At 43.4% G+C, this 288,358-nt stretch overlaps 2 protein-coding genes and 1 long non-coding RNA gene across 4 annotated transcripts in view; 2 read left to right on the forward strand and 1 right to left on the reverse strand.

Annotated features, from left to right (window-relative positions):
- The window catches only part of LOC306935931, a 16,430-nt gene extending 2,692 nt beyond the window's left edge, over positions 1–13,738 (forward strand). The window contains exon 3 of the long non-coding RNA XR_013791443.1: positions 11,298–13,738. This is a non-coding gene — a long non-coding RNA (uncharacterized lncRNA). The remainder of the gene's footprint in view (positions 1–11,297) is intronic.
- Positions 13,739–35,652: 21,914 nt separating this feature from the next.
- LOC306917202 (glucose-induced degradation protein 8-B homolog) lies at positions 35,653–47,701 on the reverse strand. The gene is made up of 5 exons (XM_079495335.1): positions 47,594–47,701; positions 44,397–44,526; positions 42,445–42,641; positions 40,382–40,579; positions 35,653–39,470 (listed from the first exon to the last, which is right to left on the reverse strand). The coding sequence occupies exons 2-5, from the start codon at positions 44,512–44,514 to the stop codon at positions 39,297–39,299; spliced, it is 687 nt and encodes a 228-aa protein (XP_079351461.1). The 5' UTR covers positions 44,515–44,526; positions 47,594–47,701; the 3' UTR covers positions 35,653–39,296.
- Positions 47,702–50,649: 2,948 nt separating this feature from the next.
- On the forward strand, positions 50,650–187,895 carry asb14b (ankyrin repeat and SOCS box containing 14b). Of its 2 annotated transcripts, none has more exons than XM_079523239.1 (12): positions 50,650–50,678; positions 52,014–52,149; positions 53,409–53,461; positions 145,492–145,623; positions 148,465–148,623; positions 166,066–166,311; positions 171,758–171,938; positions 173,331–173,513; positions 173,830–173,932; positions 180,345–180,599; positions 184,020–184,173; positions 187,673–187,895. In XM_079523239.1, the coding sequence occupies exons 2-12, from the start codon at positions 52,022–52,024 to the stop codon at positions 187,843–187,845; spliced, it is 1,767 nt and encodes a 588-aa protein (XP_079379365.1). In that variant the 5' UTR covers positions 50,650–50,678; positions 52,014–52,021; the 3' UTR covers positions 187,846–187,895. The 2 variants fall into 2 exon arrangements, with proteins under 2 accessions (XP_079379365.1, XP_079379366.1); XM_079523240.1 differs by having other exon boundaries at positions 187,686–187,805.
- The last annotated feature ends 100,463 nt before the right edge of the window (positions 187,896–288,358 follow it).

Genomic DNA, 288,358 nt, shown 5'->3' on the forward strand with positions numbered 1-288,358 from the left:
TCCCAGGATGCAGGGTTGGTCTTTTAGAAATGAGTCCCAGGATGCAGGGATGGTCTTTTAGAAATGAGTCCCAGGGACATTTGATGAGTCCCACTTCAGCGACGTTAAGAGTCACATTTTTGTCACAAATTGCAGCATTAAACTCATTTTATTTTTGATGGTTATAATGTGGTTATATTCATGTAGAAATGTGTCTGAAAGAAGTGAACACAATTCCAAATCTGAAAACTTTAATATTTGCAAAGATTCAAGGTTGTCTTTATTTGTCTCCCTTGGGAGACAAATAAAGTGTAGCACTTGTTCTAGGTCAGGGGTGGGCAACTTTGACGATGGAGAGGGCCACTATAATTCCACACTCACTCCAGAGGGCCACTATAGTTCCACACTCACTCCAGAGTGCCACTATATTTCCACACTCACTCCAGAGGGCCACTATAGTTCCACACTCACTCCAGAGGGCCACTATAATTCCACACTCACTCCAGAGTGCCACTATAGTTCCACACTCACTCCAGAGGGCCACTATAGTTCCACACTCACTCCAGAGGGCCACTATAGTTCCACACTCACTCCAGAGGGCCACTATAATTCCAAACTCACTCCAGAGGTCCACTATAATTCCACACTCACTCCAGAGGGCCACGTTGCATATTACTGTCTTAGCAAAAATAGCCGATCTACAAGCTCAAAACGCGTTTTGAGCTTGTAGATCAGCTATTTTTGCTATATTTCAATTGAAATCCTGACATTTTTTGTTGTTTGAATTGGAATCCTGAAAAGTAACATTTTTATTTTATCTCAAATGCATTTATGCTTATTTTAACTTTATGAACTTAAATACAAATGCATTGGACATAAAAAAGACAATACAATTCAAATACTAGTCATTGAGCTACTAATATAGTCATATAGAGCGTCGCAGTCCCGCCCCCTTTCATGACGACGCCAGGCCCAGGAAATGATTCCCAATTCAAAAGTATTTATTTAAAGACTATTTAATGAGTTGTCACAATTCGAGTTGTGACAACTCATGACAACAAACGCAATATTTTGGACTAAACAAATAATAAATTCCTCCAGAGGGCCACTATAGTTCCACACTCACTCCAGAGGGCCACTATAGTTCCACACTCACTCCAGAGGGCCACTATAGTTCCACACTCACTCCAGAGGGCCACTCTATTTCCACACTCACTCCAAAGGGGCACTATAGTTCCACACTCACTCCAGAGGGCCACTATAGTTCCACACTCACTCCAGAGGGCCACTATAGTTCCACACTCACTCCAGAGGGCCACTATAATTCCACACTCACTCCAGAGGGCCACTATAGTTCCACACTCACTCCAGAGTGCCACTATAGTTCCACACTCACTCCAGAGGGCCACTATAGTTCCACACTCACTCCAGAGGGCCACTATAATTCCAAACTCACTCCAGAGGTCCACTAGTATAATTCCACACTCACTCCAGAGGGCCACGTTGCATATTACTGTCTTAGCAAAAATAGCCGATCTACAAGCTCAAAACGCGTTTTGAGCTTGTAGATCGGCTATTTTTGCTATATTTCAATTGAAATCCTGACATTTTTTTTGTTGTTTGAATTGGAATCCTGAAAAGTAACATTTTTATTTTATCTCAAATGCATTTATGCTTATTTTAACTTTATGAACTTAAATACAAATGCATTGGACATAAAAAAGACAATAAAATTCAAATACTAGTCATTGAGCTACTAATATAGTCATATAGAGCGTCGCAGTCCCGCCCCCTTTCATGACGACGCCAGGCCCAGGAAATGATTCCCAATTCAAAAGTATTTATTTAAAGACTATTTAATGAGTTGTCACAATTCGAGTTGTGACAACTCATGACAACAAACGCAATATTTTGGACTAAACAAATAATAAATTCCTCCAGAGGGCCACTATAGTTCCACACTCACTCCAGAGGGCCACTATAGTTCCACACTCACTCCAGAGGGCCACTATAGTTCCACACTCCAGAGGGCCACTCTATTTCCACACTCACTCCAAAGGGGCACTATAGTTCCACACTCACTCCAGAGGGCCACTCTATTTCCACACTCACTCCAAAGGGGCACTATAGTTCCATACTCACTCCAGAGTGCCACTATAGTTCCACACTCACTCCAGAGTGCCACTATAGTTCCACACTCACTCCAGAGTGCCACTATAGTTCCACACTCACTCCAGAGGGCCACTATAGTTCCACACTCACTCCAGAGGGCCACTATAGTTCCACACTCACTCCAGAGGGCCACTATAATTCCAAACTCACTCCAGAGGTCCACTATAATTCCACACTCACTCCAGAGGGCCACGTTGCATATTACTGTCTTAGCAAAAATAGCCGATCTACAAGCGTAGATCAGCTATTTTTGCTATATTTCAATTGAAATCCTGACATTTTTTTTGCTGTGTTTGAATTGGAATCCTGAAAAGTAACATTTCTATTTTATCTCAAATGCATTTATGCTTATTTTAACTTTATGAACTTAAATACAAATGCATTGGACATAAAAAAGACAATAAAATTCAAATACTAGTCATTGAGCTACTAATATAGTCATATAGAGCGTCGCAGTCCCGCCCCCTTTCATGACGACGCCAGGCCCAGGAAATGATTCCCAATTCAAAAGTATTTATTTAAAGACTATTTAATGAGTTGTCACAACTCGAGTTGTGACAACTCATGACAACAAACTATGTGTTGTACTTCATTGTGTACACTGTACAGCCTCCTATCCTTGGCCCTTTTCCAGTGGCCAAGTTCAAAAGGAAACTCTGGCCACGTGGGACCCAGGTTGACCTTGAGGAGCTGCTCTTGGTGCTCCAATGTCAGCCTGTTCCTGTGAGGGGTGAGGAGGAGGTTTTGTTTGGAAAACCCTCGTTCACAGCCAGCTGTGTGCACAGCCAGGGTAGTGGCCAGTTGTGAGCTAGGGTGGTGAGGTTGGGGAAATCGTTCTTGTGGTACTTGGTCACCAATGACCAAAGCCTCCAGATGCTCTCTTGGGGTAGTGCTGTGCTTTCACCACTTTCTTCAGCTCAGCCCACTCTTCTCGTGTTTTTGCAGCATTAATGAGGGGCTTAGGTATTGTCTGGTGGTCCTCCCTGTCCTCCTTCCACCTATGGGTCTGCTCACACCCATAGTGATCAACTCTCTGTCCTCCTTCCACCTATGGGTCTGCTCACCCATAGTGAGGTCCTCCCTGTCCTCTTCCACCTATGGGTCTGCTCACACCCATAGTGAGGTCCTCCCTGTCCTTCCACCTATGGGTCTGCTCACACCCATAGTGAGCAATGAGCTTTTCCAGCTCCTCCTCCCCATAGACATTGAATGCCTCCTCATTCATGAAATCAATTGGACGGAGACTCATCACCCAAAATGAAGACACCAGTGATGTATTTGGAAATCGGGAGTGCAAGTTACAAATCATGTTGTCAATACATTTGACACACAGCTTCTCCAAATCGAATTGGTGATTTCGTGCTCACCCTTGTACTTGTTGTCCTGAATGTTGCTGGCTAATTCCACAAGGTTGGTGGTTTTCATCCCCTTGATATTTTTGAGATCTTGGATTGCCTTGTCTAGTTTAACCGTAACCAAGGCAACATCAACATTCTCTGTCTGTAGGAACTGGGACAAGATGGTGACATCATCAGAGCAGTGATGCTGATGAATTTGACTGTCCCAATTCTTTTCTTCATGCCATTTGCCTTGGGGTCTCTGCTGACATCCTGGGTCACCTCTGTAAAGTAGGACAGCAAACTATCAATCGTCCTGTGCACACTTTGCAGAGCATTGTAGTATGATAGCCATCGGAACGGAATGCAACTCTTTGTAGGTCAACACAGGGTCTTTCAGCAGTGTCGGGATTTCTTGGATTCTGGCTGCTCTTTTGGGATAGAACAGACCAGTCAGAACCTGCTGATGCTCTTTGAGATCTGGTATTGCCTCTGCTGCTTGAGATGGCCAGGGTATGCGCAGCACAGTGCACATTAACCATGTGTGGGTTAGCCCGAAGCAGTATCCCTGTGCAGCCTCTATAGCAGGGGTTCTCAACGTTTTTGGCCGGGGACCCCCGGAAATGCTTTGGCAATGTCTCGGGACCCCCGCCCCGCCCCCTCCCGACCCCCAATATAAATTGACTGCTACAATAACCTTAAACCATTTTGGGCGGGAACCCCTTTTGGTGTTTTAAGCATTGTTATAATTTAGCTATTGAAAAATAGCAGATCTACAAGCTCACGAGCTTGTAGGTCTGCTATTTTTGAAAAATCGTGAAATTTAAAAAATATATATATTTTTTTTCTTTTTTGAAAATAATTTGGGGACCCCCTAAAATAATTTGGCGACCCCCCCGAGGGGTCGCGACCCACGGGTTGAGAACCCCTGCTCTATAGCACAGTGCACATTAACCATGTGTGGGTTAGCCCGGAGCAGTATCCCTGTGCAGCCTCTATTTCTTCCTGTCATGACGGCCGCTCCATCTGATCCCATGCTCATCACCTTGGCTAATGGGATGTCCAGCTCTGACATCACTTCCTCGATAGCCTTTGCAATGCCCACACCTGTTGCATCCTTACTTTCTTTATTGGCAACAAAATGAGTGCTTGGTTCAAATGTGCCAGCATCAAGGATCTGGACACAAACAACAAGCCTTTTGTGGTTTGTGATGTCTGTAGACTCACCTGTGAGCACTGTCACACTGTCTGTAGACTCACCTGTGAGCACTGTGTCACAAATGGAGATTCCTTCCATTTCTCTTTCAGGGCAGTCTCTAAGAGGGGCAGTCTCTTTGCAGAGGAGGAAGTTTGAGGCAGGAGGATGTTCATTAGTAGTAGCATGGCGAGTGAGGGTGGTGCATTGATTTGATTTGTTGTGATGTATTTTAAAGTATTGTTCCGTTCAGTGTGAGAGGACCTCAGTGGAAATAAGTCTTTGGACTTTACTGTGAAATCCTTGAATCGCTGATTATAATGGTGTATTATGATTGCTTTTCTAAATAAATCAAAACAAATCAAAAAAATTGTGCATAGATGAGCTGGTTGTCTTGTATTTTGTACAAATGTCACAGTACATGTAATTTTCATGTGAAAAGCGCGGCCATGGGAATGTGGTGAGCCATCCAGCAAGGCCCAGGACGTCTAGAATGTGGTGAGCCATCCAGCAAGGCCCAGGACATCTACTGCTAAACCGGGGTGAACACAACATGCAGCTGCAGCAAGTGGATTGATCCTGTCATCTGTGACATTAAGGAAAAGGCCAAAGCATAGCTCAATATTCTCCTTCATCTTCTGTGCCAGTGCAGCTGCATCCTTGTAGCTCCGGGCATGATCCCTGGAGAACTCAGACAGGTGACCAATCAAGTCCAGCAGTGCAGGCACAACAAGGCATAGGGAATTGGTGTCACTTTGAAGTAGTGTTCAGCAAATGAATGCATGCATTTACATTTTAAACACATCTTATCCATCCATCTACTGCTGCAGCAGTAATTTACAAGAACCAGCTCTTACATAATATGGGCTTGGATTTTATATCAAGCTCTAAATAATGAACTGAAAGAAGTTATAGTGACTGAGAACTAATGGCAGCAAACATGCACACAGACTGACCTTTCATCAAGGACTTCTGCCTCTTCTCCCTCTTCTTCGTCCTCGTCAGAGCTGGTGTCACTGTCCCCCCTGTCCTCTTCATCATCGTTGTGAGTCCTCGTCAGAGCTGGTGTCACTGTCCTCCATGTCCTCTTCATCATCGTTGTGAGTCCTCGTCAGAGCTGGAGTCACTGTCCTCCATGTCCTCTTCATCATCGTTGTGAGTCCTCGTCAGAGCTGGAGTCACTGTCCTCCATGTCCTCTTCATCATCGTTGTGAGTCCTCGTCAGAGCTGGAGTCACTGTCCTCCATGTCCTCTTCATCATTGTTGTGAGTCCTCGTCAGAGCTGGAGTCACTGTCCTCCATGTCCTCTTCATCATCGTTGTGAGTCCTCGTCAGAGCTGGTGTCACTGTCCTCCATGTCCTCTTCATCATCGTTGTGAGTCCTCGTCAGAGCTGGAGTCACTGTCCTCCATGTCCTCTTCATCATCGTTGTGAGTCCTCGTCAGAGCTGGTGTCACTGTCCTCCATGTCCTCTTCATCATCGTGAGTCCTCGTCAGAGCTGGAGTCACTGTCCTCCATGTCCTCTTCATCATCGTTGTGAGTCCTCGTCAGAGCTGGTGTCACTGTCCTCCATGTCCTCTTCATCATCGTTGTGAGTCCTCGTCAGAGCTGGTGTCACTGTCCTCCATGTCCTCTTCATCATCGTTGTGAGTCCTCGTCAGAGCTGGAGTCACTGTCCTCCATGTCCTCTTCATCATCGTTGTGAGTCCTCGTCAGAGCTGGTGTCACTGTCCTCCATGTCCTCTTCATCATCGTTGTGAGTCCTCGTCAGAGCTGGAGTCACTGTCCTCCATGTCCTCTTCATCATCGTTGTGAGTCCTCGTCAGAGCTGGTGTCACTGTCCTCCATGTCCTCTTCATCATCGTTGTGAGTCCTCTTCAGAGCTGGAGTCACTGTCCTCCATGTCCTCTTCATCATCGTTGTGAGTCCTCTTCAGAGCTGGAGTCACTGTCCTCCATGTCCTCTTCATCATCGTTGTGAGTCCTCGTCAGAGCTGGTGTCACTGTCCTCCATGTCCTCTTCATCATCGTTGTGAGTCCTCGTCAGAGCTGGTGTCACTGTCCTCCATGTCCTCTTCATCATCGTTGTGAGTCCTCTTCAGAGCTGGTGTCACTGTCCTCCATGTCCTCTTCATCATCGTTGTGAGTCCTCGTCAGAGCTGGTGTCACTGTCCTCCATGTCCTCTTCATCATCGTTGTGAGTCCTCGTCAGAGCTGGTGTCACTGTCCTCCATGTCCTCTTCATCATCGTTGTGAGTCCTCGTCAGAGCTGGTGTCACTGTCCTCCATGTCCTCTTCATCATCGTTGTGAGTCCTCGTCAGAGCTGGTGTCACTGTCCTCCATGTCCTCTTCATCATCGTTGTGAGTCCTCTTCAGAGCTGGTGTCACTGTCCTCCATGTCCTCTTCATCATCGTTGTGAGTCCTCGTCAGAGCTGGTGTCACTGTCCTCCATGTCCTCTTCATCGTTGTGAGTCCTCGTCAGAGCTGGAGTCACTGTCCTCCATGTCCTCTTCATCATCGTTGTGAGTCCTCTTCAGAGCTGGTGTCACTGTCCCCCCCCATGTCCTCTTCATCATCGTTGTGAGTCCTCTTCAGAGCTGGAGTCACTGTCCTCCATGTCCTCTTCATCATCGTTGTGAGTCCTCATCGGAGCTGGTGTCACTGTCCTCCATGTCCTCTTCATCATCGTTGTGAGTCCTCGTCAGAGCTGGTGTCACTGTCCTCCATGTCCTCTTCATCATCGTTGTGAGTCCTCTTCAGAGCTGGTGTCACTGTCCTCCATGTCCTCTTCATCATCGTTGTGAGTCCTCGTCAGAGCTGGTGTCACTGTCCTCCATGTCCTCTTCATCATCGTTGTGAGTCCTCTTCAGAGCTGGTGTCACTGTCCTCCATGTCCTCTTCATCATCGTTGTGAGTCCTCGTCAGAGCTGGTGTCACTGTCCTCCATGTCCTCTTCATCATCGTTGTGAGTCCTCTTCAGAGCTGGAGTCACTGTCCTCCATGTCCTCTTCATCATCGTTGTGAGTCCTCTTCAGAGCTGGAGTCACTGTCCTCCCTGTCCTCTTCATCATCGTTGTGAGTCCTCTTCAGAGCTGGAGTCACTGTCCTCCATGTCCTCTTCATCATCGTTGTGAGTCCTCGTCAGAGCTGGAGTCACTGTCCTCCATGTCCTCTTCATCATCGTTGTGACGGAAAGCTGCAACCATGTTGCTTCCATTATCTGTGATGATGGTGATGATTTTTTCTTTTGGGATCTCCCATTCTTCTGTTTGTGTGGGTGAACCATTTGGTTTAGGTTCAGGAGTAGCCTATATGTGTTCTGCCTTATTGTCTTCTGAATTAAAACAACAAGCACTGATAGCAAGAAAGGATGCTGTGGGACCCTTTTTAGTCCAAATATCTAAGCCAATGCTTATTTTGCATCGTTGTTTGAATTTGTCCTTTTCGTCCAGGTAGATTTTGTCCACTGTGTTTGTATTTTTTTTTTCTTTTTGGCACAGTGACTCTTCTATCCATCCTCTCAATCATTTTGGCAAAATCCTCATCTTCCCAAGGGGCCAGTGAGGCTATTCAACGTTGAAGCTCTGGGCCCTAGTGGTAGGAGGAGAGACTACAGGCGGACCCGTGGATTCATGACCGGGAAACCCCGTGCAGCTGGGCTTTAACATTGAGCGCTCGGTTGCACTTCCGCATTTGACCACCAAAATTTGGTGGTCAAATGCGGAAGTAGACGTTCTGAGACGGTACTTCCGGCAGTCTTCCGGGTGCTTCAAAACGCCACTGAGCAACTTCCACTGACATGAATAGCTGGGGGGGCGGAGCTTCGCGCCAGTTCAGTCTCTATCCTTTTATATACTCTATGCATCTTCCACTATGCGTGAAGGGAGGCCTGTACGGGCTATCCACAGTGCTACACCTTCCTCTTGGAACTGTTGCTCTAGTCTAGAGAGTCAGCTTTGTATTTGGTGTGGGCCAGTAAAGACCCTTATATAGCTGGCCTGCTGTCGTCCTTTCTTTCTGGGTGGTTGTTTGGTGGTTGTAGCCGGTGGATCTGGAATGTCATTTGAATCTGTTTTTGCAGGCAAGATGCATTGCAAACATGTTGTTTGCATCCATGTATAGCTTCCCATGTGTTTTGTGCACAAGGACTGGGTTGTTTACAAGTTACTATAACAGTGTGCTTGCTGTAGTGCTAGAGGGTATGCGCATGCATAAAGTGAATGGCAGATTGAGTGGTAAAGTGAGTTTAACGTTGTTGAATGTAATTTAATGCAATCAGATAGGACTTTTCTGTTTGGATGTATGGGCTGTCAAGGTAGTTTTTTGACACTCCGGGTATGATGATGATGTCACGTGCATACCCTCTATTAGGTCTGCTTTAAATAGGCTAACCTTGCAATCCAACTGAAACCATAGTTGCCCCACCAGTATAATGTATCTTCAGTTGGATACATTGGGCTGAAGCCCCATGAAGTGAACAGAGTTTGCGTAACTCTGTCTTACTCTCTGGCTCTGAGTTAGGGTAGGTTTTATTGTAGTAACATTAAGGCGCGATTCATACTCCTATTTTAGAGCCTACAATGTGACGTCATTTGAGGTTCGGGGGGGGGCAGGTACCGTCCTAAAGTCGGCTCTTCGGTGCTACTGAAAATTTCTGACGAGCCAAAATCATTTCGGCACTACAGCGGTAAAATAGGAGTATGAATCGGCCCTCAGCCGACAGTACATTCAACACAACGTTGATTTAACGTTACGTTCTGCTTGTAAACAACCAGCAGCATACTTTTTGTTAACTTACCTTGAGTTCTTTGTGGTAAATGGCGATGTGTCTCTTCAGGTTTGTTGTGTTTTTTCCTTTTATCTTGTGGCCACATTGCTCTCCTTCGGTTGTTATATTCTCCACGTCGATGTAGCGAACATGCTTCCATCTTCTCTTCTCTTTCTCCCGATCCCCGTGCAAAGCATTTTACTGTTTTATTTGAAAGGTTTCGCCCATAAAGCATGAGGAATCCTCCTCGGTGTGTCTAATACTAACCCTAAAGCATGAGGAATCCTCCTCGGTGTGTCTAATACTAACCCTAAAGCATGAGGAATCCTCCTCGGTGTGTCTAATACTAACCCTAAAGCATGAGGAATCCTCCTCGGTGTGTCTAATACTAACCCTAAAGCATGAGGAATCCTCCTCGGTGTGTCTAATACTAACCCTAAAGCATGAGGAATCCTCCTCGGTGTGTCTAATACTAACCCTAAAGCATGAGGAATCCTCCTCTGTGTGTCTAATACTAGTGTGCGGCGCCCGCTGCAAAATCAAAAGGAGGTGTGTGGTTGTGAGTGTGTGGGGGAAGGGTGTGTTCGGATATAGGCACACTGACCACAATGCTAAGACAAAGTGATAGGCGACTGTGCTCCCGGACAGTCCTGGCGAGCATTTCCGTGCTGCGCTTCATAGAAAAAGAGCCAGGAGGAAGTGATACGATCATTATAATAATATATTTCGTATCGTCTTTGTTCGTGAAGTAAAATGAACATAGATTTTAGCCGAGTCTTTATTTTGTGAACTACATTTTTACAAAAATGGGCGTTGACGAACACATTTCGTTTTCGATTACCATCGTCGTCCCTCGATATCTTTAGGTCTGAAAACATAATTTCTTTTTTACTATATTAAAAAAATATATTAGATTTGTATTATCGTGAGAACAGAAGATCCATCCATTTTTGCATTGCATCCTGCAACTTTTCAGGAATAGAAAGCCTGCAGTTTCTATTAGCTTGGATTCCCCATCGATGATGTCACTGGTGGACGGGTTTCTGAACTGCCCACAGCCCTCCTATGAGACACAGACTGGTTTCTGAACTGCCCACAGCCCTCCTATGAGACACAGGCTGGTTTCTGAACTGCCCACAGCCCTCCTATGAGACACAGACTGGTTTCTGAACTGCCCACAGCCCTCCTATGAGACACAGACTGGTTTCTGAACTGCCCATAGCCCTCCTATGAGACACAAACTGAGTAGGAAAATAAATTGTGTTATTTTATCATGAACATTAGTGAGGACCAATTTTATGAAGATAGGTTGAAAAGTGGTGAAGTGGTCCTTTAATAAAAACAATATAACTGTGCGGTTTAAGTAACATTAATGTGTACGTAGGCGAGCCTTGAAAACACAAAGTACTTTATGCAATATTCCTCGGCCAGGATTTAAGATATGTCTCTCATCCATCTATCTGACTGATGTATCTCCAGAGGACGACCCTCTATACCTCATCTGTGGCATAATGGTGGTAGTAGTAGTAAGAATCACACCCGTGTGAAGTGAGGGGCGCTCATATCATCGTACATCATCCCATTCCGGCAAATCACAATTTGCGTCCTCACCTTTGTCATCAATGTTTGTGTTTTACACAAACACTCAATCACTTGTCCATTCATTGTCAATGGCATTTAATGTTTGTGTTAGGACAAGATTTGGCTTACACACACCAAAAGCTGGAATTAGTTCAACAGGGCAGAACTGGACTACTGGTCAATCACAGCGCGTCCTTACCAGGTCTTGTAATAACTAGCATTACTAACAAGCTGATGTTGCCTCCTCTCTCTCCTCATCCTAGGTCTCTCACTCCTTCCAGTGTCTGCAGAGGAGGAGATGAGTCCCAGTCTGGTCCAGGTGAAACTAGAACCTCCACAGATTAAAGAAGAACAGCAGGAGGAGTTACTTCAAAGACCAGAGGATGGTACTGAAAACAGAGAGACAGAGCCTCTAGCCGGCACCTCAACTGAACACATGAAAACACAAGCTTACATAGAGTCCTGGGTACAATCACAACCAACTGGTGACGACCAGCTGCTCTCTTCACACTGTTCTGACTCTGATGACTGGCCTGGTGAAAGGCCCTTTGCTTGCACAGTATGTAGCAAAAGCTTTAAAACTAGTGGACAGATGAAGAATCACATGATGATTCATACAGGTGAAAGGCCCTTTGCTTGCACAGTATGCAGTCAAAGATTTATTCAAGCTTGCAATCTACAAAAACACATGAGGATTCATACAGGTGAAAAGCCCTTTTCTTGCACATTTTGTAGTCAAAGCTTTAACCGAGACGACACTCTGAAAGAACACATCAGGATCCATACAGGTGAAAAGCCCTTTGCTTGTACAGTATGTAGCGAACGCTTCACCACTAGTGGAAGAAGGACGACACACATGAGGATGATTCACGATGGCCAAAAGCCACAGAAACACAAGCCACAGGAAAAAGATAAGCCAGAGAAACAAAAGCCGTCCATGAGGAGCCAAACGAAAGAGATAAGCTTCTGTTGTACAGAGTGTGGAAAGGTCTATTGTTCCAATGCTGTTCTGAAAAAACACATGAGGATTCATACAGGTGAAAAGCCCTTTTCTTGCACAGTGTGTAGCAAATGCTTTAACCGTTCTGGAACTCTGAAAAGACACATGAGGATTCATACAGGTGAAAAGCCCCTTTCTTGCACAGTATGTAGCAAATGCTTTATCTCTCGTAGTCAAATGAAAACACACATGTTGAATCATACAGGTGAAAAGCCCTTTTCTTGCACAGTGTGTAGCAAATGCTTTAACCATTCTAGAACTCTGAAAAGACACATGATGATTCATACTGGTGAAAGGCCCTTTGCTTGCACAGTGTGTAGCAAAAACTTTATCACTAGTGGACAGATGAGGAATCACATGATGAATCATACAGGTGAAAGGCCCTTTGCTTGCACAGTATGTAGCAAATGCTTTATCTCTCGTAGTCAAATGAAAACACACATGGTGATTCATACAGGTGAAAAGCCCTTGGCTTGCACAGTATGTAGCAAATGCTTTAACCAATCTCACAATCTAAAAAAACACATGAGGATTCATACAGGTGAAAAGCCCTTTTCTTGCACATTTTGTAGTCGATGCTTTAACCGAGACGACACTCTGAAAGAACACATCAGGATCCATACAGGTGAAAAGCCCTTTGCTTGTACAGTATGTAGCGAACGCTTCACCACTAGTGGAAAAAGGACGACACACATGAGGATGATTCACGATGGCCAAAAGCCACAGAAACACAAGCCACAGGAAAAAGAAAAGCCAGAGAAACAAAAGCCGTCCATGAGGAGCCAAACGAAAAAGAAAAGCTTCTGTTGTGCAGAGTGTGGAAAGGTCTATTGTTCCAATGCTGTTCTGAAAAAACACATGAGGATTCATACAGGTGAAAAGCCTCTGCCTAATCAAACCCTCTGAGCACCAGCTGCGCGGCTGCGCCCCGCTTGATTTACTGCCGTTTCCAACATGACGGCCATGTAAAACGTACGCACACACACACACTAGTGACACACAATGTCATTTACAGCTAAACATTGCTCTCAAAAATGTTTTTGAAAACATTTGAGCGAGAAATAGACGAAGCAGGACCCGTAAATGGATTATATTTGATCAACTCACTTCCTTAGTTTTTTTGTTGTGTTTTGGGTCAATGTATTAATTTATGTTAGGTAGCCATGTAATAAGCGGGATAATATCTGGCTAGGTGGTCATTGTCGGGAGATCATTCACCGACAGGGAGTTTAACCACCTCGGCTTCGCCTCTGTGGTTAAACTCCCTGACACTCCCTTACATAATCAACAGAATGTAGGCGATCAGCAGCTTAGAATTCAGCCAGAATGTGGTAATAATCACACATACTGGGAAACGCGGAAGTTAAACTATGGGAGCGTTTTGGCCTTGAGCCACGTGAGGCACTGCCAATCGAGTCGCTGTGCCGAGCGTTGCGACGGCCACCAGAGCCGACTCAGCGCCGTTCGAGTTGCGTCCCGATAGGCAGAGAATAGTAAATATTAGTACTACTATTTTCCATGCCCCGACCATAGAGTTGGACCTGACACGTCCAGCAGGGGGAGTGGTTTACCAGGCTATGGCTGAGCTCACACCTTTCATGCAATTCTCGTGCTCGTTGGATGCTCGTTGGATGCATGTTGTGTTGTGTCATGGCCGCCCAATGTATTTCCAATGGAGGTCACATGGTTTGACCCAACATTGTGTTGTGTGAGGGGGAGGGGCGCAGTCGTGCGCCCCTCCCCCTCACACAACACAATGTTGGGTCAAACCATGTGACCTCCATTGGAAATGCATTGGGCCGCTGGGCGGCCATGACACAACACCCAACGAGCACAGAGAATTGCATGAAAGGTGTGAGCTCAGCCTATGTCTGCACCACCCTGCATGCGTGCAGTCCAGGTGAACACAGCCAAACACCACAATGTCCTGATAACGGTTGATTTGTGTATTTAATGCAGTGAAAAAGAGAAAATGAAAATGTAAATCTAATGTAAATGAAAAAGAAGCACAATAAATTCACAATCAAAATCTGGGTGTAACCATATGTGCTATAAGTTTAATTCCTGTCTCATCTGTGTCACATTATCTTTCATTTTTAATGTTTTAATCAAAGCTTTGATTGATTGAAGTATTTATTAAATTCCCATTGACAATGAATAGAGAATTTTACGTCATAGTGTTTGTTTTACGTCATGATGATGTACGACGACCACTGACCAGAGCGCCCTCACTTCACACGGGTGTGACTTTTAGGTAGGTACCAGGTAAAGTTTGAATTACTGTTAAATGTAATGCACGCACGCACGCACACTCTCAAACACACAAAACACACACACACACACACAGTCACATTAGCTTTGCGGCTAAAATAATGTTCGTCACAGAAGGAAAAACTTACTGTAATGGCAATCCTTCACCTTCCAATGTGTATTTGGTATAATGTATACTCCACAGGTGCTGGGAGTGATAGAGTACTAACGGAAACAATTGTACTGTGAATATGACAGTTGCATGGATGCAAAGTAGTGGTTGATGTCTGGACAGGCATGCTGTTGGTGTTGTGCATGGTGAGATGTGTGCAAACGGTGTGGTTTGGTAGGAGAAGGCGGACAAAGGATGGGGTGTTGCGCTGGCTATTAGTGTGGCAGGATATAGCACCATCATAATGGATCCTACACGTACTGTACCTTAGGATAAAGACTGGTGCACCGTGCCGTCATTCACTTACCTTAGGATAAAGACTGGTGCACCGTGCCGTCATTCACTTACCTTAGGATAAAGACTGGTGCACCGTGCCGTCATTCACTTACCTTAGGATAAAGACTGGTGCACCGTGCCGTCATTCACTTACCTTAGGATAAAGACTGGTGCACCGTGCCGTCATTCACTTACCTTAGGATAAAGACTGGTGCACCGTGCCGTCATTCACTTACCTTAGGATAAAGACTGGTGCACCGTGCCGTCATTCACTTACCTTAGGATAAAGACTGGTGCACCGTGCCGTCATTCACTTACCTTAGGATAAAGACTGGTGCACCGTGCCGTCATTCACTTACCTTAGGATAAAGACTGGTGCACCGTGCCGTCATTCACTTACCTTAGGATAAAGACTGGTGCACCGTGCCGTCATTCACTTACCTTAGGATAAAGACTGGTGCACCGTGCCGTCATTCACTTACCTTAGGATAAAGACTGGTGCACCGTGCCGTCATTCACTTACCTTAGGATAAAGACTGGTGCACCGTGCCGTCATTCACTTACCTTAAGATAAAGACTGGTGCACCGTGCCGTCATTCACTTACCTTAGGATAAAGACTGGTGCACCGTGCCGTCATTCACTTACCTTAGGATAAAGACTGGTGCACCGTGCTGTCATTCACTTACCTTAGGATAAAGACTGGTGCACCGTGCCGTCATTCACTTACCTTAGGATAAAGACTGGTGCACCGTGCCGTCATTCACTTACCTTAGGATAAAGACTGGTGCACCGTGCCGTCATTCACTTACCTTAGGATAAAGACTGGTGCACCGTGCCGTCATTCCGTCAACAGGGTTCTAGTTTTAAAGTAAATTATCTAAATATGAATAGGATGCCAATGCTCGTATAATATATAATGCTTATTTTCCAATGCCGGAGCGGTTGTGCAAAGACCCGCCCGGCAGCACTGCAAATGCAATTTATTTGTGCGTGTAAATAATACACTATAGTTTAAGCTCGTCACATGAAACTATATACCGTCATATGCATAAATCTGTCGCGCAAATTATCAAAACATTAGAAAGTAGCCAGCGTATCTGTGTATCAGATTGTGGAAATATAATAATAATAAACAATAATAAAATGTTTGAAAGACAGAACTATAGTGTATTGTCTGCTAGCGTGCTGCTATACTGTTGACTTTTACAACTTTGTCATGAGTAATTCAACAAAAGAAAAGCCTACATTAAACAGTGCTGCCGGGCGGGTCTTTGCGCAACTGCTCCGGGATTTAGATATATTCTAATATAACGTACCGAAGCTACACAGACACGTGTGTGTGTGTGTGTGTGTGTGAGTGACATAGTTAATTATGTTTTATAATTGTATGTAATAATGAATAAACACGATGGCCTGAATCACATTATCATATTATTAATTAAACAAAATGGTCATTTCGGTCGCCAAACGAATGAAAAAGACGTTTGTTCTAATGTTGTGTTAATAAAAATGACATAACGACCAATCTATCATCATACACTTACAGAAAAAGTCTGAAGGCATAAAATACTTTCTCAATAGGAAAATAATCAAAATAAGGTTTATAATGCAGGAATATTTGTACATTTATTTTATTTGGCGCTGGAAAATAGTCAATGGTCACATGATAGTATTATTACTAGTAGGTGGCGAAATGTTTTAGAAGGCATAGAATCAGCCTTCTGAATTGATTGATTGAAATATTTATTAACAGTTTGCAGAATTACAGTACATTTCAAGCACAAACTCAATACAAAGACTTAACTGTGAGTGGACGACCCAATAAAGCATTAAACAAAGAACTTTGCTTTGCTTTACATACAATCGCCTCAACGGGAAGAGCGGTCGCCCCAACGCGCGGAGAATTCGCCCCCAAAAGTCCGGAGAAGTCGCCCCAACAAAGAGAGAGAGATTTTTTACATGTAGCTGTTATGTCTCACTGACAGCTGTTTGATTGTGCTGCGCTCTTGCATATTCCTGTGTTTGTGATGATTGGGGGGATTATCTGGGATCGACTACTTCAGTCTTGACATACAACATGATGTGTGATGATGTTGCTTTGACTTATTATTGACTGAGTTTTGAAAGTAAAGAAGAGTTGTGTTTAAGCTGTCATGGTCCACTGATTCACAATAGTAGCCTACTTTTAAACAGAGAGAGAGAGAAAGATTTTTACCTGTACTATATTTGTACATGTACTAAGATTTCTCCTGTACTTTGGAGGATGAAGTCTCCTCCGGCAAATGAGTCGGGCGTGCTAACGCTCCTTCACCCTCCACTCAAAACAAAGGCAGGCACTAAGATTTGAAATACATTTCAACTTGTAAACAACTTGTTGTTTCACCTTAATACTGTGAGTAGGCTATTACAAATACATTGAAATACATTGAAATGTATTGTAGGCTATTATCTTTACATTATGCTATAAGTCTAAAAGGGGCCAGCTATGGGATATAGTAAATCTAAAAAATACATTGAAATAGAAAATAAAAAGTGTCAACTTAAGTGTTTTAACCCATTTAGGACTGAGACCAGATTATTCCAGATTCCTCCAGATTCTTACGCTCTCAATAGTTACATTAATTGATTGAACTTGTAATAACGTGTTGTTTGTAAACGCTATGGGCTATAGTAAATCCTTGGAATACATTGAAATAACCTGATATTTATGCTGCATTGATTTATATTTGTATTGTATATTGATATTTATAAATAAACATCTGGGTTACTTAATTTACAATTAGTCATACACATGACTACATTAACCATAACTATGTAGCTATGTAGTCATGTAGTCTATGGTTTTCAATTCCTGTAATCTATAGGACTATATGGACCTGTATTGAGGTTGGAGCATTTGCATTCTGTAGGCTACATTCCAGGCCATCATTGATTCATTGATTTAATTCATGGGATTCTGTTCTACAGAATGGCCCATCATCAAAGGTGTCTGGCAGGCCATCATGTAGTCTAAGGTTTTAAATGCCTGTAATCTATAGGACTATATGGATCTGTATTGAGGTTGGATCATTTGCATTATGTAGGCTACCTGTTCTACAGAATGGCCCATCATCAAAGGTGTCTGGCAGGCAATTTTATGTAAGTGGGAAGCAACAAGAACTTGACACACACACACAGCATACAATAACAGGCAGGCAATTTTATGTAAGTGGGAAGCAACAAGAACTTTAGTGCCACCTGCTGAAATAAATGTAATACAATTTTATGTAAGTGGGAAGCAACAAGAACTTTAGTGCCACCTGCTGAAATAAATGCAAAATTGCAGGTAGGCCTATATTATTATGTTGTTATTATTATTATTATGTATATTCCAGAATGGAATTTCAAGTACTGTACTTTTAGGCAGACATAGCAGAATAGTACAACAACAAAATTGCAGGTAGGCCTACCATGACATGCAACATAAACATGAAAATTGCACGCTGCCTTCATGATTTGAGTCATTTTCAAAAATCCACCTGTTGGTGGCACTGTAAGTCTGTGAAAGATTTCACAGGCTCCAGGTCCCCAGCTAAATCTTTAACGCATCTCTAACGTTTTTTAAACAATGAAATAAGCAACTCCATACCATGACATGCAAAAACGAATGTTACTGGATAACATTATGTAAACATGAATGGAACACCTTGGAATTTCAAGTACTGTACTTGGAATGGAATTTCCAGAACAATGGAGGGGAGTAAGCCATTCATTATCCATGCATAATTTTCATTTGACCAACAACAAACGGGTTCTAACTGGTTCTAAATGTTCTCCTTTGACAAACAATGTTCTAATATGAGAAATAAGGTAAAATAAACACGGGCGAGATATCCGTGCGTTGGGGCGAGATATCCACGCTGTGGGGCGAGCTGTCCACACTATGGGGGCAGGCTCTCCACTGCTCGGGGCGAGCCGTCATCACTTTTCGAAATTCTGTGGCGAGCCGTCTTCACTTTTCGCGAGGGCGAGTTGGAAAAGGGGCGAGTCGACCTGGTACCGCTGCTGTCCCTGTTTATAAGAAGAGTGATGGGACGTCCTCTCTCTCTCTCTGTCTCTCTCTCTCTCTCCTCCTGCTCTTGGCTTAATTGGCATATCAGGCACGTGCACACATAGACATCAAAGGGGGCTTCACTCAGCCCCTGCCCTTATACCCGTCTGTAAAAAAAAAATCACACCCGTGTGAACTGAGTGGTGCAATACCCCCAACCCCCCCCCCCCCCCCCCCCCCCCCCCCTCTCTCTCTCTCTCTCTCTCTGTCTCTCATTAGCAGGCAACAGTGCAGCACTATCTCTCTCTCTCTGTTTCTGGCACAACAGCGCCAATTTTGCCCCTATTGGTACTCATAGTCACACACATAGTCACACGTGTTAACACGGACATTGCTGTTCCTTGGAGTTGTTGCACCTCTCAAAAAGCATCAAAGCATCAAAGCTCTCAATGCGTTGTGCGCAGCGACGCGTTGAGAGCTTGTAGATCAGCTATGTTCAATATTTTTGTCCAAAAGTGCCCCTTCTTACGGGATTTTGCCCTTGGCTTGGCATGGTGCTATAAGCAGGCAGAACCTTGTAGTGGGAGGTTCAAGATGAGAATACTACACTCCCTTAAAAGAGCATAGGAAGCAAGGCTTCCACCTGTTGATTGCCTGTCAAGATGACCTATTCTTACCCAAGACCCATGTTTGACCATGTTGACTGACCACTGACCTATCCCCAAATGTATTCTTGTTCCTTCATTGTGTATAAGAGAGACGCATGTGAACAGCTCTGGAGGCTTGCATCCGTGCACCTCCCTGGGCTGGTACAGACCATGTTCCTTGTAATAAACGTGACATTGAAATAGCATAGGAAATCATACAGACAGCGTCCACCGTTATTCTCTTTCTTTTCTCTCCTGGTGGGACCAAACAGCCCACAGGGAAGATTAAAAGAGAATGGTGAAACAGCGAATTGTATATGAGATTAATTCATAGGTTCTGGTAACGCGTAAGACTCGAGCAGCAGGTATGAATGTGGAATGTGGAATGTGGAATATGGAATATGGAATATGGAATATGGAAGTGTGTGGACACGTACGTGTGGATGAACGGAAAATACTATTTTTGTAAAAAGTCAAATGGTGATTTCCTAGTATAAATGTGGCATTGTGAACAAGTAAGTATGAAGAATGTAGTCCTGGTATTTCAGTTAAGTGTCACCACCCATGGTTAGTGGAGGGACAGCAGTTAGCAGTTGTCAGAGGCAGACTCAGGCAGACAGACAGTCTCAGAAAATAGCAGGTCTACCGGTACGCACACCCCAGTAAGTGCTGTCTTGTTGGCAGGCTAGATAGTAGTAATGGTTAATAGTAGGGTTATTTTAAGATTCAAGTATTCAAAGTAATTAACAAACAGCAAACGTGATTAACTGATCATCATGGTCATATATATTATCTTATTACGTCTTATTATAAATGTAATGACAATATAACAATTTATCAGAGTCACGGCTAGTTGAGTGTAATTGTGCTTTGTCACTTTCTATATTTGGACTAAATAGATAGGCAAAATTATACTCAAAGCATAAAATGTATAGGTAATAAGTAACTCCTTACAATAGGTAATGTTTGTAACTGTCATCCTATTTTTACCCAGTCAAGACAGGAACCCCTGTTTGTGTTTTAACTAGGAACCTTTCGTTTTTGTCGCTATACAGAATATATCACTATGGCATTTTTTGTAGAAAGATTAGAGAGGTCCTCAGGGAACTTAAGATCAGATTCAATTAAGGGACATTTTTCAGGATAGGCAGTTTAGAAAGTAGCCCCGTTCTTCTCCCCCACCATTGACAGCAGCTGTCCTGAGTGGCCAGTGGCCACACATGGAAATCTGGTGAGTGTAAATAAGTCTATTATTACAGTATTATGAGTGGTGGAGAAATGTGTGACTTTATCACGAGATAGGAATACTCTGTAACAAGTAAATGTCCAGAATTCAAATGTAGGCTTACTTGAGTAAATTAGTGTTAGCTGTGGCTGTATTTAAGAAACTCTGTCAATTTAGCAGAATGTCTCATTTTGAATTATAAAATAACTGTAAAATAAGCAGATCTACGAGCTCACAATGTGTTGTTCTTGTAAATTAGTTATTTGCAACATGGAAAAAATGTATATAGGGCTGGAGTGGTTAATGTATGATTTGTAATAACCATAATCTACACAGTAACCAGTAATTACAGTATTCAACTACATGCAGATTATTACGGTCCCATCTAAATATACTGACGAGTCATCCATTAGGGAAGACATGGATTGGAGTTGTGTTGAGTTGATCATATGGACAAGCGCAATTCCCTCATGAGAAAACTTGAATTACCGCATAGGAGCATTTGAGTAATAGTATTGTGTGAACCTAAAAAGTGAGACACAGAACTCATACGTTAGTGTGAGTGACGTGCAATTAGATATGTCAAGGGTATTATTGGCCAAGTTGATTCACCAGACATAGAAATGAGTAGTACTGTGTTTTGCGTAACCTGGGTACTGCTGGACCATTGAGTGCACCACTTATCACATCGCACGATTGCTAAAGCAGAGGTCAATAAGTCACATGTACAGTCAGTAGACTGCTTCCGCACTCTGATGTTTGAACAATATATGCATGTGTTGGTTTGGGGCCCAACACAGGCAGGGAAGGACTATTTTCCGAATGACATTTTGAGAACATGGACATGTGAGTGACAGCAGGCACTCGGACAGATGAACAATGGAGGACTATGTGGAAAAGAAACATTCCAGGGGCTTGATGAACTAATGATGTTTTTCCTTTCATGTGATTGAACACTGGGCATCTCTTGAGCGATGTGCAATGTGGTGGTGGTTGCGTTGGTGGTCTCGCAGTGACTGGGTGAGTAAAGTGGCATATGAGCCTAAGTACTATTTCTTGTCAGCATTATGGATAGCTGATCACTTCAATTCAACTTTATTGTGTTGAGCAGCGACCCACTTTTAAGGGCTCCTGTAACTACAGTGCCTAAAAGAAGCAGTTTTGCGACGTGGGTAACAGGACACTGTCCTTTGGCTTTTGAGTGAGATGACATGCAGTATAGTATTTACTTGCACCAGCACTATGCTAGCTGACATTTCACATTTTTTAGAGAAGATACTTTTGATTCAATTGAATTGAGGGAGTTTTAGGACTCACTAATTTCGTAGTAAATTGGTCTTGATTCAAATGTAATGATAATGAACAAATGGTTTTAAAATACATCAGGATGTCTCGAGAGGAACCAAGAATGTATAGTCCAAATCAGACAACCCCCACAACCCAGTAGGGGAAGATTCTTTATGTAATATTGTTAGCTAAGAGTGGGTCAATTGCCACTCAGACACATCATGCAAATAGGGATAAAAATTGGCATGAGCACACAAGGTTCGACTTTATACATTGACTAATTATGTAGATTTAAAATGCGTAAATACTACTGTAGCACCCTTAAATAAAATAGGTAATTTACGACATAGATATGGAACAGTCAAGTAAGGAATAAGTTGTTGTTACGGAAACGGTGGATGGTATGACGTCAGGCCATGATGTCATGTGTCCCTCCCATGCGTGCCCAGAAGCACTGAAGAATATATATAACACAGGCAGATAGATACCTTATACTACTAAGTATCTTATATTTTGTAAGTAAGAGTCATATATCAAGGATGTACCTCTCCTAAATCATAAGGCCACACACATCCTACTGACAACTTACAAGCATAGGCATTCTCAGTTACATAAGTAACGTGTGGGACACGCAAAATGTAAACGTGTCCGCAGACTAGAGTATTCGTATTTTACTTTGTGCTGTGTCCTGTGGAGAAATAGCCTGATCACAGCTGTTAAAATAACAGTGGGGGCTCATATTGTTCAGTTTCAGTTCAGTTTTAGTTTTTCTAACTTAAGAGTGTGGTTTTAGGATATATGAGAGTTTCACAGCATGACATGTCACTTACGCCAACCAGGTGTCCATTTGCACCCCTCATTTCAGAGTAGCAGTGGGAGTAGAGGATCAATTTAGGCACTGTTCCACAGTGTGATTGACAGGCAGCAGTGTTTGGGGGGGGCAAGAGAAGGTCCCCTAATAGCTGTCTCTGTCATAAAACATTGTCTCGGGTCAGCAAGATGTGTTGTGAGGTAGCCACGATTTCAGTGAAAATTTGAATTTAGAACAATGTGAACCTTTATTGTCCTCCACGAGGACTGGTGATGATTATTATTCTGGATAATTCACACTCATGGCAAATGCCCTGTTGACTCATTTTTTGTTGTCAACATTTAACTAATACTCCTATCTGCTTTATTCAGCTAGAGAACGGGGTCAGGCATTTCACTTAACTATACCTTGATTCCAAGCAGTGATGTAAATGGATTCTCAATGTAATGAGTCCTGGGATGCAGGAATGATTTTGTAAATAAGTCAGGGGGATCTATGAGTCCCACTAACAACGTTAGGAGTTGTATTTTGCCATTTTTACAAAGTGCAGCATTTAACTCCACATTTCAGTAACATAGCAGAGTTACACACATGCACTGTCACCGACAATGCATGGTTCTAGAAGTAGAGGTCTTAAGGAGTAAGTCTTTTTCCTATTTGTATAAACAATGGTCAGACACCTCATTACTGTTAGCAACACTACCAGTAACATCAGTTTTGGAAGTGCGAGCTTCATCTTTGTACATAGAATATGGCTTGTAAAATATCCCAAAAATGGGCGTAAACAGTTGTCGCTTCCAGCCTGCATCCTTGTTTTAGACAGGGACTTGTCCATGCGATTATGTGCCGGAGGAGGACTTAAGAAGGAAGGATTTTTATTGTCTGGACTTTCCATCAAACAAGCATACTGGTCAATTAATTAAGACGCATACACATTTGTATGATGAGCTATGAGGTTCAATTTGAATGTCTAGTTGATCATGGTGTTTATCAATAATATATCAATAATAGTGTAAACCATCTACAGCAGAGTCATGTACATACTATTTTAACAATGAGAACATTATGTAAATACTAGCATTTTAGCTGGAAACAATAACAGGCCAAGGGGGGGTGAAGGCAAGACGGTTTTAGTCCACCCATATGGTGATGAAAGTATGTCTTATATTTTGATTAACTATAATGGTCACAAATCTTAAATCGCCTTTCCTACTTACCGGAGAAGGTTTTTTGTTAGTGTGTGTTAGTCTTACTCTTATCTTTTCAAAATGTATTTCTAGATGTGTTTATTTCCAAATTTAAGTATGTCTAGGGTTATCCTTAGTTTATTTCTTTATAGATGTAAGATAATTTTATTTAAAGTTAGGGAAAAATAATGTATTACTTTGTGTTGAGACCGAAAGATAGAAAATGATTTTAAAAAAATAGCAGATCTGCGTGCACAACACATACCTAGTTATTATATAGGCACGTTGTTTCAATTGTAGATAGACTGGCAGGAGGAAGTGACAAATAGTGTAAATAGATGTTAAATAGCTTAGGTAATATTAAAAATGTTTAAAGTAAAGCGATGGTTCTAGCAATTATGAGCAATTCTATGGATAAATTCTATCTATATCCGAAAGAAGTGCTCAGAGGGGGGACATGTATAGTTTAAGAAGTATAGTTTAAGCATTGGAACATAATTTAATTCATTTTAGTGGAGTGATTAGCGAGAAAAGGGTAGCATCTATTGAAGTAACTAAAGTTATTGATCAAAATAATTCATCATGTATGATCTATTTGTAGTGAGGCCATAGGATGGTGTAGCTTTGCACATGAGTAATGAGTGTAACAGTCAGTTTTTTCTTAGTATATAGTTTGAGTGTGTTCTCTGCGGGGGAAAATAGCCAAGTTGATCTTTGTACCCTGTACGTGTCGAACTGTCAATGGCACCTGGCCACTTCTGCAGGCAAATTCAGCTAAAAGTAGGCTGGGTCTCCTGTCAAGTTATTAGGGTACATTAAGCAGACAGGTGGGACCCTCCTGGGTCAGTGACAAGTTGATCTTTGCTGAGTCAGTTTATAGCGTTGTAATGATTCCTATTTATGAAGTTTGTGACTGCCGACCTATTGGTTAGGCCACTACGCAGTGTGTGGAGAATGAATGGCCCGGGTATGTGTGGAATGTGATGTTTTTCTTTAGGTGAAGTCATTCTAATGAAAATTGTTCTTCCTACTTTCCAGGATGAAAGTTACTGTATGTTAACTCAAGTGTTTCTATAGGTGACGAGGACTGGATGGTGTACCAATCAATGAGATGGTCCAAATGTGTTGTCAATTTAATGAATATTTTCTTTTGCCATTGTGCATGGGCATGGTTAATATGGCGATATTGACTAACTCACTAAAAACTTAGAATAACTCGTCTAGGAAGAGTGTTGTGTTATTATGAGATACAATGCAATTACAGGAGGAAATTACAAAGGAAAAAATGAGTATCTATAGACGTTACATCGACAAGGTAAGAACCCACTCACTCCCACACGATCTCATACATTATTGAAATATTTGTATTGACAGGAGGATAGTGCACTAGTTTGATGAAATACAGTGTCAAGATGCAATAATGTGTAACCTGTCAATGTAGTTAATAACCATAAGAGAGGGAGTTAACCATAAATCAGACTGTGAAAGATTGTGATCAACTGTGATCAAGATAGATCATTATAAATTCATAATTATGGATTATCATCTGGGGAAAAGTATAGAACAAATGTTTTAGAATAGGGTGCAGTGTGGTGTTTTGTTTTTTCCAGCTCTGAAATCCAATAAATTAAGAGAAACATATCAGGAGATGTGTTTAAAAACGCAACTGAAAGGACATTTGGGTTTGTATGCAGGGTAAATATACACACATACATTGACGTCAGTCTAGTGTTATATGAAGACAATTAATGTAAAATAATAATAATAATAATAATGTTGAAATTAATTCTGTATAAACCACCTTTTTAATCAGGGTGGAAATAATTCAAGTGAACAAAAATTACCTGCACAAGTTGTTTTCTCTATAGTTCTAAGAAACCTGACAGACATATAAATATGTCACATGGGCCAGTGACACCAATGAGAGCCAAGTCACATCATCATGTCCGTCCAGAGACTCCAGACGTCCCTACAAGGCAACCCCGGTCACCCCCCAGTGACAGATGTGATGGGAGCCGGATAAAGACGAAATACCGTGCCCACCATGGGGAAAAAAGACTAAAATGCCAAGCTACAACTTGTGACAGAAACATAAGGAGAGGAGAAGAGAACATTTGCGTGGAGGAAAGAACCACGAAAAAAGACTACACCTGATGCTGGCTTATGAGTGATCGCTCAAGACAAATCGAGGGTCGTAGGTTGGAATTTCCCAATAAGAAGGAAAAGGGTTTTCGCCCCTACCAGCCATCAGAAGTTGTGTGTAATAAAAAGAAAATGATCATGTGGGTGGACATTGAATACACTGGAATGTAAACCTTTCTTACTTTAGGATATAGTCCATATATAAGTCATCTTTTTGTAGTAAATTTGCATACAGTATAGTATCTCATGTTCCTTGGTATAAATTAATATTAGAATTTTAATTTACATATTTGAAATGGCGGAATGTAGTGGGGGTTCAAGATGAGAATACTACACTCCCTTAAAAGAGCATAGGAAGCAAGGCTTCCACCTGTTGATTGCCTGTCAAGATGACCTATTCTTACCCAAGACCCATGTTTGACCATGTTGACTGACCACTGACCTATCCCCAAATATATTCTTGTTCCTTCATTGTGTATAAGAGAGACGCATGTGAACAGCTCTGGAGGCTTGCATCCGTGCACCTCCCTGGGCTGGTACAGACCATGTTCCTTGTAAATGTAAAATTAATAATCCACCACAACCTGAGCCCGGCCCCCGGGGAAGGCTGCCTGACACATTGGTGGTCCCCTGGACCCCTGCTGTGCTGCTGAGGTGTTGCAGCTGCTGCTGTTTGTTTGTTTGTCCTTTTGTCAAAACTCCTGGCTGTGCAAATAGCCCATTGACTGGTTCCCAAACACTTTTTAAAAAAGTGTTGTAAATGTTCTTCTTATATATATATATTTTAGGTTTTCTGAGGTCAATTGCACCCAAGAAATCACACCCGTGTGAACTGAGTGGTGCAACTACACATTTATTGTTATAGTTACTGTACATTGATTGATTGATTGAAAATTTTATTAAAAGTTTGCAGAATTACAGTACATTTCAAGCACAAACTCAATACAAAGGCTGTTAACTGTGAGTGGACGACCCAATTAAGCATTACACTCGTTTACATGCGACAGGGTCCACCATGTTCAATTCATCAAAACATTTAGAGACGTACAAATATACACTTCTATATAGACAAAGAACAGTACAGGAATTCATCATAATGGAGGTAAAAAGGGAAAAGAAACATATACAGTGAGGGGAAAAAGGGGGGGGCGGTGGGGGGGGATTCAGATTTTACGGGGGCCAGTTTCGAATTGCAGCCATCCGTAGGTGCCCTTTGAGAGCGGTTTTGAAGGAGTCAAGGGATTCGCATGTCTTAATGACTGTTGTTAGGGCGTTCCACATTTTGGTGGCATAGGAGCGAAAATAATTTAGTCCCTTGTTTGTGCCGAATCTGGGTTGAACATGATTCGTTGCACTCCCTCTGGTGTTGTGGGTGTGGACTTCGTTAACATTAAGGAAGTATCTACACAGGTACATGGGTATCTTGGTGGAGTATCGAATCTTGTGGACCAGACCCATTGCAAGATGCTGTACTCTGTCGCCGACCCTAAGCCATGCCAGTCTGTCAAAGTGGGCAGGGGTGAGGTGGGTTCGGGGGGTGAGGCCAAGTAGGAGCCTGACCAGTTTGTTTTGGGAGGTCTGGAGCCTAGTTTTAAGGGCCTTTGAGGTGCTGTGGTACCAGGAGGTGCATGCATAGTCAAAGAAGCCTTGTACAAGGGCTCCTGTTAAGGTCTTCAAGGTGTTTTTGTCGACCAGTGAGGAGATCCTGTAAAGGAATCTTGTTCTTTGGTTGACTCTTTTGATTACGTTGGTGGCCATTTTATCACCGGAAAGATTAGCCTCCAGGATGGAACCTAGGTAGGTAATTTCATCTTTACGTGTGATAACATTGTCACCCACTCTAACCAAGAAGCCATTTGCCTTGCTGAGATTACTATTAGATCCAAAGAGAATGGATTCAGTTTTTCCCAGGTGTAAAGATAGTTTGTTATCAGCGAGCCAGGTGCAGATTCTACCGAGTTCAGAGCTGAGGGCATTTTCAACCTGCAGTTTGTCCCTGTCCGAGACCAGCAGTGCCGAGTCATCTGCGAACAGGAACAAGTTGCAGTCACAAGCTGAAGTCATGTCGTTAACATATATTAGGAACAGTAGAGGCCCTAGTATGCTTCCTTGTGGAACGCCACAGCTCACTGGGAGGGGGGGGGGGGACAGTGTTCCGTTCACTTCCACCATCTGTGCTCTCCCCTCCAGGTAGGATTGCATCCAGCTCACTGATGTGCTATCGAAACCAATTGCTTTTAGCTTGTTAACCAGTATGGAGTGGTTCACTGTGTCAAAAGCCTTTTGGAGGTCCAGCATGACCATGCCGCAGTATTTGCCAGCGTCCACCTCTTGTTTGATGTGGTCGCTCAAATAGAGAAGGCATGTGTCAGTGGAGTGGGATGTTCTGAAGCCAGATTGGAACTCGTACAATAATTTATTAGTGGCAAGATACTTTTCAACCTGTTCATAGACTATTTTTTCCATCACTTTCGAGATGGAGCTTAGAATAGAAATAGGGCGGTAGTTGCCGGGGTCTAATTTACTCCCTTTCTTGTGCAGGGGGGTTACTTTGGCCAGTTTGAAATCTAGGGGGACCTGTCCCTGTTTGATGGAGAGGTTTACTATGTGGGTGATGATTGGAGCTATAGAGATGGCTGAGTCTCTGAGAAATTTGGAGGGAATATTGTCATGGCCAGTGGCCTTGTGGGGTTGGAGGGCCCTCAGTTTCTTAAGTACCTCATCAGTTGTTACCATAACTAATTTAAAATCGTCTTTACAAACACCTAGGTTTCTGTAGAAGGTTTTAATGTGCTCTACACCAAAGAGCCCAGAGTGGGAGGGCAGATTGTTAACCAGCGTTGTTGATATGTTTGTAAAGAAGATGTTCAAGTAGTTGGCCACATCAAGCTTGTCAGTGATGAGAGTGTTGTTCACTTTAATGTTTATGTTTGAAAACCTGGTTTTCAGTTTCTGACTATAGCCTAATTGGTTGTTGAGTAGCTTCCAGAGCTCTCGAGGATTGTTTTTGTTTTCCTCAGCTTTATTATTAATGAAGTTACTTTTGGCGGATTTGATCATGGCAGTAACATTATTTCTTAGCCTGTTTCGTTGGGTTTTTAGGTTGTCCAGCTGAGCTTGGAGACCCCTGTTGAAGCGCTTGGCAAGCTTTGACTTGCATTTTAGAAATTCAGAGCAGAGCAGAGTCTCTGGCATTCGTTGCAGTCATTATGTCCGAATTCATCCATGGCTCCGAGCGGGTTTTGACCCTGATGGTTCTCAGAGGAGCCATGTAGTTCAGTACTGATGTAAATTTGGTTTTGAAGCCAAGCCAAGCTTCTTCGACAAGTGTGCTGTTAAGCTTATCGGACCAATCCAGACTCTCCAATTCTTGGTTAAAGGCCTCACTAGAGTAGGTTTTGAGGTCCCTTGATATGACTGCTTTGTGGCAGCCAGACTTTGGTTTTTCTTTTTTGCGGGTACAGAATATCATGAAATGATCACTAAGCCCGCATACAATAACACCTTTCTTGGAGATTCTGGATTTGTCCGAGGTCAGAATGAGATCAATGACAGTTTGAGTAGAAACACACACTCTAGTGGGTTGGGTAATAAGCTGGCTAATACTATGCAGATCACAAAACCTACTAAATGATTTGAAAACAGGCGCCTCTTTACGCTGTATGTCTGTATTCAGATCGCCCATCAGGATTTTCTCTGCACCCTCCTCCTCAGCTAAGCAACCCTCAAGAATATCATAAAAGCCTTGCTGATCAGGAGGTCTGTAGACTGTGCCAACTAGTACTGATTTCGCATTTTTTAAAATTAATTCAACCCACATTAGAACCAGGAAAGCATCTGTGTCATAAGTACTCTCCGCATGAATTCTAACCATAGCAACCATGCTCGTTGTTTTGGTACGAACAAACACGGGTACACGGGTACAAAGCCAGTTGTTGGAGTGGTTTGCACCACTCAAAAACCCTTAACTTTTAACATTCAGCAGATTTTCTATGGTCTGCGGTTTTCTGGCTCAAACAAGTGCTCTGCTTGTCCTGTGGACTGTGTTCCTCCGGTGTGGATTAAAGTCCAGACCATTGTGCTGGTGTCCAACTTGTTGGTGTCATTAGTGGGTCCAGTCTGGGTGTCTCCTCCATGGATAAACATGAACTTCTCCAAGACACAGGCTGAGTGGCCAAACCTCCCCTCTGGAACGCTCCCTGACACCTTGGGTTTGAACCATCTGTGGGCGTCCACATAAAATGCATAAAGCACATTGCAGTGAGGAAACCCTCCCCAAATGTAGATGAGAGAGAGGTCTGCTAATAGGCCTATCTCACAGCCCGCTTTCCACGGCCACTTCCGGTAAATAGTGGTGTCATTTAACATTAGCATTTACACGTTTTCTCTGGAGAATCTAAGTACATTTTCTAATGTGAAAATGTGACAGACCAATATTATTATGAAGCAAACAAGATGGTAAATCAGCTCGAACAGATAGAACAAACCTTACCTTGAGAAAACAAAAGTTGTAGACTTCTTAAATTACCTCTGTTAACATGTAGCGTCTATGGAGTGACGTCACGCTATCACCACTAACCCCGAAAGGGGGTGTATTAAGGGGGCGGGGAAATTCTGTGAGATAGGCTTATTCCCCCACACATAAATTCTGTAATTTCTCGACTGTTTCGGACACGGGGCGGCTCACCGGAACCGGGACGGTATACCCTGTGCACGTAACTGTGGGTCTGGAAGTTCTGGGGACACCCGAAGGGAGTTGCACCACTCAGATCACACAGGTGTGATTTTCAAAGCGCACAAATGCCTTGGGAAGAGTTCTGAATCGCTGGCCAATCGGAGGAGAGAACAGTTATTGCATGATGTATTGTAAGCCATAGACATAGAAAGGTAGACGCCTCATTCGCCGCTGCAATTCATTGGAGCGACCTGTCTCGCCGGGGGCGGAAGTGGCGCCCATATAAGGAGCCGTCTACCTTTCTATGTCTATGGAGATACAGACGAGCTATCAGCTGTGCTTTGAAATATTTTATAGTTTTTTGAGTGGTGTAAACCACTCCTACAACTGGCTTTGTTAGTTTACGTGTCTGTTCGTACCAAAAAATGAGAATGGTTGCTATGGTCACCCAGTTCACACAGGTGTGATTTCATTACGTCAGAAATTATGTCAGACCACAGTTGATCAGTCTATATAAGACCTTACACCACTCAGTTCACACGGGTGTGATATTTTTTTATATTTATTTAACTTTTAAAACTTCAGTTATGAAACTTTGGAACCTCCCTATTCCTTCATACTTTCACATAGAAACTCTATTTCTCTACACGCTTGAGATTTTGACTTTGAAATAATCAGTATCTTTTGAGATATTTAACTTTAAGCACCCAATGCATTTCCAATGGGGCTTTGCTACAGGGGAGAGAGGACACAGGAGGAATGACCCATGTCTTCGTAAAGTCACGGCGGCTGCAATGTTTACACAACGGATTATGTTTTTTACATCAGCAAGTTTGCACGTGTCTGCTCTACGATTGTTTTTTAAAAAGCCGGACAATATTTGGAATATCAGAGTACTTTTACTTTGGCACTCTAAGTATATGTTGATGCCAATACTCTTGTACATTTCAAGCTCCAATTTTCCAAAACAATGTGATGCGTTGTGAGATTCTATACTGTAGATCTGCTATTTTGGTTAAAGCTCGAGTATAACCATTTTCATTACTGTTAGACAACACAAAACATAGTTATTACGTAAGGGATAATATCTGGCTAGGTGGTCATTGTCGGGAGATAATTCACAGACATGGAGTTTAACCACAGAGGCGAAGCCGAGGTGGTTAATAGTTAACTCTAACTGTCTCTCCTTATTGATCACAAACATCAATCAAAAGGTGATCATTTGTTGCAGGAACCAAAGGAGAAGCATTCTTATCAATGGTTCCACTGTAAAATACACAACAGCATTATGGACTGTGATCAAGATATCTGCGCTTCATTAATCTGTTTCTTTAGTGGACTCTTTTTTTTAAAATTATTCCTGCATGTTGCTGTTGCTAGTCATGGCATGGCTGCCAGTTCCCACCTGATGTTGTGTGGGAGTTCAGACTGCTCCAGACTGTACTGAATGACTGCTAGCTTACATATGGTCTTCAGGCTAGGACTGAAGTCTAAATACAGGTCATCAGGGGTGTTGTATCCTCCAAAGAGGATGACACGATCTCCCACCATGCAACAGCACTTACTATCCATTACCATCGGAGACGGTCCTTTCCCCTTGGGCTCAACCTTCTTCCAGGAGAAGGTTCCTGGACTGAATTTCCACACAAAACTGCCAATACATATGTACAGCTCTCCATTGTAGGTAAGGGCTTTATGACTCCAGTGTCCTTCTGGAACAAGGTGTGTACAAGGTGTGTTGAAAGGTGTGTTCAGCCAAATGTTGGTCTCTGTGTCAAACACTCTGATGGTGTTGTAGTGCTGACCCCTCCCCCAGCCCCCAAATACAAACATCTTTGTCCCAATGATGGTGGCAGAGTGACATACTGTAGCAGGATGTGAATATCCTCTGGTGTTGATTAAAGTCCAGACCAGTGTGCTGGTGTCCAATTTGTAGGTGTCATTATTCCATCCGCTCAGATTGCTGTATCCTCCTCCATGGATAAACATGACCTTCCTCAACACACAGGCTGAGTGCTGGTACCTCTCCTCTGGAACAGTCCCAGAAACCCTGGGTTTAAACCACCTGTGGGTGTCCACATCAAATGCATAAAGCACATTGTAGTACTCACTTCTCCAGCATCCTCCCCAGATGTAGATGATATCTTCTATCAGTACAGCTGTGTGGTAAGCCCGCTCGGTGGGAACATCAAGGTGACACTCTTCTCCTCCAGGTGTCACCGGAGGTAACTTCCTCCAGCGTAGAGACACAGAGTTGAAAACGTTGACGCCAAGCTGATCCCTGTGGCCGTCACAGGATCCTCCAAAGCAGTACACCTTGTTCTCCACTGCTACCGCAGCAGGACCGCAACCCTGCAGTGTTCCTCCACTCCGATGCAGCGTCCAGCAGAACATTTCTCACACCGTGTAGTCTTAACTGGGTCAGCTAGCGCTTATTGTTGGTTCAGTGGCACGAATGTCCCACGAAGTCTGACGAATCCACAAAGCCTACGATGAGTTGGGTTCGGTTGATGAAGAAAGTCGCTGACTTTTGATCTATAGAAATATTGAAATATTCCACGCCACACAGCAGCAGGCAGTAATGATCAGCGGTGTCAATGAATAACCTTCAGCCGAAGTTACTTTTAGGCAGTTGGATGCGTCTGTAAAAGTGGCTGAACGAAATTGTGTTCAGTTAACATTTCATTTCATTTTAATGGTTGTGTGATGATGTCATTGCGAAGTCATATACTAGAGTGATGATGTCATTACGTGGAATAGCCAATGGCGTTACTCCAACTGACTGTTGTCTGTATGATGTCATCAGAATGTCAACATGTTTTTAGTCTCTCTCTCTCTCTCTCTCTCTCTCTCTCTCTCGAGACAGACAGAGCAAAGACTAGACTAGAGCAAATCTCCACGTACAGTAATAATCATTTTATCTTAATATTGTGATTATTTCTCTCACTATAATCGTACCAGGGTCATTCCTCCTAGTATCCGGACTGGTGTCATTTGTGTCCCCAAAAACACTAATTCCAAAAAGCTTATCTTCAACTATTAAACGTTTTTCCACCATAGAAAAAAAAATATTTGTACCTCAGAGTGAAATCAATATAAAATAATGCCTTTGCTTTGAGTAGTTATGCTAACGTGCCATATGTCCCCCATCAAGTTTATTTCTTTCCCCATCAAGGTTATTCTTCAGTTACATAGATCTAATCAAATAAAACAATAAAAATCGAAATTGTGAATTATTATTATTATTATTATATAGGCCTAGTAGGCCTATAGTTCTAATGCTTCCCCCAAAATGTTATTAATTGTGATAAATGTCATATTAATGCTTAAAATCTTGAAATCAATTTTGTCCCTGACTTTACTGTCCCCCGCTACGCTGATGCAAATCCACCTGTAAATATCCCCTGACTATATTTCTCTGTCTAGCCTAATTACTTCAGAAAGTACCATATATTTTTGATAGGAAACCTGGCCTATACACAAGAAGAAGTCACCGTTTTACTTGCGTACTTGGAACGATGCAAGTTGGAAATGCATGTCCCACCCAGTTATGTCTGTGTCCCTTTATGCCCATATATGGAGTTCTTTGTCAGCCATTCCCAAATATGGAGTCTATGCAGATGTCAGAACATCATTGTGATGTCAGAACATTCCCATATATGGATTCTTTGTCAGGCATGCCCAAATATGGAGCCTATGCAGATGTCAGAACAGGCCTCCTAGCTGTTGGGCTTGGGCTAAATTCGGCCATAGCCACTCGCCCAAATGCAGTGACCTCATCCCATTTGTGGACTGCTATGGCCGTTTTTAGCCGAAGGAGTGTTTTTCGTGCAAAAAAAATGTTTGCAATTGATTCCGAATCATGAATAACCCCTAGTTTGACATGCCACATGCTACTTAATCCATTCTGGGGTTTCAAGCATTCTGTTCTACTTTAGCTATTGAAAAATAACAGATCTACAAGCTCATAGCGCACCACCGAGTGGCGCGCTACGAGCTTGTAGGTCTGCTATTTCTGAAAAAGTCTTGAAAATGTGGCGCAAATCTTTGAATATATATTATATATAGCGAACATTTTTAACTAAAATATTGGCTTCTGGGAGGGGGTCCCTGAAACTACATATTTTTAGATGGGGGGTCCGTGGCCCAATAGAGATAATTCTGGGGGTCCTTGACATGAAAAAGGTTGAGGACCACTGACATAGAAACATGGGTTTTTCTGAAAAATGTTAGGATGTCCAGCAGTGGCGTGCACAGACATTTAGAGGGGCAGGTGCTCAAGTTAAAAAAGGGCACCTTGTGCAGCGCGTGGAACCGGCCGGTTGCCTTAATCCATTTTGGGCGGGAACCCCTTTTGGTGTTAGCATTATGTTATGCTTTAGCTATTGAAAAATAGCAGATCTACAAGCTCATAGCGCGCCACCGAGTGGCGCGCTACGAGCTTGTAGGTCTGCTATTTTTGAAAAATCCAAAAAAAAAGAAAAAAAGTTTTTCTTTTTTTTTTCCAAAAGGGCACATTGCCAAAAGGGCAGGGGGTGCTCTAGCACCCCCTAGTGTCTATCTGTGCACGCCACTGATGTCCAGAATGGGTTAAAAAGCATAATTTTAATTTGAAATGGTTGCCTTTATATACCGTAGGTTTTCAATGGTACCCCGGCCCAACTTCCAACCCCTGAATTTACCATGATCCATAATTTAATTAACTTTTAATGTTATTTGGATCATAAAAAACCTTGAACGATTACTATTTCTATTTATTTTGTGTCAAATCTTAGATTTAATGGCCTATAGTCTGCTTGCAACCACACCAATAAATACCACAGACAAAAATATGATTTGCCCGTTTTTGAAAATCATTTTTATTGCAAAATAATATCAGTAAAGCACATCAAATCTTTCCCAAAAAAGAGCTACTTATTCCATTACACGTAAATAAAACCATCTGTATTGTAACTGTCCTCGTCCCATAGCCTGTAAATAAACCATCTGTATATATAGTGCCCCCGATCGTCCCATAGCCGGCGTGGTGTCTGTATTCACATCTTGTTTCACCGTATTGTTATTAACAGTATGAATGGTTCACAACGTAAACTCAAATGCTGAACGTTTCTTCATAAAAATGTAGATTTTTATGGCAGTGCACATTGAGACGGACAAAACGAAAACAAAGCCGGACAGCAAAGCTCTATTGATGATATGCACACGGCTGCCATCTTGCCAGCAAGGTGCTACCTAGGTGCAACTTCCCGTAGACAGCCCGTTCATCCAATCAGAACAGTCCTATCTAATTGTATTAAATGACGTCAAACTCACCAACATTGCAGCTGTACGGAAAAGCTTGAATTATCGTCTTACTATCTGCAATGTGTTTGTTTCATAAGGATCCACCGTAGGCATGTTATGAGCTACTCTCCGTCAAGAAATTCCTTGCCGATGATGTGTCAAGAGTTTGGAAGCACTTTGCCAACGCAAATTCTAAACGGGTGGTACACATGGGCTGTTGAGTGATTAGTCAACGAGCACTTCCAAACTCCAGCACTTAAGGAAAAACATCATCTGCAAGGAATTTCTTGACAGGGAGTAGCTCATAACATGTCTACAGTGGATTTGTATTAAACAAATACATTGCAGATAAGAGGATAATTCAAGCTTTCCGTACAGCTGCAATGTTGGAGAGTTTGACGTTATTTAATACAATTAGATAGGACTGTTCTGTTTGGATGAATGGGCTGTCTATGGGAAGTTGCACCTTGATAGCACCTTGCTGGCAAGATGGCCGCGGTGTGAATATCATCAATAGGTGTACACCAGTGGTTCTCAACCAGTGGTCCTTGGGGGGGGGGGTTCCAGGTGGTCCCCATGCAGTGAAACGATGGAGAGTTGGGTAACCAAATGGACCCGTATAGAACTTTAACTCTTGAGAGAGCGTAACATTCATTTTACGCTCTCAAGAAGTTGCATTATTGTTAAACATCTGCATTACTCAATGTAGTCTACACACATTAAGAGAATGTAGAAGAATTGTTATCTTTGATCAACCTTGTGCCCGTTCTCTCTCCTATCGGTACCAACATCAATGCAGCATGAAATTGAGGACAGAATCTTATCCGGCGACAACTAAATATTCTAAGATCTTGGGCTAAATGTCATCAAACGGTGGTCCGTGGCTCAAATGTCGAATAAATAAGACCTCGATATGAAAAGGGTTGAACGCCACTGGTGTACAAGGTAAAACTCCTCGGCGTTCGGTCGACAGTGTACAGATATACTCTCGAGTGTGTACAAAATACCAGTAATTTGTACAGTTATACTCTCGAGCATGTACAAAATACCAGTAATTTGTACAGTTATACTCTCAAGCATGTACAAATGCCAGTAATTTGTGCAGATATACTCTCGAGCGTGTACAAATACCAGTAATTTGTGCAGATACACTCTCGAGCATGTACAAATACCAGTAATTTGTACAGATATACCCTGGAGCGTGTACAAATACCAGTAATTTGTGCAGATATACTCTCGAGCATGTACAAATACCAGTAATTTGTACAGATATACCCTGGAGCGTGTACAAATACCAGTCATTTGTGCAGATACACTCTAGAGCGTGTACAAATACCAGTAATTTGTGCAGATACACTCTCGAGCATGTACAAATACCAGTAATTTGTGCAGATATACTCTCGAGCGTGTACAAATACCAGTAATTTGTGCAGATACACTCTAGAGCGTGTACAAATACCAGTAATTTGTGCAGATACACTCTCGAGCATGTACAAATACCAGTAATTTGTGCAGATATACTCTCGAGCGTGTACAAATACCAGTAATTTGTGCAGATACACTCTAGAGCATGTACAAATACCAGTAATTTGTGCAGATACACTCTAGAGCATGTACAAATACCAGTAATTTGTGCCGATATACTCTCGAGCGTGTACAAATACCAGTAATTTGTGCACGCTCTCGAGCAAAGCGGTTTTAACACTCCGGGGGGGTTTTACGGCGCACACACGCTACATAAAAGTGAGAGCCTAATTTAGGCCTTATTCACAGCTTCCCATGTCTACTTTCCCTGCCAAGTGGACAAGAAAAAATGTATAGTGTGACTGAAATATGCAAAAGAGTAACATTTGTTTTTTATCCTAATATAAGCCCAGCACCAAACCACACCAAAGGGTCGGTTTGGGACAAAACGTGTTTATAAGGTCAACTACACCAATGCAACTCATTGAGTTGCAATAAGTTGCATTGGTGTAGTTGACCTTAAAAACCGTTTTGTCCCGACCCGACCCTTTGATGTGGTTTGGGCTTTAAATGATGGTGCAAAGTATTGTTTGTTTTGTTTTTTAAAACGTCTTGTTTGTTAAAAGGTTAAGGGCTCCATTTTCGTCACCACTAAACCCCTTATCCCTAAACTTTTTTTTTACTATTTTGAATACTAGCCAATCTACATTGACATGTTTTGTAAAATAGTAAAAGAAAAAGGCAAAGAAGTTTAGGGATAAGGGGTTTAACGGTGACGAAAATGGAGCCCTATGTCTCTATATTCTGATAGTAATCACCGCTGTTTGTTAAGTAACAGTGGTCTCCATCTCTGCAACTCTTTACAACCACAAATATGATTCATCAACTCGTGTTCCACTTCTGACCGATTCATCATGTTTCATTATGTCCAATTTCAAATCTGTATTATGAGTTCTCCCGACCTGAAAATGCATTTTTCCGTTTACTGAAGAGCTGGGGAGAGTCCTACTGCGTTTAGTACCGAACAAACAAACTCAAAACTCAATAGTGATGATTACTATGGGAATATAGAACTAGTATTTAACACTTATTTAACAAAATTATACTAACAATACATCACCTTTAAACGTTAAACTGTATCGTAATAAACATAAAAGAAATGAAAATGTGTCACTCAAAAAAAAATAATAATAATAATAATCCCAATGGTTTGTATATGGTTGTCATTGTTTCAGGGCCGGGGTTTGAACATATTTGAAAGGGTGGGTGAACAATCCGTTTTGCACATTCTCTACGTTATCAAAGTAACGCGCAAAAAAAAAAAAAAAGAAGAAAAAGAAAAAAGCAACCCTTACCAAAAAAGGTTGTAAATAATGTTATGAGTCTGTGTAGATAAATGAAGAAGTGTGTCCCATGCCTGCACTGTGCAGTGGTTCTCAAAGTGGGGTTCGGGGACCCCCACAGGGGGGGTGGGGCGTTCCATGGGGGTCCCCCAGCTAAATGAGTTAATAGAGCATCACAATCACCACTTAGTTGATGCATTTACACCGTTGGCTGTCCAAAAAAACCACAAAAAAAAACAGCAGATCTACAAGCTCACAGAGCGTCACGTTGTGCCACGCTGCAAGCTTGTACATCTGCTATTTTTTGGGGGGGAAAATGTTGATAATATTTTTTACATAAATCTTCTCTTCTGGTGGGGGGGGGTCCCACGGCCAATATCAATTAGGGTGGTCCTTGACGTCGTGGGAGAAAAGTTTTGAGAACCAATGCCGTGGCAGATATCGTATAGCCCCCAAACTCCTTGTCTGTTCACTTGGGGTCCTCGATGGTCCCTTTGCTGAGGTCGGTCATTTTGGGGTACTTGACCTTCTTCTGGTCCAGCTCGTTCTGCGCCCACAGCAGCAGCTTCAGCAGCTTAGCCAGCTTGGGGGTGGACTCCCTGTTCTCGTAGTCCAGCACCGACTGGTTCACCTCACTCCACACCTGAGGAGGACCAAAGGCAAAAAGAAATTTTTAGATCCAAGGACGATTCTAAAAATGTGGGCAAATTTGACTGAGGGATTTTTGTTTTTTTTCATGTCATATGAAAGCAGGGAATCATAGCTTCAAATTGACATATTGGTTGTACAGTTTGGCCCACCAGTTTTGGAGATATGGCTTATAGAGTAATGTCTTGCAGAGAAACAGCGAGTTGAGAAAACAGGCTTGAAAGGTTCACTTCTATGGACTCTAACATTACACCTATAGCTACATGTTTAAGCATTTAATTTAATCATATTTACATGTCGATTTCAGCTCTGACATTTATTTCAGACATGCTCTAGTTAGTATGTGAAGAGTCTGCCTGTGCTATTAACTCATTTTGGATAAAAAACAAATCAGTTTTTCTCATCTCTTGAACAATTTGAGTCTTGCCGCCATGACTGTCTCTGTATCAAAAAGAGTCACATATCACAATCCGTCGTTCTATGGTGTCCGGCTCCTTCCAGAGGACATTAACCCATTTAGACCCGAGGATTCTTAAAAAATGTCTTCTAAATCCTAAAAGTTTTCTGAAAAACCTATGTTTCTATGTCAGTGGTATTCAACCTTTTTCATGTCAAGGGCCCCCAGAATGATCTGTATTTATAGACCCCGATCTGAAAATATGTTGTTCCAGGGACGCCCCAGAAGCAAAGATTTGAGTTTAAAACGTTCGCTCTGAAAGAATATATAATCAAAGATTTGCGCCACATTTTCACATTTTTTCAAAAGTAGCAGACCTACAAGTTCATAGTGCGGCACTCGGTGCCGTGCTATGAACTTGTAGATCTGCTATTTCTCAACAACTAAAGCATAACATAATGCTTAAAACGCCAAAAGGGGGTTCCCGCCCCAAAATGCGTTAAACAAACCTTCTGTCTCTGCATCATGTTGAGCAGGTCTCCGAACGGTGAGTCCTCGGGGTTGTCGAAGGCCAGCAGCGCCAGCGTTCTCTCCATCTCCGTCAGACACTCGCGGCTCTCCTCGCCCTGCTCCGCCAGCTGCGACTGGGCGAACTCCAGCGCCGCCTCCGTCTCCCGAAGGCGAATCAGCTCGATCAGGTGCTGTTGCTGTTTGCAGTGGTGGAGAGAGAGAGCCAATCAATGTGGTAATTTAGGGCTGCAAGAGTTCATCCAACTAATCAGTTCCCTTTCGTATCAGAGACCAACCACATTTCTACCAATTTTAACACATTGAGAGCCCACGCAAAACTGCCCAAAATCACTTTCACCTAGAAAATCCATTCACATTTTGTATAATTCAGCTGACTATGGAGACACATGCTGGAACTTTTTACTTTGAAATGTTTTATAGTTTCTGAGTTATTTAATTTAAACGCCAAATGCATTCTCAATGGCGAAAACACAAACTTTGGCACCACCTGTTAAAAAAAAGGAAAAAAAAGTGTTTTGATTTTTCTGATTTTTTTTCTTCCAAAGACGTCCACAGACGTCTTGGGCTATGCACGTGCGGTAATACCCAGGACGTCCACAGACGTTTTGGGCACAAAATGTGTTAACAAACAAAACACATCACTTACTGCACCTCTAAAATAAGATTCCTATGCATGCCTTCTAAAATCAGTAGTTTAAAAAAAAATAAGCAGACGAACAAGCTCAGTAGATCTGCTATTTTTTTGAATAGCCAACACTATAATCTAACGCAGATGCAAAGCTACACCATATTTGTAGCTGAAGTTGAAACTAGCTCAACCTTTTTTTTGTAGCTGTTGTGGCATTTTCAGCAGCTACAAACGTCGGATGTATCTTTGTATCTTCATGTCGCTGGCTTCCATTGACAATGAACTGTATCTTTGTATCTTCCTGTGTGAACGCAACATAAAGATGCTTTCGGTTTTCGCGGGTTAAGATCACATGAATAAGTACACAATAAGTCAGTCACCATGTTTTCTGGGAGAGAGAAGCCTGCAGTACCGCATGACGTACGTTACCCTGCAGGTTAGTCTCGTGTAGCCAGACAACTATTCCACAATCTCCGAATGCTATATAGAGTCTAGAACGAAAATATATTTTAAAATATCTTTACATTTAATTTTTTTCCTCATTTCTGCTAATAAGCAAGCTATATATGCTTAGATGATTTCTATTTATATTAGGATACATTTGGGCGACTGTAAAGACGAAACGGAAGTGGGAGGAGGCTCCACTTCCGCTGTATATTTGACTCGTGATCAGAGCTTCCGTTGCTCCAGACTGTATGACGGAAGCATTTATATTTTGCTGATGATCAGAGCTTCCGTTGCTCCAGACTGTATGACGGAAGCATTTATATTTGACTCATGATCAGAGCTTCCGTTGCTCCAGACTGTATGACGGAAGCATTTATATTTGACTCATGATCAGAGCTTCCGTTGCTCCAGACTGTATGACAGAAGCATTTATATTTGACTCGTGATCAGAGCTTCTGTTGCTCCAGACTGTATGACGGAAGCATTTATATTTGACTCATGATCAGAGCTTCTGTTGCTCCAGACTGTATGACGGAAGCATTTATATTTGACTCATGATCAGAGCTTCCGCTGCTCCAGACTGTATGACGGAAGCATTTATATTTGACTCATGATCAGAGCTTCCGTTGCTCCAGACTGTCTGACGGAAGCGTTTATATTTGACTCATGATCAGAGCTTCCGTTGCTCCAGACTGTATGACGGAAGCATTTATATTTGACTCATGATCAGATCTTCCGTTGCTCCAGACTGTATGACGGAAGCGTTTATATTTGACTCATGATCAGAGCTTCCGTTGCTCCAGACTGTATGACGGAAGCATTTATATTTGACTCATGATCAGAGCTTCCGTTGCTCCAGACTGTATGACGGAAGCATTTATATTTGACTCATGATCAGAGCTTCCGACTGTATGACAGAAGCATTTGTAAATTGCGAGAGGAAACAGTCTGGCAACGCGAGACTACCTGCAGGTGGAAGTAGAGGTAGCGGTTGGTGTCCAGCAGCTCGGGGTGCAGGCTGTTGATGAGGGCGATGGCCTCCTGGATCTGACCCTTCAGGATCATCTCTCGGATCTTTATCCGCTCGTCCAGGGAGTCCAGGTCCACGCTGGGCTCGATGCCCGACTCCATGCAGAACTTCTCCGCTGCTTCCTTGAAGCCCTCTGGGGGTTTTAAAGATAAAATGAAAGCCGTCGTTAAGCCGTTTCGACCTGAGGACGATTCTACAAAACGACGATTCTACAAAATGTCGTTTCAAACATTTTCATGTCAAAGGACCCCGAAGATTATATGTAATTGGCCGCCGACCCCCATCTGAAAATATGTTGTTCCAGGGACCCCCCCCCCCCCCCCCCCCCCACAGAAAGAATATATATTCAAAGAAAGACCACATTTTCAAGATTTAAAAAAAAAATAGCAGATCTACAAGCTCGTAGTGCGCCACTCGGTGCCACGCTATGAGCTTGTAGATCTGCTATTTTTCAATAGCTAAAGTATAACATAATGCTTAAAACACCAAACGCCCCAAAATGGGTTTTAAAGGAAATGCCAAAACGCTTGAAAATCTTGAAAATGGACCCATCCGTCTGTGGGCCGCGGCGACACGTTCAAGTAGGGATGCGCGATATAATCGGTAGCATAATCAGAATCGGTCATAAAAATGCCATATCGGTATCGGAATGGTCTCAAAATAATACAGATTATTTATTCGGTTTTCACCAGCAAAATAATCAATCAACGAGTTCAATATAAATCAAGTGTCTAGTACCTCTCCTAGTCTAGAACAAAAGCCAAATCAAATATCATGTGAAATCTTAAATAAACTTCACATTTAATTTAATTTTAATTTGTGTACTCATCTCATTCAGGCTATTTATTGACTGATTGAATACTTTATCAACAGGCTTTGGGCCAATAAGCCCCTATAGGCCTATAGGCATTGTGGTCCTCTGTATAATATCAAAGTCGGTCAGAATCGGTATCGGCAGATATGACCCTGCAAATAATCGGAGATCGGATATCACCCCTATAGTTTCAAGGATTTCAAGTGCACCCTGATCCAGAAGAGGCCCAGGAACATGTTGATTTATACACTATTGTCTGACGTGAAAAGACAAGAAGATAGAAAGCATGAAATAAAATCAGACAGAATATATATATATATATATATATATAACCATATAAATAAAGTCAGTATGCACTCAGTGATGTAAATAGGGGGGGGGGTCTTTTAGAATTTAGATGGGTCCCGGGGACATTTTATGAGTCCTACTGTACTTCAACGACGTTAAGAGTACAGTACCGAGTACAGTATTGCATCCCAGGAGGACGCCCGGAGCGTGACACGATTGCATCCTTTCCTCAATTCAGTGATAAGGACGCAGGATGCAGGCTCTCTGCGTCACTGCAGCATGAGACCACAATGGAAACAAATCCCCAGGGCTTTTGTGCGTTATCCTTTTCGCATAAATGTCGTACTGTGCCGTTTAAATTTAACCCATTTTGGGGCGGGAACGCCCTTTTGGTGTTTTAAAGCATTACGTTATACTTTAGCTATTGAAAAATAGCAGATCTACAAGCTCGTAGCGCGGCACTAGCTTGTAGGTCTGCTATTTTTGAAGAATCGTGAAAATGTGGCGCAAATCTTTGAATATATATTCTTTCAGAGCGAATGTTTTTAACTCAAACCTTTGCTTCTGGAGGGGGGGGGGGGGTCCCTGGAACTACATATTTTCAGATGGGGGTCGGCGGCCAAATACAGATAATTCTAGGGGTCCTTGACATGAAAATGTTTGAGAACCATTGACATAGAAACATAAAGGTTCTCAGAAAAAAATTTGAATTCATTCATAGAATCGTCCTCAGGTCTAAATGGGTTAAGAAAAGCAATCAGTCAATCAATCAATCAATCACTGCACCTGTCACCAGGTAGTTCATGATGAGCCGGTTCATGTCCGCTCTCTGGATGTGGACATTGTTCAGCTTGTCCATCCACTCCTCCCTGGTTATGTCCTCCGGCTTGTCCGCATAACTCATTCTGGAGGTGTCCTGTGGACAGACAGACAGACATAACTCATTCTGGAGGTGTCCTGTGGACAGACAGACATAACTCATTCTGGAGGTGTCCTGTGGACAGACAGACAGACATAACTCATTCTGGAGGTGTCCTGTGGACAGACAGACAGACATAACTCATTCTGGAGGTGTCCTGTGGACAGACAGACAGACATAACTCATTCTGGAGGTGTCCTGTGGACAGACAGACAGACAGACAGACCTCATTCTGGAGGTGTCCTGTGGACAGACAGACAGACAGACAGACAGACAGACAGACAGACAGACCTCATTCTGGAGGTGTCCTAGTGCAGTGGTTCCCAAACTTTTTCCATGTCAAGGACCCCCAAATTGACACTAATTAGCCCTGCGGAGTGCGGACCCCCATTTAATGGCATTTCTATCTCTGGGACCCCCAATTTATATTAATCGTGTTTTGTTTAATAAACTATAATGCCAAGTAATGTTTGAGTGTGATTGGAAGAGGATAATTCAAGGTTTCCATTGTTGGCACGTTTAATGTCATTTAATGCAATCAGATCTGACTTTTTTATTTGGATCATTGGGCGTTGCAACTCTAGATTCAACCCATTATAAAAACATCTAGTGTTGCAAATTGCGGCTAGTGTACAACATGCGTGTGTAATCGGAGTCGGACAGATAATGCTACACGTTACTGATGACAAACATGTCATATTTCAGTTGACAGTGTGTGAGGGCAGATGTGTTATTAATCATATATTAATATATCAGCGGCTCGTGGTGAATTCTGAGCAGCTGATTGATGTAAAGAATATTTGGCTGGGGAATCTGGATGCTACTAGCAACTATATGCTGTGTTTTGATGACTTAATGTCATCAAAGCGCAATCTAGTGTTGCAAATTGAGTCGGACAGATAATGCTACACGTTACTGATGAGAAATGTAAACATGTAATATTTCAGACAGTGTGTGAGGGCAGATGTGTTATTAATCATATATTACATAGTGTGATGAATTATGAGACCTTTCATCTGCTTGACACAGTAGTACAGTACACCAGTGTTGTTTTTCACTGACGAAAACTAAATGGAAACTACATGAAAACTAAGCTATGGTGACTAAAACTAAGACTAAATATACTGACAATTTCGTCAACAAATAAAAACTAGACTAAAACGTTAGGAAGGGACTAGTGGACAAGAGATCCAGTATAAGTCATTTTAAACTTGGTTGCATGCTGAAAATAGCCGATCTACAAGCTCACAACGCGTCGCAGCGCGCCGCGTTGTGAGCTTGTAGATCGGCTATTTTCAGCAAGTGTAAAATCAGTCATTACGACGGCATCAAGGCCCGCCAAAATAAAATGTAGTCGACCAAATCAACTGTAGATTTAGTCGACTAAAATCTTATGATATGTAGTCGACTAAAACTAGACCAAACACTAAAACATTCCAGGTGACTAAAATGTGACTAAAACTAAATTAAAGCTATTCAAGAGACTAATGACTAAAAACTAAAATCAAAATGTGCTGCCAAAAACAACACTGCAGTACACACACACACATTGATGCACTCGATACGGTCAGTGACCAGCATCGACTACTTAATATCAGACAGACTGACTGACGTCTGTCTTGTCTGTCTGTCTCTGTGCACGACACGATTATACGAGATGCACGGTCTGTTCCTAATCCTATCCATGCTGTTCTTGTCCTCGTCTCATATCTTCTGAACACGACACTGTCCAATACTGTGTGTGCGTGCGTGCGTGCGTGCGTGCGGCCGTGCGCGTGTGTGTTAAACTTCTGAACTTGTCGTGTGACAGTGACACAGACGCCTGGGTGTCATCTAGTTGAAACATCACTCACTCGTTATCATCGCCCTTAGTTTTGTCAACCGAAATCACGACATATTATACCCTTATTATATTCACTTAAAATTGGGTTTAGATATTGCAAAAAATAGATCATCTACAAGCTTATGTGTTGCAATTATGTGACACATTGTGAGCTTGTAGATCTGCTACTTTAGACAATTTCAATGTGCACAGAACAGGACACGCACAAACAAACACCTACACTACAGAACGCAAGCTCAAAACAAGACTGCAAACCTAACTGATTTTTAAAAAAAAAGCATTTACTTACTTCTATAATGATAACAAATGTATAACAATTCAGTGACATAACAAAACGCACCCAGAACAGAAACTCAACTATTTAGAAGACAATGACAAGACTGATCATGGTTTTCGTCCTCAAAGTAGCAGTTTTTGTATTGACTTAATTGTGCTTTCGTATTGAAATGTACCCATTCTACATTCTGGGAAATACTATTTTCATTTATCAAATCAAACATTTCAGTATGTCTTGTGTCTATAGCAGACACATATTCAATGCTATGCTTGATTGATTGATTGAAATATTTATTAACAGAATTGCAGTACATTTCAAGCACAACTCAATACAAAGTTAACTGTGACTGGACGACCCAATAAAGCATTACACTTGTTTACAAGAGGGTCCACCTTGTTCAATTCATCAAAACATTTAGAGACGTACAAAAGCAAAAAAAAACAGAACAGGAATTCATCATAAAGGAGGTAAAAAAAGGGAAACGAAACATATACAGTGAGAGGGGGAAAGGGGTGGGTTTCCTCATCAGAAACGCAACGTTTTGGTTGAGAGACACACACACACACACACACACACACACACACACACACACACAGTGTGTGTTTAATTATTATAACATGATGATGATGATGATCAGCCGGTCATTTCAACAACACACACACACACACACACACACACACACACACACACACACCGGAACTTCAGTGCTGCTGTTGTGTGCGTGTGTGTGTGTGTGCGTGTGTGTGTGTGTGCGTGTGGCCTTCAGATAAAAACACAACAGTGCAGCCTGCTCTTTCCTGACCAAAACAAAGCCTGCTAACATTAACTCCCACCTCTCCTCTTAGACGCTATTTACATTAAACACACACACTCTTGGACGTTTACTGAACACATATTAATGTCTGTTAACGTGTGTGCTTGTTAATTAGTTTAATTGCGGTTACCTGATATCTAAATGTCTTCTTTTCTGTTGCTCCTCAACAGTTAGCTGGTTAGCTAAAGCTAGCACTGAGAGAACACACACACATACAAGGAGATCTCGCGTTATCTCGGACAACATGACCGAGCGAGATTTCGGTTTTTTTGTGGCTCCTACGAGTCGATTGGTCGAAAACCCCGGCGTGACGTCACGACCCGGTGTCTTGCGTCACCATGGGTTTCTATTGGCTGTGGCCCCAGTGTTCATATCCGGTCTAGGGCCCGCCTACTGACTAGTATCTATCGTAGCTTTCATTTAAGTTAATTTAATTTCATTACATTTATGGTTTTACATGATTATATTCATTTTACCCTTTACTTTTTTACATATTCCATGAAAAGGAAAGGAGCAGTTGGAAGACAAATCTTAATTACATGCCCCTGCAAAAAAAAACTAAAAACAAAGATGAGAGAAGGAAAGAAAAATGAAATGTATCCCTCTAATAATTCATATTTCATAAATATGAGATATGTGGTTTTGACTATAAATTACATTTCCCACACTTTATAGTTTATATCCTACAGGTTTATATTTCATCACACATTAATTAAGCCTTGTGTGTGTGTGTGTGTGTGTGTGTGTGTGTGTGTGTGTGTGTGTGTGTGTGCGTGCGTGCGTGCGTGTGTGTTCGTTCAGTTCTCTCGCACACACGCGCGCGCGCACACACACACATACAGCATTATATGTTGAGCATTATATTAGCTCAACTTACTTCAACTTCTCTTAGCATTATATTAGCTCAACTTACTTCAACATCTCTTACTTCTGTTTCTAGTTCTTCATCAGATTCAGAGAGGCAGGCCAGCCAGGCCAACATGGCATTCCTCCTCTGCCTTCTCCTCCACCTCATCCTGGCTCTTTCCTCTCCCTCATTGTGGCAGCCTCCTGTTCGGCCTCTAAATACAGCATGCCCACGGACACGGCAGCCACAACAACACGACGTTTCTGCGGCTCCATGTTTGTTTTCCAAATGAATTAATAATCATCAGTGAATCATCATGACTGTTCATGTATGTTTGTTTACACATGCAGCACTTGGGAAGAACTGACTTCTTGGTTGATCTGTTTTTGTTGTTCAACGGTCTTTTGTCGCCCTCGTGTGGGCAAAACGAGTAAATACAAGATGCCCACAATAATAATATGTAAATTGTAAACGGCTTTTTAGATTGTTTATACATTTGTCTTGGTTTTTATTTGTAAATGTAAACCTTATATATTTCACGTGTATGCCTTTTTATAGTGTTGTTTTTAACTATATTAATGGCAACTTGGAAAGTATTTCCTACAGCTTTAAGTCCAAAAATCTGAACCAACCCTTTTAATCATGTATTTTTTACAATATTAATCGAAATCTACAAAGTAACTAAAAAGTGTTCAAATAAATGTAGTGGAATAAAAGTACAATATTTAGATCTGAGTGAGATATAGTGGAGTTGAATTAAAAGCAGTATAGAAATTGTAAATACTCAAGTAAAGTATACAAATACCTCAAAATTGTATACTTTCCACCCCTGGTGGGTTAAAGCCAGGTGCTGTCCTGCAGTGTTGTTTTTGGCAGGACATTTCTATTTTAGTTTTAGTCTTTGGAATGAAACTTCATTTAGTTTTACTCGTATTTTAGTCACCTGAAATGTTTTTTAAGTCTAGTTTTAGTCGACTAAATATGCGATTTTAGTCGACTAAATCTGCAGTTCATTTAGTCGACTAAAATGAATTTTGGTGTGCCTTGATGCCGGCATAATGACTGATTTTGCACTTGCTGAAAATAGCAGATCTACAAGCTCACAACGCGTCACAGCGTGAAAGTCCTTTCCTAACATTTTAGCTTAGTTTGTATTTGTTGATGAAATTGTCCATATATTTAGTCTTATAGTTTTAGTCATGGCTTAGTTTTCATTTAGTTTTCATCAGTGAAAAATGGTAGTTAAAGAAAATTTTTTGTCATAGTATTAGTCGACAAAATCAACACAGCTGCTGTCCTGAATGCTGGTGGCTAAAGAAAAAAAATAAGTTATTGTCAATTGTAACTTCATACTCATTTATACGCATTAATATTTTCAACAGTTTTGCAACATTACATGATTGACATTGACATGACTTCACATGCTGATAGGCCTATCTCACAGCCCCCTTTCCACGCCCACTTCCGGTAGATAGTGGTGTCACTTAACATTAGGCATTACCACTTTTTTTCTCTGGAGAATCTAAGTACATTTCCTAATGTTAAAATGTCAAAGACCGATAATAATATGAAGAAAACACAATGGTATAACAACTCAAATAAGTAGAATAAACCTTACCTTTACAAAGCGGTAGTTTGTGGCTTGTGAAAATACCTCTTTTAACATGGAAGCCTATGGACCGCAAAAAAAATAACACCACTATCAACAAAAGGGGGCGGGGAAATGCTGTGAGATAGGCCTATTGGCTATAGTATGCTCCAAAATGAGTAAATAAATCATAGTGTCTAGACAAATACGTACTTGTCTTCCATATTTAGTTGTTTTATATTCTATTAACTTAGCCATTGAGTTCTCACAGATGTGTACCCAGATATTGTAGGCTATTATCAGCCCCCCCCCCCCCCCCCCCTCAAATGTGTTTGGTACCCCTAAAAAAATAATTAAAACAAAAATCTGTGCCCCCCCCCCCCCCCCCCCTGTGCTGAGAGAGCCTAAAATCGCCTATGCCTGAATGCCATGGCCCCGTGACATGACGTGACACACACACACACACACACACACACACACACACACACACACACACACACACACACACACACACACACACACAGCACAAACACACACACACACACACACACACACACACACACACACACACACACACACAGCACAAACACACACACACACACACACACACACACACACAGCACAAACACACACACAGAGAGAGAGACATTTATAGCAGGCCAGGTATATAAATAGACATGTTTGGGAGCTGAAGAGCTACACGTTGGATACTCTAGTTAGTCTAGTATACCGTTTGGAGGAACCCTGAAGACACACGGCTAGCCCACTGACCCCAAGAAGGTAAACACCCAAAATGAAGTGCAAATTAAAAAAAAAGCCTGTACAGAGAAAATAGAGGCGAACCGTGTTGTGTTGTGCACGAATAACTCATTCTTCTATTCAGAGCGGCAGAAGTATGTGAGAACTTTGTTTTGTATACTTTTGATAAATGGTTAGTGGGCTGTTGTTGTGAATTTCACTATATTCATGTACACTTTGTACAACACGCACCAACACATGAGGTTTATATCCCATGTAGGACTGAGACCAGATTCTACATGAATGTCTTCTAAAATCATGACAGTTTTCAGAAAAACCTCATGTTTCTATATCAGTGGTTCTCAAAGTGTTTTTCACGTCAAAGACCCCAAAAGCTATTATGTGTTTGGCCGCCGACCCCCTTCTGAAAATATGTTGTTCCAGCCAGGGACCCACAGAAGCAACGATTTGAGTTAAAAACAATGTTTCAAAAATAGCAGATCTACAAGCTCGTAGCGCGGCAATCGGTGCCGTGCTATGAGCTTGTAGATCTGCTATTTTTTAACAGCTAAAGTATAACTTAATGCACACCAAAAGGTGTTCCCTTCCTGAATGGGTTTAAAAGGTGCAGCGAGTAATATTTGTTTGCTAATAAGTGTAATAAGCTCTTCTGTTTGCGTAGTAGAGCAGTGGACCCTTATAAACCAAATGGACCCTTACGAGTCCATTTGGTTTCAATGGTTTCAATGGTTTCAAGAGTTACATTTTTGTTAAACATCTGCATTGTTTAAAAAAAATATATATTTTATCCAAACCTCTTATCCAACGATAACAAAATATTCTTTAGTTTTGGCTCTGAGAGCCTATAAGGCTACATCAACACGTTGTGAGCTTGTAGATCGGCTATTTGAACTAGGCCTATTCAAAAATGTTTTTTCAAAATAGTATAAGGGGGGGTTTAGCACTGACTAAAATAACAAATAGGGCCCTAAATCTTGTCAAATGGTGGACCGACCGTGGATCAAATGGCAAATAAATAATGTGATGGAACAAAGATGTGAGCAGGCGAAAGTGGAACTGTGACACTAGAAGCTGATGTATCAGTGGTTTTCAACCTTGTGTGTGTGTGTGTGTGTGTGTGTGTGTGTGTGTGTGTGTGTGTGTGTGTGTGTGTGTGTGTGTGTGTGTGTGTGTGTGTGTGTGTGTGTGTGTGTGTGCGTGCGTGCGTGCGTGCGTGCGTGCGTGCGTGCGTGCGTGCGTGCGTGCGTGCGTGCGTGCGTGCGTGCGTGCGTGCGTGCGTGCGTGCGTGCGTGCGTGCGTGCGTGCGTGCGTGCGTGCGTGCGTGCGTGCGTGCGTGCGTGCGCGCGTGCGTCCCAGACCTCCAGATGAACACAGAAACGGGGGAGAATGTATTTTCTCAGTCGGAGGACTCAGAGGACGAGGATGAAGCCACGCAGTACATCATCGAGCAGAGTCTCATTCAGTATCGCAAACTCAAGGGTTTGAACCCCAGGTGAACTTCTGCTGTTCCTCTTTAAATGATAACACAAACTCAGAGGTTTGCAGTGTTGTTTTTGGCAGCAAACTTCTATTTTAGTTTAGTCATAGTCTTTGGAATGTCATATTTTAGTCACCCGGAATGTTTTAGTGTTAGTCTAGTTTAGTCTAGTCGACTAAATGTCATAAGATTATAGTCGACTAAATCTGCAGTTGATTTAGTCGACTGAAATGTGTTTTGGTGGGCCTTGATGCCGTCGTAATGACTCATTTTACACTTTACACTTGATCGAACGTGTTGTGAGCTTGTAGATCGGCTATTTTCAGCATGCAACCAAGTGTAAAATGACTTGTACTGGATCTCTTGTCCACTAGGCCCTTCCTAAAAAATTTTGTCTAGTTTTTATCTGTTGACGAAATTGTCAATACATTTAGTCTTAGTTTTAGTCATCATAGATTAGGTAGCTTAGTTTTCATTTAGTTTCAGTTTTAGTTTTCGTCAGTGAAAAAAGGTAGTCGACGAACATTTTTCGTCTTGGTTTTAGTAGACAAAAATAACACTGGAGGTTTGAACCCCAGGTGAACTTCTGCTTCTGACTAAGCTTGAGCTTGTAGATCTGCTATTAAAAAGAAATACACATTTCAAACACCCCCCCCCCATATGTTTTATTTACAGTAAATCCATTATCGATTATCTTTTATAATGGATTAAATCGATGAGTTCAGTGGTTCTCAACTAGTGGTGCTTAAATGAGAGAGAGTTTGTATCCAAATTCGTATAGATCTTTAACTCTTGCGAGCGTAAAATTATTACTTTTACACTCTCAAGAGTTAAATTATTATATCTGCATTGCGTTTGCCTGTTATCTCTCCTAATGGTACCAACATCAATACAGTATGGAATTGTGGACACAATCTTATCCAATGACAACAAAATATTCTTTAGTTTCGGGTCTGAGGGGCTAAAACTCATCGAATGGTGGTCCGTGGCTCAAATGCTCAATAAATAATACTGAATTAAATTGATTCGTCCGATGAACTCTTTCACGCCTAATTCTCAATACTAAATCTTTTGAGGGGTGCTAGTCCCTCCTATATTCAGCTATTAGTGTAAATAGCTGTTCGTCCTACACAAACATTAAATTCCCATTGACAATGAATGGAGAATTGACATCATATGTGGACGAGCAAATCGACATGTTGCGTCATGATCGATGTACGATGACAAGAGCGCCCCTCACTTCACATGGGTGTGATTTTTTTCCTTCTCCACAGCGATCTCCTGGTCAGTGAAGATCCCGATGAGATTTTCACCTCCATTAAGGAAGGTGAGTGGAAGGCATTATTTTCACCTCCATTAAAACACAATGAGCGCCGGGATTTCTTTCAAAATAGGAGCTCGGGGTGCCGCGCAGATATGGCAGCTTTTACTCTGGAATTCCGTTCCGTACAAAAACCGGGAGGCATAATGTTGCTTGCTTACCTCGCGATGATTACGATAAAGTCTCTCTAGAAGCGTTGAAGTCAGAAATGAAGACGGAAGTATATACCCATCTGGTCAAAACCATGGAGAGCTCCCTAGATTAGGAGCTACGAGCCTTTCTTTCTGAGCCGTAAACAAGGAAGTGAACGGCAGTGCGCATGCGCGAACAGCAAGGAGAGGCCAACCCACCCAAAAAAATAAAAATAAAATCGGAATTTTAATTTCTTGTTTGATATCAATGAAAAAGCACTAGAACGTGGTAAATGGTGCATTTATATAGCACCTTTATCCAAGGCGCTTTACATAGATTGTGCATTACATTCACACACCGATGGCAGTTACCATGCAAGGCACCAACCAGCACATCAGGAGCAATTAGGGCTTCGGTGTCTTGCTCAAGGACACTTCGACACTAACTCTGGGGGAGCCCACAGGGATCGAACTGGCGACCTTGCGGTTACCATCCGGAAACTCTACCCCTGACCACCGCCGCCCCTTGTGTACGTGTGTACCATCGGTTGGATTAGACATGACGTTTCCACACGTCCTGGGGTCTGAATGTGTTAAGGAAGGTGAGTGGAAGACATTCTCCGTCCGTTTTCCCAGTTCAATAAAAAACAGTTTATTCTGTCTTTCTGGGAGCTCCATTATCACACGACTCTCCTCTTCTATCCTCGCATCATCACCCCCCATCAGTGTTCGACAGGAACAGGAATGTTCTCGAGTATGTTAACTTCTAACCCATTTAGAACGCTAAACCCCTACTACGTAACTACACCTTTCAATTCGGGAACCCCTATGCAATTTTTTGGATGAATACCGTATTTTAGAGAAAACTTCAGGTCAGAATTTGGAAGGTGTTTTTAGAATCGGCCTCAGGTCTAGATGGGTGAAGTATGCACTTCACTTGAGTATTTTCTTTTTCTTTCACTCCAGTTAATTTCAGAGACAAATATAATTGTTTTGACTCCAATATGCATTTCTAGGAACTTATACTGAAATGATTTTTTAATTAACCACTCAACCCATTTAGGCCTGACATCAAAATTAAAATGACTTGTAAGTCATGACAGTTTTCTGAAAAACCTATGTTTCTACAGTATATCAGTAAGGACCCCCAAAAACCGTGTGTAATTGGCCACCGACCCCCATCTGAAAATATGTTGTTCCAGGGAGCCCCCCCCCCCCCCCCCCCGGAAGCAAAGATTGATTTGAGTTAAAAACGTTCGCTCTGAAAGAATATACATATTCGAAGATTTGCGCCACATTTTCACGATAAAAAAATAGATCTACAAGCTCATAGCGCGATATGAGCTTGTAGATCTGCTATTTTTTAACAGCTAAAGTATAACATAATGCTTAACACCAAAAGGGTTCCCGCACAGAATGGGTTTAGACATATTCAAGAATTGTGAACTTAGCCGATCTACGGCTCATCATTACACGTCAGCTCCTGTACTTTTGAATACTTATAATGGGGACTTAACAGAAACATCTCTAAAATAGAAAACCAGCACTCACAGAACTCTCGTTTAAGACGTCATGGTAACCATTCAATGAATTAAAAGTGCCTTCAAACGAGAGTTCCGTGAGCGCTGGTGTTTTCTCTTTTTTTTTTTTTTTTATGTTTTTTTGTGGCTTTCGCCTTTATTTTATATGGAGGGACAGACAGTAGGCTGACAGGAAAATGGGGAGAGAGATGGGGGGAAAACATGCAGTAAAGGCTGAAGGGATCGGGAGTCGAACCCATGGCACACTGCCAGACTGGATTACCAGCCAAGGTGCCTGGACCGCTGAGCCACGGCCCAGGCCTGGTGTTGTCTCTTCGAGAGATTTTTCTGTTATGTTACTTACCCGATCGCACACCCGGTAAATCTTCTCAGAGAGTTTGAGACGAATTGATTTGGAGGTGTGCGAGCTACTACCTTGATGTTAATACTTCATACTATGGGTCAAAAGCAAGTGTTCAAATGCTTCCGTCAAACAGTCTGGAGCAACGGAAGCTCTGATCATGAGTCAAATATAAATGCTTCCGTCAAACAGTCTGGAGCGACGGAAGCTCTGATCATGAGTAAAATATAAATGCTTCCATCATACAGTCTGGAGCAACGGAAGCTCTGATCATGAGTAAAATATAAATGCTTCCGTCATACAGTCTGGAGCAACGGAAGCTCTGATCATGAGTAAAATATAAATCCTTCCGTCAAACAGTCTGGAGCAACGGAAGCTCTGATCATGAGTCAAATATAAATGCTTCCATCATACAGTCTGGAGCAACGGAAGCTCTGATCATGAGTCAAAACGCTTTTGTCATACAGCCTGGAGCAACGGAAGCTCTGATCATGAGTACAATATAAATGCTTCCATCATACAGTCTGGAGCAACGGAAGCTCTGATCATGAGTAAATTATAAATCCTTCCATCATACAGTCTGGCGCAACGGAAGCTCTGTAACCAGCACAGAACACAATTTTGACACAACCCCTTTGAATTTCAAAGGGATCAATTTGGAGCTCCTGGGAAGCTCCAGGAATGAACTAAAAACCTGCAATAATAATAATAATGTAGTGACCAACAAGGAAATTACCCGCCAGTACAATTTAGAAATGTAGCAGAGTGGCTCGCAACTTCAACCTGATGGCCTAAAAGTCTAACATCTCCCCCAAATAAGAGGGAATTCCCTGTGGCTTAGTGGTTAAGATGTTGGCTCTCCACACGGGAGGCCCGGGTTCAAATCCTGGGTTACTCGTACTGGCCGGCCATTCCCTGTGTGAGGTCGAAAGGGAGGTGAGTGTGACAGAGTGGTTCACAACCTCAACCTGATGGCCTGAAAGTCTAATATCTCCCCCGAGTCACAGGGAATTCCCTTTGGCCTAGTGGTTAAAGGGTTAGTTTAGATTTTTGGATCTTAAAGGGATAGTTCAGATTTTTTTAACTTAAGCTGTATGAAATACTTGCCATTAATATAGTGGTTGCAACTGTAATAATTGATTGCCCCGGACTTGTCGCTCCGGTTCAGTCTCTATCCTTTTAATACTCTATGGATACACATGCCGGAGTGGCCCCCACTCCAGTGCCCCCCCCCCACACACACACCAAATGACTTCATATTCACCAAAACTACACCACAACTCACACCATTGGAATCAGACAATAATTAATGTATTTGCAACCACTTGTGATTGATTTATTTTCTGGCAGTGGTAGGAAAAGATCTCATATTTGTTTAAAGTACCACAATTTAGAAATGTAGCAGTGGCTGACAACTTCAACCTGATGGCCTAAAAGTCTAACATCTCCCCCAAACCAGAGGGAGTTCCCTGTGTCTTAGTGGTTAAGATGTTGGCTTTCCACACGGGAGGCCCGGGTTCAAATCCTGGGTTCACTTAATGGCAGAAAGTGTTTCCCTGTGTGAGGTCAGCCTGCTGGCCTGGAAGTCTAATATCTCCCCAGAGCAACAGCGAATTCCCTTTGGGTTAGTTCAGTTTTTGGATCTTAAAACTGTAGGACAGGGTTATCAACTATAGATTAGGCCGGGGGCCACAACTGTAGAATGATTGTGTGTGGGTACACGCACAGTGTGTGTGGGTTCTCAAAATGCATTTTGTGCTCAAACACGAAGATTTATGTATATTGTGATACTGGACACAAAAAATAGTTCCATGATGTGACAGAGGGGTCAAAGTTGAAAGAATGTTAAGTGCTATATTTAAAGCACAACATATACTTTGCAACCACTATATGAATGGCAAGTATTTCCTACAGCTTTAAGTTAAAACAAATCTGAACTAACCCTTTAAGATGTTGGCTTTCCACGCGGGAGACCTGGGTACGATTCCCGGGTGTTACAATAGTAGCCTGGCTAATAAGCCAGACCGCATCAGCCGTTGGCAAAAAATTGCCTGCCGGCGGATTACGGTCTGGAGAGGCTCAATTGTATGCCCATTTCCTACACCAGAGAACTGGTGTGGCCAATCGGGACACACTATGCAATATGGGCGGGCTTTGGTACAGTGACATTCAACGCTTGAGACCTTTGACTGACAGTAGCTCTAACCAATTGCGTCAAAGAGAAAATGTTTGAACCCGCCCCCCGGGAAACAAGATCCATACACAGCATCTCCAGACTCAAATACCACACGACAGTGTGATTTGAGTCTGGCTTATTAGCCAGGATATTACAATAGTGCCATGACCCGGATCAGGTTTCCCCGTGCCCTGTGGGTGGAGGTCAAAAGGGGGGAGGGTAAGTGTTTTGGCACAAAACATTTTTCCGCCTTCATCCAAGGTGCTTTACATAGATTGTGCACCGACGGCAGTGGAAACCATGCAAGGCACCAACCTGCACATCGGGAGCAATTAGGGGTTCAGAGTCTTGCTCAAGGACACTTCGACACTGACTCTGGGGGAGCCCAGGTTTGAACTGGCAACCTTGCGGTTGTCATCCGTCCACTCTACCCCTGAGCCGCCACCGCCGGGGGAATGAGTGGACAAATACATGGGGGTCCTTGACTAGCCTCGTGAAGCCATACTAATATCACTGTGGATATTAGTATGGCTCCCCTCTGTGTTTACATTTTTCCCAAGGGGCGGTTAGAAAAAAGATTCAAATGGACTCTATTGGTTAGACCTACACACATACTGGGCCCTGGTTTGGGCCTTACATGTTTTATTGTGCAAAATTGATCAGCGTTATTATCAGGATCAGTGAATCAATCAATCATGATGATGTGTGATTGATCAGTGATTTATTTTCTCTGGCAGTGGTGGGAGAAGATCTCAGATTTGTTGTAAGTACCACAATTTAGAAATGTAGCAGTGGCTGTGCTGCTGACGACCTCAGCCTGATGGCCTAAAAGCCTAACATCTCTCCCAAATCAGAGGGAATTCCCTGTGGCTTAGTGGTTAAGATGTTGGCTTTCCACACCGGAGGCCCGGGTTCAAATCCTGGGTTTGCATATAGTGGGGGACAGAATCCCCGTGTGAGGTCAAAAAGGAGGTGAGTGTGTCAGAGTGGCTCACAACCTCATCCTGATGGCCTGAAAGTCTAATATCTCCCCCGAGTCACAGGGAATTCCCTTTGGCTTATTAGGCTAGTTGTTAAAGGGTTAGTTCCGATTTTTGGACTTCAAGGACCACTTCACCACTTTTCAAACTACATTCATATAATTGGTTTCTACTCCGTCTGTGTTGCATAGTAGGGCTGTGGGCAGTTCAGAAACCCATCTATCAGGGACAAAAATATAAATATAAAAACTGGTTAAAAAAAAATCTGCCCATCGATGAGGTCACTGGTGGATGGGTTTTTTAACTGCCCACAGCCCTCCTATGAAACACAGACACAAAATGTGTGGTATTTTTCCATGAACATTCGTGATATGAATTTGAAGTGCTATGTGAAATATGTCTGATCTAACCCTTTAAACAGTAATATAAGCCAAAGGGAATTTCCTGTGACTCAGGGGAGATATTAGACTTTCAGGCCATCATGCTGAGGTTGTGATAGTAGGGCGGATAACTTGCAAATTACAGGAGAATCGTTCACTTGCGGATACAAGCACCAAAATTGGCACACATACTCCTTAGGGGTTGCTCTTTTGAGAAAACCACTGTGCCAAAAAAAAATTCAAGATGGCGGCCATTTTTCAATTGAATATACAGTAATATTGCATTTCGCAATAAAATCCCATAGATTTGTCCTATTTGAATGATCTTGGTGTCAAATCATACATTTTTCACTATGTAGATTCCAAGTTTGGACCCATGGACTTACTCACTGGCTTCCTTGTACCATATATCAGTCCCGGAATCCTAATATTCTGCTGAATTAGAGGTTTGTGTTATGTCTGACTCCGGTGAAATGGATGGCAGTGTATTTCTTAGTATTGTTAGTTGTTTAGTATGTGTGTGTGTGTGTGTGTGTGTGTGGGGGGGGGGGGGGGGGGGGGTGTTGTAATGTAGTAGCTCAACAGAGCGGATGTCAACGCACAGCCAGGGCACACTGGTGGCACCGCTGCTGTGAAACTCAGCATGGGGTTCAGTATCAGCTGAGTAATTAGTTTGGTGTAGCTAAATGATTACTTCAGTGTCCCAAATGCTGTCTAATAAGCCCCGCATCAGTTAGCTAGTGTAGATTACATGGAGTTTATGATGTTTAGTTAGACATTGGAACTCTACTCCAGGACAGTGGTTGGACAGGAGCCCTTTTGGAGGCAGGGATAGCATCTCCTGGGACAGCAGATTCATTTCTGACAGCTTCAAACATCACTAGGACACGACAGATGCACCAGATAACAGCATGCAGTCTGTACAAGCTTCTGAAGGCATCCTACACAGACTACTTGATAGAGACAGATAAACAACCCGAAGAGGTGCCTAGCTTCGAAGCTTGGTGTGAGCAGCGCAAACAGGAAAGTCCCCAGTTTCTTTTCTGGTATATGGTGCTGTCAATGGAACTGGTGATCCTCTTGTTGATCCGATCTTTCAGAGAAGCCAACTTCTTCCTGTACTGTCAGTCACTGGCTGAGCTGCTACCATACTTCTTTGCAAACAACAATGTTCACTATGCAAGGTGGCTTACGATCCACTACAGAGACATGGTGACCCTGGGACAGAAGCATCCTCAGCTGGCTCAGGAGTTCCAGAGCGGAAACTTTGTTGTACATAAATCGAGCCGACAGTTCTCAGCAATGGCTATTGACCAAGCTCACGAGCAGGCCAACGCTGTCATTAAGGCAGACGGGGGTGCGATTGGCGTGACTGAAGATCCATCAGCACTGAGAAGATGGATGATAGCTGGTCCTGAAGTCAGCCACTTGGTTTCACAGTATGAGGCAGCATGTGGGGCCAAAGAGGGTACTAAACACACCAGCCATCATGAGGAGACAGAACGAGTACAAAGAGGGTTCCTTGAGAAAGTAGAAAAGCTCTCACAAGCCATGAAAGATATGGGCAATCCTTTCCAGGAGGAGAGTCAGGATCTGCTTTCGCTTGATACAAAGGATATTGCTCACCCCACTGCTGCTGAGCTGATTGGCACACACCTTGAGAAAGGCAAGGTCCGTTTCCAGACGTTTATGAAGGGACTGGAGGGGAAAGAAGAATCCACCTTCTATGAAACAATCAAGAGGAATAGGGTTGACTTCTTTCGACAGGTACCAGCCACTGTTGGCTCTTCAAAGCAAAAAGTGCTGAAGGCAGACTGTCAACTGTTCTCCAAGCTGTTCATATCATGCCAGAGCAGAGAGTGTGACTTGAAGGAGTTCTTCCGTCATGAGAACCAGTCACATCCTGCTGCCCTCAGTGATGGTGGAAAGCTCCACACATGTCAGAAATCCCACCTCACTACCATTCTTGAGAGCCAAGTTACAATCCCTGAGGCAGAGCCATACGCTGACACCATCATCATTGATGGTGCAGCGTTGGTGAACAGTCTGCCTCCAAGGAGTTCAAAGACGTTCGAAGAGTACGCAATGCTCGATGTCCTTCCTACAATAAAAGCATACTCTACCAAGTACAAGAGAACAGACATGATGTTTACCGGCCATGTAGTCTGAAAGCTGAAACTAGATCAAAGCAAGGACATGGGGTGAGACGCAGGGTGACAGGTTTGGGCAAAATTCCCACAAAATGGCAAAACTTTCTGAGAGAAAATGACAACAAAGCCGAGCTATTCAACTTTCTGGCTGATAAGATAGCATGTGTGGCCTCACCAAATGTGGTAATTGTGACCAAGGAAGAAGATGCTATCAGTAACAGCACTATCAATCTGGCTGGGGTGGCACCATGCAGCCACGAAGAAGCTGACACACGGATCTTTGTGCATGCCAGGCATGCCACAGAAGCAGGCAGCAAGGTCATCATGGTCAAAGCAAACGACACAGATGTTGTCGTCATTGCAGTCAGTGTTCTGCAGGCACTTCAGGAGCTCGGTCTGCAGCAGCTGTGGGTTGCTTTTGGCCAAAGACAGAACTTGAAGTGGATTCCTGTTCATGACCTGTGTTGCACTCTTGCAGAAAAGAGCAAAGGGATGCTCTTCTTCCATGCCTTCACTGGCTGCGATGTTGTTTCAGCATTCCGTGGCAAAGGGAAGAAGTCTGCTTTGGCAAACCTGGAATGTTTGTGATGAGGCTTCCGGTGTCTTCAGCAAACTCAGCCATTACCCACCTGTAGTGGATGATGAAGACCTGAAAACCTTGGAGAAGTTCGTTGTCGTGATGTACGACAGATCCAGCACTGCTGAAGGTGTCGATGATGCGAGGTTGGACATGTTTGCTCGGAAGCAGAGGCCATACGAATCCATTCCTCCAACCCGATCAGCATCTGGAGTCAGTCAACAGTATGTCAACCAGAAATGCAGACTCCTGAAAACTGGGGCTGGACCAAGAAAGGAGATCTGTGGCAGATTGTTTGGACAGAGCTCCCACCCATTGCAGAGAGTTGCCAGCAGCTGACCAAGTGTGGATGCAAATCGGAATGCTGCAATCGATGCAAATGCTACTCCTTTGGTCTGACCTGCACGGCACTGTGCAGCTGCAGGTGCGAGGTTTAGAAGCGTTGTAGTATAGTCCTACTCATCCAAGCAGCAAGACAGTAAGTGAAAAACAAGTATAGGCCTACTGCGCCTACTTGTGAAAAAAATAAAAAAATAAAAAAATAATAATAAAAAATAATAAAAAATAATACCTCCTGCCTCGACGGGATCATCACCTTATTGTGGTGAGGCAGTTTGCGTGTCTCCATGACCCCTAGAGCTATGTCGGCAGGAGTCTTGTACTCCTGGCAGGGTTACCCAAGTCGAACAGGTCAAAGGTAGACTAGACAAAGAGTGATCCCACGGCGCCATGTACCATGCATTTTAGCCGAGTCAGCTGATACTGAATCCCATGCTGAGTTTCACAGCAACGGTGCCACCAGTGGCTGTGTGTTGACATCCACTCTGTTGAGCTACTACATTACACCCCCCCCCCCCCCCCCCCCCCCCACACACACACACACACACACACACACACACACACATAACATCTAATTATACTAAGATATAAACTGCCATCCATTTTACCGGAGTCAGACATAACACAAACCTCTAATTTAGCAGAATATTAGGATTCCGGGACTGATATATGGTACAAGGAAGCCAGTGAGTAAGTCCATGGGTCCAAATTTGGAATCTACATAGTGAAAAATGTATGATTTGACACCAAGATCATTCAAATAGGACAAGTCTATGGGATTTTATTGCGAAATACAATATTACTGCATATTCAGTGGCAGCCATCTTGAAAAATGGCCGCCATCTTGAATTTTTTTTGGCACAGTGGTTTTCTCAAAAGAGCAACCCCTAAGGAGTATGTGTGCCAATTTTGGTGCTTGTATCTGCAAGTGAACGATTATTACCGCTATCTGCCCCGCTATGAGCCACTCTGACACACTCAGTGTTTTGAATTTACACGGGGAATACTCATCCCCATATAACCCGGTCCCAAGATTTGAACCCAGGTCTCCCGTGTGGAAAGCCAACATCTTAACCACTAAGCCAAAGGGAATTCCCTCTGCTTCTGGGGAGATGTTAGACTTTTAGAAATAGGTCAACAATAAAAATGACACTAGTTTTGTGGATTAATTTATTTTTAATGACCCCCAGGCCCCCAACAAATGACCAGAACTACTTAATATCCACCAAATGTATTTCATTCATTTAATTTTATTTTTATTTTGCACCTACTAGTGTATCACAGTACAGTACAAATTATATCAGAATAATAATTAATGAATTTATAATACATTTGTCTGATACACCCATGGGCGAAAAGGTACAGGATTTCCCACAGCTTTAACTCCAAAAATCTGAACTAACCCTTTAAGATGTTGACTTTCCCACACGGGAGACCTGGGTTCGAATCCCCGGTGGTGCCGTGACCGGATCAGGTTTCCCCGTTGGAGAAATGTAGCAGTGGATCACAACCATAGCCTGATGGCCTAAAATTCTAATATATCCCCTTATTCAGAGGGAATTCCCTTTGGCTTAGTGGTTAAGATGTTGGCTTTCCACATGGGAGACTGGTGTTCAAATCCTGGTTTAATATGTGCTGTTCCTAACTTATTCCCTGTGTGAGGTCAAAAGGGAGGTGAGTGTGTCAGAGTGGCTCACAACCTCAGCCTGATGACCTGAAAGTCTAATATCTCCCCCGAGTCACAGGGAATTCCCTTTTTGTTTTTGTTCAGATTTTAGGACTTAAAGCTGTACGGAAATACTTGCAAAGCTATTAATTGATTGCAATGAGTCCCGTGGTGGGAGTTCTGGTCTGGTTATGTTCCGGTCATTGGCTTAATAAAAAGAACATCTCCCCCAAATCATTATTACTACTGTCATTATGGTAATCTCACACTTAATATCGCACACACTATACATGTAACTGTCATTAGCCCTCTTATTATTCACACCATACCTGTAACTGTCATTAGCCCACTTATTATTCCCAGAATTGTATTTTATTTATTGATTGATTGATTGATTTAATTTCTTCCAGGGGCCACAAGGGGGCGCCAGCAGTTGATCACCACTGCTGTAGGAAATAGCCTACTTGCCATTAATATAGTGGTTGCAAAGGTATTCTGTCAGAGCTCCCTGTGTCCGCTAACACAGGAGGCTGACAGAACCTTCACTAAAACATCCTGGATAACGTTTGTTCAACGTTGACCCCTCTGTCACATGGAACTATGGTTTTGTGCTGCTGCTGGCGTAGTGATTCTGGACACAAAAAATAGTTCCATGCTTAACACCAAAAGGGGTTCACGCACAGAATGGGTTTAGACATATTCAAGAATTGTGAACTTAGCCGATCTACATGCTCATCATTACACGTCAGCTCCTGTACTTTTGAATACTTATAATGGGGACTTAACAGAAACATCTCTAAAATAGAAAACCAGCACTCACAGAACTCTCGTTTAAGACGTCATGGTAACCATTCAATGAATTAAAAGTGCCTTCAAACGAGAGTTCCGTGAGTGCTGGTGTTTTCGCTTTTATTTTTATTTGTAATGTTTTTTTTGTGGCTTTCGCTTTCATTTTATATGGAGGGACAGACAGTAGGCTGACAGGAAAATGGGGAGAAAGATGGGGAGAACATGCAGTAAAGGCTGTCGGGATCGGGAGTCGAACCCGTGGCACACTGCCAGACTGGATTGCCAACCAAGGTGCCTGGACCACTGAGCCATGGCCCAGGCCTGGTGTTTTCTCTTTGAGAGATTTTTCTGTTATGTTACTTACCCGACCACACACCCGGTAAAACTTCTCAGAGAGTTTGAGACAATTTGATTTGGAGGTGTGCGAGCTACTACCTTGATGTTAATACTTCATACTACGGTTCAAAAGCAAGTACTCCTGTTACCTCAAGTACTGTATATGGTCTCGCATTGCCAGGCTGTTTCCTCTCGCAGTGTTCAAATGCTTCCGTCAAACAGTCTGGAGCAACGGAAGCTCTGATCATGAGTAAAATATAAATCCTTCCATCATACAGTCTGGAGCAATGGAAGCTCTGTAACCATGCAGCACAGAACACAATTTTGACACAACCCCTTTGAAGTGCAAAGGGGTCAATTTAGAGCTACTGGGAAGCTCCAGGAATGAACTAAAAACCTGCAATGATAATAATAATGTATGTATAAAAGTGGCTCGCAACTTCAACCTGGTGGCCTAAAAGTCTAACATCTCCCCCCAATAAGAGGGAATTCCCTGTGGCTTAGTGGTTAAGATGTTGGCTCTCCACACGGGAGGCCCGGGTTCAAATCCTGGGTTACATGTACTGGCATTTCCCTGTGTGAGGTCAAAAGGGAGGTGAGTGTGTCAGAGTGGCTCACAACCTCAGCCTGATGACCTGAAAGTATAATATCTCCCCCAAGTCACAGGGAATTCCCTTTTTGTTTTTGTTCAGATTTTAGGACTTAAAGCTGTATGGAAATACTTGCCATTAATATAGTTGTTGCAAAGCTATGAATTGATTGCCATGAGTCCCGTGGTGGGAGTTCTGGTCTGGTTATGTTCCGGTCATTGGCTTAATAAAAAGAACATCTCCCCCAAATCATTATTACTACTGTCATTATGGTAATCTCACACTTAATATCGCACACACCATACATGTAAATGTCATTAGCCCTCTTATTATTCACACCATACATGTAACTGTCATTAGCCCTCTTATTATTCACACCATACATGTAACTGTCATTAGCCCTCTTATTATTCACACCATACATGTAACTGTCATTAGCCCTCTTATTATTCACACCATACCTGTAACTGTCATTAGCCCACTTATTATTCCCAGAATTGTATTTTATTTATTGATTGATTGATTGATTTAATTTCTTCCAGGGGCCACAAGGGGGCGCCAGCAGTTGATCACCACTGCTGTAGGAAATAGCCTACTTGCCATTAATATAGTGGTTGCAAAGGTATTCTGTCAGAGCTCCCTGTGTCCGCTAACACAGGAGGCTGACAGAACCTTCACTAAAACATCCTGGATAACGTTTGTTCAACGTTGACCCCTCTGTCACATGGAACTATGGTTTTGTGCTGCTGCTGGCGTAGTGATTCTGGACACAAAAAATAGTTCCATGCTTAACACCAAAAGGGGTTCACGCACAGAATGGGTTTAGACATATTCAAGAATTGTGAACTTAGCCGATCTACATGCTCATCATTACACGTCAGCTCTTTGTACTTTTGAATACTTATAATGGGGACTTAACAGAAACATCTCTAAAATAGAAAACCAGCACTCACAGAACTCTCGTTTAAGACGTCATGGTAACCATTCAATGAATTAAAAGTGCCTTCAAACGAGAGTTCCGTGAGTGCTGGTATTTTCTCTTTTTTTTTTAATGTTTTTTTGTGGCTTTCGCCTTTATTTTATATGGAGGAGAGAAATGGAAAATGGGGAGAGAGATGGGGGGAAGACATGCAGTAAAGGCTGTCGGGATCAGGAGTTGACCCCTTTGAATTTCAAAGGGATCAATTTATAGCCCCTGGGAAGCTCCAGGAATTAACTAAAAACCTGCAATAATAATAATAATGTAGTGACCAACAGGGAAATTACCCGCCAGTACAATTTAGAAATGTAGCAGAGTGGCTCGCAACTTCAACCTGATGGCCTAAAAGTCTAACATCTCTTCGGCCTAGTGGTTAAAGGATTAGTTTAGATTTTTGGATCTTAAAGGGATAGTTCAGATTTTTTTAACTTAAGCTGTATGAAATACTTGCCATTAATATAGTGGTTGCAACTGTATTAATTGATTGCCCCGGACTTGTCGCTCCGGTTCAGTCTCTATCCTTTTAATACTCTATGGATACACATGCCAGAGTGGCCCCCACTCCAGTGCCCCCCCCCCCACCCCCCCCCCACCAAATGACTTCATATTCACCAAAACTACACCACAACTCCCACCATTGGAATCAGACAATAATTAATGTATTTGCAACCACTTGTGATTGATTTATTTTCTGGCAGTGGTAGGAAAATATCTCATATTTGTTTAAAGTACCACAATTTAGAAATGTAGCAGTGGATCACAACTTCAACCTGATGGCCTAAAAGTCTAACATCTCTCCCAAACCAGAGGGAGTTCCCTGTGGCTCAGTGGTTAAGATGTTGGCTTTCCACACAGGAGGCCCGGGTTCAAATCCTGGGTTCACCTAATGGCAGAAAGTGTTTCCCCGTGTGAGGTCAGCCTGCTGGCCTGAAAGTCTAATATCTCCCCAGAGCTACAGGGAATTCCCTTTGTGTTAGTTCAGTTTTTTGGATCTTAAAGCTGTAGGACAGGGTTATTCAACTATAGATTAGGCCGGGGACCACAACTGTAGAATGATTGTGTGTGGGTACACGCACAGCGTGTGTGGGTTCTCAAAATGCATTTTGTGCTCAAACACGAAGATTTATGTATAGTTCTGCAGTGTGATACTGGACACAAAAAATAGTTCCATGATTTGACAGAGGGGTCAAAGTTGAAAGAATGTTAAGTGCTATATTTAAAGCACAACATATACTTTGCAACCACTATATGAATGGCAAGTATTTCCTACAGCTTTAAGTTAAAACAAATCGGAACTAACCCTTTAAGATGTTGGCTTTCCATGTGGGAGACCTGGGTACGATTCCCAGGTGTTACAATAGTAGCCTGGCTAATAAGCCAGACCGAATCAGCCGTTGGCAAAAAATAAAATTGCCTGCCGGCGGATTACGGTCTGGAGAGGCTCAACTGTACGCCCATTTCCTACACCAGAGAACTGGTGTGGCCAATCGGGACACGCTATGCAATATGGGCGGGCTTTGGTACAGTGACATTCAATGCTTGAGACCTTTGACTGACAGTAGCTCTAACCAATTGCGTCAAAGAGAAAATGTTTGAACCCGCCCCCCCCGGGAAACAAGATCCATACACAGCATCTCCAGACTCAAATACCACACGACAGTGTGATTTGAGTCTGGCTTATTAGCCAGGCTATTACAATAGTGCCGTGACCCGGATCAGGTTTCCCCGTGCCCTGTGGATGGAGGTCAAAATGGGGGAGGCAGTGTTTTGGCACAAAACATTTTTCCGCCTTCATCCAAGGTGCTTTACATAGATTGTGCACCGATGGCAGAGGAAACCATGCAAGGCACCAACCTGCACATCGAGAGCAATTAGGGGTTCAGAGTCTTGCTCAAGAACACTTCGACACTAACTCTGGGGGAGCCCGGGTTTGAACTGGCAACCTTGCAGTTGTCATCCAGCCACTCTACCCCTGAGCCGCCGCCACCGGGGGAATGAGTGGACAAATACATGGGGGTCCTTGACTAGCCTCGTGAAGCCATACTAATATCACTGTGGATATTAGTATGGCTCCCCTCTGTGTTTACATTTTTCCCAAGGGGCGGTTAGAAAAAAGATTCAAATGGACTCTATTGGTTAGACCTACACACATACTGGGCCCTGGTTTGGGCCTTACATGTTTTATTGTGCAAAATTGATCAGCGTTATTATCAGGATCAGTGAATCAATCAATCGTGATGATGTGTGATTGATCAGTGATTTATTTTCTGGCAGTGGTGGGAGAAGATTTCAGATTTGTTGTAAGTACCACAATTTAGAAATGTAGCAGTGGCTGTGCTGCTGACGACCTCAGCCTGATGGCCTAAAAGCCTAACATCTCCCCCAAATCAGAGGGAATTCCCTGTGGCTTAGGCCTAGTTCACACCTACACAACAAATGTTTGGTCCGTGTGTGATGCCTGATTGCTTTTTGATTGCTGCTCCAATTCATTTTCAATGGGAGTCACATGGTTTGACCAAACATTTTTGTTTGATGAGGGGGGAGCAATCATTAATCAGCGATCAAACACAAATGTTTGATCAAACCATGTGACTCCCATTGGAAAAGCATTGTGGTGGCCCAAAAAAACAAAAAAACGACCAAACATTGCTTGATTGGTGTTTGGTACGTGTGAATGAGGCCTTAGGCCTAGTTCACACCTACACAACAAATGTTTGGTCCGTGTGTGATGCCTGATTGCTTTTTGATTGCTGCTCCAATTCATTTTCAATGGGAGTCACATGGTTTGACCAAACATTTTTGTTTGATGAGGGGGGAGAAATCAGCAATCAGCGATCAAACACAAATGTTTGATCAAACCATGTGACTCCCATTGGAAAAGCATTGTGGTGGCCCAAAAAAACAAAAAAACGACCAAACATTGCTTGATTGGTGTTTGGTACGTGTGAATGAGGCCTTAGTGGTTAAGATGTTGGCTTTCCACACGGGAGGCCCGGGTTCAAATCCTGGGTTTGTATATAGTGGGGGAGAGAGCGATGAAAATCCCTGTGTGAGGTCAAAAGGGAGGTGAGTGTGTCAGAGTGACTCACAACCTCAGCCTGATGACCTGAAAGTCTAATATCTCCCCCGAGCTACAGGGAATTCCCTTTGGCTTATTAGTTGTTAAAGGGTTAGTTCCGATTTTTGGACTTCAAGGACCACTTCACTTTTCAACCTACCTTCATATAATTGGACCACAAATTGTTTCTACTCGGTCTGTGTCGCATAGGAGGGCTGTGGGCAGTTCAGAAACCCGTCCATCTGCAGTGACATATAAAAATATAAATATAAAAACTGGTTAAAAACAAAATCTGACCATCGATGAGGTCACTGGTGGATGGGTTTTTTAACTGCCCACAGCCCTCCTATGAAACACAGACACAAAATGTGTGGTATTTTTCCATGAACATTCGTGATATGAATTTGAATTTGAAGTGCTATATGCGAAATATGTCTGATCTAACCCTTTAAACAGTAACATAATTTAAGCCAAAGGGAATTCCCTCTGATTCTGGAGAGATGTTAGACTTTTAGAAATAGGTCAACAATAAAAATGACACTAGTTTTTTGGATTCATTTATTTTGAATGACCCCCAGGCCCCCACCAAATGACCAGAACTACTTAATATTCACCAAAAGTATTTCATTCATTTAATTTAATTTTTATTTTGCACTAGCATTAGTGTATCACAGTACAGTACAAATTATATCAGAATATTAATTAATTTATAATTCATAATACATTTGTCTGATACACCCATGTTAGTCTAGTCTACGGACCCCCATTGAATGGCATTTTTGTCGCTGGGACCCCCAAATGATATTGTAAAATCAATGTTAATTTAACTCTGAGTGTACAAATGGCACAACATTTGGTTCCATTTGTACACTCCCATAACATAATTTGTTAGACCCATAAGGGTCCATTTGGTTCCAAACTATTATTTAGCTGGGGACCCCCTGGAACTCTCTCAAGGACCCCTGGGAACCACTGCCATACACACAGACTTGTACACTGAATAAATTCATATAGAGTTAAATTAACACTGAGGGTTTTTTATCTTAATTGACAAAGCACTTGTTAACTGTTCGATCAATTGCCTAATGACTAACTAAAAAATAAAAAATAAATAAAAAAACAGGAGCGGGATGGGAGCGGGAGTAATTTCGAGTGGGAGCGGGATGGGATCAGGAGTCATTCTACAGGAGTGGGACAGGATGGGATCTTTTTTTTTAACTCTGGCCCAGGATTGGGACAGGACAGGATTTTTTCTGTGGGAGTGGGACAGGACAGGAGTGAAAATCCACTCCCATGTCAGTCTCTAGTGTGCACGTGTGTTATGGGTAGAAATAGGTCAACAATAAAAATGACACTAGTTTTGTGGATTAATTTATTTTGAATGACCCCAGTTTCCCCGTGGGAGGAATGTAGCAGTGGATCACAACCTCAGCCTGATGGCCTAAAAGTCTAATATCTCCCCTGATTCAGAGGGAATTCCCTGTGGTTTAGTTGTTAAGATGTTGGCTTTCCACACGGGAGACTGGGGTTCAAATCCTGGTTTAATAAGTTGGTCCAAAATTCCCCGTGTGAGGTCAAAAGGGAGGTGAGTGTGTCAGAGTGTCTCACAACCTCAGCATGATGACCTGAAAGTCTAATATCTCCCCTGAGTCACAGGGAATTCCCTTTTTGTTTTTGTTCAGATTTTTGTACTTAAAGCTGTACAGAAAATATAGTGGTTGCAAAGCTATTAATTGATTGCCTGAGTCCCGTGGCAGGAGTTCTGGTCTGGTTTTGTTCCTGTCATTGGCTTAAAAGTCTAACATCTACCCCAAATCAGAGGGAATTCCCTTTGGCTTAGTGGTTAAGATGTTGACTTTCCACATGAGAGGCCCAAGTTCAAATCCAGTAATGGCTGTGTGACAGTGTGAGGTCAAAAGGGAGGTGAGTTTATCAGTGGATCACAACCTCAGCCTGATGACCTGAAAGTCTAATATCTCCCCTGAGTCACAGGGAAGTCCCTTTGGCCTAGTGGTTAAAGGGTTAGTTCAGGTTGTTGTACTTGCCATTCATATAGTGGTTGCAAAGTTATTAATTGATTGCCTGAGTCCTGTGGCCAGACACAAATCTGGCGGTGCAAAAAAAGAAAAACAAATGCCAGTATGTCCAAGCCAGGCTAGGTGGGGGTCACTGAGGATACATTTGTAAAAGGGAATTCCCTGTGACTCGCGGGAGCTACAGCTTGGTAGACTACAGATAACCAACACACCAACGTAGCGGACACAAAATGTATGCTTATTAACAGATAAACATCGGCTACTGCCATTGGTTAATGTCATTTTATTTGCCGATACAGAGTTTGTTCAACTTTGACCCCTCTGTCACATGGAACTATGGTTTTGTGCTGCAGTGCTGGAGTAGTGATACTGGACACAAAAAATAGTTCCATGTGACAGAAGGGTCAAAGTTGAAGGGGTTAACTTATATATGGTGCGCTATATGGTAGAAATAGGTCAACAATACAAATGACACACTAGTTTTGTGGATTCATTTATTGGCCCCACCAAAATGGAACTACTTAATATTCACCAGAACTATTTCATTTCATTTTTATTTCTCACATTTAAGTGTATTACAGTACAAATTATATCAGAGAATAATAATTTATTTATAATTTATAATACATTTGTCTGATACACCCTTGGGCAAAAAGGAGCAGGATTTCCCACAGCTTTAAGTAAAAAAAATCTGAACTAACCCTTTAAGATGTTGGCTTTCCCACACAGGTTTGAATCCCATGTGGTGCCGTGACCCGGATCAGGTTTCCCCGTGGGAGGAACGTAGCAGTCGATCACAACCTCAGCCTGATGGCCTAAAAGTATAATATCTCCCCTGATTCAGAGGGAGTTCCCTGTGGCTTAGTGGTTAAGATGTTGGCTTTCCACATGGGAGGCCCACATGACGTTGGTGGCCATTTTATCACCGGAAAGATTAGCCTCCAGGATGGAACCTAGGTAGGTAATTTCATCTTTACGTGTGATAACATTGTCACCCACTTTAACCAAGAAGCCATTTGCCCTGCTGAGATTACTATTAGAGCCAAAGAGAATGGATTCAGTTTTTCCCAGGTGTAAAGATAGTTTGTTATCAGCGAGCCAGGTGCAGATTCTACCGAGTTCAGAGCTGAGGGCATTTTCAACCTGCAGTTTGTCCCTGTCCGAGACCAGCAGTGCTGAGTCATCTGCGAACAGGAACAAGTTGCAGTCACAAGCTGAAGTCATGTCGTTAACATATATTAGGAACAGTAGAGGCCCTAGTATGCTTCCTTGTGGAACGCCACAGCTCACTGGGAGGGGGGGGGGACAGTGTTCCGTTCACTTCCACCATCTGTTCTCTCCCCTCCAGGTAGGATTGCATCCAGCTCACTGATGTGCTATCGAAACCAATTGCTTTTAGCTTGTTAACCAGTATGGAGTGGTTCACGGTGTCAAAAGCCTTTTGGAGGTCCAGCATGACCATGCCGCAGTATTTGCCAGCGTCCACCTCTTGTTTGATGTGGTCGCTCAAATAGAGATAGTGGTTGTAATTATAAAGGTATTAATTGCCTGATTGCCTGAGCCCTGTGGTGGGAGTTCTGGTCTGGTTTTGGTGAATATTAAGTAGTTCATCTGTAGCCTCACAGTGAGTGGTCAGCCGCCAGACACGAATCTGCCGGTGCAAAAAACAAAACAAAAATGCCAGTATGGCCAAACCAGGCTAGGTCATTTGGTGGGGGGCACTGGGGGCCACTAATTAAAAATAAATTGTGAGTAAAATATAAATGCTTCCGTCATACAGTCTGGAGCAACATAAGCTCTGATCATGAGTAAAATATAAATGCTTCCGTCATTGTCATACAGTCTGGAGCAACATAAGGTCTGATCATGAGTAAAATATAAATGCTTCCGTCATACAGTCTGGAGCAACATAAGCTCTGATCATGAGTAAAATATAAATGCTTCCGTCATACAGTCTGGAGCAGGGGTGCCCACACTTTTTTGACTTGAGAGCTACTTTCAAAATGACTGGCTCAACAAAATCTACCCACCAAAATAATTATATTATACCATTGCTGAATAACCTGAGTGGGCTTTGGAATAGCGGAGCTGGCGTTACATAGCCTGACACTCAGCCTGAATTTTCATTTCGTTTCACTCCATTATTCAGTCTGAAAGCCCTCCCTACTACAGCCGTTTCTGAGATGGGCGTTGACAAAGAGGCAGTCTTCGGCGATTGGTTCATACCAACCAATCAGAATAGTAGGAAAGCAGATGACGTTGTCAATCATGAGAGGCTATGGCTAACCCGTTTGCTAACCAAACAAACACAGCCAACGAGCGCTACTAGCATGTAAACAAAAGCGGTAAAATATGTCGGATGATGATGTTTATAAAACCTGTCGTTTCTGTAAAGAAACAATTTATCATACGACGATTTAACAGCCAGATTGATATGGTCGTGAGTCATCGCAGTGGGGGCAGCCATGTTTGTTTGTGTCTGGACGGCGCTGTTGTTTTGACGTCATCGAGTTGAAACGACGCTGATTCGTCGTACAGATTTCCAAACGAGTCTCAGACCTCCTTCGAGAGCGTCACCAGACCCTGAATCGCCTGAATATATTTTTTTAATGGGCGTGGCTAGCGATTCAGGGGCTGGAGCCAGGCTAGGCGTTACATATAAGACTAACGCACTTGGAATGGGAAATGGAGCTGGAGAAATGGACTATAGTAGGGTTTTTTGTATTTAATTTGTAATGCTACCGACATTTTTGTGCACAGCAACACTTGAAAACCAAATATTGTGTAGTCAGTTTGAACTGACAGGTCCCTTTTGATGTCAATAAAAGTCAGATGCCACTTGGGGTAGGCTATATTCTTTAGGGCCATGTGGTCTACCTGCACATCCTTTGTGAGACTACTGGTAGATCGCGATCTACCTTTTGGGAAGCCCTGGTCTGGAGCAACGGAAGCTCTGATCATGAGTAAAATATAAATGCTTCCGTCATACAGTCTGGAGCAACGGAAGCTCTGTAACCAGCACAGAACACCATTTTGACACAACCCCTTTGCAGTTCAAAGGGATCAATTTAGAGCTCCTGGGAAGCTCCAGGAATGAACTAAAAACCTGCAATGATGGTAATGTAGTAACCAACAGGGAAATGACCCAGTACAATTTAGAACTGTAGCAGTGGCTCGCAACTTCAACCTGATGGCCTAAAAGTCTTTGCAACCACCTCTATTAAGCCCAATTAACACACACCGTCTGTGAAGCGGGTGCGCAGCGACGCGACACAGTATTGCCGCGCGTCATAGCCGCACAGCAACACCCACAGGACGCGGCGCACTACCGTGCGGCTGGCCAGCCACACCCACGGATTCCCGGATGGAGGCCGCGCGGCAATGCCTGGAAAATAGAACAGCGGCGTATCGGAGCGTCAGGCGAGGCGTGAACACGCGCCAGCGCGCATCTGACGCCACCGGTGTGGGATAGGTTCATTGAAAATAACGGAGGCGGCTGTTTTGACGCGCGGCGTTCACAGACGGTGTGTGTTGGGCTTTATATAGCTTTAAGCTGTGATTTATTGATTTTCTGGCAGTGGTGGGAGAACATCTCAGATTTGTTTTAAGTACAATTTAGAAATGTAGCAGTGGGTCACAACCTCAACCTGATGGCCTAAAAGTCTAAAATCTCCCCCAAACCAGAGGGAATTCCCTGTGGCTTACTGGTTAAGATGTTGGCTTTCCACACGGGAGGCCCGGGTTCAAATCCTGTGTTTACTTAATGGCAGTGTCTCCCTGTGTGAGGTCAGCCTGCTGGCCTGAAAGTCTAAGTGATTACATTTTTTCCAAGAGGTGGTTACAAAAAGATCCAAATGGACTCTATTGGTTAGACCTACACACATACTGGGCCCTGGTTTGGGCCTTACATGTTTTATTGTGCAAAATTGATCAGCGTTATTATCAGGATCAGTGAATCAATCAATCATGATGATGTGTGATTGATCAGTGATTTATTTTCTGGCAGTGGTGGGAGAAGATCTCAGATTTGTTGTAAGTACCACAATTTAGAAATGTAGCAGTGGCTGCAGGCTGCTGACGACCTCAGCCTGATGGCCTAAAAGCCTAACATCTCTCCCAAATCAGAGGGAATTCCCTGTGGCTTAGTGGCTAAGATGTTGGCTTTCCACACCGGAGGCCCGGGTTCAAATCCTGGGTTTGCATATAGTGGGGGACAGCATCCCCGTGTGAGGTCAAAGGGGAGGTGAGTGTGTCAGAGTGCCTCACAACCTCATCCTGATGGCCTGAAAGTCTAATATCTCCCCCGAGTCACAGGGAATTCCCTTTGGCTTATTAGGCTAGTTGTTAAAGGGTTAGTTCCGATTTTTGGACTTCAAGGACCACTTCACCACTTTTCAAACTACCTTCATATAATTGGTTTCTACTCCGTCTGTGTTGCATAGTAGGGCTGTGGGCAGTTCAGAAACCCATCTATCAGAGACAAAAATATAAATATTAAAACTGGTTAAAAAAAAATCTGCCCATCGATGAGGTCACTGGTGGATGGGTTTTTTAACTGCCCACAGCCCTCCTATGAAACACAGACACAAAATGTGTGGTATTTTTCCATGAACATTCGTGATATGAATTTGAAGTGCTATGTGAAATATGTCTGATCTAACCCTTTAAACAGTAATATAAGCCAAAGGGAATTGCCTGTGACTCAGGGGAGATATTAGACTTTCAGGCCATCATGCTGAGGTTGTGAGCCACTCTGACACACTCAGCTCCCTTTTGAATTTACACAGGGAATACTCATCCCCATATAACCCGGTCCCAAGATTTGAACCCAGGTCTCCCGTGTGGAAAGCCAACATCTTAACCACTAAGCCAAAGGGAATTCCCTCTGCTTCTGGGGAGATGTTAGACTTTTAGAAATAGGTCAACAATAAAAATGACACTAGGTTTGTGGATTAATTTATTTTGAATGACCCCCAGGCCCCCACCAAATGACCAGAACTACTTAATATCCACCAAAAGTATTTAATTCATTTAATTTTATTTTTATTTTGCACCTACTAGTGTATCACAGTACAGTACAAATTATATCAGAATAATAATTAATGAATTTATAATACATTTGTCTGATACACCCATGGGCGAAAAGGTACAGGATTTCCCACAGCTTTAACTCCAAAAATCTATACTAACCCTTTAAGATGTTGACTTTCCCACACGGGAGACCTGGGTTCGAATCCCCGGTGGTGCCGTGACCGGATCAGGTTTCCCCGTGGGAGAAATGTAGCAGTGGATCACAACCATAGCCTGATGGCCTAAAATTCTAATATATCCCCTTATTCAGAGGGAATTCCCTTTGGCTTAGTGGTTAAGATGTTGGCTTTCCACATGGGAGACTGGCGTTCAAATCCTGGTTTAATATGTGCTGTTCCTAACTTATTCCCTGTGTGAGGTCAAAAGGGTGGTGAGTGTGTCAGAGTGGCTCACAACCTCAGCCTGATGACCTGAAAGTCTAATATCTCCCCGAGTCACAGGGAATTCCCTTTTTGTTTTTGTTCAGATTTTAGGACTTAAAGCTGTACGGAAATACTTACCATTAATATAGTTGTTGCAAAGCTATTAATTGATTGCAATGAGTCCCGTGGTGGGAGTTCTGGTCTGGTTATGTTCCGGTCATTGGCTTAATAAAAAGAACATCTCCCCCAAATCATTATTACTACTGTCATTATGGTAATCTCACACTTAATATCGCACACACCATACATGTAACTGTCATTAGCCCTCTTATTATTCACACCATACATGTAACTGTCATTAGCCCTCTTATTATTCACACCATACCTGTAACTGTCATTAGCCCTCTTATTATTCACACCATACATGTAACTGTCATTAGCCCACTTATTATTCACACCATACCTGTAACTGTCATTAGCCCACTTATTATTCACACCATACATGTAACTGTCATTAGCCCTCTTATTATTCACACGATACCTGTAACTGTCATTAGCCCTCTTATTATTCACACGATACCTGTAACTGTCATTAGCCCACTTATTATTCACACCATACCTGTAACTGTCATTAGCCCACTTATTATTCCCAGAATTCTATTTTATTTATTGATTGATTGATTGATTTAATTTCTTCCAGGGGCCACAAGGGGGCGCCAGCAGTTGATCACCACTGCTGTAGGAAATAGCCTACTTGCCATTAATATAGTGGTTGCAAAGGTATTCTGTCAGAGCTCCCTGTGTCCGCTAACACAGGAGGCTGACAGAACCTTCACTAAAACATCCTGGATAACGTTTGTTCAACGTTGACCCCTCTGTCACATGGAACTATGGTTTTGTGCTGCTGCTGGCGTAGTGATTCTGGACACAAAAAATAGTTCCATGCTTAACACCAAAAGGGGTTCCCGCACAGAATGGGTTTAGACATATTCAAGAATTGTGAACTTAGCCGATCTACATGCTCATCATTACACGTCAGCTCCTGTACTTTTGAATACTTATAATGGGGACTTAACAGAAACATCTCTAAAATAGAAAACCAGCACTCACAGAACTCTCGTTTAAGACGTCATGGTAACCATTCAATTAATTAAAAGTGCCTTCAAACGAGAGTTCCGTGAGTGCTGGTGTTTTCGCTTTTATTTTTATTTGTAATGTTTTTTTTGTGGCTTTCGCTTTCATTTTATATGGAGGGACAGACAGTAGGCTGACAGGAAAATGGGGAGAAAGATGGGGAGAGCATGCAGTAAAGGCTGTCGGGATCGGGAGTCGAACCCGTGGCACACTACCAGACTGGATTGCCAACCAAGGTGCCTGGACCACTGAGCCATGGCCCAGGCCAGGTGTTTTATCTTTGAGAGATTTTTCTGTTATGTTACTTACCCGACCACACACCCGGTAAAACTTCTCAGAGAGTTTGAGACGATTTGATTTGGAGGTGTGCGAGCTACTACCTTGATGTTAATACTTCATACTACGGTTCAAAAGCAAGTACTCCTGTTACCTCAAGTACTGTATATGGTCTCGCATTGCCAGGCTGTTTCCTCTCGCAGTGTTCAAATGCTTCCGTCAAACAGTCTGGAGCAACGGAAGCTCTTATCATGAGTAAAATATAAATCCTTCCATCATACAGTCTGGAGCAATGGAAGCTCTGTAACCAGCACAGAACACAATTTTGACACAACCCCTTTGAAGTGCAAAGGGGTCAATTTAGAGCTACTGGGAAGCTCCAGGAATTAACTAAAAACCTGCAATGATAATAATAATGTAGTGACCAACATGGAAATTTAGAAATGTATAGCAGTGGCTCGCAACTTCAACCTGGTGGCCTAAAAGTCTAGCATCTCCCCCAAATAAGAGGGAATTCCCTGTGGCTTAGTGGTTAAGATGTTGGCTCTCCACACGGGAGGCCCGGGTTCAAATCCTGGGTTACATGTACTGGCACTTCCCTGTGTGAGGTCAAAAGGGAGGTGAGTGTGTCAGAGTGGCTCACAACCTCAGCCTGATGACCTGAAAGTATAATATCTCCCCCGAGTCACAGGGAATTCCCTTTGGCCTAGTGGTTAAAAGGTTAGTTTAGCTTTTTGGATCTTAAAGGGATAGTTCAGATTTTTTTTAACTTAAGCTGTATGAAATACTTGCCATTAATATAGTGGTTGCAACTGTATTAATTGATTGCCTGAGTCCCGTGGTGGGAGTTCTGCTCTGGTTTTGGTCAATATTAAGTTATTCCGGTCATTGGGGCCACGCAGTAAAAGTAAATTAATCCACAAAACTAATGTCATTTGTATTGTTGACCTATTTCTAAAATATTAGCGCAACTTTCGTTCAACTTTGACCCCTCTATTACATGGGAAAAAATTGTGATATGAACACAAAAAACATAGTTCCCTGTGATATAGGGGTAAAAAATGAACGAAAGTTGCACTAATATTTTAGAAATAGGCCAACAATACAAATTACGTTAGTTTTGTGGATTAATTTACTTTTAATGCGTGGCCCCCTGTGCCCCCCACAAAATGACCGGAACTACTTAATATTTCACCAAAACCAGAGCAGAACTCCCACCACGGGACTCGGGCAATCAATTAATAGTTGCAACCACTATATTAATGGCAAGTATTTCATACAGCTTAAGTTAAAAAAATCTGAACTATCCCTTTAAAGCTGTAGGAAATACTTGCCATTCATATAGTAGTGGTTGCAAAGGTATAAATTGATAGGAGGAAGTCATGATTCTGACAAGTCCCGGAAAAGATGTGCTGTGATTGGCCAGTAGTTACTTTGAGTGGCAGCGTGCTGTATGTGCCTCCGCCATATTGGAAACAAAAAATGGCAGCCGCCATACGATACACACAAGCCCCCAGTGAGGCTCTCCAACGTTGAGGCACTCGGCCCTAGTGGTAAGATTTATTTTCTGAGAACATCTCAGATTTGTTTATAGTACATCTCCCCAAACCAGAGGGAGTTCCCTGTGGCTCAGTGGTTAAGATGTTGGCTTTCCACATGGGAGGCCCGGGTTCAAATCCTGGGTTCACTTAATTTAATGGCACTGTTTCCCCGTGTGAGGTCAGCCTGCTGGCCTGAAAGTCTAATATCTCCCCAGAGCTACAGGGAATTCCCTTTGGGTTAGTACAGTTTTTGGACAACTGTAGGACAGGGTTATTCAACTATAGATTAGGCCGGGGGCCACAACTGTAGAATGATTGTGTGTGGGTACACGCACAGTGTGTGTGGGTTCTCAAAATGCATTTTGTGCTCAAACACGAAGATTTATGTATATATTTCTGCACAGTAATGAGCAGGATAATATGTCTATACAGGTATATGCTACCTTAGAATAGATGTAGACCTATTTGACAATGCATAAATATAATTGCCTTGACATTAACACACACACACACACACACACACACACACACACACACGGACACACACGGACACACACACACACACACACACAGACAGCCCTCTGCAGTGCTCTAGTCTAGTCTAAAGTAGCCTCGGAAACCTAGACGTTTCTAAAGTGACTGCAGGAGTCTGTCTCATTTCTCTCCAAAAGCCCTTGAATATGATGGAATGTGATTACGGATTACTACTGTCATTATGGTAATCTCACACTTCATATCACACACACCATACCTGTAACTGTCATTAGCCCTCTTATTATTCACACCATACCTGTAACTGTCATTAGCCCTCTTATTATTCACACCATACCTGTAACTGTCATTAGCCCTCTTATTATTCACACCATACCTGTAACTGTCATTAGCCCTCTTATTATTCACACCATACCTGTAACTGTCATTAGCCCACTTATTATTCACACCATACCTGTAACTGTCATTAGCCCTCTTATTATTCACACCATACCTGTAACTGTCATTAGCCCACTTATTATTCACACCATACAACTGTCATTAGCCCACTTATTGATTTAATTTCTTCCAGGGGCCACAAGGGGGCACCAGCAGTTGAATATGCTGTACTAAATAGCTTACTTACCATTAATATAGTGGTTGTAACGGTATTCTGTCAGCGCTCCCTGTGTCCGCTAACACAGGAGGCTGTTTGTTCAACTTTGACCCCTCTGTCACATGGAACTATGGTTTTGTACTGCTGCTGGCGTAGTGATACTGGACACAAAAAATAGTTCCATGTGACAGAGGGGTCAAAGTTGAAAGAATGTTGTGCTATATTTATAGCACAACATATACTTTGCAACCACTATATGAATGGCAAGTATTTCCTACAGCTTTAAGTAAAAAAACGATTCCCGGTTGTTACAACAGGGCCGGATTTAGCCAGCCCCACTCAGGTGGGCAGACAGAATTGTAAGGGGGGCGATTCCGCCGGTGCGGGTGGGGTGTCAAACCCACATTGGGAACCGGCCCTGTGTTACAATAGTGCCGTGATGACCCGGATCGGGTTTCCCAGTGCCCTGTGGGTGGAGGTCAAAAGGGGGGTAAGTGTTTTAGCACAAAACTTTCAAAGGGAAATCCCTGTGGCTTAGTGTTTAAGATGTTGGCTTTCCACACGGGAGACTGGGGTTCAAATCCTGGTTTAATACGTGTTGTTCCTTACTTCTTCGCTGTGTGAGGTCAGAAGGGAGGTGAGTGTGTTAGAGTGGCTCACAACCTCAGCCTGATGACCTGAAAGTCTAATATCTCCCCCAAGTCACAGGGAATTCCCTTTGGCTTAGTGGTTAAAGGGTTAGTTCAGATTATTGGATTTAAAGCTCTACTTGCCATTAATATAGGTTGCAAAGCTATTAGAGTCCCGTGGTGGGAGTTCTGGTCTGGTTATGTTGAATATTAAGTAGTTCCGGTCATTTGTAACCTCGCAGTGGCCAGACACGAATCTGCAGGTGAAAGAAACAAAAAGAAATGCCAGTATGGCCAAGCCAGGCTTGGTGGGGGGCACTGGGTCCCACTCATTAAAAACAAATTTGTCAAAAGGGGTTTATGATTCTTTCTAGTGGTCCTACACTACTGCTCGTCCGTGCCCGTGCACGAAATACCCGCGACATACGCCCACAATTGAGCGACACCAATCTGCCTGGGGCCATACGCATTGCAAAGACAGATTGAAGGCTGGCTTCGAGAGGCTAATCCTTGAAATGAAAATGTTTGAAAACCTCTGGTTTAAACAACATTTAGAAAAATAAGCAACTACACTTTAGAAACAATTAAGCCAAAAAAGTGCAGCCAATATATATATACGAGCAACTCACAATGATGTGTGATTGATCAGTGATTTATTTTGATGCAGTGGTGGGAGAGATCTCAGATTTGTTTGAAGTACCACAATTTAGAAATGTATCAGTGGATCACAACCACGGATGGCCTAAAAGTCTAACATCTCCCCCAAATCAGAGGGAATTCCCTGTGGATTAGTGGTTAAGATGTTGGCTCTCCACACAGGAGGCCCGGGTTCAAAACCTGGGTTACATATACTGCGGCCCACATCCCCGTGTGAGATCAAAATGGAGGTGAGTGTGTCAGAGTGGCTCACAACCTCAGCCTGATGACCTGAAAGTCTAACATCTCCCCTGAGTCACAGGGAATTCCCTTTTGGGTTAGTGGTTGGTTAAAGGGTTAGTTCAGATTTTTGGATCTTAAACCAGTCGACAGGTTCATGTATTTTTTTATTTGCATTGAAAACCCCATAGAGGGATTTTAGGTCGCTTCATATAAGAACTGTGTTTGAAAAATAAACCGATCATCCCGGCCTTTCTGTCAGGGGCGTCGTTAATGATGTCCATTCATATTTGATACAGCCAGTTTCTGGAGAAAATGGAATTAATGTGGCCGCAAAAGCCTTGAAACTACAAAGGTATGAAAGCAATGTCGCTGCTAATATATGTCACGCCCAGCTGTCAACACATTGCGTTCCTGAGATTCCTCGTTTGACGAGCTCAGCTGGCAGTGACTCGACTAGTAACCACGAAACATTAAATATCAATAACTAAAATAACTTAATTAACATGTCAGTTTCTGTTGTGCAACGGGCAGCTGCAGCCACCCCGCCTACCCGGAAATGTAGTCTATGGGTTGTTTGACTCGTTTCTAGCGCTTATTGTGTTACTCTTTGGGTATATTTGTACATTTCCACCTTCAGTCGATGCTTCATATCCATATGAGTGAAAAGGCCGGGATGATCGGTTTATTAACACAGTTCTTATATGAAGAGATCTAAAATCCCCCTATGGGGATTTCAATGCAAATAAAAAGTACACAAACCTGTGGTCTGGCGCCCTCTACTGACAGTGACGTCAGGACTTTGGTGCTCTATTAATGTCTTTGCAACCACTTGTGATTGATTTTATTTTCTGGCAGTGGCGGGAGAAGATCTCAGATTTGTTTAAAGTACAACAATTTAGAAATTTAGCAGAATGGATCACAACCTCAGCTTGATGGCCTAAAAGTCTAACATCTCCCCCAAACCAGAGGGAGTTCCCTGTGGCTTAGTGGTTAAGATGTTGGCTTTCCACACCGGAGGCCCGGGTTCAAATCCTGGGTTCATTTAATGGCAGTGTCTCCCTGTGTGAGGTCAGCCTGCTGGCCTGAAAGTCTAATATCTCCCCAGAGCTACAGGGAATTCCCTTTGGGTTAGTTCAGTTTTTGGACTTAAAACTGTAGGACAGGGTTATTCAACTATAGATTAGGCCAGGGGCCACAACTGTAGAATGATTGTGTGTTGGTACATGCACAGCGTGTGTGGGTTCAAAATGCATTTTGTGCTCAAACACAAAGATTTATGTATATATTTCTGCACAGTAATGAGCAGGATAATGTCTATACAGGTATATGCTACCCTAGAATAGTTGTAGACCTATTTGACAGTGCATAAATATAATCGCCTTGACATTAACGACTGTCAACGAGCACCAGCTGGACACACACACACACACACACACACACACACACACACACACACACACACACACACCCTCATGTAGTGCTCTATAATAAATACAAATGTATAGCTTTAGACTATAGTCTAAAGCTATACATTTTTTTTCCAAGTCTAAAGTGACTGCAGGAGTCTGTCTCATTTCTCTCCAAAAGCCCTTGAATATGATGGAATGTGATTACGGATTACTACTGTCATTATGGTAATCTCACACTTCATGTATTGATTGATTGATTGATTTAATTTCTTCCAGGGGCCACAAGGGGGCGCCAGCAGTTGAATACCACTGCTGTACTAAATAGCCTATACTGGCCATTAATATAGTGGTTGCAAAGGTATTCTGTCAGAGCTCCCTGTGTCCGCTGAGAGAACCTTCACTAAAACATCCCGGATAACGTTTGTTCAACTTTGACCCCTCTGTCACATTGAACTATGGTTTTGTGCTGCTAGTGGCGTAGTGATACTGGACACAAAAAATAGTTCCATGTGACAGAGGGGTCAAAGTTCAAAGAATGTTGTTCCTTATATTTATAGCACAACATATACTTTGCAACCACTATATGAATGGCAAGTATTTCCTACAGCTTTAAGTCAAAACATCTGAACTAACCCTTTAAGATGTTGGCTTTCCACGCGGGAGACCTGGGTACGATTCCCGGGTGTTACAATGGTGCCCTGTGGGTGGAGGTCAAAAGGGGGGGTAAGTGTTTTGGCACAAAGCATTTTTCAGATGGGGATAATGGTGCATTTATATAGCTCCTTTATCCAAGGTGCTTTACATAGATTGTGCACCGACGGCAGAGGAAACCATGCAAGGCACCAACCTGCACATGGGGAGCAATTAGGGGTTCAGAGTCTTGCTCAAGAACACTTCGACACTAACTCTGGGGGAGCCCGGGTTTGAACTGGCAACCTTGCAGTTGTCATCCAGCCACTCTACCCCTGAGCCGCCGCCACCGGGGGAATGAGTGGACAAATACATAGGGGTCCTTGACTAGCCTCGTGAAGCCATACTAATATCACTGTGTGTATATTAGTATGGCTCCCCTCTGTGTTTACATTTTTCCCAAGGGGCGGTTAGAAAAAAGATTCAAATGGACTCTATTGGTTAGACCTACACACATACTGGGCCCTGGTTTGGGCCTTACATGTTTTATTGTGCAAAATTGATCAGCGTTATTATCAGGATCAGTGAATCAATCAATCATGATGATGATGATTGATCAGTGATTTATTTTCTGGCAGTGGTGGGAGAAGATCTCAGATTTGTTGTAAGTACCACCATTTAGAAATGTAGCAGTGGCTGTGCTGCTGACGACCTCAGCCTGATGGCCTAAAAGCCTAACATCTCTCCCAAATCAGAGGGAATTCCCTGTGGCTTAGTGGTTAAGATGTTGGCTTTCCACACGGGAGGCCCGGGTTCAAATCCTGGGTTTGTATATAGTGGGGGAGAGAGTGATGAAAATCCCTGTGTGAGGTCAAAAGGGAGGTGAGTGTGTCAGAGTGGCTCACAACCTCAGCCTGATGACCTGAAAGTCTAATATCTCCCCTGAGCTACAGGGAATTCCCTTTGGCTTATTAGTTGTTAAAGGGTTAGTTCCGATTTTTGGACTTCAAGGACCACTTCACTTTTCAACCTACCTTCATATAATTGGACCACAAATTGTTTCTACTCGGTCTGTGTCGCATAGGAGGGCTGTGGGCAGTTCAGAAACCCGTCCATCTGCAGTGACATATAAAAATATAAATATAAAAACTGGTTAAAAAAAAAATCTGACCATCGATGAGGTCACTGGTGGATGGGTTTTTTAACTGCCCACAGCCCTCCTATGAAACACAGACACAAAATGTGTGGTATTTTTCCATGAACATTCGTGATATGAATTTGAATTTGAAGTGCTATAAATATGTCTGATCTAACCCTTTAAACAGTAACATAATATAAGCCAAAGGGAATTCCCTCTGATTCTGGAGAGATGTTAGACTTTTAGAAATAGGTCAACAATAAAAAAGACACTAGTTTTTTGGATTCATTTATTTTGAATGACCCCCAGGCCCCCACCAAATGACCAGAACTACTTAATATCCACCAAAAGTATTTCATTCATTTAATTAATTTTTTATTTTGCACTAGCATTAGTGTATCACAGTACAGTACAAATTATATCAGAATAATAATTAATTTATAATTCATAATACATTTGTCTGATACACCCATGTTAGTCTAGTCTACGGACCACCATTTAATGGCATTTTTGTCGCTGGGACCCCCAAATGATATTGTAAAATCAATGTTAATTTAACTCTGAGTGTACAAATGGCACAACATTTGGTTCCATTTGTACACTCCCATAACATAATTTGTTAGACCCATAAGGGTCCATTTGGTTCCAAACTATTATTTAGCTGGGGACCCCCTGGAACTCTCTCAAGGACCCCTGGGAACCACTGCCATACACATAGACTTGTACACTGAATAAATATTCATATAGAGTTAAATTAACACTGAGGGTTTTTTATCTTAATTGACAAAGCACTTGTTAACTGTTCGATCAATTGCCTAATGACTAACTAAAAAATAAAAAATAAATAAAAAAACAGGAGCGGGATGGGAGCGGGAGTAATTTCGAGTGGGAGCGGGATGGGATCAGGAGTCATTCTACAGGAGTGGGACAGGATGGGATCTTTTTTTTTTTAACTCTGGCCCAGGATTGGGACAGGACAGGATTTTTTCTGTGGGAGTGGGACAGGACAGGAGTGAAAATCCACTCCCATGTCAGTCTCTAGTGTGCACGTGTGTTATGGGTAGTCGTAGAAATAGGTCAACAATAAAAATGACACACTAGTTTTGTGGATTAATTTATTTTGAATGACCCCAGTTTCCCCGTGGGAGGAATGTAGCAGTGGATCACAACCTCAGCCTGATGGCCTAAAAGTCTAATATCTCCCCTGATTCAGAGGGAATTCCCTGTGGCTTAGTTGTTAAGATGTTGGCTTTCCACATGGGAGACTGGGGTTCAAATCCTGGTTTAATAAGTTGGTCCAAAATTCCCCGTGTGAGGTCAAAAGGGAGGTGAGTGTGTCAGAGTGTCTCACAACCTCAGCATGATGACCTGAAAGTCTAATATCTCCCCTGAGTCACAGGGAATTCCCTTTTTGTTTTTGTTCAGATTTTTGGACTTAAAGCTGTACAGAAAATATAGTGGTTGCAAAGCTATTAATTGATTGCCTGAGTCCCGTGGCAGGAGTTCTGGTCTGGTTTTGTTCCTGTCATTGGCTTAAAAGTCTAACATCTACCCCAAATCAGAGGGAATTCCCTTTGGCTTAGTGGTTAAGATGTTGACTTTCCACATGAGAGGCCCAAGTTCAAATCCAGTAATGGCTGTGTGACAGTGTGAGGTCAAAAGGGAGGTGAGTTTATCAGTGGATCACAACCTCAGCCTGATGACCTGAAAGTCTAATATCTCCCCTGAGTCACAGGGAAGTCCCTTTGGAATAGTGGTTAAAGGGTTAGTTCAGGTTGTTGTACTTGCCATTCATATAGTGGTTGCAAAGTTATTAATTGATTGCCTGAGTCCTGTGGCCAGACACAAATCTGGCGGTGCAAAAAAAGAAAAACAAATGCCAGTATGTCCAAGCCAGGCTAGGTGGGGGTCACTGAGGATACATTTGTAAAAGGGAATTCCCTGTGACTCGCGGGAGCTACAGCTTGGTAGACTACAGATAACCAACACACCAACATAGCGGACACAAAAGGTATGCTTATTAACAGATAAACATCGGCTACTGCCATTGGTTAATGTCATTTTATTTGCCGATACAGAGTTTGTTCAACTTTGACCCCTCTGTCACATGGAACTATGGTTTTGTGCTGCAGTGCTGGAGTAGTGATACTGGAGACAAAAAATAGTTCCATGTGACAGAAGGGTCAAAGTTGAAGGGGTTAACTTATATATGGTGCGCTATATGGTAGAAATAGGTCAACAATACAAATGACACACTAGTTTTGTGGATTCATTTATTGGCCCCACCAAATGGAACTACTTAATATTCACCAGAACTATTTCATTTCATTTTTATTTCTCACATTTAAGTGTATTACAGTACAAATTATATCAGAGAATAATAATTCATTTATAATTTATAATACATTTGTCTGATACACCCTTGGGCAAAAAGGAGCAGGATTTCCCACAGCTTTAAGTAAAAAAAATCTGAACTAACCCTTTAAGATGTTGGCTTTCCCACACAGGTTTGAATCCCATGTGGTGCCGTGACCCGGATCAGGTTTCCCCGTGGGAGGAACGTAGCAGTCGATCACAACCTCAGCCTGATGGACTAAAAGTATAATATCTCCCCTGATTCAGAGGGAGTTCCCTGTGGCTTAGTGGTTAAGATGTTGGCTTTCCACATGGGAGGCCCGGGTTCAAATCCGGGTTTGCATAATGTCCACCCAGGTAATTTCATAACTTGTCTTACCCTGTGTGAGGTCAAAAGGGAGCTGAGTGTGTCAGAGTGGCTCACAAACTCAGCCTGATGACCTGAAAGTCTAATATCTCCCCCGAGTCACAGGGAATTCTCTTTGGCTTAGTGGTTAAAGGTTTAGTTCAGATTTTTGGACTTAAAGCTCTACTTTCCATTAATATAGGTTGAGAAGGTATTAATTTATTGCCTGAGTCCCGTGGTGGAAGTTCTTGTCTGGTTATGTTGAATATTAAGTAGTTCCGCAGTGGCCAGACACGAATCTGCCGGTGAAAAAAAAGAGAAAAAATAATAAATGCCAGTATGGCCAAGCCAGGCTTGGTCATTTGGTGGGGGGCACTGGGTCCCACTCATTAAAAATAAATTAGTCAAAAGGGGTTTATGATTGTTTCTAGTGGTCCTACACTGTCCATGCCCGTGCCAATACGGTGTTGGGTGAAATCAACCCTCAAGGCTTTCTGACAGACATATGGGAGGGGATGGGGGAGGGAAGTCTCACCCTTAGGGGCGAGGCTTCCCCTCCCGTACTGGGCGGGGCCCTTTCTTTCCTTTTACATGACTTGGGCGTGTTATAATGAAGTAGACCCTAGAAAAGCATTCCAGCATCCAGCTCATAGCATACCTTGTTAGGCAATAGACTTACAATCCATACCTCTTGGGTTAAGTGGGTTCAAATCCTACTCATATCTTTTTTGCGGATAAAGTGAAGTTTGCTTTGGTCCGACATGTGTTGCGACGTGCTTGCGGTTATGTTTAGGTTTGCGGTTTGTGGTAGGGTTAGTAATAGTGGGAAAACAACCGGATTAAGTTTGGTGAGGGGTCCGTTAAAATGACCGGATTAAGGTTGGTGAGGGGTCCGTTAAAATGACCGGATTAAAGTTGGTGAGGGGTCCGTTTGTGGCTTTGTGTGGTGCCAATCAAAGTGACTACTGGGTTGGGCTTGCTGGATGCATGTTCCACCCCCTAGTATGTCTGTCAGAAGCCGTTGAGGGGTGATTTCATCCGTGTGCGCGAAATACGCCCACAATTGAGCGACACCAATCTGCCTGGGGCCATACGCATTGCAAAGACAGATTGAAGGCTGGCTTCATGAAAATGTTTGAAAACCGCTGGTTTAAACAACATTTAGGAAAATAAGCAACTACACTTTAGAAACTAGCCCAAAAAAGTGCAGCCAATATATATACGAGCAACTCACAATGATGTGTGATTGATCAGTGATTTATTTTGATGCAGTGGTGGGAGAAGATCTCAGATTTGTTTTAAGTACCACAATTTAGAAATGTAGCAGTGGATCACAACCACGGATGGCCTAAAAGTCTAACATCTCCCCCAAATCAGAGGGAATTCCCTGTGGCTTAGTGGTTAAGATGTTGGCTTTCCACATGGGAGACCTGGGTTAAAATCCCGGGTTACATGCACCCACCCTCCCCGTGTGAGGTCAAAGGGGAGGTGAGTGTGGCAGAGTTGCTGAAAAAATTTACAAAAGTCTCCCCTGAGTCACAGGGAATTCCCTTTGGCTCAGTGGTTAAAGGGTTAGGTCACAATTTTTGGACTTAAAGCTGTAGCTAGGAAATACTTGCCATTAATATTGATTGATTGATTGAAGAATTTATTAACAGTTTGCAGAATTACAGTACATTTCAAGCACAAACTCAATACAAAGGCTGTTAACTGTGAGTGGACGACCCAATTAAGCATTACACTTGTTTCCAATAGGGTCCACCATGTTCAAATCATCAAAACATTTAGAGACGTACAAATAGACACTTCTATAGAAAGAACAGGAATTCATCATAAAGGAGGTAAAAAGGGAAAAGAAACATATACAGTGAGGGGGAAAAAAAGGGGTGGGCGGTGGGGGGGATTCACGTTCAGCTCCGTTAATTTGTTTTTTTTTCCTTGGAGGAGCTGCGTTGGGTCCCCAAGTTGGCTCAGTGGCCATACCTTGAGTTGGCTGTGTGGCCGCGACCGTCTCTTGTGTTGTCCTTGCGTTCGTGTTTTGGGGATTTTGATTTTACAGGGGCCAGTTTCGAATTGCAGCCGTCCGTAGGTGCCCTTTGAGAGCGGTTTTGAAAGAGTCAAGGGATTCGCATGTCTTAATGACAGTTGGTAGGGCGTTCCACATTTTGGTGGCATAGGAGCGAAAATAATTTAGTCCCTTGTTTGTGCCGAATCTGGGTTGTACATGGTTCGTTGCACTCCCTCTGGTGTTGTGGGTGTGGACTTCGTTAACATTAAGGAAGTATCTAGACAGGTACATGGGTATCTTGGTGGTGTATCGAATCTTGTGGACCAGACCCATTGCAAGATGCTGTACTCTGTCGTCGACCCTAAGCCATTCCAGCCTGTCGAAGTGGGCAGGGGTGAGGTGGGTTCAGGGGGCTAGGTCAAGTAGGAGCCTGACCAGTTTGTTTTGGGAAGTCTGGAGCCTGGTTTTAAGGGCCTTTGAGGTGCTGTGGTACCAGGAGGTGCATGCATAGTCAAAGAAACCCTGTACAAGGGCTCCTGTTAAGGTCTTCAAGGTGTTTTTGTTGACCAGTGAGGAGATCCTGTAAAGGAATCTTGTTCTATGGTTGACCTTTTTGATTACGTTGGTGGCCATTTTATCACCGGAAAGATTAGCCTCCAGGATGGAACCTAGGTAGGTAATTTCATCTTTACGTGTGATAACATTGTCACCCACTTTAACCAAGAAGCCATTTGCCCTGCTGAGATTACTATTAGAGCCAAAGAGAATGGATTCAGTTTTTCCCAGGTGTAAAGATAGTTTGTTATCAGCGAGCCAGGTGCAGATTCTACCGAGTTCAGAGCTGAGGGCATTTTCAACCTGCAGTTTGTCCCTGTCCGAGACCAGCAGTGCTGAGTCATCTGCGAACAGGAACAAGTTGCAGTCACAAGCTGAAGTCATGTCGTTAACATATATTAGGAACAGTAGAGGCCCTAGTATGCTTCCTTGTGGAACGCCACAGCTCACTGGGAGGGGGGGGGGACAGTGTTCCGTTCACTTCCACCATCTGTTCTCTCCCCTCCAGGTAGGATTGCATCCAGCTCACTAATGTGCTATCGAAACCAATTGCTTTTAGCTTGTTAACCAGTATGGAGTGGTTCACGGTGTCAAAAGCCTTTTGGAGGTCCAGCATGACCATGCCGCAGTATTTGCCAGCGTCCACCTCTTGTTTGATGTGGTCGCTCAAATAGAGATAGTGGTTGTAATTATAAAGGTATTAATTGCCTGATTGCCTGAGCCCTGTGGTGGGAGTTCTGGTCTGGTTTTGGTGAATATTAAGTAGTTCATCTGTAGCCTCGCAGTGAGTGGTCAGCCGCCAGACACGAATCTGCCGGTGCAAAAAACAAAACAAAAATGCCAGTATGGCCAAACCAGGCTAGGTCATTTGGTGGGGGGCACTGGGGGCCACTAATTAAAAATAAATTGTGAGTAAAATATAAATGCTTCCATCATACAGTCTGGAGCAACATAAGCTCTGATCATGAGTAAAATATAAATGCTTCCGTCATTGTCATACAGTCTGGTGGGCTTTGGAATAGCGGAGCTGGCGTTACATATAAGACTAACGCACTTGGAATGGGAAATGGAGCTGGATAAATGGACTATAGTAGGGTTTTTTCTATTTAATTTGTAATGCTACCGACATTTTTGTGCACAGCAACACTTGAAAACCAAATATTGTGTAGTCAGTTTGAACTGACAGGTCCCTTTTGATGTCAATAAAAGTCACCAAGTGGCAGGGGTAGGCTATATTCTTTAGGGCCATGTGGTCTACCTGCACATCCTTTGTAAGACTACTGGTAGATCGCGATCTACCTTTTGGGAAGCCCTGGTCTGGAGCAACGGAAGCTCTGATCATGAGTAAAATATAAATGCTTCCGTCATACAGTCTGGAGCAACGGAAGCTCTGTAACCAGCACAGAACACCATTTTGACACAACCCCTTTGCAGTTCAAAGGGATCAATTTAGAGCTCCTGGGAAGCTCCAGGAATGAACTAAAAACCTGCAATGATGGTAATGTAGTAACCAACAGGGAAATGACCCAGTACAATTTAGAACTGTAGCAGTGGCTCGCAACTTCAACCTGATGGCCTAAAAGTCTTTGCAACCACCTCTATTAAGCCCAACACACACCGTCTGTGAAGCGGGTGCGCAGCGACGCGACACAGTATTGCCGCGCGTCATAGCCGCACAGCAACACCCACAGGACGCGGCGCACTACCGTGCGGCTGGCCAGCCACACCCACGGATTCCCGGATGGAGGCCGCGCGGCAATGCCTGGAAAATAGAACAGCGGCGTATCGGAGCGTCAGGCGAGGCGTGAACACGCGCCAGCGCGCATCTGACGCCACCGGTGTGGGATAGGTTCATTGAAAATAACGGAGGCGGCTGTTTTGACGCACAGCGTTCACAGACGGTGTGTGTTGGGCTTTATATAGCTTTAAGCTGTGATTTATTGATTTTCTGGCAGTGGTGGGAGAACATCTCAGATTTGTTTTAAGTACAATTTAGAAATGTAGCAGTGGGTCACAACCTCAACCTGATGGCCTAAAAGTCTAAAATCTCCCCCAAACCAGAGGGAATTCCCTGTGGCTTACTGGTTAAGATGTTGGCTTTCCACACGGGAGGCCCGGGTTCAAATCCTGTGTTTACTTAATGGCAGTGCCTCCCTGTGTGAGGTCAGCCTGCTGGCCTGAAAGTCTAAGTGATTAAATTTTTTCCAAGAGGTGGTTACAAAAAGATCCAAATGGACTCTATTGGTTAGACCTACACACATACTGGGCCCTGGTTTGGGCCTTACATGTTTTATTGTGCAAAATTGATCAGCGTTATTATCAGGATCAGTGAATCAATCAATCATGATGATGTGTGATTGATCAGTGATTTATTTTCTGGCAGTGGTGGGAGAAGATCTCAGATTTGTTGTAAGTACCACAATTTAGAAATGTAGCAGTGGCTGCAGGCTGCTGACGACCTCAGCCTGATGGCCTAAAAGCCTAACATCTCTCCCAAATCAGAGGGAATTCCCTGTGGCTTAGTGGTTAAGATGTTGGCTTTCCACACCGGAGGCCCGGGTTCAAATCCTGGGTTTGCATATAGTGGGGGACAGCATCCCCGTGTGAGGTCAAAAGGGAGGTGAGTGTGTCAGAGTGGCTCACAACCTCATCCTGATGGCCTGAAAGTCTAATATCTCCCCCGAGTCACAGGGAATTCCCTTTGGCTTATTAGGCTAGTTGTTAAAGGGTTAGTTCCGATTTTTGGACTTCAAGGACCACTTCACCACTTTTCAAACTACCTTCATATAATTGGTTTCTACTCCGTCTGTGTTGCATAGTAGGGCTGTGGGCAGTTCAGAAACCCATCTATCAGAGACAAAAATATAAATATTAAAACTGGTTAAAAAAAAATCTGCCCATCGATGAGGTCACTGGTGGATGGGTTTTTTAACTGCCCACAGCCCTCCTATGAAACACAGACACAAAATGTGTGGTATTTTTCCATGAACATTCGTGATATGAATTTGAAGTGCTATGTGAAATATGTCTGATCTAACCCTTTAAACAGTAATATAAGCCAAAGGGAATTGCCTGTGACTCGGGGGAGATATTAGACTTTCAGGCCATCATGCTGAGGTTGTGAGCCACTCTGACACACAGCTCCCTTTTGAATTTACACAGGGAATACTCATCCCCATATAACCCGGTCCCAAGATTTGAACCCAGGTCTCCCGTGTGGAAAGCCAACATCTTAACCACTAAGCCAAAGGGAATTCCCTCTGCTTCTGGGGAGATGTTAGACTTTTAGAAATAGGTCAACAATAAAAATGACACTAGGTTTGTGGATTAATTTATTTTGAATGACCCCCAGGCCCCCACCAAATGACCAGAACTACTTAATATCCACCAAAAGTATTTAATTCATTTAATTTTATTTTTATTTTGCACCTACTAGTGTATCACAGTACAGTACAAATTATATCAGAATAATAATTAATGAATTTATAATACATTTGTCTGATACACCCATGGGCGAAAAGGTACAGGATTTCCCACAGCTTTAACTCCAAAAATCTATACTAACCCTTTAAGATGTTGACTTTCCCACACGGGAGACCTGGGTTCGAATCCCCGGTGGTGCCGTGACCGGATCAGGTTTCCCCGTGGGAGAAATGTAGCAGTGGATCACAACCATAGCCTGATGGCCTAAAATTCTAATATATCCCCTTATTCAGAGGGAATTCCCTTTGGCTTAGTGGTTAAGATGTTGGCTTTCCACATGGGAGACTGGCGTTCAAATCCTGGTTTAATATGTGCTGTTCCTAACTTATTCCCTGTGTGAGGTCAAAAGGGAGGTGAGTGTGTCAGAGTGGCTCACAACCTCAGCCTGATGACCTGAAAGTCTAATATCTCCCCCGAGTCACAGGGAATTCCCTTTTTGTTTTTGTTCAGATTTTAGGACTTAAAGCTGTACGGAAATACTTACCATTAATATAGTTGTTGCAAAGCTATTAATTGATTGCAATGAGTCCCGTGGTGGGAGTTCTGGTCTGGTTATGTTCCGGTCATTGGCTAAATAAAAAGAACATCTCCCCCAAATCATTATTACTACTGTCATTATGGTAATCTCACACTTCATATCGCACACACTATACATGTAACTGTCATTAGCCCTCTTATTATTCACACCATACCTGTAACTGTCATTAGCCCACTTATTATTCCCAGAATTGTATTTTATTTATTGATTGATTGATTGATTTAATTTCTTCCAGGGGCCACAAGGGGGCGCCAGCAGTTGATCACCACTGCTGTAGGAAATAGCCTACTTGCCATTAATATAGTGGTTGCAAAGGTATTCTGTCAGAGCTCCCTGTGTCCGGTAACACAGGAGGCTGTTTGTTCAACTTTGACCCCTCTGTCACATGGAACTATGGTTTTGTGCTGCTGCTGGCGTAGTGATTCTGGACACAAAAAATAGTTCCATGCTTAACACCAAAAGGGGTTCACGCACAGAATGGGTTTAGACATATTCAAGAATTGTGAACTTAGCCGATCTACATGCTCATCATTACACGTCAGCTCCTGTACTTTTAAATACTTATAATGGGGACTTAACAGAAACATCTCTAAAATAGAAAACCAGCACTCACAGAACTCTCGTTTAGGACGTCATGGTAACCATTCAATGAATTAAAAGTGCCTTCAAACGAGAGTTCCGTGAGTGCTGGTGTTTTCTCTTTTTTATTTATTTGTAATGTTTTTTTTGTGGCTTTCGCCTTTATTTTATATGGAGGGACAGACAGTAGGCTGACAGGAAAATGGGGAGAGAGATGGGGGGAAAAAATGCAGTAAAGGCTGTCGGGATCGGGAGTCGAACCCGTGGCACACTGCCAGACTGGATTATCAGCCAAGGTGCCTGGACCGCTGAGCCACAGCCCAGGCCTGGTGTTTTCTCTTTGAGAGATGTTTCTGTTATGTTACTTACCCGATCGCACACCCGGTAAATCTTCTCAGAGAGTTTGAGACGAATTGATTTGGAGGTGTGCGAGCTACTACCTTGATGTTAATACTTCATACTATGGGTCAAAAGCAAGTGTTCAAATGCTTCCGTCAAACAGTCTGGAGCAACGGAAGCTCTGATCATGAGTAAAATATAAATGCTTCCGTCATATAGTCTGGAGCAACGGAAGCTCTGATCATGAGTAAAATATAAATGCTTCCGTCATAGAGTCTGGAGCAACGGAAGCTCTGATCATGAGTACAATATACATGCTTCCGTCATACAGTCTGGAGCAACGGAAGCTCTGATCATGAGTCAAAACGCTTTTGTCATACAGCCTGGAGCAACGGAAGCTCTGATCATGAGTACAATATACAGTCTGGAGCAACGGAAGCTCTGATCATGAGTAAATTATAAATCCTTCCATCATACAGTCTGGCGCAATGGAAGCTCTGTGACCAGCACAGAACACAATTTTGACACAACCCCTTTGAATTTCAAAGGGATCAATTTAGAGCTCCTGGGAAGCTCCAGGAATTAACTAAAAACCTGCAATAATAATAATAATGTAGTAACCAACAGGGAAATTACCCGCCAGTACAATTTAGAAATGTAGCAGTGGCTCGCAACTTCAACCTGATGGCCTAAAAGTCTAACATCTCCCCCAAATAAGAGGGAATTCCCTGTGGCTTAGTGGTGAAGATGTTGGCTCTCCACAGAGGCCCGGGTTCAAATCCTGGGTTACATGTACTGGCCGGCCATTCCCTGTGTGAGGTCGAAAGGGAGGTGAGTGTGACAGAGTGGTTCACAACCTCAACCTGATGGCCTGAAAGTCTAATATCTCCCCCGAGTCACAGGGAATTCCCTTTGGCCTAGTGGTTAAAGTGTTAGTTTAGATTTTTGGATCTTAAAGGGATAGTTCAGATTTTTTTTAACTTAAGCTGTATGAAATACTTGCCATTAATATAGTGGTTGCAACTGTATTAATTGATTGTCCCGGACTTGTCTCTCCGGTTCAGTCTCTATCCTTTTAATACTCTATGGATACACATGCCGGAGTGGCCCCCACTCCAGTGCCCCCCCCCCCCCCCCCCCCCCCCCACACACCAAATTACTTCATATTCACCAAAACTACACCACAACTCCCACCATTGGAATCAGACAATAATGAATGTATTTGCAACCACTTGTGATTGATTTATTTTCTGGCAGTGGTAGGAAAAGATCTCATATTTGTTTAAAGTACCACAATTTAGAAATGTAGCAGTGGCTGACAACTTCAACCTGATGGCCTAAAAGTCTAACATCTCCCCCAAACCAGAGGGAGTTCCCTGTGTCTTAGTGGTTAAGATGTTGGCTTTCCACACGGGAGGCCCGGGTTCAAATCCTGTGTTCACTTAATGGCAGAAAGTGTTTCCCTGTGTGAGGTCAGCCTGTTGGCCTGGAAGTCTAATATCTCCCCAGAGCTACAGGGAATTCCCTTTGGGTTAGTTCAGTTTTTTGGATCTTAAAGCTGTAGGACAGGGTTATTCAACTATAGATTAGGACGGGGGCCACAACTGTAGAATGATTGTGTGTGGGTACACGCACAGCGTGTGTGGGTTCTCAAAATGCATTTTGTGCTCAAACACGAAGATTTATGTATATTTCTGCACAGTGTGATACTGGACACAAAAAATAGTTCCATGATGTGACAGAGGGGTCAAAGTTGAAAGAATGTTAAGTGCTATATTTAAAGCACAACATATACTTTGCAACCACTATATGAATGGCAAATATTTCCTGCAGCTTTAAGTTAAAACAAATCTGAACTAACCCTTTAAGATGTTGTCTTTCCACGCGGGAAACCCAAGGAAGCTCTGAGAAGGAAGGGAAGTGGTCACGTGACTGGGCTGCGCCATGACACTTTCATGGACACTTTCACTCACACCGGAAGTGCAATGAATACATGGCAGTGAATGGAGCCGGCTGGACCAGCTCATAACAAACATTATTTATGAACAATTGAGACCTTTTGTAATGTAATCACTTCTGGAAAATAACAGAAGACATATCACAGGTTGTTTTCTAATCACTTACTTGTGAGTGCACAGTATATAATTTTATCTGAGGATCTAAACAGCAGGTATGGAAATGGTGGGAAGTCTTGCGATACTTGGTGCGTTCAGAAAGGTACTTTGTGCTCTTTAGATACCATACCTCTATAAAAATTACACAGTGTACACATCGAATAACAACACAGCAGACAATAATGTGTTACATGTCTTCTGTTATTTTCCAGAAGTGATTACTTTACAAAAGGTCTCAATTGTTCATAAATAATGTTTGTTCATGAGCTGGTCACTGAGCTCTCATTGACTCCAGTGCATTCTGCCAAACTTCCGGGTAGTTTGGCTCCCATGAAAGTGTCCATGAAAGTGTCATGGCGCAGCCCAGTCACGTGACCACTTCACTTCCTTCTCAGAGCTTCCTTGGGGAAACCTGGGTACGATTCCCGGGTGTTACAACAATAGTGCCGTGACCCGGATCAGGTCTGTGCCCTGTGGGTGGAGGTCAAAACACTTACCCCCCGTAAGTGTTTTGGCACAACACATTTTTCAGATGGGGGGTAAATGCTGCATTTATATAGCGCCTTTATCCAAGGCGCTTTACATAGATTGTGCACAGATGGCGGAGGAAACCATGCAAGGCACCAACCTGCACATCGGGAGCAATTAGGGGTTCAGAGTCTTGCTCATGGACACTTCAACACTGACTCTGGTACATTTGAAATGTAGCAGTGGCTGCAGGCTGACGACCTCAGCCTGATGGCCTAAAAGCCTAACATCTCTCCCAAATCAGAGGGAATTCCCTGTGGCTTAGTGGTTAAGATGTTGGCTTTCCACACGGGAGGCCCGGGTTCAAATCCTGGGTTTGCATATAGAGGGGGAACGTATCCCCGTGTGAGGTCAAAAGGGAGGTGAGTGTGTCAGAGTGGCTCACAACCTCATCCTGATGGCCTGAAAGTCTAATATCTCCCCCGAGCTACAGGGAATTCCCTTTGGCTTATTAGGCTAGTTGTTAAAGCGTTAGTTCCTTCACCACTTCACCACTTTTCAACCTACCTTCATATAATTGGACCACAAATTGTTTCTACTCGGTCTGTGTCGCATAGCAGGGCTGTGGGCAGTTCAGAAACCCGTCCATCAGTGACATATAAAAATATAAATATAAAAACTGGTTAAAAAAAAATCTGCCCATCGATGAGGTCACTGGTGGATGGGTTTTTTAACTGCCCACAGCCCTCCTATGAAACACAGACACAAAATGTGTGGTATTTTTCCATTAACATTCGTGATATGAATTTGAAGTGCTATGTGAAATATGTCTGATCTAACCATTTAAACAGTAATATAAGCCAAAGGGAATTGCCTGTGACTCGGGGGAGATATTAGACTTTCAGGCCATCATGCTGAGGTTGTGAGCCACTCTGACACACTCAGCTCCCTTTTGAATTTACACATGGAATACTCGTCCCCATATAACCCGGTCCCAAGATTTGAACCCAGGTCTCCCGTGTGGGAGTACAGTCACAGTACAGTACAAATTATATCAGAATAATAATTCATTCATTTATAATACATTTGTCTGATACACCCATGGGCGAAAAGGAACAGGATTTCCCACAGCTTTAACTCCAAAAATCTGAACTAACCCTTTAAGATGTTGACTTTCCCACATGGGAGACCTGGGTTTGAATCCCCGGTGGTGCCGTGACCGGATCAGGTTTCCCCGTGGGAGAAATTTAGCAGTGGATCACAACCATAGCCTGATGGCCTAAAAGTCTAATATCTTCCCTTATTCAGAGGGAATTCCCTTTGGCTTAGTGGTTAAGATTTTGGCTTTCCACATGGGAGACTGGGGTTCAAATCCTGGTTTAATACGTGCTGTTCCTAACTTATTCCCTGTGTGAGGTCAAAAGGGAGGTGAGTGTGTCAGAGTGGCTCACAACCTCAGCCTGATGACCTGAAAGTCTAATATCTCCCCCGAGTCACAGGGAATTCCCTTTTTGTTTTTGTTCAGATTTTAGGACTTAAAGCTGTATGGAAATACTTGCCATTAATATAGTTGTTGCAAAGCTATGAATTGATTGCCATGAGTCCCGTGGTGGGAGTTCTGGTCTGGTTATGTTCCGGTCATTGGCTAAATAAAAAGAACATCTCCCCCAAATCATTATTACTACTGTCATTATGGTAATCTCACACTTAATATCGCACACACTATACATGTAACTGTCATTAGCCCTCTTATTATTCACACCATACCTGTAACTGTCATTAGCCCTCTTATTATTCACACCATACCTGTAACTGTCATTAGCCCTCTTATTATTCACACCATACATGTAACTGTCATTAGCCCTCTTATTATTCACACCATACCTGTAACTGTCATTAGCCCTCTTATTATTCACACCATACCTGTAACTGTCATTAGCCCACTTATTATTCCCAGAATTGTATTTTATTTATTGATTGATTGATTGATTTAATTTCTTCCAGGGGCCACAAGGGGGCGCCAGCAGTTGATCACCACTGCTGTAGGAAATAGCCTACTTGCCATTAATATAGTGGTTGCAAAGGTATCCTGTCAGAGCTCCCTGTGTCCGCTAACACAGGAGGCTGACAGAACCTTCACTAAAACATCCTGGATAATGTTTGTTCAACGGTGACCCACATGGAACTATGGTTTTGTGCTACTGCTGGCGTAGTGATACTGGACACAAAAAATAGTTCCATGCTTAACACCAAAAGGGGTTCACGCACAGAATGGGTTTAGACATATTCAAGAATTGTGAACTTAGCCGATCTACATGCTCATCATAACACGTCAGCTCCTGTACTTTTGAATACTTATAATGGGGACTTAACAGAAACATCTCTAAAATAGAAAACCAGCACTCACAGAACTCTCGTTTAAGACGTCATGGTAACCATTCAATGAATTAAAAGTGCCTTCAAACGAGAGTTCCGTGAGTGCTGGTGTTTTTGCTTTTATGTTTATTTGTAATGTTTTTTTTGTGGCTTTCGCTTTCATTTTATATGGAGGGACAGACAGTAGGCTGACAGGAAAATGGGGAGAAAGATGGGGAGAAAATGCAGTAAAGGCTGTCGGGATCGGGAGTCGAACCCGTGGCACACTGCCAGACTGGATTGCCAACCAAGGTGCCTGGACCGCTGAGCCATGGCCCAGGCCTGGTATTTTCTCTTTGAGAGATTTTTCTGTTATGTTACTTACCCGACCACACACCCGGTAAAACTTCTCAGAGAGTTTGAGACGATTTGATTTGGAGGTGTGCGAGCTACTACCTTGATGTTAATACTTCATACTACGGTTCAAGAGCAAGTACTCCTGTTACCTCAAGTACTGTATATGGTCTCGCATTGCCAGGCTGTTTCCTCTCGCAGTGTTCAAATGCTTCCGTCAAACAGTCTGGAGCAACGGAAGCTCTGATCATGAGTAAAATATAAATCCTTCCATCATACAGTCTGGAGCAATGGAAGCTCTGTAACCAGCACAGAACACAATTTTGACACAACCCCTTTGAAGTGCAAAGGGGTCAATTTAGAGCTACTGGGAAGCTCCAGGAATGAACTAAAAACCTGCAATGATAATAATAATGTAGTGACCAACATGGAAATTTAGAAATGTATAGCAGTGGCTCGCAACTTCAACCTGGTGGCCTAAAAGTCTAACATCTCCCCCAAATAAGAGGGAATTCCCTGTGGCTTAGTGGTTAAGATGTTGGCTCTCCACACGGGAGGCCCGGGTTCAAATCCTGGGTTACATGTATTGGCACTTCCCTGTGTGAGGTCAAAAGGGAGGTGAGTGTGTCAGATTGGTTCACAGCCTCAGCCTGATGACCTGAAAGTATAATATCTCCCCCGAGTCACAGGGAATTCCCTTTGGCCTAGTGGTTAAAAGGTTAGTTTAGCTTTTTGGATCTTAAAGGGATAGTTCAGATATTTTTTTTAACTTAAGCTGTATGAAATACTTGCCATTAATATAGTGGTTGCAACTGTATTAATTGATTGCCTGAGTCCCGTGGTGGGAGTTCTGCTCTGGTTTTGCTCAATATTAAGTTATTCCAGTCATTGGGGCCACGCAGTAAAAGTAAATTAATCCACAAAACTAACGTCACTTGTATTGTTGACCTATTTCTAAAATATTAGCGCAACTTTCGTTCAACTTTGACCCCTCTATTACATGGGAAGAAAATTTTGATATGAACACAAAAAACATAGTTCCCTGTGATAGAGGGGTAAAAAATGAACGAAAGTTGCACTAATATTTTAGAAATAGGCCAACAATACAAATTACGTTAGTTTTGTGGATTAATTTACTTTTAATGCGTGGCCCCCTGTGCCCCCCACAAAATGACCGGAACTACTTAATATTTCACCAAAACCAGAGCAGAACTCCCACCACGGGACTCGGGCAATCAATTAATACAGTTGCAACCACTATATTAATGGCAATTATTTCATACAGCTTAAGTTAAAAAATCTGAACTATCCCTTTAAAGCTGTAGGAAATACTTGCCATTCATATAGTAGTGGTTGCAAAGGTATAAATTGATAGGAGGAAGTCATGATTCTGACAAGTCCCGGAAAAGATGCGTTGTGATTGGCCAGTAGTTACTTTGAGTGGCAGCGTGCAGTATGTGCCTCCGCCATATTGGAAACAAAAAATGTCAGCCGCCATACGATACACACAAGCCCCCAGTGAGGCTCTCCAACGTTGAGGCACTCGGCCCTAGTGGTAAGATTTATTTTCTGAGAACATCTCAGATTTGTTTAAAGTACATCTCCCCAAACCAGAGGGAGTTCCCTGTGGCTCAGTGGTTAAGATGTTGGCTTTCCACATGGGAGGCCGGGGTTCAAATCCTGGGTTCACTTAATTTAATGGTAGTGTTTCCCCGTGTGAGGTCAGCCTGCTGGCCTGGAAGTCTAATATCTCCCCAGAGCTACAGGGAATTCCCTTTGGGTTAGTTCAGTTTTTGGACAGTTTTTGGACAACTGTAGGACAGGGTTATTCAACTATAGATTAGGCCGGGGGCCACAACTGTAGAATGATTGTGTGTGGGTACACGCACAGTGTGTGTGTGTTCTCAAAATGCATTTTGTGCTCAAACACGAAGATTTATGTATATATTTCTGCACAGTAATGAGCAGGATAATATGTCTATACAGGTATATGCTACTTAGAATAGATGTAGACCTATTTGACAATGCATAAATATAATTGCCTTCGCAGTGGCTTGGTGGGGGGGCACTGGGTCCCACTCATTAAAAATAAATTTGTCAAAAGGGGTTTATGATTGTTTCTAGTGGTCCTACACTACTGCTCGTCCGTGCCCGTGCGCGAAATACCCACGACATACGCCCACAATTGAGCGACACCAATCTGCCTGGGGCCATACGCATTGCAAAGACAGATTGAAGGCTGGCTTCGTGAGGCTAATCCTTGAAATGAAAATGTTTGAAAACCTCTGGTTTAAACAACATTTAGAAAAATAAGCAACTACACTTTAGAAACAATTAAGCCAAAAAAGTGCAGCCAATATATATACGAGCAACTCACAATGATGTGTGATTGATCAGTGATTTATTTTGATGCAGTGGTGGGAGAGATCTCAGATTTGTTTGAAGTACCACAATTTAGAAATGTAGCAGTGGATCACAACCACGGATGGCCTAAAAGTCTAACATCTCCCCCAAATCAGAGGGAATTCCCTGTGGATTAGTGGTTAAGATGTTGGCTCTCCACACGGGAGGCCCGGGTTCAAATCCTGGGTTACATGTACTGCCGCCCACATCCCTGTGTGAGGTCAAAAGGGAGGTGAGTGTGTCAGAGTGGCTCACAACCTCAGCCTGATGACCTGAAAGTATAATATCTCCCCCGAGTCACAGGGAATTCCCTTTGGCCTAGTGGTTAAAAGGTTAGTTTAGCTTTTTGGATCTTAAAGGGATAGTTCAGATTTTTTTTAACTTAAGCTGTATGAAATACTTGCCATAAATATTGTGGTTGCAACTGTATTAATTGATTGCCTGAGTCCCGTGGTGGGAGTTCTGCTCTGGTTTTGGTCAATATTAAGTTATTCCGGTCATTGGGGCCACGCAGTAAAAGTAAATGAATCCACAAAACTAACGTCATTTGTATTGTTGACCTATTTCAAAAATATTAGCGCAACTTTCGTTCAACTTTGACCCCTCTATTACATGGGAAAAAATTGTGATATGAACACAAAAAACATAGTTCCCTGTGATAGAGGGGTAAAAAATTAACGAAAGTTAATATTAAAAAGTAATATTAGTTAAAGTTAGTATTTTAGAAATAGGCCAACAATACAAATTACGTTAGTTTTGTGGATTCATTTACTTTTAATGCGTGGCCCCCTGTGCCCCCCACAAAATGACCGGAACTACTTAATATTTCACCAAAACCAGAGCAGAACTCCCACCACGGGACTCGGGCAATCAATTAATACAGTTGCAACCACTATATTAATGGCAATTATTTCATACAGCTTAAGTTAAAAAAATCTGAACTATCCCTTTAAAGCTGTAGGAAATACTTGCCATTCATATAGTAGTGGTTGCAAAGGTATACATTGATAGGAGGAAGTCATGATTCTGACAAGTCCCGGAAAAGATGCGCTGTGATTGGCCAGTAGTTACTTTGAGTGGCAGCGTGCAGTATGTGCCTCCGCCATATTGGAAACAAAAAATGGCAGCCGCCATACGATACACACAAGCCCCCAGTGAGGCTCTCCAACGTTGAGGCACTCGGCCCTAGTGGTAAGATTTATTTTCTGAGAACATCTCAGATTTGTTTATAGTACATCTCCCCAAACCAGAGGGAGTTCCCTGTGGCTCACTGGTTAAGATGTTGGCTTTCCACATGGGAGGCCCGGGTTCAAATCCTGGGTTCACTTAATTTAATGGTAGTGTTTCCCCGTGTGAGGTCAGCCTGCTGGCCTGAAAGTCTAATATCTCCCCAGAGCTACAGGGAATTCCCTTTGGGTTAGTACAGTTTTTGGACAACTGTAGGACAGGGTTATTCAACTATAGATTAGGCCAGGGGCCACAACTGTAGAATGATTGTGTGTGGGTACACGCGCAGTGTGTGTGTTCTCAAAATGCATTTTGTGCTCAAACACGAAGATTTATGTATATATTTCTGCACAGTAATGAGCAGGATAATATGTCTATACAGGTATATGCTACCTTAGAATAGATGTAGACCTATTTGACAATGCATACATATAATTGCCTTGACATTAACACACACACACACACACACACACACACACACAGCACAAACACACACACACACACACACACACACACACACACACACACACACACACACACACACACACACACACACACACACACACACACACACACACACACACACACACACAGCCCTCTGCAGTGCTCTAGTCTAGTCTAAAGGAGCCTCGGAAACCTAGACGTTTCTAAAGTGACTACAGGAGTCTGTCTCATTTCTCTCCAAAAGCCCTTGAATATGATGGAATGTGATTACGGATTACTACTGCCATTATGGTAATCTCACACTTCATATCACACACACACCATACCTGTAACGGTCATTAGCCCACTTATTATTCACACCATACCTGTAACTGTCATTAGACCGAATTTAATTGTATTTATTGATTGATTGATTTATTGATTGATTGATTTAATTTCTTCCAGGGGCCACAAGGGGGCACCAGCAGTTGAATATGCTGTACTAAATAGCTTACTTACCATTAATATAGTGGTTGTAACGGTATTCTGTCAGCGCTCCCTGTGTCCGCTAACACAGGAGGCTGTTTGTTCAACTTTGACCCCTCTGTCACATGGAACTATGGTTTTGTACTGCTGCTGGCGTAGTGATACTGGACACAAAAAATAGTTCCATGTGACAGAGGGGTCAAAGTTGAAAGAATGTTGTGCTATATTTATAGCACAACATATACTTTGCAACCACTATATGAATGGCAAGTATTTCCTACAGCTTTAAGTAAAAAAACGATTCCCGGTTGTTACAACAGGGCCGGATTTAGCCAGCCCCACTCAGGTGGGCAGACAGAATTGTAAGGGGGGCGATTCCGCCGGTGCGGGTGGGGTGTCAAACCCACATTGGGAACCGGCCCTGTGTTACAATAGTGCCGTGATGACCCGGATCGGGTTTCCCAGTGCCCTGTGGGTGGAGGTCAAAAGGGGGGTAAGTGTTTTAGCACAAAACTTTCAAAGGGAAATCCCTGTGGCTTAGTGTTTAAGATGTTGGCTTTCCACACGGGAGACTGGGGTTCAAATCCTGGTTTAATACGTGTTGTTCCTTACTTCTTCGCTGTGTGAGGTCAGAAGGGAGGTGAGTGTGTCAGAGTGGCTCACAACCTCAGCCTGATGACCTGAAAGTCTAATATCTCCCCCAAGTCACAGGGAATTCCCTTTGGCTTAGTGGTTAAAGGGTTAGTTCAGATTATTGGATTTAAAGCTCTACTTGCCATTAATATAGGTTGCAAAGCTATTAGAGTCCCGTGGTGGGAGTTCTGGTCTGGTTATGTTGAATATTAAGTAGTTCCGGTCATTTGTAACCTCGCAGTGGCCAGACACGAATCTGCAGGTGAAAGAAACAAAAAGAAATGCCAGTATGGCCAAGCCAGGCTTGGTGGGGGGCACTGGGTCCCACTCATTAAAAACAAATTTGTCAAAAGGGGTTTATGATTCTTTCTAGTGGTCCTACACTACTGCTCGTCCGTGCCCGTGCACGAAATACCCGCGACATACGCCCACAATTGAGCGACACCAATCTGCCTGGGGCCATACGCATTGCAAAGACAGATTGAAGGCTGGCTTCGAGAGGCTAATCCTTGAAATGAAAATGTTTGAAAACCTCTGGTTTAAACAACATTTAGAAAAATAAGCAACTACACTTTAGAAACAATTAAGCCAAAAAAGTGCAGCCAATATATATATACGAGCAACTCACAATGATGTGTGATTGATCAGTGATTTATTTTGATGCAGTGGTGGGAGAGATCTCAGATTTGTTTGAAGTACCACAATTTAGAAATGTATCAGTGGATCACAACCACGGATGGCCTAAAAGTCTAACATCTCCCCCAAATCAGAGGGAATTCCCTGTGGATTAGTGGTTAAGATGTTGGCTCTCCACACAGGAGGCCCGGGTTCAAAACCTGGGTTACATGTACTGCCGCCCACATCCCTGTGTGAGGTCAAAAGGGAGGTGAGTGTGTCAGAGTGGCTCACAACCTCAGCCTGATGACCTGAAAGTCTAACATCTCCCCTGAGTCACAGGGAATTCCCTTTTGGGTTAGTGGTGAAAGGGTTAGTTCAGATTTTTGATCTTAAACCAGTCCACAGGTTCATGTATTTTTTTATTTGCATTGAAATCCCCATAGAGGGATTTTAGGTCACTTCATATAAGAACTGTGTTTGAAAAATAAACCGATCATCCCGGCCTTTCTGTCAGGGGCGTCGTTAATGATGTCCATTCATATTTGATACAGCTGATATGTAATTAATGTGGCCGCAAAAGCCTTGAAACTACAAAGGTATGAAAGCAATGTCGCTGCTAATATATGTCACGCCCAGCTGTCAACACATTGCGTTCCTGAGATTCCTCGTTTGACGTAAGCTCAGCTGGCAGTGACTCGACTAGTAACCACGAAACATTAAATATCAATAACTAAAATAAAAATAACTTAATTAACATGTCAGTTTCTGTTGTGCGACGGGCAGCTGCAGCCACCCCGCCTACCCGGAAATGTAGTCTATGGGTTGTTTGACTTATTTCTAGCGCTTATTGTGTTACTCTTTGGGTATATTTGAACATTTCCACCTTCAGTCGATGCTTCATATCCATATGAGTGAAAAGGCCGGGATGATCGGTTTATTTTTCAAACACAGTTCTTATATGAAGAGATCTAAAATCCCCCTATGGGGATTTCAATGCAAATAAAAAGTACACAAACCTGTGGACTGGCGCCCTCTACTGACAGTGACGTCAGGACTTTGGTGCTCTATTAACACAGCCGACGCGAATCGCGTATCAATACGTTATCAATTAATCAAACGTCGGGTGCGGATCACGTATCAATACGTTTCAATCACTTTTTTATAGCATACTTTCATTCATCTTTTTACCCACCCGGACAATGAAGAACCATCGCCCTATCATTGCTGCTTAGTCCCGCTCACGTGATCAGAAAAAAAAAAAAAAAAAAAAAAAAACCCTCCCCTCCTGAAAACAGGAGGGCGGGCCGCTTTACGTGTAGAAGCCAGTGTAATGGATGCGCCCATGCCGATGTGTGAAAAGAATCAAATTTCACCTAACCTCGCCTCACCAGGCTTTCCACCTCGGCTCGGACATTTGATTCCCCCCTCCCCTCCTGTTTCTCCAGGAGGAGGATCTTGCGAGGGGGTACATGCTCTCCTCTGTCTCTCGGAAAAAAACATGATGAACGCTGAACGGAACGCTGCCTATTGCCTAAACACATATGCACCAGATCGGCATTGCAATGCATAACATCTGCAACACACATGGACAGATGCATGTTTCCTTAAGACCGCATATGAACGCGTCGGGGACGTAATCGACCCGGGTGTAATGTATAACGAACTTTTCCGCGACCTAAACCGTGGTGTTGTCATCTGTGGAAGTCATTTTTTCCTTCTCGTCGACATCACATCCGGGTGACGCTTTTTTTTCCCTCCATCGCCCCCAAGCTGCATGCCCATAGCCTGGCTTGGCCAGCCTCATAGCGGGGATTCACTGAAGATTCTTCCCCGGAGGAAACATCAGTGAACCCTCGCTATGAGTCTGGCCGTGCCAGGCTAGCATGCCCAGGCATGTTCCCCTACACTAGCTTGAAAAACAAAATCAGCTGATGACAACGCGTCTCACCGTTATACTATAGTTCTGAACCGAACGGTGGAATGGGACTTTTTATAGCCGTACGGATCAAGACTTTTGCTGCCCAATGTGCCCATGACCCCCCCCCAATGTTACTGCGATCAAAACAATGAAAGCAGTGAGATAGATTAGGCGAGGCGGCAATCATCATCAAAAAGAAAGCATAGTTATGAAGGTTTATAGTCAGACATTGACAGGCAGATATAACAATAAACACAATAAATATGCTATACATCCTATACATCGAATGAAAGCCCTGAATGTGTACTTTTACGAGGAAAAGAGTAAACATTGATCCCATGTACAGTTTGTCATAAATTGGATACTGGGTGGATGCACATTGCGCCCACCAGATATAACTGCAGAGAAGACATGGACCCGAACTCAATATTCACAAAATAAGGCCTATAGCGACATATAAATACTATATACCGTATGAAACAGAAGACTCTCTGCTTTCATAAGAAAAAAACTTCTACTGTAGTAATAATAAAAATCACACCCATGTGAAGTGAGTGGTGCAACTCTGTCCCATATTCTGTTCTCTGCTTATTCAATACAGCTCGCTATATACGGACTGAGGCAGAAAGTCATGTAAACCTTTTATTTACAGTTTGGTCTGTAAACTTCTACTGTAATAATAAAAATCACACCCCTGTGAAGTGAGCGTTGCAACTGTTCTGTACTTATTCACTACAGCTCGCTATATACGGACTGAGACAGAAAGTCATGTAAACCTTTTATTTACAGTTTGGTCTGTAAACTTCTACTGTAATAATAAAAATCACACCCCTGTGAAGTGAGCGGTGCAACTGTTCTCTACAGTTGCACCGCGCAACTATAAAGAACAGTTGCACTGCTCACTTCACAGGGGTGTGATTTTTATTATTACAGTAGAAGTTTACAGACCAAACTGTAAATAAAAGGTTTACATGACTTTCTGTCTCAGTCCGTATATAGCGAGCTGTAGTGAATAAGTACAGAACAGTTGCAACGCTCACTTCACAGGGGTGTGATTTTTATTATTACAGTAGAAGTTTACAGACCAAACTGTAAATAAAAGGTTTACATGACTTTCTGCCTCAGTCCGTATATAGCGAGCTGTATTGAATAAGCAGAGAACAGAATATGGGACAGAGTTGCACCACTCACTTCACATGGGTGTGATTTTTATTATTACTACAGTAGAAGTTTTTTTCTTATGAAAGCAGAGAGTCTTCTGTTTCATACGGTATATAGTATTTATATGTCGCTATAGGCCTTATTTTGTGAATATTGAGGAGTTCACGTCCATGTCTTCTCTGAAGTTATCTGGTGGGCACAAGCTGCATTCAATAACCAATTACTGTCTAACTGTAGATGGGATCAATGTTTACTGTTTTCCTCGTAAAAGTACACATTCAGGGCTTTCATTCGGTGTATAGGATGTATAGGATATTTATTGGGTTCAATTTTATATCTGCCTGTCAATGTCTCTGACTTTAAACCATCCATAACTCTGCTCGCTGTTCAAGATAACCACTTCCAGGCAAATGCAGGTGTTGCAAAAAGGTCAATATCTCCAGAATGGAACATGGTAAAATCAAAATGTATTTTTTTAATTGAAGTGGACAAGTTCAGCTTTCTTTTGATGTAGGCGTGTGATTCTCGCTATAAGAGAACATTTTACTGTGGGCCCCCGAACAAGGCCTTTGTGCAATGTTAAACGGTAGCAACATCCAAATAGGCCTGTTGAGATCTTGTAGCAATCAAAGTGTTAATGTCTTTGCAACCACTTGTGATTGATTTTATTTTCTGGCAGTGGCGGGAGAAGATCTCAGATTTGTACAACAATTTAGAAATTTAGCAGAATGGATCACAACCTCAGCTTGATGGCCTAAAAGTCTAACATCTCCCCCAAGCCAGAGGGAGTTCCCTGTGGCTTAGTGGTTAAGATGTTGGCTTTCCACACGGGAGGCCCGGGTTCAAATCCTGGGTTCACTTAATGGCATTGATTCCCCGTGTGAGGTCAGCCTGCTGGCCTGAAAGTCTAATATCTCCCCAGAGCTACAGGGAATTCCCTTTGGGTTAGTTCAGATTTTGGACTTAAAGCTGTAGGACAGGGTAATTCAACTAGATTAGGCCAGGGGCCACAACTGTAGAATGATTGTGTGTTGGTACATGCACAGCGTGTGTGGGTTCAAAATGCATTTTGTGCTCAAACACAAAGATTTATGTATATATTTCTGCACAGTAATGAGCAGGATAATGTATATACAGGTATGCTACCCTAGAATAGTTGTAGACCTATTTGACAGTGCATAAATATAATCGCCTTGACATTAACGACTGTCAACGAGCACCAGCTGGACACACACACACACACACACACACACACACACACACACACACACACACACACACACACACACACACACACACACACACACACCCTCATGCAGTGCTCTCTAATAAATAAAAATGTATAGCTTTAGACTATAGTCTAAAGCTATACATTTCTATTTCCAAGTCTAAAGTGACTGCAGGAGTCTGTCTCATTTCTCTCCAAAAGCCCTTGAATATGATGGAATGTGATTACGGATTACTACTGTCAGTATGGTAATCTCACACTTCATTTATTGATTGATTGATTGATTGATTTAATTTCTTCCAGGGGCCACAAGGGGGCGCCAGCAGTTGAATACCACTGCTGTACTAAATAGCCTATACTGGCCATTAATATAGTGGTTGCAAAGGTATTCTGTCAGAGCTCCCTGTGTCCGCTAACACAGGAGGCTGACAGAACCTTTACTAAAACATCCCGGATAACGTTTGTTCAACTTTGACCCCTCTGTCACATTGAACTATGGTTTTGTGCTGCTAGTGGCGTAGTGATACTGGACACAAAAAATAGTTCCATGTGTCAGAGGGGTCAAAGTTCAAAGAATGTTGTTCCTTATATTTATAGCACAACATATACTTTGCAACCACTATATGAATGGGAAGTATTTCCTACAGCTTTAAGTCAAAATATCTGAACTAACCCTTTAAGATGTTGGCTTTCCACGCGGGATACCGGGGTACGATTCCCGGGTGTTACAATAGTGCCGTGATGACCCGGATAGGGTTTCCCTGTGCCCTGTGGGTGGAGGTCAAAAGCGGGTTAAGTGTTTTGGCACAAAACATTTTTCAGATGGGGGATAATGGTGCATTTATATAGCACCTTTATCCAAGGTGCTTTACATAGATTGTGCACCGACGGCAGAGGAAACCATGCAAGGCACCAACCTGCACATGGGGAGCAATTAGGGGTTCAGAGTCTTGCTCAAGAACACTTCGACACTAACTCTGGGGGAGCCCGGGTTTGAACTGGCAACCTTGCGGTTGTCATCCAGCCACTCTACCCCTGAGCCGCCGCCACCGGGGGAATGAGTGGACAAATACATAGGGGTCCTTGACTAGCCTCGTGAAGCCATACTAATATCACTGTGTGGATATTAGTATGGCTCCCCTCTGTGTTTACATTTTTCCCAAGGGGCGGTTAGAAAAAAGATTCAAATGGACTCTATTGGTTAGACCTACACACATACTGGGCCCTGGTTTGGGCCTTACATGTTTTATTGTGCAAAATTGATCAGCGTTATTATCAGGATCAGTGAATCAATCAATCATGATGATGATGATTGATCAGTGATTTATTTTCTGGCAGTGGTGGGAGAAGATCTCAGATTTGTTGTAAGTACCACCATTTAGAAATGTAGCAGTGGCTGTGCTGCTGACGACCTCAGCCTGATGGCCTAAAAGCCTAACATCTCTCCCAAATCAGAGGGAATTCCCTGTGGCTTAGTGGTTAAGATGTTGGCTTTCCACACGGGAGGCCCGGGTTCAAATCCTGGGTTTGTATATAGTGGGGGAGAGAGTGATGAAAATCCCTGTGTGAGGTCAAAAGGGATTTGAGTGTGTCAGAGTGGCTCACAACCTCAGCCTGATGACCTGAAAGTCTAATATCTCCCCTGAGCTACAGGGAATTCCCTTTGGCTTATTAGTTGTTAAAGGGTTAGTTCCGATTTTTGGACTTCAAGGACCACTTCACTTTTCAACCTACCTTCATATAATTGGACCACAAATTGTTTCTACTCGGTCTGTGTCGCATAAGAGGGCTGTGGGCAGTTCAGAAACCCGTCCATCTGCAGTGACATATAAAAATATAAATATTAAAACTGGTTAAAAAAAAAATCTGACCATCGATGAGGTCACTGGTGGATGGGTTTTTTAACTGCCCACAGCCCTCCTATGAAACACAGACACAAAATGTGTGGTATTTTTCCATGAACATTCGTGATATGAATTTGAATTTGAAGTGCTATAAATATGTCTGATCTAACCCTTTAAACAGTAACATAATATAAGCCAAAGGGAATTCCCTCTGATTCTGGAGAGATGTTAGACTTTTAGAAATAGGTCAACAATAAAAAAGACACTAGTTTTTTGGATTCATTTATTTTGAATGACCCCCAGGCCCCCACCAAATGACCAGAACTACTTAATATCCACCAAAAGTATTTCATTCATTTAATTAAATTTTTATTTTGCACTAGCATTAGTGTATCACAGTACAGTACAAATTATATCAGAATAATAATTAATTTATAATTCATAATACATTTGTCTGATACACCCATGTTAGTCTAGTCTACGGACCACCATTTAATGGCATTTTTGTCGCTGGGACCCCCAAATGATATTGTAAAATCAATGTTAATTTAACTCTGAGTGTACAAATGGCACAACATTTGGTTCCATTTGTACACTCCCATAACATAATTTGTTAGACCCATAAGGGTCCATTTGGTTCCAAACTATTATTTAGCTGGGGACCCCCTGGAACTCTCTCAAGGACCCCTGGGAACCACTGCCATACACATAGACTTGTACACTGAATAAATATTCATATAGAGTTAAATTAACACTGAGGGTTTTTTATCTTAATTGACAAAGCACTTGTTAACTGTTCGATCAATTGCCTAATGACTAACTAAAAAATAAAAAATAAATAAAAAAACAGGAGCGGGATGGGAGCGGGAGTAATTTCGAGTGGGAGCGGGATGGGATCAGGAGTCATTCTACAGGAGTGGGACAGGATGGGATCTTTTTTTTTTTAACTCTGGCCCAGGATTGGGACAGGACAGGATTTTTTCTGTGGGAGTGGGACAGGACAGGAGTGAAAATCCACTCCCATGTCAGTCTCTAGTGTGCACGTGTGTTATGGGTAGTCGTAGAAATAGGTCAACAATAAAAATGACACACTAGTTTTGTGGATTAATTTATTTTGAATGACCCCAGTTTCCCCGTGGGAGGAATGTAGCAGTGGATCACAACCTCAGCCTGATGGCCTAAAAGTCTAATATCTCCCCTGATTCAGAGGGAATTCCCTGTGGCTTAGTTGTTAAGATGTTGGCTTTCCACATGGGAGACTGGGGTTCAAATCCTGGTTTAATAAGTTGGTCCAAAATTCCCCGTGTGAGGTCAAAAGGGAGGTGAGTGTGTCAGAGTGTCTCACAACCTCAGCATGATGACCTGAAAGTCTAATATCTCCCCTGAGTCACAGGGAATTCCCTTTTTGTTTTTGTTCAGATTTTTGGACTTAAAGCTGTACAGAAAATATAGTGGTTGCAAAGCTATTAATTGATTGCCTGAGTCCCGTGGCAGGAGTTCTGGTCTGGTTTTGTTCCTGTCATTGGCTTAAAAGTCTAACATCTACCCCAAATCAGAGGGAATTCCCTTTGGCTTAGTGGTTAAGATGTTGACTTTCCACATGAGAGGCCCAAGTTCAAATCCAGTAATGGCTGTGTGACAGTGTGAGGTCAAAAGGGAGGTGAGTTTATCAGTGGATCACAACCTCAGCCTGATGACCTGAAAGTCTAATATCTCCCCTGAGTCACAGGGAAGTCCCTTTGGAATAGTGGTTAAAGGGTTAGTTCAGGTTGTTGTACTTGCCATTCATATAGTGGTTGCAAAGTTATTAATTGATTGCCTGAGTCCTGTGGCCAGACACAAATCTGGCGGTGCAAAAAAAGAAAAACAAATGCCAGTATGTCCAAGCCAGGCTAGGTGGGGGTCACTGAGGATACATTTGTAAAAGGGAATTCCCTGTGACTCGCGGGAGCTACAGCTTGGTAGACTACAGATAACCAACACACCAACATAGCGGACACAAAAGGTATGCTTATTAACAGATAAACATCGGCTACTGCCATTGGTTAATGTCATTTTATTTGCCGATACAGAGTTTGTTCAACTTTGACCCCTCTGTCACATGGAACTATGGTTTTGTGCTGCAGTGCTGGAGTAGTGATACTGGAGACAAAAAATAGTTCCATGTGACAGAAGGGTCAAAGTTGAAGGGGTTAACTTATATATGGTGCGCTATATGGTAGAAATAGGTCAACAATACAAATGACACACTAGTTTTGTGGATTCATTTATTGGCCCCACCAAATGGAACTACTTAATATTCACCAGAACTATTTCATTTCATTTTTATTTCTCACATTTAAGTGTATTACAGTACAAATTATATCAGAGAATAATAATTCATTTATAATTTATAATACATTTGTCTGATACACCCTTGGGCAAAAAGGAGCAGGATTTCCCACAGCTTTAAGTAAAAAAAATCTGAACTAACCCTTTAAGATGTTGGCTTTCCCACACAGGTTTGAATCCCATGTGGTGCCGTGACCCGGATCAGGTTTCCCCGTGGGAGGAACGTAGCAGTCGATCACAACCTCAGCCTGATGGCCTAAAAGTATAATATCTCCCCTGATTCAGAGGGAGTTCCCTGTGGCTTAGTGGTTAAGATGTTGGCTTTCCACATGGGAGGCCCGGGTTCAAATCCGGGTTTGCATAATGTCCACCCAGGTAATTTCATAACTTGTCTTACCCTGTGTGAGGTCAAAAGGGAGCTGAGTGTGTCAGAGTGGCTCACAAACTCAGCCTGATGACCTGAAAGTCTAATATCTCCCCCGAGTCACAGGGAATTCTCTTTGGCTTAGTGGTTAAAGGTTTAGTTCAGATTTTTGGACTTAAAGCTCTACTTTCCATTAATATAGGTTGAGAAGGTATTAATTTATTGCCTGAGTCCCGTGGTGGAAGTTCTTGTCTGGTTATGTTGAATATTAAGTAGTTCCGCAGTGGCCAGACACGAATCTGCCGGTGAAAAAAAAGAGAAAAAATAATAAATGCCAGTATGGCCAAGCCAGGCTTGGTCATTTGGTGGGGGGCACTGGGTCCCACTCATTAAAAATAAATTAGTCAAAAGGGGTTTATGATTGTTTCTAGTGGTCCTACACTGTCCATGCCCGTGCCAATACGGTGTTGGGTGAAATCAACCCTCAAGGCTTTCTGACAGACATATGGGAGGGGATGGGGGAGGGAAGTCTCACCCTTAGGGGCGAGGCTTCCCCTCCCGTACTGGGCGGGGCCCTTTCTTTCCTTTTACATGACTTGGGCGTGTTATAATGAAGTAGACCCTAGAAAAGCATTCCAGCATCCAGCTCATAGCATACCTTGTTAGGCAATAGACTTACAATCCATACCTCTTGGGTTAAGTGGGTTCAAATCCTACTCATATCTTTTTTGCGGATAAAGTGAAGTTTGCTTTGGTCCGACATGTGTTGCGACGTGCTTGCGGTTATGTTTAGGTTTGCGGTTTGTGGTAGGGTTAGTAATAGTGGGAAAACAACCGGATTAAGTTTGGTGAGGGGTCCGTTAAAATGACCGGATTAAGGTTGGTGAGGGGTCCTTTAAAATGACCGGATTAAAGTTGGTGAGGGGTCCGTTTGTGGCTTTGTGTGGTGCCAATCAAAGTGACTACTGGGTTGGGCTTGCTGGATGCATGTTCCACCCCCTAGTATGTCTGTCAGAAGCCGTTGAGGGGTGATTTCATCCGTGTGCGCGAAATACGCCCACAATTGAGCGACACCAATCTGCCTGGGGCCATACGCATTGCAAAGACAGATTGAAGGCTGGCTTCATGAAAATGTTTGAAAACCGCTGGTTTAAACAACATTTAGGAAAATAAGCAACTACACTTTAGAAACTAGCCCAAAAAAGTGCAGCCAATATATATACGAGCAACTCACAATGATGTGTGATTGATCAGTGATTTATTTTGATGCAGTGGTGGGAGAAGATCTCAGATTTGTTTTAAGTACCACAATTTAGAAATGTAGCAGTGGATCACAACCACGGATGGCCTAAAAGTCTAACATCTCCCCCAAATCAGAGGGAATTCCCTGTGGCTTAGTGGTTAAGATGTTGGCTTTCCACATGGGAGACCTGGGTTAAAATCCCGGGTTACATGCACCCACCCTCCCCGTGTGAGGTCAAAGGGGAGGTGAGTGTGGCAGAGTTGCTGAAAAAATTTACAAAAGTCTCCCCCGAGTCACAGGGAATTCCCTTTGGCTCAGTGGTTAAAGGGTTAGGTCACAATTTTTGGACTTAAAGCTGTAGCTAGGAAATACTTGCCATTAATATTGATTGATTGATTGAAGAATTTATTAACAGTTTGCAGAATTACAGTACATTTCAAGCACAAACTCAATACAAAGGCTGTTAACTGTGAGTGGACGACCCAATTAAGCATTACACTTGTTTCCAATAGGGTCCACCATGTTCAAATCATCAAAACATTTAGAGACGTACAAATAGACACTTCTATAGAAAGAACAGGAATTCATCATAAAGGAGGTAAAAAGGGAAAAGAAACATATACAGTGAGGGGGAAAAAAAGGGGTGGGCGGTGGGGGGGATTCACGTTCAGCTCCGTTAATTTGTTTTTTTTTCCTTGGAGGAGCTGCGTTGGGTCCCCAAGTTGGCTCAGTGGCCATACCTTGAGTTGGCTGTGTGGCCGCGACCGTCTCTTGTGTTGTCCTTGCGTTCGTGTTTTGGGGATTTTGATTTTACAGGGGCCAGTTTCGAATTGCAGCCGTCCGTAGGTGCCCTTTGAGAGCGGTTTTGAAAGAGTCAAGGGATTCGCATGTCTTAATGACAGTTGGTAGGGCGTTCCACATTTTGGTGGCATAGGAGCGAAAATAATTTAGTCCCTTGTTTGTGCCGAATCTGGGTTGCACATGGTTCGTTGCACTCCCTCTGGTGTTGTGGGTGTGGACTTCGTTAACATTAAGGAAGTATCTAGACAGGTACATGGGTATCTTGGTGGTGTATCGAATCTTGTGGACCAGACCCATTGCAAGATGCTGTACTCTGTCGTCGACCCTAAGCCATTCCAGCCTGTCGAAGTGGGCAGGGGTGAGGTGGGTTCAGGGGGCTAGGTCAAGTAGGAGCCTGACCAGTTTGTTTTGGGAAGTCTGGAGCCTGGTTTTAAGGGCCTTTGAGGTGCTGTGGTACCAGGAGGTGCATGCATAGTCAAAGAAACCCTGTACAAGGGCTCCTGTTAAGGTCTTCAAGGTGTTTTTGTTGACCAGTGAGGAGATCCTGTAAAGGAATCTTGTTCTATGGTTGACCTTTTTGATTACGTTGGTGGCCATTTTATCACCGGAAAGATTAGCCTCCAGGATGGAACCTAGGTAGGTAATTTCATCTTTACGTGTGATAACATTGTCACCCACTTTAACCAAGAAGCCATTTGCCCTGCTGAGATTACTATTAGAGCCAAAGAGAATGGATTCAGTTTTTCCCAGGTGTAAAGATAGTTTGTTATCAGCGAGCCAGGTGCAGATTCTACCGAGTTCAGAGCTGAGGGCATTTTCAACCTGCAGTTTGTCCCTGTCCGAGACCAGCAGTGCTGAGTCATCTGCGAACAGGAACAAGTTGCAGTCACAAGCTGAAGTCATGTCGTTAACATATATTAGGAACAGTAGAGGCCCTAGTATGCTTCCTTGTGGAACGCCACAGCTCACTGGGAGGGGGGGGGGACAGTGTTCCGTTCACTTCCACCATCTGTTCTCTCCCCTCCAGGTAGGATTGCATCCAGCTCACTAATGTGCTATCGAAACCAATTGCTTTTAGCTTGTTAACCAGTATGGAGTGGTTCACGGTGTCAAAAGCCTTTTGGAGGTCCAGCATGACCATGCCGCAGTATTTGCCAGCGTCCACCTCTTGTTTGATGTGGTCGCTCAAATAGAGATAGTGGTTGTAATTATAAAGGTATTAATTGCCTGATTGCCTGAGCCCTGTGGTGGGAGTTCTGGTCTGGTTTTGGTGAATATTAAGTAGTTCATCTGTAGCCTCGCAGTGAGTGGTCAGCCGCCAGACACGAATCTGCCGGTGCAAAAAACAAAACAAAAATGCCAGTATGGCCAAACCAGGCTAGGTCATTTGGTGGGGGGCACTGGGGGCCACTAATTAAAAATAAATTGTGAGTAAAATATAAATGCTTCCATCATACAGTCTGGAGCAACATAAGCTCTGATCATGAGTAAAATATAAATGCTTCCGTCATTGTCATACAGTCTGGTGGGCTTTGGAATAGCGGAGCTGGCGTTACATATAAGACTAACGCACTTGGAATGGGAAATGGAGCTGGATAAATGGACTATAGTAGGGTTTTTTCTATTTAATTTGTAATGCTACCGACATTTTTGTGCACAGCAACACTTGAAAACCAAATATTGTGTAGTCAGTTTGAACTGACAGGTCCCTTTTGATGTCAATAAAAGTCACCAAGTGGCAGGGGTAGGCTATATTCTTTAGGGCCATGTGGTCTACCTGCACATCCTTTGTAAGACTACTGGTAGATCGCGATCTACCTTTTGGGAAGCCCTGGTCTGGAGCAACGGAAGCTCTGATCATGAGTAAAATATAAATGCTTCCGTCATACAGTCTGGAGCAACGGAAGCTCTGTAACCAGCACAGAACACCATTTTGACACAACCCCTTTGCAGTTCAAAGGGATCAATTTAGAGCTCCTGGGAAGCTCCAGGAATGAACTAAAAACCTGCAATGATGGTAATGTAGTAACCAACAGGGAAATGACCCAGTACAATTTAGAACTGTAGCAGTGGCTCGCAACTTCAACCTGATGGCCTAAAAGTCTTTGCAACCACCTCTATTAAGCCCAACACACACCGTCTGTGAAGCGGGTGCGCAGCGACGCGACACAGTATTGCCGCGCGTCATAGCCGCACAGCAACACCCACAGGACGCGGCGCACTACCGTGCGGCTGGCCAGCCACACCCACGGATTCCCGGATGGAGGCCGCGCGGCAATGCCTGGAAAATAGAACAGCGGCGTATCGGAGCGTCAGGCGAGGCGTGAACACGCGCCAGCGCGCATCTGACGCCACCGGTGTGGGATAGGTTCATTGAAAATAACGGAGGCGGCTGTTTTGACGCACAGCGTTCACAGACGGTGTGTGTTGGGCTTTATATAGCTTTAAGCTGTGATTTATTGATTTTCTGGCAGTGGTGGGAGAACATCTCAGATTTGTTTTAAGTACAATTTAGAAATGTAGCAGTGGGTCACAACCTCAACCTGATGGCCTAAAAGTCTAAAATCTCCCCCAAACCAGAGGGAATTCCCTGTGGCTTACTGGTTAAGATGTTGGCTTTCCACACGGGAGGCCCGGGTTCAAATCCTGTGTTTACTTAATGGCAGTGCCTCCCTGTGTGAGGTCAGCCTGCTGGCCTGAAAGTCTAAGTGATTAAATTTTTTCCAAGAGGTGGTTACAAAAAGATCCAAATGGACTCTATTGGTTAGACCTACACACATACTGGGCCCTGGTTTGGGCCTTACATGTTTTATTGTGCAAAATTGATCAGCGTTATTATCAGGATCAGTGAATCAATCAATCATGATGATGTGTGATTGATCAGTGATTTATTTTCTGGCAGTGGTGGGAGAAGATCTCAGATTTGTTGTAAGTACCACAATTTAGAAATGTAGCAGTGGCTGCAGGCTGCTGACGACCTCAGCCTGATGGCCTAAAAGCCTAACATCTCTCCCAAATCAGAGGGAATTCCCTGTGGCTTAGTGGTTAAGATGTTGGCTTTCCACACCGGAGGCCCGGGTTCAAATCCTGGGTTTGCATATAGTGGGGGACAGCATCCCCGTGTGAGGTCAAAAGGGAGGTGAGTGTGTCAGAGTGGCTCACAACCTCATCCTGATGGCCTGAAAGTCTAATATCTCCCCCGAGTCACAGGGAATTCCCTTTGGCTTATTAGGCTAGTTGTTAAAGGGTTAGTTCCGATTTTTGGACTTCAAGGACCACTTCACCACTTTTCAAACTACCTTCATATAATTGGTTTCTACTCCGTCTGTGTTGCATAGTAGGGCTGTGGGCAGTTCAGAAACCCATCTATCAGAGACAAAAATATAAATATTAAAACTGGTTAAAAAAAAATCTGCCCATCGATGAGGTCACTGGTGGATGGGTTTTTTAACTGCCCACAGCCCTCCTATGAAACACAGACACAAAATGTGTGGTATTTTTCCATGAACATTCGTGATATGAATTTGAAGTGCTATGTGAAATATGTCTGATCTAACCCTTTAAACAGTAATATAAGCCAAAGGGAATTGCCTGTGACTCGGGGGAGATATTAGACTTTCAGGCCATCATGCTGAGGTTGTGAGCCACTCTGACACACAGCTCCCTTTTGAATTTACACAGGGAATACTCATCCCCATATAACCCGGTCCCAAGATTTGAACCCAGGTCTCCCGTGTGGAAAGCCAACATCTTAACCACTAAGCCAAAGGGAATTCCCTCTGCTTCTGGGGAGATGTTAGACTTTTAGAAATAGGTCAACAATAAAAATGACACTAGGTTTGTGGATTAATTTATTTTGAATGACCCCCAGGCCCCCACCAAATGACCAGAACTACTTAATATCCACCAAAAGTATTTAATTAATTTTATTTTATTTTTATTTTGCACCTACTAGTGTATCACAGTACAGTACAAATTATATCAGAATAATAATTAATGAATTTATAATACATTTGTCTGATACACCCATGGGCGAAAAGGTACAGGATTTCCCACAGCTTTAACTCCAAAAATCTATACTAACCCTTTAAGATGTTGACTTTCCCACACGGGAGACCTGGGTTCGAATCCCCGGTGGTGCCGTGACCGGATCAGGTTTCCCCGTGGGAGAAATGTAGCAGTGGATCACAACCATAGCCTGATGGCCTAAAATTCTAATATATCCCCTTATTCAGAGGGAATTCCCTTTGGCTTAGTGGTTAAGATGTTGGCTTTCCACATGGGAGACTGGCGTTCAAATCCTGGTTTAATATGTGCTGTTCCTAACTTATTCCCTGTGTGAGGTCAAAAGGGAGGTGAGTGTGTCAGAGTGGCTCACAACCTCAGCCTGATGACCTGAAAGTCTAATATCTCCCCCGAGTCACAGGGAATTCCCTTTTTGTTTTTGTTCAGATTTTAGGACTTAAAGCTGTACGGAAATACTTACCATTAATATAGTTGTTGCAAAGCTATTAATTGATTGCAATGAGTCCCGTGGTGGGAGTTCTGGTCTGGTTATGTTCCGGTCATTGGCTAAATAAAAAGAACATCTCCCCCAAATCATTATTACTACTGTCATTATGGTAATCTCACACTTCATATCGCACACACTATACATGTAACTGTCATTAGCCCTCTTATTATTCACACCATACCTGTAACTGTCATTAGCCCACTTATTATTCCCAGAATTGTATTTTATTTATTGATTGATTGATTGATTTAATTTCTTCCAGGGGCCACAAGGGGGCGCCAGCAGTTGATCACCACTGCTGTAGGAAATAGCCTACTTGCCATTAATATAGTGGTTGCAAAGGTATTCTGTCAGAGCTCCCTGTGTCCGGTAAGCTAGTTTTTTATTCCTAGGGTGGCTCAGGTTTAGGAGCGCTCGTTTTACCGCTCCGCCACATCTTTTACTACCGCGGATTTTTTAATAGTTTTTGGATTAAGGTTGGTGAGGGGTACGTTAATAGTTTTTGGATTAAGGTTGGTGAGGGATGCGTTGCTCCCCTGCTTGCGGTTATGTTTAGGTTAGAGTTAGAGATAGGGTTAGTACTAGTCATAGAGTACTAGTAGGCATAAACACTTGTGTGCGGTCCAAAACACAGACCCAGCGCTTCCTACTCCACTGACAACCAATCACAGCGCTCCAAATTCCCTCCCATCATAGGAATAAAAAACTCGCGTCCGGTAACACAGGAGGCTGTTTGTTCAACTTTGACCCCTCTGTCACATGGAACTATGGTTTTGTGCTGCTGCTGGCGTAGTGATTCTGGACACAAAAAATAGTTCCATGCTTAACACCAAAAGGGGTTCACGCACAGAATGGGTTTAGACATATTCAAGAATTGTGAACTTAGCCGATCTACATGCTCATCATTACACGTCAGCTCCTGTACTTTTAAATACTTATAATGGGGACTTAACAGAAACATCTCTAAAATAGAAAACCAGCACTCACAGAACTCTCGTTTAGGACGTCATGGTAACCATTCAATGAATTAAAAGTGCCTTCAAACGAGAGTTCCGTGAGTGCTGGTGTTTTCTCTTTTTTATTTATTTTTAATGTTTTTTTTGTGGCTTTCGCCTTTATTTTATATGGAGGGACAGACAGTAGGCTGACAGGAAAATGGGGAGAGAGATGGGGGGAAAACATGCAGTAAAGGCTGTCGGGATCGGGAGTCGAACCCGTGGCACACTGCCAGACTGGATTATCAGCCAAGGTGCCTGGACCGCTGAGCCACAGCCCAGGCCTGGTGTTTTCTCTTTGAGAGATGTTTCTGTTATGTTACTTACCCGATCGCACACCCGGTAAATCTTCTCAGAGAGTTTGAGACGAATTGATTTGGAGGTGTGCGAGCTACTACCTTGATGTTAATACTTCATACTATGGGTCAAAAGCAAGTGTTCAAATGCTTCCGTCAAACAGTCTGGAGCAACGGAAGCTCTGATCATGAGTAAAATATAAATGCTTCCGTCATATAGTCTGGAGCAACGGAAGCTCTGATCATGAGTAAAATATAAATGCTTCCGTCATAGAGTCTGGAGCAACGGAAGCTCTGATCATGAGTACAATATACATGCTTCCGTCATACAGTCTGGAGCAACGGAAGCTCTGATCATGAGTCAAAACGCTTTTGTCATACAGCCTGGAGCAACGGAAGCTCTGATCATGAGTACAATATACAGTCTGGAGCAACGGAAGCTCTGATCATGAGTAAATTATAAATCCTTCCATCATACAGTCTGGCGCAATGGAAGCTCTGTGACCAGCACAGAACACAATTTTGACACAACCCCTTTGAATTTCAAAGGGATCAATTTAGAGCTCCTGGGAAGCTCCAGGAATTAACTAAAAACCTGCAATAATAATAATAATGTAGTAACCAACAGGGAAATTACCCGCCAGTACAATTTAGAAATGTAGCAGTGGCTCGCAACTTCAACCTGATGGCCTAAAAGTCTAACATCTCCCCCAAATAGGAGGGAATTCCCTGTGGCTTAGTGGTGAAGATGTTGGCTCTCCACAGAGGCCCGGGTTCAAATCCTGGGTTACATGTACTGGCCGGCCATTCCCTGTGTGAGGTCGAAAGGGAGGTGAGTGTGACAGAGTGGTTCACAACCTCAACCTGATGGTGACAGAGTGGTTCACAACCTCAACCTGATGGCCTGAAAGTCTAATATCTCCCCCGAGTCACAGGGAATTCCCTTTGGCCTAGTGGTTAAAGTGTTAGTTTAGATTTTTGGATCTTAAAGGGATAGTTCAGATTTTTTTTAACTTAAGCTGTATGAAATACTTGCCATTAATATAGTGGTTGCAACTGTATTAATTGATTGCCCCGGACTTGTCTCTCCGGTTCAGTCTCTATCCTTTTAATACTCTATGGATACACATGCCGGAGTGGCCCCCACTCCAGTGCCCCCCCCCCCCCCCCCCCCACACACCAAATTACTTCATATTCACCAAAACTACACCACAACTCCCACCATTGGAATCAGACAATAATGAATGTATTTGCAACCACTTGTGATTGATTTATTTTCTGGCAGTGGTAGGAAAAGATCTCATATTTGTTTAAAGTACCACAATTTAGAAATGTAGCAGTGGCTGACAACTTCAACCTGATGGCCTAAAAGTCTAACATCTCCCCCAAACCAGAGGGAGTTCCCTGTGTCTTAGTGGTTAAGATGTTGGCTTTCCACACGGGAGGCCCGGGTTCAAATCCTGGGTTCACTTAATGGCAGAAAGTGTTTCCCTGTGTGAGGTCAGCCTGTTGGCCTGGAAGTCTAATATCTCCCCAGAGCTACAGGGAATTCCCTTTGGGTTAGTTCAGTTTTTTGGATCTTAAAGCTGTAGGACAGGGTTATTCAACTATAGATTAGGACGGGGGCCACAACTGTAGAATGATTGTGTGTGGGTACACGCACAGCGTGTGTGGGTTCTCAAAATGCATTTTGTGCTCAAACACGAAGATTTATGTATATTTCTGCACAGTGTGATACTGGACACAAAAAATAGTTCCATGATGTGACAGAGGGGTCAAAGTTGAAAGAATGTTAAGTGCTATATTTAAAGCACAACATATACTTTGCAACCACTATATGAATGGCAAATATTTCCTGCAGCTTTAAGTTAAAACAAATCTGAACTAACCCTTTAAGATGTTGTCTTTCCACGCGGGAAACCCAAGGAAGCTCTGAGAAGGAAGGGAAGTGGTCACGTGACTGGGCTGCGCCATGACACTTTCATGGACACTTTCACTCACACCGGAAGTGCAATGAATACATGGCAGTGAATGGAGCCGGCTGGACCAGCTCATAACAAACATTATTTATGAACAATTGAGACCTTTTGTAATGTAATCACTTCTGGAAAATAACAGAAGACATATCACAGGTTGTTTTCTAATCACTTACTTGTGAGTGCACAGTATATAATTTTATCTGAGGATCTAAACAGCAGGTATGGAAATGGTGGGAAGTCTTGCGATACTTGGTGCGTTCAGAAAGGTACTTTGTGCTCTTTAGATACCATACCTCTATAAAAATTACACAGTGTACACATCGAATAACAACACAGCAGACAATAATGTGTTACATGTCTTCTGTTATTTTCCAGAAGTGATTACTTTACAAAAGGTCTCAATTGTTCATAAATAATGTTTGTTCATGAGCTGGTCACTGAGCTCTCATTGACTCCAGTGCATTCTGCCAAACTTCCGGGTAGTTTGGCTCCCATGAAAGTGTCCATGAAAGTGTCATGGCGCAGCCCAGTCACGTGACCACTTCACTTCCTTCTCAGAGCTTCCTTGGGGAAACCTGGGTACGATTCCCGGGTGTTACAACAATAGTGCCGTGACCCGGATCAGGTCTGTGCCCTGTGGGTGGAGGTCAAAACACTTATCCCCCGTAAGTGTTTTGGCACAACACATTTTTCAGATGGGGGGTAAATGCTGCATTTATATAGCGCCTTTATCCAAGGCGCTTTACATAGATTGTGCACAGATGGCGGAGGAAACCATGCAAGGCACCAACCTGCACATCGGGAGCAATTAGGGGTTCAGAGTCTTGCTCATGGACACTTCAACACTGACTCTGGTACATTTGAAATGTAGCAGAGGCTGCAGGCTGACGACCTCAGCCTGATGGCCTAAAAGCCTAACATCTCTCCCAAATCAGAGGGAATTCCCTGTGGCTTAGTGGTTAAGATGTTGGCTTTCCACACGGGAGGCCCGGGTTCAAATCCTGGGTTTGCATATAGAGGGGGAACGTATCCCCGTGTGAGGTCAAAAGGGAGGTGAGTGTGTCAGAGTGGCTCACAACCTCATCCTGATGGCCTGAAAGTCTAATATCTCCCCCGAGCTACAGGGAATTCCCTTTGGCTTATTAGGCTAGTTGTTAAAGCGTTAGTTCCTTCACCACTTCACCACTTTTCAACCTACCTTCATATAATTGGACCACAAATTGTTTCTACTCGGTCTGTGTCGCATAGCAGGGCTGTGGGCAGTTCAGAAACCCGTCCATCAGTGACATATAAAAATATAAATATAAAAACTGGTTAAAAAAAAATCTGCCCATCGATGAGGTCACTGGTGGATGGGTTTTTTAACTGCCCACAGCCCTCCTATGAAACACAGACACAAAATGTGTGGTATTTTTCCATGAACATTCGTGATATGAATTTGAAGTGCTATGTGAAATATGTCTGATCTAACCATTTAAACAGTAATATAAGCCAAAGGGAATTGCCTGTGACTCGGGGGAGATATTAGACTTTCAGGCCATCATGCTGAGGTTGTGAGCCACTCTGACACACTCAGCTCCCTTTTGAATTTACACATGGAATACTCGTCCCCATATAACCCGGTCCCAAGATTTGAACCCAGGTCTCCCGTGTGGGAGTACAGTCACAGTACAGTACAAATTATATCAGAATAATAATTCATTCATTTATAATACATTTGTCTGATACACCCATGGGCGAAAAGGAACAGGATTTCCCACAGCTTTAACTCCAAAAATCTGAACTAACCCTTTAAGATGTTGACTTTCCCACATGGGAGACCTGGGTTTCAATCCCCGGTGGTGCCGTGACCGGATCAGGTTTCCCCGTGGGAGAAATTTAGCAGTGGATCACAACCATAGCCTGATGGCCTAAAAGTCTAATATCTTCCCTTATTCAGAGGGAATTCCCTTTGGCTTAGTGGTTAAGATTTTGGCTTTCCACATGGGAGACTGGGGTTCAAATCCTGGTTTAATACGTGCTGTTCCTAACTTATTCCCTGTGTGAGGTCAAAAGGGAGGTGAGTGTGTCAGAGTGGCTCACAACCTCAGCCTGATGACCTGAAAGTCTAATATCTCCCCCGAGTCACAGGGAATTCCCTTTTTGTTTTTGTTCAGATTTTAGGACTTAAAGCTGTATGGAAATACTTGCCATTAATATAGTTGTTGCAAAGCTATTAATTGATTGCAATGAGTCCCGTGGTGGGAGTTCTGGTCTGGTTATGTTCCGGTCATTGGCCCAAATCATTATTACTACTGTCATTATGGTAATCTCACACTTAATATCGCACACACCATACATGTAACTGTCATTAGCCCTCTTATTATTCCCAGAATTTTATTTATTGATTGATTTAATTTCTTCCAGGTGACACAAGGGGGCGCCAGCAGTTGAATACCACTGCTGTAGGAAATAGCCTACTTGCCATTAATATAGTGGTTGCAAAGATATTCTGTCAGAGCTCCCTGTGTCCGCTAACACAGGAGGCTGACAGAACCTTCACTAAAACATCCTGGATAATGTTTGTTCAATGTTGACCCCTCTGTCACATGGAACTATGGTTTTGTGCTACTGCTGGCGTAGTGATACTGGACACAAAAAATAGTTCCATGCTTAACACCAAAAGGGGTTCACGCACAGAATGGGTTTAGACATATTCAAGAATTGTGAACTTAGCCGATCTACATGCTCATCATTACACGTCAGCTCCTGTACTTTTGAATACTTATAAGGGGGACTTAACAGAAACATCTCTAAAATAGAAAACCAGCACTCACAGAACTCTCGTTTAAGACGTCATGGTAACCATTCAATGAATTAAAAGTGCCTTCAAACGAGAGTTCCGTGAGTGCTGGTGTTTTCTCTTTTTTATTTATTTTTAATGTTTTTTTTGTGGCTTTCGCCTTTATTTTATATGGAGGGACAGACAGTAGGCTGACAGGAAAATGGGGAGAGAGATGGGGGGGAAAACATGCAGTAAAGGCTGTCGGGATCGGGAGTCGAACCCGTGGCACACTGCCAGACTGGATTATCAGCCAAGGTGCCTGGACCGCTGAGCCACAGCCCAGGCCTGTTGTTTTCTCTTTGAGAGATGTTTCTGTTATGTTACTTACCCGATCGCACACCCGGTAAATCTTCTCAGAGAGTTTGAGACGAATTGATTTGGAGGTGTGCGAGCTACTACCTTGATGTTAATACTTCATACTATGGGTCAAAAGCAAGTGTTCAAATGCTTCCGTCAAACAGTCTGGAGCAACGGAAGCTCTGATCATGAGTAAAATATAAATGCTTCCGTCATATAGTCTGGAGCAACGGAAGCTCTGATCATGAGTAAAATATAAATGCTTCCGTCATAGAGTCTGGAGCAACGGAAGCTCTGATCATGAGTACAATATACATGCTTCCGTCATACAGTCTGGAGCATCGGAAGCTCTGATCATGAGTCAAAACGCTTTTGTCATACAGCCTGGAGCAACGGAAGCTCTGATCATGAGTACAATATAAATGCTTCCATCATACAGTCTGGAGCAACGGAAGCTCTGATCATGAGTAAATTATAAATCCTTCCATCATACAGTCTGGCGCAATGGAAGCTCTGTGACCAGCACAGAACACAATTTTGACACAACCCCTTTGAATTTCAAAGGGATCAATTTAGAGCTCCTGGGAAGCTCCAGGAATGAACTAAAAACCTGCAATAATAATAATAATGTAGTAACCAACAGGGAAATTACCCGCCAGTACAATTTAGAAATGTAGCAGTGGCTCGCAACTTCAACCTGATGGCCTAAAAGTCTAACATCTCCCCCAAATAAGAGGGAATTCCCTGTGGCTTAGTGGTGAAGATGTTGGCTCTCCACACGGGAGGCCCGGGTTCAAATCCTGGGTTACATGTACTGGCCGGCCATTCCCTGTGTGAGGTCGAAAGGGAGGTGAGTGTGACAGAGTGGTTCACAACCTCAACCTGATGGCCTGAAAGTCTAATATCTCCCCCGAGTCACAGGGAATTCCCTTTGGCCTAGTGGTTAAAGGGTTAGTTTAGATTGTTGGATCTTAAAGGGATAGGTAAGATTTTTTTTAACTTAAGCTGTATGAAATACTTGCCATTAATACAGTGGTTGCAACTGTATTAATTGATTGCCCCGGACTTGTCGCTCCGGTTCAGTCTCTATCCTTTTAATACTCTATGGATACACATGCCGGAGTGGCCCCCACTCCAATGACCCCCCCCCCCCCCCCCCCCCCCCACCTCCCCCACCAAATTACTTCATATTCACCAAAACTACACCACAACTCCCACCATTGGAATCAGACAATAATTAATGTATTTGCAACCACTTGTGATTGATTTATGTTCTGGCAGTGGTAGGAAAAGATCTCATATTTTTAAGTACCACAATTTAGAAATGTAGCAGTGGCTGACAACTTCAACCTGATTGCCTAAAAGTCTAACATCTCCCCCAAACTAGAGTGGTTAAGATGTTGGCTTTCCACACAGGAGGCCCGGGTTCAAATCCTGGGTTCACTTAATGGCAGAAAGTGTTTCCCTGTGTGAGGTCAGCCTGCTGGCCTGGAAGTCTAATATCTCCCCAGAGCTACAGGGAATTCCCTTTGGGTTAGTTCAGTTTTTTGGATCTTAAAGCTGTAGGACAGGGTTATTCAACTATAGATTAGGCCGGGGGCCACAACTGTAGAATGATTGTGTGTGGGTACACGCACAGTGTGTGTGGGTTCTCAAAATGCATTTTGTGCTCAAACACGAAGATTTATGTATATTTCTGCACAGTGTGATACTGGACACAAAAAATAGTTCCATGATGTGACAGAGGGGTCAAAGTTGAAAGAATGTTAAGTGCTATATTTAAAGCACAACATATACTTTGCAACCACTATATGAATGGCAAGTATTTCCTACAGCTTTAAGTTAAAACAAATCTGAACTAACCCTTTAAGATGTTGGCTTTCCACGCGGGAGACCTGGGTACGATTCCCGGGTGTTATAATAGTAGCCTGGCTAATAAGCCAGACCGCATCAGCCGTTGGCAAAAAATTGCCTGCCGGCGGATTACGGTCTGGAGAGGCTCAATTGTATGCCCATTCCCTACACCAGAGAACTGGTGTGGCCAATCGGGACACGCTATGCAATATGGGCGGGCTTTGGTACAGTGACATTCAACGCTTGAGAACTTTGACTGACAGTAGCTCTAACCAATTGCGTCAAAGAGAAAATGTTTGAACCCGCCCCCCGGGAAACAAGATCCATACACAGCATCTCCAGACTCAAATACCACACGACAGTGTGATTTGAGTCTGGCTTATTAGCCAGGATATTACAATAGTGCCGTGACCCGGATCAGGTTTCCCCGTGCCCTGTGGGTGGAGGTCAAAATGGGGGAGGCAGTGTTTTGGCACAAAACATTTTTCCGCCTTCATCCAAGGTGCTTTACATAGATTGTGCACCGATGGCAGAGGAAACCATGCAAGGCACCAACCTGCACATCGGGAGCAATTAGGGGTTCAGAGTCTTGCTCAAGAACACTTCGACACTAACTCTGGGGGAGCCCGGGTTTGAACTGGCAACCTTGCAGTTGTCATCCAGCCACTCTACCCCTGAGCCGCCGCCACCGGGGGAATGAGTGGATAAATACATGGGGGTCCTTGACTAGCCTCGTGAAGCCATACTAATATCACTGTGGATATTAGTATGGCTCCCCTCTGTGTTTACATTTTTCCCAAGGGGCGGTTAGAAAAAAGATTCAAATGGACTCTATTGGTTAGACCTACACACATACTGGGCCCTGGTTTGGGCCTTACATGTTTTATTGTGCAAAATTGATCAGCGTTATTATCAGGATCAGTGAATCAATCAATCGTGATGATGTGTGATTGATCAGTGATTTATTTTCTGGCAGTGGTGGGAGAAGATTTCAGATTTGTTGTAAGTACCACAATTTAGAAATGTAGCAGTGGCTGTGCTGCTGACGACCTCAGCCTGATGGCCTAAAAGCCTAACATCTCCCCCAAATCAGAGGGAATTCCCTGTGGCTTAGTGGTTAAGATGTTGGCTTTCCACACGGGAGGCCCGGGTTCAAATCCTGGGTTTGTATATAGTGGGGGAGAGAGCGATGAAAATCCCTGTGTGAGGTCAAAAGGGAGGTGAGTGTGTCAGAGTGGCTCACAACCTCAGCCTGATGACCTGAAAGTCTAATATCTCCCCCGAGCTACAGGGAATTCCCTTTGGCTTATTAGTTGTTAAAGGGTTAGTTCCGATTTTTGGACTTCAAGGACCACTTCACTTTTCAACCTACCTTCATATAATTGGACCACAAATTGTTTCTACTCGGTCTGTGTCGCATAGGAGGGCTGTGGGCAGTTCAGAAACCCGTCCATCTGCAGTGACATATAAAAATATAAATATAAAAACTGGTTAAAAACAAAATCTGACCATCGATGAGGTCACTGGTGGATGGGTTTTTTAACTGCCCACAGCCCTCCTATGAAACACAGACACAAAATGTGTGGTATTTTTCCATGAACATTCGTGATATGAATTTGAATTTGAAGTGCTATATGCGAAATATGTCTGATCTAACCCTTTAAACAGTAACATAATATAAGCCAAAGGGAATTCCCTCTGATTCTGGAGAGATGTTAGACTTTTAGAAATAGGTCAACAATAAAAATGACACTAGTTTTTTGGATTCATTTATTTTGAATGACCCCCAGGCCCCCACCAAATGACCAGAACTACTTAATATTCACCAAAAGTATTTCATTCATTTAATTTAATTTTTATTTTGCACTAGCATTAGTGTATCACAGTACAGTACAAATTATATCAGAATAATAATTAATTTATAATTCATAATACATTTGTCTGATACACCCATGTTAGTCTAGTCTACGGACCCCCATTTAATGGCATTTTTGTCGCTGGGACCCCCAAATGATATTGTAAAATCAATGTTAATTTAACTCTGAGTGTACAAATGGCACAACATTTGGTTCCATTTGTACACTCCCATAACATAATTTGTTAGACCCATAAGGGTCCATTTGGTTCCAAACTATTATTTAGCTGGGGACCCCCTGGAACTCTCTCAAGGACCCCTGGGAACCACTGCCATACACATAGACTTGTACACTGAATAAATATTCATATAGAGTTAAATTAACACTGAGGGTTTTTTATCTTAATTGACAAAGCACTTGTTAACTGTTCGATCAATTGCCTAATGACTAACTAAAAAATAAAAAATAAATAAAAAAACAGGAGCGGGATGGGAGCGGGAGTAATTTCGAGTGGGAGCGGGATGGGATCAGGAGTCATTCTACAGGAGTGGGACAGGATGGGATCTTTTTTTTTAACTCTGGCCCAGGATTGGGACAGGACAGGATTTTTTCTGTGAGAGTGGGACAGGACAGGAGTGAAAATCCACTCCCATGTCAGTCTCTAGTGTGCACGTGTGTTATGGGTAGAAATAGGTCAACAATAAAAATGACACACTAGTTTTGTGGATTAATTTATTTTGAATGACCCCAGTTTCCCCGTGGGAGGAATGTAGCAGTGGATCACAACCTCAGCCTGATGGCCTAAAAGTCTAATATCTCCCCTGATTCAGAGGGAATTCCCTGTGGCTTAGTTGTTAAGATGTTGGCTTTCCACATGGGAGACTGGGGTTCAAATCCTGGTTTAATAAGTTGGTCCAAAATTCCCCGTGTGAGGTCAAAAGGGAGGTGAGTGTGTCAGAGTGTCTCACAACCTCAGCATGATGACCTGAAAGTCTAATATCTCCCCTGAGTCACAGGGAATTCCCTTTTTGTTTTTGTTCAGATTTTTGGACTTAAAGCTGTACAGAAAATATAGTGGTTGCAAAGCTATTAATTGATTGCCTGAGTCCCGTGGCAGGAGTTCTGGTCTGGTTTTGTTCCTGTCATTGGCTTAAAAGTCTAACATCTACCCCAAATCAGAGGGAATTCCCTTTGGCTTAGTGGTTAAGATGTTGACTTTCCACATGAGAGGCCCAAGTTCAAATCCAGTAATGGCTGTGTGACAGTGTGAGGTCAAAAGGGAGGTGAGTTTATCAGTGGATCACAACCTCAGCCTGATGACCTGAAAGTCTAATATCTCCCCTGAGTCACAGGGAAGTCCCTTTGGCCTAGTGGTTAAAGGGTTAGTTCAGGTTGTTGTACTTGCCATTCATATAGTGGTTGCAAAGTTATTAATTGATTGCCTGAGTCCTGTGGCCAGACACAAATCTGGCGGTGCAAAAAAAGAAAAACAAATGCCAGTATGTCCAAGCCAGGCTAGGTGGGGGTCACTGAGGATACATTTGTAAAAGGGAATTCCCTGTGACTCGCGGGAGCTACAGCTTGGTAGACTACAGATAACCAACACACCAACATAGCGGACACAAAAGGTATGCTTATTAACAGATAAACATCGGCTACTGCCATTGGTTAATGTCAGTTTTATTTGCCGATACCGAGTTTGTTCAACTTTGACCCCTCTGTCACATGGAACTATGGTTTTGTGCTGCAGTGCTGGAGTAGTGATACTGGACACAAAAAATAGTTCCATGTGACAGAGGGGTCAAAGTTGAAGGGGTTATATATGGTGCGCTATATGGTAGAAATAGGTCAACAATAAAAATGACACACTAGTTTTGTGGATTAATTTATTTTTAATGACCCCAGGCCCCCACCAAATGGAACTACTTAATATTCACCAGAACTATTTAATTCATTTCATTTTTATTTCGCAGATTTAAGTGTATTACAGTACAAATTATATCAGAGAATAATCATTAATTTCTAATTTATAATACATTTCTCTGATACACCCATGGGCAAAAAGGAGCAGGAGTTCCCACAGCTTTAAGTCAAAAAATCTGAACTAACCCTTTAAGATGTTGGCTTTCCCACACAGGTTTGAATCCCAGGTGGTGCCGTGACCGGATCAGGTTTCCCCGTAGGAGGAATGTAGCAGTGGATCACAACCTCAGCCTGATGGCCTAAAAGTCTAATATCTCCCCTGATTCAGAGGGAATTCCCTGTGGCTTAGTGGTTAAGATGTTGGCTTTCCACATGGGAGGCCCGGGTTCAAATCCGGGTTTGCATAATGTCTGCCCAGGTAACTTCATAACTTGTCTTACCCTGTGTGAGGTCATAACGGAGGTGAGTGTGTCAGTGTGGCTCACAACCTCAGCCGGATGACCTGAAAGTCTAATATCTCCCCCGAGTCACAGGGAATTCCCTTTGGCTTAGTGGTTAAAGGGTTAGTTCAGATTTTAGGACTTAAAGCTCTACTTGCCATTATTATATGTTGCAAAGGTATTAATTTATTGCCTGAGTCCTGTGGTGGGAGTTCTGGTCTGGTTATGTTGAATATTAAGTAGTTCCGCAGTGGCCAGACACGAATCTGCCGGTGAAAAAAAAGAGAAAAAATAATAAATGCCATTATGGCCAAGCCAGGCTTGGTCATTTGGTGGGGGGCACTGGGTCACACTCATTAAAAATAAATTAGTCAAAAGGGGTTTATGATTGTTTCTAGTGGTCCTACACTGTCCGTGCCCGTGCCAATACGGTGTTGGGTGAAATCAACCCTCAAGGCTTTCTGACAGACATATGGGAGGGGATGGGGGAGGGAAGCCTCGCCCTTAGGGGCGAGGCTTCCCCTCCCGTACTGGGCGGGGCCCTTTCTTTCCTTTTACATGACTTGGGCGTGTTATAATGAAGTAGACTCTAGAAAAGTGTTCCAGCATCCAGCTCATAGCATGCCTTGTTAGGCAATAGACTTACAATCCATACCTTTTGGGTTAAGTGGGTTCGAATCTTACTCATATCTTTTTTGCGGATAAAGTGAAGTTTGCTTTGGTCCGACATGTGTTGCGACGTGCTTGCGGTTATGTTTAGGTTTGGGGTTTGTGGTAGGGTTAGTAATAGTGGGAAAACAACCGGATTAAGTTTGGTGAGGGGTCCGTTAAAATTACCAGATTAAGGTTGGTGAGGGGTCCGTTAAAATGACCGGATTAAAGTTGGTTTGTGGCTTTGTGTGGTGCCAATCAAAGTGACTACTGGGTTGGGCTTGCTGGATGGATCTTCCACCCCCTAGTATGTCTGTCAGAAGCCGCTGAGGGGTGATTTCATCCGTGTGCGCGAAATACGCCCACAATTGAGCGACACCAATCTGCCTGGGGCCATACGCATTGCAAAGACAGATTGAAGGCTGGCTTCGCGAGGCTAATCCTTGAAATGAAAATGTTTGAAAACCGCTGGTTTAAACAACATTTAGGAAAATAAGCAACTACACTTTAGAAACAAGCCCAAAAAAGCGCAGCCAATATATATACGAGCAACTCACAATGATGTGTGATTGATCAGTGATTTATTTTGATGCAGTGGTGGGAGAAGATCTCAGATTTGTTTTAAGTACCACAATTTAGAAATGTAGCAGTGGATCACAACCATGGATGGCCTAAAAGTCTAACATCTCCCCCAAATCAGAGGGAATTCCCTGTGGCTTAGTGGTTAAGATGTTGGCTTTCCGCATGGGAGACCTGGGTTAAAATCCCAGGTTACATGCACCCACCCTCCCCGTGTGAGGTCAAAGGGGAGGTGAGTGTGGCGGAGTGGCTCAAAAAAGTGACAAAAGTCTAATATCTCCCCCGAGTCACTGGGAATTCCCTTTAGCCTAGAGGTTATAGGTCCAAACTTTTGGGCATAAAGCTGTAGCTAGGAAATACTTGCCATTAATATAGTGGTTGTAATTATAACGGTATTAATTTGCCTGATTGCCTGAGCCCTGTGGTGGGAGTTCTGGTCTGGTTTTGGTGAATATTAAGTAGTTCATCTGTAGCCTCGCAGTGAGTGGTCAGCCGCCAGACACGAATCTGCCGGTGCAAAAAACAAAACAAAAATGCCAGTATGGCCAAACCAGGCTAGGTCATTTGGTGGGGGGCACTGGGGGCCACTAATTAAAAATAAATTGTGAGTAAAATATAAATGCTTCCGTCATACAGTCTGGAGCAACATAAGCTCTGATCATGAGTAAAATATAAATGCTTCCGTCATTGTCATACAGTCTGGTGGGCTTTGGAATAGCGGAGCTGGCGTTACATATAAGACTAACGCACTTGGAATGGGAAATGGAGCTGGAGAAATGGACTATAGTAGGGTTTTTTCTATTTAATTTGTAATGCTACCGACATTTTTGTGCACAGCAACACTTGAAAACCAAATATTGTGTAGTCAGTTTGAACTGACAGGTCCCTTTTGATGTCAATAAAAGTCACCAAGTGGCAGGGGTAGGCTATATTCTTTAGGGCCATGTGGTCTACCTGCACATCCTTTGTAAGACTACTGGTAGATCGCGATCTACCTTTTGGGAAGCCCTGGTCTGGAGCAACGGAAGCTCTGATCATGAGTAAAATATAAATGCTTCCGTCATACAGTCTGGAGCAACGGAAGCTCTGTAACCAGCACAGAACACCATTTTGACACAACCCCTTTGCAGTTCAAAGGGATCAATTTAGAGCTCCTGGGAAGCTCCAGGAATGAACTAAAAACCTGCAATGATGGTAATGTAGTAACCAACAGGGAAATGACCCAGTACAATTTAGAACTGTAGCAGTGGCTCGCAACTTCAACCTGATGGCCTAAAAGTCTTTGCAACCACCTCTATTAAGCCCAACACACCGTCTGTGAAGCGGGTGCGCAGCGACGCGACACAGTATTGCCGCGCGTCATAGCCGCACAGCAACACCTACAGGACGCGGCGCACTACCGTGCGGCTGGCCAGCCACGCCCACGGATTCCCGGATGGAGGCCGCACGGCAATGCCTGGAAAATAGAACAGCGGCGTTAACAGACGGTGTGTTGGGCTTTATATAGCTTTAAGATGTGATTGATTTATTTTCCAGTGGTGGGAGAACATCTCAGATTTGTTTTAAGTACAATTTAGAAATGTAGCAGTGGGTCACAACCTCAACCTGATGGCCTAAAAGTCTAAAATCTCCCCCAAACCAGAGGGAATTCCCTGTGGCTTACTGGTTAAGATGTTGGCTTTCCACACGGGAGGCCCGGGTTCAAATCCTGTTTTTACTTAATGGCAGTGTCTCCCTGTGTGAGGTCAGCCTGCTGGCCTGAAAGTCTAAGGCCCTCATTTATCAACCGTGCGTACGCCAAAATATGGGTGTACGCCGAAATTACCGACATTTTCGGCATTTACGATTTGCGCCAACGTTCTATTTTGAACTTGAGCCAAGACAAAAACCACGTCTGGTCGGGAGCTGTCGTACGCTTTGTCCTCACCTGTTTTTCTGTCGTAGAACAGCGGAGCAGCATTGTTTGACCAGCTGAGAGGCTGTCACAGGCATCGAAACATATGTATTCACTCCTAAAATGTTTATATAAAACTGTATGTATATGGGCTAAATGTAAAAAAGAGAAAAAAAAGTAAAGGAATACATCAACGATGTGTCTTTGTGTCATATGAAATTAGTAGGAGATTTCCAACTTTACAAGCAAGCAATTAAAATCGCCCATTTAAAAACAATGTTGCAAGTTAGATGCGTAAGCCATTTAAACAGTGTTTTGCATGATGAGCGCATACTATGCGAGGATTTGGGCTGTCTGTGCTGAAATATTTCCATGACGGGACGTTGGATAGTATAGTGCAGCGCTGCAGCTGCGGAGAGTCCCAACTTGGGTAGCCTACTGTAGCCGAATCTACAGCAGGCCGATGTCTTTCTCGAGTTACAGTATGTGCAATCTCCTCCTCGTTTAATAAACCCGACGCGTCGCTCGAATGCCAAATGTGCCGTGCCAGCGCAAGTGGGAACGCATCGGAGATAGTATAGCCTAAGCCAGCCTGCAGCCCACCATACCACCACCAATGTCCAGTGCCACATGAGGCTACGGGTTTGGCTGCAATATTCATATAATTGACAGTTGACAGCGAGGCAATTTAAATAGACTGTCGGACGTGCATGGTCAATTGGTCACGGTGTCACGGACGGACCACAGTGATAGAGAGAGACAGACAGGACAGGAAATGCACCTTGCAAAACAGCAGCGCGTGCGCGCCTATTTGTTATATAATTCATGGTTCACAGGTTCAGGTTTTCGTTCACTAATATATCTTGTTGTATATTAAATGAATAAAGACTTTAATAATTTAATATACAACTAACAACACAGTGACAGTTGCTTGCAAATTGCGATATGTGCGTGCGTGCGTGCGTGCGGGGGGTGATGCGGGCAGCAAGGGAAGCGAAGCGAGAGGAGAAACAGACAGGGTAGTCCTACAGCTTTATTTAATTCATGCAGGTTTATTTATTTAAGATACAACAAGTTGCGTGTGCGTGCGTGCGTCTGTGTGTGTGTGTGTGTGTGTATGGGAGGGGGCAGCAGAAACTTTTTTTCCCCTGTAACCATGGTTTCCAGGTCGTATTGCAGTTGTTCATGTCGCAAAACCGAGGGCGCGACTAGATTTTATAGGGCGTGCCAGATTGATTTCAGCCGTCACATTTATCACTGCTAGGAATGAAATTAGGAAGGAACAGCTGTCTGCGATCACTTTGTAAATGCCGACCCGACGTGGGTGTACTACGAATCCTACACTCGAATTTGGGGCAGAATTTCCACTCGATTGATAAATGAGGGCCATATGTGATTACATTTTTTCCCAAGAGGCGGTTACAAAAAGTTCCAAATGGACTCTATTGGTTAGACCTACACACATACTGGGCCCTGGTTTGGGCCTTACATGTTTTATTGTGCAAAATTGATTGGTGTTATTATCAGGATCAGTGAATCAATCAATCATGATGATGTGTGATTGATCAGTGATTTATTTTCTGGCAGTGGTGGGAGAAGATCTCAGATTTGTTGTAAGTACCACAATTTAGAAATGTGGCAGTGGCTGTGCTGCTGACGACCTCAGCCTGATGGCCTAAAGGCCTAACATCTCCCCCAAATCAGAGGGAATTCCCTGTGGCTTAGTGGTTAAGATTGTGGCTTTCCACACGGGAGGCCTGGGTTCAAATCCTGGGTTGCGAATTTCCCTGTGTGAGGTCAAAAGGGAGGTGAGTGTGTCAGAGTGGCTCACAACCTCATCCTGATGACCTGAAAGTCTAATATCTCCCCCGAGCTACAGGGAATTCCCTTTGGCTTATATTAGATGTTAAAGGGTTAGTTTTGATTTTTGGACTTCAAGGACCACTTCACCACTTCTCAACCGAATCAGAATATCTTTATTGTCATTGTACAAGACAACAAAATTGATTTGTAATCCAGCTCAAGTGCATTTAAAACAAGACATAATACATATAATAATACATTAAGACATATGTCCCTTTAGTCCATAAAGTGTCGAGTGTCAGAGTTCAAGTGCCAGTGTCTAGAGCTATGACTGCTCTGGGGTAAAAACTATTTTTCAGTCTGTTCGTCCTTGCATTTATGACCTAATAGCGCCTCCCTGAGGGCATAAGTTGCAGCAGGTGTGATGGATCCTTGAGGATGCTGTTGGCTCTCCTGCTACAGTGTCTCTTGTAGAGGTCCTCCAGAGATGGAAGAGGACATGCCATGATCCTCTGGGCCGTGTTTATGTAGCCTGGCTAATAAGCCAGACTCAAATCACACTGTCGTGTGGTATTTGAGTCTGGAGATGCTGTGTATGGATCTTGTTTCCCGGGGGGCGGGTTCAAAATTTTCTCTTTGACGCAATTGGTCAGAGCTACTGTCAGTCAAAGGTCTCAAGCATTGAACGTCACTGTACCAAGGCCCGCCCATATTGCATACCGTGTCCCGATTGGCCACACCAGTTCTCTGGTGTAGGAAATGGGCGTACAATTGAGCCTCTCCAGATCGTAATCCGCCGGCAGGCAATTTTTTTTTGCCAACGGCTGATTCGGTCTGGCTTATTAGCCAGGCTAGTGTTTATGACCCCCTGAAGGGACTTTCTTTCTGCCGCCATGCAGTGGTTAAAGCTGTATGAAATAGCCTACTTGCCATTAAAGGGATAGTTCAGATTTTTGAACTTAAGTTGTATGAAATACTTGCCAATAATATAGTGGTTGCAACTGTGTTAATTGATTGCCCGAGTCCCATGGTGGGAGTTCTGCTCTGGTTTTGGTCAATATTAAGTAATTCCGGTCATTTTGTGGGGGGCACTGGGGCCACGCAGTAAAAGTAAATGAATCCACAAAACGAACGTAATTTGTATTGTTGACCTATTTCTAAAATATTAGCGCGACTTTCGTTCAACTTTGACCCCTCTATCACATGGAACTATTTTTTGGGCGTAGTGATATGGACACAAAAAACATAGTTCTGTGTGATAGAGGGGTAAAAAAAGAACGGAAGTTGCACTAATATTTTAGAAATAGGTCAACAATACAAATGACGTTAGTTTTGTGGATTCATTTACTTTTACTGCGTGGCCCCCAGTGCCCCCCACAAAATGACCGGAACTACTTGATATTTCACCAAAACCAGAGCAGAACTCCCACCACAGGACTCGGACAATCAATTAACACAGTTGCAACCACTATATTAATGGCAAGTATTTCATACAACTTAAGTTAAAAAAATCTGAACTATCCCTTTAATATAGTGGTTGCAAAGGTCAGAGCTCCCTGTGTTCGCTAACACAGGAGGCTGACAGAACCTTCACTAAAACATCCTGAATAACGTTTGTTCAACTTTGACCCCTCTGTCACATGGAACTATGGTTTTGTGCTGCTGCTGGTGTAGTGATACTGGACACAAAAAATAGTTCCATGATGTGAAAGAGGGGTCAAAGTTGAACGAAAGTTGTGCTATATGGTAGAAATATGCCTGAACTAACCCTTTAAACAGTAATATAATATAAGCCAAAGGGAATTCCCTGTGATTCAGGGGAGATATTAGACTTTCAGGCCATCAGGCTGAGGTTGTGAGCCACTCCAACACACTCACCTCCCTTTTGACCTCACACAGGGAATACTTGTCCCCATATAACCCAGTCCCAAGATTTGAACCCAGGTCTCCTGTGTGGAAAGCCAACATCTTAACCACTAAGCCAGAGGGAATTCCCTCTGATTCTAGACTTTTAAGGCAATGATCAGAACTACTCAATATTCACCAAAACCAGACCAGAACTCCCATCAAGGCACTCAGGCAACCAATTAATACCTTTGCAACCACTACTGAATTGCAAGTATTTCCTACAGCTTTAAGTCCAAAAATCTGTACTAATACCCTTTAAGATGTTGGCTTTCTCACACAGGATACCTGGGTTCGAATCCCAGGTGGTGCCGTGACCGGATCAGGTTTCCCCGTGGGAGGAATGTAGCAGTGGATCACAACATCAGCCTGATGGCCTAAAAGTCTAACATCTCCCCTGTTTCAGAGGGAATTCCCTGTGGCTTATTGGTTAAGATGTTGGCTTTCCACACGGGAGACTGCGGTTCAAATCCTGGTTTAATAAGTGGTGGGTAAATAATTCCCCGTGTGAGGCCAAATGGAGGTGAGTGTGTCAGAGTGGCTCACAACCTCAGCCTGATGACCTGAAAGTCTAATATCTCCCCAGAGTCACAGGGAATTTCCTTTTTGTTTTTGTTCAGATTTTTGGACTTAAAGCTGTACAGAAATACTTGCCATTAATACAGTGGTTGCAAAGCTATTAATTGATTGCCTGAGTCCCGTGGCGGGAGTTCTGGTCTGGTTATGTTCCTGTCATTGCCTTAAAAGTCTAACATCTCCCCCAAATCAGAGGGAATTCCCTTTGGCTTATAGTGGTTAAGATGTTGACTTTCCACATGGGAGGCCTGAGTTCAAATCCGGTAATGGCTGTGTAAGGTCAAAAGGGAGGTGAGTGTGTCAGAGTGGATCACAATCTCAGCCTGATGACCTGAAAGTCTAATATCTCTCCTGAGTCACAGGGAAGTCCCTTTTGCCTAGTGGTTAAGGGGTTAGTTCAGATTTTTGTACTTGCCTTTAATATAGTTCAGGGGTGGGCAACTGGCGGCCCGGGGGCCACATGCGGCCCCCACCTTCACTCAATGTGGCCCTCAGGTTAATGTCACAATACTGATATAATATTTGTTTCAGCTGTTTACAATTCCACAACATGCAAACATGACCCGCTTTAATTAATTCAGTCTATAATTAAAGGCATTTGAAATGACATAAAAATGTGAATTTTCAGGATTCCAATTCAAAAATAGCAAAAAATAATTCAAGATTTCAATTCGAATATAGCAAAAATAGCCGATCTACAAGCATAAAACACGTCGCAGCGCGTAGGGGCGAGGCTTCCCCTCCCCAAACCCCTCCCCTACTGGGCGGGGCCCTTTCTTTCCTTTTACATGACTTTGGCGTGTTATAATGAAGTAGACTCTAGAAAAGCATGCTAGCATCCAGATCATAGCATGCCTTGTTAGGCAATAGACTTACAATCCATACCTCTTGGGTTGAGTGGGTTCAAATCCTGCTCATATTATTTTTGTGTCCACCGCAAACAAAAGTTTTCACAATTGAGCGACACCAATCTGCCTGGGGCCATACGCATTGCAAAGACAGATTGAAGGCTGGCTTCGCGAGGCTAATCCTTGACATGGAAATGTTTGAAAACCGCTGGTTTAAACAACATTTAGGAAAATAAGCAACTACACTTTAGAAACAAACCACTGGTTTAAACTACATTTAGGAAAATAAGCAACTACACTTTAGAAACAAGCTCAAAAAAGCGCAGCCAATATATATAAGAGCAACTCACAAGGATGTGTGATTGATCAGTTTGCTCAGATTTGTTGTAAGTACCACAATTTAGAAATGTAGCAGTGGATCACAACCACGGATGGCCTAAAAGTCTATCATCTCCCCCAAATCAGAGGGAATTCCCTGTGGCTTAGTGGTTAAGATGTTTGCTTTCCGCATGGGAGACCTGGGTTCAAATCCCGGGTTACATGCACCCACCCTCCCCGTGTGAGGTCAAAGGGCAGGTGAGTGTGGCAGAGCTAGTGGCTCAAAAAAGTGACAAAAGTCTAATATCTCCCCCGAGTCACAGGGAATTCCCTTTGGCTCAGTGGTTAAAGGGTTAGGTCACAATTTTTGGACTTAAAGCTGTAGCTAGGAAATACTTGCCATTAATATAGTGGTTGTAATTATAAAGGTATTAATTGCCTGATTGCCTGAGCCCCGTGGTGGGATTTCTGGTCTGGTTTTGGTCACTATTAAGTAGTTCTGGTCATCTGTAGCCTCGCAGTGAGTGGCCAGCCGCCAGACACGAATGTGCCGGTGCAAAAAACTAAACAAAAATGCCAAAATGGCCAAACCAGGTTAGGTCATTTGGTGGGGGGCACTAAATCATGAGTGAATCAAAATATAAATGCTTCCGTCATACAGTCTGGAGCAACGGAAGCTCTGATCATGAGTAAAATATAAATGCTTCCGTCATACAGTCTGGAGCAACGGAAGCTCTGATCGTGAGTCAAATATAAATGCTTCCGTCATACATTCTGGAGCAACGGAAGCTCTGATCATGAGTAAAATATAAATGCTTCCGTCATACAGTCTGGAGCAACGGAAGCTCTGATCATGAGTCAAATATAAATGCTTCCGTCATACAGTCTGGAGCAACGGAAGCTCTGATCATGAGTAAAATATAAATGCTTCCGTCATACAGTCTGGAGCAACGGAAGCTCTGATCGTGAGTCAAATATAAATGCTTCCGTCATACATTCTGGAGCAACGGAAGCTCTGATCATGAGTAAAATATAAATGCTTCCGTCATACAGGCTGGAGCAACGGAAGCTCTGATCGTGAGTCAAATATAAATGCTTCCGTCATACAGTCTGGAGCAACGGAAGCTCTGATCATGAGTCAACTATAAAGCGGAAGTGGAGCCTCCTCCCCACTTCCGTTTCGTCTTTACAATCTCGGAAATCTAACCTAATATAAATATAAATCATCTAAGCATATATAGCTTCTTGCTTAGCAGAAATGTGGGGGAAAAGCTCTAAAGATATTTTAAAATATATTTTTAGATTACGCCGATTTCAGCCTTTCAGGAGGTGTAGTTCCAGACTCTATATAGCATTCAGGAGGTGTAGTTCCAGACTCTATATAACATTCAGGAGGTGTAGTTCCAGACTCTATATACCATTCAGGAGGTGTAGTTCCAGACTCTATATAGCATTCAGGAGGTGTAGTTCCAGACTCTACAGGTATATAGCATTCAGGAGGTGTAGTTCCAGACTCTATATAACATTCAGGAGGTGTAGTTCCAGACTCTATACATTCAGGAGGTGTAGTTCCAGACTCTATAGCCTACATTCAGGAGGTGTAGTTCCAGACTCTATATAGCATTCAGGAGGTGTAGTTCCAGACTCTATATAACATTCAGGAGCTGTAGTTCCAGACTCTATATAGCATTCAGGAGGTGTAGTTCCAGACTCTATATAGCATTCAGGAGGTGTAGTTCCAGACTCTATATAGCATTCAGGAGGTGTAGTTCCAGACTCTATACATTCAGGAGGTGTAGTTCCAGACTCTATATAACATTCAGGAGCTGTAGTTCCAGACTCTATACATTCAGGAGGTGTAGTTCCAGACTCTATATGGCATTCAGGAGGTGTAGTTCCAGACTCTATATAACATTCGGAGATTGTGGAATAGTCGCCTGTCTATACGCGAGACTACCTCAAGTACAACTTTGTACTTGAGAAACTTTTACCAACATACTAGTCGTGTAATATTTGACCGGGAGTGTGACTCTAGTACTGTATTGTGTCCGCTGCTGCCCCCTATAGGTGACGAGGATGCTCTGAACAGACTGCTGGTGCATCCCGAGACTCTGTCCAGGGTGGACGAGAGAGGCTGGATCCCACTGCACGAGGCTGCAGTCCAGAAGCACAGGAGCATCCTGGAGGTTATCTTCTCAGGTATTAAGATCTCTGTTACAGCATGGGTTGTTTTTGTCGACAAAAAACTAAGACGAAAATTGTTCGTCGACTACCGTTTTCCACTGTCGAAAACTAAATGGAAACTAAATGAAAACTATAAGCTATGATGACTAAAACTAAGACTAAATATATTGACAATTCCGTTGACGAATATAAACTAGACTACAATGTTAGGAAGGGACTAGTGGACAAGAGATCCAGTGTAAGTCATTTTACACTTGGTTGCATGCTGAAAATAGCTGACATACAAGCTTGTAGATCGGCTATTTTCAGCAAGTGTAATAACAGTCATTACGACGGCATCAAGGCCTGCCAAAATACATTTTAGTTGACTAAATGAACTGTAGATTTATAGTCGACTAAAATCTTATGACATTTAGTCGACTAAAACTAGACTAACACTAAAACATTCCAGGTGACTAAAATGTGAAAAAAAACTAAATGAAAACTATTCAAAAGACTATGACTAAAACTAAAATAGAAAAATTACTGCCAAAAATAACACTGCTGTACAGAAGCACCGCAGTAACATTGTGGAGATTATCTTCTCAGCTATTAAGATCTCTGTACAGAAGCATACACATATACCCACGCTGGAAATAATCCTCTCACGTAAGGCAAGGCAGGACAGCACAGATCTATTTGTTTGTAACATTTCCGCAAGGCAATTCAATGTGCTTATTTACATTAGAACGGTGGTTATTCAACGTTTTGATTCATTTCAAAGACCCCCATAACTCTGAGAGTGTACAAATGGAACCAAATGGACCTGTACGTGTACATAAAACGGCTCTCTTCTGTATTGACAACGTGTGTCTCTATAGCGTTGGCCTCTGGGTGCAGGCCAGTGTCTGTAATTCTTTATGGAACACCCATTCATGTGTTTTTGCCAGGTGCTCGTGCAGCGCGGTGTTGGGTGAAATCAACCCTCAAGGCTTTCTGACAGACATATGGGAGGGGATCTTCCCCTCCCCTACTGGGTGGGATTTATCCTTTTCTTTTTTTGACTTGGGCGTGTTATAATGAAGTAGACACTAGAAAAGCATTGCAGCAGCCAGTTTGTAGCATGCCTTGTTAGGCAATAGACTTTCAATCCATACCTTCTGGGTAGAGTCGGTTCAAATCCTGCTCATATAATTTTTGTGTCCACCGCAAACAACGTTTTTTTGCAGATAAAGTGAAGTTTGCTTTGCGGTTATGTTTAGGTTTGGGGTTTGTGGTAGGGTTAGTAATAGTGGGAAAACGACCGGATTAAGGTTCGTGAGGGGTCTGTTAAAACGACCAGATTAAGGTCGGTGAGGGGTCCGTTAAAACGACCGGATTAAGGTCGGTGAGGGGGCCGTTAAAACGACTGGATTAAGGTTGGTGAGGGGTCCGTTAAAACGACTGGATTAAGGTTGGTGAGGGGTCCGTTAAAACGACCGGATTAAGGTTGGTGAGGGGTCCGTTAAAACGACCGGATTAAGGTTGGTGAGGGGTCCGTTAAAACGACTGGATTAAGGTTGGTGAGGGGTCCGTTAAAACAACTGGATAAAGGTTGGTGAGGGGTCCGTTAAAACGACCGGATTAAGGTTGGTGAGGGGTCCGTTAAAACGACCGGATTAAGGTTGGTGAGGGGTCCGTTAAAACAACTGGATTAAGGTTGGTGAGGGGTCCGTTAAAACGACCGGATTAAGGTTGGGGAGGGGTCCGTTAAAACGACTGGATAAAGGTTGGTGAGGGGTCCGTTAAAACGACCGGATTGAGGTTGGTGAGGGGTCCGTTAAAACGACCGGATTAAGGTTGGGGAGGGGTCCGTTAAAACGACTGTGTGGTGCCACTCAAAGTGACTACTGGGTTGGGCTTGCTAGTATGTCTGTCAGAAGCCGTTGAGGGGTGATTTCACCCGCGTGCGAAAAGCGCCTGGACTACATTTGCTCTAGTGACAACCTTAGTAGACACCTTTTTCATGATTGGCTTCCTAGAGGCTGGCTCTAAGCCAATGGGAGACTTAACCACAAAACCCATAGTCTGAACGGAATAAAAACCCATACTCTGAACACCGCAACATGAAGTCATATTGGCTGCTGTTGTCAACACCAGTGAGGTTGGACGGATGGAGCGAGAACAGAAGCTAATGAAGCTTTAGTTTTGTTGTGAATGATATTACTGTGACTATTATTAGATATTGTTTAAAAAGAAAGAAAAAAAAGCATGTAAGCACTTTTATTTTATTCTTTCACATGAATATTACATTGTTCAGTAGAAATGAGACACATGAACTGTTTTTGTTTGAACACCTGTAAAAGGGGTATACATATATATTTTTATTTTTTAAGTTTAATGACAAAAGGGTAGACGTAATAAGTTTAGGCTTCAGTCTATACCTTTCTTTTTCCCAGACCAAGAACAAAAAAACTTTGATGAACTAAGAAGGTTTTTGTATGGAAAAAACAAACAAACTAATAAACTAAACTAAAGCTAACTGGAGCTATAGAGGACAACATAGCTCCAGCTATTAAGCATTGTGTTATTATATGCTTTAGCTGTTGAAAAATAGCAGATCTACAAGCTCATAGCTCATATGAACTTGTAGGTCTGCTATTTTTGAAAATGTTTTTAACTCAAATCTTTGCTACTGGGGGGGTCCCTGGAACAACATATTTTCAGATGGGGGTCGGTGGCCAATTACATATATATTTGGGGGTCCTTGACATGAAAATGTTTGAGAACCACTGACATAGAAACATGAGGTTTTTCAGAAAACTGTCAGGATTTAGAAGGCATTTGTAGAATCGTCCTCATGTCTGAATGGGTCAATGTGTCTCTACTCTCTACTAGCGTCCCCGCTGGGTGCAGTGCAGTGTCGCAGCCTGAAGGGGGAGACACCTCTCTTCCTGGCGGTGCTCCACGGCCTCAGACACAACGCTACGTTCCTGCTGCAGAACGGAGCCGACCCAGACCTCCACAACGACGAGCACGACTCCCCCCTAGTGGCAGGTTGGTGAACAGGACGACTCCCCCCTAGTGGCAGGTTGGTGAACAGCAGGACTCCTCCCCTAGTGACAGGTTGGTGAACAGCAGGACTCCTCCCCTAGTGGCAGGTTGGTGAACAGCAGGACTCCTCCCCTAGTGGCAGGTTGGTGAACGGCAGGACTCCCTCCCTAGTGGCAGGTTGGTGAACAGCATGACTCCCCCCTAGTGGCAGGTTGGTGAACAGCAGGACTCCCCCCTAGTGGCAGGTTGGTGAACAGCAGGACTCCCCCCTAATGGCAGGTTGGTGAACAGCAGGACTCCCTCCCTAGTGGCAGGTTGGTGAACAGCAGGATTCACTCCCTAGTGGCAGGTTGGTGAACAGCAGGACTCCCTCCCTAGTGGCAGGTTGGTGAACAGCAGGACTCCCTCCCTAGTGGCAGGTTGGTGAACAGCAGGACTCCCTCCCTAGTGGCAGGTTGGTGAACAGCAGGACTCCCTCCCTAGTGGCAGGTTGGTGAACAGCAGGATTCACTCCCTAGTGGCAGGTTGGTGAACAGCAGGATTCACTCCCTAGTGGCAGGTTGGTGAACAGCAGGACTCCTCCCCTAGTGGCAGGTTGGTGAACAGCAAGACTCCTCCCCTAGTGGCAGGTTGTTCGTACAAGACTCACTTTGATTTGACTGCAAAGTTAATTAAGCAATATTACACGAGAGGGGGGTGGTTTAACGTCATTAATGCACGCCTGCGGCATCCCAGGCGTGCATTAATGACGTTAAACCACCCCCCTCTCGTGTAATATTGCAATTATATAACTGTTACCCTTAAAACTAAGATAATCGCGGAAAGAAATTCTAATTATTTAACACAATCATTCCCAGGATTCCTTCAAAATAGGAGCTCTGGGGTGCTTTTACTCTGAACCCCCCCCCCCCCCCCCCCCCTCCTGGAAACAATCCGGGAAAAAAAAAAAACAATATTTTGCTAGCTCACCTTGCTCTCGATTCTATTATATCGCTAAAAGCTTACAGGGTACAGAAGGTTCTACATGGGGCCCAGGCCACAGCTGATGGGGTACAGTCGGTTCTGCCAACATGGAGCACAGACCACAGCTGATGGGGTACAGGAGGTTCTACATGGAGCCCAGGCCACAGCTGATGGGGTACAGGAGGTTCTGCCAGGTCGTCTGTACTGCACCGGAGGGGGGGGGGGGGGGGGGGGACGTCGGCACATTCCAGCAGGTGGAACATTGTCTGTACTGATCCACAGCTGCCCGTGTCGTCTGTTGTGTAGTTCCATACTTTCATCAGTGCTTTGGCACCTCCCCCTGTTCCACACGCAGTCTATTCAGTGACTTCGGGTTAAAGATGGAGTGCCACAATTTTTGTATTTTTCCAGTTTTTCATGTGTACTATATGAGGTGACAGTACTTCATTAGACACCTTGAAGTCGTTTGTATGTGCAATGGTGTATTAACTTACATTGTATTTAGGGTTTCTTCCTGGAGGCTGAACCCTTGACAGTCAAACGGGCCAATGAAATAAACAGTAATATAGTGACATCACATTATCAACCCCTCCCCCTTTATCATACAACTACAGCTGTGGGTGCTGCTTCAGTTCAGGTGGATCACCACCCATCACCACCCACCAGGCAAACCAGGCATACTTAATGAACTGGTGGGCGTGCCCACATAAAAACAACATTTTAACAAATACTGTACACTTCTTTGAAAAAAGTATACCTCCTTATATAACAATAAGACCTGATGATCATGTTTTAGGGTGTAAAAAAATCACGGCACTCCATCTTAGGTTAGGTTTAGAGTTAGAGTTAGGTTTAAGCATAACCACTTGTGTGCGGTACAAATGAACACAGCACAGCGCTCCCTACCCCACTGACAACCAATCAAAGCGCTCTCTACCCCACTGACAACCAATCACGGCGCTCCCTACCCCCCTACGCCATCTTATCCAACGATAACACAATATTCTACGTTTTGGGTCTGAGAGGCGTCTTCAGCAAAAGCCAAGGTATGGCAAGTTTGCGTGCGTGTGCATGCGCCGTGCCTATGTTTTGGCATAATGTTCTTCAATTGTGTGGGGGTTATGTGTGGTTATCTGCCCTTTTTCGTATTTTTGTAAATTTATTTTTTTTCCCCTGGAGCCAAGTTCTCACAGTTGCCATAGCTTGCCAAACCCAATTGACGCCACTGTTGACTGGAGAGGAGATGTGTACATGCAGATCAGCCCTCATATCAGAGTGATTGACAGGAGAGATTATCAGAGGAGCAGAGTTCGTACCATTACGGTTCAAACATGGACCGAAGAATGGATAGAGTCTCTCAGTGAAGGTGCAGCCAGTGAAAGAGTATAGATTTACTCTGGTCTCCACATCATAAAAGGAGACCAGACCCTCCTCATAATCCACAAACACTCCCACTTTCTGGAGCTCCTCTCTTACAGGGAGGAGGACAGCAGGGCCAGCAGCAGCCTTGTACTTATTTCCATTCCTCAAACATATAGTCCAGAAACCATTGTTGGGACTCAGATAGATTGATCCCTTCCTGTTGATGGACTCTCTGACCACTCCTACATCCCAGTCAGTCTTCTCTCCAACCTGGACCTCATAGTAAAACCTTCCTGAGGAAAAACTTTGTTTTCCTAAGACATCGCCACATGTAGAGAATCTCTCTTTGTTTTTGGGCAGATTCCTCCCTACGTTTCCACAACTCACTTGTTTTCCATCCTCAGACAGGATGAGGCAATGGTATGCTGTATCAGGGTCCAGAGTTACATTCACAGAGTATTGCTGAATTCTCCTCATCTCAGAATCACACAGCTTTTCCATCTCTTCACTGGGTTTGGTTCGTCTCTCTCAAGCTACTGCTCCTCACACTGTGTGGAATCAGCCTTTAAGCCGTCAAGATACATGGAATCTGACCTCATCAGATATGATGTCAGGTTCATCCACATATGGAGTTCCACACAGCTCCAACCAGCTCAGTGGCTTTGTGGTTAGAGTGTCCGCCCTGAGACTCGGAGGTCAGGGTTCGATCCCTGACCGAGTCGTACCAAAGACTCTGAAAAATGGGACCCAGTGCCTCCCTGCTTGGCACTCAGCATCAAGGGTTGGACTGTGGGGTCAGTCCCTCTGACATACTAGCGTCATGTCCAGGAGGTGTACTTGTACATCAAGCTGCCTCACACTACAGAAACAGGAGATTGGTTCCTGCCCTATGGGCCTCATGGCTCAGCAAGGCTACTTACACAGCTCCAGACAAATATGATGTCAGGTACATCCAAATATGGAGTTCCACACAGCTCCAGACTATTTTTTGGTGGACCGCATACAGTTGATTATTTTGGGGCGGTCCCAAGTGAAAATATGATTTATTTGGGGAGGCCGTGAAGAGATTGAGAAGCACTGGTTCAATTCAAAGTATGGTCGTACATCTCACCATGAGGATGTCTCACATGATCCATGACAGGCTGTGAGCTCTACCGGCTCGGAGGACCATCTGGAGGAAGGTGCAGTTCTTCTGGAGTTCACAGACTGAGGTTAGAGGAGATAGAGGAGGACCTGGAGATGAGAGACACATTGTACGTCCACCTTGGTAGCCACAGAAACGTCTCTTCTTTTGCATGTGATGACAGACAAGACAGTGTACTTTCCATTATATTGTATTCCACATACAAAGATGCCATTGACTGGCCCTGTATCTCAAATGGACAAATACATATTTGATTAAGGAATATAATATACCTTTTGTATTGTTTCTGTATATCAGCAAAATTTAGATGTTTATGTTAGACATTGAGGGAAATTAAGATTAGCAGAAAAAAAAAGAAAGAAAAAAAACACAGCTCATCAACTAACCGGTTAATCGATCGAAAAGTCCGACCGAACCGTCTCAAACGTGGCGAGTGGACTGGCCAATCAGAGTGTCTCATATGAGCCTGAGGTGTGCATTGACGACTGGCCAATCAGAGTGTCTCATATGAGCCTGAGGTGTGCATTGACGACTGGCCAATCAGAGAGTGTCTCATATGATCCTGAGATGTGCAGTGACAACTGGCCAATCAGAGAGTGTCTCATATGAGCCTGAGGTGTGCAGTGACGACTGGCCAATCAGAGAGTGTCTCATATGAGCCTGAGGTGTGCAGTGACGACTGGCCAATCAGACGGTTTCTCATATGAGCCTGAGGTGTGCAGTGACGACTGGCCAATCAGACGGATTCTCAGGAACCACAGATATCTGTGTCTGTCTGTCTGCAGCTCTGAGGAAGAGACACACATTCTCAGGGTGTTCGGGAGGTTTTGTGCATCGGCTTATGTGATTGGCCAACCCCAACCACCTACTTCAAGGATTGGCTGAGAGACATTGTCACATTTGTGCCTCACAGTCGATATTAATGGAACAACTTGCATCATTCCCAACATGCACGGCCCCAACTAGGCCAGCGTGCTCCGTCCTTGTACTGTGTCATTCACACATTCTCTTTTTTAATGCAGATCAGCCCTCATATCAGAGTGATTGACAGGACAGACTATCAGAGGAGCAGAGTTTCTACCATATTGTTTCTTACATGGACAGAAGTATGGATACAGTCTCTCAGTGAAGGTGCAGCCAGTGAAAGAGTAGAGATTTACTCTGGTCTCCACGTCATAAAAGGAGACCAGACCCTCCTCATAATCCACAAACACTCCCACTTTCTGGAGCTCCTCTCTTACAGGGAGGAGGACAGCAGGGCCAGCAGCAGCCTTGTACTTATTTCCATTCCTCAAACATATAGTCCAGAAACCATTGTTGGGACTCAGATAGATTGATCCCTTCCTGTTGATGGACTCTCTGACCACTCCTACATCCCAGTCAGTCTTCCCTCCAACCTGGTTTGCGTGCGTGTGGATGCGCCGTGCCTATGTTTTGGCACATGTTCTTCAATTTTGTGGGGGTTATGTGTGGTTATCTGCCCTTTTTCGTATTTTTGTAAATTTATTTTTTTTCCCCTGGAGCCAAGTTCTCACAGTTGCCATAGCTTGCCAAACCCAATTGACGCCACTGTTGACTGGAGAGGAGATGTGTACATGCAGATCAGCCCTCATATCAGAGTGATTGACAGGAGAGATTATCAGAGGAGCAGAGTTCGTACCATTACGGTTCAAACATGGACCGAAGTATGGATAGAGTCTCTCAGTGAAGGAGCAGCCAGTGAAAGAGTATAGATTTACTCTGGTCTCCACATCATAAAAGGAGACCAGACCCTCCTCATAATCCACAAACACTCCCACTTTCTGGAGCTCCTCTCTTACAGGGAGGAGGACAGCAGGGCCAGCAGCAGCCTTGTACTTATTTCCATTCCTCAAACATATAGTCCAGAAACCATTGTTGGGACTCAGATAGATTGATCCCTTCCTGTTGATGGACTCTCTGACCACTCCTACATCCCAGTCAGTCTTCTCTCCAACCTGGACCTCATAGTAAAACCTTCCTGAGGAAAAACTTTGTTTTCCTAAGACATCGCCACATGTAGAGAATCTCTCTTTGTTTTTGGGCAGATTCCTCCCTACGTTTCCACAACTCACTTGTTTTCCATCCTCAGACAGGATGAGGCAATGGTATGCTGTATCAGGGTCCAGAGTTACATTCACAGAGTATTGCTGAATTCTCCTCATCTCAGAATCACACAGATTTTCCATCTCTTCACTGGGTTTGGTTCGTCTCTCTCAAGCTACTGCTCCTCACACTGTGTGGAATCAGCCTTTAAGCCGTCAAGATACATGGAATCTGACCTCATCAGATATGATGTCAGGTTCATCCACATATGGAGTTCCACACAGCTCCAACCAGCTCAGTGGCTTTGTGGTTAGAGTGTCCGCCCTGAGACTCGGAGGTCAGGGTTCGATCCCTGACCGAGTCGTACCAAAGACTCTGAAAAATGGGACCCAGTGCCTCCCTGCTTGGCACTCAGCATCAAGGGTTGGACTGTGGGGTCAGTCCCTCTGACATACTAGCGTCATGTCCAGGAGGTGTACTTGTACATCAAGCTGCCTCACACTACAGAAACAGGAGATTGGTTCCTGCCCTATGGGCCTCATGGCTCAGCAAGGCTACTTACACAGCTCCAGACAAATATGATGTCAGGTACATCCAAATATGGAGTTCCACACAGCTCCAGACTATTTTTTGGTGGACCGCATACAGTTGATTATTTTGGGGCGGTCCCAAGTGAAAATATGATTTATTTGGGGAGGCCGTGAAGAGATTGAGAAGCACTGGTTCAATTCAAAGTATGGTCGTACATCTCACCATGAGGATGTCTCACATGATCCATGACAGGCTGTGAGCTCTACCGGCTCGGAGGACCATCTGGAGGAAGGTGCAGTTCTTCTGGAGTTCACAGACTGAGGTTAGAGGAGATAGAGGAGGACCTGGAGATGAGAGACACATTGTACGTCCACCTTGGTAGCCACAGAAACGTCTCTTCTTTTGCATGTGATGACAGACAAGACAGTGTACTTTCCATTATATTGTATTCCACATACAAAGATGCCATTGACTGGCCCTGTATCTCAAATGGACAAATACATATTTGATTAAGGAATATAATATACCTTTTGTATTGTTTCTGTATATCAGCAAAATTTAGATGTTTATGTTAGACATTGAGGGAAATTAAGATTAGCAGAAAAAAAAAGAAAGAAAAAAAACACAGCTCATCAACTAACCGGTTAATCGATCGAAAAGTCCGACCGAACCGTCTCAAACGTGGCGAGTGGACTGGCCAATCAGAGTGTCTCATATGAGCCTGAGGTGTGCATTGACGACTGGCCAATCAGAGAGTGTCTCATATGATCCTGAGATGTGCAGTGACAACTGGCCAATCAGAGAGTGTCTCATATGAGCCTGAGGTGTGCAGTGACGACTGGCCAATCAGAGAGTGTCTCATATGAGCCTGAGGTGTGCAGTGACGACTGGCCAATCAGACGGTTTCTCATATGAGCCTGAGGTGTGCAGTGACGACTGGCCAATCAGACGGATTCTCAGGAACCACAGATATCTGTGTCTGTCTGTCTGCAGCTCTGAGGAAGAGACACACATTCTCAGGGTGTTCGGGAGGTTTTGTGCATCGGCTTATGTGATTGGCCAACCCCAACCACCTACTTCAAGGATTGGCTGAGAGACATTGTCACATTTGTGCCTCACAGTCGATATTAATGGAACAACTTGCATCATTCCCAACATGCACGGCCCCAACTAGGCCAGCGTGCTCCGTCCTTGTACTGTGTCATTCACACATTCTCTTTTTTAATGCAGATCAGCCCTCATATCAGAGTGATTGACAGGACAGACTATCAGAGGAGCAGAGTTTCTACCATATTGTTTCTTACATGGACAGAAGTATGGATACAGTCTCTCAGTGAAGGTGCAGCCAGTGAAAGAGTAGAGATTTACTCTGGTCTCCACGTCATAAAAGGAGACCAGACCCTCCTCATAATCCACAAACACTCCCACTTTCTGGAGCTCCTCTCTTACAGGGAGGAGGACAGCAGGGCCAGCAGCAGCCTTGTACTTATTTCCATTCCTCAAACATATAGTCCAGAAACCATTGTTGGGACTCAGATAGATTGATCCCTTCCTGTTGATGGACTCTCTGACCACTCCTACATCCCAGTCAGTCTTCCCTCCAACCTGGTTTGCGTGCGTGTGGATGCGCCGTGCCTATGTTTTGGCACATGTTCTTCAATTTTGTGGGGGTTATGTGTGGTTATCTGCCCTTTTTCGTATTTTTGTAAATTTATTTTTTTCCCCCTGGAGCCAAGTTCTCACAGTTGCCATAGCTTGCCAAACCCAATTGACGCCACTGTTGACTGGAGAGGAGATGTGTACATGCAGATCAGCCCTCATATCAGAGTGATTGACAGGAGAGATTATCAGAGGAGCAGAGTTCGTACCATTACGGTTCAAACATGGACCGAAGTATGGATAGAGTCTCTCAGTGAAGGAGCAGCCAGTGAAAGAGTATAGATTTACTCTGGTCTCCACATCATAAAAGGAGACCAGACCCTCCTCATAATCCACAAACACTCCCACTTTCTGGAGCTCCTCTCTTACAGGGAGGAGGACAGCAGGGCCAGCAGCAGCCTTGTACTTATTTCCATTCCTCAAACATATAGTCCAGAAACCATTGTTGGGACTCAGATAGATTGATCCCTTCCTGTTGATGGACTCTCTGACCACTCCTACATCCCAGTCAGTCTTCTCTCCAACCTGGACCTCATAGTAAAACCTTCCTGAGGAAAAACTTTGTTTTCCTAAGACATCGCCACATGTAGAGAATCTCTCTTTGTTTTTGGGCAGATTCCTCCCTACGTTTCCACAACTCACTTGTTTTCCATCCTCAGACAGGATGAGGCAATGGTATGCTGTATCAGGGTCCAGAGTTACATTCACAGAGTATTGCTGAATTCTCCTCATCTCAGAATCACACAGCTTTTCCATCTCTTCACTGGGTTTGGTTCGTCTCTCTCAAGCTACTGCTCCTCACACTGTGTGGAATCAGCCTTTAAGCCGTCAAGATACATGGAATCTGACCTCATCAGATATGATGTCAGGTTCATCCACATATGGAGTTCCACACAGCTCCAACCAGCTCAGTGGCTTTGTGGTTAGAGTGTCCGCCCTGAGACTCGGAGGTCAGGGTTCGATCCCTGACCGAGTCGTACCAAAGACTCTGAAAAATGGGACCCAGTGCCTCCCTGCTTGGCACTCAGCATCAAGGGTTGGACTGTGGGGTCAGTCCCTCTGACATACTAGCGTCATGTCCAGGAGGTGTACTTGTACATCAAGCTGCCTCACACTACAGAAACAGGAGATTGGTTCCTGCCCTATGGGCCTCATGGCTCAGCAAGGCTACTTACACAGCTCCAGACAAATATGATGTCAGGTACATCCAAATATGGAGTTCCACACAGCTCCAGACTATTTTTTGGTGGACCGCATACAGTTGATTATTTTGGGGCGGTCCCAAGTGAAAATATGATTTATTTGGGGAGGCCGTGAAGAGATTGAGAAGCACTGGTTCAATTCAAAGTATGGTCGTACATCTCACCATGAGGATGTCTCACATGATCCATGACAGGCTGTGAGCTCTACCGGCTCGGAGGACCATCTGGAGGAAGGTGCAGTTCTTCTGGAGTTCACAGACTGAGGTTAGAGGAGATAGAGGAGGACCTGGAGATGAGAGACACATTGTACGTCCACCTTGGTAGCCACAGAAACGTCTCTTCTTTTGCATGTGATGACAGACAAGACAGTGTACTTTCCATTATATTGTATTCCACATACAAAGATGCCATTGACTGGCCCTGTATCTCAAATGGACAAATACATATTTGATTAAGGAATATAATATACCTTTTGTATTGTTTCTCTATATCAGCAAAATTTAGATGTTTATGTTAGACATTGAGGGAAATTAAGATTAGCAGAAAAAAAAAGAAAGAAAAAAAACACAGCTCATCAACTAACCGGTTAATCGATCGAAAAGTCCGACCGAACCGTCTCAAACGTGGCGAGTGGACTGGCCAATCAGAGTGTCTCATATGAGCCTGAGGTGTGCATTGACGACTGGCCAATCAGAGAGTGTCTCATATGATCCTGAGATGTGCAGTGACAACTGGCCAATCAGATAGTGTCTCATATGAGCCTGAGGTGTGCAGTGACGACTGGCCAATCAGAGAGTGTCTCATATGAGCCTGAGGTGTGCAGTGACGACTGGCCAATCAGACGGTTTCTCATATGAGCCTGAGGTGTGCAGTGACGACTGGCCAATCAGACGGATTCTCAGGAACCACAGATATCTGTGTCTGTCTGTCTGCAGCTCTGAGGAAGAGACACACATTCTCAGGGTGTTCGGGAGGTTTTGTGCATCGGCTTATGTGATTGGCCAACCCCAACCACCTACTTCAAGGATTGGCTGAGAGACATTGTCACATTTGTGCCTCACAGTCGATATTAATGGAACAACTTGCATCATTCCCAACATGCACGGCCCCAACTAGGCCAGCGTGCTCCGTCCTTGTACTGTGTCATTCACACATTCTCTTTTTTAATGCAGATCAGCCCTCATATCAGAGTGATTGACAGGACAGACTATCAGAGGAGCAGAGTTTCTACCATATTGTTTCTTACATGGACAGAAGTATGGATACAGTCTCTCAGTGAAGGTGCAGCCAGTGAAAGAGTAGAGATTTACTCTGGTCTCCACGTCATAAAAGGAGACCAGACCCTCCTCATAATCCACAAACACTCCCACTTTCTGGAGCTCCTCTCTTACAGGGAGGAGGACAGCAGGGCCAGCAGCAGCCTTGTACTTATTTCCATTCCTCAAACATATAGTCCAGAAACCATTGTTGGGACTCAGATAGATTGATCCCTTCCTGTTGATGGACTCTCTGACCACTCCTACATCCCAGTCAGTCTTCCCTCCAACCTGGTTTGCGTGCGTGTGGATGCGCCGTGCCTATGTTTTGGCACATGTTCTTCAATTTTGTGGGGGTTATGTGTGGTTATCTGCCCTTTTTCGTATTTTTGTAAATTTATTTTTTTCCCCCTGGAGCCAAGTTCTCACAGTTGCCATAGCTTGCCAAACCCAATTGACGCCACTGTTGACTGGAGAGGAGATGTGTACATGCAGATCAGCCCTCATATCAGAGTGATTGACAGGAGAGATTATCAGAGGAGCAGAGTTCGTACCATTACGGTTCAAACATGGACCGAAGTATGGATAGAGTCTCTCAGTGAAGGAGCAGCCAGTGAAAGAGTATAGATTTACTCTGGTCTCCACATCATAAAAGGAGACCAGACCCTCCTCATAATCCACAAACACTCCCACTTTCTGGAGCTCCTCTCTTACAGGGAGGAGGACAGCAGGGCCAGCAGCAGCCTTGTACTTATTTCCATTCCTCAAACATATAGTCCAGAAACCATTGTTGGGACTCAGATAGATTGATCCCTTCCTGTTGATGGACTCTCTGACCACTCCTACATCCCAGTCAGTCTTCTCTCCAACCTGGACCTCATAGTAAAACCTTCCTGAGGAAAAACTTTGTTTTCCTAAGACATCGCCACATGTAGAGAATCTCTCTTTGTTTTTGGGCAGATTCCTCCCTACGTTTCCACAACTCACTTGTTTTCCATCCTCAGACAGGATGAGGCAATGGTATGCTGTATCAGGGTCCAGAGTTACATTCACAGAGTATTGCTGAATTCTCCTCATCTCAGAATCACACAGCTTTTCCATCTCTTCACTGGGTTTGGTTCGTCTCTCTCAAGCTACTGCTCCTCACACTGTGTGGAATCAGCCTTTAAGCCGTCAAGATACATGGAATCTGACCTCATCAGATATGATGTCAGGTTCATCCACATATGGAGTTCCACACAGCTCCAACCAGCTCAGTGGCTTTGTGGTTAGAGTGTCCGCCCTGAGACTCGGAGGTCAGGGTTCGATCCCTGACCGAGTCGTACCAAAGACTCTGAAAAATGGGACCCAGTGCCTCCCTGCTTGGCACTCAGCATCAAGGGTTGGACTGTGGGGTCAGTCCCTCTGACATACTAGCGTCATGTCCAGGAGGTGTACTTGTACATCAAGCTGCCTCACACTACAGAAACAGGAGATTGGTTCCTGCCCTATGGGCCTCATGGCTCAGCAAGGCTACTTACACAGCTCCAGACAAATATGATGTCAGGTACATCCAAATATGGAGTTCCACACAGCTCCAGACTATTTTTTGGTGGACCGCATACAGTTGATTATTTTGGGGCGGTCCCAAGTGAAAATATGATTTATTTGGGGAGGCCGTGAAGAGATTGAGAAGCACTGGTTCAATTCAAAGTATGGTCGTACATCTCACCATGAGGATGTCTCACATGATCCATGACAGGCTGTGAGCTCTACCGGCTCGGAGGACCATCTGGAGGAAGGTGCAGTTCTTCTGGAGTTCACAGACTGAGGTTAGAGGAGATAGAGGAGGACCTGGAGATGAGAGACACATTGTACGTCCACCTTGGTAGCCACAGAAACGTCTCTTCTTTTGCATGTGATGACAGACAAGACAGTGTACTTTCCATTATATTGTATTCCACATACAAAGATGCCATTGACTGGCCCTGTATCTCAAATGGACAAATACATATTTGATTAAGGAATATAATATACCTTTTGTATTGTTTCTGTATATCAGCAAAATTTAGATGTTTATGTTAGACATTGAGGGAAATTAAGATTAGCAGAAAAAAAAAGAAAGAAAAAAAACACAGCTCATCAACTAACCGGTTAATCGATCGAAAAGTCCGACCGAACCGTCTCAAACGTGGCGAGTGGACTGGCCAATCAGAGTGTCTCATATGAGCCTGAGGTGTGCATTGACGACTGGCCAATCAGAGTGTCTCATATGAGCCTGAGGTGTGCATTGACGACTGGCCAATCAGAGAGTGTCTCATATGATCCTGAGATGTGCAGTGACAACTGGCCAATCAGAGAGTGTCTCATATGAGCCTGAGGTGTGCAGTGACGACTGGCCAATCAGACGGTTTCTCATATGAGCCTGAGGTGTGCAGTGACGACTGGCCAATCAGACGGTTTCTCAGGAACCACAGATATCTGTGTCTGTCTGTCTGCAGCTCTGAGGAAGAGACACACATTCTCAGGGTGTTCGGGAGGTTTTGTGCATCGGCTTATGTGATTGGCCAACCCCAACCACCTACTTCAAGGATTGGCTGTGAGACATTGTCACATTTGTGCCTCACAGTCGATATTAATGGAACAACTTGCATCATTCCCAACATGCACGGCCCCAACTAGGCCAGCGTGCTCCGTCCTTGTACTGTGTCATTCACACATTCTCTTTTTTAATGCAGATCAGCCCTCATATCAGAGTGATTGACAGGACAGACTATCAGAGGAGCAGAGTTTCTACCATATTGTTTCTTACATGGACAGAAGTATGGATAGAGTCTCTCAGTGAAGGTGCAGCCAGTGAAAGAGTAGAGATTTACTCTGGTCTCCACGTCATAAAAGGAGACCAGACCCTCCTCATAATCCACAAACACTCCCACTTTCTGGAGCTCCTCTCTTACAGGGAGGAGGACAGCAGGGTCAGCAGCAGCCTTGTACTTATTTCCATTCCTCAAACATATAGTCCAGAAACCATTGTTGGGACTCAGATAGATTGATCCCTTCCTGTTGATGGACTCTCTGACCACTCCTACATCCCAGTCAGTCTTCCCTCCAACCTGGTTTGCGTGCGTGTGCATGCGCCGTGCCTATGTTTTGGCACATGTTCTTCAATTTTGTGGAGGTTATGTGTGGTTATCTGCCCTTTTTCGTTTTTTTGTAAATTTATTTTTTTCCCCCTGGAGCCAAGTTCTCACAGTTGCCATAGCTTGCCAAACCCAATTGACGCCACTGTTGACTGGAGAGGAGATGTGTACATGCAGATCAGTCCTCATATCAGAGTGATTGACAGGAGAGATTATCAGAGGAGCAGAGTTCGTACCATTACGGTTCAAACATGGACCGAAGAATGGATAGAGTCTCTCAGTGAAGGAGCAGCCAGTGAAAGAGTATAGATTTACTCTGGTCTCCACATCATAAAAGGAGACCTGACCCTCCTCATAATCCACAAACACTCCCACTTTCTGGAGCTCCTCTCTTACAGGGAGGAGGACAGCAGGGCCAGCAGCAGCCTTGTACTCATTTCCATTCCTCAACCTTATAGTCCAGTAATCATTGTGGGGATTCAGTGTGATTTGTCCCTTCCTGTTGATGGACTCTCTGACCACCCCTATTATCCAGTCAGTCTTCCCTCCAACCTGAACCTCATAGTAAAACCTTCCTGAGAAGAAGCTTTGCTTTCCTAAGACATCGACACATGGAGAGAATCTTTCTTTGTTTTTGGGCAGATTCTTCCATACGTTTCCACAACTCACTTGTTTTCCATCCTCAGACAGGATGAGGCATGGGTGTGCTGTATCAGGGTCCAATGTTACATTCACAGAGTATTGCTGAATTCTCCTCATCTCAGAATCACACAGTTTCTCCATCTCTTCTCTGGGTTTGGTTCGTCTCTCTCAAGCTGCTGCTCCTCACACTGTGTGGAATCAGCCTTTAAGCCGTCAAGATACATGGAATCTGACCTCATCAGATATGATGTCAGGTTCATCCACATATGGAGTTCCACACAGCTCCAACCAGCTCAGTGGCTTTGTGGTTAGAGTGTCCGCCCTGAGACTCGGAGGTCAGGGTTCGATCCCTGACCGAGTCGTACCAAAGACTCTGAAAAATGGGACCCAGTGCCTCCCTGCTTGGCACTCAGCATCAAGGGTTGGACTGTGGGGTCAGTCCCTCTGACATACTAGCGTCATGTCCAGGAGGTGTACTTGTACATCAAGCTGCCTCACGCTACAGAAATAGGAGATTGGTTCCTGCCCTATGGGCCTCATGGCTCAGCAAGGCTACTTACACAGCTCCAGACAAATATGATGTCAGGTACATCCAAATATGGAGTTCCACACAGCTCCAGACTATTTTTTGGTGGACCGCATACAGTTGATTATTTTGGGGCGGTCCCAAGTGAAAATATGATTTATTTGGGGAGGCCGTGAAGAGATTGAGAAGCACTGGTTCAATTCAAAGTATGGTCGTACATCTCACCATGAGGATGTCTCACATGATCCATGACAGGCTGTGAGCTCTACCGGCTCGGAGGACCATCTGGAGGAAGGTGCAGTTCTTCTGGAGTTCACAGACTGAGGTTAGAGGAGATAGAGGAGGACCTGGAGATGAGAGACACATTGTACGTCCACCTTGGTAGCCACAGAAACGTCTCTTCTTTTGCATGTGATGACAGACAAGACAGTGCACTTTCCATTATATTGTATTCCACGTACAAAGATGCCATTGACTGGCCCTGTATCTCAAATGGACAAATAAATATTTGATTAAGGAATATAATATACCGTTTGTATTGTTTCTGTATATCAGCAAAATTTAGATGTTTATGTTAGACATTGAGGGAAATTAAGATTAGCAGAAAAAAAAAGAAAGAAAAAAAAAACAGCTCATCAACTAACCGGTTAATCGATCGAAAAGTCCGACCGAACCGTCTCAAACATGGCGAGTGGACTGGCCAATCAGAGTGTCTCATATGAGCCTGAGGTGTGCATTGACGACTGGCCAATCAGAGAGTGTCTCATATGATCCTGAGATGTGCAGTGACAACTGGCCAATCAGAGAGTGTCTCATATGAGCCTGAGGTGTGCAGTGACGACTGGCCAATCAGAGAGTGTCTCATATGAGCCTGAGGTGTGCAGTGACGACTGGCCAATCAGACGGATTCTCAGGAACCACAGATATCTGTGTCTGTCTGTCTGCAGCTCTGAGGAAGAGACACACATTCTCAGGGTGTTCGGGAGGTTTTGTGCATCGGCTTATGTGATTGGCCAACCCCAACCACCTACTTCAAGGATTGGCTGAGAGACATTGTCACATTTGTGCCTCACAGTCGATATTAATGGAACTACTTGCATCATTCCCAACATGCACGGCCCCAACTAGGCCAGCGTGCTCCGTCCTTGTACTGTGTCATTCACACATTCTCTTTTTTAATGCAGATCAGCCCTCATATCAGAGTGATTGACAGGAAAGACTATCAGAGGAGCAGAGTTTCTACCATATTGTTTCTTACATGGACAGAAGTATGGATACAGTCTCTCAGTGAAGGTGCAGCCAGTGAAAGAGTAGAGATTTACTCTGGTCTCCACGTCATAAAAGGAGACCAGACCCTCCTCATAATCCACAAACACTCCCACTTTCTGGAGCTCCTCTCTTACAGGGAGGAGGACAGCAGGGCCAGCAGCAGCCTTGTACTTATTTCCATTCCTCAAACATATAGTCCAGAAACCATTGTTGGGACTCAGATAGATTGATCCCTTCCTGTTGATGGACTCTCTGACCACTCCTACATCCCAGTCAGTCTTCCCTCCAACCTGGTTTGCGTGCGTGTGCATGCGCCGTGCCTATGTTTTGGCACATGTTCTTCAATTTTGTGGGGGTTATGTGTGGTTATCTGCCCTTTTTCGTTTTTTTGTAAGTTTCTTTTTTTCCCCCTGGAGCCAAGTTCTCACAGTTGCCATAGCTTGCCAAACCCAATTGACGCCACTGTTGACTGGAGAGGAGATGTGTACATGCAGATCAGCCCTCATATCAGAGTGATTGACAGGAGAGATTATCAGAGGAGCAGAGTTCGTACCATTACGGTTCAAACATGGACCGAAGAATGGATAGAGTCTCTCAGTGAAGGAGCAGCCAGTGAAAGAGTATAGATTTACTCTGGTCTCCACATCATAAAAGGAGACCAGACCCTCCTCATAATCCACAAACACTCCCACTTTCTGGAGCTCCTCTGGCTCTCTTACAGGGAGGAGGACACTCAGGACAGCAGGGTCAGCAGCAGCCTTGTAGTTATTTCCATTCCTCAACATTATAGTCCAGAAACCATTAGTGGGAGTCGGATAGATTGATCCCTTCCTGTTGATGGACTCTCTGACCACTCCTATGTCCCAGTCAGTCTTCCCTCCAACCTGGACCTCGTAGTAAAACCTTCCTGAGGAGAAGCTTTGCTTTCCTAAGACAACGACACATGGATAGAATCTCTCTTTGTTTTTGGGCAGATTCTTCATTACGTTTCCACAACTCACTTGTTTTCCATTCTCAGACAGGATGAGGTATGGGTGTGCCGTATCAGGGTCCAATGTTACATTCACAGAGTATTGCTGAATTCTCCTCATCTCAGAATCACACAGTTTCTCCATCTCTTCTCTGGGTTTGGTTCGTCTCTCTCAAGCTGCTGCTCCTCACACTGTGTGGAATCAGCCTTTTAAGCCGTTGAGATGCATGGAATCATGACCTCATCAGATATGATGTCAGGTTCATCCAAATATGGAGTTCTAACCAGCTCAGTGGCCTTGTGGTTAGTGTCCGCCATGAGAATCTCTGTAAAGGGCCTTGCAAACGTGAAGCGAGGAGCGCAGGCGTTGTTGCCTGGATCAACGGCAGGTCTCCTCCAGGTCTGTTGAAGAGGGGGCGCGACAACGCAAGCGTAAAAAAAAAAAGCTAAACAGAATCCAGGTCTGGTGGTTGAGTCGCGGGGGGGGCGTGTGCGCGTAACGAGCACGCGCGCATCAAATTCACGGGACCGCGCTCACGTAAATACGCTTGCGTTGTCTCACCGCGACTTCTCCGAGCAAAAACACAGGTCTCATTGAAAATTTGCAAGGCCCTTAAAGCCTTTGCTTTTTTTTGGGGGGGGGGGATGTTTGCATTTCAATACATATTATGAAAAAAACGTCATTCATGTGTGTGGGTGCTCTCTCTCTCTCTCTCTCTCTTCTCTCTCTCTCCCCAGCCATCCTAAATGACCAGTATGACCTGGCCACGCTGCTGCTGCGCTACCGTGCGGCGGTGGACCAGCGGGGACCTCTGGAGCGGACCGCCCTGCACGAGGCAGCGTTCCTGGGCCTGGACACCTTCGTCTACTTGCTCCTGGAGGCCGGCGCCGACCCCGACGCCCGGGACGCCCGGAGGAAGACGCCGCTGGCGCTGGCGGCGCAGAACGGACATCTGAACGTGGTGGAGACCCTCTTGCAGAAAGGTGTCTGTCCAGTGTTGTTTTTGGCAGCAAATTTTTGTTTTAGTCGTAGTCTCTTGAATGGTTTTCACTTCAGTTTTAGTCACATTTTAGTCACCATAGCTTAGTTTTCATTTAGTTTCCATTTAGTGTTCCATTTTGAGGATCCAATGGAGTTCCATTGGTTCAATAAATATATTTTAACCAACACACAATTAGGGGTTCAGACTCTTGCTCATGGACACTTGGACATAACTCTGGGGGAGCCCACAGGGATCGAACTGCATGCGGCCGCTCTACCGGCCACTCTACCCCTGAGCCACTGCCGCCCTGGTTTAACACTGGGGTGTAGGGGTGCACGATTATGAAATTATGACCGATAGCTGATCTCCGATTATTTGCAGGGTCATATCTGCCGATACCGATTCTGACCGATTCCGATATTATACAGAGGACCACAAATCCATTAATAAATAGCCTATACTAGCCTATACTCTTTAGTCTGTTTTCACAACTGAATGACAACTGAATGAGATGAGTACACAAATTAAATGTAGAAAAGATTTTACATGTTTGATTTGGATTTTGTTCTAGACTAGACTCACTTTTGATTTATCTTGAACTCATTGATGATTCTTTTTTATTTAATTATTTTGGTGGTGAGCGCAAGTTGGCATCTCGATAGAGTGCATTTCTAGTTATATTGTCATTCCCCATGTAGGAGCCAGCGTATCGTGTTTATTATCGTCCCCCTGTGTAGGAGCCAGCGTATCGTGTTTATTATCGTTCCCCTGTGTAGGAGCCAGCGTATCGTGTGTTATTTATTATCGTTCCCTGTGTAGGAGCCAGCGTATCGTGTTTATTATCGTTCCCTGTGTAGGAGCCAGCGTATCGTGTTTATTATCGTTCCCTGTGTAGGAGCCAGCGTATCGTGTTTATTATCGTTCCCTGTGTAGGAGCCAGCATATCGTGTTTATTATCGTTCCCTGTGTAGGAGCCAGCGTATCGTGTTTATTATCGTTCCCTGTGTAGGAGCCAGCGTATCGGGTTTATTATCGTTCCCTGTGTAGGAGCCAGCGTATCGTGTTATTTATCGTTCCCTGTGTAGGAGCCAGCGTATCGTGTTTATTATCGTTCCCTGTGTAGGAGCCAGCATATCGTGTTTATTATCGTTCCCTGTGTAGGAGCCAGCGTATCGTGTTTATTATCGTTCCCTGTGTAGGAGCCAGCGTATCGGGTTTATTATCGTTCCCTGTGTAGGAGCCAGCGTATCGTGTTTATTATCGTTCCCTGTGTAGGAGCCAGCGTATCGTGTTTATTATCTTCCCCCTGTGTAGGGGCCACCGTATTGTGTTTATTATCTCCCCCCTGTGTAGGAGCCAGCGTATCGTGTTCATTATCGTCCCCCTGTGTAGGAGCCAGCGTATCGTGTTCATTATCGTCCCCCTGTGTAGGAGCCAGCGTATCGTGTTTATTATCGTCCCCCTGTGTAGGAGCCAGCGTATCGTGTTTATTATCGTTCCCCTGTGTAGGAGCCAGCGTATCGTGTTTATTATCGTTCCCCCTGTGTAGGAGCCAGCGTATCGTGTTTATTATCGTTCCCCTGTGTAGGAGCCAGCGTATCGTGTTTATTATCGTTCCCCTGTGTAGGAGCCAGCGTATCGTGTTTATTATCGTTCCCCGTGTAGGAGCCAGCGTATCGTGTTTATTATCGTCCCCCTGTGTAGGAGCCAGCGTATCGTGTTTATTATCGTCCCCCTGTGTAGGAGCCAGCGTATCGTGTTTATTATCGTCCCCCGTGTAGGAGCCAGCGTATCGTGTTTATTATCGTCCCCCTGTGTAGGAGCCAGCGTATCGTGTTTATTATCGTTCCCTGTGTAGGAGCCAGCGTATCGTGTTTATTATCGTTCCCCGTGTGTAGGAGCCAGCGTATCGTGTTTATTATCGTTCCCCGTGTAGGAGCCAGCGTATCGTGTTTATTATCGTTCCCCGTGTAGGAGCCAGCGTATCGTGTTTATTATCGTTCCCCGTGTAGGAGCCAGCGTATCGTGTTTATTATCGTTCCCCGTGTGTAGGAGCCAGCGTATCGTGTTTATTATCGTTCCCTGTGTGTAGGAGCCAGCGTATCGTGTTTATTATCGTTCCCTGTGTAGGAGCCAGCGTATCGTGTTTATTATCGTTCCCTGTGTAGGAGCCAGCGTATCGTGTTCATTATCGTTCCCCGTGTGTAGGAGCCAGCGTATCGTGTTTATTATCGTTCCCTGTGTAGGAGCCAGCGTATCGTGTTTATTATCGTTCCCCTGTGTAGGAGCCAGCGTATCGTGTTTATTATCGTTCCCCGTGTGTAGGAGCCAGCGTATCGTGTTTATTATCGTTCCCCTGTGTAGGAGCCAGCGTATCATGTTTATTATCGTTCCCCTGTGTAGGAGCCAGCGTATCGTGTTTATTATCGTTCCCTGTGTAGAAGCCAGCTTATGGTGTTTATTATCGTTCCCTGTGTAGGAGCCAGCGTATCGTGTTTATTATCGTTCCCCGTGTAGGAGCCAGCGTATCGTGTTTATTATCGTTCCCTGTGTAGGAGCCAGCGTATCATGTTTATTATCGTTCCCTGTGTAGGAGCCAGCGTATCGTATTTATTATCGTTCCCCGTGTAGGAGCCAGCGTATCGTGTTTATTATCGTTCCCCTGTGTAGGAGCCAGTGTATCGTGTTTATTATCGTTCCCCTGTGTAGGAGCCAGCGTATCGTGTTTATTATCGTTCCCTGTGTAGGAGCCAGCGTATCGTGTTTATTATCGTTCCCCGTGTAGGAGCCAGCGTATCGTGTTTATTATCGTTCCCCGTGTAGGAGCCAGCGTATCGTGTTTATTATCGTTCCCCTGTGTAGGAGCCAGCGTATCGTGTTTATTATCGTTCCCCGTGTAGGAGCCAGCGTATCGTGTTTATTATCGCCGTGTAGGAGCCAGCGTATCGTGTTTATTATCGTTCCCCTGTGTAGGAGCCAGCGTATCGTGTTTATTATCGTTCCCCGTGTAGGAGCCAGCGTATCGTGTTTATTATCGTTCCCCGTGTAGGAGCCAGCGTATCGTGTTTATTATCGTTCCCCTGTGTAGGAGCCAGCGTATCGTGTTTATTATCGTTCCCCGTGTAGGAGCCAGCGTATCGTGTTTATTATCGTTCCCCGTGTAGGAGCCAGCGTATCGTGTTTATTATCGTTCCCCGTGTAGGAGCCAGCGTATCGTGTTTATTATCGTTCCCCTGTGTAGGAGCCAGCGTATCGTGTTTATTATCGTCCCCCCTGTGTAGGAGCCAGCGTATCGTGTTTATTATCGTCCCCCCTGTGTAGGAGCCAGCGTATCGTGTTTATTATCGTTCCCCGTGTGTAGGAGCCAGCGTATCGTGTTTATTATCGTTCCCTGTGTAGGAGCCAGCGTATCGTGTTTATTATCGTCCCCCTGTGTAGGAGCCAGCGTATCGTGTTTATTATCGTTCCCCTGTGTAGGAGCCAGCGTATCGTGTTTATTATCGTTCCCCTGTGTAGGAGCCAGCGTACCGTGTTCATTATCGTCCCCCTTTGTAGGAGCCAGCGTATCGTGTTTATTATCGTTCCCCGTGTAGGAGCCAGCGTATCGTGTTTATTATCGTTCCCCGTGTGTAGGAGCCAGCGTATCGTGTTTATTATCGTTCCCTGTGTAGGAGCCAGCGTATCGTGTTTATTATCGTTCCCCGTGTGTAGGAGCCAGCGTATCGTATTTATTATCGTTCCCCGTGTGTAGGAGCCAGCGTATCGTGTTTATTATCGTCCCCCTGTGTAGGAGCCAGCGTATCGTGTTTATTATCGTTCCCCGTGTAGGAGCCAGCGTATCGTGTTTATTATCGTTCCCCTGTGTAGGAGCCAGCGTATCGTGTTTATTATCGTCCCCCCTGTGTAGTAGCCAGCGTATCGTGTTTATTATCGTTCCCCAGGAGCCAGCGTATCGTGTTTATTATCGTTCCCTGTGTAGGAGCCAGCGTATCGTGTTTATTATCGTTCCCCGTGTAGGAGCCAGCGTATCGTGTTTATTATCGTCCCCTGTGTAGGAGCCAGCGTATCGTGTTTATTATCGTTCCCCGTGTAGGAGCCAGCGTATCGTGTTTATTATCGTTCCCCGTGTGTAGGAGCCAGCGTATCGTGTTTATTATCGTTCCCCGTGTAGGAGCCAGCGTATCGTGTTTATTATCGCTCCCCTGTGTAGGAGCCAGCGTATCGTGTTTATTATCGTTCCCCGTGTAGGAGCCAGCGTATCGTGTTTATTATCGTTCCCCGTGTGTAGGAGCCAGCGTATCGTGTTTATTATCGTCCCCCTGTGTAGGAGCCAGCGTATCGTGTTTATTATCGTTCCCCGTGTAGGAGCCAGCGTATCGTGTTTATTATCGTTCCCCTGTGTAGGAGCCAGCGTATCGTGTTTATTATCGTCCCCCCTGTGTAGGAGCCAGCGTATCGTGTTTATTATCGTTCCCCAGGAGCCAGCGTATCGTGTTTATTATCGTTCCCTGTGTAGGAGCCAGCGTATCGTGTTTATTATCGTTCCCCGTGTAGGAGCCAGCGTATCGTGTTTATTATCGTCCCCTGTGTAGGAGCCAGCGTATCGTGTTTATTATCGTTCCCCGTGTAGGAGCCAGCGTATCGTGTTTATTATCGTTCCCCGTGTAGGAGCCAGCGTATCGTGTTTATTATCGTTCCCCTGTGTAGGAGCCAGCGTATCGTGTTTATTATCGTTCCCCGTGTAGGAGCCAGCGTATCGTGTTTATTATCGTTCCCCTGTGTAGGAGCCAGCGTATCGTGTTTATTATCGTTCCCCGTGTGTAGGAGCCAGCGTATCGTGTTTATTATCGTTCCCCGTGTAGGAGCCAGCGTATCGTGTTCATTATCGTCCCCCTGTGTAGGAGCCAGCGTATCGTGTTCATTATCGTCCCCCTGTGTAGGAGCCAGCGTATCGTGTTCATTATCGTCCCCCTGTGTAGGAGCCAGCGTATCGTGTTCATTATCGTCCCCCTGTGTAGGAGCCAGCGTATCGTGTTCATTATCGTCCCCCTGTGTAGGAGCCAGCGTATCGTGTTCATTATCGTCCCCCTGTGTAGGAGCCAGCGTATCGTGTTCATTATCGTCCCCCTGTGTAGGAGCCAGCGTATCGTGTTCATTATCGTCCCCCTGTGTAGGAGCCAGCGTATCGTGTTCATTATCGTCCCCCTGTGTAGGAGCCAGCGTATCGTGTTCATTATCGTCCCCCTGTGTAGGAGCCAGCGTATCGTGTTCATTATCGTTCCCCTGTGTAGGAGCCAGCGTATCGTGTTCATTATCGTCCCCCTGTGTAGGAGCCAGCGTATCGTGTTCATTATCGTCCCCCTGTGTAGGAGCCAGCGTATCGTGTTCATTATCGTCCCCCTGTGTAGGAGCCAGCGTATCGTGTTCATTATCGTCCCCCTGTGTAGGAGCCAGCGTATCGTGCCAGTCGTCGGAGGAGGAGCACGGCGGCAGCGTCCTGTTCGAAGCCGCTCTGTCGGGAAACCCGGACGTCGTCGCCGCTCTGCTGGAGCACGGGGCCGACGCCAACACGCCCATCTACGGCGGGCACCTGCCCATCCACCGCCTGGCGTACCACGGGCACATACTGTGAGCCAATGAATGTAATAAATGTATGTGGAGTAAAAAGTACAATATTTGAGATGTAATTGTCACAGCCCTGACCACTGTCTGTGCCACACTCACTCATCCACTGCCCTGATGACTACCAGGGCCCACCTGTGTGTCTCACCTCACCTGCTCCCTAATGAACCTAGTCTATATATAGCCATTGATGCTCTCATGTGGTTGTTGGTTTATCAGTTTGCTCTGCCTTGTGTATTAAGGCAGGGGTTCTCAACCCGTGGGTCGCGACCCCCCGGGGGGTCGCCAAATTATTTTGGGGGGTCCCCAAAATATTAAAAAAAAAAAAAAAAGGTTTTTAAAAAAATTGGCGCGCTATGAGCTTGTAGATCTGCTATTTTTCAATAGCTAAATTATAACAATGCTTAAAACATCAAAAGGGGTTCCCGCCCAAAATGGGTTAAGGTTATTGTAGCAGTCAATTTATATTGGGGGTCGGGAGGGGGCGGGGCGGGGGTCCCGAGACATTGCCAAAGCATTTCCGGGGGTCCCCGGCCAAAAACGTTGAGAACCCCTGTATTAAGGTGTACCTGATTCCTACTTTTGCCAAGTAAAGACTTTTAGTTTATTCCTTGTGTCCGTGAGTTCTGCATTTTGGATCCTTACCTGGGATAGAAGCCTGACAGTAATGGAATAGAAGTATAAAAGATATTGGTACAGCGTACATTGAAATTGTATACGTATAAGTACAGTACTTGAGTGTGTACGTGAGTACAGTACGTGAGAGTAGGGATGTCCCGATATACTTTTTTCGCTTCCGATCTGATCCCGATACCTCAATTTCTGTGTTAGCCGATACCGATAACGAATACCGATACCAGTGTCGTGATCTCATGTTGTGTTTATAGCTATCTAGCTATATATCTCGTGTTGTGTTTATAGCAGACTCCTCACTCAAATGTGCATTTTATTTACCTGCCATAGTGTCAACCCCTTACCCGTGTGTAGGATCGGTGGTTAGACTGGCGTATTCACCGATACCGATATGACCCGATATGACAAATAAGGGCCGATCCGATACTTTTCCCGATACCGATACAGTATCGGGACATCTCTACTTGAGAGTAAATGTAATGTAGTGTAATCCCCAGAGCCCAGAGCATGTGATCCCAGTGAGAGTACATGTAGTGTACTCACTACTCCCCAGAGCCCTGGAGCATGTGATCCCAGAGTTAATGCAGTGTAGTCCCTAATCCCCAGAGCCCTGGAGCATGTGATCCCAGTGTAAATGTAGTGTACTCACTACTCCCCAGAGCCCTGGAGCATGTGATCCCAGTGTAAATGTAATGTACTCCCTACTCCCCAGAGCCCTGGAGCATGTGATCCCAGTGTAAATGTAGTGTACTCCCTACTCCCCAGAGCCCTGGAGCACGTGATCCCAGTGACGCGGGCGGAGGCGGTGAAGCAGAGCGGGATGAGCCCGCTGCACTCGGCCGCGGCCGGAGGCCACGCCCACTGCCTGGAGCTCCTCCTCCAGGCCGGGTACGACCCCAACTTCATGCTCCACCCCCGGATACGACGCAACTACGACGACGAACGCAGGTCAGTGGTTGCCATGGAGACGACGACGACGACATAACTATGACGTCTGTCATAGTGAGGGGAGATGAATCGGCAAACACATCGATATAGTTGTTTTTTGATTAATCGGTCCGATTAATCAATCGGTCCGTGTCAAGACGTGTCCACAGTCAAGTCCCAGGCACCCCACAGTTTTATTTGATAGGGGGACGTCCTATAGGCATCATAAGTGTTAAAATAGCCGATCTACAAGCTCACAGCGTATAAAGTAGTAGTACCTCAAAGCTGTACTCGAACACATGCACTGACTCACAGTAGTTGCTTTCCTCCACTCCAGGTCTGCTCTCTACTTCGCCGTGTCCAACAATGACATGCAGTGTACCCGCCTGCTGTTGAAGGCTGGAGCCATGGTGAACCAGGACCCCATTAACTGTCTGCAGGTAAGATACCAGGACCCCATTAACTGTCTGCAGGTAAGATACCAGGACCCCATTAACTGTCTACAGGTAAGAACCAGGACCCCATTAACTGTCTGCAGGTAAGATACCAGGACCCCATTAACTGTCTACAGGTAAGAACCAACCAGGACCCCATTAACTGTCTACAGGTAAGATACCAGGACCCCATTAACTGTCTACAGGTAAGATACCAGGACCCCATTAACTGTATGCAGGTAAGAGCCAGGACCCCATTAACTGTCTACAGGTAAGATACCAGGACCCCATTAACTGTCTGCAGGTAAGATACCAGGACCCCATTAACTGTCTACAGGTAAGATACCAGGACCCCATTAACTGTCTGCAGGTAAGATACCAGGACCCCATTAACTGTCTGCAGGTAAGAACCAACCAGGACCCCATTAACTGTCTACAGGTAAGATACCAGGACCCCATTAACTGTCTGCAGGTAAGAACCAACCAGGACCCCATTAACTGTCTACAGGTAAGATACCAGGACCCCATTAACTGTCTGCAGGTAAGATACCAGGACCCCATTAACTGTCTACAGGTAAGAACCAGGACCCCATTAACTGTCTACAGGTAAGAACCAACCAGGACCCCATTAACTGTCTGCAGGTAAGATACCAGGACCCCATTAACTGTCTACAGGTAAGATACCAGGACCCCATTAACTGTCTACAGGTAAGAACCAACCAGGACCCCATTAACTGTCTGCAGGTAAGATACCAGGACCCCATTAACTGTCTACAGGTAAGATACCAGGACCCCATTAACTGTCTACAGGTAAGAACCAGGACCCCATTAACTGTCTACAGGTAAGAACCAACCAGGACCCCATTAACTGTCTACAGGTAAGATACCAGGACCCCATTAACTGTCTACAGGTAAGAACCAGGACCCCATTAACTGTCTACAGGTAAGAACCAACCAGGACCCCATTAACTGTCTACAGGTAAGAATCAACCAGGACCCCATTAACTGTCTACAGGTAAGATACCAGGACCCCATTAACTGTCTACAGGTAAGATACCAGGACCCCATTAACTGTCTGCAGGTAAGATACCAGGACCCCATTAACTGTCTGCAGGTAAGAACCAGGACCCCATTAACTGTCTACAGGTAAGAACCAGGACCCCATTAACTGTCTGCAGGTAAGAATCAACCAGGACCCCATTAACTGTCTGCAGGTAAGATACCAGGACCCCATTAACTGTCTACAGGTAAGATACCAGGACCCCATTAACTGTCTGCAGGTAAGAATCAACCAGGACCCCATTAACTGTCTACAGGTAAGATACCAGGACCCCATTAACTGTCTACAGGTAAGATACCAGGACCCCATTAACTGTCTGCAGGTAAGATACCAGGACCCCATTAACTGTCTACAGGTAAGAATCAACCAGGACCCCATTAACTGTCTACAGGTAAGATACCAGGACCCCATTAACTGTCTACAGGTAAGATACCAGGACCCCATTAACTGTCTGCAGGTAAGATACCAGGACCCCATTAACTGTCTACAGGTAAGATACCAGGACCCCATTAACTGTCTGCAGGTAAGATACCAGGACCCCATTAACTGTCTGCAGGTAAGATACCAGGACCCCATTAACTGTCTACAGGTAAGATACCAGGACCCCATTAACTGTCTACAGGTAAGAACCAGGACCCCATTAACTGTCTACAGGTAAGATACCAGGACCCCATTAACTGTCTGCAGGTAAGAACCAACCAGGACCCCATTAACTGTCTACAGGTAAGAACCAGGACCCCATTAACTGTCTACAGGTAAGATACCAGGACCCCATTAACTGTCTACAGGTAAGAACCAGGACCCCATTAACTGTCTACAGGTAAGATACCAGGACCCCATTAACTGTCTACAGGTAAGAGCCAGGACCCCATTAACTGTCTACAGGTAAGATACCAGGACCCCATTAACTGTCTACAGGTAAGAGCCAGGACCCCATTAACTGTCTACAGGTAAGATACCAAAATCCGAAAAACGCGCTCTGTGTAAATAACCAAAATAACATTGGTTCTATAACTGGTTCCCTTTCCACCAAAAATAACTTTGGTTCTAGAACTGGTTCCATTCTTTATTTATATGACATCTGCATCTTCCATCCTGAATAGGTACACGCCCACTTTGAGCCTATCTCACAGAATTTCCCCGCCCCCTTAATACGCCCCCTTTCGGGGTTAGTGGTGATAGCGTGACGTCACTCCATAGACGCTACATGTTAACAGAGGTAATTTAAGAAGTCTACAACTTTTGTTTTCTCAAGGTAAGGTTTGTTCTATCTGTTCGAGCTGATTTACCATCTTGTTTGCTTCATAATAATATTGGTCTGTCACATTTTTACATTAGAAAATGTACTTAGATTCTCCAGAGAAAAAAACGTGTAAATGCTAATGTTAAATGACACCACTATTTACCGGAAGTGGGCGTGGAAAGCGGGCTGTGAGATAGGCCTATTGGTTCCAGTTCCGTTTAGGGATCTGAACCAATTAATTTGGTTCAAAATTAGGCGGGGGAAAAATAGAACGGAACAGGTTTCAACCTCGGTAGAAAAGAGGCCTACCGTATAATATAGCCAGGACTTATCCCCAGCCCAACACATTTTAATTTATTTTGAAAGGAGCAGATCTGAAATGAACAATAGCACTTTCAATATCAAATGACACTGATCATCCCCTGTATCGCTTTTTTAACCTCATGCCATCTGGAGAAAGATACAGAACCTTGGCTGTGGAAAAAGGTCATTTTAAGTAGGAGCTTTGTTCCCTCAGCCATCGCAGCATTATCCTATTTAGACCTGAGGACGAATCTACAAATATCTTCTAAATCCTGACAGTTTTCTGAAAAACCTATGTTTCTATGTTAGTGGTGCTCAACCTTTTTCACATCAAGGACCCCCAGAATTATCTGTATTTGGATGCGGACCCCCATCTGAAAATATGCTGTTCCAGGGACCCCCCCAGAAGCAAACATTTGAGTTAAAAACGTTCGCTCTGAAAGAATATATATATTCAAAGATTTGCGCCACATTTTCACAATGAAAACAAAATAGCAGATCTAAGCTCGTAGAGCTTGTAAATTTGCTATTTTTCAATGGCTAAAGACAAGTATAACATAATGCTTAAAACACAAAAAGGGGTTCCCGTACAGAATGGATTAAACAAACTGCCCCGCCGATAGGATGGTTCTGTACACTGTGGGGACCTCATGTTTTTGTATTGTCTTGGTGTGTTGTTTTTGATGTGGGTTTTGATGAACAGACTGTGGAGACAAATATCCTTCGGGACAATCAAAAATTATGATTTTTGTCCTATAACACAAACATTAAATTCCCATTGACTATGATTGGAGAATTCACGTCATATGTGTCTGAGCAAATCGGCTATTTTCGTCCTAACACAAACATTAAATTCCCATTGACAATGAATGGAGAATTTACGTCCTATGAAGATGAGCAAATTGGCTATTTTTGTCCTACACAAAGATAAAATTCCCATTGACAATGAATGGATGATGTACGATGATAAGAGCGCCCCTCACTTCACACGGGTGTGATTTTTGAGGGGCGCTAGCCCCTCCAGCTTTTGTCCCCACACGTCTCAAGATTTGCCATTGACAATGAAAGGGGAATTCAGGTCAAATGTCCGCTACATCTTCTCCCCACACGTCTCAAGACTTGCGATTGACAATGAACGGAGAAACTAGGTCAAAATTCTGCCAAATATGACATTAAAACATTAAACGCCACTGACATTGAAGGGAAGATTTATGTCATATGTAAACGAGCAAATCAGCTAACCAATCACAGGCAACAGGCATTCTGATTGGCCAGTATGAGATGATGCATGATGTATGATGCAGAGTGTAGAGTAGGAGAGTAGCGACACGCTTTGATCTCGCCGCAAAGCGGGTACCTATATGGGCTATAGTTCCAAACATTGCTCCTATGGCTGGAACTATATCCCATTGAGATAGAATGAGCACTTCAAAATTCCCTGCTGATGGCAGCTGATAACGGTTCCCCCTCCCTCCTCATCCTCCTGGACTTGTCAGCCGCATTCGACACAGTCGACCATACCATTCTCCTCAACCGACTCCACTCCACTATAGGACTCATCGACACTGCACTAAACTGGTTCACCTCATATCTCACAGACAGAACCTAGTGCGTCTCCCTGGGAGGTATTCACTCACGATCACACCCTGTCACCTGCGGCGTACCCCAAGGTTCCGTCCTCGACCCCACCCCTTTCACTCTCTACATGCTCCCCCTTGGTCGTATCATCAGCCAGCATGGGATATCCTACCACTGCTACGCTGATGACACCCAACTCTACCTCAGGACAGTCCCACCCCCCTATGCCCCCCTGTCATCACCATCATCACCATCATCCACACTGACCACCTGCCTTGAGGAGATAAAGGCGTGGATGACCGATAACTTTCTCCAACTCAACAGCTCCAAGAAAGAGGCCATTCTCATCGGCACCCCACACCAGGTCAAATCATCCCCAATAACCAGCATCACCTTCTCCAACCAGGACCTCCCCCTCTCACCTGTAGTCACCAACTTGGGTGTAAAAATGGACCCCCACCTGACCTTTGACCCCCACATCAAACACCTTTGCAAAACCTCATTCTTTCACCTCCGAAACATAGCCAGACTCCGTCCCACACTCAACCTGCCAGATGCAGAAAAACTTGTTCACGCCTTTGTCTCCTCAAGGCTTGACTACTGCAACGCACTTCTCACCGGGATCCCTAGCAAGAGCATCCAGAGGTTCCAGTACATCCAGAACAGTGCTGCTAGGATCCTGGTGAGAGTGCGGAAATACGATCATATCACACCCATACTCCATTCCCTTCACTGGCTTCCCGTCTCCTCCAGGATAGATTACAAGGTCTGCCTCCTCACCCATCAGTGCATCCACAGCAACGCCCCTTCCTATCTGAAGGAACTCATTGAACCCCCAGCCTCCACCCGCTCCCTCCGCTCTGGAAATTCAAACACACTCAAAACCACCAAAACAAAACTCCGCACCATGGGGGACCGGGCCTTCTGCTCAGCTGCTCCTCGGCTGTGGAATGCCCTCCCCGACCACCTGAGAGCACCACAATCCGTGGACGCTTTTAAAAGGGGACTTAAGACATTTATTTTTAACAAGGCATTTGGCCAGTTGGACCATTAGATGCCCGGTGTACCTTTAATCATTTTAGCAGTAGGCATATACCATGAAATGCAAGTTCTCTTTTCTTATTATTATTATTTTATTTTTTGAGTGGTGTAAACCACTCCTACAACTGGCTTTTGTGTGCAGAAAAAAATGAGCATGGTTGCTATGTTCAAAATAATTTCTGACGTAATTAAATCACACCCGGGTGAACTGGATGACCGTAGCAACCATGGTCATTTTCTCTGCACAAAAAAAGCCAGTTGTGAAATCACATCCAGGTGTGATTTCATTACGTCAGATCAGAGCTGATCAGGCTATATAATACCTTACCTTATATAATACCTCACATCGGACAAAAACTCCAGCTGAATCAACTTCATGGTCACAAATCATCACATCAGAAGACGAGTCTACCTAGCCAAAGATCTTTAACGTCAGACATTACGTCAGACCACAGCTGATCATGCTATATAAAACCTTACACCACTCAGTTCACACGGGTGTGATTTTTTTAGTACGTGTGCGTGTTTTTTGAGTGGTGTAAACCACTCCTACAACTGGCTTTGTTAGTTTACGTGTCTGTCTGTTTGTCTGTCTGTCTGTTCGTACCAAAAAATGAGCATGGTGCATTGTGATTGGCCGGAATGAGACATTACGTCACTGACATTACGTCAGTGACCACAGCTGATCAGGCTATATAAGACCTTGCACCACTCAGTTCACACGGGTGTGATTTTTTTTTTAAGTTAAGTGTTTTTTTGAGTGGTGCAAACCACTCCAACAACTGGCTTTGTACCTGTGTACCCGTGTTTGTTCGTACCAAAAAACGAGCATGGTTGCTATGGTTAGTATGTGACGTCACTGACATCACAGATATCACGTCAGAGTGAATCAATCTCTATATAATCAATCTTTATTGCACCACTCAGTTCACACGGGTGTGATTTTTAAGTTAAGTTTTGTGTGTGTGTGTGTGTGTGTGTGTGTGTGTGTGTGTGATACAGCTGCGCCCTCTGGTGGCGGGTGGGTGGTGTTACAGCGTGACACACAGACAGACACACACATACAGACATGTTCTGCTAGGTCTCATAGTTAGTGCTCACTGCGTTCGCGCGCCCCTCACTCCACACGAGTGTGATTATTATTATTATTATTATTACAAGCTCACAAGGAGTCTCTGCTTGTCTTGGTCTAGGTGGCTCTGCGGCAGGGCAACTACGAGCTGGTCAACGCTCTGCTGAAGTCCGGCGCCAACGTCAACTACTACTCTCGCGTGAACACCACGCACTTCCCGTCGGCGCTGCAGCACGCTCTGAGGGACGAGGTGATGCTCCGGATCATCCTGAACAACGGCTTCGACGCGCGGCGCTGCTTCGACTGTCCCTACGGAGACGGAGCCCACCGCCACCACGGGACTCTGACCGCCACCGCAGTCGTCATCACAGACATGGTGGTGAGTTGGTATAGGGTCGCGACATTCAAAATCACACCCGGGTTGAGGTACAATGTTGTTTTTGGCAGCAAATTTAGATTTTTAGTTTAGTCATAGTCTTAAGTCTTTGGAATAAAACTTAGTTTTAGTCACATTTTAGTCATCTGAAAATGTAGTGTGTTAATGTTAAATCATACCTCTAGTAGGGGTTTATCAATTGTCTGGGGCCATTGTCACTTGCTCCCCGAGCGGGAATCGAACCTTTACATTATTCAGTTACCTTGACCACTATAGTTGTCTAGTTTTAGTCGACTAAATGTCATAAGATTTTAGTCAACTAAATCTACAGTTGATTTAGTCGACTAAAATGTATTTTGGCGGGCCTTGATGCCGTCGTAATGGCTGATTTTACACTTGCTGAAAACAGCCAAGCTCAAAACGCGTCGCACTGTGAGCAAGTGTAAAATGACTTGTGTCTAACTTATACTGGATCTCTTGTCCACTAAGTCCCTAATATTTTAGTCTATAGTTTTTATTTGTTGACGAAATTGTCAATATATTTAGTCTTACTTTTAGTCCTCATAGTTTTCATGTAGTTTCCATTTAGTTTTCGTCAGTGAAAAAGGATAGTCGACGAACATTTTTCGTCATAGTTTTAGTCGACGAAATCAACACTGGTTGTGGTTATAACCACGCCCCGCTTCTATTCTGTGTAGCCTGGGTTCCAGCCTGATCTGCTGCGTTCCGCGTATCTGAAAATGTCACTGCGCTGCTCAGTCTGGACAGAGGCTGCTTGACTTGTATTTCATAACGTCACCTGTTGTTGTTACGTAGCCACGTTGTTGCTGATACGTCATCAGCCAGCGCCACTCTGTCCATGCTTCTCAACGTTGACAAAAATAGTTTGAGACTTGAGAGTAAAAACCTACAGTTAAAAGTAAACGAGTCAGTAGTCCACTGTCAGATTCAGTAGTACAAAAAACATGACGGCTGTGTGGGGTGAGTTTAGTGAATGATAAGGGGACGTTGCAGGACAACAGCAGTAGCTGTGTCCTGTGTGGGGTGAGTTTAGTGAATGATAAGGGGACGTTGCAGGACAACAGCTCTGTGTGGGGTGAGTTTAGTGAACGATAAGGGGACGTCGCAGGACAACAGCAGTAGCTGTGTGGGGTGAGTTTAGTGAACGATAAGGGGACGTCGCAGGACAACAGCAGTAGCTGCACAGTGCGCATTGATACACAAGGTCAAACTGGTGTTTTTCCTCAACCCGCACCACAGACCAATCAGAAGCCACGGTTCCATTTCAACCTTCATATGTCCCGCCTACCTGTGGAGAACAGGAGACTGTCCAGACTGAGTAGCGCAGTGACATTTTCAGATCCGCGGAACACAGCGATTCAGGCTGGAACCCCAGGCTAGCTTCTGTGGCCAACGTGGCAGTGTTGCAGAAAGGTATCTTTTAGCTGGGGACCCCCTGGAACTCCCTCCAGGACCTCATGGGTGTCCCCTGATCCCACTTTGAGAACCACTGATTTACATATTGTGTTAATTGTTTAGGAAACTGCATTAGTGGTAGTGTGGGCCGCCGGGGCACCATGTTTCTAGCCTGGCGCGGCCAGACTCATAGCGAGGGTTCACTGATGTTTCCTCCCCGCATATGAGTCTGGACTCGGGCTCATTGACAGAGTGTATGCGGAAGCTGGAGAAATCAGAAAATGACCGGGGCCAATCGGGCCAATCAGTAACTGCGTTTCAACGGCTGTCCGTACAACAGTGAAAAGCAGCCTCTGATTGGTTCATGTGTATATGGTGACGTAACATTCATGCTGCAGGACTTTCAAAACAACAATGGCTGCCCTCAACGCAACAAGTTTAAAAGTTTACACAGAAACGATAAGAACAGCAGTTATTTCAGATATAGACTCTGACATATATCCGACATATCTCGCTCACGTATAAAGTAGAAACTATTAAACAGACCTTGTTGTTTTTAGCGTGGTTACCGTGGTATGAGGAGCGGACCAGCGCACTGTGTGGTGACGTCAGCTTTTTGTTACGCTGATTGGCTAGATGGATCTGTCTGTCAAGGCAACTACTAACGCCCACTTTTCAAGCTGCCTATGGCCGAAGTCCAGACTCATATGCGGGGAAGAATCTTCAGTGAATCTCCGCTATGAGGCTGGCCAAGCCAGGCTACCATGTTTCAGCCGTAACATTTTATTTTTGCTTTAATCCATGTGTTCCTCTGTTTCCCTGTTAGTTCTGTGAGGTCAAAGATGCAAAGATGCAAAGATCACAGGATATTTGTCACTTTGTATATCTGTTGCTCACATCAAGCGTGCGTCCGTAGTGACGTTGTTGTCACTGCAGCTACAGCTGCAGCATTGTAGCTTTGCATCTGGAAGTTGCATGAACCCGGCTCAGCTTCAATTTGCAGCTTTGTAACTTTTGCAGCAGCCACACACGTCGGATGCATCTTCACGTCGCTGGCTTCCATTGACAATGAATGTTAGCCTGTATCTTTGTATCTTCACGTTGCTGGCTTCCCTTGACAATGAATGTTAGTCTGTATCTTTGTATCCTCATGTCGCTGGCTTCCATTGACAATGAATGTTAGCCTGTATCTTTGTATCCTCGTGTCGCTGGCTTCCATTGACAATGAATGTTAGCCTGTATCTTTGTATCCTCATGTCGCTGGCTTCCATTGATAATGAATGTTAGCCTGTATCTTTGCATCCTCATGTCGTTGGCTTCCATTGACATTGAATGGTAGACTGTATCTTTGTACCTTCATGTCGCTGGATTCCATTGACAATGAATGGTGCACAGAATACAAAACCCTGATGCAGGCATTCAAAGCAACCAGAGGTATGGCTCCCCCATATCTTGCAAGTATGATTGAACCCCCCAAAACTGTGGAATGCACTCCCCGTTGCAGTCAGAACTGCAGCATCACTCCCAATCTTCCGCCGTAATCTGAAAACCCACCTTTTCAGACTCCATCATGGCCAATAGCACTTACCCTACCCCCTTAGATAGCATCTCGGTAAACTTAGATAGCATTTGATACAGACTTATAGCATGTTATGTAGACATCACTATAATTGCATTGTATGTAGTCATAGCACGTCATAGTACATATGTATAGCATAGTATAGTATATATGTATAGTTTATATGTATAGTTTAGTTTCATTATATAGATATTCCACTGTTACGATCTTAGTTTACGCATGTTTCATGATAAATGCTTTTTTATGTGATGTATTCCCATGCTTTTTTTGTTCTTGCTTAATGTAAATCGCTCTGGATTAAGAGCGTCTGCTAAATGCCTAAATTGTAAATTGTAATGGTGGACTGTAACTGTGTATCTCCATGTCGCTGGCTTCCATTGACAATGCATGGTGGACTGTATCTTTGCATCTGTTTCCCTGTGTAGTTCTGTGAGCTGATCACAGTGTCCTGGCTCAAGCACCTGTCCGCCCAGGTGGTTCGCATCATGCTGGACTACACTGACCACGTCACCTTCTGCTCCAAGCTGCAGGACGCTCTGCAGGAGCAGAGACAGTGGGAGGACATCTGTCACATCCAGAGTGAGTGAGCGAGAGACATCTGTCACATACAGAGAGAGAGAAAGACATCTGTCACAGAGAGAGAGAGAGAGAGAGAGAGAGAGAGAGAGAGACATCTGTCACATCCAGAGAGAGAGAGAGAGACATCTGTCACATAGAGAGAGAGAGAGAGAGAGAGAGAGAGATCTGTCACATCCAGAGAGAGAGAGAGAGAGAGACATCTGTCACATAGAGAGAGAGAGAGAGAGAGAGAGAGAGACCTGTCACATCCAGAGTGAGAGAGAGAGAGAGACATCTGTCACATCCAGAGAGAGAGAGAGAGAGAGAGAGAGAGAGAGACCGTTTCCACACCTACCTGTAAGCGCAAAACGGCCGACAGCCGCGGACGACTTAAGCTGTGCGCAGCTTATTTTCCGCGTTTTTAGACAGCTGGTGGATGGAAATTAAGCTCCACCTCCGCGGACGATTTGCGCTCTCGATTTGCGCGGAGGAGAGCGCAAATCGTCCGCGGAGGTGGAGCTTCTTTTCCATCCACCAGCTGTCTAAAAACTCTGAAAATAAGCTGCGCACAGCTTAAGACGTGCGCGGCTCTTTAGATAGTGTGGTAGCACCTAGAGAGAGAGAGAGAGAGAGAGAGAGAGAGAAAGAGAGCTGACTGGACTCGTCTTGTCGTCCATCAATCATCCACATTAAAACAGTGGTTTTCACGTCAAGGTCCATTATTTATTCGCCATTATTAGAGTGCCCCTCACTTCACACAAGTGTGATTTTCTTATTTCCCCAAAAGGGGACCATATTTGACAGCACCTCCTGCCGTACTCTATCTTTATTTAACTATACAGTGCAATATCCACCGTATTATTATTTCATTTGTTTTGCTTATCATCTAATGTGGATGGATGGTAGTCATTATTACTTTTTGTTTTTGTTTGATTTTGGGTTCGCTGTTTGTATTTTTTTATCTCTCTTTGTTTATTCAGTTGTTGCTATAGTCATGGCTCTCAGTTCCCACCTGATGTTGTGTGGGAGTCCAGACTGTTCCAGACTGTACTGAACAACTGCTAGCTTACATAAGGTCTTCAGGCTAGGACTCAAGTCTAAGACATACAGGTCAACAGCTGTTTCTGTTCCTCCAAAGAGGAAGACATGATCTCCAACCATGCAACAGCACATGCTAGCCGTCGGACACGGTCCTTTCCCCTTGGGCTCAAACTTCTTCCTGCAGGAGAAGCTCTCTGGGTTGAATTTCCACACGTCATTGAGGTTTCCGATGCCTAAACCACCAAATATGTACAGCTCTCCATTGTAGGTAAAGGCTGAATGAAAGCAGCGATCTTCTGGTAGGAGCTGTGTAGAAGGCGTGCTCAGCCAATGGTTGGTCTCTGTGTCAAACACTTTGATGGTGGTGTGGTATTGACCCATCCCACAGCCCCCAAATACAAACATCTTTGGCCCGATGATGGTAGCAGAGTGATGTGATGCAGCAGGTTGTGGAGTTCCTCTGGTGTTGATTAAAGACCAGACCATCGTGTTGGTGTCCAACTTGCAGGTGTCATTAGTCCATCCATTCAGCTGGGTGTGTCCTCCATGGATAAACATGACCTTCCCCAACACACAGGCTGAGTGGGGGCTCTTCTCCTCTGGAACATTCCCAGAAACTAGTGGATTGAACCATGTGTTCCAGACACAGAGGTAGATGACATCTTCAATCAGCACAGCTGTGTGGCGAAAGCGTGAGGATGGAACCTCACGGTGAGGTTCTCCTCTTCCAGCGGCCACTGGGGTCAACTTCCTCCAGAGTAAAGTCAGTGTGTTGAAGACCTGCACACCAATCTGATCCAAATATGGGCTAAATGTGCATTTATATAGCGCCTTTATCCAAGGCACTTTACATACGTTGTGCATTACATTCACGAAGACATTCACACACCGATGACAGGGGAAACCATGCAAGGCACCAACCTGCACATCAGGAGCAATTAGGGGTTCAGAGTCTTGCTCAAGGACACTTCGACACTAACTCTGGGGGAGCCCGGGGTTTGAACTGGGAACCTCATGGTTCCCATTCGCCCACTCTACCCCTGAGCCGCCCTCAGAGGTCAGAGTCACCTCGGGTCACCTGATGATGACCCCAGGGACAGTCGGTCGGTGAGGGTGGTTGTCCAGGAACACGTAGCAGCGCTGTTCGCTAACATACGAGTCACAGTGACGGCGGTTGTAAAGGAACACATTGTAGCGCTGTTCGCTAACATACGAGTCACGGTGAAGGTGGTTGTCCAGGGACACAATTTAGCGCTGTTCGCTAACATGCGAGTCACGGTGACGGCGGTTGTACAGGAACACAATGTAGAGCTGTTCGCTAACATACGAGTCACAGTGACGGCGGTTGTACAGGAACACATTGTAGCGCTGTTCGCTAACATACGAGTCACGGTGTCGGCGGTTGTACAGGAACACATTGTAGCGCTGTTCGCTAACATACGAGTCACGGTGACGGCCGTTGTCCAGGAACACATTGTAGCGCTGTTCGCTAACATACGAGTCACGGTGACGGCGGTTGTACAGGAACACATTGTAGCGCTGTTCGCTAACATACGAGTCACGGTGACGGCGGTTGTACAGGAACACATTGTAGCACTGTTCGCTAACATACGAGTTACGGTGACGGCGGTTGTACAGGAACACAATGTAGCGCTGTTCGCTAACATACGAGTTACGGTGACGGCGGTTGTACAGGAACACAATGTAGCGCTGTTCGCTAACCTACGAGTCACGGTGACGGCGGTTGTCCAGGAACACATTGTAGCGCTGTTCACTAACATACGAGTCACGGTGACGGCGGTTGTCCAGGAACACATTGTAGCGCTGTTCGCTAACATACGAGTCACGGTGAAGGCGGTTGTCCAGGGACACAATGTAGCGCTGTTCGCTAAACATACAAGTCACAGTGACGGCGGTTGTAAAGGAACACATTGTAGCGCTGTTCGCTAACATACGAGTCACAGTGACGGCGGTTGTAAAGGAACACATTGTAGCGCTGTTCGCTAACATACGAGTCACAGTGACGGCGGTTGTAAAGGAACACATTGTAGCGCTGTTCGCTAACATTCGAGTCACAGTGACGGCGGTTGTAAAGGAACACGTAGCAGCGCTGTTCGCTAACATTCGACTCACAGTGACGGCGGTTGTAAAGGAACACATTGTAGCGCTGTTCGCTAACATACGAGTCACAGTGACGGCAGTTGTCCAGGAACACATTGTAACGCTGTTGTATAGCACTTTACAAACACAACACAACTAAGGGGATGCTTTGTCTATAATTTCAGTTCGTTTTAGTTTGTTTTGTAAACACCAAATGCAGTTTCAGTTTAAGTTATCGTTTTAGTTTTTTTTATTGTACTTTTAATCTAGTTCAGTTAACACAAATGTTTTTTCAATTTTAGTTTTCGTTATTTCATTAGTTGTAGAGTTAACTTAATAACTCAACGACTCGACGCTCACGATATTGTCTTTCTTTCAGGAAACACGCGCAGCCTGAAGCACCTGTGTCGCCTGCAGATCCGACAGCACCTGAACCGGCTGCGGCTGAGAGCACCCATGTTCATCAACTACCTCCCTCTGCCCCCCACGCTGAAAGATTACCTACGATACAGAGAGTACGATTTATACAGCCGGGGGATAGTCAGTCCATAGCAACTATACCTCCCTCTGCCCCCCAGCCCGTAGCAAAGATTACCTATGATACAGAGAGTACGATTTATACAGCCGGGGGATAGTCAGTCCATAGCAACTACCTCCCTCTGCCCCCCAGCCCGTAGCAAAGATTACCTATGATACAGAGAGTACGATTTATACAGCCGGGGGATAGTCAGCCCATAGCAACTATACCTCCCTCTGCCCCCCAGCCCGTAGCAAAGATTACCTATACGATACAAAGATTACAAATTATACAGCAGGGGCCAGGGGGATAGTCAGCCCGTAGCAAAGATTACCTATACGATGCAAAGATTTCCTACGATTAGGGTTGAAATCGGCTCCGATCACATGATTTTAAAAAGATCGGAATCGGGGACAAAAGATCGGATTTTTAATTGTCTAATGTAAATCTCAAAGTTGATGTAAAAACGGTTGTGTTTATGCTAGTTGTTTTCCTTCTGGTCCCAGTCAGAGATCATCAAACAAAGACTATAGTGACACTCAGAGACGTGAAAGACACCTATGATGAAAACAAAGGAAACAAAGGATTCCATGTTTTCATAGAAAACATGGAATCATGATTTAGACTGTTATTCGTCTCAACTGCTCAATTGAAAGGCAACACAACAGACTACACTAGAGTGACATACATTAGGATATTTGCTATTGTGATATGGCATAAGTGTTATATAAAAATATAAAGATTGGATCGGGAAAGATCGGTATGTCTCAAAATCAAACGACTGGAATCGGATCGGGACCAAAAAAATTATCAGGACATCCCTACCTACGATACAAATAATCCGATTTATACAGCCGGGGGATAGTCAACCCGTAGCAAAGTTTACCTATACGATACAAAGATTACCTACGATACAGAGAGTACGATATCTACAGCAGAGGTAGCCTGGAACAGACCTACTGTATGCTTTCTATGTTATATAGGCAGCTCCTGGCAGGATCGGCCGGCAGAAACGCGCGTGCGCGTCAATATTGAATAAGGCTGCAGACCATCAGTAATTAGCAGATAGAGAGAGACCTATCGGAAATCAGGGCCAATCACGTAATTTTCAAATGATCAGAATCGGATGGGGAGCCAAAAAAATCGTGATCGGGACATCCCTAGTTGTCATGTCATGCAATTAAAAAAAACAACAACCCTTTGCTATCTGGAAGCTCTTTAAACATGATAAAACTCATTTATTTTAGTCACCTGGAATGTTTTACTGTTAGTCTAGGTTTAGTCGGCTAAATATACAATTTTAGTCGACTAAATCTACAGTTGATTTAGTCGACTAAAATGTATTTTGGCGGGTCTTGATGTGTGATATGTGTTTTACCAAGTGTAAAATGACTTTTACTGGATCTCTTGTCCACTAATCCCTTCCTAACATTTTAGTTTAGTTTGTATTTGTTGACAAAATTGTCACTATAAGTCATAGTATTAGTCATCTTAGCTTAGTTTCCATTTAGTTTTCGTCAGTGAAAAAAGGTAGTCGACGAACATTTTTCATCATAGTTTTAGTCAACGAAATCAACACTGATGCAACTTGAACGCAGCATTTTGCGTTGAACAAATTTGTTTTGAAATCCATGTCGTTACATACCGCATCTCCCACTAGCTAAAGTGTGCTGGGTTGCTCCCCGAAAATAGCTGATCTACAAGCTCTGTGTAACGACATGGATTTCTAAACAAATTTGTTCAACGCAAAATGCTGTGTTCAAGTTCAGGAGACTTCTTGGGGGGAAAAAGCTATTCTTCTGAATGCTGCCTTCCGGCATGGCATGGAAAGGAGAGCTCACAGCGCGACGCGTTGTGAGCTTGTAGATCTGCTATTTTGTCCAAAAGTGTCCTCTTAACGGGATTCCAGCCCCTGCCTCTCTAACACTCTCTGCACGTCCCTGGACTAGACGCACAGCCAGGGTGACCAGATCCAAACTGTTCATTTGAGGGACAGAAGTATTGCTTGTGTGGGACAAGTGGGACGGGACGGAGGTTAGTCGTATTCGACCATATAGGCCAAATATTGCCTATCATTTTGTTATTAATTAAACCCCTCTGGCGTCTCACGTTGTGTTTTAAAAATGCATGGGTGGTAATGGTCAACTTGGTACTGTAGCCTAAAGGGATTATTTCTCATGTTATTTTTAATACGCTTAAAAACACGTCTTGCAGGAAGACATAATTTGAGAAAGCTTTACAAGAGAATGCCAACTATTTGGGGACTAACTATTAGGGCATTTGAACACTGATGCCTGTGAGTCACAAATAATGTGGGACAGGGTCTCAATTTGAACACTGATGCCTGCCAGTCACAATGTGGGACAGGGTCTCAATTTGAACACTGATGCCTGCCAGTCACAATGTGGGACAGGGTCTCAATTTGAACACTGATGCCTGCCAGTCACAATGTGGGACAGGGTCTCAATTTGAATACTGATGCCTGCCAGTCACAATGTGGGACAGGGTGTCAATTTGAACACTGATGCCTGCCAGTCACAATGTGGGACAGGGTCTCAATTTGAACACTGATGCCTGCCAGTCACAATGTGGGACAGGGTCTCAATTTGTGGGACGCCTGAAAAGTCTTGGAAATGAGGGACTGTCCCACACAAAGGGGGACATTCTGGTGGTCACCCTGCACACAGCCTTTGCGCAAAAATCCTTTTCAGTTCAAGGAAGAGCAATTTGGAACAATCTATATCCACTAACATAAGAGAGTGTCCTCCTTGTTTCATCCTTTAACGTCCAACTTTAAAGGGATGTGATGAAACAATTCTTTTTGAAAATGTGTACATTTTAATACAGCAATGCATTCATGTAAAAAAGGTAAAATAAGTATTTGTGTTTCTAAAATGTGAAAAAAAGAAAGAATAAATGTTTGCTGTGGAAAACCATGGAAAGTTTACATTGAATTGAACATGCACTGTACATCATTGCTAAACCTAAATTGTCCCTTTGACTTGTTTCTGCCCAAAATGACTGGCAATCCACAGGATGGATTGATGGATGGATGGATGGATGGATGGATGGATGGATGGATGGATGGATTGATTGATTGATTGATTGATTGATTGACTACTTTCGCCTCCTCGGACTTGGTCTTGACTTGGACTTGCTTCATTTAGGTGGACTCGACTACAACACTATATAATATCACACAATGTGCTGGAAGACAGTAGTAATAGAAATATTTTAAAATACATTGAATGAGGTAGATCACATTGTATTCTGGCGTTGGCCAGATTCCCGGAAACGCTTGCCCCAGCGGCATTCTGCCACGTGGGTGGAGCTTCTTTTCCATCCACCAGCTGTCTAAAAACCCGGAAGAGACGCCGGCAGACAGCGGAAAACGGCCGCACCTCTCTGCCCAGGTGTGGAAACGGCTAGTGGGTTCCAAATGGCCCCGTACAGGTGTGTAACTCAGAGTGTACAAATGGAACCAAATGGCCACAGAGTTATTCTGTGTTGCATAGAGCCCATTCTTTTACAACTTTCTATAGTTACTAACTTACTAGGCAGCCTAGCTGGCTGGCTTGGCCATACTGGCTGGCTTGGCCATACTGGCATGTTACTAATACTGGCATTGTTTTTCTTTATGGGGCTGCCTGGAGCCACACATTCACAGTCATATGAGTGTGGGCGGTGCATACACGCCCGCACGGCCAGCGTGTGTAAGGCAATCAAGTGCTCCCCTTCCCCAGCACAGCTACAAGGCTGCAGGATGATACAAAGTGATTGAAGGTGTGGATTATCGGTGAAATTTACAACGGTCACGTGACGGTAACCAGCCAATCAGAATCAAGTATTGGGGCTAACCGTTTTAAAAGGGATCATATACACGGCAATCCAAATGATTTGTCCACACTCCACCCCACAACTGCTGGTGGGAGAGTGACCACCAGGCAACTGGATATTATTAAGACAAGTATCATGGTTAACTTAATTGGTTTAGCCGACTGGGTTATTCCTATTTGTTTTCTGTTTGGTTGTTATTCCTTTGTGAAACCATGCACATGTGCTGCCCATCCCTGATTAATACCTGTTGGTTAACATAAATGGGAAATTATACCTTTTTACTGTTTCATTGAAATATTGGACTGTATTATATATTATTCCTTATTATATCAACCGTACATTTTATCCCACAGTGAATACATCTATTCTTGTGATTGAGGACATGTTTTAATGAATGATTTTCTAATTAGTAAAGTTTTGTACTTTTGTTACACACGTTTCTGCCTGCCTTTAATTCTTTATTGTATAACACATCTGTGTGAGGAGTCACTAAGTGCTCCAGGTGTTCAGTGTTACATCTTAGGAAATATCTCCTGGGTTGCAATTCCCCAGGTGGTGTAGTAGGCTATAGGTTCATCCATATCACCCTGTCACAATAGCAAATGGTTACAGTGAGCGTTTGCATGGGGCTGCAGGGGGGGCAACAGATCCTGTTGATTGATTGATTGAAGTATTTATAACAGTTTGGAGAATTACAGTACATTTCTAGTAAAACTCAATAGAAGACTCGCCTCACCATAAACTAAGCATTACACTTGTTTACAATAGAGCACCGAAGTCTGACGTCAATATCGGTAGAGGGCGCAAATCCACGGGTTCATGTACTTTTTGTTGTTGTATGATAATCCCCATAGGGGGATTTTAGATCGCCTCATAGAAGAACTGTGTTATGTTTATAAAAATAAACATGTCATCCCGGCCGTTTCACTCATATGGATATGAAGAATCAACTGACTGAGAGAAAACGCTATTGCTACTGAATTGGTTACATTTTCGCTAGAAAGAGACTGTATCATATATGAGTGATTGATTGATTGATTGAAATATTTATTAACAGTTTGCAGAATTACAGTACATTTCAAGCACAAACTCAATACAAAGACTGTTAACTGTGAGTGGACGACCCAATTAAGCATTACACTTGTTTACAAGAGGGTCCACCATGTTCAATTCATCAAAACATTTACGTACAAATAGACACTTCTATATAGTCAAAGAACAGAACAGGAATTCATCATAGAGGTAAAAAGGGAAAAGAGACATATACAGTGAGGAGGAAAAAAAAGGGGGGGGATTCAGATTTTTACGGGGGCCAGTTTCGAATTGCAGCCATCCGTAGGTGCCCTTTGAGAGCGGTTTTGAAGGAGTCAAGGGATTTGCATGTCTTAATGACTGTTGGTAGGGCGTTCCACATTTTGGTGGCATAGGAGCGAAAATAATTTAGTCCCTTGTTTGTGCCGAATCTGGGTTGTACATGGTTCGTTGCACTCCCTCTGGTGTTGTGGGTGTGGACTTCGTTAACATTAAGGAAGTATCTAGACAGGTACATGGGTATCTTGGTGGAGTATCGAATCTTGTGGACCAGACCCATTGCAAGATGCTGTACTCTGTCGTCGGACTCGTCGACCCTAAGCCATTCCAGTCTGTCAAAGTGGGCAGGGGTGAGGTGGGTTCGGGGGGTGAGGCCAAGTAGGAGCCTGACCAGTTTGTTTTGGGAAGTCTGGAGCCTAGTTTTAAGGGCCTTTGAGGTGCTGTGGTACCAGGAGGTGCATGCATAGTCAAAGTCAAAAGTGACTGACTGTCGAAAACAATACAGAGACACCTCCCCTGACAATAACGCAGAGACAGTTTGTTTATCTTTGGACCACAATGCTATATGAAACTATTTTAAAATGGCCCCATGTTATTCTCCATAGAGAAATTACTTCCGTGAACCAGGGGAATCGAGGGGATATGCGATTGACGTCAGGACTTCTGCGCTCTATAGGGTCCACCATGTTCAAATCATCATAACATTTAGAGACGTACAAATATACACTTCTATATAGCCAAAAATAAATCATCATAGAGGAGGTAAAAAGGGAAAAGAAAGATATACAGTGAGGGGGAAAAAGGGGGCCAGTTTCGAATTGCAAAGTGGGCAGGGGTGAGGTGGGTTCGGGGAGTGAGGCCAAGTAGTAACCTGACCAGTTTGTTTTGGGACGTCTGGAGCCTTGTTTTAATTGATTGCCTGAGTCCCGACTCCCGTGGTAGGAGTTCTGGTCTGGTTTTGGTGAATATTATATAGATGATCATTAGCTTAAAAACTCTAACATCTCCTCCAAATCAGAGGGAATTCCCTTTGGCTTAGTGGTTAAGATGTTTGCTTTCCACATGGGAGGCCTGTGTTCAAATTCGAGTTAAACCGGTTCCCTGTGTGAGGTGAAAAGTGAGGTGAGTGTGTCGGAGTGGCTCACAACCTGCCTGATGGCCTGAAAGTCTAATATCTCCCCTGAGTCACAGGGAATTCCCTTTTGATTATTTTTTGAGTGGTGCAACCACTCCAAGGAACAGCAATGTCCCTAGGTCCATCACTATGTTCATCCCTATGTCCATACCTACCGTATGTCCAGCGGAAGATTCGTGTCTGGCCAAGTATTTCCTAGCTACAGCTTGAAGTAGTTCTCAGAGGAGAAATTAGACTTTTGTCACTTTTTTTGACCTCACACAGGTACCATCTATGCATCCAGGAGGAGGCCACCAGCCCACCGTAACCCGGGTATCCCGTGTGGAAAGCCAACATCTTAACCACTAAGGCCTGACTAACACCTTCGCAACAGATTGATGCAGGGCCGGTTCTAGGGGGGGGCAGGGGTGGGCACAGCCCACCCAAACGTGCGTCCTGCCCACCCAATCAAAAGTTATGGGGATCCTTTATTTTTTTGCCTATAAAAAATATCATGAAATATCTGTACCGTTTCTGATTGGGTGGGCACTGCGCAGCATTTTTAGACCCAACAATGAACGCATACCGCAAAAGTTGTGTCTCGGTAGCGAGGCGGAGGGACCCGACGTCTAGCAAAATTAGCACAACAGAGAAGTGTTCAGAACACAACACAGGGCACACACTGAGGAGAATGAGCTGCGTCGAAAACCCCCTACACATAACCACGCCTCCAGCAACAGATCCACGAATCAGGAGTTCTACATGCTCAAACACAGACAATGAGAAAATACGTTTCAGTGATTATTTTCTAAATAAACTTTATCTCACACAATCACTCTCTCTGTGTGCTCCCGTCTGCTCACTATGTTGGTAGCAAGAAAGAGAGCGACATGCATCCTTTCTTTAAGCCTATAAGCAAAAGCAAGCCTAGTGCTGCTTCTGCCTCTGCAGTGAGTGCAGTCCCTAGCACATCTGTTAGCACTGTTGCTAACACAGAGGCTATCGCTGCTGTTGCCTCTGCAGTGAGTGCAGTCCCTAGCCCATCTGTTAGCACTGTTGCTAACACAGAGGCTATACACTGCACGGACACACCGCACGGCACGGACTGGAGGAGAAGAGTTTGGTTTCTCCCTTCGGTTCGCTCGCAGCAGCGCCGTGCAGACAGTACCAGTTCACTTTGCAGGTTGGAAATCCGCTATAGAGCGGATACGGAAACGGACGTTTGTCTGACTAAGGTATACGTGCAAATGACCGGATATAGAAGGCGGGCTCTCTAATCCACTAACGTTCAAACCATGTTTCTGGTTGGCTGACAAGACTGGCACAACGCAATACTTAGTTCTGATTGGTTCATAAAAAACAAAAAAAACAAAACAGGAAACTAATAATGAAATGCCGGTGGCAACCTCCTTTTATATACTCTATGGTGGCAACTGTTTTGAGAAGTAAACTAAAAAGTCAGCAGAAGAATGCGCTAAAAATATATATAAGCAAAATGGCAACGCAACCAACATTAGCTCAGCTCTTTAACCCTTAGAAGATGAAAGACGCCAATTGGCGTCTTCATCAGAATTCCGTAAATGATCAATGACGCCAATTGGCGTCTTCAGAGTTTTTGATTAATCTAAACATATTAATATGCTCCGAAGCGCTGTTTAAATTCCTGAGCTTATATTCCAACTACATTACCCAGAAAACCCGTGTCACGTGACACACGTGTACGTGTTGCCATTGGAAGCTGGTCCCAACCCCTGTAAACAGTGGGGGCAGAGGGAGTCTTCATAGTTTATTGTTTTGCCTGTTTTGCCGTCTCGCCCGAGCGATTTTCTAGCAGAAAAAGTTGAAAGCAGTACTATTTATTTGAGCGAGTTTTGTGGTAGTAGTATTGATCCATACGCGTCCCAGTCGCCTTCTCCAGGCGGAGTAGCCCTGGTCCAGTGCTTACAGCGAGACTCGCTGCTCCCTCCCTCCTTTTTTCATTGTCTCCCCATCGTCGTCCGATGAGCTATACCGGGAAACCATTGAAGAAGACGATCAACCCGGAATGTTTTGAGGTAATCTTATTGTAGAAAATGCCCTTCTATAGTGATCAGAAATCATAAGATGATCGCTACAAATAGATGCTTGGATAATTACTACTACTAGTCAGATCATGACGCCAGAATGACTCACCACGATGGCCCCCAGCCATTAGCCAGCACCAAAGGTGCTGGCTAATGGGGGGGTTGGTGCATTGGTGCTGGCTAATAGTTGGAGGGGGGGGTTGGTGTCGATCGGTTGGTTGGTGCAGTACAAATGTATCGTAGCAGGCATGCACGCATGGCAGTACAAGTATTTTATATTGTAGCGTGCCTTATAGGCGATCTGATCTTTAGAGTAATGTTCGCTCCTTTTATTTACTGTCTACAAAGACGGAGAACAAACATGCATCGTTTACTGAAGCAACGCGTGTTTATGATGACCTTGCTACAAGGATCGGAGGGGGGACGGGGAGTGAAGCTAACAGTAGCGTATTATATAAGATCTGTATGACGTTTCATTGACGTCTGAGCTTCATGATAATCGCATTCATTGTATATTGTATACAATCATGATTGTACATTGTTTAGTGTGTCTCCGTGTGATGATGATGATGACGATGATGTCAGATAGCCTACGTCCCCCCCCCCCCAACTGGCTATTGGCCGGGCTGACTACAGCTAAATGTTTATTTTTATATATTTAGAACTGGCATCAGATGAGGAGGAGGAGGAGGAGGAGGATGAGGATGATGATGATGAAGACGAAGAGTCAAGACTGCGATGGAGTTATCCGACACTGAACCGGATGCATTCATTCATTTCAGTTGTTTTTTTTAAATTTAGCCTACACACACACACACACCGTCAAGAACAACTGGAATGCAGTGGTTTGGGGACACTGGGGAGTTTGGGGACAACTGTTTTGTATGTAGGCCTATTTATTTTCTGTAATATTTATTATAATTGTATTATGTTAGTAGTCATAAAAAATAAAATACGCTTTTACAATGAGTTAGACCTGTCATGGCTATTTTGTTCACTATTCTGAGGTTTATGGTTTGACTAAGCGAGTTTCAACTGTGATTTACTCTGTAACGGTAGATGGTAAGAACCCAATTTTTTGTTATAATACAGTATACATTCAAGTCTATATTTTGATACATATCATGGGCACAAAGTCATATCAAAACAATGTCCTTGGATGTGTTTTTTTATCAAAACTGTTTCTTCACAACAGGTTTTTGAGATACATGCATGAATAGACAAGGTACTGGTAAGACTATGTAAACATGGTATATATCAAAATGTGCGTTAGAATGTCTAATTTTACCCCAAAAAAGAATTGAGTTTATATGATGTTCCATTTCAGAGCTAGGGGGACTTTTAGCTGGATAGGTCAGATTGATCATGACTGACCATGCTATTTATAGATGGCAAAATATCTACAGTGGTACATGTGAGAAACTTTTTATTTTATTTTAATTGAACTAGACAACTCACCCTTTAAAATGAGATATTGCATGGCTATGTACGCCCAGCAGAAAAAAAGTTATTTAGAAAATAAAACTTCAACCGGGCATAACTTTTTTTGTTGTCCTAGAAACACTACCCAGTGTAAATGCAGGCTCTTTTAAATGGCTTCCAACACAAAAACTAAACATTTTATCAACTCAGTTAATTTTTTTCCTGGAAGCAGACAAGCCAAGCTTTCTCTGAAGGTCTTTCGTTGTCACACATTCACAACAGAGAATTTTCAATAAATCATTCAAAAACGCCATTCTGCCATAGAGAAGTCTAAAAACTATATAGAAATCCTTGAAACTCTCAAAGAGTTAAGAGAAAGGAAAGAGTTGAAGAAGATAATGTCATTAAAGACAAAGTTAGAAAAACAACCAAGACCATACAGTTGCATGACAGAGAGTGACAGATGGGGAGGAGGAGGCAGAAGTGGCAGCAGGACCAGCATCAAGCACAGGTAATAATAATAATAATAATATTATGAAATTCCTGATATTATATCAGGAATTTTATAGCACAGTATAACAAAAAAAAGCAGTTTTCTATGCATTTCAGGGGTACTGTGGGTTTACTTTGAACCCCAAATGTTATTGGCACAGTATAAAAAAAAGCAGTTTTCTATGCATTGTTTGAACCCCCAATTGTTTTATTGGCTGTGCCAAAAAAAAGCAGTTTTCTATGCATTTCAGGGGTACTGTGGGGTTTGAACCCCCAAAAAAAATTTCGCGGCGCGTCCGGGGTCGCCCCCCTTACAATTCTGGCTGCCCACCTGAGTGGGGCTGGCTAAATCCGGCCCTGGATTGATGTATAGCTGATGCATGAGACTTATTGACTGATGCAAGCTCACAATGCATTTCATGGTTTGACACAACATTTGTGTTGTATGTTTGAACTTGGGCTCCATCAGAGTTGGTGTCAAAGTGTCCTTGAGCAAGACTCTGAACTCCTAGTTGCTCCTGATGTGCAGATTGGTGCCTTGCACGGTTTCCGCCGCCATCGGTGTATGAATGTGTGTGTGAATGGGGGAATGTAATCTATGTAAAGTGCCTTGGATAAGGGTGCTTTACATATATTGTGTAGGTAGCTGTAGGTCTAACCAAGTCTGTTCTTTTTGTAAAAAAATCATAAACCCCTTGACACATTTGACACATGTTCATGATAAAATGCCACAATGTTTTTCTACTTGGTCTGTGTCTCATGGGAGGGCTGTGGGCAGTTCAGAAACCTGTCCACCAGTGACATCATCAATGGGGAATCAAAGCTAATAGAAACTGTAGGCTTTCTATTCCTGAAAAGTTGCAATACGATATTGGAAGCCATCGTTCTCACGATAATACAAAATATTTTCAAAAAAATCCTGCCTAACGATGATGTCACTGGTGGATTCTGAACTGCCCACAGCCCTCCTATGAGACACAGACTGAGTCGGAAAAAATGGTGGTATTTTATCATGAACAATGAATGTACAAAAATCTGAACAAAAACAAAAAGGGAATTCCCTGTGACTCGGGGGAGATATTAGACTTTCAGGTCATCAGGCTGAGGTTGTGAGCCACTCTGACACACTCACCTCCCTTTTGACCTCACACAGGGTAAGCAAGTAACCTGACTCCGCCAGATGGGGCAGCAGAAAGTACACATGGGTTCCCCCCTCCTGCTCCCATCTGGGAACTCTCAGGCAGACTTGATGCCCGGCCACAAAACGGCCTGGCCAATCAGCAGCAGCTAGAGGCGGGATAGGCCCACATATATTAAACTGAGATTTGAACCCCAGTCTCCCATGTGGAAAACCAAAATCTTAACCACTAAGCCACAGGGAATTCCCTCTGATTCAGGGGAGATATTAGACTTTTAGGCCATCAGCCTGAGGTTGTGATCCACTGCTACATTCCTTTCACGGGGAAACTTGATCCAGTCACGGCACCACCGGGGATTCGAACCTGTGTGGGAATTAAAGCCAACATCTTAAAGAGTTTTCTGAGCTTAATTGCAAAAACAAAACAAAATTGACTTTTAACATTCAGTAGATTTTCTGTGGTCTGGCGTTTTCTGTCTCAAACAAGTGCTCTGATTTTCCTGTATGTATTTTTCAGCAGATGTCACTGTTTTTATTGTTTTGCCTGTTTTCATTGCAGCTCAAAAGGCTTCCAAACCCCAGAGTAAACTCAGTCCACAGAAAATCCACTGAATGTTCAAAGTTCAGGTTTTTTGGGTGTAATGGAATATATGCAGCCAACACTTCCGCGTTCAGTTTGGGCCGCCGGTGCGCTTCCGGTCGGCAGCCACTCATTCACTGTGAACGTACGGTCGTGATTATGTAGGAATAAAGTTCAGTTCTTTAAACCACACTATTTCATTTGATTATGTGAGCGTATTTTTTCATAGTTTGTATTATTTGTGTTGCGACGTTGACATGATGACATGAGGTAGAAAGGCCTTAAATCTCCTTTTAAAAACGGGAGTTCTTCCAGTTGTTACACTGGAGAAAAAGAAAAACTAACCAGGTGCTCCACGGAGATATAAACAGGTGATGATGATAAAAGGTGATCACACGGATCAAACGGGATCAAGGCATATAGAAAAAAGAGACGATCCGGGCAGTCAAAGTTAAGAAGAGGAGGAAAACCTTTATTAAATTAAAAAGGCAACTGGCAACATGTTTTAACCATTAACTGGTCTTCATCAGGGCAAGAATGAGTCCAAAAAACTGAACTAACCATTAAGCCAAAGGGAATTCCCTGTCACTCGGGGGGAGATATTAGACTTTTGTCACTTTATTGACCTCACACAGGGAGAAGTGCATCCGGAGAAGGCCACCAGCCCAACATATGTAACCCAGGATTTGAACCCGGGCCTCCCATGTGGAAAGCCAACATCTTAACCACTAAGCCACAGGGAATTCCCTCTGACTTGGTGGAGATGTTAGACTTTTGGGCAATCTGGGGTTGTGAGCCATTTCTAAATCGTGGTAGTTAAAACAAATCTGAGATCGATCTCCCACCACTGCCTCAAAATAAATCTCCGATCAATAAGACATCATCATGATTGATTGGTTCACTGATCCTGACAACACTGATACATTTTGCACAATAAAACATCTAAGGCCCAAACATTGTTGCCATACAAGCTACTTTGGACTTGTTTTTCTGTGAAGTTGATTGGCTGCGCTTTGGGCTTGTTTCTAAAGTGTAGTTGCTTATTTTCCTAATTGTTGTTTATCCTATTCAGGACGCAAACCCCTTTTGGTGATTTGAGCATTATGTTATACAGTACTTTACCTATTTTTGAAAAATCGTGAAAATGTGGTGCAAATCTTTGAATATTCTTTCAAAGCAAACGTTTTTAAAACAAATGACCGGAACTACTTAATATTCACCATAACCACATCAGAACTCCCACCACGGGACTCAGGCAATCAATACCTTTGCAACCACTATATTAATGTCAAGTACAGCTTTAAGTCCAAAAATCTGAACTAACCCTTTAACCACTAAGCCAAAGGGAATTCCCTGTGACTCGGGGGAGATATTAGACTTTCAGCTTATCAGGCTGAGGTTGTGAGCCACTCTGACACACTCACCCCCCTTTTGACCTCACACAGGGAAAGGACGTCCATTTGTAAACCCAGGATTTGAACCCAGGCCTCCCGTGTGGAAAGCAAACATCTTAACCACTAATCCAAAAGGAACTCCCTCTGATTTGGGGGAGATTTTAGACTTCTTATTAAGCCAATGACCGGAACACAACCAGACCAGAACTCCCACCGTACTCAGGCAATCAATTCATTTAATACCTTTGCAACCACTATATTAATGGCAAGTATTTCCGTACAGCTTTAAATCCAACAATCAGAAGAAGAACAAAAAAGGAATTCCCTGTGACTCGGGGGAGATATTAGACTTACAGGTCATCAGGCTGAGGTCGTGAGCCACTCTGACACACTCACCTCCCTTTTGACCTCACACAGGGAAGCTCAATTTAAACCAGGATTTGAACCCCAGTCTCCCGTGTGGAAAGCCAACATCTTAACCACTAAGCCACAGGGAATTCCCTCAGATTTTGGGGCGATAGTAGACTTTTAGGCCATCAGGCTGAGGTTGTGATCTTAAAGGGTTAGTTCAGATTTTTGAGGGGCGCTAGCCCCTCCTATATACAGGTTAAATGTTTGTTTTAAAAAACGCCATTGACAATGAAGGGAAAATGTACGTCATATTGTCCACTACGTCATATTGTCTCTTTATTGTTAATGGGATTTAATGTTTGTGTTGGCACCATTTGTTTTATATCACCATTACATCACCTAATCAACATGAGTTAGACTTTAATATATTAGTGCCCCTCACTTCACACGTGTGTGATGTTTGGACTTTATAGCTGTGGGAAATCCTGCTCCTTTTCACCCATGGGTGTATCAGACAAATGTTTTATGAATTAGAAATGAATTATTATTCTCTGATATAATTTGTACTGTACTGTGATACACTAATATGTGCAAAATAAAATTAAAATTAAATGAATTAAATACTTTTGGTGAATAATAAGTCGTTCCGTTCATTTGATGGGGGCCATGGGGACATTACAAAAAAAATTAATCCACAAAACTAGTGTGTCATTTGTATTGTTGACCTATTTCTACCATATATAGAGCACCATAGGCTATATACCCCCTTCAACTTTGACCCTTCTGTCACATGGAACTATTTTTTTGTGTCCAGTTGTGACACTGGCACATAAATATGTGAAATAATGTATGTCCTGTCCTGGTATGAGTTTTGAAAGAAAATGAAACATACTGGCGAATAACATGGGAATATATTGGTTAAACTCTGGTTACATATTTAACCCTGAAAAGATTCGTGTCTGGCCACTCACTGTCACTGCGATGACCAGAATGAACTACTTAATATTCACCAAAACTAGACCAGACTCCTACCACGGGGCTTAGGCAATCAATTAATACCTTTGCAACCACTATATGAATGGCAACTGGCAAGTACAGCTTTAAGTCCAAAATATCAACTAACCCTTTAACCACTAGGCCAAAGGGAATTCCCTGTAGCTTGGGGGAGATATTAGACTCAGGCCCTTTTGACCTCACACAGGGTAAGTGCAGTGCAAGGACCATCATTATCTAAACCTGGATTTGAACCCGGGCCTCCCATGTGGAAAGCCAACATCCTAACCACTAAGGGAATTCCCCTTGGGGAGATGTTAGACTTTTAAGCCAATGAACAAAACCAGACCAGAACTCCCACCACGGGACTCAGGCAATCAATTAATACCTTTGCAACAACTTTTTGTTGTTGCAAAGCTTTTCCGTACAGCTTTAAAGGACCACTTCACCACTTTTCAATCAACCTTCATATAATTGGTCCTCACTAATGTTCATGATAAAATGCCACAATGTTTTTTCTACTCGGTCTGTGTCTCATGGGAGGGCTGTGGGCAGTTCAGAAACCCGTCCACCAGTGACATAATCAATGGGGAATCAAAGCTAATAGAAACTGCAGGCTTTCTATTCCTGAAAAGTTGCAATGTGATTGATAATGGAAGCCATCATTATCACAATAATAAAAATCAATATATCTTTAAAAAGAATCTTGTTAAAAAAAATCTGCCTAACGATGATGTCGCTGGTTGATGGGTTTATGAACTGCCTCCTATGAGACACAGACTGAGTCGGACAAAATTGTGGTATTTTATCATGAACAATGAATGAAGTACAAAACTCTGAACAAAAACTAAAAGGGAATTCCCTGTGACTCGGGGGAGATATTAGATTTTCAGGTCATCAGGCTGGGGTTGTGAGACATTCTGACACACTCACCTCCCTTTTGACCTCACACAGGGTAGACTTGCAAGCACATATTAAACTGAGATTTGAACCCCAGTCGCCTGTGTGGAAAGCCAACATCCTAACCACTAAGCCACAGGGAATTCCCTCTGATTTGGGGGAGTTGTTAGACTTTTAAGCCAATGACAGGAACACAAGTCCAAAAATCTGAACAAAAACTAAAAGGGAATTCCCTGTGACTCGGGGGAGATATTAGACTTTCAGGTCATCAGGCTGAGGTTGTGAGCCAGTCTGACACACTCACCTCGCTTTTGACCTCACACAGGGAAGGGACTGGCACGTATTAAACTGGGATTTGAACCCCAGTCTCCCATGTGGAAAGCCAACATCTTAACCACTAAGCCACAGGGAATTCCCTCTGATTCAGGGGAGACGTTAGACTTTTAGGTCATCAGGCTGAGGTTGTGATCCACTGCTACATTCCTCCCACGGGGAAACCTGATCCGGTCACGGCACCACCTGGGATTCAAACCCAGGTCTCCCATGTGGGAAAGCAAACATCTTAAAGGGTTAGATCAGATTTTTGGATTTAAAGCTGTGGGAAATCCTGCTCCTTTTCGCCCATGGGTGTATCAGACAATTGTATTATAAATTAGAAATTAATTAGGCCTATTATTCTCTGATATCATTTGTACTGTACTGTGATAGGCTACACTAATATGTGCAAAATAAAAATGAAATGAATTAAATAGTTTTTGTGAATATGAAGTAGTTCCGGTCATTTGATTTATTAAAAATAAATTAATCCACAAAACTAGTGTGTCATTGCATTGTTGACCTATTTCTACCATATACAGCCTGGGCACACTTTAGATTCCATGCACGGACAGAAGAAGCTGTGTTTTGCGTCATTTCCGTTTTTTTAGACAGCTGGTGGTTGGAAAAGAAGCTCCACCCACGCGGCAAGCCGCTGGGGCAAGCTTTTCCGGGAATCTGGCCGACGGCTTCTTCTCCATCCACCAGCTGTCAAAAAACCTGGAAAAGACGTCGGGAGTCAGCTTCCTTTGGCCGCGCATGGAATCTTAGATGTGCCCATACCCATAGCACACCATATATAACCCCTTCAACTTTGACCCCTCTGTCACATGGAACTATTTGTTTGTGTCCAGTTGTGACACTGCCACAATGTGTGAAATAATGTATTTCCTGTCCTAATAATAATAATAATAATAATAGTGGATTTTATTTATAACACAATTTGTGAGAATCTCAAAGTGCTACAGCAAATGAATAAAAACTGAAGAAACAACACACCATTAAAAACATCTAATAGAACAGGAACATTTTAAACACAAGTTCGGGGGGGACCAAGTTCGGGGGCGACCAAGCAGAAGGCCCGGTCACCCATAGTGCGTAGGTTAGTCTTTATGGGTTTGAGGAGGTTGGTGTCCTGGTACGAGTATTGAAAGAAAATGAAACATACTGGGGAATAACACAGGAATATATTGGTTAAACTCTGGTTGAATATTTAACCCTGAAATGTAGTATACGGAGATTATATGGTGTTTTGTGTAGTTGAACATTGGTCATCAATTTTCTGTTGACAAAATGACAAAGTTTGATCATAGGGGGGGCTGTGGGGCTAAGGTATGTGAGCAATAGTTCCAGGAATAGTTCCAATTCCAGGAAGTGAACTCCCAGGAAGCTATAAAAGAACAGGAAGTGAGGCGCCGAGACTGCGGTTCCATTTTCGGCTAATTAGAAGAGTGTTTGCCATGGTTGTCACTTGTTTGTCAAACACACTCTTTTCAAGCCAATACTAAGCAAATATCAGAACTTAACTGAAACCGATACGTAGTTTGACCGAATAACTTTGGGTAGGGGAAGCAGAAAGGTTTGGTGGGACATTTCTGAGGCTTTATTGTGCTCTGAACAAACAAATCAGAGCTTGTGAACAAAGGAACCAGCGGAGGACTCCTGACTTAAAGGTTGGGTGAGAAGGATATACTTTTCTTTTTTCCAGTGAGCAATGCATTGCCTTTGGGTTTTATAACTTTGGGAACTACTTTATTTAACAAAAGAGATGATCTACAACGTTTGGATTACTTGGATTACTTTGGGATACTTTAAAGGGACATTGTGGGGAAAAAATGTATTTTTGTTTGATCTACTTTAAATCAGATAAAGAATATTGCAATTTAATTTCAAAATAAATAGTTTGTGTTTCCTTTTTGCTCTACAATACAGTTCGTTTCCAGTGTAAATATTTACTGTCGCAGGTACAGGACCTTGACTTTATTTTTATTAACAAAAAAACATTGCATGGACGTATCCCAAGGTCATCGGGGTTTCGGGTCTCCCAACATCATACCCCTCACTCAGGTGACCCAGTCCCGATTTACGTCCCAGTAGCTACCCTCAATCAGTCCCAGGGAAAAACCAGGGCCACACAATCCGTTGCTCCAGAACCAGATTCTGGCACGTGGAAGGACTAGGCTCATTCCCTGTAGCTCGGGGGAGATATTAGACTCTCAGGCCCTTTTGACCTCACACAGGGTATATGTACAGCGGACACCATTATTGTAAACCCAGATTTGAACCCGGGCCTCCCATGTGGAAAGCCAACATCTTAACCACTAAGCCAAAGGGAATTCCCTCTGATTTGGAGGAGATGTTAGACTTGTAAGCCAATTAACGGAACAACATCAGACCAGAACTCCCACCACGGGACTCAGGCAATCAATTTATACCTTTTAGCGGGGGGCGGACTTGTAAGAAATCAGCAAGATGTGGCTTTTGGTGACTAGTTTTTGAATTTTGGTGTGGTGTTGGGTACGGGTATAAGGATTTCAAAAAGCTGTGCAAACACATTGGGAGCGCCCCCTAGTGGTCTGTTTGCACAGACTCAAATCTTGGATATGTATAGGTATGGTTGAAAACCAAAATAATTGATAAAAATAGATTTTTTTGGATTTTTTTCAATGGATTCTGTTACTATTGGGTGTGCTAAATAACATACTAACATTTTAGGAACAACGAACAACCAGAAAGGCATCGTTTTCAAGATGGCGTCCATGGTGGCTAAAATTAGCTAAAATGCCTATAAACTGGGATTTAATATGTAAAAAAAATCACAAGAATTATGCACTTAGTAACTACTTTTTGAATTTTGGCATGGTGCTAGGTATGGGCATAAGGTTTTCAAAAAACATTGCAAACTAATTTGACTCGCCCCCTAGTGGTCGGTTTGCAATGAAACCACTATTAGATATGTCAGTATATGGTTGGAACCCCAAATTATTGATAGAGATTTTTCAATGGATTCTGTTACCATTGGGTGTGCTAAATAACATACTGAAAGTTTACGGAAAACGAACAACTTGAAAGGCATCATTTTCAAGATGGCGTCCACGATGGCTGCCGGGAGCCTAAAATGCCTGTTTCATTCCAAAGTTGCAAACCGACCACTAGGGGGCGAGCCAAATTAGTTTGCGATGGTTTTTGAAAACCTTATGACCATACCTAACAGCATGCCAAAATTAAAATAGCAAGTGCATAATTGTTATTTTTTACATTAATCACAGTTTATACAGTTTATAGGCATTTTACCTCCCGGCAGTGTCACGTAAAAAAATCATGCTTTTTGAATTGTGCCATGCTGTTAAGTATGGTCATAAGGTTTTTAAAAACCATTGCAAACTAATTTGGCTCGCCCCCTAGTGGTCGGTTTGCAATGAAACCATATGCATTTTAAGCTTACGGCAGCGGCATCGTGGACGCCATCTTGAAAACGATGCCTTTCAAGTTGTTCGTTTTCCGTAAACTTTTAGTATGTTATTTAGCACACCCAATGGTAACAGAATCCATTGAAAAATCTCTTCTATCTATTATTTGGGGTTCCAACCATATACTGACATATCTAATAGTGGTTTCATTGCAAACCGGCCACTAGGGGGCGAGTCAAATTAGTTTGCAATGGTTTTTGAAAACCTTATGCCCATACCCAACACCATGCCAAAATTCAAAAAGTAGTTACGAAGTGCATATATGTTATGATTTCTTACATATTAAATCCCAGTTTATAGGCATTTTAGCTCATTTTAGCCACCATGGACGCCATCTTGAAAACGATGCCTTTCTGGTTGTTCGTTGTTCCTAAACTTTCAGTATGTTATTTAGCACACCCAATAGTAACAGAATCCGTTGAAAAATCTCTTATCAATTATTTTGGTTTTCAACCATACCTATACGTATCCAATATTTGAGTCTGTGCAAACAGACCACTAGGGGGCGCTCCCAACGTGTTTGCACAGCTTTTTTAAATCCTTATACCCATACCTAATACCACATCAAAATTAAAAAACTAGTCACCAAAAGCCAAATCTTTACAAGTGCGACCCCAGCTATTTGCAATGACTTTGTTTATGGAATGTTTTTCCATACAGCTTTAAAATACCACTTTTCAACCTATCTTCATATAATAGGTCCTCACTAATGTTCATGATAAAATGCCACAATGTTGTTCTACTTGGTCTGTGTCTCATGGGAGGGCTGTGGGCAGTTCAGAAACACATCAGTTACCTATGAAGATAGGTTGAAAGTGGTGAAATGGTCCCTTAAGTACAAAAATCTGAACAAAAACTAAAAGGGAATTCCCTGTGACTCGGTGGAGATATTAGACTTTCAGGTCATCAGGCTGAGGTTGTGAACAACTCTGACACACTCGCCTCCCTTTGGACCTCACACAGGGTAGGTAGTCCACATGCACGTATTAAACCAGGATTTGAACCCCAGTCTCCCGTGTGGAAAGCCAACATCTTAACCACTAAGCCACAGGGAATTCCCTCTGTTTTAGGGGCAATATTACACTTTTAGGCCATCAGGCTGAGGTTGTGATCCACTGCTACATTCCTCCCACGGGGAAACCTGATCTGGGTCACGGCACCACCTGGGATTCGAACCTGTGTGGGAAAGCCAACATCTTAAACTAAACTTTTAACATTCAGTAGTTATTTTGTGGTCTGGCGTTTTCTGGCTCATACAAGTGCTCTGATTTCCCTGTGGACTGTCACAGGGTGCAAATCCCATATACGATAATGTCAATGGGATTTGCCAGCAGATGCCACTGTTTTCATTGTTTTGCCTGTTTTCATTGCAGCTCAAAAGGCTTCCAAACTCCACAGAAAATCCACAGAATGTTCAAAGTTCAGTTTTTGGGGGGGTGTAATGGAATATATGCAGCCAACACTATATATATTTTGACTATATAGTTTGTGAGTGAGTGGGCCCAAGTGACCCCCAACATTTATTTTCCCACCGGTACATTTGTGTATGGCCACTGCGAGGTTACAAATGACCAGAACTACTTAATATTCATCCTAAACACATCAGAACTCCCACCACGGGACTCAGGCGATCAATTAATACTTTTGTGACAACTTTATTTATGGCAAGTTTAACGTACAGCTTTAAAGGACCACTTCACCACTTTTCAACCTACTTTCATTGGTCCTCACTAATGTTCATGATAAAATGCCACAATGTTTTTCTACTTGGTCTGTATCTCATAGGGCAGTTCAGAAACCCATCTACCAGTGACATCAACAGGGAATCAAAGCTAATATAAACTGCAGGCTTTCTATTCCTGAAAAGTTGCAATGCGATAATGGAAGCCATCGTTCTCACGATAATAAAAATCACACCTGTGTGAAGTGAGGCTTCGTACACACCTACACAACAAATGTTCGGTCCGTGTGCGATGTCTGATTGCTGTTTGATTTCTGCTCCAATTCATTTTCAATGGGAGTTGCATGGTTTGACCAAACATTTTTTGCAATCAAACACAAATGTTTGATCAAACCATGTGACTCCCATTGGAAAAGCATTGTGGTGGCCCAAAAAAACGACCAAACATTGCTTGATTTGTGTTTGGTACGTGTGAATGAGGCCTCAGGGGCGCTAATATATTAAAGTCTAACTCATGTTGATTAGGTGATGTAATGGTGATGTAAAACGGTGCCAACACAAACATTAAACACCATTAACAATAAAGAGACAATACGATGTAATGAGGCACATTATGACGTAGTAGTAGGAAAGAATTGTGGTATTTTATCATGAACATTAGTGAGGACCAATTATATGAAGATAGGTTGAAAAGTGGTCCTTTAAGTCCAAAAATCTGAACAAAAACAAAAAGGGAATTCCCTGTGACTCGGGGGAGATATTAGACTTTCAGGTCATCAGGCTGAGGTTGTGAGCCACTCTGACACACTCACCTCCCTTTTGACCTCACACGGGGTAATTGTTTCCCCCACATATTAAACCTGGATTTGAACCCCAGTCTCCCATGTGGAAAGCCAACATCTTAACCGCTAAGCCACAGGGAATTCCCTCTGATTCAGGGGAGATATTAGACTTTTAGGCCATCAGGCTGAGGTTGTGATCCACTCTGCTACATTCCTCCCACGGGGAAACCTGATCCAGTCACGGCACCACCTGGGATTTGAACCTGTGTGAGAAAGCCAACATCTTAAAGAGTTTTCTGAGCTCAATTGCAACAAAAAAAACAGAACTTTTATCATTCAGTAGATTTTCTGTGGTCTCGCGTTTTCTGGCTCAAACAAGTGCTCTGATTTTCCTGTGGACTGTCACAGCGTGCAAATCCCATATACAGTATGTCAATGGGATTTGCCAGCAGAGGTCACTGTTTTCATTGTTTTACCTGTTTTCATTGCAGCTAAAAGGCTTCCAAACCCCAGAGGAAAACTCAGACCACAGAAAATCCGCTGAATGTTCAAAGTTCAGGTTTTTTTGGGTGTAATGGGCTCTATGCAGCCAACACTTCCGCGTTCAGTTTGGGCCGCCGATGCGCTTCCGGGTGGCAGCCACTCATTCACTGTGAAGTGTGAACGTACGGTCGTGATTTTGTAGGAATAAAGTTCAGTTCTTTAAACTACATTATTTCATTTGATTATGTGAGCGTAGTTTTTCATAGTTTGTATTATCTGTGTTGCGACGTTGACATGATGACATGAGGTAGAAAGGCCTTAAATCTCCTTTTAAAAACGGGAGTTCTTCCAGTTGTTACACTGGAGAAAAAGAAAAACTAACCAGGTGCTCGACGGAGATATAAACAGGTGATGATGATAAAAGGTGATCACACGGATCAAACGGGATCAATATTATAGAAAAAAGAGACGATCCGGGCAGTCAAAAGTTAAGAAGAGGAGGAAAGTCTTTATTAAATTAAAAAGGCAACTGCCAACATGTTTCGACCATTAACTGGTCTTCATCAGGGCAAGAATGAGTCCAAAAATCTGAACTAACCCTTTAACCACTAAGCCAAAGGGAATTCCCTGTGACTCGGGGGAGATATTAGACTTTTGTCACTTTATTGACCTCACACAGGGAGCATCCGTGCATCCAGAGGAGGCCACAAGCCACAGGGAATTCCCTCTGGCTTGGTGGAGATGTTAGACTTTTGGGCAATCCGGGGTTATGAGCCATTTCTAAATCGTGGTACTTAAAACAAATCTGAGATCGATCTACCACCACTGCCCCACAATAAATCTCTGATCAATCACACATCATCATGATTGATTGATTAATTGATCCTGACAACACTGATACATGTTGTACAATAAAAAATCCAAGGCCCAAATAGTGTTGCCATGTGTACTTATTACAAGCGACTTTGGACTTGTTTTTCTGTGAAGTTGCTCGTAAATATATTGGCTGTGCTTTTTTGGGCTTGTTTCTAAAGTGTAGTTGGTCATTTTCCTAAATGTTGTCTAAACCAGTGGTTAATTGTTTCTAAAGTGTAGTTGCTTATTTTCCTAAATGTAGTTTAAACCAGCATTTGTTTCTAAAGTAGTTGCTTATTTTCCTAAATGTTGTTTTAAACCAGCGGTTTTCAAACATTTTCATGCCAGGGATTAGCCTCGCGAAGCCAGCCTTCAATCTGTCTTTGCAATGCGTATGGCCCCAGGCAGATTGAGTCTGGTGTCGCTCAACTGTGGGCGTATTGCGCGGACGAGCAGTCGTGTAGGACCAACCAGGGCCCAGTATGCAAATGTAGGGCGGCGTTACCAGGCTATAACCTGACAGGGGGGAGTTTCCCTGGTTGGACGTAGCGCGTGGGTGGAACCAGTTCCTTTCCCCTCCATCAGGCGCCCCGGCTGATCAGGGGGAGGCAGTTTAGAGACCAGGATTACTGCATGTTTTTTGTGAGGGTACCTACCCTAGGGGACACGGGGAGAACATGCAAACTCCACACAGAAAGGCCCTTTCGCCAACCCCGCCTCGGGTATGGGCACTGATGACGCGGAGGAGGAAACGCGCCGCCAGCACCCACAGCGTCCCGAGCGGGAATCGAACCCAGGACCTTCTAGCTGTAAGGCGACAGCACTAGTACCAACTGTGCCACCATGCCCCCGATGTTAGACTTTTAAGCCAATGACCAGAACTCCCACCACGGGACTCAGGCAATCTAGGCAATCTAGGCAACCTAGGCAATCTGTATATATTTTTTTTTTAAATCTTGTTAAAAAAAAGATCTGCCTAACGATGATGTGGACGGGTTTCTGAACTGCCCACAGTCCTCCTATGAGACACAGACTGAGTCGGACACATTTTTGGTATTTTATCATGACAATGAATGAAGTACAAAAATCTGAACAAAAAACTAAAGGGAATTCCCTGTGACTCGGGGAGATATTAGACTTTTGTAAATTTTTTGACCTCACAGGGGGACCTCAATGAACCCCAACACATATGTAACCCGGGATTTGAACCCGGGCCTCCCATGTGGAAAGCCAACATCTTAACCACTAAGCCACAGGGAATTCCCTCTGATTTTGGGGGAGGTGTTAGACTTTTGGGCAAACCGGGGTTGTGAGCCATTTCTAAATTGTGGTACTTAAAACAAATCTGAGATTCCTAAATGTAGTTTAAACCAGCGGTTTGTTTCTAAAGTGTAGTTGCTTATTTTCCTAAATGTTGTTTAAACCAGCGGTTTTCAAACATTTGCATGTCAAAGATTAGCCTCACGAAGCCTTCAATCTGTCTTTGCAATGCGTATGGCCACAGGCAGATTGAGTCTGGTGTCGCTCAATTGTGGGCGTATTGCGTGGACGACTCGAGCAGTAGTGTAGGACCAACCAGGGCCCATATGCAAATTTAGGGCGCATTACCAGGCTATAACCAATCAGGGCCCAGTATGTAGGCGGTGGCTCAGGGGTAGAGTGGCCGGATGGTAACTGCAAGGTTGCCAGTGTGAACTTGGGCTCCATCAGAGTTTGTGTCGAAGTGTCCTTGAGCAAGACTCTGAACTCCTAGTTGCTGATGTGCTGGTTGGTCCCTTGCATGGTTTCTGTCGCCAGGCTTTCTATTCCTGAAAAGTTGCAATGCGATAATGGAAGCCATCGTTCTCACGATAATAAAAATCACACCCGTGTGAAGTCAGGGGCGCTAATATATTAAAGTATAACTCATGTTGATTAGGTGATGTAATGGTGATGTAAAACGGTGCCAACACAAACATTAAACACCATTAACAATAAAGAGACAATATGACGTAATGAGCGACATTATGACGTAAAATTTCCCTTCATTGTCAATGGCGTTTACAAAACAAACATTTAACTAAAGACAAAGATTAAACCTGTATATAAGAGGGGCTAGCGCCCCTCAAGAATCTATTTAACTTTTCAAAAAGAATCTTGTTTGAAAAACAAGATTGCCTAACGATGATGTCACTGGTGGACGGGTTTCTGAACTGCCCACCGCCTTCCTATGAGACACAGACTGTGTAGGAAAGAATTGTGGTATTTTATCATGAACATTACTGAGGACCAATTATATGAAGATATGAAAAGTGGTCCAAAAATCTGAACAAAAACAAAAAGGGAATTCCCTGTGACTCGGGGGAGATATTAGGCTTTCAGGTCATCAGGCTGAGGTTGTGAGCCACTCTGACACACTCACCTCCCTTTTGACCTCACACGGCGTAATTGTAGCCAGCACACATTAAATTAAACAAGGATTTGAACCCCAGTCTCCCATGTGGAAAGCCAACATCTTAACCGCTAAGCCACAGGAAATTCCCTCTGATTCAGGGGAGATATTAGACTTTTAGGCCATCAGGCTGAGATTGTGATCCACTGCTACATTCCTCCCACGGGGAAACCTGATCCAGTCACGGCACCACCTGGGATTCAAACCTGTGTGGGAAAGCCAACATCTTAAAGAGTTTTCTGAGCTCAATTGCAACAAAAAAAATGAACTTTCGGGTAGATTTTTCTGTGGTTTGGCGTTTTCTGGCTCAAACAAGTGCTCTGATTTTTCTGTGGACTGTCACAGCGTGCAAATCCCATATGTCAATGGGATTTGCCAGCAGATGTCACTGTTTTCATTGTTTTGCTTGCAGCTCAAAAGGCTTCCAAACCCCAGAGAAAACTCAGACCACAGAAAATCCACTGAATGTTCAAAGTTCAGGTTTTTTGGGTGTAATGGAATATATGCAGCCAACACTTCCGTGTTCAGTTTGGGCCGCCGGTGTGCTTCCGGTCGGCAGCCACTCATTCACTGTGAACGTACGGTCGTGATTTTGTAGGAATAAAGTTCAGTTCTTTAAACCACACTTTCATGTGATTATGTGCTCCACGGAGATATAAACAGGTGATGATGATAAAAAGGTGTTCACACGGATCAAACAGGATCAAGGCATATAGAAAAAAGAGGCACTCAAAGTTAAAAAGAGGAGGAAAGCCTTTATTAAATTAAAAATGCAACAGCCAACATGTTTCGACCATTAACTGGTCTTCATCAGGGCAAGAATGAGTCCAAAAATCTGAACTAACCCTTTAATCACTAAGCCAAAGGGAATTCCCTGTCACTCGGGGGAGATATTAAACTTTTGTCACTTTATTGACCTCACACGGGGAGCATCAGTGGTTTCAGTGGAGGCGACCAGCCCAACATAACCCGGGATTTGAACCCGGGCCTCCCATGTGGAAAGCCAACATCTTAACCACTAAGCCACAGGGAATTCCCTCTGACTTGGTGGAGATGTTAGACTTTCGGGCAATCCGGGGTTGTGAGCCATTTCTAAATCGTGGTACTTAAAACAAATCTGAGATCGATCTCCCACCACTGGCCCAAAATAAATCTCCGATCAATAAGACATCATCATGATTGGTTCACTGATCCTGACAACACTGACATTTTGCACAATAAAACATCTAAGGCCCAAACATTGTTGTCAAGCGACTTTGGACTTGTTTTTCTGTGAAGTTGCTCGTAAATATATTGGCTGTGCTTTTTTGGGCTTGTTTCTAAAGTGTAGTTGCTTAGTTTCCTAAATGTTGTTTAAACCAGCGGTTTTCAAACATTTTCATGTCGGGGATTAGCCTCGCGAAGCCAGCCTTCAATCTGTTTTTGTAATGCGTATGGCCCCAAGCAGATTGGGGGTGTCGCTCAATTGTGGGCGTATTGCACGGACGAGCAGTAGTGTAGGACCAACCAGGGTGCAGTATGCAAATTTAGGCCGGGGTTACCAGACTATAATCAACCAGGGCCCAGTATGTAGGCGGTGGCTCAGGCAAAGAGATTCTATATAAAGAGGCGACACTCCCATTAAGTCCCATAGTAACAACCAGCCCCCAGTGCCTCCGCCATATGTGTGCATGTAAACGTGCGTCCAAAATTGAATTCAGATTTTAGTGCAATGGAAAGGAAAATATGTATAACTACAACCATTATAAAGCATTATTGTTTGATATAGCCTACATGAAACCTTTCTCCCTAGACAGTCAGAACATCAAGTCATCTTTATTCATGTGGCACATTTATAAACAACAGTTAACCCAAAGTGCTTTCCAATGGGTCATGACAAAAATGATACTGTATATATATTTTTGTTGCAGTCTATGATAATATGTAACAGCAATGGTGATTTTCACTGTGTAGCATTAGGGTGATCAAGCCAGGCCAGCCTAAACAGCTATAAGTGATCATGTGCCCGAAGACTTTGCTCACTTTGCTCAATTCATTTTGATTCATTTAGAGCAGACAGCAGAGCATATATAGAACTGAGCAGAGCCAGATCTATATGATCCAGTTATCACTGGATAAGTAGCGTTCTGACTACAGTCTTTGGAATTACCACTAGGTGGCGGGAGTGGCAAGGTGCCGCCATCATGGTGTGATGACGCCAAAGCAATACCGCTGCCCATCTAGTGGTGATTCCAAGTATTTGAGGAGTGTCGCCTCTTTATATAGAATCTCTTTGACTCAGGGGTAGAGTGGCCGGATTGTAACCGCAAGGTTGCCAGTTTGAACTTGGGCTCCATCAGAGTTGGTGTCGAAGTGTCCTTGAGCAAGACTCTGAACTCCTAGTTGCTCCTGATGTGCTGGTTGGTGCCTGTATGTGAATGGGTGAATGTAATGCACAATCTATGTAAAGGTGTATGAATGTGTGTGTGAATGGGTGAATGTAATGCACAATCTATGTAAAGTGCCTTGGATAAGGGTGGTTTACATAGATTGTGTAGGTAGCTGTAGGTCTAACCAAGTCTGTTTGAACCTTTTTGTAACCGCCCCTTGAAAAAAAATCATAAACCCCTTTTGATTTTGAGTGGGCCCAAACAAATTACCTAGCCTGGCGTGGACATACTGGCATTTAATTTCATTTTTTAATTTTTTTACCGGTAGATTTGTGTCTGGCCACTGCGAGGTTACAAATGACCACTACTTAATATTCACCAAAACCAGACCAGAACTCCCACCACGGGACTCAGGCAATCAATTAATACCTTTGCAACCACTATATTAATTGCAAGTACAGCTTTAAGTACAAACATATCAAGTAGCCCTTTGGCCACTAGGCCAAAAGGAATTCCCTGTGGCTCAGGGGTGATATTAGACTCTCAGGCCACTCAACACCATTTTGACCTCACACAGGGTACACCGCCATCATCTATACCCGGATTTGAACCCCGGCCTCCCATGTGGAAAGCCAACATCGTAAACACTAAGCCACAGGGAATTCCCTCTGTTTTGGGGGAGATGTTTTTTAAGCCAATGACCGGAACAAAACCAGACCAGAACTCCTACCACGGGACTCAGGCAATCAATTAATACCTTTGTGATCAAACGATTTTGAACGTGTCATTCATGCTTTTATCTCCACTCGTTTGGACTACTGCAACGCACTGTATGTTGGCTTAAACCAGGCCTCCATGGCACGTCTACAGTTGGTCCAAAATTCCGTGGCGCGTCTCCTAAGTGGATGCGTGACCATATAACTCCTGTCCTGGCCTCTCTTAAGACCCACCTTTACACCTTGGCTTTGTTATATGTGTGATTTTGCTGTTTTTTTCTGTTTTAGCTTTACAGTGTATTTAGCTTTTAACTTTCTACAGCACTTTGTAAACCCTGAGTTGTGACATGTGCTATATAAATAAAGTGGATTGGATTGGATAAATAAACATATATATCGGTATCAGTATCGGCTAAATTGTTATTTTAAACATCGGTATCGGCCAATAATTTCCATTTTGGTGCATCCCTAGAACAAATGTTATCTGGGATGTTTTAGTGAAGGTTCTGTCAGCCTCCTGTGTTAGCTGACAGAATACCTTTGTGTAGTGATGTGCAGGAGCAGGGATTGAACCCCAGTCTCCCACTCCCCAGACCGATGCACAACTTGTCGTGCCAACAGGGCTGAGCCTGTTTAGCAGGGCTGTTGGGGAGCAGGTCTTTGCTGACGATTGAACCCACTATATTAATGGGAAATACCAAATAGGCTATTTCCTACAAAGTCCGAAAATCAGAACTAACCCTTTAACCCGTGTAAAGCCAACATCTTAAAGGGTGTTAGTTCCCGATGTTTTTTTTGTTTTTTCTGTTAGTTTTTTTTGTTTTCTGCACTGGCAGATTCGTGTCTGGCCACTCACTGTGAGGCTACAAATGACCAGAACTACCTAATGCAATCAATTAATACCCTAGCAAACACTATATTAATGGCAAGTTTTTCCTACAGCTTTAAGTCCAAAAATCTGAACTAACCCTTAGCCAAAGGGAATTCCCTGTGACTCAGGGGGAGATATTAGACTTTTGTCACTTTTCTGACATCACACAGGGAGCTTTTCTTGCAAGCCCACCATATGTAACCCAGGATTTGAACCCAGGCCTCCCATGTGGAAAGCCAACATCTTAACCACTAAGCCAAAGGGAATTCCCTCCTATTTGGGGGAGATGTTAGTCTCTACATTTCTAAATTGTGGTACTTAAAACAAATCTGAGCTCGATCTCCCACCAGTGGCCCAAAATAAATCACAGATCAATCACACATCATCATGATTGATTGATTAATTGATCCTGACAACACTGATACATTTTGCACAATAAAACATCTAAGGCCCAAACAGTGTTGCCATGTCTACTTATTCCAAGCGACTTTGGACTTATTTTAGCTTGTAAATATATTGGCTGTGCTTTTTGGGCTTAATTTCCTAATTGTTTATCCTATTCAGGATGGAAACCCCTTTTTTAATCATTATGTTATATGCTACTTTAGCATTTTTTTTAAATCGTGAAAATGTGGCGCAAATCTTTGAATATAGTAAATTATTTCAGAGCAAACAAATAATCTTTGCTTCTGGGGGGTCCCTGGAAGAACATATTTTCAGATGGGGTCGGCGGCCAAATACAGATAATTCTGGGGTTTTAGGCCTACATGAAAAAGGTTGAGAACCACTGACAGAAACATAGGTTTTTCAGAAAACTTTTAGGATCCAGATGCCTTTTCTTTTTTGTAGAATCGGCCTCAGTCCTAAATGTTGTTTAAACCAGCTGTTTTCATATCAAGGATTATCCTTGCGAAGCCAGCCTTCAATCTGTCTTTTTTAATGCATATTGCCCCAGGCAGATTGAGTCTGGTGTCGCTCAATTGTGGGCGTATTTCGCGGGTATTTCGCGGACGAGCAGTAGTGTAGGACCAACCAGGGCCCAGTATGCAGATATAGGACGGGCTTACCAGGATAATAACCAACCAGGGCCCAGTATGTGTGTGACGTGGCAGTAGATCTAACCATAGTCAGTTTTAATATTTTGGAACCGACCCTTGAAAAAAAAAATCATAAACCCCTTTTGACAAATTCTTTTTTTAATGAGTTTGACCCAGTGACCCCCACCAAATGACCTAGCCTGGCTTGCTATACTGGCTTTTTTTCTTTTTTTTTTTACCGGCAGATTCGTGTCTGGCCACTGCGAAGTTACAAATGGAACCGGAACTACTTAATCTTCACCATGCACACCAGAACTCCAACCACGAGACTTAGGCAATCAATTAATACCTTTGCAACCACTATATTAATGGCAAGTACAGCTTTAAGTCCAAAAATCTGATCTTGAACCATTAGGCAAAAGGGAATTTCCTGTGGCTCGGGGGAGATATTAGACTTTCAGGTCATCAGGATGAGGTTGTGAGACACTCTGACACACTCACCTCCCTTTTGACCTCACACAGGGTAAGAAGACCTGGACCAACATTTTTAAACCCAGATTTGAACCCAGGCCTCCCATGTGGAATGGCAACATCTTAACCACTAAGCCAGAGGGAATTCCCTCTGATTTGGGGGAGATGTTAGACTTTTAAGCCAATGACCGGAACAAAACCAGACCAGAACTCCCACCACGGGACTCAGGCAATCAATTTATACCTTTGCAATGACTTTGTTTATGGCATTGTTTTCCGTACAGCTTTAAAAGACCACTTCACCACTTGTTAACCTATTTTCATATAATAGGTCCTCACTAATGTTCATGATAAAATGCCACAATGTTGTTCTACTTGGTCTGTGTCTCATGGGAGGGCTGTGGGCAGTTCAGAAACACGTCATGAACATTAGTGAGGACCTTAATTGCCAGTTACCTATGAAGATAGGTTGAAAAGTGGTGAAATGGTCCTTTAAGTACAAAAATAAAAAGGGAATTCCCTGTGACTCGGGGGAGATATTAGACTTTCAGGTAATCAGGCTGAGGTTGTGAACCACTCTGACACACTCACCTCCCTTTTGACCTCACACAGGGCAGAAGTAGCAATGGGCACATATTGAACCAGGATTTGAACCGGGGCCTCCCGTGTGGAAAGCCAACATCTTAAACACTAAGCCACAGGGAATTCCCTCTGATTTAGGGGCGATATTAGACTTTTAGGCCATCAGGCTGAGGTTGTGATCCACTGCTACATTCTTCCCACGGGGCAACCTGATCCGGGTCACGGCACCACCTGGGATTCGAACCTGTGTGGGAAAGCCAACATCTTAAAGAGTTTTCTGAGCTCAATTGCAACAAAAAAAACTAAACTTTTAACATTCAGTAGTTCTTTTGTGGTCTGGTGTTTTCTGGCTCATACAAGTGCTCTGATTTTCCTGTAGACTGTCACAGGGTGCGAATCCCATATACGATAATGTCAATGGGATTTGCCAGCAGATGCCACTGTTTTCATTGTTTTGCCTTTTGCCTGTTTTCATTGCAGCTCAAAAGGCTTCCAAACTCAGACCACAGAAGATCCACTGAATGTTCAAATTTCAGTTTGTTTGGGGTGTAATGGAATATATGCAGCCAACACTATATACTATATTTTGACTATATTTCGTGAGTGAGTGGGCCCAAGTGACCCCCAACATTTTTTTTTCCACCGGTAGATTTGTGTATGGCCACTGCAAGGTTACAAATGACCAGAACTATTTAATATTCATCCTAAACACATCAGAACTCCCATGGGACTCAGGCGATCAATTAATACCTTTACAACAACTATAGTAATGGCAAGTATACAGCTTTAAGTCCAATATCTGAACTAACCCTTTGACCACTAGGCCAAAGGGAATTCCCTGTGTCTCTGGGGAGATATTAGACTCTCAGGCCCTTTGGACCTCACACAGGGTAATTGCTTGCCTGACCTCCATTATCTAAACCCGGATTTGAACCCAGGCCTCGCGTGTGGAAAGCCAACATCTTAACCACTAAGCCACAGGGAATTCCCTCTGATTTGGGGTTGATGTTAGACTTTTAAGCCAATGACAGGAACAAAACCAGACCAGAACTCCCACCACGGGACTCAGGCAATTTATTAATACTTTTGTGATAACTTTATTTATGGCAAGTTTTAACGTACAGCTTTAAAGGACCACTTCACCACTTTTCAACCTACTTTCATTGGTCCTCACTAATGTTCATGATAAAATGCCACAATGTTTTTCTACTTGGTCTGTGTCTCATGGGAGGGCTATGGGCAGTTCAGAAACCCATCCACCAGTGACATCATCAATTATATTACTTTTGGGCAAACCGGGGTTGTGAGCCATTTCTAAATTGTTTCTAAAGTGTAGTTGCTTATTTTCCTAAATGTTTTCAAACATTTTCATGTTAGTAATTAGCCTCGCGAAGCCATGCAGCCTTCAATCTGTCTTTGCAATGCGTATGGCCACAGGCAGATTGAGTCTGGTGTCGCTCAATTGTGGGCGTATTGCGCGGACGAGCAGTAGTGTAGGACCTACCAGGGCCCAGTATGCAAATATAGGGCGGGGTTACCAGGCTATAACCAACCAGGGCCCAGTATGTAGGCAGTGGCTCAGGGGTAGAGTGGCCGGATGGTAACCGCAAAGTTGCCAGTTTGAACTTGGGCTCCATCAGAGTTAGTGTCGAAGTGTCCTTGAGCAAGACACTGAACTCCTAGTTGCTCCTGATGTGCTGGTTGGTGCCTTTCATGGTTTTTCTGTCGCCATCGGTGTATGAATGTGTGTGTGTGTGAATGGGGGAATGTAATGCACAATCTATGTAAAGGTGTGTGTGTGTGTGTGTGTGTGTGTGTGTGTGTGTGTGTGTGTGTGTGTGTGTCAATGGGTGAATCTAGTGCACAATCTATGTAAAGTGCCTTGGATAAGGGTGCTTTACATAGATTGTGTAGGTAGCCGTGCCTCTAAGGTGTTGCGTGAAATCAACCCTCAAGGCTTTCTGACAGACATATGGGGGGGGGGATGGGGGAGGGAAGCCCCTCCCCTACTGCAGGGGTTCTCAACGTTTTTGGCCGGGGACCCCCGGAAATGCTTTGGCAATGTCTCGGGACCCCCGCCCCGCCCCCTCCCGACCCCCAATATAAATGGACTGCTACAATAACCTTAATAATAGAGACAATACACCATAAATAAATACTGAAACCAGATATAACCATTAGGGAAGGTGTATGCATGTACTATGTGTATTATATGTAAACTCTTCATTTCCACTTTCCAGCCATTCAGTTAAAAAAAAAATTATAATAATTTGGGGACCCCCCAAAATAATTTGGCGACCCCCCGAGGGGTCGCGACCCATGGGTTGAGAACCCCTGCCCTACTGGGTGGGATTTTTCCTTTTCTTTTACATGACTTGGGTGTGGTATATCACTGCGCAAAAAGCATGGAATAAGGATGTGTATAAGGATGTATATTACAGGAAACTTAGGGCGGGGTTACCAGACTATAACCAACCAGGGCCCAGTATGTAGGCGGGTAGAGTGGCCGGATTGTAACCGCAAGGTTGCCAGTTTGAACTTGGGCTCCATCAGAGTTGGTGTCGAAGTGTCCTTGAGCAAGACTCTGAACTCCTAGTTGCTCCTGATGTGCAGGTTGGTGCCTTGCATGGTTTCCGCCACCATCGGTGTATGAATGTGTGTGAATGGGGGAATGTAATGCACCTATGTAAAGTGCCTTGGATAAGGGTGCTTTACATAGATTGTGTAGGTAGCTGTAGGTCTAACCAAGTCTGTTTGAATCTTTTTGTAAACAAAATCATAAACCCCTTTTGACACATTTGACACATGTTCATGATAAAATGCCACAATGTTTTTCTACTTGGTCTGTGTCTCATAGGAGGGCTGTGGGCAGTTCAGAAACCCATCCACCAGTGACATCATCAATGGGGAATCAAAGCTAATAGAAACTGCAGGCTTTCTATTCCTGAAAAGTTGCAATGCGATAATGGAAGCCATCGTTCTCACGACAATACAAAATCTTTTCAAACAAATCTTGTTTAAAAAGAAAACTGCCTAACGATGATGTCACTGGTGGATTCTGAACTGCCCACAGCCCTCCTATGAGACACAGACTGAGTCGGAAAAAATTGTGGTATTTTATCATGAACAATGAATGAAGTACAAAAATCTGAACAAAAACAAAAAGGGAATTCCCTGTGACTCGAGGGAGATATTAGACTTTCAGGTCATCAGGCTGAGGTTGTGAGCCACTCTGACACACTCACCTCCCTTTTGACCTCACACGGGGTAAGCAAGTAACCTGACTCCGCCAGATGGGGCAGCAGAGAGTACACTGGGTTCCCCCCTCCTGCTCCCATCTGGGAACTCTCAGGCAGACTTGATGCCCGGCCACAAAACGGCCTGGCCAATCAGCAGCAGCTAGAGGCGGGATAGGCCCACATATATTAAACTGAGATTTGAACCCCAGTCTCCCGTGTGGAAAACCAAAATCTTAACCACTAAGCCACAGGGAATTCCCTCTGATTCAGGGGAGATATTAGACTTTTTGGCCATCAGGCTGAGGTTGTGATCCACTGCTACATTCCTTTCACGGGGAAACTTCATCCAGTCACGGCACCACCGGGGATTCGAACCTGTGTGGGAATTAAAGCCAACATCTTAAAGAGTTTTCTGAGCTTAATTGCAAAAACAAAACAAAATTGACTTTTAACATTCAATAGATTTTCTGTGGTCTGGCGTTTTCTGTCTCAAACAAGTGCTCTGATTTTCCTGTATGTATTTTTCAGCAGATGTCACTGTTTTTATTGTTTTGCCTGTTTTCATTGCAGCTCAAAAGGCTTCCAAACCCCAGAGTAAACTCAGACCACAGAAAATCCACTGAATGTTCAAAGTTCAGGTTTTTTGGGTGTAATGGAATATATGCAGCCAACACTTCCGCGTTCAGTTTGGGCCGCCGGTGCGCTTCCGGTCGGCAGCCACTCATTCACTGTGAACGTACGGTCGTGATTATGTAGGAATAAAGTTCAGTTCTTTAAACCACACTATTTCATTTGATTATGTGAGCGTATTTTTTCATAGTTTGTATTATTTGTGTTGCGACGTTGACATGATGACATGAGGTAGAAAGGCCTTAAATCTCCTTTTAAAAACGGGAGTTCTTCCAGTTGTTACACTGGAGAAAAATAAAAACTAACCAGGTGCTCCACGGAGATATAAACAGGTGATGATGATAAAAGGTGATCACACGGATCAAACGGGATCAAGGCATATAGAAAAAAGAGACGATCCGGGCAGTCAAAGTTAAGAAGAGGAGGAAATCCTTTATTAAATTAAAAAGGCAACTGCCAACATGTTTTAACCATTAACTGGTCTTCATCAGGGCAAGAATGAGTCCAAAAAACTGAACTAACCATTAAGCCAAAGGGAATTCCCTGTCACTCGGGGGGAGATATTAGACTTTTGTCACTTTATTGACCTCACACAGGGAGCATCGATGCATCCGGAGAAGGCCACCAGCCCAATATATGTAACCCAGGATTTGAACCCGGGCCTCCCATGTGGAAAGCCAACATCTTAACCACTAAGCCACAGGGAATTCCCTCTGACTTGGTGGAGATGTTAGACTTTTGGGCAATTTGGGGTTGTGAGCCATTTCTAAATCGTGGTAGTTAAAACAAATCTGAGATCGATCTCCCACCACTGCCTCAAAATAAATCTCCGATCAATAAGACATCATCATGATTGATTGGTTCACTGATCCTGACAACACTGATACATTTTGCACAATAAAACATCTAAGGCCCAAACATTGTTGCCATACAAGCTACTTTGGACTTGTTTTTCTGTGAAGTTGATTGGCTGCGCTTTGGGCTTGTTTCTAAATTGTAGTTGCTTATTTTCCTAATTGTTGTTTATCCTATTCAGGACGCAAACCCCTTTTGGTGATTTAAGCATTATGTTATACAGTACTTTAGCTATTTTTGAAAAATCGTGAAAATGTGGCGCAAATCTTTGAATATTCTTTCAAAGCAAACGTTTTTAAAACAAATGACCGGAACTACTTAATATTCACCATAACCACATCAGAACTCCCACCACGGGACTCAGGCAATCAATACCTTTGCAACCACTATATTAATGTCAAGTACAGCTTTAAGTCCAAAAATCTGAACTAACCCTTTAACCACTAAGCGAAAGGGAATTCCCTGTGACTCGGGGGAGATATTAGACTTTCAGCTTATCAGGCTGAGGTTGTGAGCAACTCTGACACACTCACCCCCCTTTTGACCTCACACAGGGAAAGGACGTCCATTTGTAAACCCAGGATTTGAACCCAGGCCTCCCGTGTGGAAAGCAAACATCTTAACCACTAAGCCAAAAGGAACTCCCTCTGATTTGGGGGAGATTTTAGACTTCTTATTAAGCCAATGACCGGAACACAACCAGACCAGAACTCCCACCGTACTCAGGCAATCAATTAATTTAATACCTTTGCAACCACTATATTAATGGCAAGTATTTCCGTACAGCTTTAAATCCAACAATCAGAAGAACAAAAAAGGAATTCCCTGTGACTCGGGGGAGATATTAGACTTGCAGGTCATCAGGCTGAGGTCGTGAGCCACTCTGACACACTCACCTCCCTTTTGACCTCACACAGGGAAGCTCAATTTAAACCAGGATTTGAACCCCAGTCTCCCGTGTGGAAAGCCAACATCTTAACCACTAAGCCACAGGGAATTCCCTCAGATTTTGGGGCGATAGTAGACTTTTAGGCCATCAGGCTGAGGTTGTGATCTTAAAGGGTTAGTTCAGATTTTTGAGGGGCGCTAGCCCCTCCTATATACAGATTAAATGTTTGTTTTAAAAAACGCCATTGACAATGAAGGGAAAATGTACGTCATATTGTCCACTACGTCATATTGTCTCTTTATTGTTAATGGGATTTAATGTTGGTGTTGGCACCATTTGTTTTATATCACCATTACATCACCTAATCAACATGAGTTTGACTTTAATATATTAGTGCCCCTCACTTCACAAGTGTGTGATTTTTGGACTTTATAGCTGTGGGAAATCCTGCTCCTTTTCACCCATGGGTGTATCAGACAAATGTTTTATAAATTATAAATTAATTATTATTCTCTGATATAATTTGTACTGTACTGTGATACACTAATATGTGCAAAATAAAAATTTAATTAAATGAATGAAATACTTTTGGTGAATAATAAGTAGTTCCGGTCATTTGATGGGGGCCATGGGGACATTACAAAAAGAAAATCCACAAAACTAGTGTGTCATTTGTATTGTTGACCTATTTCTACCATATATAGAGCACCATAGGCTATATACCCCCTTCAACTTTGACCATTCTGTCACATGGAACTATTTCTTTGTGTCCAGTTGTGACACTGGCACATAAATATGTGAAATAATGTATGTCCTGTCCTGGTATGAGTTTTGAAAGAAAATGAAACATACTGGCGAATAACATGGGAATATATTGGTTAAACTCTGGTTACATATTTAACCCTGAAAAGATTCGTGTCTGGCCACTCACTGTCACTGCGATGACCAGAATGAACTACTTAATATTCACCAAAACTAGACCAGACTCCTACCACGGGGCTTAGGCAATCAATTAATACCTTTGCAACCACTATATGAATGGCAACTGGCAAGTACAGCTTTAAGTCCAAAATATCAACTAACCCTTTAACCACTAGGCCAAAGGGAATTCCCTGTAGCTTGGGGGAGATATTAGACTCTCAGGCCCTTTTGACCTCACACAGGGTAAGTGCAGTGCAAGGACCATCATTATCTAAACCTGGATTTGAACCCTGGCCTCCCATGTGGAAAGCCAACATCTTAACCACTAAGCCAAAGGGAATTCCCCTTGGGGGAGATGTTAGACTTTTAAGCCAATGACAGGAACAAAACCAGACCAGAACTCCCACCACGGACTCAGGCAATCAATCAACAGTTTGACGCCACAACCCGCGGAACCCGCCTTTTAATCAAATATCCTACGCTGCCTGGATTGTTTTATTACCTTTAGATCATACGTTTGTTTTTGAACGATCGCACCACCCGCCATCTTGCCAAGCAGAAAGGAGGGGGCTGGGAGGCTGTTGTAGTCAGACAAAACCACCGTCCGCTTGCATTGGACTCAATTTCCCAGAAGCCCTAGCAGCCCAGCATAAGTATCGATTTCCGGTTTCGTCATCATAACATGAAGCTAACTCCCTCTGCTGCGCGGCAGAGGCAGACTTTTTTTATTATTGTTAATGCGATAGAGACACACGGGGATTACAAATTTCACGCCCCCAAATGAGACAGCGGCCCCACTTCTGGTCCGTTTCAACTGTGTACTGCAACTGCCAGTGCAATCCCTATGAGAGGCATCATGAAATACCCTAATTTCACTGGTTCATTACTGAGGCTATAGCGATTTTTTTGTGTTCTAATAAAGTGTCCCATATGTTTGATTTGTCCTTTTCAATGTGACATACCTGCCATCTCAATATACATCCTACAATGTACTATAATATACTCCATCAGTTTGTGAAAAGTGCTAGCATTGTAAATCTCAAGTCAAAGTGGTCGCACGGTATATACGTCACGGTTGCATCCCTTGAGGTTTTCAATACCCAGATATATTTGTTGTATTTCGTTTTATATGCTATGTATTTGTTGAAAATGATCTAAACAGCATCTTGCAAGTCTATTATTAATACTCATCTGGAGAATTCACTAGGTAGTTGAAAATGTCAGGATGTCACTGTAGCTGGGTTATTTTCCCATGCAACTATTCAGCAAAGTTAATTATACAACAAGTTGACAGCGGTAAAACACACCGTCGGAGCTCCGTGGTAGGTAGAACATATATAGTAATCCTGTGACATGTTCAAAATATAGACATGAATAACAAAGTCAGTCGGGATCGGGATGTATATTGAGAATTCCACTCTTCAAAGTCGGCGCTCGTAGCCTCGTAAAGGCAGTGACGTCCCGTAAAAGCGACAGGTTCTCTGTCTGCCATCAACCCTCTGCTCCGTTAACATTATGGGTAACTCATTCAAGTGGTAAATTAAATGTGAAATACATCCTCTATTGAGAAAACAATATTATACCACAGGTCGTTTCGAGGAAGCAATCTGATTGGTTGAAACAGCCTTCTAGCCGTGGGTTAAACCAGCACCATTCACCACCTAATCAAAACAAAGAATTCAGCTGCTGTTTTCCCAGAGCGTCTCGTTCCTTCCTTACCGCATCCCTGTCGTGGCAATAATCACGTTAACCCACACCCTCTCGTGTAATATTGCTTAAATATATGTTGACAAAGACACTTCATACATTTGGAAACATATTTTTATTCAAATCAATATAGTCTTCAGTTCATTTCATATTATTTTAAAAGTAGGCTAACTACAGTTGAATTTCAATGGACTTCTATGGGCTGGCCTGCAGTATCCGTGCCAACGGACCAGAAGTGGGGACGCTGTCTCATTTGGGGGCGTGGAATTTGTAGTCCCCGTGTGTCTCTATGCGATTTAGACAAATAGCGGGGATGTCGTATTACGCAGCGGCGCAACACTGGATCAAACAATTAGAGGCAGTAGAAGACCATCGCACCTGATCTGCTCCCCTTCATCACCTCCATCATCAACACCTCAGTAACCTCAGGCTGCGTCCCATCTGCCCTCAAGTCAGCCAGAGTAACTCCACTCCTCAAGAAACCAACCCTTGACCCCTCAGATGTCAAGAACTACAGACCGGTATCACTCCTTTCATTTCTGTCTAAAAGCATTGAACGTGTTCAATCTCCAACCAGCTCTCTCTCCATCTCTCACAGAACAACCTGCTGGATCCCAACCAATCAGGATTCAAGAAGGCACACTCCACAGAAACTGCCCTGCTGGCAGTCACAGAAGCACTACATGCTGCCCAGGCTGCTTCCCACTCTGCTGTCCTGATTCTCCTAGACCTATCGGCGGCATTTGACACAGTGAACCACCAGCTGCTCCTAGACACCCTAGCGGATCTAGGCATCGGCTGGACAGCACTAAAGTGGTTCTCTTCCTATCTCACCGACCGGACCTACCAGGTTTCCTGGAAAGGTCTGCTATCATCCCCCCGAACCCTCCAAACTGGGGTCCCACAGGGATCTGTACTTGGTCCCCTCCTTTTCTCACTGTACACCAAATCCCTTGGCACTATCATCTCTGCTCACAATATATCCTATCACTGCTATGCCGATGACACACAACTGTTTCTATCCTTCCCCCCCTCTGCCACTCAGGTGGAAGAGCGCATCACTGCATGCCTGGCTGACATCTCACAGTGGATGTCCTCCAACCACCTCAAGCTGAACCCAGACAAGACTGAGCTTCTCTTCTTCCCAGCTAAGTCCTGCCCTATGCGGGAGCTAACTATTTCCATAGACAACGCCCTGGTAACGTCTGTCCCAACAGCCAGAAACCTTGGTGTTGTCCTGGACAGTCAGCTCTCGTTTAAAACTCACAGCTGTCACTCGATCCTGTAGGTTCACACTCTATAACATACGACGAATTAGACCGTTCCTCACCCAGGAATCAGCCCAGCTCCTAATCCAGACAACAGTCTTGTCAAAACTTGACTATTGTAATTCGCTCCTTACTGGCCTACCGGCATGTGCACTTAAGCCTCTCCAAATGATCCAAAATGCCGCAGCTCGTCTGGTCTTCAACCAGCCAAAATTCTCACATGTCTCCCCCCTGCTCCGCTCCCTGCACTGGCTCCCAAACGCTGCCCGCACAGAATACAAAACTCTGATGCTGGCATTCAAAGCAACCAAAGGTATGGCTCCCCCATATCTTGCAAGCATGATTGAACCCTACAAACCCTCCCGCGCACTCAGATCAGCCAACGCAGGAAAGCTGGAAGTACCCTCACTAAAAACGCCGGGACAACGCTCCACACGTCCCAAACTCTTCTCCCTTCTGGCCCCAAAACTGTGGAATGCACTCCCCGTTGCAATCAGAACTGCAGCATCACTCCCAATCTTCCGCCGTAGTCTGAAGACCCACCTTTTCAGACTCCATCATGGCCCATAGCACTTATCCTACCCCCTTAGATAGCACTTTTTAGACTTAGATAGCATTTGAAACAGACTTATAGCATGTCATGTAGACAGCACAATAATTGCATTGTATATAGTCATAGCACATCATATTACATATGTATAGCATAGCATAGTATATATCTATAGTTAATATGTATAGTGTCATTATATAGATATGTTCTAGTTACGTTCTTAGCTTACGCATGTTTCTTGATAAATGCATTTTATATATGTGATGTATTCCCATACTTTTGTTCCTGCCTAATGTAAGTCGCTCTGGATTAAGAGCGTCTGCTAAATGCCTAAATTGTAAATTGTAAATTGTAGAACTGTTAATACCTTTGCAACAACTTTTTGTTGTTGCAAAGCTTTTCCGTACAGCTTTAAAGGACCACTTCACCACTTTTCAATTCAACCTTCATGTAATTGGTCCTCACTAATGTTCATGATAAAATGCCACAATGTTTTTCTACGCGGTCTGCGTCTCATGGGAGGGCTGTGGGCAGTTCAGAAACCCGTCCACCAGTGACATAATCAATGGGGAATCAAAGCTAATAGAAACTGCAGGTTTTCTATTCCTGAAAAGTTGCAATGTGATTGATAATGGAAGCCATCATTATCACGATAATAAAAATCAATAAAAATACATCTTGTTAAAAAAAAATCTGCCTAACGATTATGTCGCTGGTTGATGGGTTTATGAACTGCCCACCGGCCTCCTATGAGACACAGACTGAGTCGGAAGCCACAGGGAATTCCCTCTGATATGGGGGAGTTGTTAGACTTTTAAGCCAATGACAGGAACACAAATCCAAAAATCTGAACAAAAACTAAAAGGGAATTCCCTGTGACTCGGGGGAGATATTAGACTTTCAGGTCATCAGGCTGAGGTTGTGAGCCAGTCTGACACACTCACCTCTCTTTTGACCTCACACGGGGAAGGAAGTATTAAACTGGGATTTGAACCCCAGTCTCCCATGTGGAAAGCCAACATCTTAACAACTAAGCCACAGGGAATTCCCTCTGATTCAGGGGAGAAGTTAGACTTTTAGGCCATCATGCTGAGGTTGTGATCCACTGCTACATTCCTCCCATGGGGAAACATGATCCGGTCACGGCACCACCTGGGATTCGAACCCAGGTCTCCCGTGTGGGAAAGCCAACATCTTAAAGGGTTAGATCAGATTTTTGGATTTAAAGCTGTGGGAAATCCTGCTCCTTCTCGCCCATGGGTGTATCAGACAAATGTATTATAAATTAGAAATGAATTAGGCCTATTATTCTCTGATATCATTTGTACTGTACTGTGATAGGCTACACTAATTTGTGCAAAATAAAAATGAAATTAATTAAATAGTTTTTGTGAATATGAAGTAGTTCCGCTGATTTGATTTATTAAAAGTAAATTAATCCACAAAACTAGTGTGTCATTGCATTGTTGACCTATTTCTACCATATACAGCCTGGGCACACTTTAGATTCCATGCGCGGACAGAAGAAGCTGTGTTTTGCGTAATTTCCGTTTTTTTAGACAGCTGGTGGTTGGAAAAGAAGCTCCACCCACGCAGCAAGCCGCTGGGGCAAGCTTTTCAGGGAATCTGGCCGACGCGGCAACTTGCCGCGTGGGTGGAGCTTCTTCTCCATCCACCAGCTGTCTAAAAACCTGGAAAAGACGTTGGGAGTCAGCTTCCTTTGGCCGCGCATGGAATCTTAGATGTGCCCATACCCATAGCACACCATATATAACCCCTTCAACTTTGACCCCTCTGTCACATGGAACTATTTGTTTGTGTCCAGTTGTGACACTGCCACATAAATGTGTGAAATAATGTATTTCCTGTCCTAATAATAATAATAATAATAATAGGGGATTTTATTTATAACGCACTTTATATTTGTGAGAATCTCAAAGTGCTACAGAAAATGAATAAAAACTGAAGAAACAACACACCATTAAAAACATCTACCCCTGTGGCGTTGCCTCAGGGGTAGAGTGGCCGGTTGCCAGTTCGAACTTGGGCTTCCCCAGAGTTGGTGTCACGGTGTCGAACTCCTATAGTTGCTCCTGATGTGCTGGTTGGTGCCTTGCATGGTTTCCTCCGCCATCGGTGTATGAATGTGTGTGTGAATGGGTGAATGTAAAGCACAATCTATGTAAAGTGCCTTGGATAAGGGTGCTTTACATAGATACTGTAGGTCTAACCAAGTCTGTTTGAATCTTTTTGTAACCGCCCCTTGAAAGAAATCTTAAACCCCTTTTGACAAATTTATTTTTAATGAGTGGACCCCAGTGACCCCCGACATTTGTTTTCCACCGGTAGATTTGTGTCTGGCCACTGCGAGGTAGGCCTACAAATGACCAGAACTACTTAATATTCATCCTAAACACATCAGAACTCCCACCACGGGACTCAGGCGATCAATTAATACCTTTACAACAACTATAGTAATGGCAAGTACAAAATCTGAACTAACCCTTTACCACTAGGCCAAAGGGAATTCGATGTGGCTCGGGGGAGATATTAGACTCTCAGGCCCTTTGGACCTCACACAGGGTAATCGCTTGCATACCACCATTAGCTAAACCCGGATTTGAACCCGGGCCTCCCGTGTGGAAAGCCAACATCTTAACCAATAAGCCACAGGGAATTCCCTCTGATTTGCGGGAGATGTTAGACTTTTAAGCCAATGACAGGAACAAAACCAGACCAGAACTCCCACCACTCAGGCAATCAATTCATACTTTTGTGACAACTTTATTTATGGCAAGTTTTTCCGTACAGCTTTAAAAGACCACTTCACCACTTTTCAACCTACCTTCATATAATAGGTCCTCACTAATGTTAATGATAAAATGCCACAATGTTGTTCTACTTTGTCTGTGTCTCATGGGAGGGCTGTGGGCAGTTCAGAAACACGTCATGAACATTAGTGAGGACCTTAATTGCCAGTTACCTATGAAGATAGGTTGAAAAGTGGTGAAATGGTCCTTTAAGTACAAAAATCTGAACAAAAACAAAAAGGGAATTCCCTGTGACTCGGGGGAGATATTAGACTTTCAGGTAATCAGGCTGAGGTTGTGAACCACTCTGACACACTCACCTCCCTTTGGACCTCACACAGGGTAGGTAGTCCACATTAGAGGGCAGCACGGGTCCACCCGGACCCGAATACCCGAGATCCGAACCGAGAACCGAGCCGGGTCGGGTGCAAAATATTGACATGCCGTCGGGGAACGGGTCGGTTCCATTTCAAAGCTGCGGGCCTCGTTTCGGGCATCTGCAATGCAGAATACCCGAAATGCCCGTGCAGGACCCGATTTTTATTATATATTAAACCTTTCAACTTTAAAAATAGGTTTTGAAAATAGACATTATGGTATGCGTGCGTTCAACTGCGTTGTAATGATTATGTTCTAAAATACACGCCTCGAGGATTTGGAAATGGGACGTAGCCACTGGTGGTGGGTGTGTCACCGTGTGTGCGCAGCGCGCGAACAGTCACACACAACACGAAAGTAGCTATCATCACCATGGCGGCCCCCTTCTTGACGGAGGTGAAACGCAAACTACAATCAAAAGAATACAGCAGCACGCAATCTCCTAAAGGGAAGTCTGATGTCTGGGACAGTTTCGTTATCATTGTCGACGCGGACGGTAAAAATGTTGGTGCTGCTAAATGCACAAAGTGTGACTCACTGTTTACCTACGACATGCAGAAGACAGGGACATCTTCACTGAAGAAACACATGACTGGGAAGGCGTGTAAGAAAAAAGAGAGTGCCGGCGAGGGTCAACAACCACAACAACAAAGTGCCATCACGTCTTTTGTTGCTATTCGGAAAGCAATTCCAGCCAAAAGAAAAGCTGCCATTCTTGATGACTGCATTAAAGTGTGCGCCAAGGATTTGCGGCCCTTCCGCATGTTTGAAACCCCGGCTTTTCAATGTTTCGCCCAGACCTTACTGGACACGGGGGCGGTGTATGGACACTGTGATGTGAAAGATTTGATGCCGTCTTCATTCACGATTTCCCGTGCCACAAAGGTGAAATGTGACGACGTGAAAGCGATCCTTCTCCCCGAAATAAAGCGGTACATTGCCAGGGCCATGGCTTGTGGAGCCTCCACAGATATGTGGACCGATGATTTTCGCAAGGTAAGCTACACATGCATCACTCTGCATTTCATTGACGAGGAGTGGACGTTCCAGAGCAGAGTGATTTGCACCTGTGCTTTCCCTTACCAAGCAAAGCACACGGCTGTTAACATCAAAGCTGAGCTGATTAAACAGTTGAGTGACTTCGGACTGTCACAAGTGGAAATCGACTCGCTTGTTTTTGTTAGTGACCAATCGGCTAACGTACAGGCTGCCTTGGCTCGTTGGACTCATGCGAGCTGCAATGCACATGTGCTGAACACTGTGCTCAAACACACGTTCAAGGAGGTTGACGGTGATGAAGATGAGGAGCACTTGGAAGAAGCGAGAGCGTGTCTGATCCAGTGCAAATCACTTGTTACCTTTTTCAAGCATTCTGGATTACAGTTGGAGCTTCCAAAGTCCCTGAAACAGGAGTGCGAGACTCGATGGAACACAAAGCTTGCAATGGTAGAATCGGTACTACACTCCTTTGATGCTGTCCAAACCATTCTCCTGGGAAGATCAGAAATGCACAGAATGAGTAACATCACAAAAGAGTTACTCCAGATGTTGGTCAATTTTCTAAATCCTTTCAAAAAAGCAAGTGATGAGCTCAGTGGATCGAATTACCCAACCATCAACCGGCTGGCTCTGTGGAAAACAACTCTCCTGCAACACTGTGTCATTACACCAGCAGACCCACAGCCACTGGAGATTCTGAAAAACAGGTCCAAACGTCTTCTTACTGCTCGAATTGTCCTGGGCAACCACGCAAAGCTGGGTGTGATGCTATGGCCAAAGTTTAAACAACTCAGGATGTTCTGCAGAGAGGAAAGGGAGGAGATCTATCAACTTGCTCGGGATGAGATTGCAACGTTTCCACGTGAAGTCTGTGTCCGTGATGAACCCGCTGACACGTCAGAAGTAGCCGGAGGAGACACTGCACCGACAGCAGCCTTGCCATTTAGCCAATGGGAGGATATCCAGGACCCTTCCGTTGACACAGATGATGAGGTGGACGCTTATTTGAAATTCAAAACTACAATGGAAGATGACAAAGACGTCTTAGGATTCTGGAAATGCCATGGAAAACTCTTTCCAACAATGACCAGACTTGCACTGAAGACCCTATGTGTCCCAGCTTCGAGTGTCAGCTGCGAGGCTGCTTTCAGCGCGTCTGGACGGGCCCTGGAGAATAGACGGACATCCCTCGGTACAGCCACTGTCAACGCGTTGCTGTTCTTAAATAGCAACTTCAAATAAGGTGAGAACGATTTATTATTAACCTTTGATATTAGCTAACCGTTTAGTATGCCTTATTTTATTATTATTTTAATATTTATTATTGCTGCTTTTTCTCATTACATGTCATTGCCAGCCACGGAGCAGTGAAACGGTGCCAAAGGAGATGACTGCAGAGAAGATCTTCTTTTTTGTTTTGTTTTGTTTCTTTTATTTTACTAAAGTAAAACCAACGTTTATTTATTTTCATTCTACAACTGAAGGATTATATTTGTCACGTTACAAATAGGAGTACAAACAAATCTTATGTAGCTTTATTATTTGAAGCCTTTGTGATATGTGTACGTATAGGCCTATATGGTTACACTCAATGAGACACGCACTTGAATTAATCGTTTAATTAGCTTCATTATTTTGAAGCCTTTGTGCTGTTATTTGTATTGGTACAGTGAGTGCACTCGTTTATTTAGCTTTATTTGAAGACTGTTATGTTGTATTGGTTACACTGTTTATTTTATTTTTATTTAGTTTATAACGTTTTTGTTAAGGCTGTTAAAAGGCCATGCTGCGTCCATTTCGTGGCTCTCATTTAGGCATCTAATGCATATAAGGCCTAAGGCCTAGTAGTTTAAATGGAGGCTCTCTCGGACTCTGAGTCTGAGTCTACTCTGAGCGTCGACAATCAAAACAAAACCCATGTATGTCCCATTCGTTACATTAAAATGGAGAGAAAAAAGAAATCCCTGTGTGGGGTAAAAAAAACCAAAAAAAAAAAACCACTGCTGCTGCAAATTGCAATAAACCTCGATATTCTTGCAACTGTGTGTGTTTTCTTAAAAATGTTTTAGCATGACTACATCTTTTATTTACGTTATTTATGTATACACTAAAATAAATAGGCCTAGTCATATTGAATGAGCCATGTTTAACATTACCAGTAGGCTACATGATTGAAGCAGAGCGAACAGCTTGGATGAGTCTGTGTTTTATTTAGAATAGAGATGTAAGAATGACCACCGGAGGAACTTGAAATTGGACTGCGTGATTGATCTACATATTCTGCAATCTGCTGACTGCCTGGACACAGTGGACACTGGACAGGTTTGTGTTGTTGTGGTGATTATTTGGAATCTGGGATGAGCATAATAAGACGAAAGTCCGTGAAAAAATAGTTCTGTTCTGAATCTGCTCTTCATTGTGCTCATGTGCTGTGCAAGCGCTGAAAATAGCCGATCTACAAGAAGATGGTTAAGTACAGTTTGCACTGCAAACTGTACTGTAGAAGCTCGCAATGCGTCGCATGGTTAAGTATACAGTTTGCACTGTGCAAACTGTACTTGCATGCGACGCATTGCGAGCTTCTTGTAGATCGGCTATTTTCAGCGCTCCTTTGTAGAGGCGGGGGTGATGCTGACGTTCAGTCACAGTGTTCACTTCAGTCTCATAATCACAGTCACGGTGAAAATAAGCATAATATAGGATTGGACACACCACGGGTGTAACGGGTCTTTCGGACCGGGTAGGTTTATTTCGGATCGGATCCTGTTTTTAACGGGTCCGTTTCAGACCGGATCCAAAACTTTCGGGTCCGGGGCCGGGCCGGGTGCGGCCAATTAGAATGTTTTCGGATCCAGATCGGTTCTGTTCTGATATCACCGGGTCCGTTTCGGACCGGGTCCAAATTTATGGACCCGTGCTGCCCTCTAGTCCACATGCATGTATTAAACCAGGATTTGAACCCCAGTCTCCCATGTGGAAAGCCAACATCTTAACCACTAAGCCACAGGGAATTCCCTCCGTTTTAGGGGCAATATTACAACCTCAGGCTGAGGTTGGCTGAGGTTGTGATCCACTGCTACATTCCTCTCACGGGGAAACCTGATCTGGGTCACGGCACCACCTGGGATTCGAACCTGTGTGGGAAAGCCAACATCTTAAACTAAACTTTTAACATTCAGTTGTTATTTTGTGGTCTGGCGTTTTCTGGCTCATACAAGTGCTCTGATTTCCCTGTGGACTGTCACAGGGTGCAAATCCCATATACGATAATGTCAATGGGATTTGCCAGCAGATGCCACTGTTTTCATTGTTTTGCCTGTTTTCACTGCAGCTAAAAAGGCTTCCAAACTCAGACCACAGAAAATCCACTGAATGTTCAAAGTTCAGTTTTTGGGGGGGTGTAATGGAATATATGCAGCCAACACTATATATATTTTGACTATATAGTTTGTGAGTGAGTGGGCCCAAGTGACCCCCAACATTTATTTTCCCACCGGTAGATTTGTGTATGGCCACTGCGAGGTTACAAATGACCAGAACTACTTAATATTCATCCTAAACACATCAGAACTCCCACCACGGGACCCAGGCAATCAATTAATACTTTTCACCACTTTTCAACCTACTTTCATTGGTCCTCACTAATGTTCATGATAAAATGCCACAATGTTTTTCTACTTGGTCTGTATCTCATAGGGCAGTTCAGAAACCCATCTACCAGTGACATCAACAGGGAATCAAAGCTAATATAAACTGCAGGCTTTCTATTCCTGAAAAGTTGCAATGCGATAATGGAAGCCATCGTTCTCACGATAATAAAAACCACACCTGTGTGAAGTGAGGCTTCGTACACACCTACACAACAAATGTTCGGTCCGTGTGCGATGTCTGATTGCTGTTTGATTTCTGCTCCAATTCATTTTCAATGGGAGTTGCATGGTTTGACCAAACATTTTTGTTTGATGAGGGGGGAGCAATCAGCAATCAAACACAAATGTTTGATCAAACCATGTGACTCCCATTGGAAAAGCATTGTGGTGGCCCAAAAAAACGACCAAACATTGCTTGATTTGTGTTTGGTACGTGTGAATGAGGCCTCAGGGGCGCTAATATATTAAAGTCTAACTCATGTTGATTAGGTGATGTAATGGTGATGTAAAACGGTGCCAACACAAACATTAAACACCATTAACAATAAAGAGACAATACGATGTAATGAGGCACATTATGACGTAGTAGTAGGAAAGAATTGTGGTATTTTATCATGAACATTAGTGAGGACCAATTATATGAAGATAGGTTGAAAAGTGGTCCTTTAAGTCCAAAAATCTGAACAAAAACAAAAAGGGAATTCCCTGTGACTCGGGGGAGATATTAGACTTTCAGGTCATCAGGCTGAGGTTGTGAGCCACTCTGACACACTCACCTCCCTTTTGACCTCACACGGGGTAATTGTTTCCCCCACATATTAAACCAGGATTTGAACCCCAGTCTCCCATGTGGAAAGCCAACATCTTAACCGCTAAGCCACAGGGAATTCCCTCTGATTCAGGGGAGATATTAGACTTTTAGGTCATCAGGCTGAGGTTGTGATCCACTGCTACATTCCTCCCACGGGGAAACCTGATCCAGTCACGGCACCACCTGGGATTCGAACCTGTGTGAGAAAGCCAACATCTTAAAGAGTTTTCTGAGCTCAATTGCAACAAAAACAACGGAACTTTTATCATTCAGTAGATTTTCTGTGGTCTCGCGATTTTCCTGTGGACTGTCACAGCGTGCAAATCCCATATACGGTATGTCAATGGGATTTGCCAGCAGAGGTCACTGTTTTCATTGTTTTACCTGTTTTCATTGCAGCTAAAAGGCTTCCAAACCCCAGAGGAAAACTCAGACCACAGAAAATCCGCTGAATGTTCAAAGTTCAGGTTTTTTGGATGTAATGGGCTCTATGCAGCCAACACTTCCGCGTTCAGTTTGGGCCGCCGGTGCGCTTCCGGGTGGCAGCCACTCATTCACTGTGAAGTGTGAACGTACGGTCGTGATTTTGTAGGAATAAAGTTCAGTTCTTTAAACTACATTATTTCATTTGATTATGTGAGCGTAGTTTTTTATAGTTTGTATTATCTGTGTTGCGACGTTGACATGATGACATGAGGTAGAAAGGCCTTAAATCTCCTTTTAAAAACGGGAGTTCTTCCAGTTGTTACACTGGAGAAAAAGAAACACTAACCAGGTGCTCCACGGAGATATAAACAGGTGATGATGATAAAAGGTGCTCACACGGATCAAACGGGATCAATATTATAGAAAAAAGAGACGATCAGGGCAGTCAAAGTTAAGAAGAGGAGGAAAACCTTCATTAAATTAAAAAGGAAACTTCCAACATGTTTTGACCATTAACTGGTCTTCATCAGGGCAAGAATGAGTCAAAAAATCTGAACTAACCCTTTAACCACTAAGCCAAAGGGAATTCCCTGTGACTCGGGTGGAGATATTAGACTTTTGTCACTTTATTGACCTCACACAGGGAGCATCCGTGCATCCAGAGGAGGCCACAAGCCACAGGGAATTCCCTCTGGCTTGGTGGAGATGTTAGACTTTTGGGCAATCTGGGGTTATGAGCCATTTCTAAATCGTGGTACTTAAAACAAATCTGAGATCGATCTACCACCACTGCCCCACAATAAATCTCTGATCAATCACACATCATCATGATTGATTGATTAATTGATCCTGACAACACTGATACATGTTGTACAATAAAAAATCCAAGGCCCAAATAGTGTTGCCATGTGTACTTATTACAAGCGACTTTGGACTTGTTTTTCTGTGAAGTTGCTCGTAAATATATTGGCTGTGCTTTTTTGGGCTTGTTTCTAAAGTGTAGTTGGTCATTTTCCTAAATGTTGTCTAAACCAGTGGTTAATTGTTTCTAAAGTGTAGTTGCTTATTTTCCTAAATGTAGTTTAAACCAGCGTTTGTTTCTAAAGTAGTTGCTTATTTTCCTAAATGTTGTTTTAAACCAGCGGTTTTCAAACATTTTCATGCCAGGGATTAGCCTCGCGAAGCCAGCCTTCAATCTTTCTTTGCAATGCGTATGGCCCCAGGCAGATTGAGTCTGGTGTCGCTCAATTGTGGGCGTATTGCGTGGACGACTCGAGCAGTAGTGTAGGACCAACCAGGGCCCATATGCAAATTTAGGGCCCATTACCAGGCTATAACCAATCAGGGCCCAGTATGTAGGCGGTGGCTCAGGGGTAGAGTGGCCGGATGGTAACTGCAAGGTTGCCAGTGTGAACTTGGGCTCCATCAGAGTTTGTGTCGAAGTGTCCTTGAGCAAGACTCTGAACTCCTAGTTGCTGATGTGCTGGTTGGTCCCTTGCATGGTTTCTGTCGCCAGGCTTTCTATTCCTGAAAAGTTGCAATGCGATAATGGAAGCCATCGTTCTCACGATAATAAAAATCACACCCGTGTGAAGTCAGGGGCGCTAATATATTAAAGTATAACTCATGTTGATTAGGTGATGTAATGGTGATGTAAAACGGTGCCAACACAAACATTAAACACCATTAACAATAAAGAGACAATATGACGTAATGAGCCACATTATGACGTAAAATTTCCCTTCATTGTCAATGGCGTTTACAAAACAAACATTTAACTAAAGACAAAGATTAAACCTGTATATAAGAGGGGCTAGCGCCCCTCAAGAATCTATTTAACTTTTCAAAAAAATCTTGTTTGAAAAACAAGATTGCCTAACGATGATGTCACTGGTGGACGGGTTTCTGAACTGCCCACCGCCTTCCTATGAGACACAGACTGTGTAGGAAAGAATTGTGGTATTTTATCATGAACATTACTGAGGACCAATTATATGAAGATATGAAAAGTGGTCCAAAAATCTGAACAAAAACAAAAAGGGAATTCCCTGTGACTCGGGGGAGATATTAGGCTTTCAGGTCATCAGGCTGAGGTTGTGAGCCACTCTGACACACTCACCTCCCTTTTGACCTCACACGGGGTAATTGTAGCCAGCACACATTAAATTAAACAAGGACTTGAACCCCAGTCTCCCATGTGGAAAGCCAACATCTTAACCGCTAAGCCACAGGAAATGCCCTCTGATTCAGGGGAGATATTAGACTTTTAGGCCATCAGGCTGAGATTGTGATCCACTGCTACATTCCTCCCATGGGGAAACCTGATCCAGTCACGGCACCACCTGGGATTCAAACCTGTGTGGGAAGCCAACATCTTAAAGAGTTTTCTGAGCTCAATTGCAACAAAAAAAATGAACTTTTAACATTCGGTAGATTTTCTGTGGTTTGGCGTTTTCTGGCTCAAACAAGTGCTCTGATTTTTCTGTGGACTGTCACAGCGTGCAAATCCCATATGTCAATGGGATTTGCCAGCAGATGTCACTGTTTTCATTGTTTTGCTTGCAGCTCAAAAGGCTTCCAAACCCCAGAGAAAACTCAGACCACAGAAAATCCACTGAATGTTCAAAGTTCAAGTTTTTTGGGTGTAATGGAATATATGCAGCCAACACTTCCGTGTTCAGTTTGGGCCGCCGGTGTGCTTCCGGTCGGCAGCCACTCATTCACTGTGAACGTACGGTCGTGATTTTGTAGGAATAAAGTTCAGTTCTTTAAACCACACTTTCATGTGATTATGTGCTCCACGGAGATATAAACAGGTGATGATGATAAAAAGGTGTTCACACGGATCAAACGGGATCAAGGCATATAGAAAAAAGAGGCAATCAAAGTTAAAAAGAGGAGGAAAGCCTTTATTAAATTAAAAAGGCAACTGCCAACATGTTTCGACCATTAACTGGTCTTCATCCTTGCAAGAATGAGTCCAAAAATCTGAACTAACCCTTTAACCACTAAGCCAAAGGGAATTCCCTGTCACTCGGGGGAGATATTAAACTTTCGTCACTTTATTGACCTCACACGGGGAGCATCCGGGCATTCAGTGGAGGCGACCAGTCCAACATATGTAACCCGGGATTTGAACCCGGGCCTCCCATGTGGAAAGCCACAATCTTAACCACTAAGCCACAGGGAATTCCCTCTGACTTGGTGGAGATGTTAGACTTTCGGGCAATCCGGGGTTGTGAGCCATTTCTAAATCGTGGTACTTAAAACAAATCTGAGATCGATATCCCACCACTGGCCCAAAATAAATCTCCGATCAATAAGACATCATCATGATTGATTGGTTCACTGATCCTGACAACACTGACATTTTGCACAATAAAACATCTAAGGCCCAAACATTGTTGCCATGTCTACTTATTACAAGCGACTTTGGACTTGTTTTTCTGTGAAGTTGCTCGTAAATATATTGGCTGTGCTTTTTTGGGCTTGTTTCTAAAGTGTAGTTGCTTAGTTTCCTAAATGTTGTTTAAACCAGCGGTTTTCAAACATTTTCATGTCGGGGATTAGCCTCGCGAAGCCAGCCTTTAATCTGTTTTTGCAATGCGTATGGCCCCAAGCAGATTGAGTCTGGTGTCGCTCAATTGTGGGCGTATTGCACGGACGAGCAGTAGTGTAGGACCAACCAGGGCGCAGTATGCAAATTTAGGGCGGGGTTACCAGACTATAACCAACCAGGGCCTATATGTAGGCGGTGGCTCAGGCAAAGAGATTCTATATAAAGAGGCGACACTCCCATTAAGTCCCATAGTAACAACCAGCCCCCAGTGCCTCCGCCATATTGGTGTGATGACGCAACTTCCGGTTGCTCTAATAAACAAAAAGTTATTTTCATTCTATTCTACTTCTAATATTATCCTTCTACAGGACTGGTCTGTGTTGAACAGCGAAAAGGTATTATAAATATGCATGCTACTTAATTATTTACTCATTATTTATCATATTCAATATCATATCAATATATAATATATATATATCATATCAATATAATATCAATATCATATTCAAAGCTGAAATTACTTTAGTAACATATTCATTCAGAATATAAGTATGTGTGCGTGTAAACGTGCGTCCAAAATTGAATTCAGATTTTAGTGCAATGGAAAGGAAAATATGTATAACTACAACCATTATAAAGAAATGTCAGAACATCAAGTCATCTTTATTCATGTGGCACATTTATAAACAACAGTTAACCCAAAGTGCTTTCCAATGGGTCATGACCAAAATGATACTGTATATATATTGTTGTTGCAGTCTATGATAATATGTAACAGCAATGGTGATTTTCACTGTGTAGCATTATTTGGGTGATCAAGCCAGGCCAGCCTAAACAGCTATAAGTGATCATGTGCCCGAAGACTTTGCTCACTTTGCTCAATTAATTTTGATTAATTTAGAGCAGACAGCAGAGCATATATAGAACTGAGCAGAGCCAGATCTATATGATCCAGTTATCACTGGATAAGTAGCGTTCTGACTACAGTCTTTGGAATTACCACTAGGTGGGGGGAGTGGCAAGGTGCCGCCATCATCGTGTGATGACGTCAAAGCACTACCGCTGCCCATCTAGTGGTGATTCCAAGTATTTGAGGAGTGTCGCCTCTTTATATAGAATCTCTTTGACTCAGGGGTAGAGTGGCCGGATTGTAACCGCAAGGTTGCCTGTTTGAACTTGGGCTCCATCAGAGTTGGTGTCGAAGTGTCCTTGAGCAAGACTCTGAACTCCTAGTTGATCCTGATGTGCTGGTTGGTGCCTGTATGTGAATGGGTGAATGTAATGCACAATCTATGTAAAGGTGTATGAATGTGTGTGTGAATGGGTGAATGTAATGCACAATCTATGTAAAGGTGTATGAATGTGTGTGTGAATGGGTGAATGCAATGCACAATCTATGTAAAGTGCCTTGGATAAGGGTGCTTTACATAGATTGTGTAGGTAGCTGTAGGTCTAACCAAGTCTGTTTGAACCTTTTTGTAACCGCCCCTTGAAAAAAAAATCATAAACCCCTTTTGATTTTGAGTGGGCCCAAACAAATTACCTAGCCTGGCGTGGACATACTGGCATTTAATTTTAATTTTTTAATTTTTTTACCGGTAGATTTGTGTCTGGCCACTGCGAGGTTACAAATGACCAGAACTACTTAATATTCACCAAAACCAGACCAGAACTCCCACCACGGGACTCAGGCAATCAATTAATACCTTTGCAACCACTATATTAATTGCAAGTACAGCTTTAAGTACAAACATATCAAGTAGCCCTTTGGCCACTAGGCCAAAAGGAATTCCCTGTGGCTCAGGGGTGATATTAGACTCTCAGGCCACTCAACACCATTTTGACCTCACACAGGGTACACCGCCATCATCTATACCCGGATTTGAACCCCGGCCTCCCATGTGGAAAGCCAACATCGTAAACACTAAGCCACAGGGAATTCCCTCTGTTTTGGGGGAGATGTTTTTTAAGCCAATGACCGGAACAAAACCAGACCAGAACTCCTACCACGGGACTCAGGCAATCAATTAATACCTTTGTGACAACTTTATTTCCTTGCCAAAATCAAGTCTGTACTTTCTTTTAACGATTTTGAACGTGTCATTCATGCTTTTATCTCCACTCGTTTGGACTACTGCAACGCACTGTATGTTGGCTTAAACCAGGCCTCCATGGCACGTCTACAGTTGGTCCAAAATTCCGTGGCGCGTCTCCTAAGTGGATGCGTGACCATATAACTCCTGTCCTGGCCTCTCTTAAGACCCACCTTTACACCTTGGCTTTGTTATATGTGTGATTTTTGCTGTTTTTTTCTGTTTTAGCTTTACAGTGTATTTAGCTTTTAACTTTCTACAGCACTTTGTAAACCCTGAGTTGTGACATGTGCTATATAAATAAAGTGGATTGGATTGGATAAATAAACATATATATCGGTATCAGTATCGGCTAAATTGTTATTTTAAACATCGGTATCGGCCAAGAATTTCCATATTGGTGCATCTCTAGAACAAATGTTATCTGGGATGTTTTAGTGAAGGTTCTGTCAGCCTCCTGTGTTAGCTGACAGAATACCTTTGTGTAGTGATGTGCAGGAGCAGGGATTGAACCCCAGTCTCCCACTCCCCAGACCGATGCACAACTTGTCGTGCCAACAGGGCTGAGCCCGTTTAGCAGGGCTGTTGGGGAGCAGATCTTTGCTGACGATTGAACCCACTATATTAATGGGAAATACCAAATAGGCTATTTCCTACAAAGTCCGAAAATCAGAACTAACCCTTTAACCCGTGTAAAGCCAACATCTTAAAGGGTGTTAGTTAACGATGTTTTTTTTGTTAGTTTTTTTGTTTTCTGCACTGGCAGATTCGTGTCTGGCCACTCACTGTGAGGCTACAAATGACCAGAAGTACTTAATGCAATCAATTAATACCCTAGTAAATACTATATTAATGGCAAGTTTTTCCTACAGCTTTAAGTCCAAAAATCTGAACTAACCCTTAGCCAAAGGGAATTCCCTGTGACTCGGGGGGAGATATTAGACTTTTGTCATCACACTGGGAGCTTTTCTTGCAAGCCCACCATATGTAACCCAGGATTTGAACCCAGGCCTCCCATGTGGAAAGCCAACATCTTAACCACTAAGCCAAAGGGAATTCCCTCCTATTTGGGGGAGATGTTAGTCTCTACATTTCTAAATTGTGGTACTTAAAACAAATCTGAGCTCGATCTCCCACCAGTGGCCCAAAATAAATCACAGATCAATCACACATCATCATGATTGATTGATTAATTGATCCTGACAACACTGATACATTTTGCACAATAAAACATCTAAGGCCCAAACAGTGTTGCCATGTCTACTTATTCCAAGCGACTTTGGACTTATTTTAGCTTGTAAATATATTGGCTGTGCTTTTTGGGCTTAATTTCCTAATTGTTTATCCTATTCAGGATGGAAACCCCTTTTTTAATCATTGTTATATGCTATGTTATATGTTATATGCTAATTTTTGAAAAATCGTTAAAATGTGGCGCAAATCTTTGAATATAGTAAATTCTTTCAGAGCAAACAAATAATCTTTGCTTCTGGGGGGTCCCTGGAAGAACATATTTTCAGATGGGGTCGGCGGCCAAATACAGATAATTCTGGGGTTTTAGGCCTACATGAAAAAGGTTGAGAACCACTGACATAGAAACATTTTTAGGATCCAGATGCCTTTTCTTTTTTGTAGAATCGGCCTCAGTCCTAAATGTTGTTTAAACCAGCGGTTTTCATATCAAGGATTATCCTTGCGAAGCCAGCCTTCAATCTGTCTTTTTAATGCATATTGCCCCAGGCAGATTGAGTCTGGTGTCGCTCAATTGTGGGCGTATTTCGCGGGTATTTCGCGGACGAGCAGTAGTGTAGGACCAACCAGGGCCCAGTATGCAGATATAGGGCGGGCTTACCAGGATATAACCAACCAGGGCCCAGTATGTGTGTGACGTGGCAGTAGATCTAACCATAGTCAGTTTGAATATTTTGGAACCGACCCTTGAAAAAAAAAATCATAAACCCCTTTTGACAAATTATTTTTGAATGAGTGGGACCCAGTGACCCCCACCAAATGACCTAGCCTGGCTTGCTATACTGGCTTATTATTTTATTTTTTTCACCGGCAGATTCGTGTCTGGCCACTGCGAAGTTACAAATGGAACCGGAACTACTTAATCTTCACCATGCACACCAGAACTCCAACCACGAGACTTAGGCAATCAATGAATACCTTTGCAACCACTATATTAATGGCAAGTACAGCTTTAAGTCCAAAAATCTGATCTTGAACCATTAGGCAAAAGGGAATTTCCTGTGGCTCAGGGGAGATATTAGACTTTCAGGTCATCAGGATGAGGTTGTGAGACACTCTGACACACTCACCTCCCTTTTGACCTCACACAGGGTAAGAAGACCTGGACCAACATTTTTAAACCCAGATTTGAACCCAGGCCTCGCATGTGGAAAGGCAACATCTTAACCACTAAGCCAGAGGGAATTCCCTCTGATTTGGGGGAGATGTTAGACTTTTAAGCCAATGACCGGAACAAAACCAGACCAAAACCAGACTCAGGCAATCAATTTATACCTTTGCAATGACTTTGTTTATGGCATTGTTTTCCGTACAGCTTTAAAAGACCACTTCACCACTTGTTAACCTATTTTCATATAATAGGTCCTCACTAATGTTCATGATAAAATGCCACAATGTTGTTCTACTTGGTCTGTGTCTCATGGGAGGGCTGTGGGCAGTTCAGAAACACGTCATGAACATTAGTGAGGACCTTAATTGCCAGTTACCTATGAAGATAGGTTGAAAAGTGGTGAAATGGTCCTTTAAGTAAAAAAATAAAAAGGGAATTCCCTGTGACTCGGGGGAGATATTAGACTTTCAGGTAATCAGGCTGAGGTTGTGAACCACTCTGACACACTCACCTCCCTTTTGACCTCACACAGGGCAGAAGTAGCAATGGGCACATATTGAACCAGGATTTGAACCGGGGCCTCCTGTGTGGAAAGCCAACATCTTAACCACTAAACCACAGGGAATTCCCTCTGATTTAGGGGCGATATTAGACTTTTAGGCCATCAGGCTGAGGTTGTGATCCACTGCTACATTCCTCCCACGGGGCAACCTGATCCGGGTCACGGCACCACCTGGGATTCGAACCTGTGTGGGAAAGCCAACATCTTAAAGAGTTTTCTGAGCTCAATTGCAACAAAAAAAACTAAACTTTTAACATTCAGTAGTTCTTTTGTGGTCTGGCGTTTTCTGGCTCATACAAGTGCTCTGATTTTCCTGTGGACTGTCACAGGGTGCGAATCCCATATACGATAATGTCAATGGGATTTGCCAGCAGATGCCACTGTTTTCATTGTTTTGCCTGTTTTCATTGCAGCTCAAAAGGCTTCCAAACTCAGACCACAGAAGATCCACTGAATGTTCAAATTTCAGTTTGTTTGGGGGTGTAATGGAATATATCCAGCCAACACTATATACTATATTTTGACTATATTTCGTGAGTGAGTGGGCCCAAGTGACCCCCAACATTTTGTTTCCACCGGTAGATTTGTGTATGGCCACTGGAAGGTTACAAATGACCAGAACTATTTAATATTCATCCTAAACACATCAGAACTCCCACCAAGGGACTCAGGCGATCAATTAATACCTTTACAACAACTATAGTAATGGCATGTATACAGCTTTAAGTCCAATATCTGAACTAACCCTTTGACCACTAGGCCAAAGGGAATTCCCTGTGTCTCGGGGGAGATATTGGACTCTCAGGCCCTTTGGACCTCACACAGGGTAATTGATTCCAGGACACCCATTATCTAAACCCGGATTTGAACCCTGGCCTCCTGTGTGGAAAGCCAACATCTTAACCACTAAGCCACAGGGAATTCCCTCTGATTTGGGGGAGATGTTAGACTTTTAAGCCAATGACAGGAACAAAACCAGACCAGAACTCCCACCACGGGACTCAGGCAATCAATTAATACTTTTGTGACAACTTTATTTGTTTTAACGTACAGCTTTAAAGGACCACTTCACCACTTTTCAACCTACTTTCATTGGTCCTCACTAATGTTCATGATAAAATGCCACAATGTTTTTCTACTTGGTCTGTGTCTCATGGGAGGGCTGTGGGCAGTTCAGAAACCCATCCTCCAGTGACATCATCAACGGGGATTCAAAGCTAATAGAAACTGCAGGCTTTCTATTCCTGAAAAGTTGCAATGCGATAATGGAAGCCATCGTTCTCACGATAATAAAAATCACACCCGTGTGAAGTCAGGGGCGCTAATATATTAAAGTCTAACTCATGTTGATTAGGTGATGTAATGGTGATGTAAAACGGTGCCAACACAAACATTAAACGCCATTAACAATAAAGAGACAATATGACGTAATGAGGCACATTATGACGTAACATTTCCCTTCATTGTCAATGGCGTTTACAAAACAAACATTTAACTAAAGACAAAGATTAAACCTATATGGAAAAAAAAACAAGATTGCCTAACGATGATGTCACTGGTGGACGGTTTTCTGAACTGCCCACCGCCCTCCTATGAGACACAGACTGAGTAGGAAAGAATTGTGGTATTTTATCATGAACATTAGTGAGGACCAATTATATGAAGATAGGATGAAAAGTGGTAAAGTGGTCCTTTAAGTCCAAAAATCTGAACAAAAACAAAAAGGGAATTCCCTGTGACTCGGGGGAGATATTAGACTTTTAGGCCATCAGGCTGAGATTGTGATCCACTGCTACATTCCTCCCACGGGAAACCTGATCCAGTCACGGCAACACCTGGGATTCGAACCTGTGTGGGAAAGCCAACATTTTAAAGAGCTCAATTGCAAGAGCTCAATTGCAACAAAAAAACGGGACTTTTAACATTCGGTAGATTTTCTGTGGTCTGGTGTTTTCTGGCTCAAACAAGTGCTCTGATTTTCCTGTGGACTGTCACAGCGTGCAAATCCCATATACAGTATGTCAATGGGATTTGCCAGCAGATGTCACTGTTTTCATTGTTTTTCTGTTTTGATTGCAGCTGAAATGAAATGAAATGAAATGAAATCTATATTTACCCAGGGTATCTGGGCTAAGCTCAAGAACTTGTTTCCAGCCACTGAGTGGTGTAAGGTTTTATATAGCATGATCAGCTGTGGTCTGACGTAATGTCTGACGTCCGATGTGAGGTATTATATAAGGTAAGGTATTATATAGCCTGATCAGCTCTGATCTGACGTAATGAAATCACACCCGGATGTGATTTCACAACTGGCTTTTTTTGTGCAGAAAAAATGACCATGGTTGCTACGGTCATCCAGTTCACCCGGGTGTGATTTAATTACGTCAGAAATTATTTTGAACATAGCAACCATGCTCATTTTTTTCTGCACACAAAAGCCAGTTGTAGGAGTGGTTTACACCACTCAAAAAGAGGCACTCAAAGTTAAAAAGAGGAGGAAAGCCTTTATTAAATTAAAAAGGCAACTGCCAACATGTTTCGACCATTAACTGGTCTTCATCAGGGCAAGAATGAGTCCAAAAATCTGAACTAACCCTTTAACCACTAAGCCAAAGGGAATTCCCTGTCACTCGGGGGAGATATTGGACTTTTGTCACTTTATTGACCTCACACAGGGAGCATCTGTGCATTCAGTGGAGGCGACCAGCCCAACATATGTAACCCGGGATTTGAACCCGGGCCTCCCATGTAGAAAGCCAACATCTTAACCACTAAGCCACAGGGAATTCCCTCTGACTTGGTGGAGATGTTAGACTTTCGGGCAATCCGGGGTTGTGAGCCATTTCTAAATCGTGGTACTTAAAACAAATCTGAGATCGATCTCCCACCACTGGCCCAAAATAAATCTCCGATCAATAAGACATCATCATGATTGATTGGTTCATTGATCCTGACAACACTGACATTTTGCACAATAAAACATCTAAGGCCCAAACATTGTTGTCAAGCGACTTTGGACTTGTTTTTCTGTGAAGTTGCTCGTAAATATATTGGCTGTGCTTTTTTGGGCTTGTTTCTAAAGTGTAGTTGCTTAGTTTCCTAAATGTTGTTTAAACCAGCGGTTTTCAAACATTTTCATGTCGGGGATTAGCCTCGCGAAGCCAGCCTTCAATCTGTTTTTGCAATGCGTATGGCCCCAAGCAGATTGAGTCTGGTGTCGCTCAATTGTGGGCGTATTGCACGGACTAGCAGTAGTGTAGGACCAACCAGGGTGCAGTATGCAAATTTAGGGCAGGGTTACCAGACTATAACCAACCAGGGCCCAGTATGTAGGCGGTGGCTCAGGCAAAGAGATTCTATATAAAGAGGCGACACTCCCATTAAGTCCCATAGTAACAACCAGCCCCCAGTGCCTCCGCCATATTGGTGTGATGACGCAACTTCCGGTTGCTCTAATAAACAAAACTACTTCTAATATTATCCTTCTACAGGACTGGTCTTTGTTGAACAGCGAAAAGGTATTATAAATATGCATGCTACTTAATTATTTACTCATTATTTATCATATTCAATATCATATCAATATATAATATATATATATCATATCAATATAATATCAATATCATATTCAAAGCTGAAATTACTTTAGTAACATATTCATTCAGAATATAAGTATGTGTGCGTGTAAACGTGCGTCCAAAATTGAATTCAGATTTGAGTGCAATGGAAAGGAAAAGATGTATAACTACAACCATTATAAAGCATTATTGTTTGATATAGCCTACATGAAACCTTTCTCCCCAGACAGTCAGAACATCAAGTCATCTTTATTCATGTGGCACATTTATAAACAACAGTTAACCCAAAGTGCTTTCCAATGGGTCATGACCAAAATGATACATATATATTTGTGTTGCAGTCTATGATAATATGTAACAGCAATGGTGATTTTCACTGTGTAGCATTAGGGTGATCAAGCCAGGCCAGCCTAAACAGCTATAAGTGATCATGTGCCCGAAGACTTTGCTCACTTTGCTCAATTAATTTTGATTCATTTAGAGCAGACAGCAGAGCATATATAGAACTGAGCAGAGCCAGATCTATATGATCCAGTTATCACTGGATAAGTAGCGTTCTGACTACAGTCTTTGGAATTACCACTAGGTGGCGGGAGCGGCAAGGTGCCGCCATCATGGTGTGATGACGTCAAAGCACTACCGCTGCCCATCTAGTGGTGATTCCAAGTATTTGAGGAGTGTCGCCTCTTTATATAGAATCTCTTTGACTCAGGGGTAGAGTGGCCGGATTGTAACCGCAAGGTTGCCAGTTTGAACTTGGGCTCCATCAGAGTTGGTGTCGAAGTGTCCTTGAGCAAGACTCTGAACTCCTAGTTGCTCCTGATGTGCTGGTTGGTGCCTGTATGTGAATGGGTGAATGTAATGCACAATCTATGTAAAGGTGTATGAATGTGTGTGTGAATGGGTGAATGTAATGCACAATCTATGTAAAGTGCCTTGGATAAGGGTGCTTTACATAGATTGTGTAGGTAGCTGTAGGTCTAACTAAGTCTGTTTGAACCTTTTTGTAACCGCCCCTTGAAAAATAAATCATAAACCCCTTTTGATTTTGAGTGGGCCCAAACAAATTACCTAGCCTGGCGTGGACATACTGGCATTTAATTTAATTTTTTTAATTTTTTTACCGGTAGATTTGTGTCTGGCCACTGCGAGGTTACAAATGACCAGAACTACTTAATATTCACCAAAACCAGACCAGAACTCCCACCACGGGACTCAGGCAATCAATTAATACCTTTGCAACCACTATATTAATTGCAAGTACAGCTTTAAGTACAAACATATCAAGTAGCCCTTTGGCCACTAGGCCAAAAGGAATTCCCTGTGGCTCAGGGGTGATATTAGACTCTCAGGCCACTCAACACCATTTTGACCTCACACAGGGTACACCGCCATCATCTATACCCGGATTTGTACCCCGGCCTCCCATGTGGAAAGCCAACATCGTAAACACAAAGCCACAGGGAATTCCCTCTGTTTTGGGAGAGATGTTTTTTAAGCCAATGATCGGAACAAAACCAGACCAGAACTCCTACCACGGGACTCAGGCAATCAATTAATACCTTTGTGACAACTTTATTTCCTTGCCAAAATCAAGTCTGTCCTTTCTTTTAACGATTTTGAACGTGTCATTCATGCTTTTATCTCCACTCGTTTGGACTACTGCAACGCACTGTATGTTGGCTTAAACCAGGCCTCCATGGCACGTCTACAGTTGGTCCAAAATTCCGTGGCGCGTCTCCTAAGTGGATGCGTGACCATATAACTCCTGTCCTGGCCTCTCTTAACACGAGGCCTGCCGGGAACATAGGAATTTTAAAACGTAGAATCTTGTGGCCTGCCACAAACGGAAAAGCCGTTTTAACAGCGATGTATTAATTAATGCATGTTTTAATACGATCGTATCGAAATCTACCGTCAGTTAGCTTTGTTATGCTTCTGACACAATGGGCGCGGCCATTTTGAAAATGCGCGCGCATCCACTTACATTGCCGGCTCTGGTTTCAGACGGCTTTATCTCACAGAAGCGACATTGCAGAGGACGCTTTGTCCCAGACAAGCGTTTTCAACGGCCTGTAGCAGGCGCTGTGATACTCGCGGTCAGCTTTTTCCACCGCCGAGCGAGACAACAACAACCGGTCATGATACCACACACAGCAGCTTTTCACAGGAACAATGCGATTACGGATATTTGGATCTTCAAAGTAAGTGTTACGCGCGATAAAACCTTGGCAATACGCAATCGAGGGATTAATGAATGGCGGCAGGCAGACGGTTAAGACCCACCTTTACACCTTGGCTTTGTTATGTGTGATTTTGCTGTTTTTTTCTGTTTTAGCTTTACAGTGTATTTAGCTTTTAACTTTCTACAGCTTTCTTTGTAAACCCTGAGTTGTGACATGTGCTATATAAATAAAGTGGATTGGATTGGATAAATAAACATATATATCGGTATCAGTATTGGCTAAATTGTTATTTTAAACATCGGTATCGGCCAAGAATTAACATATCGGTGCATCTCTAGAACAAAAAAAGTTATCTGGGATGTTTTAGTGAATGTTCTGCCTCCTGTGTTAGCTGTACAGAATACCTTTGTGTAGTGATGTGCCAGGAGCAGGGATTGAACCCCAGTCTCCCACTCCCCAGACCGATGCACAACTTGTCGTGCCAACAGGGCTGAGCCCGTTTAGCAGGGCTGTTGGGGAGCAGGTCTTTGCTGACGATTGAACCCACTATATTAATGGGAAATACCAAATAGGCTATTTCCTACAAAGTCCGAAAATCAGAACTAACCCTTTAACCCGTGTAAAGCCAACATCTTAAAGGGTGTTAGTTCCCGATGTTTTTTTTGTTTTTTTTGTTAGTTTTTTTGTTTTCTGCACTGGCAGATTCGTGTCTGGCCACTCACTGTGAGGCTACAAATGACCAGAACTACTTAATGCAATCAATTAATACCCTAGCAAACACTATATTAATGGCAAGTTTTTCCTACAGCTTTAAGTCCAAAAATCTGAACTAACCCTTAGCCAAAGGGAATTCCCTGTGACTCGGGGGGAGATATTAGACTTTTGTCACTTTTCTGACATCACACAGGGAGCTTTTCTTGCAGGCCCACCATATGTAACCCAGGATTTGAACCGGGGCCTCCCATGTGGAAAGCCAACATCTTAACCACTAAGCCAAAGTGAATTCCCTCCTATTTGGGGGAGATGTTAGTCTCTACATTTCTAAATTGTGGTACTTAAAACAAATCTGAGCTCGATCTCCCACCAGTGGCCCAAAATAAATCACAGATCAATCACACATCATCATGATTGATTGATTAATTGATCCTGACAACACTGATACATTTTGCACAATAAAACCCAGTGACCCCCACCAAATGACCTAGCCTGGCTTGCTATACTGGCTTTTTTTTTTACCGGCAGATTCGTGTCTGGCCACTGCAAAGTTACAAATGGAACCGGAACTACTTAATCTTCACCATGCACACCAGAACTCCAACCACGAGACTTAGGCCATAAATTAATACCTTTGCAACCACTATATTAATGGCAAGTACAGCTTTAAGTCCAAAAATCTGATCTTGAACCATTAGGCAAAAGGGAATTTCCTGTGGCTCGGGGGAGATATTAGACTTTCAGGTCATCAGGATGAGGTTGTGAGACACTCTGACACACTCACCTCCCTTTTGACCTCCCTTTTGACCTCATGTGGAAAGCCAACATCTTAACCACTAAGCCAAAGGGAATTCCCTCTGATGTAGGGGCGATATTAGACTTTTAGGCCATCAGGCTGAGGTTGTGATCCACTGCTACATTCCTCCCACGGGGCAACCTGATCCGGGTCACGGCACCACCTGGGATTCGAACCTGTGTGGGAAAGCCAACATCTTAAAGAGTTTTCTGAGCTCAATTGCAACAAAAAAACCTAAACTTTTAACATTCAGTAGTTCTTTTGTGGTCTGGCATTTTCTGTCTCATACAAGTGCTCTGATTTTCCTGTGGACTGTCACAGGGTGCGAATCCCATATACGATAATGTCAATGGGGTTTGCCAGCAGATGCCACTGTTTTCATTGTGTTGCCTGTTTTCATTGCAGCTCAAAAGGCTTCCAAACTCAGACCACAGAAATTCCACTGAATGTTCAAAGTTTTTTTTGGCGTGTAATGGAATATATGCAGCCAACACTATATACTATATTTTGACTATATAGTTTGTGAGTGAGTGGGCCCAAGTGACCCCCAACATCTTTTTTTCCACCGGTAGATTTGTGTATGGCCACTGCGAGGTTATAAATGACCAGAACGACTTAATATTCATCCTAAACACATCAGAACTCCCACCACGGGACTCAGGCGATCAATTAATACCTTTACAACAACTATAGTAATGGTAAGTAAGTCCAATATCTGAACTAACCCTTTGACCACTAGGCCAAAGGGAATTCCTTGTGGCTTGGGGGAGATATTAGACTCAAGTTTTAACATACAGCTTTAAAGGACCACTTCACCACTTTTCAACCTACTTTCATTGGTCCTCACTAATGTTCATGATAAAATGCCAATGTTTTTCTACTTGGTCTGTGTCTCATGGGAGACTGTGGGCAGTTCAGAAACCCATCCACCAATGACATCAACAGGAACTCAAAGCTGATAGAAACTGAAGGGTTTGTACTCTTTAAAAATTGCAATGCGGGCCCGGACGGTTAGCTCAACCGTTTGGGCACCTAGGCTGCTAAGCCAGCCTGACGGTGTGCCGCGGGTTCGACTCCCGATTAGGTAACGGCAAAGTTGCCAGTTTGAACTTGGGCTCCATCAGAGTTGGTGTCGAAGTGTCCTTGAGCAAGACTCTGAACTCCTAGTTGCTCCTGATGTGCTGGTTGGTGCCTTGCATGGTTTCTTCCGCCATCGGTGTATGAATGTGTGTGTGAATGGGAGAATGTCATGCACAATCTATGTAAAGGTGTATGAATGTGTGTGTGTGTGTATGACTGGGTGAATCTAGTGCACAATCTATGTAAAGTGCCTTGGATAAGGGTGCTTTACATAGATTGTGTAGTTAGCCGTGCCTCTAAGGTGTTGTGTGAAATCAACCCTCAAGGCTTTCTGACAGACATATGGACCCCTACTGGGTGGGGCTTTTCCTTACTGGGTGGGGGTTTTCCTTACTGGGTGGGGGTTTTCCTTTTCTTTTACATGACTTGGGTGTGGTATATCACTGCGCAAAAAGCATGGAATACGGATGTGTATATTACAGGAAACTCCCGTTAAACTTTCCAACAAACTTTGGTAAACCCCCGAATTGTACCATCACACCTGTATATTACTGTATGTTAACTGTATATGCCCGCTAAATTTGAGGTTTATGGGCAAAATACAGTGCCCATAATTGCCTAACTCCTCTTTTCACGCCGTGATAATTAAGTAGACCCTAGAAAAGTATTCCAGCAGCCAGCTCATAGCATGCTGTGTTAGGTAATAGACTTTTGATCCATACCTCCTGTGTTGAGTGGGTTCAAATCCTGCTCATATCATTTTTGTGTCCACCGCAAACAACTTTTTTTGCGGATAAAGTGAAGTTTGCTTTTGTCCAACATGTAACCAAGTCTGTTTGAATCTTTTTGTAACCGCCCCTCATACCGCCCTCAAAAACCCCTTTTGACAAATTTATATTTAATGAGTGGGCCCAAGTGACCCCCACCAAATGACCTAGCCTGGCTTGGACATACTGGCATTTATTGTATTTTTTTTTCACCTGTAGATTTGTGTCTGGCCACTGCGAGGTTACAAATGACCAGAACTACTTAATATTCACCAAAACCAGACCAGAACTCCCACCATGGGACTCAGGCAATCAATTAATACCTTTGCAACCACTACTGTACATCTTTCTAGCATTCTGTGGTTGTCACACTTTACTATAGGTAGAAGACACCTAATTTGAGAACTCGGAAGAGCAGTAGCTAATATTCACGCCAATCATACTTTAGGACTACAGAGTGTATTTATAACCTTTATTATCAATGCATTGGTTTCAACAAACATTTAGTTAACACATCTATAAATGGCTTATCTGCACAGACTGCCTGGTTTTAGATAAGTATGGTAACAGATTAATTGAGCTATTAAAGACAGTGAAAAGTGTCTATCATAACCAATTATAGTAGTCTTAATTGACAGATGTTAGTGTCAGATATGGCTTAGTGGCATAGATTATATGCTGGTGGCATAGGCATAGATTTTAAACCTGAAATAGATATAGAAACACAAGAATATACATTTGTTACATTCCCATATACGTTCTAATCATTTGTATTTAACAGAGATAGTAGGCAGAGTATAAACAGTAATTATCAGTTCCCCATCCGAGTCTCTCTTCTCCATTCCTGGAGAGGTATGGATTCATTCCTTGGTTGCTGAATCTAACCTACTAAAACTGGCGCAAGGCCATTTAAAACCTCTGTTTCCTTAGACCTGCCCTGTTGGGCAGGTTCACATCAGCTAACATTCAATTGGTTGCTGAGCACCATGGCCTTACTATTGGTTGAAAGACCAGGAAGTATTACAACTGACATGTGCTTTGACAGTGGAGACAATGAGGTGCTATCTCTCTCCATCTATACAGTCTGGAGGAAATAGTGGTCCTGTTGTTGACTTCAGCTATTCATGGCAGTTTGCCCCCTCTCTTATTTAGGGTTTTAACACATTAGTCATTTACATTCCTTTTAGCATTGGGATTACATATCCACCTTTAGATAAATGCAGACATAATGTTTTATAGTTGGACACAGTCATTGGGTTAGTAATGCTGACTAGTGGCTCTTGTTTACCCAAGTGGTGGCTCTTATCAGAGCTCCCCCGCTGTGCTCTGGCCTGTTTCTGACATTCCCTTTCGCTTGAGAGGGAGATGGAGGTGTCTCATTTCACACCTTCCTGTTACCTTAGCCTGCTTTGGGGTGAAAGGCTCTCCGACCATAGTTACAGTACTAAGAATTATTGAAGTTTACACAGTGCATATTTATTAATAGAAACCAAACGCTGATTACTATATCCAGCGGAACAACTACATTAATGGCAAGTACAGCTTTAGGTCGAAAAATCTGAACTAACCCTTTAAAGGGAATTCCCTGTAGCTCGGGGGAGATATTAGACTCTCAGGCCCTTTTGACCTCACACAGGGTATATGTACAGTGGAAACCATTATTGTAAACCCGGATTTGAACCCGGGCCTCCCGTGTGGAAAGCCAACATCTTAACCACTAAGCCAAAGGGAATTCCCTCTGCTTTGGGGGAGATATTAGACTTTTAGGCCATCAGGCTGAGGTTGTGATCCACTGCTACATTCCTCCCACAGGGAAACCTTTCCGGGTCACGGCACCACCTGGGATTCGAACCTGTGTGGGAAAGCCAACATCTTAAACTAAACTTTTAACATTCAGTAGTTATTTTGTGGTCTGGCGTTTTCTGGCTCATACAAGTGCTCTGATTTTCCTGTGGACTGTCACAGGGTGCAAATCCCATATACGATAATGTCAATGGGATTTGCCAGCAGATGCCACTGTTTTCATTGTTTTGCCTGTTTTCACTGCAGCTAAAAAGGCTTCCAAACTCAGGCCACAGAAAATCCACTGAATGTTCAAAGTTCAGTTTTTGGGGGGGTGTAATGGAATATATGCAGCCAACACTATATATATTTTGACTATATAGTTTGTGAGTGAGTGGGCCCAAGTGACCCCCAACATTTCTTTTCCCACCGGTAGATTTGTGTATGGCCACTGCGAGGTTACAAATGACCAGAATTACTTAATATTCATCCTAAACACATCAGAACTCCCACCACGGGACCCAGGCAATCAATTAATACTTTTGTGACAACTTTATTTATGGCAAGTTTAACGTACAGCTTTAAAGGACCACTTCACCACTTTTCAACCTACTTTCATTGGTCCTCACTAATGTTCATGATAAAATGCCACAATGTTTTTCTACTTGGTCTGTATCTCATAGGGCAGTTCAGAAACCCATCTACCAGTGACATCAACAGGGAATCAAAGCTAATATAAACTGCAGGCTTTCTATTCCTGAAAAGTTGCAATGCGATAATGGAAGCCATCGTTCTCACGATAATAAAAATTGTGGTGGCCCAAAAAAACGACCAAACATTGCTTGATTTGTGTTTGGTACGTGTGAATGAGGCCTCAGGGGCGCTAATATATTAAAGTAAAACTCATGTTGATTAGGTGATGTAATGGTGATGTAAAACGGTGCCAACACAAACATTAAACACCATTAACAATAAAGAGACAATATGACGTAATGAGCCACATTATGACATAAAATTTCCCTTCATTGTCAATGGCGTTTACAAAACAAACATTTAACTAAAGACAAAGATTAAACCTGTATATAGGAGGGGTGCCCCTCAAGAATCTATTTAACTTTTCAAAAAAATCTTGTTTGAAAAACAAGATTGCCTAACGATGATGTCACTGGTGGACGGGTTTCTGAACTGCCCACCGCCCTCCTATGAGACACAGACTGTGTAGGAAAGAATTGTGGTATTTTATCATGAACATTACTGAGGACCAATTATATGAAGATATGAAAAGTGGTCCAAAAATCTGAACAAAAACAAAAAGGGAATTCCCTGTGACTCGGGGGAGATATTAGGCTTTCAGGTCATCAGGCTGAGGTTGTGAGCCACTCTGACACACTCACCTCCCTTTTGACCTCACACGGGGTAATTGTAGCCAGCACACTTTAAATTAAACAAGGATTTGAACCCCAGTCTCCCATGTGGAAAGCCAACATCTTAACCGCTAAGCCACAGGAAATTCCCTCTGATTCAGGGGAGATATTAGACTTTTAGGCCATCAGGCTGAGATTGTGATCCACTGCTACATTCCTCCCACGGGGAAACCTGATCCAGTCACGGCACCACCTGGGATTCAAACCTGTGTGGGAAAGCCAACATCTTAAAGAGTTTTCTGAGCTCAATTGCAACAAAAAAAATTGAACTTTTAACATTCGGTAGATTTTCTGTGTTTTGGCGTTTTCTGGCTCAAACAAGTGCTCTGATTTTCCTGTGGACTGTCACAGCGTGCAAATCCCATATACGGTATGTCAATGGGATTTGCCAGCAGATGTCACTGTTTTCATTGTTTTTCTGTTTTGATTGCAGCTCAAAAGGCTTTCAAACCCCAGAGAAAACTCAGACCACAGAAAATCCACTGAATGTTCAAAGTTCAGGTTTTTTGGGTGTAATGGAATATATGCAGCCAACACTTCCGTGTTCAGTTTGGGCCGCCGGTGTGCTTCCGGTCGGCAGCCACTCATTCACTGTGAACGTACGGTCTTGATTTTGTAGGAATAAAGTTAAGTTCTTTAAACCACACTTTCATGTGATTATGTGCTCCACGGAGATATAAACAGGTGATGATGATAAAAAGGTGTTCACACGGATCAAACGGGATCAAGGCATATAGAAAAAAGAGGCACTCAAAGTTAAAAAGAGGAGGAAAGCCTTTATTAAATTAAAAAGGCAACTGCCAACATGTTTCGACCATTAACTGGTCTTCATCAGGGCAAGAATGAGTCCAAAAATCTGAACTAACCCTTTAACCACTAAGCCAAAGGGAATTCCCTGTCACTCGGGGGAGATATTAACCTTTTGTCATTTTATTGACCTCACACGGGGAGCATCAGTGGTTTCAGTGGAGGCGACCAGCCCAACATATGTAACCCGGGATTTGAACCCGGGCCTCCCATGTGGAAAGCCAACATCTTAACCACTAAGCCACAGGGAATTCCCTCTGACTTGGTGGAGATGTTAGACTTTCGGGCAATCCGGGGTTGTGAGCCATTTCTAAATCGTGGTACTTAAAACAAATCTGAGATCGATCTCCCACCACTGGCCCAAAATAAATCTCCGATCAATAAGACATCATCATGATTGATTGGTTCACTGATCCTGACAACACTGACATTTTGCACAATAAAACATCTAAGGCCCAAACATTGTTGTCAAGCGACTTTGGACTTGTTTTTCTGTGAAGTTGCTCGTAAATATATTGGCTGTGCTTTTTTGGGCTTGTTTCTAAAGTGTAGTTGCTTAGTTTCCTAAATGTTGTTTAAACCAGCGGTTTTCAAACATTTTCATGTTGGGGATTAGCCTCGCGAAGCCAGCCTTCAATCTGTTTTTGCAATGCGTATGGCCCCAAGCAGATTGAGTCTGGTGTCGCTCAATTGTGGGCGTATTGCACGGACGAGCAGTAGTGTAGGACCAACCAGGGTGCAGTATGCAAATTTAGGGCGGGGTTACCAGACTATAACCAACCAGGGCCCAGTATGTAGGCGGTGGCTCAGGCAAAGAGATTCTATATAAAGAGGCGACACTCCCATTAAGTCCCATAGTAACAACCAGCCCCAGTGCCTCCGCCATATTGGTGTGATGACGCAACTTCCGGTTGCTCTAATAAACAAAAAGTTATTTTCATTCTATTCTACTTCTAATAGTATCCTTCTACAGGACTGGTCTTTGTTGAACAGCGAAACGGTATTATAAATATGCATGCTACTTAATTATTTACTCATTATTTATCATATTCAATATCATATCAATATATAATATATATATATCATATCAATATAATATCAATATCATATTCAAAGCTGAAATTACTTTAGTAACATATTCATTCAGAATATAAGTATGTGTGCGTGTAAACGTGCGTCCAAAATTGAATTCAGATTTTAGTGCAATGGAAAGGAAAAGATGTATAACTACAACCATTATAAAGAAATGTCAGAACATCAAGTCATCTTTATTCATGTGGCACATTTATAAACAGTTAACCCAAAGTGCTTTCCAATGGGTCATGACCAAAATGATACTGTATATATATTTTTGTTGCAGTCTATGATAATATGTAACAGCAATGGTGATTTTCACTGTGTAGCATTATTTGGGTGATCAAGCCAGGCCAGCCTAAACAGCTATAAGTGATCATGTGCCCGAAGACTTTGCTCACTTTGCTCAATTAATTTTGATTAATTTAGAGCAGACAGCAGAGCATATATAGAACTGAGCAGAGCCAGATCTATATGATCCAGTTATCACTGGATAAGTAGCGTTCTGACTACAGTCTTTGGAATTACCACTAGGTGGCGGGAGCGGCAAGGTGCCGCCATCATGGTGTGATGACATCAAAGCACTACTGCTGCCCATCTAGTGGTGATTCCAAGTATTTGAGGAGTGTCGCCTCTTTATATAGAATCTCTTTGACTCAGGGGTAGAGTGGCCGGATTGTAACCGCAAGGTTGCCAGTTTGAACTTGGGCTCCATCAGAGTTGGTGTCGAAGTGTCCTTGAGCAAGACTCTGAACTCCTAGTTGCTCCTGATGTGCTGGTTGGTGCCTGTATGTGAATGGGTGAATGTAATGCACAATCTATGTAAAGGTGTATGAATGTGTGTGTGAATGGGTGAATGTAATGCACAATCTATGTAAAGTGCCTTGGATAAGGGTGCTTTACATAGATTGTGTAGGTAGCTGTAGGGGTAACAAGACAACTCACCCCTAAACTCACTTTTGGTGAGTTGTCCAGACAACTCACCCCTAAACGTGAAGACATCTCACCCCTGCTTTTTTAGGGGTGAGATGTCTTCACTTTCCGGGGTGAGATGTCTTCACTTTTGGCCACTTTCGGGGTGAGATGTCTTCACGTTTAGGGGTGAGTTGTCAGGACAACTCACCAAAAGTCTGACTGAATATGTAGCCTTTGAGCTATACTTTACTGAATATTTCACAAGAATATAACACAAGAGTCAAATGTACGGTCAAATGTAATGTAGTTTATTTAAATATAGAAACATTGTAAACAAAGTTCAAACAGCAGTTTGTACAAAAAATATAAAAAAAAAGGTAAACATCAAAAGTTTAGAAAAACATCAGTTTGTACAAAAAAATATAGAAAAAAGTTAAGTATAGAAAAAATGTAAACTAAAAAATATAGTAAAAAGTTGTCATAAAGTACAGACAACACAGGGTGAGATGTCTCGTATTCCCAGATACAAGATCAATTTTATTGGTCAAATTTTGATCTCCCAAGATGCGTCATAATCAACAGATGCTAATTTAATAGCCTTAATACCTCCCCGGGGGGGATGTCATTATCCCTTTAAGTATGTCAAGGTCAAATGCATAATAAACCTTACAAATACAAACATTATTGTTTGTATGTAGGCTACCCAGTAGCCTACCCATATGATTAGATGAATGTGCAACATTGTTTCCATCTTCCAAGCATATTCCTGCCAAAATGGAGATCTTAAATTGTTGAAAATGTCTTTAAACAAAAGATCACCATGAATTCAAGGCGTGTGTGTGTGTGTGTGTGCAAACTTCTGAAGAAATGTGAACTGAATCCCTCTCAATTTGGTTACTCCAGATGGCTGTCACTTTTCTCACATGCTAATGTAACTAGCAGTAGCAAGATCATCATCGATATTGCTTTGCTATTCAGATGTAATTCAGTCAGTATAGGCCTATTAGAACTTGATTGATCATGCGTCCGTTGTGCGTCTAATTAGCAACTTTGTACAGCCGTCAGACTCTGCCTTTGAAGCGCAAACATTATCCACAAACGACCCCCCCCCCTCAATGCTGCATAGAGAGAGAGAGAGAGAGACGCTCTACTCCTTACAAGTGTTTCACCGGATTTTACTGTTAAATAAATAAATAATTAGCCGTGACTGCGCACGTCTGTAGGAACCGATAGTTAGATCCGAAATTGAATTATGCCTACTGTAATGGGTGCCACGGAAAGTACAGACAACTCACCCCGCAATGTCAGAAAGTGAAGACGGCTCACCCCGGAAAGTAAAGACATCTCACCGGGGTGAGATGTCTTCACTTTCCGGGGTGAGCTGTCTTCACTTTCCGGGGTGAGCTGTCCGGGGTGAGCTGTCCGGACAACTCACCCCGACATGTCAAAAAGTGAAGACAACTCACCGGGGTGAGATGTCTCGTATTCGCTGTAGGTCTAACCAAGTCGGTTTGAACCTTTTTGTAACCGCCCCTTGAAAAAAAGAATCATAAACCCCTTTTGACAAATTTTAATGAGTGGGCCCAAACAAATTACCTAGCCTGGCGTGGAGTTCTCAATCTCTGCCCGAACCCGGCCCGGCCCGACATTTTCGGGTAGGGCCGGGCCCAAAATGCACGATAATTAGTCGGGCCGGGCCGAGCCTCGGGCTCTGTGATTTTACGTGATTCTTTTTTTTATTTTTTATATAATTTTATTATAACAAAAATAACAATTCTGTTGTTTGTGTAATGTAGCCTATTTATTTAATATGAAGAGGGCTGAGCTGGTGAATGTTGGCGATCAACTTTTACAGTTTAGGCGATATACTATATGTGACTGAAGGAGGAGGAGCGAGGAGGCGATGATCAGCAGCAGTGCAGCGCACCAAAGTGACAGAATAGAACGGTGGTTGTTGAACTTGCTACCGCTGGCTGGCCTCTGGTTTGCCAACCAAATGAGCTGCTTACTGCTCAGCATCAACTATATAACTTAAGTTAACTTGTCATATGCTTAAATGTTTTATAAGACCATCGATTAATCCGCAATAGCTCGTTTTGGAAACGTCGGGGCTTAACGAGACACTGCTGTCTCGTTGAACCCAGCTGGGTGAATAAGCTAAATTAGGCTACCTAATCAACGTCACCACGGTAAATGCATTATAACTATGAAAGTGCCTGCATACACGTAATATAGTTACATGATGACCAAGCAATGTTACAGTCACACTGTAGGCTACAGCTATTTGGTTTACAAATCGTATCGCAGCGCGCTGTACAGCTATTTAATTTCCCCTTCGCAGCGCAGCGCGCCTCGTTGTGTGCCCACTGCCCAAAATAAAAGATCTGCAAGCTGTCGACAGACTCGACACGCCATCGGCATGTTGATGGTTTGTATGTCTGTTCTTTTGGTTAGGCAACGCACATTACGCGTGGTATGTGGGTTTGAGAGGCAATGATTATGTAAACGATGTAACCTAGTAGATTATAGCCAAGTTGACAATTGTCATAATATTGTATAGCTCTGTTTGGGACTGTTGCACAACGGTGAATGATGAAAAAGTTGCACTTTGTTAACGGGACAGTAGCCTATTGGACATAATTAACTGCGTCACTTCAGAGGATCGCTGCTACTTTGATTCAGAAGATGTTTACTCACCCCTGGAAATTGCTGGAAACCATTAGAATGTTGGAAATGGTCTGGAACATTATCAGCCAATTAACGTGAGTTACATAAATCCTTTATTTCGGTGACTAGACTATTAGTGCGTTCTCTGACACGGTCGTCTCAATAATCCACGGCGTCGCGGCCATATAGTGTCATTTTCTTTTTCCTTTTTTTCTCTTTTTTTTCACTCGGGCTTTTTCGGGTTTTCGGGCCTGACATTATGGTAATTGTTAGGGTCGGGCCGGGCCTCGGGCCGACCCAGTTAGGGTAGGGTAGGGCCGGGCCTTAATTTTCAGGCCCGATGAGAACTCTAGCGTGGACATACTGGTATTTAATTTAATTTTTTTAATTTTTTTACCGGTAGATTTGTGTCTGGCCACTGCGAGGTTACAAATGACCAGAACTACTTAATATTCACCAAAACCAGACCAGAACTCCCACCACGGGACTCAGGCAATCAATTAATACCTTTGCAACCACTATATTAATTGCAAGTACAGCTTTAAGTACAAACATATCAAGTAGCCCTTTGGCCACTAGGCCAAAAGGAATTCCCTGTGGCTCAGGGGTGATATTAGACTCTCAGGCCACTCAACACCATTTTGACCTCACACAGGGTACACCGCCATCATCTAAACCTGGATTAGAACCCAGGCCTCCCGTGTGGAAAGCCAACATCTTAACCACTAAGCCACAGGGAATTCCCTCTGATTTGGGGGAGATGTTAGACTTTTAAGCCAATGACAGGAACAAAACCAGACCAGAACTCCCACCACGGGACTCAGGCAATCAATTAATACTTTTGTGACAACTTTTTTTATGGCAAGTTTTAACGTACAGCTTTAAAGGACCACTTCACCACTTTTCAACCTACTTTCATTGGTCCTCACTAATGTTCATGATAGAATGCCACAATGTTTTTCTACTTGGTCTGTGTCTCATGGGAGACTGTGGGCAGTTCAGAAACCCATCCACCAATGACATCAACAGGAACTCAAAGCTGATAGAAACTGAAGGGTTTCTTCTCTATAAAAATTGCAATGTGGGCCCGGACGGTTAGCTCAACCGTCTGGGCACCTAGGCTGCTGAGCCAGCCTGACGGTGTGCCGTGGGTTTGACTCCCGATTTGGTAACCGCAAAGTTGCCAGTTTGAACTTGGGCTCCATCAGAGTTAGTGTCGAAGTGTCCTTGAGCAAGACTCTGAACTCCTAGTTGCTCCTGATGTGCTGGTTGGTGCCTTGCATGGTTTCCTCCGCCATCGGTGTATGAATGTTTGTGTGAATTGGAGAATGTAATGCACAATCTATGTAAAGGTGTATGAATGTGTGTGTGTGTGTGTGTGTATGAATGGGTGAATCTAGTGCACAATCTATGTAAAGTGCCTTGGATAAGGGTGCTTTACATAGATTGTGTAGTTAGCCGTGCCTCTAAGGTGTTGTGTGAAATCAACCCTCAAGGCTTTCTGACAGACATATGGGAGGGGATAGGGGGAGGCTTCCCCTCCCCTACTGGGTGGGGCTTTTCCTTACTGGGTGGGGGTTTTCCTTTTCTTTTACATGACTTGGGTGTGGTATATCACTGCGCAAAAAGCATGGAATACGGATGTGTATATTACAGGAAACTCCCGTTAAACTTTCCAACAAACTTCGGTAAACCCCCGAATTGTACCATCACACCTGTATATTACTGTATGTTAACTGTATATGCCTGCTAAATTTGAGGTTTACGGGCAAAATACAGTGCCCATAATTGCCTCCTCTTTTCACGCCGTGCTAATTAAGTAGACACTAGAAAAGCATTCCAGCAGCCAGCTCATAGCATGCTGCGTTAGGTAATAGACTTTCAATCCTTACCTCCTGTGTTGAGTGGGTTCAAATCCTGCTCAAGTTGTTTTTGTGTCCACCGCAAACAACTTTTTTTGCGGATAAAGTGAAGTTTGCTTTTGTCCAACATGTAACCAAGTCTGTTTGAATCTTTTTGTAACCGCCCCTCATACCGCCCTCATAAACCCCTTTTGACAAATTTATATTTATTGAGTGGGCCCAAGTGACCCCCACCAAATGACCTAGCCTGGCTTGGACATACTGGCATTTATTGTATTTTTTTTTCACCTGTAGATTTGTGTCTGGCCACTGCGAGGTTACAAATGACCAGAACTACTTAATATTCACCAAAACCAGACCAGAACTCCCACCATGGGACTCAGGCAATCAATTAATACCTTTGCAACCACTACATTAATGGCAAGTACAGCTTTAGGTCGAAAAATCTGAACTAACCCTTTAAAGGGAATTCCCTGTAGCTCGGGGGAGATATTAGACTCTCAGGCCCTTTTGACCTCACACAGGGTATATGTACAGTGGACACCATTATTGTAAACCCGGATTTGAACCCGGGCCTCCCGTGTGGAAAGCCAACATCTTAACCACTAAGCCAAAGGGAATTCCCTCTGCTTTGGGGGAGATGTTAGACTTTTAATGACCGGAACAAAACCAGACCAGATCTCTCACCATGGGACTCAGGTAATCAATTGTATACCTTTGTAACAACACGTTTTTCCGTACAGCTTTAAAGGACTACTTCACCACTTTTCAACCTTCATATAATTGGTCCTCACTAATGGTCATCAACAAATCTGAGATCGATCACCCACCACTGCCCCACAATAAATCTCCGATCAATAAGGTCTCATTCACACGTACCAAACACCAATCAAGCAAATGTTTGGTTGTTTTTTTGTTTTTTTTGGGCCACCACAATGCTTTTCCAATGGGAGTCACGTGGTTTGAGGCTTCGTACACACATACAGAACAACTGTGCTGTGCTCTGCCTGTGTTTCATGGCCGCCCCAAACAAAAAGGGAATTCCCTGTGACTCGGGGGAGATATTAGACTTTCAGGTCATCAGGCTGAGGTTGCGAGACACTCACCTCCCTTTTGACCTCACACAGGGAAGCGGCGGAAGAGCATATGGCACTCATTAAACCAGGATTTGAACCCCAGTCTCCCGTGTGGAAAGCCAACATCTTAACCACTAAGCCACAGGGAATTCCCTCTGATTCAGGGGAGATATTAGACTTTTAGGCCATCAGGCTGAGGTTGTGATCCACTGCTACATTCCTCCCACAGGGAAACATGATCCGGGTCACGGCACCACCTGGGATTCGAACCTGTGTGGGAAAGCCAACATCTTAAACTAAACTTTTAACATTCAGTAGTTATTTTGTGGTCTGGCGTTTTCTGGCTCATACAAGTGCTCTGATTTTCCTGTGGACTGTCACAGGGTGCAAATCCCATATACGATAATGTCAATGGGATTTGCCAGCAGATGCCACTGTTTTCATTGTTTTGCCTGTTTTCACTGCAGCTAAAAAGGCTTCCAAACTCAGGCCACAGAAAATCCACTGAATGTTCAAAGTTCAGTTTTTTGGGGGGTGTAATGGAATATATGCAGCCAACACTATATATATTTTGACTATATAGTTTGTGAGTGAGTGGGCCCAAGTGACCCCCAACATTTCTTTTCCCACCGGTAGATTTGTGTATGGCCACTGCGAGGTTACAAATGACCAGAACTACTTAATATTCATCCTAAACACATCAGAACTCCCACCACGGGACCCAGGCAATCAATTAATACTTTTGTGACAACTTTATTTATGGCAAGTTTAACGTACAGCTTTAAAGGACCACTTCACCACTTTTCAACCTACTTTCATTGGTCCTCACTAATGTTCATGATAAAATGCCACAATGTTTTTCTACTTGGTCTGTATCTCATAGGGCAGTTCAGAAACCCATCTACCAGTGACATCAACAGGGAATCAAAGCTAATATAAACTGCAGGCTTTCTATTCCTGAAAAGTTGCAATGCGATAATGGAAGCCATCGTTCTCACGAAAATAAAAATTGTGGTGGCCCAAAAAAACGACCAAACATTGCTTGATTTGTGTTTGGTACGTGTGAATGAGGCCTCAGGGGCGCTAATATATTAAAGTATAACTCATGTTGATTAGGTGATGTAATGGTGATGTAAAACGGTGCCAACACAAACATTAAACACCATTAACAATAAAGAGACAATATGACGTAATGAGCCACATTATGACATAAAATTTCCCTTCATTGTCAATGGCGTTTACAAAACAAACATTTAACTAAAGACAAAGATTAAACCTGTATATAGGAGGGGTGCCCCTCAAGAATCTATTTAACTTTTCAAAAAAATCTTGTTTGAAAAACAAGATTGCCTAACGATGATGTCACTGGTGGACGGGTTTCTGAACTGCCCACCGCCCTCCTATGAGACACAGACTGTGTAGGAAAGAATTGTGGTATTTTATCATGAACATTACTGAGGACCAATTATATGAAGATATGAAAAGTGGTCCAAAAATCTGAACAAAAACAAAAAGGGAATTCCCTGTGACTCGGGGGAGATATTAGGCTTTCAGGTCATCAGGCTGAGGTTGTGAGCCACTCTGACACACTCACCTCCCTTTTGACCTCACACGGGGTAATTGTAGCCAGCACACTTTAAATTAAACAAGGATTTGAACCCCAGTCTCCCATGTGGAAAGCCAACATCTTAACCGCTAAGCCACAGGAAATTCCCTCTGATTCAGGGGAGATATTAGACTTTTAGGCCATCAGGCTGAGATTGTGATCCACTGCTACATTCCTCCCACGGGGAAACCTGATCCAGTCACGGCACCACCTGGGATTCAAACCTGTGTGGGAAAGCCAACATCTTAAAGAGTTTTCTGAGCTCAATTGCAACAAAAAAAACGGAACTTTTAACATTCGGTAGATTTTCTGTGTTTTGGCGTTTTCTGGCTCAAACAAGTGCTCTGATTTTCCTGTGGACTGTCACAGCGTGCAAATCCCATATACGGTATGTCAATGGGATTTGCCAGCAGATGTCACTGTTTTCATTGTTTTTCTGTTTTGATTGCAGCTCAAAAGGCTTTCAAACCCCAGAGAAAACTCAGACCACAGAAAATCCACTGAATGTTCAAAGTTCAGGTTTTTTGGGTGTAATGGAATATATGCAGCCAACACTTCCGTGTTCAGTTTGGGCCGCCGGTGTGCTTCCGGTCGGCAGCCACTCATTCACTGTGAACGTACGGTCGTGATTTTGTAGGAATAAAGTTCAGTTCTTTAAACCACACTTTCATGTGATTATGTGCTCCACGGAGATATAAACAGGTGATGATGATAAAAAGGTGTTCACACGGATCAAACGGCATCAAGGCATATAGAAAAAAGAGGCACTCAAACTTAAAAAGAGGAGGAAAGCCTTTATTAAATTAAAAAGGCAACTGCCAACATGTTTCGACCATTAACTGGTCTTCATCAGGGCAAGAATGAGTCCAAAAATCTGAACTAACCCTTTAACCACTAAGCCAAAGGGAATACCCTGTCACTCGGGGGAGATATTAAACTTTTGTCATTTTATTGACCTCACACGGGGGTTGTGAGCCATTGTGAGCCATTTCTAAATCGTGGTACTTAAAACAAATCTGAGATCGATCTCCCACCACTGGCCCAAAATAAATCTCCGATCTCCGACATCATCATGATTGATTGGTTCACTGATCCTGACAACACTGACATTTTGCACAATAAAACATCTAAGGCCCAAACATTGTTGTCAAGCGACTTTGGACTTGTTTTTCTGTGAAGTTGCTCGTAAATATATTGGCTGTGCTTTTTTGGGCTTGTTTCTAAAGTGTAGTTGCTTAGTTTCCTAAATGTTGTTTAAACCAGCGGTTTTCAAACATTTTCATGTCGGGGATTAGCCTCGCGAAGCCAGCCTTCAATCTGTTTTTGCAATGCATATGGCCCTAAGCCAATTGAGTCTGGTGTCGCTCAATTGTGGGCGTATTGCACGGACGAGCAGTAGTGTAGGACCAACCAGGGTGCAGTATGCAAATTTAGGGCGGGGTTACCAGACTATAACCAACCAGGGCCCAGTATGTAGGCGGTGGCTCAGGCAAAGAGATTCTATATAAAGAGGCGACACTCCCATTAAGTCCCATAGTAACAACCAGCCCCCAGTGCCTCCGCCATATTGGTGTGATGACGCAACTTCCGGTTGCTCTAATAAACAAAAAGTTATTTTCATTCTATTCTACTTCTAATATTATCCTTCTACAGGACTGGTCTTTGTTGAACAGCGAAAAGGTATTATAAATATGCATGCTACTTAATTATTTACTCATTATTTATCATATTCAATATCATATCAATATATAATATATATATATCATATCAATATAATATCAATATCATATTCAAAGCTGAAATTACTTTAGTAACATATTCATTCAGAATATAAGTATGTGTGCATGTAAACGTGCGTCCAAAATTGAATTCAGATTTTAGTGCAATGGAAAGGAAAAGATGTATAACTACAACCATTATAAAGCATTATTGTTTGATATAGCCTACATGAAACCTTTCTCCCCAGACAGTCAGAACATCAAGTCATCTTTATTCATGTGGCACATTTATAAACAACAGTTAACCCAAAGTGCTTTCCAATGGGTCATGACCAAAATGATACTGTATATATATTTTTGTTGCAGTCTATGATAATATGTAACAGCAATGGTGATTTTCACTGTGTAGCATTAGGGTGATCAAGCCAGGCCAGCCTAAACAGCTATAAGTGATCATGTGCCCGAAGACTTTGCTCACTTTGCTCAATTAATTTTGATTCATTTAGAGCAGACAGCAGAGCATATATAGAACTGAGCAGAGCCAGATCTATATGATCCAGTTATCACTGGATAAGTAGCGTTCTGACTACAGTCTTTGGAATTACCACTAGGTGGCGGGAGCGGCAAGGTGCCGCCATCATGGTGTGATGACGTCAAAGCACTACCGCTGCCCATCTAGTGGTGATTCCAAGTATTTGAGGAGTGTCGTCTCTTTATATAGAATCTCTTTGACTCAGGGGTAGAGTGGCCGGATTGTAACCGCAAGGTTGCCAGTTTGAACTTGGGCTCCATCAGAGTTGGTGTCGAAGTGTCCTTGAGCAAGACTCTGAACTCCTAGTTGCTCCTGATGTGCTGGTTGGTGCCTGTATGTGAATGGGTGAATGTAATGCACAATCTATGTAAAGGTGTATGAATGTGTGTGTGAATGAGTGAATGTAATGCACAATCTATGTAAAGGTGTATGAATGTGTGTGTGAATGGGTGAATGCAATGCACAATCTATGTAAAGTGCCTTGGATAAGGGTGCTTTACATAGATTGTGTAGGTAGCTGTAGGTCTAACCAAGTCTGTTTGAACCTTTTTGTAACCGCCCCTTGAAAAAAAAATCATAAACCCCTTTTGATTTTGAGTGGGCCCAAACAAATTACCTAGCCTGGCGTGGACATACTGGCATTTAATTTTTTTTTTTTTTTTTTTTACCGGTAGATTTGTGTCTGGCCACTGCGAGGTTACAAATGACCAGAACTACTTAATATTCACCAAAACCAGACCAGAACTCCCACCACGGGACTCAGGCAATCAATTAATACCTTTGCAACCACTATATTAATTGCAAGTACAGCTTTAAGTACAAACATATCAAGTAGCCCTTTGGCCACTAGGCCAAAAGGAATTCCCTGTGGCTCAGGGGTGACATTAGACTCTCAGGCCACTCAACACCATTTTGACCTCACACAGGGTACACCACCATCATCTATAACCGGATTTGAACCCCGGCCTCCCATGTGGAAAGCCAACATCGTAAACACTAAGCCACAGGGAATTCCCTCTGTTTTGGGAGAGATGTTTTTTAAGCCAATGACCGGAACAAAACCAGACCAGAACTCCTACCACGGGACTCAGGCAATCAATTAATACCTTTGTGACAACTTTATTTCCTTGCCAAAATCAAGTCTGTCCTTTCTTTTAACGATTTTGAACGTGTCATTCATGCTTTTATCTCCACTCGTTTGGACTACTGCAACGCACTGTATGTTGGCTTAAACCAGGCCTCCATGGCACGTCTACAGTTGGTCCAAAATTCCGTGGCGCGTCTCCTAAGTGGATGCGTGACCATATAACTCCTGCCCTGGCCTCTCTTAAGACCCACCTTTACACCTTGGCTTTGTTATATGTGTGATTTTGCTGTTTTTTTCTGTTTTAGCTTTACAGTGTATTTAGCTTTTAACTTTCTACAGCACTTTGTAAACCCTGAGTTGTGACATGTGCTATATAAATAAAGTGGATTGGATTGGATAAATAAACATATATATATCGGTATCAGTATCGGCTAAATTGTTATTTTAAACATCGGTATCGGCCAAGAATTTCCATATTGGTGCATCCCTAGAACAAATCTGGGATGTTTTAGTGAAGGTTCTGTCAGCCTCCTGTGTTAGCTGTACAGAATACATTTGTGTAGTGATGTGCAGGAGCAGGGATTGAACCCCAGTCTCCCACTCCCCAGACCGATGCACAACTTGTCGTGCCAACAGGGCTGAGCCTGTTTAGCAGGGCTGTTGGGGAGCAGGTCTTTGCTGACGATTGAACCCACTATATTAATGGGAAATACCAAATAGGCTATTTCCTACAAAGTCCGAAAATCAGAACTAACCCTTTAACCCGTGTAAAGCCAACATCTTAAAGGGTGTTAGTTCCCGATGTTTTTTTTGTTAGTTTTTTTGTTTTCTGCAGTGGCAGATTCGTGTCTGGCCACTCACTGTGAGGCTACAAATGACCAGAACTACTTAATGCAATCAATTAATACCCTAGCAAACACAATGGCCCTCATTTATCAATCGAGTGTAAAATCTGCCCCAAATTCGAGTGTAGGATTCGTAGTACACCCACGTCGGGTCGGCATTTACAAAGTGATCGCAGACAGCTGTTTCTTCCTAATTTCATTCCTAGCAGTGATAAATGTGACGGCTGAAATCAATCTGGCACGCCCTGTGAAATCAAGCCTCGCCCTCGTTTTTGCGACATGAACAACTGCAATACGACCTGGAAACCATGGATACAGGAAAAACGTACTGCCCGCCTCACCCCCCTCTCTCATACACACACACACACACACACACACACACAACTTGCAAGCCCAACTAACTGGTGTGTTGTAACTTAAATAAATAAAGAACGAACACCTGCATGAATTAAATAATTCCCTCTCACCTGTTTCCCTCTCACCTCGCTTGCCTTTCTGTCATGTCCACGCACGCACGCACCTCAAGGCTACATGACACATCGCATCGCCATGAATGGAATACGTTTGTAGGCCTATAATAATTTTACCCATTCGTGCGCAGTGCACGGCGAAGGCGATCAGTGAGACTGCGCACTGCTGTGATAAGTCCTGTGGGTGAGTCAGTGATGCCTGCATGAGAGATAGGCTACCATGTCGTCAAGGCAGTCATAATCAACGTTTATGGAGTGATTTGATCATTGATGAACGAATCATAAACATATGGATGAAGGTTTGCATGTGTGCCGGTATGTGCTGGCCTGGGCTGGCGACGCACGCCTCCCGACCCCCGAAAATGATCTCGCTTTTATCTGAACTGTCAAAGCGCTTATTTAAATGGTGAATGATTAAGCCCCTTACGCCTATAGCCTGCTACAATTGCAAATAGGCAAGCTGTATGATTGTCATTGTCACTTGGAAATAAAGGCGTGCAGTCCATGTGCCTTTTTTTTTAATAATATCACAGTGATTCTATAGGCATCTGATGTCACGCTCATGCCGCATGCGATGCGCTCCCAAATCATCTCACAAGTGCGCTCGCATAACAAGGCCAGTAAAGCACTGTTTGATTAAGCACAAACTAATACATTGTAAACATGTTATATTGTTTTTAATTGCGCGATTTTAATTACTTGTAAAGTTGGAAATCTCTCTTTTTCTTTTTCTTTTTACATGTATATACATACAGTTTTATATTAACATTTTAGGAGTGAAAACATATGTTTAGATGCCTGTGACAGCGTGTCAGCAGTTCAGACAATGCTGCTCCGCTGTTCTACGACAGAAAAACAGGTGAGAACAAAGCGTACGACAGCTCCCGACCAGACGTGAGTTTTGTCCTGGCTCAAGTTCAAAATCAAACGTTGGCGCAAATCGTAAATGCCGAAAATTGCGGTAATTTCGGCGTACACCCATATTTTGGCGTACGCACGGTTGATAAATGAGGGCCTATATTAATGGCAAGTTTTTCCTACAGCTTTTAGTCCAAAAATCTGAACTAACCCTTTGCCAAAGGGAATTCCCTGTGACTCGGGGGGAGATATTAGACTTTTGTCACTTTTCTGACATCACACAGGGAGCTTTTCTTGCCAGCCCACCATATGTAACCCAGGATTTGAACCCGGGCCTCCCATGTGGAAAGCCAACATCTTAACCACTAAGCCAAAGGGAATTCCCTCCTATTTGGGGGACATTTCTAAATTGTGGTACTTAAAACAAATTGAGCTCGATCTCCCACCAGTGGCCCAAAATAAACCCCTTTTTTAATCATTATGTTATATGCTACTTTAGCAATTTTTGAAAAATCGTGAAAATGTGGCGCAAATCTTTGAATACAGTAAATTCTTTCAGAGCAAACAAATAATCTTTGCTTCTGGGGGGTCCCTGGAAGAACATTCAGATGGGGTCGGCGGCCAAATACAGATAATTCTGGGGTTTTAGGCCTACATGAAAAAGGTTGAGAACCACTGACATAGAAACATAGGTTTTTCAGAAAACTTTTAGGATCCAGATGCCTTTTCTTTTTTGTAGAATCGGCCTCAGTCCTAAATGTTGTTTAAACCAGCTGTTTTCATATCAAGGATTATCCTTGCGAAGCCAGCCTTCAATCTGTCTTTTTAATGCATTATGCCCCAGGCAGATTGAGTCTGGTGTCGCTCAATTGTGGGCGTATTTCGCGGGTATTTCGCGGACGAGCAGTAGTGTAGGACCAACCAGGGCCCAGTATGCAGATATAGGGCGGGCTTACCAGGATATAACCAACCAGGGCCCAGTATGTGTGTGACGTGGCAGTAGATCTAACCATAGTCAGTTTGAATATTATGGAACCGACCCTTGAAAAAAAAAATCATAAACCCCTTTTGACAAATTATTTTTTAATGACTTTTAGGCCATCAGGCTGAGGTTGTGATCCACTGCTACATTCTTCCCACGGGGCAACCTGATCCGGGTCACGGCACCACCTGGGATTCGAACCTGTGTGGGAAAGCCAACATCTTAAAGAGTTTTCTGAGCTCAATTGCAACAAAAAAAACTAAACTTTTAACATTCAGTAGTTCTTTTGTGGTCTGGCGTTTTCTGGCTCATACAAGTGCTCTGATTTTCCTGTGGACTGTCACAGGGTGCGAATCCCATATACGATAATGTCAATGGGATTTGCCAGCAGATGCCACTGTTTTCATTGTTTTGCCCGTTTTCATTGCAGCTCAAAAGGCTTCCAAACTCAGACCACAGAAGATCCACTGAATGTTCAAAGTTCAGTTTGTTTGGGGTGTAATGGAATATATGCAGCCAACACTATATACTATATTTTGACTATATTTCGTGAGTGAGTGGGCCCAAGTGAGCCCCAACCTTTTTTTTTCCCACCGGTAGATTTGTGTATGGCCACTGCAAGGTTACAAATGACCAGAACTATTTAATATTAATCCTAAACACACCAGAACTCCCACCACGGGACTCAGGCGATCAATAATTACCTTTACAACAACTATAGTAATGGCAAGTATACAGCTTTAAGTCCAATATCTGAACTAACCCTTTGACCACTAGGCCAAAGGGAATTCCCTGTGTCTCTGGGGAGATATTAGACTCTCAGGCCCTTTTTGGCTTATGCAGCCGACACTTCCGCGTTCAGCTTGGGCCGCCGGAACGCTTCCGGTCGGGAGAAACTCATTCACTGTGAACGTACGGTCGTGATTTTGTAGGAATAAAGTTCAGTACTTTATACAACACTATTTCATTTGATAATGTGATGCCATAGTTTTTCATAGTTTGTATTATTTGTGTTGCGACGTTGACATGATGACATGAGTTAGAAACGTCTTAAATCTCCTGTTAAAAACGAGAGCTCTTCATGTATTTCTCCTTTGTTGCCATGTCCGCTTGTTATAAGCGAATTGGGGCTTGGCTTCTTTTCATAGACCTGATTGCTTATTTCTCTCACACAATTTGGCGAAGCTGAGTTAGAATTGCATCCATTCCCTTCCATTTTCTCAAGTTTTCTCTCCTTTTCTCTTTTTTCTTTCTCCCCCCTTCTTCCCCCTCCATTTTTCTTCTTCCCCCCCTCTTACAGTCTAGTGTTCCCCAGCTTTAGCTCAGCAGCCAGCTCATAGCATGCCTAGTTAGGTAATAGACTTTCAATCCATACCTCCTGGGTTGAGTGGGTTCAAATCCTGCTCATATTATTTTTGTGTCCACCGCAAACAACTTTTTTTGCTTTGGTCCGACATGTAACCAAGTCAGTTTGAATCTTTTTGAGTTTTAATTAGTGGGCCCAAGTGACCCCCAACAAATGACCTGGCTTGGACATACTGGCATTTATTTTATTTTTTTTCCACCGCGGATTTGTGTCTGGCCACTGCGAGGTTACAAATGACCAGAACTACTTAATATTCACCAAAACCAGACGAGAACTCCCACCACGGGACCCAGGCAATCAATTAATACCTTTGCAACAACTATATTAATTGTTATGGCAAGTACAGCTTTAAGTCCAAAAATCTGAACTAATTAACCACTAGGCCACAGGGGAGATATTAGACTCTCAGGCCCTTTTGACCTCACACAGAGTAAGTTGCTTGCAGGACTACCATTATCTAAACCCGGATTTGAACCTGGGCCTCCCATGTGGAAAGCCAACATATTAACCACTAAGCCACAGAGAATTCTCTCTGGTTTGGGGGAGATGTTAGACTTTTAAGCCAATGACAGGAACAAAACCAGACCAGAACTCCCACCACGGGACTCAGGCAATCAATTCATATCTTTGTGACAACTTTATTTATGGCAAGTTTTTCCGTACAGCTTTAAAGGACCACTTCACCACTTGTCAACCTACCTTATTGGTCCTCACTAATGTTCATGATAAAATGCCACAATGTTTCTCTACTTGGTCTGTGACATCAGTGACATCAACAATGGGGAATCAAAGCTAATAGAAACTGCAGGCTTTCTATTCCTGAAAAGATGCAATGCGATAATGGAAGCCATCATTCTCACAATAATACAAATCACACCCGTGTGAAGTGAGGGGCGCTAATATATTAAAGTCTAACTCATGTTGATTAGGTGATGTAATGGTGATGTAAAACAAACGGTGCCAACAAAAACATTAAACGCCTTAACAATAAAGAGACAACATCTCGTAATGAGACACATTATGAAGTAAATTTTCCCTTCATTGTCAATGGCGTTTACAAAACAAACATTGAACTAAAGACAAACATTAAACCTGTATATAGGAGGGACGAGCACCCCTCAAAAATCTATATATCTTTAAAAAATATATCTTGTTTAAAAAACAAGATTGTCTAACGATGATGTCACTGGTGGACGGGTTTCTGAACTGCCCACAGCGCTCCTATGAGACACAGACTGAGTAGGAAAGAATTGTGGTATTTTATCATGAACATTAGTGAAGATAGGTTGAAAAGTGGTGAAGTGGTCCTTAAGTACAAAAATCGGAACAAAAACCAAAAGGGAATTCCCTGTGACTCTGGGGAGATATTAGACTTTCAGGTCATCAGGCTGAGGTTGCATGTGAGCCACTCTGACACACTCACCTCCCTTTTGACCTCACACAGGGTACCCAGTGTCTGCACATATTAAATTTAACTGAGATTTGAACTCCAGTCTCCCACGTGGAAAGCCAACATCTTAACCACTAAGCCACAGGGAATTCCCGCTGATTCATGGGAGATATTAGACTTTTAGGTCATCAGGCTGAGGTTGTGATCCACTGCTACATTCCTCCCTCGGGGAAACCTGATCTGGGTCACGGCACCATAGATCATAAAAATCACACCTGTGTGAAGTGAGGGGAGCTCTTATTAGAGCTGGGATCGGGCCGACTTTATACAGCCCGACCCGGGCCCGACACCGACAGCTTTGTGTCCGAACCGAAACGAGCCTGACCTTAATTATTAATATATGCGTCCGACCCGGGCCCGACACGGACGTTATAATGTAGGCTACAGCTTGCCTTGCCTGACTGTTACATTTAGACATCATACCACACTGTGTCTTGTAAATTACCATGGACCATTTTATATCTATAGCCTACTACTATGATAGTATAACACGTTGCACCGCACACGCTCACAACAAGCACACACACACACACACACACACACACACACACACACACACACACACACACACACACGACACACACACAAACACTCGTGCAGTCTTACCAGCATTGATGATTGATTTGACATCGGCAATTCTGCATTGGCAATATTTAATCCACACAGTGTGTTCGTGCAAAGTTGCAAACTCTTAATAAAGTGCTATTCAATCAAACAATCAAACAGACATGTGACAACATGGCATGGGCAGTGTGCAATTGATAAAAAGGATAAGAAAAAAAAGGAGAGAAGCCATTCAAGTACAGTACAGGAATCGTAAAGTGACATAATCATAGAGTGCCATCATCATAATCATAAAGTGCCAGGAGCAAAGTGAGCAAAGTGATCACAGACAAGCTTCCGCTCATTGAAAGCAAATGCTTTGCAAGGAATCTCGGGAAAATTGTGCCTTCAATGCTGACACACGCCGCAGAGCCGGAAGAGGCGTCTACGTTTATATGTCTATGTATGGCACCACCGGGGATTCGAACCTGTGTGGGAAAGCCTACATCTATAAAGAGTTTTCTGAGTTCGATTGCACCCAAAAAAAAAACTGACATTTTAACATTCAGTAGATTTTCTGTGGTCTGGGGTTTTCTGGCTCAAACAAGAAGCTCTGAATTTCCTTTTGCCTGCAAATCCCATATATGTCAATGGGAGTGGCCAGCAGATGCCACGGTTTTCACTGTTTTGCCTGTTTTCATTGCAGCTCAAAAGGCTTCCAAACCCCAGAGAAAACTCCAGACCACCGAAAATCCACTGAATGTTCAAAGTTCAGCCTTTTGGGTGTCATTGAGGTCATGAAACCTAAAAGAAAAACGGAAAATAATAATAAATAAAAATTAATGTCATGAAACCTTTAAAGCTGTGGTAAATCCTGCTTCTTTTCGCCCATGGGTGTATCAGACAAATTTATTAGAAATTAGAAATGCATTAATTGTACTGCACTGTGATACACTAATGTGCAAAATAAAAAATAAATTAAATTAATTAAATGGTTTAGGTGGAAGTATTTCCCGTCATTTGGTTTTAAAGTTTTTCCTACAGCTTTAAGTCCAAAAATCTGAACGAACCCTTTAACCACTAATCAAAAGGAATTCCCTGTGACTCGGGGGGAGATGTTAGACTTTTGTCACTTTTTTGACCTCACACAGGGAGTTTATTGCCATCCCACCATATGTAACCCAGATTTGAACCCGGGCCTCCCATGTGGAAAGCCAACATCTTAACCACTAAGCCAGAGGGAATTCCCTCTGATTTGAGGGAGATGTTAGTCTCTACATTTCTAAATTGTGGTACTTAAAACAAATCTGAGATCCCAGCAGTGGCTCAAAATAAATCACAGATCATCATGATTGATTGATTAATTGATCCTGACAACACTGATACATTTTGCACAATAAAACATCTAAGGCCCAAACAGTGTGTTGCCATGTCTACTTATTCCAAGCGACTTTGGACTTTTCTGTGAAGTTGCTTGTAAATATATTGGATGCGCTTTTTTGGGCTTGTTTCTAAAGTGTAGTTGCTTAATTTCCTAATTGTTTATCCTATTCAGGACGAGAACCCCTTTTGGTGATTTAAGCATTATGTTATAAATTCTTTCAGAGCAAACGTTTTTAACTCAAATCTTTGCTTCTGGGGGGTCCCTCAGATGGGGTCGGCGGCCAAAGGTTGAGAACCACTGACATCGAAACAGCTTTTTCAGAAAATTGTTAGGATTCAGAAGCCTTTTTTCTTTTTTTAATCGGCCTCAGTCCTAAATGTTGTTTAAACCAGCTGTTTTCAAACATTTTCATGTCAAGGATTAGCCTCGCGAAGCCAGCCTTCAATCTGCCTTTGCAATGCATTATGCCCCAAGCAGATTGAGTCTGGTGTCGCTCAATTGTGGGCGTATTTCGTGGGTATTTTGCGGACGAGCAGTAGTGTAAGACCAACCAGGGCCCAGTATGCAAATATAGGGCGGGCTTACCAGGCTATAACCAACCAGGGCCCAGTATTAGTTAGACCATACTGCTACGTCACGTAGCAGTATGGTCTAACCAATAGTCAGTTTGAATCTTTTTGTAACTGGCCCTTGGAAAAACAATCATAAACCACTTGCCAAAGTGACCCCCACCAAAAGGCTTGCATATACTGGCTTTTTTTTTTTTTACCGGCAGATTCGTGTCTGGCCACTGCAAAGTTACAAATGGAACCCAGAACTCCAACCACGGGACTCAGGCAATCAATTAATACCTTTGCAACCACTATATTGATGGCAAGTACAACTTTAAGTCCAACAATCTGAACTAACCCTTTAACCACTAGGCCAAAGGGAATTTCCTGTGGCTCAGGGGAGATATTAGACTTTCAGGCCATCAGGCTGAGGTTGTGAGCCACTCTGACACACTCACCTGCCTTTTGTAAGAGGACCTGGAACACCATATTTAAACCCGGATTGAACCCGGGCCTCCCATGTGGAAAGCCAACATCTTAACCACTAAGCCAAAGGGAACTCCCTCTGATTTTTGAGAGATGTTAGACTTTTAAGCCAATGACAGGAACACAAGTCCAAAAATCTGAACAAAAACTAAAAGGGAATTCCCTGTGACTCAGGGGAGATATTAGACTTTCAGGTCATCAGGATGAGGTTGTGAGCCACTCTGACACACTCATCTCCCTTTTGACCTCACATAGGGAACAGGGTATGGCACATATTATATTAAACTGGGAATTGAACCCCAGTCTCCCATGTGGAAAGCCAACATCTTAACCACTAAGCCACAGGGAATTCCCTCTGATTAAGGGGAGATCTTTGACATTTAGGCCATCAGGCTGAGGTTGTGATCCACTCTGCCACAATCCTCCCACAGGGAAACCCGATCCAGTCACGGCACCACCTGGGATTCGAACCTGTGTGGGAAAGCCAACATCTTAAAGAGTTTTCTGAGCTCAATTGCAACAAAAAAAACGGAACTTTTAACATTCGGTAGATTTTCTGTGGTCTCGTGTTTTCTGGCTCAAACAAGTGCTCTGATTTTCCTGTGGACTGTCACAGCGTGCAAATCCCATATACGTATGTCAATGGGATTTGCCAGCAGATGTCACTGTTTTCATTGTTTTACCTGTTTTCATTGCAGCTCAAAAGGCCCAGAGTAAACTCAGACCACAGAAAATCCACTGAATGTTCAAAGTTCAGGTTTTAGGGTGTAATGGAATATATGCAGCACTTCCGCGTTCAGTTTGGGCAGCCGGTGTGCTTCCGGTCGGCAGCCACTCATTCACTGTGAACATACGGTCGTGATTTTGTAAGAATAAAGTTCAGTTCTTTAAACCACACTATTTAATTTGATTATGTGAGCATAGTTTTCCATAGTTTGTATTATTTGTGTTGCGACGTTGACATGATGACATGAGGTATAGAAACGCCTTAAATCTCCTTTTAAAAACGGGAGCTCTTTCAGTTGTTCCACTGCTGTATAGGAGAAAAATAAACACTAACCAGGTGCTCCACGGAGACATAAACAGGTGATGATGATAAAAAGGTGCTCACACGGATCAAGGCATATAGAAAAAAGAGACGATCCGGGCACTCAAAGTTAAGAAGAGGAGGAAAGCCTTTATTAAATTTAAAAGGCAACAGCCAACATGTTTCGACCATTAACTGGTCTTCATCAGGGCAAGAATGAGTCCAAAAATCTGAACTAACCATTTAACCACTTTTGACCTCACATCCACCATAATTGTAACCTGGGAGTGGAACCCGGGCCTCCCATGTGGAAAGCCAACATCTTAACCACTAAGCCACAGGGAATTCCCTCTGATTTGGGGGAGATGTTAGGCTTTTAAGCCAATGACCGGAACAAAACCAGACCAGAACTCCCACCACAGGACTCAGGCAATCAATTAATACATTTGTAACAACTTTATTCATGGAAAGTTTTAACGTACAGTTTTAAAGGACCACTTAACACCACTTTTCAACCTACCTTCATATAATTGGTCCTCACTAATGTTCATGATAAAATTCCACAATGTTGTTCTACTTGGTCTGTGTCTCATGGGAGGGCTGTGGGCAGTTCAGAAACCCATCCACCAATGACATCAACAGGGACTCAAAGCTGATAGAAACTGCAGGGTTTCTACTCCATAAAAATTGCAATGTGGGCCCTGACGGTTAGCTCAACCGTCTGGGCACCTAGGCTGCTGATCCCGATGGCCTTTTCCGCATGTCTTGCCCCCATCTCTCTCCCCATTTCCTATCAAATTACTTTCAACCTATCAATGAATGCAGAAAAAGCCCAAAAAATATCTTTAATTATCTTTGACAATGAATGAAGTACAAAAATCTGAACAAAAACAAAAAGTGAATTCCCTGTGACTCAGGGGAGATATTAGACTTTTGTCAATTGTTTGACCTCACAGGGGGACCGCACATATGTAACCCGGGATTTGAACCCGGGCCTCCCATGTGGAAAGCCAACATCTTAACCACTAAGCCAAAGGGAACTCCCTCTGATTTGGGAGAGATGTTAGACTTTTAAGCCAATGACCATAAGTCCAAAAATCTGAACAAAATCTAAAAGGGAATTCCCTGTGACTCGGGGGAGATATTAAACTTTCAGGCCATCAGGCTGAGGTTGTGAGCCACTCTGACACACTCACCTCCCTTTTGACCTCACACGGGGAACGGCACGGAATGAACTGGGATTTGAACCCCAGTCTCCCATGTGGAAAGCCAACATCTTAACCACTAAGCCACAGGGAATTCCCTCTGATTCAGGGGAGATGTTAGACTTTTAGGCCATCAGGCTGAGGTTGTGATCTACTCTGCCACATTCCTCCCACATGGAAACCCGATCCGGTCACGGCACCATGGGATTCGAACCCAGGTCTCCCGTGTGGGAAAGCCAACACCTTAAAGGGTTAGTTCAGATTTTTGGATTTAAAAATGTGGGAAATCCTGCTCCTTTTCGCCCTTGGGTGTATCAGACAAATTATTAGAAATTAGAAATGAATTAGGCCTATTATTCTCTGATAGCATTTGTACTGTACAGTACTAATATGTGCAAAATAAAAATGAAATGAATTACATGTTTTTTGTGAATATTAAGTAGTTCCGGTCATTTGATTTATTCAAAATAAATTAATCCACAAAACTAGTGTTATTGCATTGTTGACCTATTTCTACCACACCATATATAACCCATATATACCACACTATATATAACCCCTTCAACTTTGACCCCTCTGTCACATGGAACTATTCTTTTGTGTCCGGTTGTGACACTGCCACATAAATGTGTGAAATAATGTATTTCCTGTCCTAATAATAATAATAATAATAAAAATAATAATAATATTAGTGGATTTTATTCATAACGCACTTTATACAGGGCGGGGAGAGCGTTCCACAGTTTGGGGGTGACCGAGTAGAAGGTCCGGTCACGGTCACCCATGGTGCGTAGGTTAGTCTTTATGGGTTGGAGGAGGTTGGTGTCCTGGTACGAGTATTGAAAGAAAATTAAACATACTGGGGAATAACACGAGAATATATTGGTTAAACTCTGGTTGAATATTTAACCCTGAAATGTAGTATACGGAGAATATATGGTGTTTTGTGTAGTTGAACATTGGTCAACAATTTTCTGTTGACAAAATGACAAAAAAGTTTGATCATAGGGGGGGCTGTGGGGTTAAGGTATATGAGCAATAGTTCCAATTCCAGGAAGTGAACTCCCAGGAAGCTATAAAGGAACAGGAAGTGAGGCGCCGAGCCTGGGGTTCCATTTTCGGCTAATTAGAAGAGTGTTTGCCATGGTTGTCACTTGTTTGTCAAACACACTCTTTTCAAGCCAATACTAAGCTAATATCAGAACTTAACTCAACCCGATAAGTAGTTTGACCGAAGAACTTTGGGTAGGGGAAGCAGAAAGGTTTGGTGGGACATTTCTGAGGCTTTATTGTGCTCTGGACAAACAAATCAAGAGTGTGTGAACAAAGTAACCAGCGGAGGACTCCTGACTTAAAGGTTGGGTGAGAAGGATATACTTTTCTTTTTTCCAGTGAGCAATGCATTGCCTTTTGGTTTTATAACTTTGAGAACTACTTTATTTAACAAAAGAGAAGATCTACAACGTTTGGATTACTTGGGGATACTTGACTCTGGGACACCTTTAAAGGGACATTGTGTGGATTTTTTTTAATTTTTGTTTGATATTGCTTTCAGAATATTGCAATTTAATTTCAAAATAAATAGTTTGTGTTTCCTTTTAGCTCTACAATAGTTAGTTTCCAGTGTAAAGATTTACTGTCGCAGGTACAGGACCTTTACTTATTTATTTTTATTAACAAAAAAACATTGCATAGATGCACCTGGGACGTATCCTCAGTGATGTATCCCAAGGTCATCAGGGTTTCGGGTCTCTCGAACATCATACCCCTTACTCAGGTGACCCAGCCGGGGTGATCCAAGTCCCCAGTAGCTACCCTCAATCAGTCCCATTCGGGAAAAACCAGGGCACAATCCGTTGCTCCAGAACCAGATTCTGGCGCGTGGAAGGACTAGGCTCTATGGGTTGACTCCTGTCCGGGCCCCTCCTACGTCTCACCAGGTCCACTCCTGCTCTCACCAGGCCCAGTACCTGTGTGTTGCACCAGACTCCCAGCACCAGGCACTTCATTCAGGAGTGCTGGATTATAATGGCCCTCCTAAAGGCCTCACCAAGGGTTTTTTGGGCTTCCTCCTCACGGAGGACACAGGCTGGGGCGCCGCTAACCCATACTGCTCAGCCGGGTGCCGTCTACATTCTGGCTGTCACCCATATCTCCGGTGGTCACCAGACTATACCTGGTTGTCACATAGTCTATTCCTTAGCCGCAATTTGCAACTCTAGATTTTTTTTACAATGGGATGAATCTAGAGTTGCAATACCCTCCATTGACTCCCCACTCATCCAATTGCGTTTGCGATCTGCTGGTCTTAAACGACGTTAAACTCACCAACATTGCAGCTGTAGTCCAAGCTTGAATTATCCTTTCAATCTGCCAAGCTTGTTTTTCATAAAAATCCCCCGTAGACATGTTATGAGCTACTTTCTGTCCAAAATATTCCGAGCCGCCATTTTGTAATTCTGCGACAGGCCGTAAAACAAGACGTGAGGGGGAGAGCTTGTTTAATAGAAGGCTGTGCGTGACGGGGCGTCGCGCTGCGTCGGCCTCTTTCTTTGGGTGTTTTACCTGCGTGTGCACACCTGGTGCACACACACTTTTGAGTGCCTCCATTTTTGTTTTTCCATTTTTTGGGATAAATTATTATTATTGTGGTTTGACCAATTAGGTAGCCTACTTAGTCCTTGTTGCCCTTTTGAGTGCCTCCATTTTTGTTTTTCCATTTTTTGGGATCAATTATTATTATTTATTATTTTTGTATTAAAATGTCATCGCAAACCAAGTGTTGGAATTGCAAATTACCTTTTGAAAAAGCAAAAAGGGGATTAAAAAGGAGGAGGGTTGGTGTCCTGAGCATTGGCCGAACATCTGGGAAACGGATGTTCCCAGGTGCATTAAGAAATGACTGTTTGTGACAAATGTCACGTAAATAAAAAAGAAGACCTTAGGCAAAAACGGGGAGGGGGGGAGGAAGGTCCTTGTCCTGCTCCTTCGAGACGCCACCAAGGAAACGGCGATATGGCCGCCCTGTTGGATCCCTCAAAGAGGGGATTCAACATCTGGAAAATAAAAAAATACCTTAAGGCTTTCAGGACACTGATGCAGGTTTCCAAGTGCCTGAAGAACGCAATGGTTAAGGTGGTGTGTGAGACCATCATGAATGAGGTATTGTATATTTTGTCATTATACATGGGTAGTTGTGTTCTCATGTGAAATGGCAATCATGATTTGAATACAGTGAAATTGGTTGTAGCCTAGTCTATTATGGAAATAATGTAAAAGTTCATACAATGGTTTGCAAAATTCATCCCTTTGCATATAGCCTCAACATTTTCTAACTAACATTACATAAGCTATTATTCAAACAAAAATGTTAATCTCATAAGCGATTGGTGTGACTGCTTTAAACGTCAATCGGCGGCAATACAGGTCTAAACAGAGTTTGAGGAAACTATGTGCAGTTGATTGAAGAGTAGTATTGGCATTCTCTACCTGATATCTAGATTGATTCCATCATTTAATTAATCAAAAGAACGGATTGCAACTTGTATCTTCTACGTGGTGCATTTATTTGACCTTGCTAAAGGAGCAGTGGACCGTATATAAAATATAAATATGTTTGTATCTTCCAATCAAGGGCAGTCTTTGATTATCCAAATATTAGGAAGTGAAGCAGCATTGTATGTGCAGCTGCTTATTAAATTGGATAAATGTCTTCATGATAATACTGTTCATAACTGATCTGTTATTAACTAAATCATAATGGAATTGGTGAAAATGGCTATTTGTGTTCTTAGGTTTTTGAGTGGTGTAAACCACTCCTACAACTGGCTTTGTTAGTTTACGTGTCTGTCTGTCTGTTCGTACCAAAAAATTAGCATGGTTGCTATGGTCACCCAGTTCACACGGGTGTGATTTCATTACGTCAGACATTACGTCAGACCACAGCTGATCAGTCTATATAAGACCTTACACCACTCAGTTCACACGGGTGTGATTTTTTTTAAAACTCATTTCACTGACCCATCTTTCACATTTCCAGAGAAAGCCATTGTTGACAGACAAAGGTAGTATATTGTCTAAGACAGTCACAATGGAGACCATAACCTCATTCTCATGGGATGAGACAGTGTCTTGGGGAGAGAGCCGTGCCCCTGTCACTCTTCAATGTTTAAAGGCAATGTTTCCCAGCCATAAAGTCATCAGAAGACAGGACTGTGGGCCCCAAACAGCATAGAAGGTACATCTTTACATGTACAGTTGGGTGCCACCGATATTGTCCCTTATCATTTGACAAATTTAGGCCTGACCTCAACATTTTTAAAAATCCTTCTAAATCCTCCAGT

Source organism: Electrona antarctica (assembly GCF_951216825.1).
Source record: "Electrona antarctica genome assembly, chromosome: 2".
Taxonomy (NCBI): Eukaryota; Metazoa; Chordata; class Actinopteri; order Myctophiformes; family Myctophidae; genus Electrona; species Electrona antarctica.

Excerpts from the sequence above, each read along its gene's own strand:
- LOC306917202 (XM_079495335.1), bottom strand. The coding sequence starts at position 44,514 with ATGAGTTATGCGGACAAGCCGGAGGACATAACCAGGGAGGAGTGGATG. Across the intron at positions 42,642-44,396 it reads CATGAACTACCTGGTGACAG|AGGGCTTCAAGGAAGCAGCG; the intron begins GTGCAGTGATTG and ends TAAAACCCCCAG. Across the intron at positions 40,580-42,444 it reads ACCTCTACTTCCACCTGCAG|CAACAGCACCTGATCGAGCT; the intron begins GTAGTCTCGCGT and ends CACTGCAAACAG.
- asb14b (XM_079523239.1), top strand. The coding sequence starts at position 52,022 with ATGAACACAGAAACGGGGGAGAATGTATTTTCTCAGTCGGAGGACTCA. Across the intron at positions 52,150-53,408 it reads CTCAAGGGTTTGAACCCCAG|CGATCTCCTGGTCAGTGAAG; the intron begins GTGAACTTCTGC and ends CCTTCTCCACAG. Across the intron at positions 173,933-180,344 it reads ACCCCATTAACTGTCTGCAG|GTGGCTCTGCGGCAGGGCAA; the intron begins GTAAGATACCAG and ends GTCTTGGTCTAG.